We start from the raw sequence: 288,358 nt of genomic DNA on the forward strand, positions 1-288,358 counted from the left end.
TTATTATCTGTAAGAATAAAAAAAAAGAAAAAAAAAGTTTTGTGAATTATATTTTAAATGTGATATTAGGTCTTTATTAGGTATGCCAAAATTCAGATTTCCAAATGGCAGAGCTCTGCGGAGATCATACCTGCTCTTTATTACATATGAGGATTTACCAGATGGCATGTGGTAACTGGTATGGATACTGTGATGTCACCCTCCAATTCCTGTTCCCTGTGCCGCAGTTTACCATTCAGCCTCAGACCCTGAGGGCCCATTCACACTAGAAATCACTAAACGCTAACGCAAAACGCTAAGCGTTTTTCTGGCGTTTTTTCCTAGCGATTTTTCACTGTATGGAGAGCGTTTTTCCAGCGATTACCGTTTTGCGATTTCTAGTTCAATTCAAATACTTTTATTGAAACGCTAATCGCTCCAGAATCGCTCAGAAAACGCTGCATGCAACGCGTTTGCGTTTCAGCAAATCGCTAAACGCTTAGATGAGAACACTTACATACACTTTCATTGTGCACAGGTTTTTCAAATCGCTAGCGATTTTCAGCAAAGCTGAAATCGCTCTGAAAATGCACAAGTGTGAATGGGCCCTGAGGGAATCCTGAAGGCTTTCAGAACTGCAAGCCAAGTAACATTTTGGATTAGATGGTGAGTCCACACACAATTATTTATTTATTTATTGTATTTATAAAGCGCCAACATATTACGCAGCGCTGAACATTAATTTAGGTTACAGACAATATTTAGGGGTGACATACAGCAATATGACAATACAGGGATACAAGAAAACCAGATCACACAGCACAGTAGGAGTACCAGGTAATGCTTAGTCAGTCACTGGATGGAGCATGGAGATTAGGCAAGTTAGGTTCACTCAGATGCATAGCATAGGTTCACAATAATGGAGATGCATGATCAGGTAGGACACAAAAGGAGGAGGACCCTGCCCAAAGGCTTACAATCTACAATTTTGATTGTACGAACAATGGATACAATCTGCAAACTCATATGGAGCTTGGGTTGCTGCCACCAATTTGCATTTTATTGTGCAAATATGCAAAATTAATGCTACATACACACTTGAGATAAAAGTCTTTGGAAAAGGCAAGATCACAGACCAATTTTACCCCCTTCCATGTAGTATGAGAGCCATACGCTACACAGTCTATTCTATTGAGCTGAACTCCCCATCAGATAAAATCTTTGCAAGATGCTGCACACAAAGATGCTGTACGCATGCAACAGATCAGTAACTGCAAAAAATCTGTTCCTGCAAAAGATCTGTTCCTGCAAAATGCATTCATAGTCTATGATATCTGCAGATCCTCATACACACCTTGTTTAACCACTTTTGCCTCCTGGACGTAGTAGCTACGTCCAGGAGGCCATGTGCGCGCCCATGCGCTCCCGCGGCCGGTTGCGCGCGTGCATGCGCACTCCTGACCCGCGGTTTGTTAGCCCAGGAATCAATTAATCGGGCTATGGTGCCCGATCACTGATTTCTCTCCCCCGCAGAAAAAGCGACAGCTTCTCTCGGAAACTTCGCTTTTTCTGGCTCTTGCGTTCCCCATGCACCCCTCTAAGCGTATGTGTTACGCTTAGAGTGACGTCATGTAAACAAACTCATGGCTGCCATCTTGTGGCCAAAAAGTAAAACTACATTACTACAACACTAAATGCAAATAAAATATAGACACATTTTTACAGAAAAAATTACTGTTTACATCCCACCCTCCCAAAAATAGCCAAATAAAATGTTTAATATTAAAAAAAAACAAAAACATTACAATAAAAAAAAAATCATGTAAATATTTACCTAAGGGTCTAAACTTTTTAAATATCAATGTAAAGATGAAATATTTCTATTTTTTTAAATTTTAAACTTGTAAATAGTGATGGATGCAAAACGGAAAAAATGCACCTTTATTACCAAATAAAATATTGTCGCCATACATTGTTATAGGGACATAATTTAAATGGTGTAATAACCGGGACAAATGGGCAAATACAATACGTGAGTTTTAATTATGGAGGCATGTATTATTTTAAAACTATAATGGCTGAAAACTAAGAAATAATGATTTTTTCCGTTTTTTTTCTTATTCTTCCTGTTAAAATGCATTTACAGTAAAGTGGCTCTTAGCAAAATGTACCCCCCAAAGAAAGCCTAATTGGTGGCGAAAAAAACAAGATATAGATCAGTTCATTGTGATAAGTAGTGATAAAGTTATAGGCTAATGAATGGGAGGTGAACATTGCTCGGATGCATAAAGTAAAAACGACTGAAGGCTGAAGTGGTTAACAGACATTCATCTGCAGATCTGACAATCTTCTGCACATCTGAAGATCCATCCTGGTGGATCTGATCTGCAGATGAATGTCTGTTAAACAAGGTGTGTATTGAGATCTGTAGATATCATAGACTATGAATGCATTTTGCAGGAACGGATCTTTTGCAGTTTTTTGGAATAGATGTCTCAGGGTGTGAACCAGCTATCCGAACCATTAACCTCTCAAATGGTGCATTGATTTTGTCGTATTATGCCTGTGAATCAGGAATGACTGCACCTGTAACGATAGGTGTCAGCAACCAGAGAGAGAATCCGATTCTTGGCGATCTGCAGTATCCCCAAGAATACAGATATACCTGACTATTGGGGATCTGCAGAATCGCCAATAATCAAATATGTCTAACCTCTAGACACCTGAGTGTGTAAGTGTTTTGGTGCAACAGTAACCTTTGGACCACCGGGGTAGCAGGTGGTCCAGTAAGTAGAGAAGACCCTACTGCAGTCAAGGACACCTGGAGAGGGAGTCCCTGACTGATAAGGAGCAGTGTCCCCTCTGTAGAGCAGGGGACCCCTGTGGAAAGGCTGGACACCCTGTGGGGGGTGACAGCCAGAAGGTCAGACAGGCCAGTTCGGCAACAGAGTATCAGATATGCACAGTACCAAATCAGAGATCAGAAGAATAGTCAGGAAAGCCACAGGTCATAACAGATATCAGAACAAGGCCTAGTCTGAGGTGTGAGGTCCGTGATCTCAACACCCTGGAACTATGCTAGAGAATAACACAGATGATATATAGTATTTCTAGTCTGGGGTGTGAGGGCCGTGATCTCAACACCCTGGAACTATGCTAGAGAATAACACAGATGATATACAGTATTCCTAGTCTGGGGTGTGAGGGCCGTGATCTCAACACCCTGGAACTATGCTAGAGAATAACACAGATGATATACAGTAACTGGCTAAGTGTGGATTCCCAGGGCCTCCTGGTTCCACCACACTGAAGGATCTGACTAAGGTCTGAGTGCTAACACATAGACATTCGCAACGCCAGACAACCAGCAACTGAACAGCAGGAGATATATATAGTAAAGCGCTCTACAGCGCCGCCCAGCTCCCATCAACCAATCACTGACTGATCAGGGATCAGCTGACCGCCCTGATCAGTTGATCTTCCTCCTATTGGTATAAAGAGCTTGTCTTGCAGCGCGCGCGCGCGCGCGTAGCTCTCCATCTGTGTGCACTACTAGGTCCAGACAGCCCAGACACATGTTGCTGCATGGAAACCGCCGCACTGGACGCGGAATCCGCCGCCTTACCGTCAGAACACGCGCCAGCCCCCACACCATACCTCCCATGTGCACCACCAGTTCCAGACAACCCAGACGCATGCTGACGCGGACAAACCGCCGCATCAGACGCGTAATCAGCCGCCTTACTGTCAGAACATGCGGCGGCTTTTCCGCTATTCATCACAGTAATCCCCCTCCCCGAGGAGTGAACTCCGGACACTTTCCACCAGGCTTTCCAGGATGTAAAACATGGAACTCTTTCTTCAAATCCTCCGCATGCATGCTGCAATCTGGCACCCAAGATCTCTCCTCTATGCCATAACCTTTCCAGTGAACCAGACACTGCACGCAATTCTGCACCTGGCGAGAATCCAGAATCTTTTCAATCTCATACTCTGGTTGGTCATCCACCAACACGGGGGGGGGGGGGGGGGGAGTTTGAGAGGAGTCCACTTGTACAGCTGGTTTCAACAGGGACACATGGAACGATCTCACACCTTTCATGCTGGGTGGGAGATCAACAGCATATGTGACATTATTAATCTTCTTGGCCACTGGAAATGGTCCTATAAATTTAGGACCTAGCTTGGGTGACAATTGTTTCAAGGCCAAATGACGAGTGGATACCCACACCAGATCTCCAGGGGAGAATCTCCACTCTACCAACCGATGTTTATCTGCCTGCTTCTTCTGGGTTTGGAAAGCTTTGCCTAGGTTCCTCTTAACCATTCCCCAAATCTCTTTCAAGGCCCTCTGCCAGTCCTCCAGAGCTGGAAAAGGAGTTGATGCGACTGGCAAAGGAGCAAACTTAGGTGATCTACCTGACACCACTTGAAAAGGGGAATACCCAGAAGAAGAGCTTTTCAGGTTGTTGTGCGCAAACTCTGCAAACAGCAAAAACTTTACCCAATCCGTTTGCGCATCAGCAACATAGCACCTGAGAAATTGTTCCAGGGATTGGTTAACTCTCTCGGTCTGGCCGTTGGTCTGAGGGTGGTAGCCTGATGAGAATGCGAGTTCCATGTCTAATTGATGGCAAAAGGCCCTCCAAAATTTCGAAACAAATTGGACTCCCCGATCTGACACTAAATTTTCCGGAATGCCATGCAGCCGGAAGATGTGCTGGATGAAGAGATCAGCCAGTTCCTGGGCCGAGGGGAGACCTTTCAGAGGGACAAAGAGCGCCTTCTTACTGAAACGATCTACTACCACCCAAATGACCGACTTGCCTTTAGACCGAGGGAGTTCACCCACAAAATCCATGGAAATATGAGTCCAAGGTTTATTGGGGACTGGCAAAGACTGTAACGTGCCCACAGGGGCCTGACGAGAGGGCTTACTCCTCGCACAGATCGTGCACTCCCTTACAAATTCCTTACAATCAGACGCCAAACTAGGCCACCAGGCACATCTAGCCAGTAGATCCTGAGTTCTGGTGGCTCCAGGATGACCAGCATTCTTGTGAGAGTGAAAAAACTGTAGAATTTGTAACCGAAAGGGCAGTGGCACAAACAAGATCCCCTCTGGCTTCCCCTCTGGAACATCCTGTTGATAGGGACTCAAAGTGGTTGACCAATCTCTCCAAGTCTCAGTGGCTGCCAGGACAACCTTTGGAGGCAGGATAGTCTCCGGATCAGTAGACTGCACTGACTCGGGCTCAAAACACCTAGAGAGTGCATCGGCCTTGATATTCTTACTCCCGGGAGTATACGTGATTATAAATCTAAATCTAGCAAAAAACAGGGACCACCAGGCCTGACGGGGGGACTAAGTCTCTTAGCCCCCTCGATATACTCCAAATTCTTATGGTCTGTGTAAACCGTGATAACATGTTCTGCACCCTCCAGCCAGTGTCGCCATTCCTCAAAAGCTAATTTAATGGCTAGGAGCTCCCGGTTGCCAATGTCATAATTTTTCTCGGCAGGTGAAAATCTGCGAGAAAAGTAAGCGCATGGATGTAGCTTGCCCTGCAATCCTGACCTCTGTGACAACAAACACCGCTCCTACCCCCACCTCTGAGGCATCAACCTCTACAATGAAGAGAAAGGCGACGTCAACATGCCTCAGTATTGGGGCAGAACAGAACAGCTTCTTTAAAGTTGAGAAGGCCGTATGAGCCTCAGGTGACCAATGATGAGTATCAGCCCCCTTCTTGGTGAGACTGGTGAGAGGAGAGATGATGGTAGAGTACCCCAGGAACCTCTGGAGTGCCTTCAGCCTCACGGGCTGAGGCCAGTCCAGGACAGCAGAAACCTTCCCTGGGTCCATCGAGAGACCTGAAGTGGAGATGATTTAACCTAGGAAGGCTACCGACTCTACCTCAAAGAGGCATTTCTCTAGTTTGGCATACAGCTGATTCTGTCGTAACCTCTCTAATACCCATCGGACATGCTTGCGATGTTCAGCGAGGTTGGACGAAAAGATTAGTATGTCGTCCAAATAAACCAGAACAAACTTCCCCAACACTTCCCTGAAAACTTCATTGATTAACTCCTGGAAGACGGCTGGCGCATTGCACAACCCGAAGGGCATCACCAGGTATTCGTAATGCCCATCGGGTGTGTTAAAGGCCGTCTTCCATTCGTCCCCATCTCTGATGCGAACCAGATTGTATGCACCCCTGAGATCTAGCTTAGAAAAAATCTTGGCGTTGGTCACCTGTGTGAATAAATCGTCAATCAATGGTAAAGGGTAGCGATTTTTCGCAGTGATCTTATTCAGTCCTCTGTAATCAATACAGGGGCGGAGACCTCCGTCTTTTTTCTTCACGAAAAAAACCCCTGCCCCTGCTGGTGACCGAGAGGGATGTATGAACCCTTTCGCCAAGTTTTCCCTGATGTATTCCTGCATAGCTAGTTTCTCTGGCCCAGATAGATTATAAAGATGACCTCTGGGCGGCATACAACCAGATCTCAGATCAATAGGACAATCAAAGGCACGATGGGGGGGAAGTTTGTCTGCTGACTTTGGGCAAAAAACATCATCAAATTCTGCGTATTGTCTTGGTACACCTTCAACCTGAACGTTGGTATTACCCAGGGTTACTTTTGCTAAACAATGATGATCACAGTGGGACGACCAGCTCGTTAGCTGACCTGTAACCCAGTCTATCTGAGGTGAGTGGATTTGTAACCAGGGCATGCCAAGAATGACGGTAGAGGTTGCCATATGCAAGACCAGAAATTGCAGACTCTCCCCATGTAAGACCCCCACCTTGAGATGCACATTAGGAGTCTGGGACAAGGGATGGTTACTGTCCAGAGGAGAGTCATCTACCGCAGTGACCAAGATTGGTTGATTCAAGGGAAGCATGGGTATACCCAATCTTTTTGCAAACTCGTAATCGTTAAAATTAGCTGCTGAACCAGAATCAATAAAGGCTTCTGTAGAAGCAGTCTGACCCTCCCATGTGACTGAACAAGGGAGTAACAGACGATCATTATGTAGAGGTAAAGACTGCGCACCCAGGGTATTATCTCTGACTACACCTAGGCGGCAGCGTTTCCCGACTTCTTGCGACAGTTCCGCAATATATATGACCCTCCTCTGTACAGTACAGGGGCGTCGCAATCTTTCCTGGGGTGCCACGGATCTCCGCCCGGCCGCCCCCTCTGTCAAGACTCAGCGGCTCCCTCCAGCCGCCGCGTCACTGACAGTCTCAGACCTCAGGATCAGGCGGCGAGCCGGCGACCAATCGTGCGGGCGCTAGGACCCAGCGCCCGCACTGATATGCGGAAGTGACATCACTTCTGCATATCGAGCGGGTGCGTCCAGCGCCCGCTCGTACATCTGGTCGGGTCGCCGCTGATCCTGAGGTCTGCTGAGAGGTAGGGGGGGAGCGGCGGCGGCTAGAGGGGGGGCCTCCCTGTCACTCACTCACTCACTCACTAAAGGGGCTCCCTGGCACGCACTCATTCCCTAAAGGGGCTCCCTGGCACGCACTCACTCCCTAAAGGGGCTCCCTGGCACGCACTCACTCCCTAAAGGGGCTCCCTGTCACTCACTCACTGCCTAAAGGGGCTCCCTGTCACTCACTCACTCCCTAAAGGGGCTCCCTGTCACTCACTCACTGCCTAAAGGGGCTCCCTGTCACTCACTCACTCCCTAAAGGGGCTACCTGTCACTCACTCACTCCCTAAAGGGGCTCCCTGTCACTCACTCACTCCCTAAAGGGGCTCCCCTGGCACTCACTCACTCCCTAAAGGGGCTCCCTGGCACTCACTCACTCCCTAAAGGGGCTCCCTGGCACACACTCACTCCCTAAAGGGGCTCCCTGGCACTCACTCACTCCCTAAAGGGGCTCCCTGTCACTCACTCACTCCCTAAAGGGGCTCCCTGGCACGCACCCACTCCCTAAAGGGGCTCCCTGGCACGCACTCACTCCCTAAAGGGGCTCCCTGTCACTCACTCACTCCCTAAAGGGGCCCCTGTCACTCACTCCCTAAAGGGGCTCCCTGTCACTCACTCACTCCCTAAAGGGGCTCCCTGGCACGCACCCACTCCCTAAAGGGGCTCCCTGGCACGCACTCACTCCCTAAAGGGGCTCCCTGTCACTCACTCACTCCCTAAAGGGGCTCCCTGGCACGCACCCACTCCCTAAAGGGGCTCCCTGGCACGCACCCACTCCCTAAAGGGGCTCCCTGGCACGCACTCACTCCCTAAAGGGGCTCCCTGTCACTCACTCCCTAAAGGGGCTCCCTGGCACGCACTCACTCCCTAAAGGGGCTCCCTGTCACTCACTCACTCCCTAAAGGGGCTCCCTGTCACTCACTCCCTAAAGGGGCTCCCTGGCACGCACTCACTCCCTAAAGGGGCTCCCTGGCACGCACTCACTCCCTAAAGGGGCTCCCTGGCACGCATTCACTCACTAAAGGGGCTCCCTGGCACTCACTCACTTCCTAAAGGGGCTCCCTGGCACTCACTCCCTCCCTAAAGGGGCTCCCTGTCACTCACTCACTGCCTAAAGGGGCTTCCTGTCACTCACTCACTGCCTAAAGGGGCTCCCTGGCACTCACTCACTGCCTAAAGGGGCTTCCTGTCACTCACTCACTGCCTAAAGGGGCTCCCTGGCACTCACTCACTACCTAAAGGTGCTCCCTGTCACTCACTATCGGGGTCCCTGTCACTCACTACCTAACTGGAGGCGCCTGTCACTCACTAGCTAACCTGGGGGTCCCTGTCACTCACTACCTAACTTGGGGGGGGGCTACCATATTAAGGGGGCATTCTGCCTATTTATGTGAAATGCTGTCTATTTATATGCCTCATGACTGCTGAATGTGTCTTGTTGGGAGCCTTATGATTTGTTGGGGGCCTCATGATTGCTGAATTTGTCTTGTTGGGGGCCTCATGATATGTTGGGGGCCTCATGATTGCTGAATTTGTCTTGTTGGGGGCCTCATGATTGCTGAATTTGTCTTGTTGGGGGCCTCATGATTTGTTGGAGGCCTCATGATTGCTGAATTTGTCTTGTTGGGGGCCTCCTGATTTGTTGGGGGCCTCATGATTGCTGAATATGTCTTGTTGGGGGTCACATGATTGCTAACTGCGAGACTATGGGAAAAGCTGAATCCTTATCATATGAGACAATAGCATTAAACCTACTTTTTTAGCGTTTTAAAACAGAAAATAAAACTGGGAGGTTCTAAAAAATTGAATACATTTTTCAGGAGTAGGATAGATGAAATTGTTTATCTTCACAGTTTATTTTCAACTTGGATTTTCCATAATGTTCATGTATGAGTTAAAACGTTTGTACAGTATTTAGTTTAAATTGCTGTTGCCACTTTGCGATAGATACCGGTAAGTGACTTTTGGGTTGCAGTTTGGGCACTCGGCCTCCAAAAGGTTCGCCACCACTGTCCTAATCTGATGTCCCACCATTGCTAGGTTCATGTAAATTTGTCTCCACCCATTACCACACCTATATTCTGGTCCATGGCCCACCCATTTTTTGGTGCGGTGCGATAAGCACGCCGCACAACGTGATCGTCATATTTTTGGCACGCTAGCTGCAGTGTGCTGAATTCTGCTGCCTACAGTATGTACAGTATACGCTGTTCTCTAGTGCTTGCACTGTGTGCTGATTTACCTCCAATGTGTACAGTGTAAGGTGTTACTCTGTGCCTTTATTGATTGTAAACCAGCTGTATTGTATGCTGATCCCTGCTACTTTCAGTATGTACAGTATTAGCTGTAAAGCCTGGTACACACATACAATTCTGATTAGCCAATTTTAGCTCTGTTCATAAAATTCATTGTCTGTTGGCCCACTTACTGCACGGGGGTGGGAAATTGGGGGTCAGTGATTGACCAATCAAAATTGTATGTGCGTATACATCTTTGATCTATGCCTATACTGATTGTAAATGATCGAAATAAAGGACAGGGGGCTCCGTCCAATATTTCGATGGGCAGGCCCGTTATCCGTAGCTTACACCGCTGCTAAGTTCATGTACATTTGGCCCCACCCATGGCCACACCCACTCACCGCATGGCCACGCCCATTTTTTGCCGCGGCGCGCTGCGCGCGCCGCATGTACCTCCCCGCCTGGTGCCCACAGGTGCCACTGATCTCCAAGGACCCTAGAAACGCCCCTGGTACAGTATAGACAAAGCTGCTCCGTCTTCCTATGATTCTTCTCTGAACTAGTTAATTTGGAGTGACCAATTTGCATTGGCTCAGGTGGTGGTGAGGTAGGGGGAGACGTGGCATAAGAGCCATATCTAACCCTGTCTTTACCACGGGTTTGCTTTTGGTATTGTAACCGACGATCCACACGCACTGCCAGAGAGATTGCTTCCTCAAGTGTCTTAGGTTCAGGGTATCCCAACATCAGCCCAAAAACTGCGTCTGACAACCCCGATAAAAAACAATCTAGTAGTGCAAAAGCCCCCCACCTAGCCGACACTGACCACTTCCTGAACTCAGCTGCATAGACCTAAACTGAATCCTTGCCTTGACGCAAGGTTTTTAGCTTCCGCTCAGAGGTAGACGCAATGTCTGGGTCGTCGTCATATATTATGGCCATTTACTTGAAGAATTCTTCAACTGACCTAAGTGCTTCATGCCCTGTTGGTAAATTATATACCCAGGTTTGAGCATCCCCTGAGAGTAAGGTTTTGATAAAGGTAATTCTCTGTGCCTCTGTCCCTGACAGATTAGGCCTCAATTCAAAATATGACATCACACGATTCTTAAAACTCTGAAAGTCAGATCTATGGCCAGAAAACTTTTCCGGTACAGACATTCTCAAGTCTGTGACTGGAGGGGATCGCACTGAATTGACAGTCATCTGTAGGACTTGTAGTGACCCAGATAAAGCAGAGACCTGGGCCTGCTGACCGTCCATCACTCTGATGAGATTTTCCACCGAGGTGGTGAGTGTGTCCAGATGAGTGCTAAGTGCGTCCATATTGTTTTGGTCTGGCGTTCTGTAACGATAGGTGTCAGCAACCAGAGAGAGAATCCGATTCTTGGCGATCTGCAGTATCCCCAAGAATACAGATATACCTGATTATTGGGGATCTGCAGAATCGCCAATAATCAAATATGTCTAACCTCTAGACACCTGAGTGTGTAAGTGTTTTGGTGCAACAGTAACCTTTGGACCACCGGGGTAGCAGGTGGTCCAGTAAGTAGAGAAGACCCTACTGCAGTCAAGGACACCTGGAGAGGGAGTCCCTGACTGATAAGGAGCAGTGTCCCCTCTGTAGAGCAGGGGACCCCTGTGGAAAGGCTGGACACCCTGTGGGGGGTGACAGCCAGAAGGTCAGACAGGCCGGGTCGGCAGAGTATCAGATATGCAAAGTACCAAATCAGAGATCAGAAGAATAGTCAGGAAAGCTACAGGTCATAACAGATATCAGAACAAGGCCTAGTCTGAGGTGTGAGGGCCGTGATCTCAACACCCTGGAACTATGCTAGAGAATAACACAGATGATATTAAGTATTCCTAGTCTGGGGTGTGAGGGCCGTGATCTCAACACCCTGGAACTATGCTAGAGAATAACACAGATGATATACAGTATTCCTAGTCTGGGGTGTGAGGGCCGTGATCTCAACACCCTGGAACTATGCTAGAGAATAACACAGATGATATACTGTAACTGGCTAAGTGTGGATTCCCAGGGCCTCCTGGTTCCACCACACTGAAGGATCTGACTAAGGTCTGAGTGCTCACACATAGGCATTCGCAACGCCAGACAACCAGCAACTGAACAGCAGGAGATATATATAGTAAAGCGCTCCACAGCGCCCAGCAATCACTGACTGATCAGGGATCAGCTGACCGCCCTGATCAGCTGATCTTCCTTCTATTGGTATAAAGAGCTTGTCGTGCAGCGCGCGCGTAGCTCTCCATCTGTGTGCACTACTAGGTCCAGACAGCCCAGACACATGTTGCTGCGGGGAAACCGCCGCACTGGACGCAGAATTCGCCGCCTTACCATCAGAACACGCGGCGGCCCCCACGCCTTTCCTCCCATGTGCACCACCAGTTCCAGACAACTCAGACGCATGCTGACGCGGACAAACCGCCGCATCAGACGCGGGATCAGCCGCCTTACTTTCAGAAGATGCGGCAGCTTTTCCGCTATTCATCACAGCACCCAAGCGGTTCCGAAATATTCTTCAAATTATGGCATCATGTGGAATTATATATATCAAATTTGAATTAGGGGACGCTGGCTCTGGGCTTCCAAAGTCTTGGTGAATGTCTCTTTGAAAGTCTCTTTGGCATTTATGGTTTTATGACGCGTCTGCTTTTCTTACTTAGCTATTAGTGTCTTTATGAAATAGGAACATGGAATGTGAGGTGGATCTGCTTTAGGGCTCGTCTCCACTAGTGCGGCGTGCGTCTCAAAGACGCACGCCGCACTGAGCCGGTGGGCGGGATCGCAGGCGAATCCCATGAGCCGTGCCATGCACGGCTATGGGATTCGCAGCCTCTGCGGCGAATTCTGCGGGGGGTTCCGGGCGAATCGCCCCCGCAAGCGATTCCGCCGCGGCGCCGTCATCCCCTATGGCAGAGTTTCCTCGTGCGAATCATGCGCGGGGAAACTCTGCAGAATCGCCGGCAAAACCGCCCTAGTGGAAACGGGCCCTTAGGGTTGATTGCCCTCTCTCTAAGGAAAAATAAACAAACAACCATTTCCCCCAGAGCAGAGGCTTGGGCTGAAGGAAACATTGTTTTTGTTTTTTTATCAAAACAGACCAAGACTTACTCATGCTTCTTGTGCTTCGTTTTGTGCTATTGCGCAGGGAGCGTAGGCAAATCCATGGCAGATACTTCCAGCCCATGGCCTAGTTGCACCTTCTTTTATTGTTTTCTGTATTTTCATGGTGTCCTTTCCTGTCGTCTGTTGCAAGTGACTAAAATACTGTGGCGTAGCAATAAGGGATACAAAGGCTGCAACTGCAACAGGCCCCTAAACCTGAGAGGCCTACTTGGGGTCCTCCTCCAGTCAATGCATTTGCTGTTTATTCATTGCTGTAAGTGTAATGATCACCTATGTGGTCTGTATAGCAGCACAGCAATGAATGCCGGGAGATGTAGTCCCATGAACGCAAGTATATTCTTTGCACTCTCATCTACAGGACTAGATTTCCCGGCATGTATTGCGGCACGTGCATACAAACACATGCTCACAACACTGCTGGGAGAAACAAACTGTGGCCACTGCAGCCAGTGTGATGCACAGATGGGGCATCCCAGATGGATGGGGAGGCCAGAGGAGCAGCACCCCATAGGTAAATAATGGTGCGCCCCCAATGGCGCACTCATTTTAGAACCTCCCTTATGGGGAGGTTAATTTTACAAACAAATGTACATTTGGTGCGCAGTTCCCTTTAATGCCAAGAAAAGGCTGAGCTACTTTATTATTGTGATCCAAATGATGAAATAACTTATATACTCCCGTATAAGCCTAATTTTTTAGCACAAAAAATGTGCTGAAACGTTACCCCCTCGGCTTATATGTGAGTCAGTGGAGCAGAATAGATGGTGGAGCAGGTTTTGTTACTGGCAGAGGTGCATAAGGATTTTGCACTAGTGATCCTGCTCTTGCCAGCTGGCTCCCTGCTGTGTCTGTGCCCCCCATCCCCTACAACATGGTGTGCATATTTGGCTACTGCGGAGGGGGCTATACTGGGAAGGGGGCTTATACACGAGTCAATCACTTTTTCCTAGTTTCTGAGGGTAAAGTGGGTACCTTGTCTTATACAGGGAGTGCAGAATTATTAGGCAAATGAGTATTTTTACCACATCATCCTTTTTATGCATGTTGTCTTACTCCGAGCTGTATAGGCTCGAAAGCCTACTACCAATTAAGCATATTAGGTGATGTGCATCTCTGTAATGAGAAGGGGTGTGGTCTAATGACATCAACACCCTATATCAGGTGTGCATAATTATTAGGCAACTTCCTTTCCTTTGGCAAAATGGGTCAAAAGGAGGACTTGACAGGCTCAGAAAAGTCAAAAATAGTGAGCTATCTTGCAGAGGGATGCAGCACTCTTAAAATTGTAAAGCTTCTGAAGCGTGATCATCGAACAATCAAGTGTTTAATTCAAAATAGTCAACAGGGTCGCAAGAAGCGTGTGGAAAAACCCAGGCGCAAAATAACTGCCCATGAACTGAGAAAAGTCAAGCTGCCAAGATGCCACTTGCCACCAGTTTGGCCATATTTCAGAGCTGCAACATCACTGGAGTGCCCAAAAGCACAAGGTGTGCAATACTCAGAGACATGGCCAAGGTAAGAAAGGCTGAAAGACGACCACCACTGAACAAGACACACAAGCTGAAACGTCAAGACTGGGCCAAGAAATATCTCAAGACTGATTTTTCTAAGGTTTTATGGACTGATGAAATGAGAGTGAGTCTTGATGGGTCAGATGGATGGGCCCGTGGCTGGATTGGTAAAGGGCAGAGAGCTCCAGTCCAATTCAGACACCAGCAAGGTGGAGGTGAAGTACTGGTTTGGGCTGGTATCATCAAAGATGAGCTTGTGGGGCCTTTTCGGGTTGCGGGTGGAGTCAAGCTCATCTCCCAGTCCTACTGCCAGTTTCTGGAAGATACCTTCTTCAAGCAGTGGTACAGGAAGAAGTCTGCATCCTTCAAGAAAAACATGAAAAAGAGAAGAACCGAGAGCCCAATATGGTGTAATATGTCAAGGTAATTGGATAATTAGAAAGAGTATGAATTGAATACTCACAAACCAGGGTTACCTCCAGGCAACCACTGTATAGGCAGGTGAGGAGATTAGCCTGTCCCCACTCAGGATTAAGAAGTCGCTCTCTGTAGGCTTGAAAACAAGAAGGGGTATCCCCCTCCACCAAAGGTGGATACAATCAGTGTTATAGTAGAGAACAGAGGCGCCAAAAGGATAAAAACAATATTTAAAAGTTTTAAAAAATTGCTTAGGAGGCAGTTGTGGACTTACCTCCCACAGGCAGACACAACAAACTGTGTATTCACAAAAGGGATATTTATTGGTATACTCCAAAAAAGATCGCAACGCGTTTCGCAGGTCAAACCCGCTTCATCAGGCAATTACAGGAAGGAGCACACAACTGGGGGTAAGAGGCAACACATTTGTACAAATCCTAAACATACCGCATAAAACTAAACAAATTTTTATGTAAGGGAATTCAATAGTGTGATTTACGTGTCATAACATTACCAGGAAGGAGTGGCTAATTGTTGTATTTTGGAGGTGGAGGAGAAGGAAAGTAAAAGAGAAGAAAAGGGGAAATAGGGGGGTCAGGGCTACGGGGGGGGGGGGGGGGGGGGGGGGGGGGGTAGAAAAAGGGGGGGGCAAAAAAAAGGGGGAGGGGGAAAAAAGGGGAAAGTTTGTTGGAGGATGGGTGGGGGGGGGGGGGGGTTTGGGGAAAAAAAGTGACAGAAAAGTAATGATAATTTTACTTATTAAGTATAAATATGAAATCGTAATTTTAATATTAATAAAAATAAGAATAAATATAATGATAATAATAAATATAGTGCTAGTGATAAACCGTTGATCTCAAGCTTGCGGCGAGATATTTTTTTAGCACACATACCAATTATGATATTTTTAATTGTGTGCTAAAAAAATATCTCGCCGCAAGCTTGAGATCAACGGTTTATCACTAGCACTATATTTATTATTATCATTATATTTATTCTTATTTTTATTAATATTAAAATTACGATTTCATATTTATACTTAATACGTAAAATTATCATTACTTTTCTGTCACGTTTTTTTTCCCCCAAACCCCCCCCCCCCCCACCCATCCTCCAACAAACTTTCCCCTTTTTTTCCCCTCCCCCTTTTTTTGCCCCCCCTTTTCTAACCCCCCCCCCCCCCCCCCCCCCCCGTAGCCCCCCCTCACCCCATTTCCCCTTTTCTTCTCTTTTACTTTCCTTCTCCTCCACCTCCAAAATACAACAATTAGCCACTCCTTCCTGGTAATGTTATGACACGTAAATCACACTATTGAATTCCCTTACATAAAAATTTGTTTCGTTTTATGCGGTATGTTTAGGATTTGTACAAATGTGTTGCCTCTTACCCCCAGTTGTGTGCTCCTTCCTGTAATTGCCTGATGAAGCTGGTTTGACCTGCGAAACGCGTTGCGATCTTTTTTGGAGTATACCAATAAATATCCCTTTTGTGAATACACAGTTTGGTGTGTCTGCCTGTGGGAGGTAAGTCCACCACTGCCTCCTAAGCAATTTTTTTAAAACTTTTAAATATTGTTTTTATCCTTTTGGCGCCTCTGTTCTCTACTATAAACATTCAAGAAAAACATGATTTTCATGCAGGACAATGCTCCATCACACGCGTCCAAGTACTCCACAGCGTGGCTGGCAAGAAAGGGTATAAAAGAAGAAAAACTAATGACATTGCCTCCTTGTTCACCAGATCTGAACCCCATTGAGAACCTGTGGTCCATCATAAAATGTGAGATTTACAAGGAGGGAAAACAGTACACCTCTCTGAACAGTGTCTGGGAGGCTGTGGTTGCTGCTGCACGCAATGTTGATGGTGAACAGATCAAAACACTGACAGAATCCATGGATGGCAGGCTTTTGAGTGTCCTTGCAAAGAAAGGTGGCTATATGGTCACTGATTGTTTTTGTTTTGTTTTTGAATGTCAGAAATGTATATTTGTGAATGTTGAGATGTTATATTGGTTTCACTGGTAAAAATAAATAATTGAAATGGGTTATATTTGTTTTTTGTTAAGTTGCCTAATAATTATGCACAGTAATAGTCACCTGCACACACAGATATCCCCCTAAAATAGCTAAAACTAAAAACAAACTAAAAACTACTTTCAAAAATATTCAGCTTTGATATTAATGAGTTTTTTGGGTTCATTGAGAACATGGTTATTGTTCAATAATAAAATGATTCCTCAAAAATACAACTTGCCTAATAATTATGCATTCCCAGCTTACATGCGAGCATATATGGTAATTTTCATAATTCTCACTAACATAAACCTCTTTCCAGAAAAAGTCTGCTAGGCCCTGAATATACCCAAACAGCTCAAACAGAAAACTACAAAAGGCTAGTCCACCCCACAGTGACCAAAACACATAATTCAGTACCACAATGGTGAACGATAAGGAAGGGATGGAGGGAGCTTGCTTGCTGACTAAAAAATGTGCCTGTCCACTATAACCAGGCACTAATAAAAACCTCTCCCTAACACTACCTCCCATTTACTAATCCCCTCGCCACTCACATAACCCCTAAACTCTTAAAGCAGGTGGATAGTGTAATGATTAAAGAGGAACTGTCACGAAAATCTTAAAATTTAAAACACATACAAATAAGAAGTACATTTCTCCCAGTGTAAAATAAACCATAAATTACTTTTCCCCTGTGTTGCTGTCACTTACAGTAGGTTGTAGAATCTGACATCTCCGACAGATTTTGGGTAGTGATGGGCCGAACCTCCGGTTCGCGAACTTCCGCAGAAGGTTCGGTTCGCGAAAAAGTTCGCGAACCGCAATAGACTTCAATGAGGAGGCAAACTTTGAAAAATAGAAAAAATTATGCTGGCCACAAAAGTGATGGAAAAGATGTTTCAAGGGGTCTAACACCTGGAGGGGGGCATGGCGGAGTGGGATACACGCCAAAAGTCCCCGGGAAAAATCTGGATGTGACGCAAAACAGCGTTTTAAGGGCAGAAATCACATTGAATGTTAAATTGTCTTATAGATCACCAGGTTTAATACTCCCTAGTAACCTACCTACCTGTGTAACCCACTCTCTCACTGAGGAACTAGTAAATATGCATATGGTAGGAATCGCACAAAGGGACAGGGTGCAGGATATTTACAAAGTGCTGTACATGGACTCTACATGTTTCACCCTAAACGGGCATGATCAGGAGTATCAGTGCAGTGCAATATCATATAAACATAAAAACAATCCCCCCACCACCACAATGGACATAGATTCCCCCAGCAAAAGCCCAACTCAGAGAAATCTATGTCCACGACGACGCAGGTTTAAGGGTAAAACATGTAGAAACATGTACCTCACAGGAGTTCAACAGGCAAATAGCTACACCCCACTAGTTGGCGAATGTGGGGAGGATCAGCAAAGACCTTGCCTTATTGTCAGTCTCCTGGTCAGTCCACATAGACAATCAAACATTAACTAGAGATGGCCCGAACTGTTCACTGGCGGACAGTTCCTGGCTAATATTGGCTGCTCATGTTCACGTCTGTGCATGAACATATGGTTCACAAAGTTGTGCTAACCCAGTTAGAGACTTTAGGCGTGATAACCATTGCACCACCCCGGTGAAAAGCCAGTTTAGGTGTGATAAGTTTAGGCGTGATAAGTTTAGGCGTGATAAGTTTAGATAAGTTTAGATTGCGCGCAAAGTCCCGCACGCAAAGCAGTGCCATTAAACTCTATGCGAAGTGCACCAGACTTTGCTAGCGCAAAACTTTTGATCAGCTGTGCACTGCGGTGCTAATCCAGTTGGTGCTATAGTTATCACGCCTAAACTTATCACACCTAAACTTATCACACCTAAACTTATCACACCTGGGGCTCGATTCACAAAGCGGTGCTAACCCAGTTAGAGACTTTAGGCATGATAACCATTGCACCATGCTGGTGAAAAGCCAGTTTAGGTGTGATAAGTTTAGGCATGATAAGTTTAGGTGTGATAAGTTTAGGCATGCTAAGTTTAGATAAGTTTAGATCGCTTGCAAAGTCCCGCACGCAAAGCAGCGCCATTAAACTTTATACGAAGTGCACCAGTCTTTGCTAGCGTAAAACTTTTGATCAGCTGTGCACTGCGGTGCTAACGCAGTTGGCGCTTAAACTTATCACACCTAAACTTATCACACCTAAACTTATCATGCCTAAACTTATCACACCTAAACTTATCACACCTAAACTTATCATGCCTAAACTGAGTTTAGGCATGATAAAGGGCTTTTCACCAGCATGCTAACTGTTAGCACCGCTTTGTGAATCAAGCCCTTGGTGTGTTCAATCCGCCCCTATACATTATAATGGAGCCAAAAATGGACCCCTCACCCCAGAGTCAGCAGACACATGGCAGCCAATCAGCTATCCCTCCCACCTGGACTGCCCCCTCATCTATCAGAAAGCCAGCACAGCAGCCATTTTGCAGCCTGTGTTTGGCTGCTGCGCTAGGCAGATCGGGGAGAGTGTGCTGCTGACAGGGATAGTGTTAGTTAGGCCTGTGTCCTCAGTGCAGATTCTTGCTGCTACCACAGTGTCCTGAACAGCTAATAGCCCTTCTTAGGGTTGGTACATTATTTTTCTTGCTATTGTATAGGTGTTATGTGTGTCCAGTGCATAAGTATGCTGTTGGAGACAGGTCTGCTGGTCCTAGTAGTGCAATGACTAGATAACCCAATAATCCTTCACCACCACTACTGGCACCTAATATCCACTACTGCCCTGCATAAGGCCTCACTGGCAGGGCCTGTATTTTGAGGTGATTGTTGCACATAGCATAAACCTGTCACCTGACCTGTGTGAAGTGACAATCAGTTCCTCCCTGGAGGTTTTTTTTTTTTTTTTTGATATTATGATTTCCTGTGGCCCTAACATATTGCCCAGTGTTCAGAGGCCACGTACTTTGAACTCACAAAATGACACAGAAGTAGTTGACTGGCTTACACAGCAGCACATCCCATCTTCTACCGCTTCTGCTAGGAACCTTACCGCTACATCCTCCTCCTCCTCTGATATGGACACTCCACAACATAATTGAAGCACCTCAACCCGATCATAAGGGCTTGAAAATCGGAATCGCCTGCACTCCCATGAATGTGCGCACAAGCACAGCGACCATCACCACTACACAAAGATTTCCGCTGAGTGGACTAACATTTACATCCTGGAGGTGTCAACTAGTAAAAACGATAATTCACTCACCTGACTTTATCACTAAAGCTCTTTGCGGTTGTTTGTGATTCGGTAAATGTGCTGTTTCATCTGTCAGCGGAGCCGGGACAAGGCAGAGGCTGGACAGGCTGCAGCCTCTCAGCGCTTCCCCTAGAGGGCGCATTCCTCTTCACTCTCCCCGCCCGCCCGACCCATTCATTTGCTTTCTCCCCTCCTGCTTTACAATCTCCCCCACTAAACTAATCTCCCTGCCCGAGTCCCCTGATATCCCCCTCCTGTCTGACAAGGAGCGCTCCCATCTGCCCTGAGCTGTAACAGCCGTGCTGTCATCAAAGAGATGACTGGCATGGCTGTGTGCATTAGGTTGCTAGGCAACAGCAGGAAGCCGACTTCTGCTGTAACGGAACTGGCTGTCGGCTTCCTGCAGAGTTGCCTGTGTGTTATTGCAGGTGTCAGATAGCTGGACTGGATGGGGGAGGCACTCCCACAGGCAGTAGTGAATGCTGCCCTGGATGACATGGAAAGGACAGATAAGGACCAGCTGGGATGAAGCAGGTATGGTGGGGGAAGGGGGCTTTGAAAGAGGCAGACAAATGAGTGGAAATCACATTGAATAGCTGTGTGTGTGTGTGTGTGTGTGTGTGTGTGTGTGTGTGTGTGTGTGTGTGTGTGTGTACTGTGTGTTTAAAGCGTGTGTATGTGTAAGGTGTGTGTGTGTGTACAGTGTGTGTGTGTACAGAGTGTGTGTACAGTGTGTGTGTGTGTGTGTGTGTATACAGAGATTGTGTACAGAGAGTGTGTACAGTGTGTGTACAGAGAGTGTGTACAGTGTGTGTACAGAGAGTGTGTACAGTGCGTGTACAGTGTGTGTACAGTGTGTGTGTGTAGTGAGTGTGTGTGTGTACAGTGTGTGCGTACAGTGTGTGTGTGTAGTGAGTGTGTGTGTGTGTGTGTGTGTGTGTGTGTAAAGTGTGTGTGTATGTGTACAGAGGGTGTGTACAGTGTGTGTGTATGTGTACAGTGTGTGTGTATGTGTACAGAGGGTGTGTACAGTGTGTGTGTATGTGTACAGAGGGTGTGTACAGTGTGTGTGTATGTGTACAGTGTGTGTGCATGTGTACAGAGGGTGTGTGCAGTGTGTGTGTATGTGTACAGTGTGTGTGTATGTGTACAGAGGGTGTGTACAGTGTGTGTGTACCAAGTGTGTACAGTGTGTGTGTGTGTGTGTGTGTGTGTGTGTGTGTGTGTGTGTGTGTACAGTGTGTGTACTGTACTGAGGCGCTACACTGGCTATTGCTGAAATTCTGTCTTGTCCCCATGTTTATTGCCTGATGAAGCGAGTTGGGCCTGCGAAACGCGTTGCACTGTTTTGGGGTACTAATTAATAAATGTGACTACTATTCAGACAGTCTTTCGTGTCCACTTTTATCCTGCTGGCGCCTCTGTTCTCCTACTGCTATACCGTGTCCACCCCTGGTGGAGGGGTGATCTACCCCCTTTCGCATCTACAGAGAGCGACTTCTTATCCCTGAGTGAGGACAGGTCTAATCTCCTCACCTGCCTATACAGTGGTTGCCTCTGTGGTAACCCACGTTTGTGAGTATAATTTTCTTACGATAACCTTTACTTAATTTATGCTTAACATACTACACTATATTGGGCTCTCGGTATCTCTACACTTGATTGTTAAGGTGGCCACACACCATACAATTTTTTTAAAATATGTTTTCAATTCAAGAATAGCAATCAATTTTTTTGACTGATTGTAACATTTCAAAAACCAGACCAATGTACCACACACACAAACACATGTTCAATTTTTCCTCAGTTATGATAAAAATGATTGGAAATTCTGAGAAAATGTCTTAGGTGTATATAATAATACATTGACAATCTACCACACACCATTCCATTTTCATAAAAACTGATAAAAAAATCCATCATTCCCAATCGATTTTTATTGAATAAAACAGAAATCCGATCGGATTTCTTGCTCAAATAAAAAAAAGCTTTTGATTTTTTGGGAAATCCGATCTTTTTTATCGAGATTCCGGAAAATCGGATCATTATATTGTATCGTGTGTGGCCACCTTTATGGTTTTCTTTTTACCTTTTGCATTTAATGCGTTCAGTGGACCATTTACTTGCAGAGATAGACAAAGAACAATCAATAGTCTATTATATTACAAGTGATTTACCTATATCACTATAGAGTACACTAGGGTCCCTGTCCTTTTGGACACAGTGTTGCATAGTAAGACGGGACTGGCGGGTGTTTGTCACATTCAACAGATTCAGCCAGCCGCACACATCTTTCATACCCCATTGCAATCTAGGATATACGGCTTGCTTCTGCCGGAAGAATTCATTGAACTGAATCCATCCCAAACCCCCAAAACTCATGCACAATGTCTCATGTACCATATCCAGGGAAGGATTTACCATAAGGCCCGTGCCTACAGGTGCCTGATGATGGAAAGACGTCTCACTCCCCTCCCTGAGCGCCCCCCTCCCTCCTTCCCTATGCAGAGTCCTGATCAGAATGTAAATGGGCATTCCACTGACGAGATCCCTTCAATCAGGGGCACCTCTAGCTACTTAATACTGAGGTTCTTCTAGCTACCTAATACTTGGGGGTACCTCTCGCTACTTAATATTGCGGGTTCTTCTGGCTACCTAATGCTAAAGGTCACCTGTAGCTACCTATGGGGCAAGGGAAATAAGGGAGAAGTGATAGCTGGACCGGCTAGTACACTTGTGGTGTGCTTCAGCGGGGGTTTGTAGGTTCATGGAGGGTGAAGTCTAGGGTGCCAGGACATCTGTGCCTATAGGCTCATGTGAGGTAAATCCGGGCCTGACAATATCAATATGCTGTATGAGGCCTACGCTCTTTTGTGGGGGCCTTCTTGCACATTACGGCTGCAAAGATGCAGAAAGCCTGCAGCCAATAGGAACTGGTTCACACTTGCATGGATGAAGAACTGATCCGTGTAAAAACGTATCCATGAATGGATCAGTATTTAGTTTTCCATCTGTGACCCTCCGTTCCATTAGAGTGTGGTCAATGCGATGGACACGTTGATCCGGAAAAATCGCTGCAGACACAAACTTGCAGTGCATTCGGCGGAACAGGCCAAACGGATCCATTCAAATGGAGCAATGTAAACAGATCCTATTGATTAACATAGAATCCGTTCACCTCCGTTCTGTTACAGTCCGCTAAACAGACCATTTTTTAGTCCAATGTGAACAGAACCTTCGTAAAAGTCTGTACTATATACCTTTACCTCTCCTCCTCTGACTTCTCATCTGCCCTTTTAACTATTTTTGCCAAAAATGCTTTGGATGGAGAGCAACGATAAAATGTTAAAAAAAATCTCCCTTCCAAATGTTTTCGTGGACAGCAGAGGGCAAGTGAAAGCCCAGAGTAGAGACTGCGAATGACAATGGAGTATATAGCTAGTTTTGAGCACGCCAGTTGGCCTTATCACCCCCTTTACATCCAAGGGGCTGCTAATGCCAGGAACCGGGGGGGGGGCGGGAGAGAGGACTGACTAGGAGGGCTCTGCACTGCACCACTATATCCACCCTGACTAACAGAGCTCTGAGCTTAACTACTCTGCCCTGCTGCAGGGAACCCATCCTAAACCCCTGACCAGTGGCGTAGCTAGACATAGGGGCCCCATAGCAACATTTTCATGGGGCCATTATATCTAGGCACACTTGAGCAAACTTACCTGCCTCTACCCTATGAGTATATGTTGATTTGGTAATTTACATTCTCATGCAAACTACACTGTGTATAGTAAATAGGCACTGAGACAAAGTCAGAGAGTTGAGCAGTAAAGCAAAGTTAATAGAAAATACATCAAGTACCACCTGGGCTCTCTCTTCTCCAGGGCCCCATAGCAGTTGCTATGGCTGCCAGGGGCGTTGCTTGCCCCAAAGATCAGTGGCACGTGCCACAGATCTGGTGCCCTGGATGTTCCCCAGGCAGAGCTCTATGGGGGCATGCTGGGAGCTGTGGTACCTCAATGGCGGCCATGCTGGGAGCTGTGGTGCCATGCTGGGTGCTGTAGTGCCTCTATGGGGGCATGCAGTGAGCTGTGGGTATTCTATGTGGAATGCTGGGAGTTGAAGTGCCTCAGTGGAAGACCCATGGGAGCAAGCAAGGTGGTCCACTAGAAGGTCAGGGTATGCTTTGGGGGGACTGCCAGACAACCCGGCAGCAGGACAGCCCACCCAGCAGAAAGCCAGACCAGCAGAAGTTATTCTGCCTAGTTATGTTTAAGTGGCACTGCCTATTTATGTAATCCTAACATTTGTTATGTGATATGCTGCATTTATGTATTGATTTTTTTGTATTAATGGAGAGGGGAACATTTTGCTGGGCAGGCCTACTTAGATCACTGTGAAATTCATGTAAATTTGGCTCCACCCACGGCCACACCCACACTCTGTGGCGTGGCCCCATCCATTTTTTGCAGAAGTGCCCAAAATTGCCCCGGATGTCTTAGGATCCTAGCCACGCCCCAATGGCTGCTATGGCTATTGCTACGCCCCTGCCTGACCTTTATGACAAACCAGCTAGGGACTAAGGAATCGGAGCTAGAGAGGACATCATTAGTGAAAAAATATTAGGGGTGTCTGCAGTCCTCCAGCTTCCAGCAACTAAATCAGCCCTTTATCGCCCATATCCCCTGGTGCTGGCATCAGTTTGTTCAGTGATGATTGTAATCAGCTAATTACTATTGTGCAAAATTGTGCATACATTTTCACAACTACGCCTGTATGTCATTACGATTTGTAAATTCAATTGATTTGGTATAGTCATTTGTAATTTTGCATAAAATTTCGGGTAATTTTCACATAATTTGTGCTCGCTTTAGCAGTGAACAGCAAGGCCCCCATACATGCTATTGACACTAAAATTGCTACATATGTTAAGGGGAATTGTGGGTACAAGTAAAAAAAAATATTTTCCAAAAATACCTTGTAGTGCAAAAATGAGTAGTGCAAAGAAAATGTTTTTTAAACTCAGAAAAATGACCAGTTTAAATACCATTTTTCTTTGCTTTTTAAAATTGATTTTCTGAAAAACTACAAGGTGTTTTTGAAAAAATAATTTGACTTGTACCCAGTATTCTCCTTAACATATGTAGCAATTTTGGCAGCACTAGCATGTATGGGAGCTTTGCTATTAACTGCTAAATTTGGCACGAAATTATGCAAAAGTATGCAAAAACATTACGCGAAATTATGAAATATTACAATAATACAATAACATTTGTAAAGCGCTTTTCTCCCATAGGACTCAAAGCGCATAGTTGTGTCTCAGATTAAGGGTTGCAGGCTGGGTTGTGTTACAGAGGAGATAGTCAGATGTTCATGAATGCCAGACTGAAGAGGCAGGTTTTCAGTTTAGACTTAAATGCTTCCAGGGATTAGAGTTGGGCCGAACGGTTCGCCTGCGAACGGTTCCATGCGAACTTCAGTGGTTCGCGTTCGCGTCCCGGAGGCGAACTTTTGCGGAAGTTCGGTTCGCCCCATAATGCACAATGAGGGTCAACTTTGACCCTCTACATCACAGTCAGCAGGCCCAGTGTAGCCAATTAGGCTACACTAGCCCCTGGAGCCACTCCCCCCCTAATAAGAGGCAGGCAGCGGCGGCCATTACGCTCACTCGTGTGCCTGCGTTAGTGAGAGTAGGGCGAGCTGCTGCAGACTGTCTCTCATAGGGAAAGATTTGTTAGGCTTCGCTTGTTCCTGGCTGCATACCTGTTCTGTTAAGTGAGCCCACCATACCTGTTCTGTTCAGTGAGCCCACTGGATACCTGCATACCTGTTCAGTGAACCTGCCACTGCATACCTGTTCTGTGAACCCACCACTGCATACCTGTACTGTGAACCCACCACTGCATACCTGTTCAGTGAACCTGCCACTGCATACCTGTTCTGTGAACCCACCACTGCATACCTGTACTGTGAACCCACCACTGCATACCTGTTCAGTGAACCTGCCACTGCATACCTGTTCTGTGAACCCACCACTGCATACCTGTACTGTGAACCCACCACTGCATACCTGTTCAGTGAACCTGCCACTGCATACCTGTTCTGTGAACCCACCACTGCATACCTGTACTGTGAACCCACCACTGCATACCTGTTCAGTGAACCTGCCACTGCATACCTGTTCTGTGAACCTGCCACTGCATACCTGTTCTGTGAACCCACCACTGCATACCTGTTCTGTGAACCGACCACTGCATACCTGTTCAGTGAACCCACCACTGCATACCTGTTCAGTGAACCCACCACTGCATACCTGTTCAGTGAACCCACCACTGCATACCTGTTCAGTGAACCTGCCACTGCATACCTGTACTGTTCAGTGAACCCGCCACTGCATACCTGTTCTGTTCAGTGAACCCGCCACTGCATACCTGTTCTGTTCAGTGAACCCGCCACTGTATTCCTGTTCAGTGAACCCGCCACTGCATACCTGTTGTGTTCAGTGAACCCGCCACTGTATACCTGTTCAGTGAACCTGCCACTGCATACCTGTTCTGTGAACCCACCACTGCATACCTGTTCTGTTCAGTGAACCTGCCACTGCATACCTGTTCTGTTCATCAGCCAGGTGACCATATGGGCTGTAAAGCCACCAAAACCTGCACTCTCGCCATGGTGCGCACCAGTCCAGCACGGCCGTCACTACACAAACAGTGCGTTACACGGTGAGTTTGGTGTGTCAGTGTGAAGCAGTACCTTAATTACACTACCTGATTGATGTATACACATGCAAGATGTTTTAAAGCACTTTAGGCCTGTCATTTAGCATTCAATGTGATTTCTGCCCTTAAAACGCTGCTTTGCGTCAAATCCAGATTTTTCCCAGGGACTTTTGGCATGTATCCCACTCCTCCACCTGGGGGTCCAGGTGTTAGACCCCTTGAAACATCTTTTCCATCACTTTTATGGCCAGCATAATTTTTTTTTTTCAAAGTTCGCATCCCCATTGAAGTCTATTGCGGTTCGCGAACTTTTACGCGAACCGAACCTTACACGGAAGTTCGCGAACCTAAAATCGGAGGTTCAGCCCCACTCTACCAGGGATGGCGCTGTCCTGATTGGGTGTGGCAGGGAGTTCCAAAGTGTAGGGGTAGCATGACAAAAGGCTCTGTCTCCAAAGGTTTTGAGGTGGATTCTGGGGGTGACCAAGGTGTTACGTCTTTTTGATCTAAGATTGTGGGGGTTGTGATGCAGTTGCAAAAAGTCCTTCAGGTATCCAGGGCCCAGATTGTGCAAGGATTTGAATGTCAGTAAGCCAATCTTAAACAAAATTCTCCATTTTATCGGTAGCCAGTGGAGTGAGCACAGGGTTGGTGTTATGTGGCAATGGCGGGGTTGGCTCGTTAACAGCCTTGCGGCGGCATTCTATACTGATTGCAGGCGGCGTAAGTCTTTCTTATACAGGCCTGTGTAGAGGACGTTGCAGTAGTCTAACCTTGATGTGACGAAGGCATGAACTAGGGTTGGAAGATCCTCTGAAGGAATTAGGTGTTTAATCCTTGCAATATTCCTTAGGTGAAAGAAGGAATGTTTCTCAACAGCTGAGATTTGATTCCTGAAGCTTAATTTCCCATCAATCAGTACTCCCAGGCTGCGCACACAGTCTGAGTTGTTCAGGTCTGAGCTCCCTATCCTTAGCGGTGTTGGTTGAGACTGGAGCTGCTTTGCTGTTGAGCTCTGGCCCTCGATAACAAGAACCTCAGTTTTGTCAGCATTAAGTTTTAGCCAATTATTATTTATCCACTCCTGAAGCTCAGCTAAGCATGCGTTTATTTGTGGAGTAGGGTCTGTGATGCCAGGTTTGAATGACAAATATAGCTGGGTGTCATCAGCATAGCAATGATATGTCAGGCCATGTTTTTGTATGATTTCTCCAAGTGGCAGCATGTATATTGTGAAAAGTAAAGGGGATAATATTGCGCCCTGAGGTACACCGTATTTTAGTGGTACAGGGTTGGAGAGGAAGGGCCCTAAGGCTACCCTTTGTGTTTTGCCAGCCAGGAAGGAGTTGAACCACCGGAGAACAATGCCATCTATGCCACAGTACTCTTGTAGCCTGTTGAGCAAGATTTCATGATCGACTGTGTCAAAAGCCACTGAGAGGTCGAGCAAAATCAGGATGGAACATTGACCCTTGTCTCTTGCAATGAGCAGATCATTGCAAATCTGGGTGAGGGCGGTTTCACAGCTGTGATATTTCCTGAAGCCAGTTACAATTACATAAAAAATGAATTACGGTTTTCCTCGAAAGTTTGCATGACATAACTGTGATTTATGATGTGTAATTACGCGTAGGCATAATTTCAGCTCATCACTAGTTATGTTTTACACAGTGACCAGAAAGACATGTCCCAGAATTAGGGTCCCCTGTTCCAGGCACAACTATGTTCAATCACAATACTAGGTTGCCCAATCGCTCAACCCCTGCTGGTGCTTTTGGTATTAGCGAGTCAACCAGTCCGTAACTGGGCCCAGGAAGGTGCAAAGGTGCGTATTAAACATTGGGAATGGCCGGGTCACTACCTGGATCTAAAGCTATAAAAGCTCAGTTTTATTGTATCACAGCAAAGATGCACTTTTGCTGTTATACAATTAAAATTGATATTTTATAGCTTTAAATCTAGGAAGAGACCCAGTCCATTCCTACTGTTTGACCAGGCACAACTTTGTCCCAGCCGACTGAACACTGCTATTCTAGTGCAGGAGATTTGGGTGCAGCTGCCACCACCATAGGCTGTAATAGGAATTACGGCTATAGCGGTGCACAGTGAGTAACTTCGGCTTTCTTTTTAAACACTGTAATTCGGCCTCCAGCAATTGCTGGAAGCCGAATGATTTCATTCTCCACCATCCATGGCGGCCTGAAGGGGGAATAGTATTTAACATCGCCGGGAATTTGTGCAGAAGCAGGATAAGCCATACCGGCTGTATCCTGCGCCCAAGTCTCCCGGTGGCGATTTCTCTCGTACTCCCAGCCGATGCCCCAGGTGGACCGCCAGTCTGTCACAGGGGGCTGACAAATGTCCCAGGTGGGCCACCAGATGTCCCAGCCACACAATTGGCTCCCGTATTCCATGCCTGTCTCCTGAATACATTGGCCCGCCCACAGATCAGAGACATAGCTGATATTTCTGATATTTTAGGTTGTGGATGCAATGCTTAAAGTGGTATGAAACCCAACATTCCTTCTTTGCTCTAAAAGTTATTCACACCATAAAACCTATTACCACAAAAAAAAAAGGAGCAGAACAGCATTCAAACAGTTAACACCACAATACTTTATTTTTCAGTGGGCTGCTTCTGACTGCATCCGAAGATGTGATAGCTTATCTTTTGTTTACTAACTGCCCCTCACAAAGGAATGTAAACATTAGCAGCGTGCTAGAACTGAGCTGCCACACATAGTAAAACCAGAGACAGCTGTGAAACGATAGAATTTAATATATGAATACAGCAGCTATGCAATAAAATGCCATGGCAGCTTTCAGAGCAGATAAATTGTACTTTGGGAACTTGCAATTTGTAAATAGACAATATAACTTGTGCACAAAAACAAATATGGTAACTTTATGGGTAAGACAAAGTAGGATAACACATTTTCATGTTTTTATCAAACGTTATGACTGTTGGCAGTATCAATAGAATTACCTAAACTTTCACTTGTCAGTCACCTGATGGATAATGCTGGGATTACACGTTACGTTTTTTGTGTTCGATTCTGCGCGCAATCTATTAGCCATTCGATTTTCTGCTTGATTCTCTTATTTTCCACTCGTTTATCTTATCTTTTTTCCATTTGCTTCTATGAGAAATCGAGTGGAAAAGAATCGAGCGTAACATCGGTCATGTCGGAATTTTATCATCTAAGGCATCTTTCGGAACCTAGCATATAGATGTGAAGCATTATTTCTTGAGAGAAGAACAAGGATAAGTTGAGTTGCAGTAATGTCCAACTGGAGACATAATGTTCTTACAAAGTCTCTACCCCTCAAAAAGCCATTTGAAACCAGGGGCGTAGCAATAGACCCTGCAATGGATGCCTCCGCAGGGGGGCCCAGAAGCCACAGGGGGCCCGTGGGGGGGAAAGTTCGAGAGACTGACAGCTAAGGGCATGGAGGAAAAAAAACGTATTCTGCTCTCACACCATTGTTATATTGACTGCATGTGTCCAGCACACAGATAGGGACTCATACACACTTTGGAATTGTACACTGTCCCTGCTCCCAATGTTTCGCAGGGGGGCCCAGTGATGTCTAGTTACGCCCCTGTTTGAAACCGATAAAGAAAATTGGGCTGTCAGTTTAAGGCTAATCTTTTAAAAAGGGGTGTTGGCAGTATCAACAGAATTATGTAAACTGCAGTATAGTAAAACAACCACAAGATGTCACTGCAAAATGTAAAGTGCTGCAATGATCTCTATGGTATTGTGATTTCCTGTATTCATTCTGTGTTCCTCTCTGTTCTAAGTAAGCTGCAATACCTGATGATGGTGTATGATATATCTGTGCATGTTTGCTCCGCCTTCCAAGCAGGGAAGCGTGTGCAGCACCGCACGCGATCTCCTGCTAGCCCCATAGAAGGCCGTTCACGCCAATTGGCGTGGGTCGGTCCTGGGGCTTCCACCTCATTGATGCCAATTGGCATGGAGCGGTCAGCTAGGAGTTAAAGTAAATCTGTGAGGAGAAATAAAGTAAAAGTTATTTACCTCCATAGAGGTGAAGCCTAAGGATAATCCAAAGGCTTCAAAAATCATACTCTAGCTCACCATTTCTTAGCAAACCCCCTCTGTTGTGCCCACCCATCCCTGTACCTGTCTGAGTCCAGAAAATTCTGGCCACTGTATGTTATAGCCAAGTTTCAGCACCCAAACCAACTATTGCCACAGCGACTGGCTTCACACCCTCATTGGATCAAGAAGCATAGCTCCCATCTGTCCCTCTTGTGGAGGGACAGTCCCTCTTTGGTGACCTGTGCCCCTCTGTCCCACTTTCTTCCTCATTTGTCCCTCTTTCAGGACTGATGTACAGATATATATGTATATATGTATTTTTCCACTGAAAAATGTGCTTAATTGACTCTTGATTTCTTATTTTCAAATGTTACAATAAAAGACAATGACATAGCTCCCAACTGTCCCCTTTTCAGAGGGACAGTCCCTCTTTGGGAGCCCTGTCCCTCTTTCCTCCTCATTGTCCCTCTTTCAGGACTTTGCCCATCTTACTATGTAAATATATATATTTCTCTACTAAAAATGTGTTTGATTGACTCTAAACTTTATTCCCATCCTTTAAATTGATATATTACTAATTTTAAAATGTTAAAATGAAGGAAAATGAACCAGGATAGAAAGGACTAGTGTGGTTTGAATTATAAAACAACATATTCTTATTATGAAATCTTTATGGTATGCGTGACTAGGGGTGTGGCGGGGGCATGATCAGGGGTGTGGCAGGGGCGTGGCTTAAGCATCCCTATTTCTCATCTCAAAAAGTTGGGAGGTATGCAATGACCCAGAATAGACAGGACCAGTGTGGTTTGAATTATAAAATAACATATTTTCTTATAAAATCATTATGGTATGTGTGACTAGGGGTGTGCCGGGGGCATTATTAGGGGTGTGGCTTAAGTATCCCACTTTCTTATCTCAAAAAGTTGGGAGGTATGCAAGAAGTCTTTGCTGAAATCAGGCATCACCTGTATGGCAGGAATTGATGTGAGGGTTTCGCTTTATTGTATAGCAAAGTCTGGGGCACACTGCCTCTATAAAAATGCATAAAATAAAACCGTGCCAGCCGAGGTTTACAGAGTTTCATTTTTATTAAGTACCATATATAACCAGCCGGCTTCATTAAGCCTGAACAGTGTGTTGCCTGCATGGCACAGTTACATCGCTTCCCGTGGGCCGTCTATAGCTGATCGCCTCCGCTTTTACGACAGTCCGGCGTCTCCGGTTAAGTGGCGCTATGCTTGTGAATAATCTGCCGGCTTGCTGATTTATATGCGGTGAAATCTAAAGTGAAAAGCATAAAAAGAGATTATCCAGAATCGTCAAATGATACAGAGCATCAAGGGTTTAAGCGGTGCGGCTGAAAGGACGGGACATGCGGTGTCCATTGTACTATGAAGAAAGGACAAAATGATCAAAGCAAATCCTCACAATAAGCTGGGAATCACGCCTGAACCAGTGACATTACGTAAACCTTGCTGTTTAAATGGACTCTGGACTGAAGCACAAGACCATAGCTCCATCTGGAGGTAACTGAGAGTCATTGGTTATCCTGACTGCAAGTCATTCTTTTATAGGGTAGCATGCGTATGCATGAAAATACATATATGTATGTATATTACCTACACTGTACATTTCCTTAAATATTCAGCTTTAGGCAGGGGCATAGCAATAGGGGATGCCCAAAGGGCCCTCCCTTAAAGAGGAACTCCAGTGAAAATAATGTAATAAGAAAAGTGCTTCATTTTTACAATAATTATGTATAAATGATTTAGTCAGTGTTTGCCCATTGTAAAATATTTTAAATCCCTGATTTTTATTCTGACATTTATCACATGGTGACATTTTTACTGCTGGCAAGTGATGTAGCTGCTGCTCGCTGTTTTGGCAGTTGGAATCAGCTGTAAACAGCTATTTCCCACAATGCAACAGGGTTCACAGACAGGAAACTGCCAAGCGTACGTATTTAGAATTTCTTTGTGGGAGGGGTTTCACCACAATATCAGCCATACAGCGCCCCCTGATGGTTTGTTTGTGAAAAGGAATAGATTTCTCATGTAAAAGGGGGTATCAGCTACTGATTGGGATAAAGTTCAATTCTTGGTCGGAGTTTCTCTTTAACCTCAGTATTAGCTCTTTATTGGTCCTGTGCTTGTAATAATCACTTCTATAGATGATTTGAATAGTGGTAATCATTAACAAACTGTTCCCCATCCCCTTCTTCCACCTCTGACACTATGGTTGTCCTTGGCAGGTTATGGTGCACCATATCTATTGTTATACATAGAGTGCTTGGGGAGGGGGCCCCAATGTAAAACTTGCAACTGGGGCCCATAGCTCCTTAACTAAGCCACTGGCTTTAGGCCTAGAGATGATCAGTTTATTCTACATAAAGTCTCATAACAGAGAATCCATAGAGAAGCCTGTAGACAATCTGATAATTTTGGGTGCCTGGTATTACTGATAGTAAAATATTGGTAATTTTATGGATATTCTACTTTTACCTAAAGTAAGCTAATTCTCACTCTAACCTTCCCCACCTACTGCTAACACTATTCTCTCCACCTACTCCTAACACTATTCTGTTCACCTACTCCTAACACTACCCTCTCCACTTACTCCTAACACTACCCTCTCCACCTACTCCTAACACTATCCTCCCCACCTACTCCTAACACTACCCTCCCCACCTACTCCTAACACTACCCTCCCCACCTACTCCTAACACTACCCTCTCCACTTACTCCTAACACTACCCGCTCCACCTACTCCAAACACCACCCTCCCCACCTACTCCTAACACTATCCTGCTCACCTACTCCTAACACCACCCTCCCCACCTACTCCTAACACTATCCTGCTCATCTACTCCTAACACTACCCTCCCCACCTACTCCTAACACTACCCTCCCCACCTACTCCTAACACTACCTTCTCCGCTTACTCCAAACACCACCCTCCCCACCTACTCCTAACACTATCCTGCTCACCTACTCCTAGCGCTACCCTTTCCACTTACTCTTAACACTACCCTCCCCACCTACTCCTAACACTACCCTCTCCACTTACACCTAACACTACCCTCTCCACTTACACCTAACACTACCCTCCCCACCTACTCCTAACACTACCCTCTCCACTTACTCCAAACATCACCCTCCCCACCTACTCCTAACACTATCCTGCTCACCTACTCCTAACACTACCCTCTCCACTTACCCCTAACACTACCCTCTCCACCTACTCCTAACTCTACCCTCTCCACCTACTCCTAACACTACCCTGCCCACCTACTCCTAACACTACCCTCTCCACTTACTCCAAACACTACCCTTTCCACTTACTCCAAACACCACCCTCCCCACCTACTCCTAACACTATCCTGCTCACCTACTCCTAACACTATCCTGCTCACCTACTCCTAACACTATCCTGCTCACCTACTCCTAACACTATCCTGCTCACCTACTCCTAACACTATCCTGCTCACCTACTCCTAACACTACCCTCTCCACTTACCCCTAACACTACCCTCTCCACCTACTCCTAACTCTACCCTCTCCACCTACTCCTACCACTACCCTGCCCACCTACTCCTATCCCTACCCTGTCCATCTACTCCTAACACTACCCTGCCCACCTACTCCTAACACTACCCTGTCCACTACTCCTAACACTACCATGTCCACTACTCCTAACACTACCATGTCCACTACTCCAAACACTATCCTCCCCACCTACTCCTAACACTACCATGTCCACCTACTACCAACACTAAACAAGCATGCAGCAATCTTGTCAAATTTTTGTCAGATACATTTGATCTGCTGATGCTTGTTCAGGGTCTATGGCTAAAAGTATTAGAGGAAGAGGATGAGCAGGACTGCCAGACAACTGGTATTGTTTAAAATTAAATATATCAGCCGCCATATCACTCTTGCTTCAGGTTCCCTTTAAAGAGACTCAGAGATGAGTCAAGTGGCTGTTTTTTTACTTACACAGGGCTTCCTCCAGCCCGATAAGCATGGATTTGTCCCTCGCCGTTCTCCTGAGTGCCTCCTTTAAGCCGCAATCTTCTCCGGTATATGGCTCAGTGACGTCAGCGAGGGGGCTTTTGCACATGCGCGGACCTTCTGTGCAAGCGCAGAAGACCCTGGCTGACGTCACTCAGTCAGACTGAGCCAGACTGAGCCGATTATTGGGAGTTGATTGCGGCTGAAGTACTGCAGGAGCACGGCGAGGGACACATCCATGCTTATGGGGCTGGAGGAAGCCCCAGGTAAGTAAGAAAAACGGCCACTTGACTCATCTCTCTCTTTAAAGAGACACTGAAGCGAAAAAAATTATATAAATTAGTGAATTGGTTGTGTACTATGAATAATTACTAGAAGATTAGCAGCAAAGAAAATATTCTCATACTTTTATTTTCAGGTATATAGTGTTTTTTCTAACATTGCATCATTCTATAATATGTGCAGATTACACAACACTCAGCATTCAAAATGATTCTTTCAGAGCAGTCTGTGAAGTAATGACCTCTCCTCTAGCAGAGGAAAAATAAATAGTCCAGGAACAGTTGAGATAATAAAGGTCAGATAACAGCCCTCTCCAAGACTAATGCTGGGAATACACGTTTCGTTTTTGCCTTCGTTTTAGCCTTCGTTTCGATTGTGCCTTTTGTCCTTTTCATTCCCAAAATAATCGAACGTACGGTTAATATCACCACCCACGGTTTCGTTTTTTTTTTCCGATTCTGATGGTTTCGTTTTTCCAATAATCGAAGGCTGCAAAGAAACGAAACGAAAATCCCTTTTTACAGGGACGGACTAACATAAACGAACATATAATCGATCTGAACAGCCATCAAGCCTACCAATGGCTCGATTAGATGGATAAAGAGAGATAATATCAAACATGTTCGATCACTAGTCGTTCGTTTTTGGGGTCTATTAATCGAAACTATAATGAGATTATGACTATTTTCACATACGTTTTCAACACTCGATTCGTTTACTGAACGAATCGAAGGCTAAAACGAAGGCAAAAACGAAACGTGTATTCCCAGCATAAAGTCGGAGAGCTTAATGGCTTGTTTGCATAGAGATAACAACTGGAGTTTCTCAACTCTTCCTGTACTGGAAACAATTACACTGATGTATCTGATCTTAATGTTTTATTTCTTAGCTGTGCTACACATACAAATCATAATATCATCATTTTTTTTTCCGCTTCAGTGTCTCTTTAAGGCCCCTTTTACACTAGCAGGCTAAACCTGCGTTATGTTACCCTATTTTGCTGCAAGGGGCAACAAATGCAATGAAAATCTATGGAAGCTTTCACACTTCGGGCTCTTGATCCTGAATCATCAAGCAGTGCATCTTAATGTGCAATAGTGCGCGCTATGCACACCTTACCTTAACATGTTAATTGCCATAGTAGCGGCTATTAGTGAAATATGGCGGTAGCACATTTCACTTCATAGAACCGCTCGCATTGAAAATTATGCAAGTTGCTTCCTTAGCAATGCATGTAACTAAGAAAGGCACGCTCTTTACATGGCAACGAGCGCTGCTATGTAAGGCGTGCATAGCGCGCACTACTGCATATTAATTGACATGATGAGATAGACTCAGACATGATGAGTATGTACAGTGCCTAGCACACAAATAACTATGCTGTATTCCTTTTTTTCTTTATCTGCCTGAAAGAGTTAAATATCAGGTATGTAAGTGGCTGACTCATTCCTGACTCAGACAGGAAGTGATTACAGTGTGACCCTCACTGATAAGAAATTCCAACTATAAAACACTTTCCTAGCAGAAAATGGCTTCTGAGAGCAAGAAAGGGGTAAAAAGGGGAATTTCTCATCAGTGAGGGTCACATTGTAGTCACTTCCTGTCTGAGTCAGGACTGAGTCAGCCACTTACATACCTGGTATTTAACTCTTTCAGGCAGAGAAAGTAAAAAAGGAACACAGCATAGTTATTTGTGTGCTAGGCACTGTACATACACATGTCTGTCTCATCATGTCACATGTCACTTCGGGTATCCTTTAAGCTGCACTGCTTTAGCAGCGCAGCTTGATGAATCAGGCCCATTTACATTTAATGAGTTGGTATGCATTGATCTTTTTTTCTCCATAGCAGTGCATTGTGAAAAAGCTTTCAGTTAAAACGTGTATAGTAGGAATTGTGCCATAGGAAAGCACTGACATATCTTTGCAAATCAGTTGTCCTTTCAGTTATAACTGAGAACAACAGTGTAAAAGGACCCTATACTGTGGTCCCTTGTGGGGCGAAGTGTCCGTTCTGACACAAAGGCAACAGCCCGCAAGCACTGCACTTTCCGCATGGTGCTTGTAGTAATGGTAGCCCTTAGGCGATACGCAAAGTGTAAACGACAGAGTGCGGTGTGTCAAGGCATGCATGGGCGGACCGATGGGTCCAAGTGATGTACTTCTTGACCAGCAAAGAGTACATCACTGAGCAAGGGGCAGCACTATGCATATGACTCTGTCGGCGCACTCTCCCGTAGGGTAATATGTTTGAAATGTTTTGCATTGCGGTGGGATGCAACAGGGGGCTTTACATCTCCACCGCAATGAAAAAAATGTAAAGCCACACCCTGGTAGAAAATCTAACATTCAAATAAAGCTCAGCAGGAAGAGAAGATAAAGATTTTGAAACAAGAAATAACTATTCAGAGATGTTCTTATTCTGATGGCCACTTCCATCCGCTCCATCTCTGGTGCTCGGAGGTCAGGTTTCAGTTACATCTGCACTCTGCAATTAGCGGGATTATTGATGTCTGTCGTGATGTAGTGTCAGCTCTGGCAAATGATATGAGACAAATGGAAGATGCGCTTGTAGAAAAATGAAGCATGAAATGTTATTGGCTACGTGATTAGGCTGTGCCTCCCATAACTCTTCATTATCCTCATCAGGAACCTTTTCATGCATAAAATGTAATAACTGAAAAGCATAATGTCTCAAGATAAAAGCTTGAGATGTTCTAATGAGAATATCATTGTAGGATTGATGCAAGCCCGTTTTGCCAGAAATACGAAAGTTAAATGCCTAGTCACATTGACTGTTAGAAATGGCAATCAGCAAACATTCCACCCCACCCCCAAATGCCACATCAACTCACACATTGGCAGAGCACTGGGACCCACGCAGTTACCTCTCAATACTCTACACACACGGATTGGTCTGGCTAACGATACGAGACAAATGGAAGATGTGCTTGTGGAAAATGAGGCATGAAGTGTTATTGGCTAAGTCCACCTCAAAACCTTTGGAGACAGAGCCTTCTGTCATGCTGCCCCTACACTTTGGAACTCCCTGCCACACCCAATCAGGACATCTCCATCCCTGGAAGCATTTAAGTCCAAAATAAAAAGCCGCTGTTTAGTCTGGTATTCATGAACATCTGACTATTTCCTCTGTAACACAGTCCAGTCAACAACCCTGTACTGATCTAAAACATATCTATGTGCTTTGAGTTCTACTGGAAAAAAGCACTTTACAAATGTTATTGTAATGTAGTGAATCATTGTAGGAAGTGAAACATGTAAGGATTAGGTGTGGGGCTGTGTATGTTTACATGACAATGGGAATTAGGAGGACATACTCGTAGTTATATAACTGGGAAAATCTTTGTGGACATTGTCCCCTCCCCATTGTACGACTTGTTCATCATGTTTATTAGTTAGAAACTATGATTTATAGATATTTTATTAAAAGATATGTTATGAAGAATTAATCTTCTGCAGCCCAGTTATTGTTGTGTAATTTATTGTAGCACAGGAAAGAAGCATACATTTAGTCGAGAGGACCTTTACCGTCTTAGTAAAGTAAACGTTGAATTCAATATAAATTAGCAAAAACTTAACTGGAAAAATGCAAAACGCTCACAAAACCCCTTTGTGCAGTGATTGCGTTCACGTTTTTAAGAATAAATACATTGTATCTATTCTTTTTCGGGTCACTTCTGGCTTGCGTCAGGGAGTGAATTAAAAAATCGCTCTGGAAAAGCGCTTTTAACAAAAACACACCGCTCACCCAAGCGCCAAGAATCGCCAGAAAACGACCAACCTGAACGCTAACGCGATTGGAACGAAATGTGAACAAGGCCTAATAGTAAATTGGCAGGAGAAGAGTATTTTAAACCAGCAGCCCCACAACCCTCCACAGAGCACCCATGTTCAAATTTTTTGAACAAAAGCCTCTTCACCCCATCCGCTTCCTAAGAGGAAGTAGGTGTATGTACCACCATGCATGTAGTGGTAGACCCCAGGGGAATGACTTACGGTGGAATCTGAAAGCCTCTTAAATAGCAAGATTGTCTCTCGGTTGCCCCTCAGATGAAATAGGTATAGCGGTGTTTTCCCACGATTGGCCCTGACCTATGTAGCAAATTTGTTGATGGTAGCATGTATGGGAGCTTTGCAATTATCTTTGAGGTGATTTTTTTTGTAAAAATATAGTGGTCCCCCATAAAAACTTCAAAAGACTGATTTTGACAATTCCCACTCATCCCAAGTGGAGAGTACAAAGCAGATGCCAGAGGTTGGCAATGGAAAGTACAGCAGTAGCCAGGTAATTATAGACTTCTGCATTTTTGCCTCAGGGAGCGCTATAAAGAAGAAAGCACTGGGTGAAAATGATATAAGCTCTATAATGAAGAGGCAAAATAACAACGGTACCATCTAATAGGAATAGCTGTAAAGAGAGGAGCACAATAGTGTTAGGAGTCCTGTGTGAGCCCTACAAAATGGAAACTCTTTGGAGGAATGGGTTAGTAAGATGGTAGGCCATAATCTAATAATTGCCAGTTTGGTTAGCATTGTCATAAATACGGTGTTAGGTTAAGGAAAAAAGGGAGAGAAGTGCACACACCAGCTGACAACAGCTAGCGATGATCAATGAGATGCAAATATTTCCAAATTCATGCAGATTTATGTAAATTTGTATGCAAATATATGCAGCTTGAAAATGGACCAATCCGTTTCAACTTGGGTGGGACTTGATTGGTCCATTTTCAAGCTGCATATATTTGCTTAAAATTAGCATAACCCTGCATGAACTCAGAAATATTTGCATCTCATTGATCATCCCTAACGAGAGCATGCATATAGTAGGACAGATAACTGCCGTGAGATCAGATATGGGTTGAAGATGGATTGAGCTGAAGTATGATGCATGCATACCCCCTATAAGAAGATCAGTGGGCATGCGCCGGCTGGAGGGGAAAAAATGTAAAGGATGTTGACAGGATGCCTCACAGGCTACACACACTAGGGCTGTGCATAATACAGTGAGTGCAGTACGAACATGTTTAATGCCTATGATGGTCCTTGACGTTAAAGCCAGGTGACCACGCCACCAAAGTCATACAGTCTAAGGCTTCTTGCACACTACATGTAATTCCGATTTTTTTATATGATCTGATTTTTTATTCCAATTAAAAAAAATACTGCATGCTGCTACGTTTTTTAATTGGAATAAAAAATCAGATCGTTAAAAAAAAAAAAATCGGAATCAAAAGTAGTGTGCAAGAGGCCATAGGCCACTTTGGCTCTAACTAGCATAATTCCAATGGTACCTTCTACAAAACTGCTTCACATCCTAGAAAATCAAGTGCCGTTCCCAAATTTTTACCCATTTTACTTTGTACCCATCCTACTATTCAGACAGTCTTTCGTGTCTGCTTTATGGAGGTAAGTCCACCGCTTCCTCCCAGCAAATTTTAAAGTTTTTATCCACTTTTATCCTGCTGGCGCCTCTGTTCTCCTACTGTGATACCGTGTCCACCCCTGGTGGAGGGGTGATCTACCCCCTTTCTCATCTACAGAGAGCGACTTCTTATCCCTGAGTGAGGACAGGTTTAATCTCCTCACCTGCCTATACAGTGGTTGCCTCTGTGGTAACCCACATTTGTGAGTATAATTTTCTCACGATAACCTTTACTTCATTTACATACTACACTATATTGGGCTCTCGGTTTCTCTACACTTTATGCGTCAAAAATGCTCATGATTCCATGTATGCTCCCTGCCTTAGAAATGCAGCTCTTAGGGCTTGTTCACACTGCAGGCGCTTTCGGTTTTTTTTTTTTACACAGTGGACAATAAATATCTATGAAAAGGTTCATATCAGTGCCGGTCGTGCGCTGTCCGTTTAGTAGAACTGCATGTACCACTTTTGAGACGATTCCGCCTTAGTGGAAAATATAGGAGAAATGCAAAATGCTCACAAAATCGGTTTGTGTAGCGATTGCGTTTTTAAGAATAAATACATTGTATTTTTTATTTTCCGGGTCAAAGAGTTCACTTCCTGACTTCGTCAGGGATTGAATTACAAAACTGCTCAGAAAAAATGCTTAGAAAACTGCTAAGCACAAAAACGAATCGCCCACCCAAGCGCCAGGAATCGGAAAAAAAATACAGGTATGTGTCAAAAACAGCCCAACGCGGACAGACACGCAAAAGGAACACAATGTGAACAAGGCCTTAGACTTACAGCTTTCCTGGATTCTCACATTTTCATTCCTTAATTTATTTATCATTAATAATAGTAGCAGTAGAGTACCATCTTCAGGGGCGCCTGTTGCCATAGGCAATATAGGCAGTCGCTTGGGGCGGAGTCTAATCACAAGGCGCAGCTGCGGCCGCCTGCAGCTACTACATTTTATTTCTGTCCCCGTCCTCCTGTCAGCAGCGGCAGCCAGCATCCGCGTGATGATACACGTGAGTGCAGCGTGCTACCGCACTCACGTCTCTCCCCTTCGCCTCCTGGAGCTGGCCGACCAATGGACAGGGAGGAAGGCTCAGCTCCACGCCTCTCCTCCTCTAACCAGCCACAGACGCAGTGTTTACTGCGTGTAGCCATTCCCCTAACCCCGCCCATCGTCAGTCATGCCTGGAGTTACCGTAGATGCCAGGCTGCTGACCTGTGGCCCCTTACTTTAGAAGATGGCCAGTCTGTGCCCCCCTGCATCCCCCCTGGTGGACAGCAGAGCAGGAGAGAGCCAGCTTCAGCCAGAGAGACAAGAAGGTCAGAAGCACCAGCACAGCAGTGTTATCTGACAGGACGGACAGAGCTGTGTGGGGCAGCCCCCCTCTCCCCCTGATGACAGGAGCAGAGACACAGACACACTGAAAAAGGTAATGGCTGCTGTAAAATTTGTGTGTCAGGCTGCTCTGTGTAATTTCTCTGCTGGACTCTGTTCTCATACACTCCATCTCCCTCCCCCTCTCTCCCTCCCTCCCCTTGTATTCCCCAAGTGCTTCAACATGCCCCTTTCAAACAGGACCACCTGTGGTGAGACAGGTCTGTCTCTCACTCATTAACATCTCCATTTTCCAACATCTCTCCCTCCTATCTACTTATTTTCTTTCCCACTCTCCCTTTCCTGTACCCAGGGGTGCCTGTGAAACGCTGCGCACATTACGATTATTTTCTGGTGAAAAATTGCCACATTACGATTATTTTCTGGAGAAACATTGGCGCATTACGATTATTTTCTCGTGAAACATTGTCACATTACAATTATTTTCTGGAGAAGCATTGGCGCATTACAATTATTTTCTGGAGAAACATTGGCGCATTACGATTATTTTCTGGTGAAACATTGGCGTATTACAATTATTTTCTGGTGAAACATTGGCGCATTATGATTATTTTCTGGAGAAACATTGGCGCATTGCGATTATTTTCTATTGAAACATTGGCGCATTACGATTATTTTCTGGTGAAACATTGCCACATTACGATAATTTTCTGGAGAAACATTGGCGCATAACGATTATTTTCTGGTGAAACATTGGCGCATTTTGATTATTTTCTGGTGCTAGATTGATGCATTAGGATTATTTTCTGGTGATAGATTGCTGCATTACGATTATTTTCTGGTGAAAGATTGCTGTATTACGATTATTTTTTTGGGTGAAAGATTGCTGCATTATGATTATTTGCTGCATTACGATTATTTTCTGGTGAAAGATTGCTGTATTACGATTATAGGAGTTAGGAGACTAACAGCACTTTGCACTGACGAAGCCCACGTGACTAAGTGGGCGTAACGCGTATGCAGGCGTGGTCACCAAGCCGACAGAGCGCGAGCGTGTAGCCTGGCGTTGCTCGCCGCACCAGTGGAGTGCAGAGTCTGGCCGGCCACCTTGTCAGCACCCCGTCTGAACCCCGGGAGTCATGGAGTGAGGGCAGAGTGAACTGCGGGACGCCGCAGCCACAAGTCCCAGGCCAGAACGTGACGATACTGCAAGGGGATAGAAGAAGTGGTGAGTGCTGCTGTGCAGCGTGAAGGAAAATCTAAAGGACAATCCTAAATGCATTGTGTCTGATGAGTACAAGAGGGGGATCATTTCCAGCAGGCCTAAGCTTAAATTGGTGACATTACATTGAATGAGGGCATTGTGTCCCAAATGTATAACAACTATTGATTGGACTGAGTAATCGAAAAATGTATATGATACAATGATTGCAGCAGTTACTAATCTCAACAGCCCAAGGGGAAATTGCTGGATAATTTCTGGATTTATGGATTCCATCTGACTATCATTGCACAATATAGGGAGTTTCCACTATTTATGCTTATTTGATCAGCAAGATCAGGCCAGAGCCAGAGACTGTGCTTCATGTGTGAGTGGCGTGTGAATGTGAGGAGCACTCCACGATCTAGACAGGCTTTTTTAAAGGTAGAGTGGGTGGGTTATGTGGGTACTGTGTGTTTTGATACGAGGAATAAATTGTTATGGATTTTTGAGAACTTGGGTGTCCAATTGTTTGTGAAACATTGGCGTATTACAATTATTTTCTGGAGAAACATTGGCGCATTACGATTATTTTCTATTGAAACATTGGCGCATTACGATTATTTTCTGGTGAAACATTGCCACATTATGATAATTTTCTGGAGAAACATTGGCGCATTACGATTATTTTCTGGTGAAACATTGGCGCATTACGATTATTTTATGGTGCTAGATTGATGCACTATGATTATTTTCTGGTGATAGATTGCTGCATTACGATTCTTTTCTGGTGAAAGATTGCTGTATTACGATTATTTTTTGGGGTGAAAGATTGCTGCATTACGATTATTTGCTGCATTACGATTCTTTTCTGGTGAAAGATTGCTGTATTATGATTATTTTATGGTAAAACAATACTGCATTACGATTATTTGCTGCATTACGATTATTTTCTGGTAAAAGATTGCTGTATTTTGATTATTTTATGGTAAAACAATGCTACATTACGATTATTTGCTGCATTACGATTATTTTATGGTGAAAGATTGCTGTATTACGATTATTTTATGGTAAAACAATGCTGTATTATGATTATTTGCTGTATTACGATTATTTTAAGGTGAAACAATGCTGCATTACGATTATTTTATGGTAAAACATTGCTGCATTACGATTATTTTCATGAGGGGGGGGGGCGCCACAGGTTTTCTCGCCTGGAGTGACATAATGGCTAGAGGCGCCCCTGACCATCTTTAACCATGAGTAAAATCAAGAAGTTGTGAATCAGCATGGTATCTTCCTGATTCAAAATGTCTTGCTTTATCATTAATACGTCACATATACAATTAATGATATCCTAAGTTTATGTTCAGTTTAGGTTTGCTTTCGGTCGTTCTCTCATCTGCAGCAGCGTTTGATGAGTTCCATTTCAATATTAATCAGCTTGGGTGAGTCAGAGCAGTATTGAATGAATGTATCAATTACGCAGCGCCCTCTGATTGGTCGCCGGTCGCTTAGCAGCGAGAGCCCGCTCATAGTTCTGTCCTATAATATCCCCGTCTCGCAGCAAACTGAAACAGCGACTTTTTATTGGCCGCCCTATCGCCTAGCAACAAGACGCCGATTGCGGTCTCTAGGCAACGGGACGCTTCTTCTCCCTGTAGTTTACTTTCTCCCTGCTGTGATCTGCCGCTATGTCCGCTCAGGTGCTGATCTCCCGGCCTCCGGCCCCGCAGAGCATTCCCGCCGAGAGCCTCCCTCATCGCACGGTGGAGGCGCCCTACAACACCGGGGAGAGCTCCTCGTCCGGCTTGGCCACCGCCGGTTTCCGTACCGCCAAGTATCTGCTGGAGGAGTGGCAGCAGGCCGGTTACACGTCCTTCTACCAGGCGCACGGGGACCGCGACCGCTCGGAGAGGAGCCGCCATGAGGCCAAGCAGCTGGCGGCCGAGTGCGAGGCCCGGGCGCAGCGCAGCCAGGCGGACTCCACCAAGAAGCTGGGCGAGCGGCTGCTGGACGTCCACTACTGGCGCTCCGAGCTGCAGAGGGAGATCCGTGACGTCACGGCGGAGACCGAGCTGCTGCTTCAGTGCAAGAACCGCTTGCAGAGGGCGCTGGACGCTACGCACATCCCATTCACCATCTCCAGCGACAACCTGCAGTGCCGGGAGCGCCGCGAGGGCGGGGAGCTGGTGCGAGATGGGGCGGAGCTGGAGCTGCTGAAGGTATAGCTCAGGGGAGGGGCTTGCTTTAGGAAGTGGAGGAACAAATTATGTTGTGATTAATTATTTCCCCCTTTGGCTAATTGTCTTCAGGGATGAGCTCTGGATAAGATTCGGATGATAGCTGAATGATTTCATCCTCTAATTAGTGTGTGTGTGTGTGTGCGTGCGTGCGTGGTGTGTGTATGTATGTATGGGTGTTGGGGAGTTTAACCACTTGATGACCCACCCTTTACCCCCCCTTAACCAGCTGAGCGGTCTGGACGAGCTCAGCTCGTCCAACACCGCCAGCGGCTGCCGCTCAGGCCCTGCTGGGCCGATTTTGATGAAATAAAAAGCAGCACACGCAGCCGGCACTTTGCCAGCCGCGTGTGCTGCCTGATCGCCGCCGCTCTGCGGCGATTCGCCGCGAGCAGCGGCGAAAGAGGGCCCCCCTAGCCGCCTGAGCCCTGCGCAGCCGGAACAAAAAGTTCCGGCCAGCGCTAAGGGCTGGATCGGAGGCGGCTGACGTCACGACGTCGGCTGACGTCGATGACGTCACTCCGCTCGTCGCTATGGCGACGATATAAGCAAAACAAGGAAGGCCGCTCATTGCGGCCTTCCTTGTTTATTCTGGGCGCCGGAGGCGATCGGAAGATCGCCTCCGGAGCGCCCTCTAGTGGGCTTTCATGCAGCCAACTTTCAGTTGGCTGCATGAAATAGTTTTTTTTTTATTTAAAAAAAACCCTCCCGCAGCCACCCTGGCGATTTAATCAGAACGCCAGGGTGGTTAAGGACCAGCGCTGTTTTTAGTGATCTGTGCTGGGTGGGCTCTGCAGCCCCCAGCACAGATCAGGGTGCAGGCAGAGCGACCAGATCGCCCCCCCTTTTCTTCCCCCTATGGGGATGATGTGCAGGGGGGGTCTGATCGCTCCTGCCTGCCTGAGGTTTGCCGGGGGGGGCACCTCAAAGCCCCCCTCCACAGCGAAATTCACCCCCTCCCTCTCCTACCTGTCATCCCCGGTGATCCGGGCTGCACAGGACGCTATCCGACCTGTGCAGCCGTGACAGGACGTCCCCTGTCACATGGCGGCGATCCCCGGCCGCTGATTGGCCGGGGATCGCTGATCTGCCTTACAGCAGCGCCGTAGAATGTACACAAAGGAGACATATGTCTCCTACGTTTACATTTAGTCTGCGAGCCGCAATCAGCGGCTCGCAGGCTATTCACGGAGCCCCGCTCTGTGATCTGACAGGAAACGGCCGCTCACGCAAACGGCCTTTCCTGATTAATTAGGGAGGCATCTGGCGTCCTCCAGCTACCACTTTGCCGCCGCACGGTATGAGTGTGCGGTCGGCAAGTGGTTAAACGTACCCAGCAGCTTTCTTTTAGAATTCATCCCACGACGCGTTCCAAGCCGTGTCATGTTACTACTACGCTTCCTCCTTCAAGTGTTTGTAGTCACGTGGCACGGCTTGGAACGCAGCGTTGGACGGGTTAAGGAGGAAGGCTGCTGGGTAAGTTTAACACCCCCTTGCCCACACACCCGCTCAGGTGCGCTAATTAGAGGACGAGATCTGAATGAAGCTCATCACCGATTGCCTTATGCTGTCACATCTCTTTTCCCTCCTCCCTGACACATGCACTAGGGATGGGTAAGGATTCTCAGATCAGGTCATCTCGGCACCTGATCCACGCCTCGCAGGACCTGACTCAGGCACCGACCATAACCGTAACATTAATTACGGTTATAGCAGCGCAGAGGAATCTCTTCCGAAATCACTGTAATTCAGGCGCAATAGCCAGACCCCAAATTACATGTCCCCCTGAGTTGAGACATCGGATGAGGAATAGTATTTAATACCGCCCGGGATTTCAGCAGAAGCAGGGTAAGCTGTCTTTCATCTCACCCAATGCCCAACTGAGCATGCGATGGGATAATATGTACTCAAGGATTTTATCCAGCACACACCTCTTAGAATTGCTTCTATTACATGTGCAGAAGCCTCAAGACAATGGTACATTGCATTGCAATGCTTATGGTAGAGAGTGGTGCAAACTGCCAACCGCCTTCTCTCCAGTGAGGCCCACTAGAGGGGGCATGGCACAGAGTAACACCCTGCAGAGAGGCTCTGTGGGAACAAGTGTTTCCTGGACTGCACACAGCGTTTGCTTGAATTCTTAACTTAGGCCTTCACCCTTTCCAATCCATTTATGCAATCTCCCACATTCCACCCAGCACTTTTTTTCCAGTGTGCGAATAGAGGACCTTGGTGGGCTGCATGCATACCTAGGACACGGTTGCACTGCACAGTCATCAAGAGTGCAATCCACGAGGATGCACACAGTGGACAGAGCATTCATACTGTATATCCATGGATTTTACATTTTTTTCCTGGTAGTGGTCCTTTCATACTGAAATAGTGGCAACCTAAATAGGATCTACAAGGATGAAAAAAGCAGCCTTTTTGTTTATAGTTTGGTCCGCGTTTTAGTTCCGGGATGTCAAAATCAAATACAAAGTGGGCTGAAATTGAACACTGGGACCAAGCCGCAGTTCAACCAAAATGTCTAGTGGCCTCCTCCCACCCTTTAAAATTCCCTGCTATCTCTAATGGCCCCCCTACCCTATACAGTTCCCAGTGGTGTATATCCCCTGGTGCCTAGTGATCCTCCTCCCTCTCCTATACACTTTCTCAGTTCCTTGGTGTCTAGTGGCCCTTTCCTCCCCATAGAGTGCCCTAGTGTCTAGTGGTCCCCCTCCGATCCCTAAATAGCTACCTGCTGTCTAGTGACGTCCCCCCCCCCCCCCCCTTCCCCTCTACAAGTCCCTGGTATCTAGTGCTTCATCCCTCACTACCCCATATGGCTTCCCTGATGAACTAGGGTTTTGACCTCCAATATAGCTTCTCTGGTGGTCTAGAATAGGCCAAACGTAATGCAAAGTGGGAAAACCACTTGCGGGGCAAATTTGATGGCTCTGCAGGCCACATTTTGCTTCTGGCAAGAGTTTGACATGTATGTTCTAGTTAAATATGTCTGAATGTTACAGATGTCCATGATCTAAGAGGGCACTCTAGAATAATACAGCCAGCTGGAACATAGAGGAGGAATATGGACATTGAGCAGGATGCATACTAGCCTGCAGATACCCTTTCACTACCTGCTGATCTCTGCAATAAATATGTAGTGAACCTCCAGTCTGCAGTGCAGGCATTGTAGTACAGGAATTAGCAGCATTACTATAATGTGGGATATATACAGGATCTTCTCAACAAATTAGCAGATTGTGATAAAGTTCATTATTTTTTGTAATGTACTGATAAACATTAGACTTTCATATATATTTTTATATATATTTTAGATTCAAAAGGATTCCCGACCAAGTATAGAGTGCATAACTGAACATAATTATTTGAAGGTTGACTTTTTTTGTTTTAAAAACAATTTTTTTTTTATTGGTCGGATGAAATATGCTAATTTTTTGAGATAGGAAATTTGGGTTTTCATGAGCTGTATGCCAAAATCATCAATATTAAGATAATATTAAGATCCTGTATATATATCTGCTGTGCACACATGGTTTAAATAGATGCACTACAGATTACCGTACTTATCACAAGGTGCCAGGACTGCACACTTAAAGGGATCCAAGCAGCTCCTGACTTCAAATAGCTGCAAGGGCTGCCATTGTTCAGAAGCTCAACCCCCTGCTATTTTACCACTAGCATTATCCAGGCTAGGTGTGAAATCTTCAACTGTAACTGATGTTTTCTGTTTGAAGTACAATGGGGGTTTGTTTGTGGTCAGTTAAGTCTAATGAGGCGATTTCTTATCTGCCTTCCACCATCTCCTGCTCAGCATCAGCAGGTCCTTTATGGATGGACAAAGTGGCTATTTGAACCCTTAGATATAAAAAAATGAAAGGTTTTTTTTTTTAAACAATAAGGCTGGTTTCACAGTGGGACGTTACAGGCGCACGTTAGAGCAGCCTGTAACGCAGCCCACCGCACAGTAATGAAAAATCAATGGGGCTGTTCACAGTGCGGACGTTGCGTTAAATTGTAACGCTGCGTCACAAGACAACGTACTGCATGCAGTACTTTGGACGCGGCTGAGCCGCGTTAGACTGCCTGCACATGCTCAGTAATGTTGGGGAGGAGCGGAGAGCGGCCAGGCACATGGCTAATTAACCACTTCCCTACCACGCTATGTTTTGCTGATCGGTGCTGCGTGGGCTCTCCAGCCCGCAGCACCGATCAGCTAGCAGCCAGGCCGATCAGACTTCCCCCCTTTTTTCCCCACTAGGGGGATGTCCTGCTGGGGGGGTCTGATCGCCGCCGGCTGCTTGCGCTTGCGGGGGGGGGGCTCTTCAAAGCCCCTCTCCGCAGCGCTTCCTGGCCTCCTTCCCCTTCCCTCCCTCTCCCTCCCCCTGTGAGCGGCGCAGGACGGATTTCCGTCCTGCGCCTGATGGGATAGGCTTTAGCCTATCAGATGCCGGTGATCCCCGGCCAATCAGAGGCCGGGGATCACCGATCTCCTCTACGGCGCTGCTGCGCAGCAGCGCCGTATACATGTAAACACCGGGGAAGATCTTCCCCGTGTGTTTACATTTACCCTGCGAGCCGCCGATCGGCTCGCAGGGTGTTCACGGAGACACCCTCCGGGAACTGACATGGAACGGCCGCTCATACGAGCGGCCGTTTCCATGGTATACACTTCTGGATTCAGGGGCGTGTATATACGCTCCGAGAATCCGGAAGTGGTTAATATGCACTGCACGTTATGACGTGCAGTGTTTACTTCCTGGAGCAGCCGCTCTGTGCGGCGATTGGCCGGCGGGACCACGTGATGCCGCATGCGCACAAGAGTGCGCATCACGGCATCACTGACCCCAGAGTGAGCTGCACAACGCGGCTCACTCTGACGTCCAGATCTAGCACCACCAGGCGTTCCGTTAGGGGGACGTTATGCGACCTTAACGCCCCCCTCTAACGCAACGTCCTGGTGTGAAATTAGCCTAAACCACATTTTAGAATGCATTTTTAATTTGCTATAGAGCTGCCCTGGGTGTTAAAAATGATGTTTTGTTCACTTTAAAGCAAGCCGTACAACTTAATGAACTGTAGTACGGATAATGAATAGTACATTAGTAGCAAAGAAAAGAGTCTCATGATTCTCATATTTCATTATTTATTTTCAGATATATATATATATATATATATATATATATATATATATATATATATATATATTATTTAAACATTGCATCATTCTGTCACAGTTGCCGTTTTAAAACCACACTCTGTCTTTTAAGCTATAAAGCAAAGCAGAGATAATGAACCTTTGAACTTTCCTGCAGTAAATCCTTATCTCAAGCTGTTTAAGTGCTTCAGAAAACAGGACTGTATTTGACTGAAGTTGGGTCGGAGAGCTCAGAGAAGCTCTTTTGCATAGATAACAATTTACATTTTTTACTCTTCCTGTACCAGAAAACAATATGAGACTATTTTCCTTGCTACTAATGTTCTATTTCTTAGCTGTACTACACATACAATTTATCATCTCATAAATGTATTTTCGCTTAAGGTTTGCTTTAACCCAGTTAATACCCTGCAAATTCCTTACTGTTACCTTTTTCACATACATGACATGTACATCATGAATTCTGGGATAACTTGCGTTAGTTCTATTTCCCAGGAAGTGGATCTGATCAGAAACATTCAAGAACTTCTAAAGAGGACCCTGGAGCAAACCAAGCAGCAGATCAGGTATGTAGGATGGCAGGGCTGGCCCTACCATAAGGGCAACTGCCCCAGAGCACTGCTGCCCCCAGGCCTCCCACCAGCTTGTTCTCCCTGGGACCCCTGCAAAGTTTTAGGCAGCATAGCGACTCACCTGTCCCGGTGCACTGCTCTGATAGTCTGTGCTCTCTGTCATTATGTAATAACATTCACTCGGTCACTGACGAGAGGCACTTCTGCAAGGACAAGAGCACATGGACTTATGCAGCAGCACTGGGGGGGGGGGGGGGGGGGGGGGGTCCTGGGGGGATGAATTTCCTGGGGGGGAGGGGTCTCATGGAGGGACATGTAGACTCTAGGCCCACCAACAGTGCATGTTTTGTGGAAAGCCACAGAGGTTGTTAATCAGCTCTGCTGAGACACTAATTACCCCACCTGTGATTGTGTGTGGTTTTCTGCAAAACATGCACTGTTGGTGGGCCTTGAGGACTGGGTTGGGAAACTCTGAATTGTAGAGGATAAGGTTTAATTGGGGAGAACAGATGGCGAGGCAAAACATCCAGACACCACAAAATACAGTTGATAGTGGGGCAAAGAGTGCAGCAGATAATTTATTAGTTTATATGGCTAGAGTCCTTCCAGAATGATTGTGTAGCAGTCTACCCCTCTGCATCCTTTTTTTATAGTTCAAATCCAAACTTGCAGGAACATAAGATGTCCAGCAGACCTAGAAACAAATTTGACACAGACCGGAATCAGTGAATAATTTATTAAATCTATTTTCATTTCAGATACTTTAGCTAGATGCACCAACCTTTGTTACATGCTGCCATCTAGTGGTCAATAATGTCATGGTTTTTTTTTCTCAGAACATGTACTGTACAAGTTAAATTCTATTCAGAATCAGAATCACTTTATTTCGTCAAGCATGACTGGGTCAGGCCCGGAATTGGGTTTGGCACAATGGAGCAGTACATAGGAAGAAAGTCAGGAAAATAACAGTAAACATACACTGTTACAGGGCCCCTAGTGGCTGGACCGCAAAATGCCTTCCAATCGGTTTCAGCACACAGACCATGCAAGCTGTGGACGCAGTCGGTGCGCAGAAACCGCTGGAACTTTGGCAGCAGACTGACTAGAAGGGAGCCTGTGAGTTACGGTAATTACAAATTACACACTATTTCAGGGTATAACTGCCACCATCTCTGTTATCATGGGACAGAGGCACCCACTGACTGGCTGAGCCTAGACCTGCAAATAAAAACGGTTAAACACACTCTATTCTGTCTAGCTAGTGACAATAGTAGCGACTCTTCAGAGACCAGGTTCAGTTTGTGCGGCTGAATACCAGGGTAGCTGAATACACAAAAGGACGTTAGCGTCGTTTTATTAAAATGCAATATAATAATTAATATATACAGAAAATAGTTAAAATCAACAATTATAGAAACATTAATAGCCAGTATGAAAATAAAAGGGAAGAAAATATGTCCCTTCTGGGAAAACTTGTAAAGTTCCTTTGTTCCAGTTCAGTAGCAAAGTTCAGACAAGATGGCCGCTAACCACATGGTTCTCTGGCTAGCAGCAGACAGGCTCTCATAAAGATGGAATTTGGAGGACTGAGGGAGGAGCCCCTCGCAGGCACTTTTGAATAATGTACATCTTTGGGTGGAGTGTCTTGGGCGGTTAATCTCCTGGGTGGGTTTCCCATGCCCACCAAATATGACATTTGTCATATCTCGGCTTACACTTTCCGCACACACATGACCACCACAATAAATGTTATTGTGTATTAATATAGCGCTGTCATCTTCCAGAGTTCATAGTCATATCAATGATGGTCCTCAGAGGAGCTCTCAATCGAATCCTACCATAATCTAATGTCCTACCATATTATTGTTGTTATGTATTTATATAGCACTGACATCTTCTCCAGCACTTTAATGAGTACATAGTCGTGTCAAAGTTTGACCTCACGAGAGCTCACAATCTAATTTCTACCATAATCCTATCTCCAGCATAGTCTCCAGGCCAATTTTTAGAGAATGCAAGTTAAAGTACTCTTGAAGTGAGATACAGAGGCTGACATGCAGTATTTATTTTCTTTTAAACAATGCACATTGCCTGGCTGTCCTGTTGTTCCTCTGCCTCTAATACTTTTACTCATTCATAGACCTTTCGCTGTTGCCTCTGCTGTTCATGTCCTGCACCACTGCTGCCACTGTGTATCCATTCCGCTGTCACCCCAACCGTTCGCATCCTGCACCACTACTGCCACTGTCGCCTGGCTCCACTGCAGTGGACAGTTACTGGTATATAGATCAGAGTCTCAGCAGAAGCAGGCTCCCCTTGGAGTGAACAAAAAAAAATCAATGAGAATACTTCCTTGCAACAGAGAGGATTATCGTTGGTCCAACATTCAGTGATCCAATGAGAATCCTCCCTGTTGCTAGGCAGGAATCTCAATGCAAACCAATGGGAGCCTTCTTCTGCCAGGACTCTGTCCAGTATACCAGCGGTTGGCATGTGCAGTGGCGCAAAATGTCGTGGCAGCAGGAACAAAGGACCCTGCTATCTGGGCAAAATTATGCAGGTTCCAATTTCGAGTTCTGTTTGCTGTAATGGTTCAAACGGATCCTTTGCAGACTGAGAAGTGTGCATGGATCCTATAAATAACACAGGATCCATGAATATGTCTGTTTCTCCGATGTGGAAATGGTCAGGTTTTTTTGCTAGTGGTAACGGGGACTTAGAGTCAGTCAAGCTTATCATCTGTCAGTCAAGCTATCTGTTTCTCAAATTATTTCTCCAACTAACAGACTAATTTGCAGGCATAAATTTATTTCTGACTATAGACAGATGCAAAAAATCTATTTTAACCTAACCTGACTTGATTAACCAATAGGATAGTAAGTCTCCTGATGTAGAACTCTAGCCCTGTCTGCATCCCATGATATGAGCAAACTAAAAATCAGCTTGTGGAAGTCCAAGGTGCTCCACTACATTTTCTTTTTATAGGTGCGCAAGTATATGAAAAATACCAGAAGGTAAGATATCACTAGTGTCCTCTAAACATATAGAAAAGACTATTGTTATTAGTACACAAACTTCATAACTGTATTCTGGGGAACTGTGATCTTATTTCCACATTCATAACCAGGGCTGTGGAGTCGGTACAAAAATCATCTAACTCCGACTCCTCAGTTTATGGAACATCTGACTCCAGGTACCCAAGGCTAAACCTTACCAGGGCTGAGAAGTTAGTTCAAAAATCCCCCGACTCCTCAGTATGAAACATCTTTTTTTTTTTGGGGGGGGGGTGGAACGTTTTAGATTTGCGGACTTTCAAGATGACAATTCCTCTACCCTATCTGGACTTAGACTTTAATTCAGCATGGGCAGTGCCTAGGTTAAAGAGAATCATTATTGTTAAAATCACACAAAAGTAAACATACCAGTGCATTAGGGGACATCTCCTATTACCCTCTGTCACAATTTCGCCGCTCCCCGCCGCATTAAAAGTAGTCAAAAACAGTTTTAACCACTTCCGGATTCCGGGTGGTTTGGCTGATCTGTGCTGCGGGGGCTCTTCAGCCCGCAGCACAGATCAGAAATCAGGCAGGGCGATCAGACCTCCCCCCTTTTTTCCCCACTAGGGGGATGTCCTGCTGGGGGGGTCTGATCGCCGCCGCGCTGCTGTGCCTAGCGGGGGGGGGGGGGCTCCTCAAGGCCCCCCTCCGCAGCACTAGTCCTCCCTCTGCCTCCTTCCCTCCCTCTCCCGTCCCCTGTGTGTGGCGCAGGACGGAAAGCCGTCCTGCGCCGGATAGGATAGGCTTTAGCCTATCAGATGCCGGCGATCCCCGGCCAATCAGAGGCCGGGGATCGCCGATCTCCTCTACGGCGCTGCTGCGCAGCAGCGCCGTATATATGTAAACACCGGGGAAGATCTTCCCCGCGTGTTTACATTTACCCTGCGAGCCGCAATCGGCGGCTCGCAGGGTGTTCACGGAGACACCCTCCGTGAACTGACATGGAACGGCCGCTCATACGAGCGGCCGTTTCCATGGAATCCACTTCAGGATTCAGGGGCGTAGTTAAGCGTACGCAGAATCCTGAAGTGGTTAAAAAGTTTGTTTTGTAAACAAACAAAATGGCCACCAAAACAGGAAGTAGGTTGATGTACATTATGTCCACACATAGAAAATACATCTATACACAATCAGGCTGTATACAGCCTTCCTTTTGAATCTCAAGAGATCATTTGTGTGATTCCCCCTGCAGCTCACTGAAGAGTTACAAGCTGATTGTTTCTGCCCGGTTGTCTGTAATTCTGCAGTATGTGATTCATCAGTATGTGAACAGAGGATTTATCCAGCTTGTAAAAGATAAGAGAGCAGAGAAAAGCTGGCTGATGTAAATAACACACACACAGGGGAGTGTGCATAGAGGGGGCCTGCTGTGGGGGCATGCATAGCAGATCACACTGAAGAGTTGGCAGCCTTCCAGACACAGGCTGACAAGTCTGACAGGGGAAAGATAAGCTGATTTATTACAGAGATGGTGATAGTATAAAGTGCTGCAGTAAGCCAGAGCACATTATAATAGGTTTAGGAACCTGTAGGATGGTAGAAAACACAATGACATTTTTGTTACAGAGTCCCTTTAAAGAGATGAATACAGATGACTACAGATGTTAAAGTTATTGGGAAAAAACAAAACAAAAAACATTACTAGCTGCCAATACAAAGTAGTACCATAAATAATAAAGCATGATGGGAGTAGAGGCCCCCTTTAAAATGCATAAATATAAACCACAGTGACATCATAAAACTTTCCTTCAAAATATGGCATACAATATAATATGTACAAATGCCCGCAACACAACTTAGGCAGGTAAAGTATTCAGTATACTTTATTGGCACATCCAGGAAGACAGATATGGCAGCTGACGCGTTTTGGACACAATGGGCTTGATTCACTAAGACAAATAGCGTGCCTTATCAGAGATAACACACCTCATCAAAGTTAACACGCCTTATCAGAGTAGCATAGCAAGCGCTACGAACCCGCAGGGGCTCAGGGCAGGACGAGTAGAGCCCTCGTCGTTGCCAGTTAGCAGGCATAAGTTAGTAGCGCTTGCTATGATACTCTGATAAGACGTGTTATCTCTGACAAGGCGTGTTATCTCTGATAAGGTTAACTTGGATAAGGCATGCTATTTGTCTTAATGAATCAAACCCAATGTCTTTAGTCATAGCCAGAGCAAGTTCTAGAGACATGAAAAACTCATGACATGCAGACATGAATTATGTATGAAGGAAGAAGGAAAGTGTCTACATACATACCTGCAGCCATCCATGTGGAGCTCTGGTTTGTGTGTCCATGTGCTTCTTCTGCCTGGTTGAAGTGTAGAGTTGAGAAGAGGAAGAAGGTGAAAGGTGAAGTGATTCCACACAATGGTCTTAGTCACCTGCCACACAGGCTCTTGGTGCAGGAGGCCAGCAGTAGCTGAAAGTAGTGGTGGAGGAAGGACGGCCACAGCAGGAGGCGAGGAGGTACCAGATGAAGAAACGGCAGATGCTGTTTCATTCCTGGGTGAAGAGGACACTGCTCCTCAGCTGTAGTTGTAGGAAGAGAATGAGGCACTGCGTTACTCACATGCTCTTAGTGGTTTAGCGATGGGATCACCAGCCAAACAGCCTGCTTCCTCTCTGACTACAGCGGCACCTCATGTGAACCGGCAGCATGTATTAATGAGGCACAGATGTAGCCATAGATACACAAAAGGAGAAAAGACTGGCAGGCACTCTAGGAGAAAACTGTTGTCTTTTATTGCTGTTCCATACACGTCAGGTTGCTGCAAAGCATCAGCCGTCAGAATCACTTCTATGCATTAAGCAAACGTGACCATATCTATCCATCAGCACATATGAAAGCTTACAAGCACAGAGCCAAGCCAGAAAAACATGCGAGGAGCAAGAGAAAAGCAGTGCAGGCTACTTGCGTTATTGTGGACATGTGGTAGCAGGCATAGGTGAAGACAGAAGCATGGATGCGCTTAGGGATGCTCCAGGTTTGCTGCCCTTACAGCCGTTTCGCCCATACTTGCTTCGGGCCTCATCAGAGGGGCAAGATAGCACGCCTAGGGTCCCGGTAGTGTAGACCGGATCGTCCGTGTGGTGTGCGTCATTGGCTTCTAGTGTATTGAGGGACGGCGTCCTCCGCCTATTTAGGCGTAACGTCGTCACTCGGACAATCCCTCCCATCCGCCGACGTCATACTGGCTTCCCATTGGATACGTGACGCTGGATGCTGGAACCATGGATACAGGACGCAGCACTGCATTTATGCTATATTGCATTGAGGAGGGGGACATCTGGGGAGGGTAACCACCGCTCTTCATGGAAGAACCAACCCTGGTCATAGCTCACCATATACAAACAGAAATCACATATACAGTATACAAAAGACCCATCCCCCATCGGGCCGAAACAACCACCCAGTGGGTAATTGGTTATACTGACACGCAAAACTATGCATAGCAGCTGTGGTAGGGAGTGTTCTGGTTCTGCTTAGTTCTTAATTTTTTAAAACCGTGCATGTTCAGGATGTTGCAAGAATGGCGTAGCAAAGCAACAAGATGGAGGGGAGGCAGGTGAAGCTGAGGGGCCAGGGAGTTTATGGTGGCACTGAAGAGCCCCCCAGTATGGCCGTCTCATTTTATTTTTCCCTTCTGGTGGGCTTTTTATGAACATAAAATAAAGTATATGATAAAATATCTCACTGGATGCATCCATACCATATATCAAACATTCTTTATCATTTTGCAGAGCAGTGCCTACTTCTTAAAGAAGAATAAAGCATTCTTCTGTGTTTATTATTAGGCATTTATACCGTACTGTGGTTTTATGCACCTGAACATTAAAGTGGACCCAAATTAAAAATACTAGATTTCAGAAATAAAATTTATTTTCTAAATTATAATAATAAATAGCAGCCTTTTTTCAGCTGCATGATGACAAATATAAAATATTTCACATTTATTAGAGGAAACCCTCCCTTCCTTTCATATTGCCAGGATTTTTCCGGCAGACTGGTGGAGGAGATAAAAAACAAAAACAAAACACAGGCTGCTACTGATGATGTCACAGGGGAGGTGATCTCTGCTTGTGTGAGATTTCACATAGACGACGTCCCTGTGAGGGAGGGTAGCTGATGAGATGACAAACACACCCATGATCTAAAACCTCCTACTAATTTCAGAAGTAATGGCTGCCACCTATATAACCCTAGTTATGAAAAGAGAAGGGTGAAACGCATGCACTGAAATGCTCATAGGCATAAAGGAGTGTTTATTTATCTTTGTATGTGTCAGAGTGGTGCAATTCAATATTTTGAATAAAAAAAATGTTTGGTTTGGGTCCGCTTTAAAGCAATATTGATGTGACCCTGAAAAAAAAGTTAGATACTCATAAGTATGCCTTTTTTTAAATACTGTAATTACCAGTATTTTATTTAGCTTTTTTGGTTCAGAAAATATGAAACAACACTTGTTCAATCTTCACAAAACTGGAGAGGTAATAAGAGCATATGAAAGGTGGCTCAAAAAGACGCCAGACGTCAGTGATAAATATCTAATCTGCATGCATGTTCAGGGGCTATGGCTAAATATATTAGGGACAGAAGGTCAACAGGACAGCCAGGCAACTGGTGTTTAAAAATAAATCAATATGGCAGCATCCATATCCTCAGTTCAGGTGTCCTTTAAATTATCAGTATGTCCTTTATGACATAGGAGGCTACACGTAAACATCAGGAGAACATGCAACGTCCTCACAGATAGCTTCCAGGCTGAAATGCAAAGTGAGAGTGCTACCACTTAAAGTGACCCTGCAGTGGGTCATAGCTTCTATCTATTAGTAAGTCTGGCCAGCATACTGCCTTTTACCTTTATAGACCAAGCTGCTTCCAATGATAAGGCTTTACTGAGTTTCAGCAAGTTAGATCCTGGTTGGGAAGTGCATCCACACTTACTACTGCCCCTGCCACTTTGCATGCTGCTTATGCCACGCCTCCACCCCCACTCAGAAGCAGGAAATTTGGGCTTCCGCTTGTGGTGGAAGTTTGGGTGCTGCCATAAGGGCCCAGTGAATTTATTGGTGAGAAGAAATTTGGGCACCCGCAGTGGCAAGATTTCTGCTCCTTACTGATAAATTCAATGGGGCCCTAAGGCATCGCCTGAAAATGTAACTTTTTTTTGTGTGCTTTTTACATTTTTTTTGTGTGGCACGGACAGTTAAGGATAGCCTCAGGGGAGGAAGGATTAAGGTTAGCCATGGGGGTAAGTGTTAAGGTTAGCCGTGGGGCTGTATGCTGCATGGATGGGGGTTACCTTAACAATAAATTCAAAGGGGGCTTCACCCCAAATTTTTTTTGTCTTTTTTTTTTTTTTTTTTTTTTTAGATCAGCTTTGTGGGAAGGAATGGTTAAAGTGTACCTGGGACGAGAAGGGTCTCAGGCACCATACTTAGCTGGGGCTTCCTTAAAGTGGATCCGAGGTGAACTTTTACTCATTGCATAATTGTGTTCCTTTCCTATTGTTTATAGGGCATTCCTCAAGCCAAATACTTTTTTGTTTTAATACTCTAATTCCCTATAAACTGAATAAACCACGCCCACAGGTTTTCAGAGAGCCTTGGCAGTAGCAAGGGCTCATGGGAGCTCAGTCTGGGCAGGAGGAGGAGGAGGTGTTACTAGCCATTGATTTCAGAGGCAGAGGGGAGGAGGGGGGATTAGGTTCTTTTCACAGGATGAGTGCTCAAGATACAGATAAGCCTGCCTCTGTGTAATGTTTATAAACAACATGGCTGCTGTCATTGTATCACAGAAAGAAATAATCATTTTCTATTAAAGCTGTTTGCAGCTGGATTTTCTGTGTAAACTATCTAAACTTTAGATAAGATATATAGACAAGTTACTTGTTATAGTTAGTTTTTCATCTCGGATCCGCTTTAAGCCCCTTTAAGGCCGCTTCTCCCTCGCGGTCTCCCTGGGTGGCTTCGGTTCCCCGTAATTCAGCTTGAGTATTTCAAATAAAGGCTTGAAATAACTCACTTTGGGCGGGCTTGAATCAATAAGCTGTGCTGCTAACCACAGGGAGTGTTATAATTCCCTGTGCACACTATGCAGCCATAGTGTGCATAGCCTATTACACTGTGTTTAAAGAGCGCTTCATTACATGTAACGATCGCTCCACTGAACCTGCCCTGAGCCTGGTCGGTCCAGTAGTTTCAAAGAACAGATATTGCTGCACTTTGATTGGCCTAGCCTAACTGTCAAGTCAATGAGTCTATTTCATACGTTAGTTTAACCTTTTATGTTGGGAATACACGGCTCGATTTTGAGTTATTAAGATGTCTCGATAGATAATTTCCGACATGTCCGATCACTGTTTGATCATTTGCCATTTGAAGGGAATTGAAAAAAAGATAAGAAAAACGAGCGGAAGATAAGGGAATCGAGCGGGCAAAACGATCTGGTGCAGAATCAGACGCCAGAATCGAGCCGTGTATTCCCAGTATTAAGTAAGTATTAGTTAAGTAATTATTGAAATAAATGGACTTTTAAACGATATTCTATTTTTTGAGTTTCACCTGTACTTGTATAAACACACTTCTTTTTAAAGGGAACCAGAGACGAATGGCCAGCTAAAATAGGAAAAGGCTTCTTCCAGCCCCATAAGCCTGGATTGCTCCCACGCTGCCATCCTCCGCTTCCTGGATCGGCGGTACCGGGTCGCGTCACTTCCGGCGGACGCGGCCAATTGTCCGCATACACAGGGGCTCCCTCCATACCCTTACGCATGCGGCTGCGCAGTATGCAGCCGCACGCGTAGGTATATGGAGGGAGCCCCTGTGATGCGGACAATTGGCCGCGTCCAGCCGGCCAACTGGCCGACTCGCGGTAATGACGGCACCCGGTACCGGCGGATCCAGGCAGCGGAGGGCGGCGGCGTGGGAGCGATCCGTGCGTATGGGGCTGGAGGAAGCCCCAGGTATGTATAAACCTTTCCTTCATTTCATATCTGGTTCTCTTTCAATAAAGCACCTAGTGACGTGGTTTGCTTGGTAACTGAACTATACAGCGGGCACAATAATGCTATTTTATAAACCACTGGATGGTCTACAAGCACTTAATGAAAGTAAGAGAGTTTTTACAACATCCTGCATTAAAAGAAATTGCTCTGATATTTTTCTCTGTGTATGGCTTAGACATAGGAAGGCAGGATCTGACTGTAGATAAGAGACGCAGCTTCTCTGCTAGTTTTCCTTCCCATGTCCATATTATCAATGTAATCATTAACTTTTATTAGTTTAATAACCGAATATAGGCTGATAGAGAACTGTGCCACTGATATTCATCTTAAAGCCCTACTCCGGTCTCCAACGCCTTCCTGTGCTGTGTAGGCAGAGCTTGTTTTATCTGTGTAGAGCAGGGCCGTCAAACTCAATCCAGTTACAGGTCAAAATATCAATCATAGTCCAAGTCACAGGCCAATTTTTTAAAAATGTATTGAGCTGTCTCAGATTAAAGTGAACCTCCAGACTAAACATCTACTCAGCAGCACTGAAAAGGCTTGGGGCTTGATTCACAAAGCGGTGCTAACCTACTTAGCACGTCTAAAGTCTTTAGACACGCTAACCAGGGTGCTAAGTAGGTTAGCACCAGATTTCTCAATCAGATCGTGCGCTAACTTTGCGCGCGTAAAGTTTTACGCGCGCAAAGTTTTATGCGCGCTAAGTCCCATAGGCTTTAATGGGCACTTTGCGCGGTGCGCCCTGCGCTCTGTGCAGTACGCGCGTAAAGTTTTACGCGCATAAAGTTTTGCGCGCGTAAAGTTTTATGCGCGAAAAGCTTGTTTAGACGTGCTAAGGGGGTTTTCACAGGCGTGCTAACAGTTAGCACCGCTTTGTGAATCAAGCCCTTGGTGTTTCTGTAACAGTTTCACAGCATCAGAATTTTGTCTTTCTTACCCAAGCCTCATTTTTAACTGCACAGAAGAAAACTGCCCGAGCATTTTTCCCCTGCTGTGCAAAGCATGATGGGATTTCTGAGGTTGTTCTCCTTCTGCTGTTTTTGGTTTTATTTATTTCTTTTAAATTTTGAATTTGAGATTTGAAGCCTAGCGAGCTCAGCTGGGAGGGGGTGATCAGGACACAGGACAGTTGGAACTGTGTCTCATGCTCCCTGTCACCTCCTTTCAACCAAAAAGATGGCTGCCCCCATGAAAAAGATGGCTGCCTCCATGAAATCACAAACATTTGCCTGTTCTTTTAAAACAGGGTGGGTAAGAGATTATATTACCTATCTATTTTAATTAACATAACTAATATAACTTAATGACAGTATGTTTGTTTAGGCTGAAGTTCCCCTTTAAGAGGCCCGTTTCTAGGGCCGTGCGGGGCGTGCCGCCGCCCGGGGCGCTGTTGGGAGGGGGGAGCCGGAGCCACGGGGAGGGCAGCCTGACCTCTCCCTCCCTCTCCCGGGCTGCCCTCGGTGCTCCCCCCTCAGATGCAGAGCGAGCAGCCAGGAAACGCTGTTTACAACTCACCTCCCTTGCTCCAAGCGCTGCTCTCTCGCCCCCGGTCTCCTCTCTCTGCATAGATGCGGATACACACGCTGCTTCCGGCTAAACAGGAAGCAGCGTGTGTATCCGCATCTATGCAGAGAGAGGAGACCAGCGGCGAGCGAGCAGTGCTTGGAGCCAGGCAGGTGAGTTGTATACAACGCTTTCTGGCTGCTCCCTCTGCATCTGAGGGGGGAGCACGGAGGGCGCCCGGGAGAGGAGAGGGAGGTAGAGGTCAGGCTGCCCTCCCCGCGGCTCCGGCTCCCCCCTCCATTATGGGGGCAGCTACCTATCTAACCTCACACCAATTGTCGTGGGATATCGACCTAGACTAATTCATCAATTCTCTGTCTCACCTATTAGAAAAGAGGTTTAAACAAACATAGATCATAGGGAGCTGAGATATATAGAATTTTACAAAAATGTATTCTTCAATAAGCACATATCAAAAGGATAATCAATTACCACATGATTAAAATCAATTAAAACTCATGATTCTATGCGGATTAGAGGCAATATAATATGAATATAGGGTGAATTGAAGATATTATTCTGTGAATGGATGACGCTCTATAGCCTGTCATATCTGGATTTAAAGGGGCCTGAAGATTATTGTTGCATACATATACCGGTACAAGCAAGGTGCACCTGCAAATTATGCTGCCCGTAATGAATGATCTGGTTTATGTTCAGAGCTATAGAATCATGAGTTTTAATTGATTTTAATCATGTGGTAATTGATTATGCTTTTGATATGTGCTTATTGAAGAATACATTTTTGTAAAATTCTATATATCTCAGCTCCCTATGATCTATGTTTGTTTATACCTATCTAACCTATCCTGGGGGCACCTACCTAATCTAACCTACGCTGGGGGGCAGCTACCTAATCTAACCTACACTGGGGGGCAGCTACCTATCTAACCTACACTGGGGGGCAGCTACCTATCTAACCCACACTGGGGGGCAGCTACCTATCTAACCTACACTGGGGGGCAGCTACCTATCTAATCTATACTGGGGGGCAGCTACCTATCTAATCTATACTGGGGGGCAGCTACCTAATCTAACCTATGCTGGGGGGCACCTACCTAATCTAACCTACGCTGGGGGGCACCTACCTAATCTAACATTAGTGCAGCTACCTATCTAATCTACGCTGGGGGGCAGCTACCTAATCTAACCTATACTGGGGGGCAGCTACCTATCTAACCTATACTGGGGGCACTTATCTAACCTGTATTGGGGGCACCTACCTAGCTAGCCTATACAGGTGGCAACTATACTGGCTACCTATATTTCAGGCACCTACCTAAATAACCTATACTGGGGGCACCTACCTATCTAACCTATGCTGGGGGCAACTATTCTGGCTACCTATATTAGAGGCACCCACCTAGCTAACCTGTACTGGGGCACCTACCTATCTAACTTATACCGGGGGCGCCTGCCTATCTAACCTATACTGGGGGCAACTATACTGGCTACCTATACTGGAGGCACCTACCTGGCTAACCTATAGCGGGGGCAACTGTACTGGCTCACCTATGCCTGGCTACCTATACTGGGGTACCTATCCTTGGCTACCTATACTGGGGGAACCTATACTAAGTGCAACTGGACCTGGCTAACCTATACTGCAAGCACCCATACCTTGCTCGGGGGGGTCGCAATTTTTACACCCTCACCCTGGGTGCATTTTAGCCTAGAAACTGCACTGACTATAGCGACCATATAGGAGCTCGCTACTCCCCCTTCTGCAGAGTAGCAGTTTAATATTTACCTGCTCCTGTGCTGCTTCAAGTCTCCTCTAATTAGTGATGGTCATTTCTAGGAGAACTCATGGAGAAGCATGCGATCAGTTTGGTCAGGTGATAGATATAGAAGCCTCTGATTTGCTAGTCATCATTATGTGTTAAAGTGTGATGTGATCACAGCAAATCAGAGCTTTGCAAATCTATCAGTTGATCAAATACATCACATGCTTCTCCATGAGTTTTTGTAAAGAAGACCATCACTACCTCTAATCTTTCCAACTGATACATGCTTAATACTGCATATCTCTTGCTCTGAATGCATGTCACGCAGGGCCTGGATTTACCATAAGGCACTATAGGCACGTGCCTACAGGCGCCTGATGATGGAAAGGCAGCTCACTCCCCTCCCCTATTGCCTCCCTCCCTCCTTCCCTATGCAGAGTCCTGAGCTGAGCGTTAAAGAGAGGTTACTCACCCGGCTCTCTGCATTCCACTGACAATATCTCCCTTCAGTTGGGGGCATCTCTACCTACTTAATACTGAGGTTCCTCTAGCTACCTAATACTTGGGGGGAACCTATGGCTACTTAATACTGAGGTTCCTCTAGCTACATAATACTTGGGGGCACTGCTAGCTACTTAAAGTTATCCCAAATCGAAGGTCAGGATCAAAATCGCATACATACTCTGAGAGAGAAGCCTCAGGATCCTATTGAAGCTTCCTTCGCTGATCTACAGCCCCCCTCCCCTTGTTGAGAGCAGCCCATCTCCACGTCGGGGCCCTGCAGCTCTTTTTCCTGATGTGGGGTCACGCAGTAGCTGCGCGAGCCTGTCCATGCATGTGCAGTATCACAGAGCCCGCGGCTCCAGCTTGCTGCACAAGTGCAGACGGGTTGGGTCGGCTATTGCAAGGCCACGCTGGAGCAGGGGGAGCTGCGCCGCCCTGTTAGGATTCGCGACAAGGAATTGTCACTAATCTTCTGGGGGGCTGCGCTCAGGGACAACACAGCAGGGAGGGAAGCCTCAATATGATCCTGAGGCTTCCCTCTCTTTAGGTATCTGATATTGTGTACCTGATCTTCAGCTTGGGTACTCTTTAATATTGAGGGTACTTCTGGCTATCTAATACTGAGGGCCCTGGGCCTAGGGCCTTTTTCCACTACACAGCTGAATCGCAAAATTGCAAATCACTAGTGATTTTTTTAAGTCGCTAGTGTTGCTACTTTATCATAGAAATCATGAGAAATATTTTCCACTATAGTGATTTGATTTGCAAAATGCGATTTTAAGAGTGATAATGCAATGCAAATGAAAAATCGCAATAGAATAACAAAATTAATGAAAATCGCAAATGCTGGCATTTGTGATTGCTAAAGGGCACTTTGGGTAGCTGTAGCTACCTATGACGGGCAAGGGAAGCAAGGGAAAAGTGACAGCTGGGACTGGTTTGGCGGGGGTTTGTAGGTTCATGGAGGGAGAAGTCTAAGGTACCTGGACATCTGTACCCAGGGCAGCCATCAGGGGGGGACAACTGACACTGCAGTGAGGGGCCCAGGGTTTCTGGGGGCCCTGGGCCCTCCAAAGCACTGGGAAGGCCGCATGTGCTGGCTGCGGGCTTGTGGCTCACTAACCAGCACACCGCGTTCCAGCACTGAGAGAAGAGTGACATCAGCGCTTGAACGTGGGGAGCAGATGAGTGAGCCCGCTACAGTGGACTTTCTATTCTGGGGCACCACCTATATCCGGCTACAGGTTACCTATACTGGACTACCACCTATACCTGGCTACCTATAATGGGGCACCACCTGTACTTGGCTACCTTTACTAAGGGCACCACCTTTACCTAGCTACCTATACTGGGGCTGGAACCACCTATACCTAGCTACCTATACTGGGGCACCACCTATACCTCGCTACTTATACTGGGGCACCAATAGCTTGCTACCTATACTGGGGGCACCTGTACCTGGCTAACCTATACTGATGCATCACCCATACCAGGCTTCCTATACTGAGGGCAACCATACCAGGCTACCTATACCGGGGCACCACCTATAGTTGAATATCTATACTGGGGCACCTTTATCTTGCTGGCCTATACTGGGACACCAGCTATACCAGGCTACCTATACTGGAGGCATCTACACCAGGCTACCTATACTGGGGGTATCTACACCAGGTTACCTATACTGCGGCACCACCTATAGCTGGCTATTTATACTGGGGAACCTATACCTGGCTACCTATACTGGGGGCACCTATGCCTGGCTAGGGCAGGGGGACAAGCTGAGACAGAAGGGAACAAGAGGTAACACAGGAAAACAAAGGGGGAACAGAGGCGGACAAAAGAGGCACAGGAGTAAAGAGATGAGACGGGAACATGAGGTCACACAGAGGGACACAAAAGAGGCACAAACTGAGGTGAGACAGAGGGGGACAAAAGAGGCACAGGAAGAAAAAAGGGGGACAAAAGAGAACGGATAAAGGATAAGAACGGTCCTACAAGTCCCAATCTCATTTGTTAACCGGGGACTACCTGTATTTTGCTAGTATCTGGCTCCACCCACAACGTGCCACGGCCACGCCCACTTTTTTGCTGCATCGTGCTGTGCATGCCGCTTTCTTCAGTGTCGGAGCCATGCACAATTTTCGTCGCAGCGCATGGACACGGGGGTAGGGTGACCAGTGGGTGGCACAGCAACCAGTGAGGGGGCCCAGGCCTGATCATGTGTTAGGGGCCCCAAAATTTCTGGTGTCGGCCCTGTCTGTACCTATAGGTTTCTATGACCTCCCCCCCACCCCCCCCCCCCCTCCGATGTCTAAACCTAACCGACCCCCTAACGATGCCTAACCCTATCCATGCCAATGCCTAACCATAACAACCACCCTGCTGATGCCTTACAACTGCCCTGCCAATGCCTAACACTGACCAACCCCTTACCAATGCCTAATCCTAAGAAATCCCCTGCTGATGATGCCTGATGACCATCCTTGCCAATGCCTAACCCTTAGGACTCCTTCTCCAATGCCTAACCCTAACCGCCCCCTTCTCCAATGCCTAACCCTAACTGCCCCTCAAGGATGCCTAACCTAGCCGCAAACCCTGCCACATTCGGCATACAAAAATATTGAGCGCCTTGTACATTTGGACGTCGCCATATTACAGCTATGGGGGAAATCCTGATGCTGGAGGCACCAGATAAAATAGCAGGCTCCAAATCTGCCTACTATGCAGAATGTGGCTACAGATTTCCCCCTATGGGCATAATTTGTATGGGTATGTAGTATCTTTTAATGGATACAATATTAATGTTCTATGATTTTATGCTTTTTCTTGTGTATGCCAATTAAAACGCATTTTATTACTACAAACATCTTACCTGCGCTACCGGCTGTTCATATACTGTATGCCTAAGTGGATTCATCTTCATAGATCCACTACAGGTTCACATTTTTAATATCAGCTTTTCCTGCTACTACTACAAGGACAGAAAAGCTGCAGTAATATCCGACTACTGCAGTAGTGGATTCAACAGCTTAAAGCGGTATCGTCACCATAAAAATCAAATTTCAACAGCAACTGGTCTGAGTGTATTAAGTGATAAAGATGCTAATCCTGCATTCAAAACTTTGAAAACTTTTTCTGCTGTTATGATTTGGAGTTATCACATACTTAAGGAGCACTGGCCCTTTAGTAGTCGGTGCCAAAGAATTGCATGCTGGGGGTTATTTTTATCTATAATCTATTCCTCCTCTTCCCTTTATTTCCCTGCCAGCTCCTTATCTGAAACCTAATCCCCTACTCACTTGTGTTTACAAGCAAGGCTGAGGCGACTCAGCGATTGGAGGAGATAAGAAAAAAAGTAAAGGGCAGAAATGACATCACAAGTTAGCCTTAACTGTGGGCAAAAGACATGGCCCCCACCAGGAACAAAATTCTCATAATTTACTATATAACATTCACTGAAATCAAAACGTGGACAGTATAATACATGTGTTATGTAAGTAGATCAAGTATTTATCTACTTATATATGTGTTTTTTTTCCCTGGCATAGTATGGCTGATCCTACTTGTAACGATTGCGGAATCGTCTCCGTGGTCAGCGCACCAGACGTGCGCTGACGCGGCGGATTTCCTCCACAAGCGTATAATTGAGGACACCCAGGCTAGGTGCTATGCACCTGCAGAGGGAAATTCCTGTCGGCAGGTGGAGCTGTGGAGTGCAGAGGAACAGCTCCTCTGCCCTACCACACACGCCAGACAGGAATTGTACGAAGGGAAGAAACGCAATCGCAAGAGAAGCGATTAAGAGTGAGCACAGAGACAGATTGTGTGTGTGTGCATAAAATTAGTCGCCAACCCGCGACTGTGCACACACCACAGCAGATAAGAAGCAGGAACGCGATCGCGAGAGGTGCGATCGCCAGACGTGACACAAGGTACAGCAAGGCGGAGCACGAGAGTAGCAAAGGCACAGCAAATAATACAATAAGGAAATACGGAAAATAACAAACACTAGCTAACCGCGAACACCGCACTCATTCGCAACAGTGCACGCGGTTATGCGCGGTCTCCACGTGATAAGCACAATAGAGACAAGCACGCCTAACTAACCATTAACAGACAAACATGAAACTGAGGACGCGAGCGCTTGCTTAACGGTTACCTCACCGAGCCTCCAGCAAGCGCAGCAGACAAAACAGACACACGAAAACAGGGACAAGCGACAGAAGGATCCTCAGCGCTAGCGAAAAGTAGCTAGCGCGATCCCAGGAGACAGAGTAACAGAACAGAAGGATCCCCAGCGCTAGCGAAAAGTAGCTAGCGCGATCCCAGGAGACAGAGTAGCAGAACAGAAGGATCCCCAGCGCTAGCGAAAAAGTGGCTAGCGCGATCCCAGAAGACAGAACAGATGAGGTAGGCAGAAACAACCGCTGTTCCAACCTACACTCCAGACTCAATCAGAAGGATCCACAGCCGCTAACGCTAGGGCTTGTGCGATCCAAACACAAGACAGACGGAACAGGCAAAACAGATAATACAACCTGACTGGGCTAGAAGGGGAGCCTAAAGCAACCCCCAGGAATTAACTATACTAGATAGCAATGGCTGACACTCCAGCAGTGTCCATCAGGAACAGACCATGGAAGGGAAATGTCCAGCAAAGCATTCTGGGAGCAGAATGCTTTTATAGTGCTAGTCATCAAAAGAAGGCAGGTAACGGATTTGCATGACAAATGTATGCAAATCCCTCAGCAACACAAGCTGCACAACTGACAGAAGGTCTCCTTTCCAGAGTCCTGCAGCAAGCAAACCTAAACAATGGTCAAAAGGCTGCCTGCCTGCGCAGGCAGCTGAGCGGATTCTCACACTACTGCTTTAAAGAGGAACTTCAGCCTAAACAAACATACGGTCATTAAGTTACATTAGTTATGTTAATTAAAATAGATATATAATCTCTTACCCACCCTGTTTTAAAAGAACAGGCAAATGTTTGTGATTTATGAGGGCAGCCATCTTTTTGGTTGAATGGAGGTGACAGGGAGCATGAGACACAGTTCCAATTGTCCTGTGTCCTGATCACCCCTCCCAGTTGCTAAGCAACGAGAACACCAATATCAGAAATCCCATCATGCTTTGCACAGCATCAGGGGAAAAAAGCCCGGGAAGTTTTCTTTGATGGGGTAGAGCATAGCTTCTGTGCAGCTACAAATGAAGCTTTGGTAAGAAAAACAAAGTTCTGAGGCTGTGAAACTGTTAAAAAAACATCAAGCCTTGTCGGTGCTGTTGAGTAGATTTATAGTCCGGAGGTTCACTTTAACTCTGTCCCCTGGCTGCCCATGTGACCACTCCCCCTCTGAGTCATGTGGTTCTCTCTAATTTCTGAACACCAGGCTGGGTTCACAGTGTGCCGAAATGGTTCCATTTCTGTATTGAAGGGTGCACTGTATTGCTGGCAGGGTCCCTGCTGCTCCGGAGCGGAGGTGTGATATCTAATAAATGGCAACACAATCTTTAGTCTAGAAAAATGCCTGAAGGTCAGATCTTTGCGCAGTTACACACAGCAGATTCCAAAAGAATGGGTCAGTGTGAATGTCCTGTTCTGTCAAAAAGCATGGCTAAAGACTAAGGTACCCATTTACAGTACCATTTTTATGAAATATTTTTTATTTAAATTTAGTAAATTGGAAATAATGAATTAGAAATGATCATATTTATCCAGCAATGTTACCATTTTATTTTAGATAAGAGACAATTGTTTAAATCCACCAGGTGAATCAATAAACCGTCTATTTACACAATCAACTGCTGGCTCTTTATTTACGATTCAAGCAGATTTATCTGATCTTATTAAACAATCCTTTATAAAAATTGTACTGGGCACCTATAAAGGGAACAGTCTTGGATCAGCAGGCTTGATGTCTGAAATCAAACGACAGAAGAAACCTTGACTGAAGAGGGCTTTAAGAGTGATCACCTTAGAAACCAAACTAAGCTGAGCTGCTCAAGTGACAATTGCTATAGTTTGTTTTCACTGCAACTTCCTGGGGCTATTTCAGAGGAAGAAAAAAGCTTATTATGGTAAAAATTAATAAGCACTGTATTTTTTGGACCATAAGACTCGCTTTTTCTCCCCAAAAGTGGGAGTAAAAAGTCAGTGTGTCTTATGGTCTGAAGGTGTCCCCCCATAATTGCCCGCTCTATCATAGCTGCCCTTTGTCTCTGGTGTCCTCCTGTCTCCCATCTGGCCGGTGTCCCTTGTGTCTCACTGGCCCCGTGCCATCCTGTGTCCCAGCTGCCCTCCTGTATCCCCCTGTGCCGGAGAGACGGGACACAAGAGAACACTAGGGGCACAGGGAGGGGAAGGGGGGTGCGGTGAGACACAGAAGGACACGGGACACCAGCCAGAGGGGAGACAGGGGCGCACATAGGACACTGGGGACACCGGAGGATACATGGGGACAAAATAATTGGGGAGAAAACACCTACAAGACGCTTGTGGACCATAGACGCACCAGATTACATTTAAAAAAAATTTCCTGGCTTTTGACCTCTAAACATGGGTGCGTCTTCTATTCCGGAGCGTCTTATAGTCCGAAAAATACTGTAAATAAAAAATGCAGCAACTGAAATACACAAATCTGTTGAAGTATTGAACAGTGCATTAGTCCTAAAGCTACATACACACCAAAAGATAAAATCTGGTAAAGTGACCGATGAAGGACTACTCATCGTCGATATCAGAATCAGCTTTATCAGCTTTATTCGCCAAGTGCGACAGGTGCCGCACCCGGAATTATTTGTGGACACATGGCAGACATGGATGGTAGTGCGTGTTAACAGCATCAGTAGTAGCTACATAGGAATGCAACAGTATGACAACAACAATATAGGAATACAACATAGGAATACAACAGTTAACAGCGACAATATAACAACAACATTGATAATAACAGTAACAAAGCATAGTATGGCTGAACAGCCCCATTTGCCAGAGTTAGCGTGATACGATTGTAACACGTGGAACGGTGGGACAGTGTGGACTACAGGCATGCACGCATGCTCTCAGTCATTGAGTAGGAGAACTGCCTGGGGGAAGATGGTGTTTCTGTGCCTGGTGGTTTTGGTGGGGATGGTCCTGTAGCGGCGGCCTGAGGGCAGGGGGTCGAAGAAGCCACTGCCAGGGTGGGATTGGTCGTCGGTAATCCTGTTGGCCCTGGACCTCATTCTGGATGTGTGGAGGAGGTCCAGGGGAGGCAGAGGTGACCCGATGATCTTCTCAGCGGTGCTGATTACCCTCTGAAGTTTGTGCTTGTCCTTTGTATTTGCCCCCGAGTACCAGACAATAATGGAGATGCAGAGGACAGACTCAATGGTGGCCGTGTAGAAGCTAGTCATTAGCTCCCGTGACACTCCAAACTTCCTCAGCTGCCTCAGCAAGAACAGTCTCTGCTGGGCTTTTTTTTGAGTTACGGAGGTGTTCACATCCCACCTTAAGTTCTTAGTGATGGTGGTGCCAAGGAACCGTGCGCTGTGTACTCTGGAGACCTCAGTGCCATCAATGTAGACTTGATATGAGCGACAGGAGAGGACTGCAACTGAAATGCCAAACGATTGTTAACCAATAGCATCAGTAAATTATGCAGGCTATAGGGGAAAGTGCAGTAGACTTTGCGGACTCATAGTTTAAAAATCGTTCGTTGCTCTGTACACCCTGCTGATGGTGAACGATTTCTGCTGAAGTGATCCATCACTGCAATCATTCCTTGGCTTATGGTTCATTTAAAGTAATACATAAGTGAAAACAAACTCCTAAAATGACTTTTAGATATCCCACCGTTTTATGTTATGTTTAATAACTTAAAAACGCAGATTTATTGTTTTGTCTGGGCTGAATGTAACAGTCTATTTCTCAGAGTGCTCAAATATATGAACGATTGACCTTTTTATCTATCCTCTCCCGGCAGAGAACTGGGCTTCCTACAGCAAAGTATTGTATGACTGTAATTCCTTATTAGTAGTTCGACTGGGTCCTGACTGGAGAAAAACTCAGTTTCATAGTAGAATATTAACCCATTTAGGCAGAGTAAGAAGACAAGCATCACAGCATATTTATTTGTGTGCTGTGATTTGTACGTATGCATGTCTATCTCATCATGTCTCATGTCACTTAAAGAGACACTGAAGCGAGACTAAATCTCACTTCAGCTCTCATATATAGCAGGGGCATGTGTGCCCCTGCTAAAACGCCGCTATCCCGCGGCTGAACGAGGGTCCCTGACCCCCCAACCCACCCCCCGCAAACCTTGGTCGCAGACTTGGTCGCTGATTTTGCTTCCTGGAGGCAGGGCTAACGGCTGCAGCCCTGCCTCCCAGCGCGTCTATCAGACGCGCATCGCCGCCTCTCCCCCGCCCCTCTCAGTGAAGGAAGACTGAGAGGGGCGGGGGAGAGGCGGAGATACGCGCTGACAGACGCGCGTGGGGCAGGGCTGCGGCGGTTAGCCCTGCCCCAATGTGGAAGCGCTCCCCCGCATTACGGAGGGGATTTGGGGGGACAGGGACCCCCGTTAAGCCGCGGGATATCGGCGTTTTAGCAGAGGCACACGTGCCCCTGCTATATATGAGGTCTGAAGCGAGATCTATTCTCGCTTCAGACTCTCTTTAAAGAGAAACCTTAACCAAGAATTGAACTTCATTCCAATCATTAGCTGATACCCCCTTTCCCATGAGAAATCTATTCCTTTTCACAAACGATCATCTGGGGGCTCTGTATGGCTGATACTGTGGTGAAACCCCTCCCGCAGAAAACTGTGAGGACCATGGTCCAGGCAGTTTCCTGTCTGTGAACCTTGTTGCATTGTGGGAAATAGCTGTTTACAGCCAGGGCCGGATTACCGACCAGGCAAAAAAACAGTCTCTTGGGGCCCCATTCAGAGTCAAAGGGGCCCCATCAGCACATAAACCAGCCCTCGCCATCCTGTCAGCGGTGGCTGGATGGTATAATGGTTAAAGGGACTCTGAGCAGTGCAGTAACTATGGAAAGATGCATATAATTTTAAAGCTCTCTTTCTCCTCTTTCCAATGATATATAAACAGCCACCCTATGCCGATTAAGTTTTCGCTATTTTCGCGATTGTAATCGCGGCCACAGGATGACTTTTCTCCAAAGTCGGCAGCTCGATTCAGCACAATGCAATGAAATATAAGGAACCCAGGGGGATATAATTACAAACATCATGCTGGTAGGTGTGAGGATGTAATTAATTAAAGGCATACCCACAGGCACTGCTCCGAGTCCCTTTAAGGGCTCTGCCTCTGACACAGGAGACCAGGGTTCGAATCTCGGCTCTGTCTGTTAAGTAAGCCAGCACCTATTCAGTAGGAGACCTTAGGCAAGTCTCTCTAACACTGCTACTGCCTATAGGGCGCGTCCTAGTGGCTGCAGCTCTGGCGCTTTGAGTCCGCCAGGAGAAAAGCGCGATATAAATGTTATTTGTCTTGTCTTGTCAAATGATGCCGTGCGCTGCTGATTGTCTTCAGAGCCAAGCTCTCCTCCTACGTCCCCCTCCTGCTACTGTGCACTCTGCTGCTGCCCACTCCGCCCTCCCTTCCCACAGAGAACCACAGCTGCAGCAAGAAGGATAGCAGCAGATGGCAAACGCTCACTCACCTATCCATGATCCAAGCGATAGAGATCCCGTCATCTGAAACCCATCTGTCTCTTCTACAGTGCAGCCGCTCGCTCTGAACTTCCTGATTATCAGATCAGACAGGAAGTAGGAAGTAGTAATAGCAGTAGTAATAGAGCGGCAGCACTCTAGAGGAGACAGATGGGCTCCGGATGACGGGACCTCTATTGCTTGGATCGCAATAGGTGAATGTGAGTCATCTGGTGCTGTCATTCTCCCCCGCTGTGGCTGCCTTCTCTGCTGGATTATCGTATTCACTGGGATGGAGGCTGCATGGTGGCTGTCTAGTTTGGGAGGAAATCGGTTGTTCGGTGGTGGGGGTGGTTAAGTAATTCCGTCTGGGGAACGGCTTCCAGTTTGGCGGTGTCCAGAGCTTTCTGCTATTACCAGGCTGGAGATGCAGGGGGAAAGTGCTGCTGCTGTGATATCTGGCGCCCTCTTCACAGGTTTGCCCCAGCCCCTGAGTGCAAATGTCCCAGCCATTCATCTCTCACTCTGCATTTTGCCGCTGCTATTCCCTGCATTGTGCACCCACAGAGGAAAGTGGACTGTTGCCCATAGCAACCAGCAGCTCGGCTGCCCCGGTGTGTGCGGTATGTTGCTGTGCAGCTGCATCTTCTGATTTTATTACGACATGATGGGGGGCCCGAATCAGTTACTTTGCTTATGGGCCCCATTTAGCCTTAATCCGGCTCTGTTTACAGCTGTTTCCAACTGCAAAAAAGCAAGCAGCAGCTGCTTCCACTGACATCACCTGCCCACAGTAAAAATGTCACCATGTGAAAAATGTCAGAATGTAAATCAGGGAGAGGAAAGATTTTACAATGGGCAAACACTAAATAATTTATACATAATTATTGCAAAAATGAAGCACTTTTTTATTACATTATTTTGACTGGTGTTCTTCTTTAAGGTTTCCTTTAAGCCGTCACTTGTGATTGTCGATGTTCAAACGACAAAGATGAGTCATTCATTTTTAATTCTTTTTTTCTTCCCGTGCATATCAGGATTTACTCTCCATGTGGGTTGGTTTAGGGTAAAATGGAGCCCTGGGTGAAAATGCTTGTGGGGCACCTATGGAGCTTGGGGCCAAGGGCAAGTCCACAGTTAATATAAATGATTACAGTTGTTGAAGTCTGACTCGGAATTCCAGAAAGGATCCCATTGTTGTAGACCAGACAGGTGATGACCAGAGCATGGACCAGGAGTTTGGCGGTGTTGGGGGTTAGGTAGAGGCACGTTTTGTCAATGTTCTGAAGATGGAAGTGCCAGGACCTGGAGATTTTCTGCATATGGGGGATGAAGGAGAGTGCTGAGTTGAGGGTGACACCCAGGCAGTGGGTTTGAAGGACAGGGCGGATGGACATGTTGTTAATAGCAATAGAAATGTTGGGGAGATGTTCGATAAAATGGGGTGGAGAGATCATGAGTTCAGTCTTTTCCAGGTTGAGTTTCAAAAATCTTCCGGACATCCAAATGAAGATGACAAAGCTGAGACAAAACAGAGGTACTGTTTTGCTTTGTATGGCAATGTAATGTAATAATCAAGACCTTTGTCCACAGATGTTCTCTTTGAATACCACAGTAAAACGTAAACTATGAAATTTATAATCTGCCTCATTAGAGCATCCCCCTGTCCCTCAAACCCTCCTGTATTTACATATAATTTTGTTGATGAGGTTGGGAGTCAGAGAGCTGTCAGATGTTATGGAAGGATAGAGAGAGAAGGACAGATGAGTGACAAGCAGCTTCTAAAGTCCAGGATGATTTAAAGATAAGGGAGGTCAGAGGTGACAAGAGAGGAGCAAGTAGATGATTGACAGCCCGGAGCCTCCACAGAGGACTTCAGATGGAGAAGAACACAACATCTAAGGGAGCTTTTGTGCTTCTAGGCAAATCTGTAAAGGACATTCAGGTCATGCAGAAAGGCAGTTCCTGTGTATATAAAATAAAGAGAAAGATGAGAGAATAGGAAAGGGGATGCGCTAATGAGGGAGATTATAATTCTCAAAATGTGCTTTTTACTGCAGTATTCAAATAGAACTTCACATGAATCATATAGACAAAGGTCATCATGATTATCATATTACATTGTCATACAGAGCAAAACCGTAAACCGTGGTTTGCCCTGAGCGCTGTCATGTGACCTACAGCCTAGGCAGAAGGTCACATGTAGACTTTTTATGTCAATAAAAAATGCAGGAGCCTTTTTTTCTGTCATATAGACTCCTGTTAGAAGGACAGCTGGTGATTAGAGATGGCCCGAACGGTTCGCGGGCGAACGGTTCCTGGCGAACTTCTGGTGGTTTGCGTTCGTGGAGAACTTTTCCGGAACTTTTCCGGAAGTTCGGTTTGCCCCCATAATGCACCATTAGGGTCAACTTTGACCCTTTACATCACAGCAGGCACATTGTAGCCAATTAGGCTACACTCCCTCCTGGAGCCACTCCCCCCTTATAAAAGGCCGGCACCGCCGGCCATTTTACTCACTTGTGTGCCTGCAGTAAATAGAGCTGCTCAAATCCGGAACCGGGAGACAACCGGATATCTCCCAGTAAACCTGTGCGGGGTGGGCGGGGGTGGGCTTGTGGTCTATTTTTTTTTTCTGTGTCTCCCACTGACACTTGTGTTGCATAGACAGCCTTGATAATTCATACTGTGTGTGTGCCACTACCAGGCCCACCACTTTCAGCGACTACCTGTGTGTGTGACAGGTGCACATTGTAAAACCCATTACTGCATATACCTACCTACTTGTTGTTCACAGTGCACCCACCCACCTACCTACGTGAGTTGAGCACACGCAGTATCACTGTGCCTGTCCGCTACCTGTCTGTGTGTGTGACAGGTGCACATTGTAATACCCATCACTGCATATACCTACCTGTTGTGTTCAGTGCACATACCTCATCACTGCATATACCTACCTGCACCTACCTACGTGAGTGCACGCAGTGTGATATACCACTCCGTGCATACCTGTTAGCTGCACCTGTGTGACTGCACAAGTCAGTGCATACCTTTCACTTCATCTCCCCGATATGGACACAACGGACAAAACACGCAGAGGTAGAGGCAGACCCAGAGGAAGGCCACCCGGCAGGTCTGTGCGAGGTCGTGTTGATGTGATTTATTGCGGCCCTGGCCCAAAGTACAGTGCTCAGAAGAAGGCACGTCCCATCAACTCTCAAGATTGTCAGGACGTGGTTGACTATTTAACACAGAACACCTCATCTTCCGCAGCCACCAGAGCTACTACAAGCACCACATCCGTTGCATTTGACACTTAGCAGGAGTTAATTGGTGGGGAATTAACTGATTCACAGCCATTATTGTTACAACCAGATGAAGGCGCTAAGCAAGTTACACCACCTCATATGTCTGAGTTAGGCAGCGACACTATGGACGTAACGTGTGAGGAGGAGGATGATGAAGTTGGTGCAGTTTTGGAGGTATCTGAGGCAAGCGAAGCTGGACAGGATGATTGATGATTATGATGATACGGATCCCACATAGGTTCCTAATAGACAAGATGACCAAGGGGACAGTTCAGAGGGGGAGTCGGAGAGGAGTAGGAGGAGACGAGTTCCTGAAAGAAGCAGGGGGAGCTCGTCGTCAAAAACAGCTGGTGGCAGTGTCCGGCACCATGTATCGCCACCTATGTACAGCCAGCCAACATGCCCTTCAATGTCAGCTGCTAATGCCACCATAGTGCCATCACCCCAGGGGGGGGGGGGGGCTCAGCTGTTTAGACATTTTTTAATGTGTCTGCCTCAGATCGGAGCAATGTCATCTGTTCTCTCTGCCTCCAAAAATTGAGCCGTGGAAAGGCCAACACTCACGTAGGGACAAGTGCCTTACGAAGGCACATGGAGAAAAGGCACAAACTGCAATAGGAAGAGCACCTGAGCAAAAGCAGCACACAAAAGAAAAGCCACCCTCCTTCTCCTCTTCCTCCTTCAGGCGCAGCATCTTCAGCTGCTTTCTCCCTTGCACCTTCACAGCCACCCTCCCCCACTCCGCCTCTGCCCTTGAGCGGTTCCTGCTCCTCTTCCCACAGCAGCCAGGTGTCCGTGAAGGAAATCTTTGAGCGGAAGAAGGCAATTTCTGCCAGTCACCCCCTTGCCCGGCGTCTGACAGCTGGTGTGGCGGAACTGTTAGCTCGCCAGCTGTTACCATACAAGCTGGTGGATTTTGAATGTAAAGTAAATTTGTGGCCATTGGGACACCGCAGTGGAAGATACCAGGCCGCAATAATTTTTCTAAAAAGGCGATACCCAAACTGTACCGTGAAGTTGAAAGGCAAGTGGTGTCATCTCTGGCACACAGCGTTGGGTTAAGGGTCCACCTGACCACGGATGCCTGGTCTGCCAAGCATGATCAGGGCAGGTACATAACTTACACAGCCCATTAGTTCAATCTGGTGACCGATGGCAAGCAGGGAGTACGTGGCTGTGCAGCGGACCAACTTGTGACACCTCCACGGCTTGCAGGCAGGCCTCCTGCCACCTCCTCTCCTCCTGCTACATCCTCTTTGCTGTCGTCTTCCTCCTTGGCTGAGTGGCACTTCAACTCTACTGGTGCTGCGATCTCCTCTCCAGCTACACAGCACGATCTCCCCAGGGCCTATGCTGCATGCCAGGTACGACGCTATCACACCATATTAGACATGTCTTGCCTCAAAGCGAAGAATCGCACTGGACCAGCTCTCTTGGCTGCTCTTAACCAACAGGTGGATCAGTGGCTGACCCTGCACCAGCTGTAGATCGGCAACGTGGTGTGTGACAACGGCAGCAATCTCATTTCCGAGTTGAATTTGGGAAAGCTGACACATGTACCCTGCATGGCACATGTGCTGAATCCAGTCATTCAAAGATTTGTGTCAAAGTGCTCAGGCTTAGAGGACATCCTGAAGCAGGCCGGGAAGTTGTGTGGGCTTTTCAGGCGGTCTTACACGGCCATGGCACGCTTTGTGGACATTCAGTTGAGAAACAACTTGCCGGTGAGACGCTTGATATGTGATAGCCCGACTCGCTGGAATTCGACCCTGGTCATGTTCTCTCGCCTGCTAGAACAGGAGATAGCCGTCACCCAGTACCTGTACAATTACAGTAGAAGCACACAATCTGGGGAGATAGGGATGTTCTGGCCCCCGAACTGGACACTGATGCGAAATGCATGCAGGCTCATGCAGCCGTTTGAGGAGGTGACCAACCTGGTGAGTCGCAGTGAAGGCACCATCAGCGACTTGATCCCATGCGCTTACTTCCTGGAGCATGCCGTGTGTAGAGTGGTAGATCAAGCTGTGAAGGAGTGTGAAGAGGAACAGTTACGGCAGGAACCGTTGTGGGAGCAATTTACATCAGAATCAGATGTTTCCTCAACACCTGCGGCAGCACAGAGGGGGGAGGCATTGTCACTGAGAAGAGAAGTCGCCTAAGTCACAAAAGTGTTCAGTACCTCACCCTTATCAAAATGAATGAGGCATGGATCCCGGAGGGCTACTGCCCGCCCGAAGACTAAGTCAGTCCCCACACACAGTATCTCTGCCTGCACGCCGTGTGACTAGCTGCCTGCCCCAAGACTAAGTCGCTCCCCACACAGCATCTCTGCCTGCAGGCCGCTTGACTGCCTTCTCCGTCACCACCAACAGGGTCCAGGACTCCAGGCGGATTCCTGAATTTTAAGACCGCTGCTAGCAGCATTTTTTTGGTGCCTGTACATGCCTGCCTAATTTTTCTGGCTGCACTGCAGCTGCAACAACAAAACAAAAGGCATGTACATGTGCCCATTCCCCTTCGCGATCATTACCTTGCCGCGGTGAACGGGCTTGCATATCACAATGAAGCAATGACTGCCGGCTATATGAGTGTCTCGGGGGGTGGCACACCAAAGATAATAAGGTCGTTGCTTCATTGTGGACAGACCAAATTTGATCAGCTGGACAGTCACTGTTGTTCTATCATTGAGCTACCACAGCCCGGCGACCATATGGGCTTGGAAACCTCCAAGGCCTGCACTCTGGCCATGGTGCGCACCAGTCCAGCACGGCCGTCACTACGCAAACAGCTGTTTGCTGTGCGTTACACAGTGAGTTTGGTGTGTCAGTGTGAAACAGTACTCTAATTACACTCGCTGATTGATGTATACACATGCAAGATGTTTTAAAGCACTTTAGGCATGCAATTTAGCATTCAATGTGATTTCTGCCCTTAAAACGCAGCTTTGAATCCAATCCGGATTTTTCCTGGGGACTTTTGGCGTGTATCCCACTCCGCCATGCCTCACTCCAGGTGTTAGACCCCTTGAAACATCTTTTCCATCACTTTTGTGGCCAGCATACATTTTTTTTTGTTTTCAAAGTTCAGTTGTGGCAACTGCTGTGTTTGTGATTTAGTAGAGAGAACAAAAACTTTTAGGAATGCGAAGGGTACCAGAACATACGAAATTAGAGACAATATTAACTGTAATTCTGAGAGAGTTGTGTACTGTATTACATGTCCTTGTGACCTACTTTATATCGGAAAAACGAAGAGACGATTGGGAGCAAGAATTGGGGAACACGTGAAAAATATTGAGAAAGCAGAAAAAGATAGCCCCCTAGGTCTACATTTTGAGAAATATCACAATAAGGACCCCTCAGGTTTACGCTTTAAGGGGATTTTGAAACAAAAAGTGCCGAAAAGAGGAGGTGATATCGAGAGGGAACTCTATAGAATCGAAACCAGTTGGATCTACCGATTAGGCACAAAGATTCCACAAGGACTAAACTCTGATATAAATATGGTGTATTTCCTAGAGTAGGAGTTGATCTAAGTTGTTGTGACATAAAATGATATTTGATAGATCTTGAAAATTGCTTGCTGGATGGTTATATGCGGAAAAAGTAAATATCATTTTGAATACAGTATGGATTATGTTTTATAACGGACTGTCTGCGGCCTGCGTGTAAAATGAACTGAACTGCATTCTGTATGCAGAGTAAAAAATAGAGGCGCCAAAATAGGATAAAATAAATTAGAAACCGTTTAAAATGAGGGGGTGGGTGGAACCACTACCCTCAAAAATGACCAGGCTAAATGCAAGCCGCAATAACAAACAGAGCTTGAGCGCTCATAATTGACCCACAACTGTGTTCTCCTACCTCAGATTGCCTGATGAAGCGGGATGTGTGCCCGTGAAACGCGTTGCATTATTTCTGGAGACCAATAAATATCTGTTTGTTATTGCGGCTTGCATTTAGCCTGGTCATTTTTGAGGGTAGTGGTTCCACCCACCCCCTCATTTTAAACGGTTTCTAATTTATTTTATCCTATTTTGGCGCCTCTATTTTTTACTCTGCATTCCTTGTCCACCCCAGGTGGAGGGGTGTATCCCCATCTTCTTGCTATAGAGAGCGACTTTTTATGCCTGAGTGGGGTCAGGTAGATAATTCTCCCCACCTGTCATTACAGTGGTCGCCTGCGTGGTGACCCACACTTGTGAGTATATTCTCATTCAAATTACTTTTTTCCATAGTGGCGTTACATACTGCACTAGATACGGCTCTCGGTTTTTGTTACCTGTTTCTCAAGCATGCATTCTGTATGCCCACTAATAAATGGTCAGAGTTACTGTGGAGAGTTTTTAGGAGCAAGTGTAGCCATAAGCCTGAAAAGACTGCGTGCCAGCCCACAGAGGGTTAAAGGAAAGGAGGAGTGTGTAACCAGATAAAAGGGAAGTCTATTCCTGAGAGCCCTAACCCATTACGCTTTGAAAAAGCCCCGTGGGCGGGGCGAAACGCGTCAGCGGGAGGGTCCTGGTTGAAGTCATGTGAGCGCTCACAAAAAAGGAACCTACAACGCCTGTCCGCGGACCTCCGGGGGAAGATTGTTGAAGTGACGCACCGACTTCAAGCTGCGGGGTGACGAGGACGTCGGGCGACTGGACTGCTATGCACCCTGAGCTGAGCTTCCCCGGGAAGATGTGCGGTGAACGCCAGTAGCGTAAGTGCGAATACAATCACTCCACAGCCACACCTGCCAAGGGCTGATTGTTTGCAGTATCAGCGCTGCTGCCTATTGAGGTCTAAGTTGGAACAGATAGGCATACGGGCATCCGTGGAGCTGCAGCACCATGCAGGGGATATTCCTTAGTGGAACAAGGGGAGACCTAACGGTTACACCATAAATTAGGAATACACCATTGCATATCAGAGACACTGTGCTAGGATAACTCAGGAGAGTCGGAGCCCATTGGAGGAGTAAGCCAAGCATTGATCAGGCTGATTTCAGCGCTAGTGTATACAACATGAGATGGCCATCTAGCAGTGTGTGAGTGGAGGCCTCGCGGTGTGCGTTGGTGGTGGGCCCACAGATGTCAGACAGTGGTTGGTGGACCAATGTGATCAGCATAGGCTTAGGCTGGGCGATCATATTTGAGAGTAACCATCACTGTGACAGTGGGGTGAGGAACAAGATATGAATTGTATGGCTACATGTACTCACCAGAATTGGTTTTAAAAAGGTTTTAAAGGGGAGGGTTCCATGTGATAATTGCTGGGATTTTTGTATGCCATCAATACAATATTTGTTACAGCACATGAAGAGAGGATGGTTACTCATGTTTGTGGTTACTGTATATTGTATTATCAGAATCTCTCCTCAATACATTGAGTGGTGCTAACAATCGGTTGTTGGCCACCCGATTCCAATTTTGTGTGTATAACATAGCATTGACACAGTTTCCTAGGCTTGGGTGTGAGGTCTGTAGTCACAACACCCTGGAACTAGTCTATAGCATAACATAGCATTGACACAGTTTCCTAAGCTTGGGTGTGAGGTCCGTAGTCACAACACCCTGGAACTAGTCTATAGCATAACATAGAACTGACACAGTATCCTAGTCTTGGGTGTGAGGTCCATAGTCACAACACCTTGGAACTGGTCTAAAGCATAACATAGAACTGACAAAGTATGCGAGAGTAATCTAGCTCAGTGTGAATTCCCAGGTCCTCCCGGTTCTAACACACTGTAGGATCTGACTGAGGTCTGTGTGCTAACACATAAAGCATTTGCAATGGCAGACAACCAGCAACTGGCAAGCAAGCTGTATATATAGCTGCTGGAGTCTGCCGCCCCGCCCAAGCCACTCAGCCAATCATGAGTCCAGCAGGAATCAGCTGATCCTCCTGATCAGCTGACACTTCCTCTGCTGGTATAAAGGTCCTGACTTCTGGGCCGCGCGCGCGTAGCTCTCCATCCGCTCATGTAAACTAACAGACCCAGCCACATCAACCGTACGCTGCAGCATACAAACCGCCGTGTTGGACGCGGAAACAGCCGCCTTGTTGTCGGTACATGCGGCGACCTTTCCGCGTCCTCTCGTAGTGCCAGGCGTACATCTCCGTATGCCAGCCGCTGCGCTGGACGCGGACTCAGCCGCCCCGCCGTCAGTACACGCGGCGGCTTTTCCGCGTTTCCTCACAGAAAGGATACAGAAAGCTGTCTCAGAGACTTCAGCTGTCTGTTTCCACAGTTAGGAACAAATTGAGGAAATGGAAGACCACAGGCTCAGTTCAAGTTAAGGCTTGAAGTGGCAGACCAAAAAAAATCTCTGATAAACAGAAGTGATGAATGATGAGAACAGTCAGTCAACCCACAGACCAGCACCAAAGACCTACAACATCATCTTGCTGCAGATGGAGTCACTGTGTATCGTTCAACCATTTGACGCACTTTACACAAGTGGATGCTGTATGCGAGAGTGATGTAGAGGAAGCCTTTTCTCCACCCACAGCACAAACAGAGCCGCTTGAGGTATGCTAAAGCACCTTTGGAATAAGGTGCTGTGGACTGATGAAACTAAAATAGAGTTATTTGGGCATAACAAAGGGTGTTATGCATGGAGGAAAAAGAACACATCATTCCAAGAAAAATACCTGCCTGCTACCTACAGTAAAATATGGTGGTGGTTCCATCATACTGTGGGGCTGTGTGGCCAGTGCAGGGACTGGGAATCTTGTCAAAGTTAAGGGACGCATGGATTCCACTCAGTATCAGCAGATTCTGGAGACCAATGTCCAGGAATCAGTGACAAAGCTGAAGCTATGCTGGGGCTGGATCTTTCAACAAGACAATGACCCTAAACACTGCTCAAAATCCACTAAGGAATTCAAGCAGAGGAACAAGTACAACATTCTGGAATGGCCATCTCAGTCCCCAGACCTGAATATAATTGACAATCTGTGGTGTGAGTTAAAGAGAGCTGTCCATGCTCGGAAGCCATCAAACCTTAAAGAACTAGAGATGTTTTGTAAAGAGGAATGGTCCAAAATACCTTCAACCAGAATCCAGACTCTCATTGGAACCTACAGGAAGCGTTTAGAGGCTGTAATTTCTGCAAAAGGAGAATCTACTAAATATTGATTTCATTTCTTTTTTGTGGTGCCCAAATTTATGCACCTGCTTAATTTTGTTTAACCACTTAAGCCCTCAGTCGTTTTCACTTTATGCATCCGAGCAATGTTCACCTCCCATTCATTAGTCTATACTTTATCACTACTTATCACAATGAACTGATCTATATCTTGTTTTTTCCGCCACCAATTAGGCTTTCTTTGGGGGGTACATTTTGCTAAGAGCTACCTTACTGTAAATGCATTTTAACAGTATCAATAAAACTGAAAAAAATGCATTATTTCTCAGTTTTCGACCATTATAGTTTTAAAATAATACATGCCTCCATTATTAAAACCCACGTATTGTATTTGCCCATTTGTCACGGTTATTTCACAGTTTAAATTATGTCCCTATCACAATGTATGGCGACAATATTTTATTTGGAAATAAAAGAGCATTTTTTTCCATTTTGCATCCATCACAATTTACAAGCTTATAAAAAAAAATATAGAAATATTTCATCTTTACATAGATATTTAAAAAGTTTAGACCCTTAGGTAAATATTTATGTATTAATGTTTTTGTTTTTTTATTAAACATTTTATGTGGGTATTTTTGGGAGGGTGGGATATAAATAGTGTTTTATTTGGGGAAATATTTGTGTATTGTAATGTTTTTTTTACTTTTAGATGTAGTTTTACTTTTTGGCCACAAGATGGCAATCTTGAGTTTGTTTACATGACGTCACTCTAAGCATACAATGTACGCTTAGAGGGACATCGAGTCAGAAAAAGCGTAGCTTCCGAGAGAAGCTGTCACTTTTTCTGGGGGGGAGAGGAATCAGTGATCGGGCACCATAGCCCGATACATTGATTCCTGGGCTACCGAATCCGCGGCCGGGAGTGCGCGTGATCGGCCGCGGGAGCACGCATGTCCTCCTTGACGTTTTTAAACGTCAAGGAGGACAAAGTGGTTAAACAATTATTGCACACTTTCTGTAAATTCAATAAACTTCATTTCACTTCTCAAATATCACTGTATGTGTCTCCTATATAATTAACTGATTAACTGACATTTTTTATCGTAACAACCAACAATTTATACAGGAAAATCGTTATGATTAACAAGGTTGCCCAAACTTTCGCACCCCACTGTATATTTATAAAGAATAAAAGCCTTGCTGAGAATCCCCTTTAAAGAGATGGACTAGTCCAAACCTGTCACTTTTTCTACTACCTACTGTAAGTGACAGCAACATAGGAGAAAAGTAATTTATGGCTCATGGAAAAAACATACTTATTTGTCTATGTTTGCACATATTTTAAATGTTACAATTTTTTGCCATAGTACCCCTTTAAGGGGTAAAAACTGTGGATTGTGAACCAGTTAAAGCAAACCCGAACTGAAAAATGAATATGCACACCGTACTTCTCTCCAGTGTATTCTACTCCTCAATCTCTGTGTCCTCTACTGTTTCCTGTTTGTCCACTGTGATCAATGGAATTCTCCATCTTCTATTTTGAAAATGGCCCATAAAAATGGTCCCATAACAGCTTCCTGGTCAGCACACAGTTAATCTGTAATAAGATATAGGGAAACTTGGACATTACCTTGCTCATCAGTTGTCCTTTCAGTTATAACTGACAGCAACTGATATATTTTAGTTCTGACATAATCCTCACCATTTGGACAATGGTCCGATTCTGGCAAAGTTCCAAAACAAGGAAATGGAAAGTATCCAACTCCAACCCACAGGAATCAGTGGGATTGCAACAGTCTGGCATACTCCAAAGATAGCTAAACAGTTAGGGAAGCTAGCCGCTGCAGGACAAACAGTTGGAAGAGTAATTCCAGGAAGCTGGCATGTTTTGCAGGGATGTCAGCAGAAAAGCCAGACAATATGCTTCTAGAAGGTGAAGCCAAGCAATCATATGTGAAGATGTAATGCATCCTGAAAGCAAATGAAATGTGGACCAATAATCAGTACTTAAATCATTAAATGTCCAGCAAATAGATGAATAATCCGGACTTAAAGTGGACTCAAAGTCTTGCACAGCACACGATGAACAGTTTATATCTCACACATCATTACTGAAGAAATCCACTTCTCTGTGTTCTGTTTGTTTAACATTAACCTTAAGTCAGAGAAAAAAAAATGAGTTTTACGCACCTGGAGCTTCTACCAGCCCCCTGCAGCAGTCCTGTGCCCTTGCAGCCACTCACTAATCCTCTGGTCTCCCGCTGCCAGCTACTTTCGTTTTTGCCGACAGGCCCGTCAGGACTGGCCACGCGTAGCCTTTTCCGCATTCCCGACTGTAATTGGCGCTATTGCGGGCTGCAACGCGTCCAAAAATATGCATTGCCAGATATCTATGCGTTCGTAATGCGGCAACGCGTATTTTTTTACGCGTTTCGGCCAGCAATAGCGCTAATTACAGTCAAGAATGCTGAAAAGGCTACGCGTGGCCAGTCCTGACGGGCCTGTCGGCAAAATCGAAACTAACTGGCAGCGGGGGACCAGAGTATTAGTGAGTGGCTGCGAGGGCACAGGACTGCTGCAGGGGGCTGGTAGAAGCCCCAGGTGAGTAAAACTCATTTTTTTTTCTGGCTTAAGTGTCTCTTTAAGCAGATCAACCTTATCAATAACTGTGACTAGAATGCAGGAGCTCTGCATGGCAGCTCATCATATAGTGAACACCGAGGCTTAACCCTTTCTGTGCCTTCTACAAAAGTTAAACTTCAGTTGTTGTTTTTTTTTTTTTTTTTTTTTTAGGATTTCCATAAACTGTACTGAATAAATATTTTAGAGCAGAGAGGAAGTTCTAAATTTAGTTCCACTTTATTACACAGAGTCGTCCTGGTGAGAAAATGGTTAGATGGAATGGAAGTTCATATAGAGGTCCATGTGATGAGGGATGGTCCATGGAGTATGTCCCAAAGGCAGGAAAAGCAGGCCAGGGCACCCATGTTTTCATTAAGATAATTTAATTTAATAACCATGTTTTAATTAGTATAAAAATATGTGACTTGTTTCCCTTTAGCATGAACAGAGATGCCAAGGAGAAGCTGGAGATGGACTGGTCCGATAAGGTGGAGGCGTATGACATGGACGATAAGTGCGGCAGATACAATAACCAAAGCACCAACATACAGTTTCATCCCAATTCCTCCAAATTGGAAGACAAGTAAGAACAGAATATATTTGCGATGATCTATAGGTCAGATTCCATTCAATCCATCATACTGTTCCTACTGCTACTGACCTCTTTCCTGCTGAAATACCAGATCTTCCAGCCACTAGAGGGGGTAGTGTGTACAGAGAGTCCATTACTACTCTGTGCATGTTCTGCTGCCTGGAAAGTGCCAACTGTTTATTTTTAGACCTAGGAAGATGGTTGCAGTAGATCTGATGAGGAAGATCACTGGTAATGTTTCAGAAGATATGAGTATGAAAAAATAAATACTGTATATTCCTGCGTATAAGACTACTTTTTAACCCTTGAAAATCTTTTGAAAAGTTGGGGGTCGTCCTATACGCCGGGTGTCATTGATGCCGGGTGATACGCCCTATCCTGTTACCGCCTCTCAGATCTCCCTGCTGAGGGAGCGCAATCTATTCTTCCATACCGCTCTGATAAACAGGTAGACAAGGAGAGCTGACCAGTCAACTTAAAGGGAAGGTTCAGGGAGGGTGGCTAAAAAATAAAAATCAATTTCCACTTACCTGGGGCTTCCTCCAGCCCGTGGCAGGCAGGAGGTGCCCTCGCTGCCGTTCCGCAGGCTCCCGGTGGTCTCCGGTGGCCGACCCGACCTGGCCAGGCCGGCTGCCAGGTCGGGCTCTTCTGCGCTCCAAGGCCCGGCACTTCTGCGTCCCACGCCGGCGCGCTGACGTCATCGGACGTCCGCCGGGCTGTACTGCGCCTGCGCAGTACAGCCCGGCGGACGTCCGATGACGTCAGTGGGACGCAGAAGTGCCGGGCCTTGGAGCGCAGAAGAGCCCGACCTGGCAGCCGGCCTGGCCAGGTCGGGTCGGCCACCGGAGACCACCGGGAGCCTGCGGAGCGGCGGCGAGGGCACCTCCTGCCTGCCACGGGCTGGAGGAAGCCCCAGGTAAGTGGAAATTGATTTTTATTTTTTAACCACCCTCCCTGAACCTTCCCTTTAAGGAGAGTTGACCAATGCAACAAGTCAAGTGATTATATACTGTTATATACTGGGTAACACATACATTACAGCATCAGTATATGTTCATACACAGCACCAGTACATGATTTTTTTTATTTTAATTTTAATTTGGTGTGCGTTGGAAGAGGGCTAGTCTTATACGTCGAGTATATCCCAAACTCTATATTTTAACTGGAAAAGTTGGGGGGTCTTCTTATACGCCCAGTCGTCTTATACGTCGGAATATACGGTACATGAATAAAAATACAAGGATAATGAGTATTTTTCCAGGTTTCTGGATATCGTCTCTGCATTAATACATGTGCTCTTCATAATTCTTTGCAAATTTTTTTTATGAGACAGCATTGGGAATTTTTCCTGAAATATTAATTGCAGATGTGAATTTCATGTTTGCTTTTTGTTCAATATTTTTGTGATCATATTTTTATAATCCGTCTTTTAAAGGACACCTGAAGCAAGAGGGATACAGAGGCTGCTATATTTATTTCCTTTTGAACAATACCAGTTGCCTGGCAGTCTTTTATGCATAAGTAATGTCTGAATCACCTGAAACAAGCATGTCACAAATCCAGTCAAAGTTCGGTCAAACATTTGATCTGCATGCTTTTTCAGGGTCTATGGCTTAGGGCCCATTCACACACGCAAAACGCTAGCGCTTTTGCTAGCATTTTGCTCAGGCGATTTTTTTGGCGTTTAAAGCGAATAAAATCGCCATTTACACTTGCCGATTTTTTTGCATTTAGCCAGGTGACCATTATAGGTATGCTCAAAGTTGTCTCTTGCCCAGGTCCACATTTCATCCTAACCCATCTCTGTGCCAGCAACCTGTTTATTCATAGTAGTATGGCTGAGAATAACACTATGGCATATACTGTATTTATAAAGGGGTATTATATTATGAGTGCAGGTAGCATGCATGAAGTTTATTGGTCTTTATGTGATTACATAACACCTAAAGAGGCCCTGTAGTGACAAGTAGTAGAATGCAGTAAATTATTCAGGATACCTACTTTTATGGTAATTTTCCCGTCTTCAGCATCAGAAACACTTCCTATATGTATATATTGCTGTATATTAGTATGTCTCCCTTCCCTCCCAATGATGTTTAGCTTAGGCTGATTAGCATAGCAGAATACCCCCCCTGTGCATTATGGGAGACCAGTTATATGTAGTACTGGCTTCAAAACTCTCAGTAACCACACATTCCGCAGAGCTGCACCTGACAGGACTAAAGACATCGCCAACTGTGATAAGTGTCAGAATGTAAATCAGGGTGAGGGAAGATTTTACAATGGGCAAAAGCTGATTTAATAATTTATGGGTGAATATTGTAAAAAAAATGAAAATACAATCTTTTCTGTGTTCTGCTATGTCCCAAGCAAGATTTGCAAATGATTGCTACCTAATAGCAGAAAATGTATAGTAACCCCAGGCTAAATTTGTTGGATCACTTCAATTCTTCAGTGTCACTCCAGGCCTATTCATTTCAGAAAATGTAATTTCATATGCGCAATATTTCCTTGCTACTTCAGTTGCACACTTAGGCAGGATTCTCAGCTGTTAAATTGGGTGATTTTCCACATAGCGTGAAACTGCGCACTGTCGCACATATCGTGTCAATGGCCCACTTGCAAGTCAATATTTTTTTGTTTGTTTGTTTATGTTTCTGTTTTTGAGTTTCATGCGTGGAAAAAAAAAGATAGCTTTCTGCTTTTTTTCTACCTCATACTGTACTCATTGCTAATTGCTAATTTTATTGTATTTGGGGCAATTACAAAATCATATGAAAAAAACAAAAAAATCATATGTTCAAAATGCAAACAAAAATGTGACCACCTTACCATGCAAAAAAAAAAAAAAAAAAAAAAAAGAAAGAAAGAAAGAAATCATCCGTAGTATCACACAGTCAAGATTGGTATAAAAACAATTAGGCTCATCCACGGTATAGGAAATATACAAATTAGGCAGTGTAGTAACATGAATTGACCACTAGAATGTAGGAAGGAAGGATAGATAGCAGATTATTTATTTCTGCTATTAAAGTGGTCTGAAACTCTGTTTTCCTACTTTGTATTACTAATACAGTTATCATATTTGCTTTTGTGCATAAGTAATATTGTCTGTTTCCAAAGTATAGTTTATCTTGCCCTGAAACCTGCCATTGCATTTTATTCAAACTGCGTTTTATTATACAGTATATTAACATCTTCTAATTAGCTGTTCTGAGCTGTTTGTGTGCTTAAAGAGGATCTGTAACGTCAAAACGTCCCCTGGGGGGTACTCACCTCGGGTGGGGGAAGCCTCCGGATCCTAATGAGGCTTCCCACGCCGTCCTTCGTCCCTCAGGGGTCTCGCTGCAGCCCTCCGTGAAAGATGACGTCAATATTTACCTTCCCGGCTCCTGCGCAGGCGCTCTGACGGCTGTCGGCTCTGAAGTAGGCGGAAATACCCGATCGCCGTCGGGTCTGCTCTACTGCGCAGGCGCAAGTTTCCCGCGCCTGCGCAGTAGAGCGGACCCGACTGAGATCGGGTATTTCCGTGTAGTTCGGAGCCGAAAGCAGCCACAGCGCCCCCGCTGGAGCCAGCAAAGGTAAATATTGAATTTACAGTCGGGTCTGTCGCCGGCTGTTCGGAGGGCTGCAGCGAGACCCCCGTGGGACAGAGGACGGCGTGGGAAGCCTCATTAGGATCCGGAGGCTTCCCCCACCCGAGGTGAGTACCCCCCAGGGGATGTTTTTGAGGTTACGGAGTCTCTTTAAAGCACAGAGAGCTTTACAGAGAGCTCCTTTTCACTTGTTACACTGTGTTTACACGCATGTATCAACATTGGAATGCAAACAAAGAAACACATATACTGTTATCTCCAGTTTGGATGCGGATTTAAAGCTGAATAGCAGGACAAAGTGCTTTGTTTAACCATTTCAGTGATGCTCTGCTTAAAAAAAAATTCTGGGATAGTAGCTTTCAAGCTGTGAGGAATCTTTTAGAGCAAAGTAGAAATACTGACTTTCACACCACTTTAGTGTCTGTCCAAGCCCAAGTGAAAGTGAACATAAACTGATGAGATAAACAATTGTATTTATGCTCGTATGCCTAAAAAATACTTTTTTTTTAGATATCTTATATTTAAATGTAGACATTTACAAACTACAGTAGATTGAATGTTTTGTTGCCTCTGCTCAGTGCCAGCATATTAATTGTCCCAGAGTTATAAAAATGTCAATAGTTCATACATTTTATCTCCCTCTGCCCTCAGAAGTTGTATTCTGCCAAGAAAACTTTAATGGCTGTAATTTGCTTATCAGTGATGTTTGCTATATTTCTGACAAGGTACTGACAAGACAGAAGCTGCCACTTCCATGCCTAGAAATTAACTCTGCCAGGCAGTAAAATAGAACAAGTAACACAGCCTGGTTATATAATTATTGTATTTATAAAGTGCCAACATATTACGCAGCGCTGGACATTAGTTAAGGTTACAGACAATATTTAGGAGTGACATACAGCAATATGACAATTCAGGAATACATGCAAACCAGATCACACAGCACAGTATGAGTACAAGGTAATGCTTAGTCAGTCACTGGAGGGGAGCATGGAGATTAGGCAAGCCAAGTTCACTTAGATCCATAGGATGGGTGTACGGTAATGGGGGTGCATAAACAGGTAGGAGACGTAAGGAGGAGAACCCTGCCCGAAGGCTTACTATCTAGAGGTAGAGGTAGGGACACGAAAGGTAGGAGACCAGTGTTCTGCTGGGGATTTAGAGCACTAGTGGGGGAGGGGGGGGGGGTTAGGCCAGAGTGAAAAGGTGAGTTTTGAGGGCCATCTTGAAGATTTTGAAAAATGGGGAAACCCTAATGGGTGGAGGTAGGGAATTCCATAGTGTTGGAGTATCTCTTGAGAATTCCTGAAGGCGTGCATGGGATTGGGTGATGTGGGCGGCAGTCAGGCGAAGTTCATTGGAGGAACGGAGTGAGCGGCTAGGTGTGTACCTCTGAGTAAGATTGGAAATGTAGTTTGGGCAGGTTGTAGTTTGTGCAGGGATTCACAGAGGGGAGCCGCCCTGGTGGAGCGATGGGCGCAGTGGATAATTCTGGCTGCCGCATTCATGATGGACTGCAGCGGGGCAATTCGGGTCATAGGGAGACCAGACAGAAGGGCATTGCAGTAGTCAAGGTTATTAATATATTTTGCACTGTACATACACACACGTTTAGGGGCCATTCACCCCTAAAATCGCTAAACGCTAATGAATTCCATTAGCGTTTTCCGAGGGTGATTGTTCCACGATGTAGCGTAGAAAAATAAATGGACAAATTTGCGCATTTGGGGCAAATGCGATGAGCGGTTCTATACATGCTAATTGTGATTGCTCCAGAATTGCTGTCAAAACGCTGCAGGTAACGTGTTTACGATTAGCGGTAATCGCAAACTGCCCGTGATCGCGGCAGTGAGAACACTGCCATATACTACAATAGTACAAGCGGTTTAAAAAAAATGCTAGCGTTTTGTGATTAGCGGGAATGGCTTGATTCCCACTTAAGTGTGAATGGGCTCTTATCTCATCATGTCACATGTCTTCTCAGGTACACTTTAACCGTTTCTGCCGCCCGGACATGAAGCTCCCGGGCGCACCCCCAGGTTGTCCCCCGGTAGCCCTGGGATCAGTGAATGGGAACATGGTTCCCGATCACCGATCCGTGTCCCCCGCAGAAAACCGAAGTGCTCTTACAAGAGGCTTCAGTTTTTATGCCCGGAAAAATTTCCGCATCCCCCTTGTACTTCCGCTTAGCGAGAAGCACAAGGAGGGTAAAAAAAACTGAAGGTGGCCATCTTGTGGCCAAATAGTAAAACTGCATCTACATATTTTTTACATTACAATTTACACATATAACAACATTAAAAATTAACTGTTTATTTCCCACACCAAAATATTACCCAAATCAATTTTTTAATGGAAAAAAAATTGCAATAAAAAAAAAAGACATAAATAGTTACCTAAGGGTCTGAACTTTTTAAATATGCATTTGAAGGGGGTATACTACAAACATTTTTTAAATTATAAGCTTGTACGTAAATAGTGATGGACGCAAAACTGAAACAATGCACCTTTATTTCCAAATAAAATATTGGCGCCATACATTGTTATAGGGACAAAATTTAAATGGTATAATAACCGAGACAAACGGGCAAATAAAATACATAGGTTTTAATTATGGTAGCGTGGATTATATTAAAGCTATAATGGCCGAAAACTGAGAAATAATGAATTTTTTCCATTTTTTTCTTATTACCGTAATCCTGTTAAAATGCATTTATAAAAAAATAATTCTTAGCAAAATGTACCACCCAAAAAAAGTCTAATTAGTTAGATATAGATCAATAAATTGTGATAAGTAGTGATAAAGTTATTAGCGAATGAATGGGAGGTGAAAATTGCTCTGATGCATAAGGTGAAAAATCCCAGCGGGCTGAAATGGTTAAGTGATTGCCAATCACAGCAACACACAGGATTTCAGAGTTTACGGGGGTATACTCCTCAACAGCAGGGATACATTGAGTTTTCTCCTATCAGATAACTCATTCAGAGCTGGGAAAAGTTGTTAATCATTTCAATATGTTAGCAAATTACTACGTTAGCAAATGACTATATTTTCCTATCACCTATATTAAAAAGCCCAGCAGATGGCAGCAGAGCACCATTGCAGCTGCACCAACATCAGACAAATGCTTCTCACAGAGCATTGACATTCAGGTGCTGATACCGTAATATTCATTACTCCGGAGGACTCCAGGATGTGCACTCGGGGTCATCACCTAAATGAGATCTTTGGGGAACCAAATGATCATTTTAAAGGCAGGGCCAAAAATGTTGTAAAAAAAGAGTGCTGATATGAAAATTCATATTTTCTAATATTGCCGCAGATCTATTTTAGTCCACAGGCTAAATAGAGCCGACTTAAAGAGGACCAGACACAGCAAAGATGTGAGCGCTGGTGCAACTTTATTCTCCCGCCTCCTTTTTTTCTATTTTCACAAATTGCTAGTCTCTCACTTGCCCTGTTCCTATTATAGCTTGGCGTTCGGCTGTCTGCATACTTCATTCACTTGATTTTTTTTAAAAAGGAGACCCAAGATAAAGAACACGTCTCTGTAGTCCGTGTGGGCCTTCGCTTTCCATCCAGTTCCCCCTGTTGCACCTATGTGAGGCCGTACGCGAACCTGGCTGCAGCCACCATGCAATTGCGCTCCAGTGACTTGGAGCGTTCTATGCAATCGCAGATACAGTATTTATGAATTGCGCATGCGCAGAACTCTCCCGACCATGGGACCGCCACTGGAATATATCAGGCCAGACGGCAAAACAACTGAGTGGGCAGGACGCAGTGGCGTAGCTAAGGAGCTGTGGGCCCTGGTGCAGGTTTTACATGGGCCCCCCCCAAGAACTTTATACATAGCAATTGATACAGCGCACCAAAACTTGCCAAGGACAACCACAGTGTCAGAGGTGCAAGAAGGGGATTGGGAACAGTGCGTTAAGGAGTACTACTATTCAAAGCATCTATAGAAGTGATTATTACCAGCACAGGACCAATAGAGAGCTAATACTGTGATAGAGGGTGGACCCTTCGGGGCCCCTCTGGCCCAAGGGCCCCGGTGCGGTTGCTACCTCTTGCACCCCCTATTGCTACGCCCCTGGCAGGACGGACAACAGGGGCCTGGAGTCACTATATATCCTGAGGTATTCTTCATCACAGGTACACTTAATGGGTCTATGACTCAAAGACCTCCCCTAATCCTGTAAATAGGCTGCATTTATTAGTTTTGCCGTCACCAATAAAAATGTGGTAGGTTATACTCAGAAATGATGTTCTTTCTCAAAAGAAGTCTCTAAAAGGTGGAGTTCCCCCCAAATCAGGCTCAAACATTGGGACGTATTTTTCACAAGTAAGCAGAGCGACTCCCAAATATTAGGCGGGGTGCCTCCCAAAAGACAGGCAGTGTGCCCCGCAACTGTTGCTATGTTCCCACCAGGTAAGCGCAGGTAGGCAGAATCTTCCCAAATAAGACAGTGACCCCCAAAATTTTAACCCATATTAAGCAGGGTGACATCTGACACCCCCCTTTCCCAAGTTAGGTAGTTCCCCCTTCCCATTAGTTAGGGGGAACCCATCCTCAACTCTCCCCCCCCCCCCCCCCCAGCTAAATTCCTCTTCCTTCCAGCATTGATGTCCACTGCTGCCTGCTAGAGGAAGCATATTTACCAGCAGGAGCATGTCTTGTCCCTCGCTGACAGAGGACTGGTCCTTCTGATCGCCTATCCATACTCACTGAAGAGTTATGTGCATATTAATGCAACAGGCCATATCACCCTGGTCCTCTGTCAGTCTAGTGAGCCATGCTGGCCTGGCTAGAGACCAAGTGATGTGGCCCAGTGCATGATAATGACTTCAACTGAAGAATTGCGTGCACCAGTCCACCAACGGTCTGCAGGACATATGCAAGGAAATATCTGAAAGGGGGAAGGGGACACAAGAGGGGGTATCTGTTCCATGAGCCATGGTTTTATGGACATTTGAAGTGTTCTCTGCTGTGGTCCAGCCCTGGAGATATTTATCAGCCAAGCGAAGTTTGATAGCAGACTATTACATTTTCTATCACCTATATAAAAAAGCCCAATAGATGGCAGCAGAGCCACACTACAGCTGCGCCAACATAAGCAAACCGCTTCTCAGCACCTTATTATATCCAGGTATAGTCAATATTGCTTTACTTAGACGGACGCCACGATGTGCGCTCAGTGTCATCGCCTAAATGAGTTCTTTTGGGATCCAAATGATCATACTGAAGGCAGGGCCAAAAATGTTGATGTAGAGAGAGAGTGCTGATGTGATAATGCATAATTTCTCTTATTACCACAGATCCGGTTTAATTCACAGACCAAAATAGAGCCAGCTTTAAGAGGACCAGTCACAGTAATGATGTGAGGGCTTCTTTAACCACCCTGGCGTTCTGATTAAATCGCCAGGGTGGCTGCGGGAGGGTTTTTTTTAAATAAAAAAAAAACTATTTCATGCAGCCAACTGAAAGTTGGCTGCATGAAAGCCCACTAGAGGGCGCTCCGGAGGCGATCTTCCGATCGCCTCCGGCGGCAAGAAATAACACGGAAGGCCGCAATGAGCGGCCCTCCGTGTTTCGCTTCCCTCGTCGCCATGGCGACGAGCGGAGTGACGTCAGGACGTCAGCCGACGTCCTGACGTCAGCCGCCTCCGATCCAGCCCTTAGCGCTGGCCGGAACTGTTTGTTCCGGCTACGCTGGGCTCGGGTGGCTGGGGGGACCCTCTTTCGCCGCTGCACGCGGCGGATCGCCGCGCTGCAGCGGCGATCAGGCAGCACACGCGGCTGGCAAAGTGCCGGCTGCGTGTGCTGCTTTTTATTTGGTGGAAATCGGCCCAGCAGGGCCTGAGCGGCAGCCTCTGGCGGTGTTGGACGAGCTGAGCTCGTCCAGACCGCTCAGCAGGTTAAACCTCCACTCATTCTTTTGAATTGCTAGACTCCTAGTGGCCTGGTGGTTCGCTGCCTTCAGGCTTCACTCCTTTGATGGTTTTATGTGGGTCAGTGACATATATAGTGCTGACATATTACAGCACATTTTACCCAGTGGCTTGTCTTGTTGTTAGTGACATATGTCTCTCAGAGGTGCTCATAATCAAATCCTTACCATAAGCTACGGTAAGGATGTGTGGCTATATAGCCACACATTCATCACAGTCTAAAGCAAGATGTCTACTAGCAGCACTTGTAAATCGCAGGCGATCGGCAAAGTGCTGCATCAATGGAACCCCATGCTACTGGTTCCACAGCAGCGTTGCAATTTCAGAGCCTGCTGCAATGAGTGATCGCTGTGCAAGGTAATGAGGGCCAAATCTCGATTGCTCTGGGAACCGCGGAGAAAAACGTGCTACTTACTGGCCCTGACAGTTTCCTGTCTGTGAGCCTTGTTGCATTGTGGAAAATAGCCTTGTTGCATTGTGGGCTGTTTGAAACTGCCAAGCAACCAGTACCTCCCTCTGTGCATATGTATATCTATAAAAAGACAACCTTTTAGCCTATCACATTGTTAGTGGGTGTTGTTATTGATAATGGCAGCTGGTGCTGTCTGTTTTTTTTTTGCCATGTCTGCCAGTAGTAAAGACGATTAGGTGCAGGCAAGGGGCGCTTCAAAGTACAGACAGCACAGCAAATTGCCTGGGGCCCTGAGCAGTAAGGGTGCGGAGAGAAACTTTCTATTCTGTGCACAAGGGTTCTGATAACTGCAACTGCTGACTGAGCCACTGATAAGGAGTTTGGTAGACAGAGATTTGTACCAAGTCCTTATTCATTGTGATCTGGGGATCACCTGCTCTGTGCAATTCTTCTGTCCCGCTCCTCCCTGTGCAAGAGAGGAAAATAAAAGAGGATGTCTGTTGTTGGAGGAGGTAACAAGGCATGCAAGACAAGCCAGGAGTGCAGAGCTCCACGCTAGAGAAGATCAATCCCCAGACAGTTACATGTTACTTGGCACAGACCGTCTCCCCTGCCATGCCGTTTGTCCTTTACAGAACTAGGGACATTTGTATTTCCTCACCAGATCCCGATCACCTCCTGAATGTGATGTCTTCCAGACTCCTCTGATAAGGTGCTGTGTGAATAGCAGGAGGACTGGCTAAATTAAAAGCGGACGTCACTAATTCAGCACACAAAAGGTTACATTCTGGCTGCAGCTCAGGGAGGGGGAAGCACAGGGGGAGAGCAAGTCATCAGGATGTGAGTAGAGTGACTTGCTGTATAAGGCTACATACTGCTTGTTCTTCAACTGTTAATTATCCCTTGACCAAAGCATAGACTGCACACTGGGGAACTACAGGTACCAGCATGTCCTACTGTGATTATGTATGTGCCGTGTATGGAATTATGGTTTATCTCACAAGAAATGCTGGTAATTGTAGATCTCCCAGTGGTTTATAAGGTTCTTACAAAGGTACAATAATGAATAACTGTTCATATACAAGTGATAATTATTCAATATTTCTATAGTACTGGCATCTCCTGCAGCACTTTACAGAGTACATATCCATGTGACAGACTGTTCTCAGGGAAGCTCACAATCTAATCCCTACCATAGTCATACCCTAATGTCCTTCCATATTATTATTATGTATTTATATAGAAGTGACACCTTCTGCAGCACTTTCCAGATCACATAATGATGTCACTGACTGTCCTCAGAGGAGCTTACAGTCTAATCCTATCATGGTCTAATGTCCTTCCATATTATTATTATTATATAATTTTTCCCTGGTGCTTCCATGGCAGCATACTATGGGTTCTATATAGCTATACATTTGCATAGCTATACATTTGTTGAGTGTATCACCCACCAGTATTATTTTTCCTTTGTCCTCCCCTTTGGACACTATTTCTATTTTCTTTCCTTCTCTTCATTTCTTTTTTTTCAGTCCCCTTTCTACCCCAGGGTTTATCCCTTTCCCTGGGAAGTCTCTGCATAGGTACTAAATGTACCTCACATAGAGAGCCCGGTCTTCTGGTCCCGGCGATATAAATGTGTGCTAAATGCATACGAATGAGCAAAGCCTGCATCAGTATCCTGTGCTAAATGCATACAGGTGAGCAATGCCTGCATCAGTATCCTGTGCTAAATGCTTACAGGTGAGCAATGACTGTATTGCATTCATGTGCTAGATGCATAAAATGAACACTGGCTGCATTACCTTCATGTGCTAGATGCATAGAATGAACATCGGCTACATTACCTTCATGTGCTACATGCATACTAATGAACTTTGGCTGCATTACCTTCAGGTGCTACATGCATACTAATGAACTTTGGCTGCATTACCTTCAGGTGCTACATGCATACTAATGAACTTTGGCTGCATTACCTTCAGGTGCTACATGCATACTAATGAACTTTGGCTGCATTACCTTCAGGTGCTACATGCATACTAATGAACTTTGGCTGCATTACCTTCATGTGCTACATGCATACTAGTGAACTTTGGCTGCATTACCTTCATGTGCTACATGCATACTAGTGAACGTTGGCTGCATTACCTTCATGTGCTACATGCATACTAATGAACTTTGGCTGCATTACCTTTATGTGCTACATGCATACTAATGAACTTTGGCTGCATTACCTTCATGTGCTACATGCATACTAATGAACTTTTGCTGCATTACCTTCATGTGCTACATGCATACTAATGAACTTTGGCTGCATTACCTTCAGGTGCTACATGCATACTAATGAACTTTGGCTGCATTACCGTCATGTGCTACATGCATACTAATGAACTTTGGCTGCATTACCTTCATGTGCTACATGTATACTAATGAACTTTGGCTGCATTACCGTCATGTGCTACATGCATACTAATGAACTTTGGCTGCATTACTTTCATGTGCTACATGCATACTAATGAACTTTGGCTGCATTACCTTCATGTGCTACATGCATACTAATGAGCGCTGGCTGCATTACCTTCATGTGCTAGATGCATAGTAATGAATGCTGGCTGCATTACCTTCACGTGCTACATGCATACTAATGAACTTTGGCTGCATTACCTTCATGTGCTACCTGCATACTAATGAACGCTGGCTGCATTACCTTCATGTGCTACATGCATACTAATGAACGTTGGCTGCATTACCTTCATGTGCTACAGGGCAGTTTCTAGGCTAAATTGCATCCAGGGCGAGGGTGTAAAAATTGCGCCCCCTTCCCCCCTCCACCGTGGACTCGGGAACCCTTACTCTTCAGGAACAGAAACACAGCCACAGGTCACAAGTAGATCTGCCTAATTTCTAGTGACCAGCCGCTCATCCAGGAGGAAGCAGGAAAACACCCAGGCGAGGTGAGCCCGGAAAGCCGACTCCTCCATGGGTGCCGCACACTCACAGCCTGCAGTACCGCTACAAGACATCAGGTGTCATCACGGGGTGGTGACGTGATGATGACTTGAAGTCTGACGCAGGCAGCCTAGGAGGAGTCAAGGAAGGAGATCGCGCTGGTAATCTTCTTCTTCCATTTGGCTGCACCGCGTGTCACCAGCTCCCTTGTGGTAATATCCTCCTGCCTGCGCCCCCCTTCATCTACTTGCTGGTCTGCGCCCAGTGCGGTCGCCCTGCCCGGACCGCCCAAGAAACGGCCCTGAGCTACATGCATACTAATGAACTTTGGCTGCATTACCTTCATGTGCTAGATGCATACTAATGAACTTTTGCTGCATTATCGTCATGTGCTAGATGCATACTAATGAACTTTGGCTGCATTACTTTCATGTGCTACATGCATACTAATGAACTTTGGCTGCATTACCTTCATGTGCTACATGCATACTAATGAACTTTGGCTGCATTACCTTCATGTGCTACATGCATACTAATGAACTTTGGCTGCATTACCTTCATGTGCTACATGCATACTAATGAATTTTGGCTGCATTACCTACATGTGCTAGAGGCATACTAATGAACTTTGGCTGCATTACCGTCATGTGCTACATGCATACTAATGAACTTTGGCTGCATTACCTTCATGTGCTACATGCATACTAATGAACTTTAGCCGCATTACCTTCATGTGCTACATGCATACTAATGAACTTTGGCTGCATTACCTTCATGTGCTACATGCATACTAATGAACTTTGGCTGCATTACCTTCATGTGCGAGATGCATACAAATGAACTATGGCTGGCTGCATTACTTTCATGTGCAAGATTCATACAAATGAACTATGGCTGCATTACTTTCATGTGCAAGATGCATACAAATGAACTATGGCTGCATAACTTGAACTATGGCTGCATTAGTTCCTGTGCTAAATGCATACAGGTGTGCAATGGCTGCATTAGTTACCTCTGCCTGTCTGTCCTTTTCTTCCTTGTTTTCTATCTGGTTCTATCTCCTTCCATCCTTTCTCCCTCACAGGCTGCTTCCAGCATTTCCTGGCTGGGGTAGTCTCATAGTTTGGTAAATGCCGGTTCTCTACTTTCTGCAGTGGCAGGACAGGATGTATTGGTGGGGAGTGTTCACGAGCGTGCGGGTGTGTGTATAACACTCGCGCGCGAGTGTGCACTTCCTTATATAGGCCAGTAGCTTTTTCCTGTCTGCCCATACTTGGGTGATGTTACAATTTTTCCTGTCTGCCCATACTTGGGTGATGTTACAACCATCTTGGTTGTGGGCAGCTGGCTTCTGAGCATGCTCGCAGCCTCATAGATTTATTTTTTTTAAGGAGTGTATAGCTTAGAGAAATGTTGCTATTTTAAAGTTGCTGGGACACTGCTAATACTCATGTGAGAAGTCATTTTCTCCCAAGAAATTAATTTACTCTTCTTAAAGGTATCTTACAATAATATCCTAAAACCTATCTTTTTTTTTATATAACTTAATCTTTATATTTAACTCTTGCAGCCCATTCCTGCTGGAAATATGGCACGCAGCTTTAAAGACCAGACAAAAGCCCATAGAAAGGGGACTCTAGGGTGAACTTTAACAAAAAAAAAAAAGGAGGGTCATTGGGTGTTACAAATACGAAATTGTATTCCATTTCAGCCCCTCTTGACCTAATAACACTGAAGATTGACGTTCTCAAGACAGTTCATGACATCGTCACCATTCGCACTCTTCATGAAGATATTCTGATCACAGGAGGCATTGTCTGAATAAAGAGAATTGTAGAAAATCTCCATCCTCCAGATCGAATTGTCATTCTAGATCCTGGTTGACTTGCCACACTCTGCCTCCACTCTTCTCCAACCACTCGGCAGGAAAATGGGCTTACTGGAGGTGTGGAAGAATGGCGATGCCGGATAAGAATATTTGTGTGAATTGTTCTACTGAAAATTCTGAAGACCAATCTGAAGATTCCTTTAGAATATCACATCTTTATGAAGCAAGCAGTAAGACGGGAAATACGTTCTCAAGCACCAGTTGCAGTTCCGTCAACTTCACAGAGTGATAGATCTTTCCAAGTTGATTCTAAACAAGAGGTTGGTTCTGAAACAGAAGTTAATGGTATTTTCCACTAAAGAACCTTTTTACAGTGGAAAGAACCAGAAGATCCTTCCATTGAAGTAGGTAAATATTATCCACATCTTACCATGGTTGGACTTGCCTTTCCTTTAATGGAAGAAATCAGAAGAGTGATTCCTGAAGAAAGGAGTAAAGTGGATAATAAACAGGAGGCAAATCTGGAGATATTCCTCAAGATAGAAGACTCAAAGATTTGTACAGAGAAATCCGTTCCAGCAAAGATTCAGGGCGGGGTTTCAGGCCATCTCGAGGGTTATCGGTGGAGATTTAAATCACTCTGCAAGATATGTTTTTTTGTAAAATAACTTTTATTGATTTTTTGACAATACAATAAAGAAATTCAACAGTCAACAGACAGTAGATCATAAAAATATCTTATTAATTCTAATAATGACAAGTGATGAACACTATGTGTGTAGAAGTACTCTGAGGAGCCTGTGTGACGTGGTATTAAATGAGTAATGGCTTGGACAATTCAGCTCCTATATGGACAATATACTATGATACTAGGTATGAAAGTTTAGAATAGAAAAGAGAGTAAGAGAGAGAGGAGAGGGTGATTAGAGAAAGAGGGAGAGGGGGGGGGGGGGGATGTGCTGCATCTCCACAGCCTGTGTTGGTAGGAATATGTCACCCAGCAACCAGGGAAAGGGGGGTCCATGTATAAATAGCCACAGCTCTGCAGGTTAAGGCATCCATTTAGAGCATGTCTCGTGCTTTACTTGAGTCACGGAAGTCTACCCATACAGCCCATCTTTTAGTGAATGCTTCTGCAGAACTTTGAGTGTCCGTATAAAGCTCCTCCATTCTCATGACGTGGTTGATTTCCTTAAATAGTTCTGTTATAGAGGGTATAGTAGTGGATTTCCAATGTCGTGAGATGAGTGATCTAGCTGTCACCATTAACTGGGGTGTCAAGGATTTTTTTATTGCAGAGGTTTTTCCAGGAAGTAGCGTTAGCAAGGCTGTGGAACTTGATAGTTTAAGAGTTCTGCAATATAGATGATTATGGACCAGAAAGACTTTAGTCCAGAAGGGTTGAATGCAAGAGCACTCCCACCAAATATGGAGGAATGTTCCGGTTGTTTGGGAACACCTCCAGAATGTAGCTGGAGTGTTTGAATTATATTTAGCAACCTGTACCGGGGTACGATACCACCTGGAAAAGACCTTGTAGTTTCTTTCTTGATGAAGTGTGGATATAGATGTTTTATGAATGAGCATGAACACTTTTTCCCATTGTTCTGCTAACAAGGGGGTCCCTAGATCTCTATCCCAGGTGTCTGTGAGTTTGAGTAAATCTTTTTCACTAATGGAGCTTGCAAGGAATGAGTATAGTAATGACACCTTATGAGGTAGTGATGATTCAGAGATACATAAGCGTTCAAATTCTGAAAGTGCTACACTTAATTGAGTTCTAGAGGTTATGTCCTTGAGGAACCAGGTAAGCTGACTCCAGGCCAACCATCCCACCTCAGGTCGGTTATAAGGGTTGCCTATTTGTTCTCTTGGGACAAGATGGCCTCTGGAGGTAATGTGCCTGAGCTGTGGCCAGAAGTCCCTTGACCAGCCCAAGACAGAGTGCGCACGTACTCCGGAGGCGAAACTTGGGTTATCAAGTAGGGATGTGAGCGGGCTGTATGAAGTGGAAGTGCTAAGTCTGCCTCTAAAGGAATGCCATAGCTTGAGCACAATTTGGGCCCAGAACGCTACTTCCTCTGTACCTGGTCTATGCTCTGGTGGCAGCCAGAGTAATGCTCTGGGGTCTAGTGAGGACAATGAGGCCTCCAACGAAATCCACTGTTTGCTAGCTCTGTCTTGAAACCAGTTAAGAATATGGGTGAGCAAAATGGCGTGGTAATATATTTTGATGTCGGGAAGACCCATACCTCCTTCTGATTTAGGTCGGGTAAGAAGCCTGAATTTAGTTCTATGTGGTCTGCTGTGCCAGATAAATTTCATGATAAGTGATTGTAGTTTATTTAGGAATTTTATGGGAATCTTAATCGGGATTGCTTGCATTATGTATAAGACTTTAGGTAAAATGTCCATTTTAATGGCATTTATACGGCCCGCCCAAGATAAATGCAGGGGGTTCCAGCTTTCAAGATCTTTTGTGATTTTAAGAAGTAATGGTGAATAGTTTAATGTGAAGAGTTCTGAGGGATCAGCTGAGACCATGACTCCTAAGTATTTAATTGCATAGTATTGCCATTTGAAGGAGAAGGATTTCTGGAGTCTGGAGACTAAGGTACTTGGTAGGGTGATATTCAACATTTCGGTTTTAGTGATATTAATTTTAAAGTTGCTTACATTTCCATAAAGTTCAAATTCTGAAAGCAAGTTTGGGAGGGCAATGGATGGATTAGAGATGTAAATCAATAGGTCATCAGCAAATAATGATATTTTGAAGTGCCTATCTCCCTTTAAAATCCCCTGTATGTTTGTATTTTGGCGTAGAGCGACTGCCAAATGTTCCATACAAAGAACATATAGCAGGGGTGAGAGGGGGCAGCCCTGTCTTGTCCCATTTGTTATTGGAAAGGCGTCCGACAGGGTCCCATTTATCTTGATTCTGGCTGAGGGGTTTTTATATAGAGCCATTACTTTGTTTTTAAAATTGGTTCCCAGACCGATCTGTTCTAAACAGGATTCTAGGAAAACCCAGTGAACCCTGTCGAACGCCTTTTCCGCATCAACCGCCATTATACAGAGTGGTGATTTAGATTTTTTAACATAATGTATCAGGGATACTGTTTTTAAGGTATTGTCTCTGGCCTCTCTGCCAGAGACAAACCCAGTTTGGTCGGTATGTATGATGTCAGGCAGTAAAGGTTTGAGTCTTTCAGCTAGGATTTTTGCATAAAGTTTGAGGTCGATGTTAATTAATGAGATTGGGCGATAATTAGCGCAACTGTTTGGATCTTTGTTTGGCTTGGGAATCACAGTTATGTGTGCCATAGATGTTTGGGGTGTGAACGTTCTGTCTTCATTAATTGAGTTAAAAGTCCGCAAAAGAAGTGGAGATAGGGATGAGCAGAATTGTTTATAAAACGAGCCTGTCAGGCCGTCAGGACCAGGACTTTTACCTTTTTTAAGCGCTCTGATAGATGTTATTAGTTCGAAGTCCGTGATTTCTGAATCTAGTTCCTTAATTTGGTCATCTGATAGGGAGGGGAGCTTGGTTGCATTGATATATGAGGTTATTTTGTTCTTTAATTTGGTGGGGTCCATGTCATGGTATTTACCTTTTATATTGTATAAGGCTTTATAATAATTATTGAATTCTTGTGCAATTTCAGAATTTTTGTACTTGACATGTCCCTTAGGGGTGTTGATAGAAAAGATATTGGAGTTAGTAGTTTTAGGGTGTAAGTAATGTGCTAAAAGAGTCCCGCATTTATCTCCATGGTAGAAGAGCTTGCTGTTGAATCGCTCTCTTGCTACTAGTGTTTTCTGATCAAGCAGTGTCAGGAGAGTCTGTCTGGTGTTTGATAGTTCGAGGTCTAGCGCTGCACTATAAGCTGATTTTAGATCGTTTTCTAGATTCTGAATTTTAGTAAGTAGTTCTGATATCCGCGTGCTCCTTTCTTTCTTCAATCTAGAGCCATGTGAGATGAATACGCCGCGCAGTACGCATTTTAGAGCTTCCCATTTAATGGTTGTTGGTGTCTCATCTCCTGCATGATCTTTCATGAACTGCTCTATCGAGTTTTTGATAGCTGCGGAGCATTGAGGGTCTTTTAGAAGATTTTCATTTAGCCTCCATTGGAACTGACGATGGGAGTGGTCGTTAGTGGAAAACGAGCAAAATATGGGAGAGTGGTCAGACCAAAGTCTGTTACCAATGGAGGCCTGCATATTTAGATCTAGCAGAGATTGGGATACAAAAAAATAATCTATACTGCTAAATGTTTTGTGCACTGCCGAATAAAAGGTGTAATCCCTCTCATTGGGGTTCAATGTACGCCAAACATCTATTAGGTACAGAGAGGCCAGTTTGGATTTCAGTTTTGATAAGGTAGCTTTGGTTAAGGGGGGTCTCTGTGATGAGGAATCTAGTCTATGGTCTAAGCACAAGTTGAAATCTCCTCCCATTATAATATCACCTTCGGCAAATAGAGCCAGTTTGGAAAGGTAATTTAAAAGGGCACCTCCCTGATTCTGGTTTGGTAAGTATATATTAGCCAAGGTGTATTTTCTATTATCTAATTGTATGACTAAGAACACGAACCTCCCTTGTGGGTCAATTTGTTCCTTCTGTATTACGATATTGAGATGTTTATGGAGTCCTATGGATACCCCTTTGGACTTGGATATCGGGTTTGAACTATGGTACCATCTATTGAAGTATCTAGTTTTGATGGTGGGGACTTCATTAGTTTTAAAGTGGGTTTCTTGTAGGAAGGCTATGGAAACTTTTTGTTTGTGGAGGTAATGTAGGATCTGTGAACGTTTGTTGGGTGAGTTGAAGCCCTTCACATTAAATGAAGATATCTGACAATTATTCATATGGGGTTATTTTTATGGAGCGAAGGTCTATTGTGTCATTTGTATATTGACCTGTTCTTATTAGAAGTTCAGGGCATTTGGAGGTAGCAGCACATCCCAAGGGGTAGGCAAATAGAGAAACATATATATATAAGGAGAAGTGAGTAGGAGAAAAGAGAAAGGGCCAAGAAAGAAATTCTTGGTCATAACGTAAAAAGCCGGCATTAAAAACATGCCAACATCTTTGGGCATCATACGTGCAGGTCACGCCAGTGGGACTCGAAGAGCGCCAGTAGCGTGAGAGAATTTGTGGGGAACGGAAGCCAAACCCGGTTGCGAGGGTCCAGCCGCTCCCGAACTCCTAACATAGTGTAATAGATAACACAGCCATAACATAACATAGGCCTGTAAGGGTGTCTAATGTCCGTTAGTTTTTAACAAAGAACACAACCAGCAAGGTTATCATGTCTCACCTCCGAGCGCGAGACGCGGAGGACGCGGCAGCCCAATTCAATCAACACAACCTTCTTATCATATATAATTGTGGATGTTATAGTAGGGAGGATATATTATCTTGAATGTAATTATCTTGTGGAGATGGGTTGTCGGAAAATTGACTGATCGATCTCTGCCGCCTCCTCCGGTCCCCGCCCCCCACAAAGAACCAACAACGCCCCCCCCCCGAAACCCCCAAACATAGGCTGCGGAATAAACATAGCCCCTCCGCATACTCTAACTATGCATATATGATAAATGTAAAACTAGCTGTAATGAGGAAAAATACATATGTAGAGTTAGCCCATAATTAACATAAAAGGCAGGTAACTTTGAGAGCAGGGTGACTGACTGACTCCGAGCTATCAACTGTAAAGTCAGATGGGCCATGTGAGTTTTCCGTAAATGGTATCATATAGAGTTCAGGTTACTGGCTTTGGAATTTAATGTATCTAGCAAAGACATCGGGCCATAGAGATTCTAACGATATTGTTCCGCCTAGAAGTCTTTTCCAGGGGGAAGGGTGGGCGAGAATTATGAACACAATAGACTATATATTCAGGTAACCTTGAGCTGTGAATATTATGTGCGGATATAAACCAAGTCAAGTCAGCTTAGGACCCGGGTTATTAGATGCTTCAGGTGAGGGGCAGTGGAGGATCGTATGTGCCCGCAGCCTCTGACGCCTGAGAGGATGCAGGATGACACGGGGCCGGGCAGGTAGGGGGTCATGGGTCAAAAGTACTCACATGAAAGTATTCATATTCAATCTGAAGGAAGCGTCCTCCTATAGATAGGGTCGACAAATCTTAGATATAAAGCCTTCTAGGTAGGAGCAGTGTTGTTGGGTTGCGATCTTCTGCCGCGATTCTGTACTCTCCGCCATTGCTCACGTTGCGGGAGGGCCTTGGCTGTGGATTGTAGTGGCCATTCCGTGAATTTGACCGCTGGGAGGTTGAAGAAGTCCCGTACGTGTTGAAGATCTTGTGGTGAATGGAGAACCGTTGATCTGCCGTCCTCGTTCATGTGGACTGCGAAAGGGTAGCCCCAGTGGTAGGTAATATCATTCTCACGGAGCACCGTTAATAGTGGGCGGACTGCTTTCCGTAGTTGCAGGGTTAGGCCAGATAGATCTGGGTAGATACGGATTTTGGCGCCGTCAAAGTCTATCTCACCTTTTTGCCGTGCTGCCGCCATAATTTTCTCCTTCTCTCTGTAGAAGTGGATCCTACATATAATGTCTCTCGGTTTTCCTGCAGTGAGTGGGCCGGCGGTCCTATGTGCTCTGTCAATTTCTATTTTATTGTCTGCCGGCGCTTCCAGGAATCGGTTCAGGATGGCTTCAGTGGTGGCCATAATATCTGGAGCACGGGTTGCTTCTGGCACACCCTTAAGTCTTATGTTGTTTCGTCTGTGGCGATTTTCTATATCGTCTATCTTAAGGTAAATGGCAGAGATATGTTCAGAATGTGTATCAATGGTGGTCTGCTGTGCTTCCAGAGTCTTGTCTACTTCGTCCTGTCTTTTCTCAATGTCCTCCACCCGTTGAATCATGTGGCCAAACTCCTGTCTGAACTCCATCATGTCTTTCTTATGTGCTTCCATTATGCGAGTGACGCAGCTTTCTAGGTCCTGCTTGGTAGGTAAAGATCTGATGTATTCGTGTAGATCCATTTCGATGTATGATTCTGCACCATCTGAAACAGCAGGGGAGGAAGAGTTGAGTTCAGGTATAGCTTGTCGTAGTTGAGGCGAATTACCGGGGGTTTGTTGACCCGGGGATGCCATATTTGAATTTGAGGTGGATGGCGGGGACCTGTGATTTTGTTCGTCCCGTGGTGAGTTTGTTTTATTGTCCACCCGTGAATGTTGTGGGGACTTCACCGGTTTGACCGGAGCCTGTTGTCTCGGTGACTCACTGTTGTGGCTCTCGGTAGCCGATGGAGAGCTGCGGCCTTGTCCGCCGCGTGGTGAGTTCGCCATATTGTCTTCTTCTTCCTGCTGCTTTATTCTTCGTTCCAGCGGGCGAAGGAAGCGGAGAATCTGGGATGAGCTCGAGCGGGGTTTTTTGGCAGGCTCTCTCCTCTTTCTATTGCCGCCCATGTGAGGTGATCCAAGTCCTATTTGTGGCTGTTTGATTAAGTTTTAGGAGTCGGGGCCGCGGGAGCTCGCACAGAGCACGTCTTTACCCGGCCATTGGCAAGCCACGCCCCCCTGCAAGATATGTTTATGCCTACCTGTCTACCATCATCCAGAGAGAAAAGTCTGTCGTCTTCCATATGCAAAACAATTAATAGTGCAAGATGCAGTACTGGAGGTACCTCGCTCACAGAAGGCAAAGGGATGTACTCTCCTCTGTTGTTCGGCAAGAAAACAGGAGTTTGGCAACCTGTCATAGATCTGGAATCATTTTAAACAAGTACACAATGCTTCCAAAATACAAGATTGAATCTCTTCAATCCATTATCCTGACAGACCAATAAAATCATTTTCTAGTTCCAATAAACTTAAAAGATGATATTTCCGTATTCCCATGGATCCTCAGTACCAACAGTTTCTTTGGTTGCAATTCAATGGATTCATCTTGCAGCAAGGGAATGTCTTCAAGTCTTGGGAATGGTAGCAGCTACAATAATGATGAAGTGGCCACACTGGCACATGATGCATTTTCAACTCCCTTTCTTACATTAGTGTGGCAGAGTGTTTCTACAACAGAAAATGGTGATTCAATAATCAGGATTATTTACTCGATGGATTCTCCGATTCTGTCTCAATTGACTTATGTTTCTGGAATGCTGGTCTATTGGGATGGGGAGCATGGTGCCAAGACCAGTTGGTCTTGTCACCCCTTAAAAACAATTCAAATCCTTTGGAATTAAGATCTGATTGTTTAGCCCTTCAAGCTTTTGCACATCTTCTAGTAGGGAAAACAGAGTGCAACAAGACGATCAATTCTACCACAATTTTCACATTGTCAAGCAGCAGTGGGAATAGATGCTCTATCGCAGTCTTGGTCTCCTCTGCTTCTGTATGCTTTTCCTCCAGTACCAATATTTTTTTTTGGTTCCTGAAGAAACTGAAGGAGAAATCAACAGTTCTTTCGATAATTCTATATCTGCCGCACAGACTGTGGTTCCCACTTCTTATCCAATTATCTCAGACGGAGCCACTGATTCTCTATGTCTCTACGAAACTGTTGTCTCAACCAGCACCTCACAAATTTTGTCTGGTGGCCTGTAAATCTAAAGGGAGAAGTTAACTAAGTTGGGATGTTCCAAGACAGCAAAGAAAGTATGAACAAATGTGGTATGCCAGAAAGTCTGGAATAATAGGTTTCAAGACTTTTTTTCTAGAGACAATTTTGATCCATTCTCCCCATCAGTAAATAATATTTTTCAGGTGGAATTTGACCTTGGTTTTAGCTACAACACCTGAAAGGTCCAGGTGACCAAGTGGGCCTTAAATCCTTTGCAGCAATTCTTTAAGGCAGCTCTTAAAATGAAACCTCCTAGAAAAAAAATGTATATCCCAAATGGGATTTAATGTTGCTGTTGGATTTCCTTCCTTTTCCTCCCTTTCATCCTCTGGAAGCCTGTCTGTGATGAACTTGACCTATAAAGTAGCGTGTCTCATGTCAATAATATCTGCTAGAAGAGTGTCAGAATGGCATGCTCTAGATTGCAAAGATCTAAGCTTTCAAGCTTTCATCATGATCATGTTACCCTAACACCAGTGATGAACTTTTTACCCAGAAGTGGTATCAGTGTTCTACCTAGATAATGATTATCTTTATCAAAGAAAAACATCTTTGTCTAATACATCCTCTGGACATGTCATGCTCTTTAAAGCAGTAGGATCAGCCATACTATGCCAGGGAAAAAAAACACATGAGTAGATAAATACTTGACCTACTTACATAACACATGTATTATACTGTCCACGTTTTGATTTCAGTGAATGTTATATAGTAAATTACGAAAATTCTGTTCCTGGTGGGGGCCATGTCTTTTGCCCACAGTTAAGGCTAACTTGTGATGTCATTTCTGCCCTTTACTTTTTTTCTTGTCTCCTCCAATCGCTGAGTCGCCTCAGCCTTACTTGTAAACACAAGTGAGTAGGGGATTAGGTTTCAGATAAGAAGCTGGCAGGGAAATAAAGGGAAGAGGAGGAATAGATTATAGATAAAAAGAACCCCCAGCATGCAATTCTTTGGCACGACTACTAAAGGGCCAGTGTTCCTTAAGTATGTGATAACTCCAAATCATAACAGCAGAAAAAGTTTTGAATGCAGGATTAACATCTTTTTCACTTAATACACTCAGACCAGTTTGCTGTTGAAATTTGATTTTTATGGTGACGATACCGCTTTAAAATGGTTTCTGCAGATCACAGAATCTTTCAGACAGTCAAACCATCTCCTGTTAGTTCCTTCTGGTTACAGAAAAGGTTAAGAAGCACCTTACAGGATGTTAGCTGCTTGGATTTTGAAATTCATCTGCTGTGTGTGTATAAGGCTAATAGTGGCCACTAACTGTCCAATTTCTAACGAAAAATCGTTCGAGCGATCAGAATTTCTGATCGGACGAAAAATCGTTCACTATACCATCAACTAACCAATCATTGCTTCCTATCTATCACGACCACCAAGAAAATCCAAATTTTCGTTCGACGAAAATTCATTCGGGCGACATTTTTTTCACTCGTTCATAATCGATTGTGTCCACCAATGGAGATTATTTACAACCAATCCGATCAGAATTTCTGATCGCTCGAACGATTTTTCGCTAGAAATTGGACCGTTAGTGGCCAGCTTAAGGCCTGCCTTGTCAGACATTAGCTCACTCAACCAGAAGTATAACTTCATCGTGGGCATTTCTTGCCGGTATGTATACCGGTGGCGGTGGGTGATACACTCAACAAATTTATAGTTATGGTGTCCAATAGGGTTCAGGGGCGGGGCCAGAACCCATAGTTTGCTGCCATGGAACTGCACCAAGAAAGGAAAATTTCCGATAGGTAAGTATTAATTTTCCTGTATATAGCAGTGACATCTTCTGCAGCACTTTACGGATCACATAGTTATGTCACCAAGTGTCCTCAGCGGAGCTCACAATCTAATCCCTACCATAGTTAAAGTCTAAAATTTTCAATATTGGATTGTTTTGGGAGAAACCAGTTGACTTATTACTTAGTATGTTTTAGGGATGTTGGGGAATATGAAGTGCCTAAATGAGTTCTGGGGGAAGATAGTAACTCCGTACAGATTTTGCCCTAGCCAATGTTCAAACTTCGGACTCGGCACTATAATACAATAGTGCTACCCACCATTCCTCTATTCTGCTCATACTGTATCTATCTGCTCATGCATGTCATCAATTCTGACCCTCAACCACCCTTCCTCCCTCCATTCTACTTCTCTTATCTTGTTTCACTTACACTACAAACACACTGTGCTTATTTCTAGGATGGGTTATAAATTGCTAAACTATTGTCAACCCTTCAATGTCATGATATACCCATTTCAGTACTATCCTAACCGGCGGCCGGTAACACATCTGCATATCCCATAATGTTTGTGAAAAAGTGTTCTGGAATCAGGGGTGCCTGATCCACCAGGCCATACAGGCGGAAGTGATGTACGGGGGGGGGGGGGGGGGGACACTGGGCCACCCCACAGCCAGCTAGTGTGTCCCCCCCCCATTTGTAAACTGGCTTGCGCCGTCTGATAGACACAGCACCAGTTCACCGGCTGCAGCCCGCGGAGTCTGTGGCAGGCAGAGCAGGGCAGGCAACCGCATAACGGTTATTTTCCAGTGAAATGCAGCCGCATCACGATTATTTTCATGAGGAGACACCACAGGGGGAGGATGAGGAAGCGTGTCAGGGCACCACAAGGAGGGCGGGGGCACCACAGGTTTTCTCGCCTGGCGTGACAAGATCGTTAGAGGCGCCCCTGGTGCAGGCTTATTGTGGTTCAAACAATATGAACAAATCACATGGCGAGTATTAAACATTCCTTGATCTCTCTTCTATTTTTTAACTTTTCACTTTGCAATGTATTGATTTATTTTTTCCCCTTTTCATTAAAGTTTCTCTTTAAAGAGACCTTTCATTCAACCTACTGAAGTCTAAAACAGACCTGTTTTTACAATGTAATTATGCAGATATGATGTGTGATTATAAATGTGCGCACACACACACTATTGTAACAAACAACGGGTCTGTCAGACCCTCCCACAGCGCGACCGCTGATGGTGGAATCCAGGCTGATGGTGAAATCCACAGCGTTGAATGGAAGGGCCGTAGGCACAATGACCGGATATCTGTAGAGAGGCAAACAGATAACTGTACTGTGCATATATTTAACCACTTCACCACTGAGGGGTTTTACCCCCTGAGCACCAGAGCAATTTTCACCTTTCAGCGCTCCTTCCATTCATTCGTCTATAACTTTATTATTACTTATCGCAATGAAATGAACTATATCTTGTTTTTTTCGCCACCAATTAGGCTTTCTTTAGGTGGGACATTATGCCAAGAATTATTTTTTTCTAAATGTGTTTTAATGGGAAAATAGGAAAAATGTGGGGAAAAAAATAATTATTTTTCAGTTTACGGCCATTATAGTTTTTAAATAATGCATGCTACTGTAATTAAAACCCATGAAACGTATTTGCCCTTTTGTCCCGGTTATAAAACCATTTAAATTATGTCCCTATCACAATGTTTGGCGCCAATATTTTATTTGGAAATAAAGGTGCATTTTTTTCAGTTTTGCGTCCATCCCTAATTACAAGCCCATAGTTTATAAAGTAACAGTGTTATACCCTCTTGACATAAATATTTAAAAAGTTCAGTCCCTAAGGTAACTATTTATGTATTTTTTTTAATTGTAAATTTTTTAATTTTTTTTTAATTACAAAAAAAAAAAAAATGGGGAGTGTGGGAGGTAATGAGTTAATTTTATGTGTAAAAGTCATTTATTTGTATGTGAAAAATGTGTAGGGTGTAGTTTACTATTTGGCCACAAGATGGCCACAGTAACTTTTTGTTTTAATGCGACCTCCAAGCTTCCTTCCGGAGGAAGTATAATGAGCATGGACACGTGAGTTTTTTCTCACAATGATCGCGCTGCCCATAGGAGAGCAGCTGATCATTGCGGGGCTTAGATCAACGAATGGGAATGGATTTTCGCGTTCATTGATCTCTGGGCGAGCGGGCGGCGGCGGTTTTACTAGCGGCGGGCGGCGTGTTTACGAGCGGGAGCGCGGGCAGCGTCGGGAACGCGGAAAGTACGTGTTTCTCCGTCCCTGGTTTTTAAAGGATGGAAAAAGGGGCGGAGAAATACGTACGCGCGGGGGTAAAGTGGTTAAAGAGAATCTGTATTGTTAAAATCGCACAAAAGTAAACATACCAGTGCGTTAGGGGACATCTCCTATTACCCTCTGACACAATTTCGCCGCTCCTCGCCGCATTAAAAGTGGTTAAAAACTGTTTTAAAAAGTTTGTTTATAAACAAACAAAATGGCCACCAAAACAGGAAGTAGGTTGATGTACAGTATGTCCACACATAGAAAATACATCTATACACAAGCAGGCTGTATACAGCTTTTCTTTTGAATCTCAAGAGATCATTTGTGTCTTTCTTTCCCCCTGTTCTCATGCACTGAAGTTTCAGGCTGCTTGTTTCTTCCTGCAAACAGCTTTGCCCTTGTCTGTAACTCCTCAGTATGTGAAAGCCCAGCCAGCTCAGAGGACGATTTATCCAGCTTGTAAAAGATAAGAGAGAAGAGAGCAGCTGCTCTAATCCTAAATAACACACAGGCAGTGTGCTTACAGGGGCCTGGAAGGGGGAGTCCATAGCAGAACCACAACACTGAAGAACTTGGCAGCCTTCCAGACACAGGCCGACAAGTCTGACAGGGGAAAGATACATTGATTTATTACAGAGACTGTCATAGTAGAAAGTGCTGCATTAAGCCAGAACATATTAGAATAGCTTTTGGAACTTGTAGGATGATAAAAAACAGGATGCAATTTTTGTTATGGAGTCTCTTTAAAGGATACCAGAGCTGAACCATAAAGTAAAAACGGGGGGAGCAGGCATATATATGAAGTAGTCCTCATTCCCGTTGCTCTCCCCCTTCTCCTCTGTCCCCCTCCTTTCTTGCACAAATGCCCCCACAGCTTCTTCCTGGTTGGCTGGGTCAGTCATTAGTGCACAGTAACTGGCCCGGCTGCACACGTCCTTGATACGATGGGCTGGAGCACTCTGCGCATGTGCGTCAGGGATGGTCGTAGTCAGCCAACTTCACTACGCTGGAACTACGCGTAGTTTTACGCAATTACGCTTCGCCAAACTACGGCTTCGAAGTCAAATATTCGCTTTGTATGCAATTCGTAGACTACGCGTTAAAATACACAATTACGTGTAGTGCAAAGCGTAGTGTATGCGGATGCTTATGCCCATATGCAGAAAATTTTACGCATTAATTCCTTTTTAATTGCTTATACTGGGAACTCTTCTATGCGTAAATTCCCCTTTCCAAATCGTAAATTTGTAGGCATACAATCGCACACGGAAAATTAGACACGAGTTACGCATTCGTAGGTCACTGCACAATACACATGTTAACTATTCATAGTGGGCGTAAGCTACGCGTAACAGTACTTCGCTACGAGTAAATTCGTAAGCGTAGTTTTGAAACTTCACCTACGAACTACGATGCATAGATGCGAACTACAATGCGTAAATTCACACTGGCGTAGTTTCTGCTCACTCCTGATGTGCACAACATAGTTGTGACATCATGCGCAGACCCCCCTGGCCGCACAATCAAGGATGCATGTAGCCAGGCCAACGCCTTCGCACTAATGGCCGACCAGGAAGTAGCTGCAGAGGGCATTTGCACAATAAAGGAGGGGGATGGAGGAGAACTGGGGGAGCAGTGGGCATGAGGACTACTTCATATGCATGCCTGCTTCCAGTGGCATAGCAATAGGGGGTGCAGAGGTTGCGACTGTACAGCATTATAAAGCTTAGCGGGGAAGAATATATGCAGCACACACAGATTCGCCTCAACATGGTTCCAGGCGATGGAGCTGCATTTATTCTTCCCTGCCAAGCGCTGTTATGCTGGGAGACGAGCGGGGATGCTGCAGGGTTGAGGGTAAATGCAAGGGGAATCCCTATTGATATGGTAGCAGGGCCGGGGGGTTCTCATGGATGCGGGGGGTGCCACTGATGTAGCGCTGGCTATTGCTGTGGGGAGGAGGGGGGTGGGTAAGGGAGGAAATGACCTCAGCATTGGCTTCGCTGGAGGGACTAAAGATGGCCCCTGCCAGGGAACAGGATTCTCTGCATTTCCTTTTTTTCATTTTATAAAATTCACTGAAATCAAATCGTGGACAGTGCAATACATCTGTCATGTAAGTAGAGCTAGTATTTATCTACTTATGTTTTTTTCTTTACTGGCATAGTATGGCTGACAGCTCCTCTTTAAACTGTTCCCCTTCTTGCACCTACTAACTTGGGTAACCCTGATAGTTTCACTTTGATAAATGAATGAAAAATTGAGTTGCAACAGTTCTGTGCAACTCCCAGCGCTGGTGTCCCAGCCAGCGGCAATGGCAAGCTAATGATCTGCTGCATACTCTCAGCAACTCATGAATCCATTCTACGGATGCATTATAAATGACAGCCTCTATCACACTTTACAAGGCATTAGTATTTATAAAGCATCCGGGTACGGCTCACTTTGGGGAAAGCTGCGCTCACCTCTATTAAGTGATAAGAGGAAGTGAAATTGCCGTCCTCACTCACACAGCAAAAATGTTAAGCGACAGATAAGCGCCTATCGCCAGCCCACCATCAGGCTCTCTGCGAATTCTCAGGATCTCTCCCAGCATAAATAAATACAACAGATAAAAGCCACGTCTCATCCTCCTGTAAACCCGTAATGAAACTTTTATTTACTGCACTCTCATCGCCGAGTTTAATTTGTTAATTGACTTTCCCCTTATGAATTTCAGTGAGATATGAAGCATTGAATACATCTTGTTTTTAATTAACAGATAGAACAAGGTACTGAGATAGATGAGAGCGTGTCGTTGTAAAAGACAATGACAGGGGAGTGAACCGCACCTGATTCATAGAGTACTGTAGCTAGCCTTAAAGGATTACTCCTCTGTAGTAAGAAAAACAATCAAAACTATGTTACGTTTTTTATCACCCCACAAATACATTTGAAATTGAATTCAGTTAAACATTATATTTCAACTTCAGTCTGCAGCTGCTATAAAGGTCCCCATTAACAGTACTATCCTACTGACAGTTGATTGTCAAATTCGATCCTTATGATCGATCAGGATTTTCGCCATGTAATTTGTTCATGTTGTTTGATTTACTGTGAGCCTGCAGGTCATCAACTTTACTACTGGCAGACATGAAGTAAAAAAAAATCTATAGACACACCCACTTACAGTGTGGATTGTTTTTTTTTTTTTTACTGCTTGCTTGGCAGTTGGAAGCAGCTGTTATTTCCCACAATGCAATGAGATTCACCGATAGGAATCTATCAGGGCCATGGCCCTGAAATCACACGTGGGAGGGGTTTCAACACAATATCAGCCATATAGACCCTAATGATCTGTATGGCGATCGCCGCTCGGGAGACTGTTAGACAACGAAACCGCCGTCTAATTACCCATACAGCGCTGCGATCTACAGATGCGCTGTACTGGGGACAGCCGTGCAGTGGCCTATTTTACAAAAAACGGCCTGGTCATGGGGGGCGGGGGGTTTAACACTGTGGTCCTCAAGTGGTTAAAAACCATTTTTTCTTTGCATTTCCAATCAATTATCTCAAATACTCTTTTTGAAAAATTATTTTTTTGATTTGTTCCCAATATTGCCCTTAGCATATGTAGCAATTTTGGCGATGATAGCATGTATGGGGCTTTGCTATTAATTGCTAAAGTTGGCACAAAATTACGCAAAATTACGGATGGAGTATGTTTACATGCAAAATTAATTACACATTTTCCCAAAATTTTGCATTATGATTTTGCGTCGTCATTGCGAATTATGATACAAAGTTACAATTATGTGAAATTTGTGCTCATCTCCACTATTCAGTGAGGAGGCCTGGGCAAGACTAAAGTAAATGGGAATCGGCATGAAAAAAAATAAGCCACATACTTACCTAAGAAAAAGGAATGCTCTGGGTCCCATAGAGCCTTCTCCTCTCCTGGATCCCTTGTTCCAGCGCTGACTCCCCGGTAGCCGTTTTAGACCAATTTGGTCAAATGCTGCTGTCTCCGCCACCGAAGGGAGACTTTGAGTGCTCTCAAAGTTTGGCCGCTCCGTAATGCGCACGCGTGAGCGTCTTCTCTTTCGTTTCAAACGGGAGCCAGCGCTTAACGGAGGGCACCGGTAGAGGAGAGGAAAAGCTCTATAGGGCCCAGAGCCTAGAGGCCTGCATGGGTCTAATTTTTCAGACCCGCACCTGACCCGAAACCCACTTTCTGGTGAATCTAGTACCCGCACCTGACCCGAAACCCACTTTCTGGTGAATCTAGTACCCGCACCTGACCCGAAACCCACTTTCTGGTGAATCTAGTACCCGCACCTGACCCGAAACCCACTTTCTGGTGAATCTAGTACCCGCACCTAACCCGCTACCCGCACCCGATCCGCAACCCGATTAAATCAAAACAGGTATCCGACCCGCATTTTGGTTAACCCGTTGGTACCCGACCTGATGCAGGCCTCTACTAGAGCCTTCACAGACAGATGTAACCAATGATAACCTGCTCAGGTTAGTTTATCCTGAGTCGCCGGTGCTCAATCCTCCAGTGGGTCTCCAATCCACTTCAAATAGTCCAATCAACAAGGGAGAAGGCACACAACAGGCTTTTCAACTTGCGTTTATCTAAACTTTAGCAAATACACGAGGGGGTTACCCCGAAACATGTTTGTGTATTTGCTTAAGTTTAGATAAACGCAAGTGCCTTCTCCCTTGTTGACTGGACTCTACTAGAGCCTTCCCTCTCCTTCAGTAATTATCTGCTTCGTTTTTTTAAATATACGATTCCCAACCCCTTTAACACTGATACTGCATATAGAGAGTGTCCTGGTTGCTGCTTGCTTTGAGTCCACTTTAAATCTGGAAAGAAGATGCCAAAACAGAAAGCTGTTGAAGTTGAAAGTTGAAGCTGCTGCATGAGGAGAACTAACGGATTATAAACTGACATTAACCACTTGAGGACCACAGTCTTTTCGCCCCTTAAGGACCAGAGCCTTTTTCTCCATTCAGACCACTGCAGCTTTCACGGTTTATTGCTCACTCATACAACCTACCACCTAAATGAATTTTACCTCCTTTTCTTGTCACTAATACAGCTTTCTTTCGGTGCTATTTGATTGCCGCTGCGAGTTTTACTTTTTATTATATTCATCAAAAAAGACATGAATTTTGTCAAAAAAATGACTTTTTTAAATTTCTGTGCTGACATTTTTCAAATAAAGTAAAATTTCCTATACATTTGAGCGCGAAAGTTATTCTGCTACATGTCTTTGATAAAAAAAAACCATTCAGTGTATATTTATTGGTTTGGGTAAAAGTTATAGCGTTTACAAACTATAGTGCCAAAAGTGAATTTTCCCATTTTCAAGCATCTCTGACTTTTCTGCGCACCTGTCAGGTTTCATGAGGGGCTAAAATTCCAGGATAGTACAAATACCCCCCAAATGACCCCATTTTGGAAAGAAGACATCCCAAAGTATTCAGTGAGAGGCATGGTGAGTTCATAGAAGATTTTATTTTTTGTCACAAGTTAGCGGAAAATGACACTTTGTGACAAAAAAAAAAAAAAAAAAAGTTTCCATTTCTTCTAACTTGCGACAAAAAAAAAATGAAATCTGCCACGGACTCACCATGCCCCTCTCTGAATACCTTGAAGTATCTAATTTCCAAAATGGGGTAATTTGTGGGGTGTGTTCACTGTCCTGGCATTTTGGGGGGTGCCTAATTGTAAGCACCCCTGTAAAGCCTAAAGATGCTCATTGGACTTTGGGCCCCTTAGCGCAGTTAGGCTGCAAAAAAGTGCCACACATGTGGTATTGCCGTACTCAGGAGAAGTAGTATAATGTGTTTTGGGGTGTATTTTTACACATATCCATGCTGGGTGGGAGAAATATCTCCGTAAATGACAATTTTTAAAAAAATTTTTACACACAATTGTCTATTTATAGAGATATTTCTCCCACTTAGCATGGGTATGTGGAAAATGTCTCAAAATGACCTGTGAAATCCTAAAGGTACTCATTGGACTTTGGGCCCCTTAGCACAGTTAGGCTGCAAAAAAGTGTCTCACATGTGGTATCGCCGTACTCAGAAGAAGTAGTATAATGTGTTTTGTGGTGTATTTTTACATATAACCATGCTGGGTGGAAGAAATATCTCTGTAAATGACACATTTTTGATTTTTTTTACACATTGTCCATTTACAGAGAGATTTCTCCCACCCAGCATGGGTATGTGTAAAAATACACCACAAAACACATTATACTACTTCTCCTGAGTATGGCGATACCACATGTGTGGCACTTTTTTGCACCCTAACTGCGCTAAGGGGCCCAAAGTCCAATGAGTACCTTTAGGATTTCACAGGTCATTTTGAGAAATTTGGTTTCAAGACTACTCCTCACGGTTTAGGGCCCCTAAAATGCCAGGACAGTATAGGAACCCCACAAATTACCCCATTTTAGAAAGAAGACACCCCAAGGTATTCCGTTAGGAGTATGGTGAGTTCATAGAAGATTTTTTTTTTGTCACAAGTTAGCGGAAATTGATTTTAATTGTTTTTTTTCACAAAGTGTCATTTTCCGCTAACTTGTGACAAAAAATAAAATCTTCTATGAACTCACCGTACTTCTAACGGAATACCTTGGGGTGTCTTCTTTCTAAAATGGGATCATTTGTGGGGTTCCTATACTGCCCTGGCATTTTACGGGCCCAAAACCGTGAGGAGTAGTCTTGAAACCAAATGTCGCAAAATGACCTGTGAAATCCTAAAGGTACTCATTGGACTTTGGGCCCCTTAGCGCAGTTAGGGTGCAAAAAAGTGCCACACATGTGGTATCGCCGTACTCAGGAGAAATATCTCTGTAAATGACAATTATTTGATTTTTTTTTACACACAATTGTCCATTTACAGAGAGATTTCTCCCACCCAGCATGGGTATGTATAAAAATACACCCCAAAACACATTATACTACTTCTTCTGAGTACGGCGATACCACATGTGTGACACTTTTTTGCAGCCTAGGTGCGCTAAGGGGCCCAACGTCCTATTCACAGGTCATTTTGAGGCATTTGTGGGATAAATATCTCTGTAAATGACACATATTTGATTTTTTTTACACACAATTGTCCATTTACAGAGAGATTTCTCCCACCCAGCATGGGTATGTGTAAAAATACACCACAAAACACATTATACTACTTCTCCTGAGTATGGCGATACCACATGTGTGACACTTTTTTGCAGCCTAGGTGCGCTAAGGGGCCCAACGTCCTATTCACAGGTCATTTTGAGGCATTTGGGGACTGGCTCCGCCCACCGTTCGCTGTAACCCGGCGGCCGTTCGGAAGCGCCGGCGGGTTACTAGCACCCGGATCGCCGCTGAAACATTGTATAATAGGCTTTGTAATGTATACAAAGCCTATTATACTGGCTGACTCCTGCCCTGGTGGTCCCAGTGTCCGAGGGACCACCAGGGCAGGCTGCAGCCACCCTAGTCTGCACCCAAGCACACTGATTCCCCCCCCCCTGCCCCCTGATCGCCCACAGCACCCCTCAGACCCCCCCCCCTGCCCACCCCCCAGACCACTGTTTGTACCCAGTCACCCCCCTAATCACCCATCAATCACTCCCTGTCACTATCTGTCAACGCTATTTTTTTTTTATCCCCCCCCTGCCCACTGCCCCCTCCTGATCACCCCCCCACCCCTCAGATTCTCCCCAGACCCCCCCCCCCCTGTGTACTGTATGCATCTATCCCCCCTGATCACCTGTCAATCACCCCCTGTCACTGCCACCCATCAATCAGCCCCTAACCTGCCCCTTGCGGGCAATCTGATCACCCACCCACACCAATAGATCGCCCGCAGGTCCGACATCAGATCACCTCCCAAGTGCAGTGTTTACATCTCTTCTCTCCTCTAAACACCCACTAATTACCCATCAATCACCCATCAATCACCCCCTATCACCACCTGTCACTGTTACCCATCAGATTAGACCCTAATCTGCCCCTTGCGGGCACCCAATCACCCGCCCACACGCTCAGATTGCCCTCAGACCCCCCCTTATCAATTTGCCAGTGCAATATTTACATCTGTTATTCCCTGTAATAACCCACTGATCACCTGTCAATCACCCATCAATCACCCCCTGTCACTGCCACCCATCAATCACCCCCTGTCACTGCCACCCATCAATCACCCCCTGTCACTGCCACCCATCAATCAGCCCCTAACCTGCCCCTTGCGGGCAATCTGATCACCCACCCACACCAATAGATCGCCCGCAGGTCCGACATCAGATCACCTCCCAAGTGCAGTGTTTACATCTCTTCTCTCCTCTAAACACCCACTAATTACCCATCAATCACCAATCAATCACCCCCTATCACCACCTGTCACTGTTACCCATCAGATTAGACCCTAATCTGCCCCTTGCGGGCACCCAATCACCCGCCCACACGCTCAGATTGCCCTCAGACCCCCCCTTATCAATTCGCCAGTGCAATATTTACATCTGTTATTCCCTGTAATAACCCACTGATCACCTGTCAATCACCCATCAATCACCCCCTGTCACTGCCACCCATCAATCACCCCCTGTCACTGCCACCCATCAATCACCCCCTGTCACTGCCACCCATCAATCAGCCCCTAACCTGCCCCTTGCGGGCAATCTGATCACCCACCCACACCAATAGATCGCCCGCAGGTCCGACATCAGATCACCTCCCAAGTGCAGTGTTTACATCTCTTCTCTCCTCTAAACACCCACTAATTACCCATCAATCACCCATCAATCACCCCCTATCACCACCTGTCACTGTTACCCATCAGATTAGACCCTAATCTGCCCCTTGCGGGCACCCAATCACCCGCCCACACGCTCAGATTGCCCTCAGACCCCCCCTCATCAATTCGCCAGTGCAATATTTACATCTGTTATTCCCTGTAATAACCCACTGATCACCTGTCAATCACCCATCAATCACCCCCTGTCACTGCCACCCATCAATCACCCCCTGTCACTGCCACCCATCAATCAGCCCCTAACCTGCCCCTTGCGGGCAATCTGATCACCCACCCACACCAATAGATCGCCCGCAGGTCCGACATCAGATCACCTCCCAAGTGCAGTGTTTACATCTCTTCTCTCCTCTAAACACCCACTAATTACCCATCAATCACCCATCAATCACCCCCTATCACCACCTGTCACTGTTACCCATCAGATTAGACCCTAATCTGCCCCTTGCGGGCACCCAATCACCCGCCCACACGCTCAGATTGCCCTCAGACCCCCCCTCATCAATTCGCCAGTGCAATATTTACATCTGTTATTCCCTGTAATAACCCACTGATCACCTGTCAATCACCCATCAATCACCCCCTGTCACTGCCACCCATCAATCACCCCCTGTCACTGCCACCCATCAATCAGCCCCTAACCTGCCCCTTGCGGGCAATCTGATCACCCACCCACACCAATAGATCGCCCGCAGGTCCGACATCAGATCACCTCCCAAGTGCAGTGTTTACATCTCTTCTCTCCTCTAAACACCCACTAATTACCCATCAATCACCCATCAATCACCCCCTATCACCACCTGTCACTGTTACCCATCAGATTAGACCCTAATCTGCCCCTTGCGGGCACCCAATCACCCGCCCACACGCTCAGATTGCCCTCAGACCCCCCCTCATCAATTCGCCAGTGCAATATTTACATCTGTTATTCCCTGTAATAACCCACTGATCACCTGTCAATCACCCATCAATCACCCCCTGTCACTGCCACCCATCAATCACCCCCTGTCACTGCCACCCATCAATCAGCCCCTAACCTGCCCCTTGCGGGCAATCTGATCACCCACCCACACCAATAGATCGCCCGCAGGTCCGACATCAGATCACCTCCCAAGTGCAGTGTTTACATCTCTTCTCTCCTCTAAACACCCACTAATTACCCATCAATCACCCATCAATCACCCCCTATCACCACCTGTCACTGTTACCCATCAGATTAGACCCTAATCTGCCCCTTGCGGGCACCCAATCACCCGCCCACACGCTCAGATTGCCCTCAGACCCCCCCTTATCAATTTGCCAGTGCAATATTTACATCTGTTATTCCCTGTAATAACCCACTGATCACCTGTCAATCACCCATCAATCACCCCCTGTCACTGCCACCCATCAATCACCCCCTGTCACTGCCACCCATCAATCACCCCCTGTCACTGCCACCCATCAATCAGCCCCTAACCTGCCCCTTGCGGGCAATCTGATCACCCACCCACACCAATAGATCGCCCGCAGGTCCGACATCAGATCACCTCCCAAGTGCAGTGTTTACATCTCTTCTCTCCTCTAAACACCCACTAATTACCCATCAATCACCAATCAATCACCCCCTATCACCACCTGTCACTGTTACCCATCAGATTAGACCCTAATCTGCCCCTTGCGGGCACCCAATCACCCGCCCACACGCTCAGATTGCCCTCAGACCCCCCCTTATCAATTCGCCAGTGCAATATTTACATCTGTTATTCCCTGTAATAACCCACTGATCACCTGTCAATCACCCATCAATCACCCCCTGTCACTGCCACCCATCAATCACCCCCTGTCACTGCCACCCATCAATCACCCCCTGTCACTGCCACCCATCAATCAGCCCCTAACCTGCCCCTTGCGGGCAATCTGATCACCCACCCACACCAATAGATCGCCCGCAGGTCCGACATCAGATCACCTCCCAAGTGCAGTGTTTACATCTCTTCTCTCCTCTAAACACCCACTAATTACCCATCAATCACCCATCAATCACCCCCTATCACCACCTGTCACTGTTACCCATCAGATTAGACCCTAATCTGCCCCTTGCGGGCACCCAATCACCCGCCCACACGCTCAGATTGCCCTCAGACCCCCCCTCATCAATTCGCCAGTGCAATATTTACATCTGTTATTCCCTGTAATAACCCACTGATCACCTGTCAATCACCCATCAATCACCCCCTGTCACTGCCACCCATCAATCACCCCCTGTCACTGCCACCCATCAATCAGCCCCTAACCTGCCCCTTGCGGGCAATCTGATCACCCACCCACACCAATAGATCGCCCGCAGGTCCGACATCAGATCACCTCCCAAGTGCAGTGTTTACATCTCTTCTCTCCTCTAAACACCTACTAATTACCCATCAATCACCCCCTATCACCACCTGTCACTGTTACCCATCAGATTAGACCCTAATCTGCCCCTAGGGCACCCAATCACCCGCCCACACCTCAGAACGCCCTCAGAGCCCAGCCCTGATCACCTCGCCAGGGCATTGCTTGAATCTATTTCCCCCCTCTAATCACACCTTGAGACACCCATCAATCACCTCCTGTCACCCCCTAGCACACCTACCCATCAGATCAGGCCCTAATTTGCCCCGTGTGGGCTCCTGATCACTCGGCCAAACCCTCAGATCCCCCTCAGACCCCCTTCCGATCACCTCCCCAGTGCATTGATTGCATCCATTTTCCCCTCTAACCACCCCCTGAGACACCCATCAATCACCTCCTGTCACCCCCCTAGCACTCCTATCCATCAGATCAGGCCCAATACATCCTGTCATCTAAGAGGCCACCCTGCTTATGACCGGTTCCACAAAATTTGCCCCCTCATAGACCACCTGTCATCAAAATTTGCAGATGCTTAAACCCCTGAACAATCATTTTGAGAAATTTGGTTTCCAGACTACTCACAGTTTTGGGCCCGTAAAATGCCAGGGCAGTATAGGAACCCCACAAGTGACCCCATTTTAGAAAGAAGACACCCCAAGGTATTCTGTTAGGTGTATGATGAGTTCATAGAAGATTTTATTTTTTGTCAAAAGTTAGCGTAAATTGGATTTTTATTGTTTTTTTCACAAAGTGTCATTTTTCACGAATGACGCGATCGCCGCATAGCCACTCCCGCAGCCGCCCCCGCCGATGGGCGTATTGCGGTCGTTTGGGCCCGGACTTTGCCGCCGCCTATCGGCTGGGGGCGGTCGGGAAGTGGTTAAGGGCTGAGACACACCAGAAAAGCTCCCCAAACGCTAGAGGTTTCAAAAGCTCTTCCCAATGTAATGCTATGGGTTTTTTTTTTTACAAAACCTCAGCGCTCCAGTGTGCATAGACACAAAGGATAACATTAGCAGGAGGTTTCAAAAACTCAAAACACTCAGAAAAACTCCTCTGGTGTGCACCAGGCCTTACAAAAGTGAATTGTTCATGTGAGTTTAATGAAGTTTGCACTGCATGGATTGATATGTACTCACCAGGAATGAACATCTGACACCCAAGGCTTTTTTTCATTATAGGAATATTTACATATGGAAAATTGCCTATTATATATTGTAATACTAGGACCTTATATCGTAGTTCTTTATCCTATTTGCTTTTTTCCTCATTTCACCCCGTCTTTTTTTCTTCTGGTATGTGGTGAACGGTATCTTCTAATGTGCTTTGTACTTTGATGTATGCTTGAAAAATTACTTTCACTTTAGTTCTTTTTGCTCTAATGCAAAACATATGTTAATTCAGAGGCCCCCCCTTCACATCGGGATGCTTGTATCTTAGCATTGTTACATTTAATTAAGCTTAAAGGATACCCCAACTGAAATGTGACATAATGAGATAGACATGTGTATGTACAGTGCCTAGCACACAGATAACTATGCTGTGTTCCTTTTTTTATTTTTCTGCCTGAAAGGGTTAAATATAAGGTATGCAAGTGGCTGACTCAGTCCTGACTCAGACAGGAAGTGACCACAGTGTGACCCTCCCTGATAAGAAATTCCAACTATAAAACACTTTCCTAGCAGAAAATGGCTTCTGAGAGCAAGAAAGAGGTAAAACAAGGGGAATTTCTTATCAGTGAGGGTCACACTGTAGTCACTTCCTGTCTGAGTCAGGACTGAGTCAGCCACTCACATACCTGATATTTAACTCTTTCAGGCAGAGAAAGAAAAAAAGGAACACAGCATAGTTATCTGTGTGCTAAGCACTGTACATACACATGTATATCTCATTATGTCACATTTCAGTTTGGGTATCCTTTAAAGCCAGCCTGTAGTGATATGAATATAGTAGAATGCAGTAAATTATTCAGGATACGTACTTTTATGGTAATGTTTCAGCATGAGAAACACTTCCTATATCTATATATTGATAAATACAAGTCCCCGGTATCCGGCACCATGGATACATGTGATTGCCAACCAATGTGAAATGTGACATGATGAGGTAGACATGTGTATGTACAGTATAATGCCAAGCACACAAATAACTAGACTGTGTTCCTTTTTTTCTGCCTGAGTTAAACATCAGAAATGCAAGTGACAGTTTCTGTCCGGGTTGGACTGGGTCAGACTATAGCATAGCCCTCACTAATAAGGAATTACATGCATAAAATACTTTCCTGTCAGTAAATGGGTTCTGAGAGCCGGTCAATAATTCATAGATTTGAGCCCTGGCATACTTCAAAGAAGGTGTCATTGAGTAGAGACAATGAAACAGAAAAAACTTAAACTAGATTCAAATATAAAATAAAACTGTAGGATATCTAAAAAAAAAATGTCATTTTTAGGAGGTGGAGGATAGATGCAATTGTTTTTCTCATCTGTTTTTTTTTTCACTTCGGATGTCCTTTAAGCAACTGTCTGAAAAAGCACAAACCTCCGCCCCCCCCCTTCCCCGTGCATGGCTCCCAGCATGTCACATGACCTGCGTCAGGTTACGTGACACGCCGGGCGCCGGAAAGCCACAGGAAGGTTAGAAGACGGCACTGGATACTCAGTGAGTATTTTTTTACCCTACATAACCCCCAAATCACAGTTTCCCACGGCAGAACGAGCCGAGGGCTTTATACCCTACAAATCCCCGGGAAAGAATTAGGAAACGCTTCCTGTAAGAGGCAGACCTTTGCGCTGTAGCTCTGCTTCTACTGGAGTCAATCTCTGCTGATCGCCGCCCCTCTCCGCCCCTTTCTTCTTTCACTGAGAGGGGCGGGGAGAGGCGGAGATCCGCATGGAGATTGACTCCAGTAGAGACAGAGCTACAGTGCAAAGCTCTGCCTCCCCGGGCAGCAAAATCCACGACCTGGAAAGTCATGGAATTTTGTCCCAGTATTTGAGGGGTATAAAGACCTCGTTCTGCCACGGGAATGCGGCGTTTCAGCACCGCTCATATTGCTTGATGTAAGTAGAGTGTAAAAAGAAGTATTTTATTAGGCTTCAGACTCTCTTTAACCACTTGATGACCCACCCTTTACCCCCCCTTAAGGACCAGCGCTGTTTTGAGTGATCTGTGCTGGGTGGGCTGTGCAGCCCCCAGCACAGATCAGGGTGCAGGCAGAGAGATCAGATCGCCCCCCTTTTTTCCCCCCTATGGGGATGATGTGCAGGGGGGGTCTGATCTCTCCTGCCTGCCTGGGTGTTGCGGGGGGGGGGCACCTCAAAGCCCCCCTCCGCGGCGAAATCCTCCTCCTCCCTCTCCTACCTGGCCCCCCCGGCGATCGAGGCTGCACAGGACGCTATCCGTCCTGTGCAGCCAGTGACGGGACGTCCCCTGTCACATGGCGGCGATCCCCGGCCGCTGATTGGCCGGGGATCGCCGATCTGCCTTACGGCGCTGCTGCGCAGCAGCGCCGTACAATGTAAACAAAGCGGATTATTTCCGCTTGTGTTTACATTTAGCCTGCGAGCCGCCATCGGCGGCCCGCAGGCTATTCACAGAGCCCCCCGCCGTGATTTGACAGGAAGCAGCCGCTCGCGCGAGCGGCTGCTTCCTAATTAATCAGCCTGCAGCTGGCGACGCAGTACTGCGTCGCTGGTCCTGCAGCTGCCACTTTGCCGACGCACGGTATAAGCGTGCGGTCGGCAAGTGGTTAAAGGACCTCTGTCGCAGAAATCTTTAAATGTAAAATACATGTAAACATATACAAATGAGAAGTACGTTGCGATGCATACAAAAATAGATTAGCTATTGCACACCTTAGTATAAAATTATAGCAAAAATGCACTTAATAATATCGGGGTGCTGTGTCAAACATCAAAACTCCAATAAATAGTAAAAAGACACGCACACCAGACCAAATGTATTGAAAAAGCAAAAAAATCTCATTATACAATGATATAAAAATCTGAACCTACAGCACCAGTATACAAAATATGTACAAAGGAATATACAGGCAACAAAACATCAAACCGTGTATAATAACTGGAGAGGCACTATGTAAGCAGCATAGATTCATGTGGACTAAGTCCAATGGATAAGCACTTAATTCAGGCAGTCCATATAACAAGTGCACAGACCAGTAAAAGTCCATCAAAGAACGTGGTTCCCTAAAGCAATTGCTCAAATAGATGTATCAGGTTGGAGTTACAAAGATCAAACAAGCAGAGTGAGATGAGGTGCTGGCACCCTCAACTTATTACCCAGACGTCGGTGTTGCGGAATATCTCCTTTATCAGTGGGTACAGAGCGAGGAAAGCAACTGTAGCGATGTGGGTGAGAGGCAGCGTCCTGACGTCATCTCACTCTGCTTGTTTGATCTTTGTAACTCCAACTTGATGGAGTGCTTATCCATTGGACTTAGTCCACATGAATCTATGCTGCTTACATAGTGCCTCTCCTGTTATTCTACACTGTTTGATGTTTTGTTACCTGTATATTCCTTTGTACATATTTTGTATACTGGTGCTGTAGGTTCAGATTTTTATTTTATTGTATTATGCGATTTTTTGACTTTTTTCAATACATTCTTATGAGCATTCAATTGGTCTGGTGTGCGTGTCTTTTTACTATTTATTGAAGTACGCTGCGATGCCACATTCCCAAGTTGGGGGGGGGAGGGGTTGGGGGTCCCCTGCACTTTGCTGCAGAGATCACAGTGGAATTGAGTCTCCTGCCCATGTCAGTAAGACAGAGGAGACGAGGGTGCACAGCTGCGCTGCTTCTTCATCTGTAATGAGAGACCCAGGGCACTTGACATGAGTTTTGAAGACACAGATTTATACTGCGAAGGAAGAAGAAGACCTACCAGTGTGCTGCTTATCATCATGTCTGGTTCATCCCGTACTTCTATAATTGCATTTTCCGCAGCCAAGTTCAGGGGACACCCCTCCTTCAAAACCCCATAACCTGGGAACTGAGCATCATACCGACTCAGGACCCGGTGCAACAGAAAGCCGGGACTTTCAGCTTTCCAAAAATGGGGGAGCAAACAGAACTATAACCCTTTCGGGACCGGCTACCTAACCCCACCTTCCTTAAGGACCAGGCGATTTTGCATGGGGGACGCATTTCGGGGGATCAGGCAGCCAGATCCCTGGTGGGGCTAAACTTTGTATGGTGGCCCCAGCGTGGCCAAGTGTCCTCGTATTGCAGGCAGCCTTTACTCATCTCCCAGACTCCAGTGATGAGCAGTTGTGGACCCCTCCGCTCTCGTCGGCATCCCCGTTCGTACTGCCGCTAAGTCTTGGGGCACGGCTTGATGACGTCATCAAGCCAGGACCCGACACTTATGTCAGAGCGAGCAGGGATGCCGGCCAGAGGGGAGGGGATCGCTGATCGCAGGGGTACCGTCAGGAAGGTGAGTGGATCCTCTTCTTTCCCCCCCCCCCACCGCCGCAGCTCTTGACAAGACAAGACAAATAACATTTATATCGCGCTTTTCTCCTGGCGGACTCAAAGCGCCAGAGCTGCAGCCACTAGGATGCGCTCTATAGGCAGTAGCAGTGTTAGGGAGACTTGCCTAAGGTCTCCTACTGAATAGGTGCTGGCTTACTGAACAGGCAGAGCCGAGATTCGAACCCTGGTCTCCCATGTCAGAGGCAGAGCCCTTAACCATCACACCTTCCAGCCACCAGCTCTTATGGTGATCACTATGATCCGCAGGCGATCATAGTGATCACGTGATCAAGAGCCATACACGATGGCTCCAGATCACTGAGGGGAGATGTCAGATATCATATGATAGCTTAATCTCCCCTCTCGAGTGCGCAGGATCGTGGTGGGAGCGGAAACGGCGGGCGACGTAAATCCTACATCAGGCTTAGACAGCCACAAGTGCAGCGTAGGATTTACCTACGGCGGTGCTTAAAAGGTTAACAAAAAGCTTCCAAACTTTCCAGATGGGATAGTACTTAAATACAAATAATTAAGCAATTTTTTTCATTGCATTAATTCACTACAGTTCCACTTTGTTTAAAAATACTGGTCATAAATCGAATCTCCGATATTTCAGCTTTGACACGTTCTTGTTGAAAAAAAAATACTCAATTAAGGAGACTGTCTATCTTTTGTGCATTTGGTATTTTAATATGTTTTGTATTTCCCATTTGAATATAGTCATTCTGTCAGGTGCTCTTTTTCCTCCACTCTTCCTAATTACTGTTTGATGGCCTTCTTTGTTACACTTGACTGAAACACAAAAATCGGTAAATGAGAAAATGTATTTTGTGCTGCTGTATCACAGATACCTCTGTAAGCTTCATTCCTCCAGAATCATATAATTAGACGCTCTGAGAGATACACCAGCCTACAGACAAAGGTTCTAGTAGACTACTCTTAATTACCATATAATTCTAGCATAAAGCCCCACGCATCACACAAACTGTTCATACTTATGGAAGTAGTTCTTATCTTACTTTCAAAGTACCTAGTCAGGAGTGCAGATACTGGTCATTTCCTGCTCCACAGGCCATCACTGCTATAGACTGCATTCTACACACAGTGATTCAGTCTGTGCCTTACCCCTTCCAGTCTTAACAGCAGAAAAATGCTCTCCAAACAGCAGCATCCCATCCAGCAAGCTTGAAATTTACATAATTACTATTGCTCACAGGTATCAAGACTTGATCCCCTGGATGACAATTTGAGTTTGAGTGCTATACAGACATCATACCTCCCAACTTTTGCAGATGAGAAAGAGCGCACACGAGCCACTCATAGAAGGCAGTAGATGCATATCTACGCCGCTGGGACATTAGATGAAGCCCTGCAGGTCATAGATATACTGCCTCAATACCAATAAGTAGTTAAAGTAAACCAGAGTGGAACGTTTATAAAAGATTTATACATACCCGAGGCTTCCTCCAGCCCCCTCCGCTGCGATCGCTCTCACAATCTCTTCCTCCGCCTTCACCCGGCGAGTTGGGGCGCACAGCGCATGCTACTGCAGTACTACTGCGCAGGCGCAGAACGCTTCCAGCTGTGGAAATGAGAGGGGGTGGGTTGCGCCGATTGACCCCGACTGGCCAAACTTCCGAGGCTTCTACTTGGCCCCGGGAGAATGCGGAGGAAGATGTCAAGGGAGTGACCGCTGTGGAGGGGACTGGAGGACGCCCTAGGTATCTATAAATATTTTATAAACATTCGTCTCTGGTACACTTACACTAAAGAATACCAATTGCCTGGCATACTGCTGATCTTTCATGCTTCAGTAGTGTCTGAATCACACACCTGAAACAAGCATGTGGCAAATGCAGTCAAACTTAAACTTGAGCTTTAACCCAGGAATGAGCTTTTGGCACAAAATAGCTGATCTTTGCATTGATCCCAATGGCGGTGCCCAAATTGTCCATTAGCCGCAGGTCCCCAAATTTCCTGCTTCCCAGCAGGAAAGCCATGCAGTTTGCTTTATGGCAGCTTTCGTATCGCTCTTAAAGGAAACGTCAAGCAATTTAGAGAAAATTAGATCTAATTTTCCCGACGACTGGCAATTTTTGGAGCAACAAGCAGTCATTTCCACGATCTTGCAATGTGGGTACAGGTGTACAATCACGCAAACCTCACATAGGGTCACGCGGCGATAATGACCATCATGGCGGATGAGATCTTTAAGATCGACGACTCCCATGCAAAGTACCGTGATCGCTTCAAGTCCCGTTCACACCCGTTGTGTAACGTCACGTGATGTCGCTCATACTTGCTGGCCAAAAGATGAAGGAAGATGGATCGAGGGAGCGCTCGTCGTCAGGGAGACATTGCTGGATCCATCTTCCTGCGTCGCGAGGTGAGTATGTAGCTTACCTCAGGTGTTCTTTAAGCCACTCCCTCCTTTGTTGAAAAATGTATCCTAATTTTTTATCAACATGATGCCTGTATTTGAACATTATTACATTTCATAAAACTTGTTCAAAAACTAATCATAAATGAAACCTCCCATATTTCAGTTTTGACAAAAGCAAGCAATTAAGCAACCTGTTCGCTTTTTGCGCATTAGATATTTTAATATGTTTTGCATTTCCCATCTGAAAATCATTATTCTCACAGGTGCTTTCTATCCTCCACTCTTCCTAATCATTGTTTGATGGTCTTCTTTGTTACACTTGACTGAAACACAAAAATCGGGAAATGAGAAAATGTGTTTTGTGCTGCCGTATCAAAGATGCCTTTGTAAGCTTAAGTCATTCAAAACTATGTAATTAGATGCAAGCACTCAGAGATACATGCTGGGTTCCAGCACACTGGTTTTAATTATCATATAATTTTAAATTAAAGCCCCACTCCTAGCATACATGTTCTCAAAGATGTCCAAGCAGTTGCTGAATGTCTTCTTGTCTGCAGAGAAGCTCTTTGATTCCCTGATGTGAAAAGAAACACTTTTACAGCACCTGATTAGACCAGACACTGGCCGTTTCCTGCACTTCCTGTACCACAGATTGTCCTTGCTGTATGCTGCAATCATCTTACAGAGGTTCAGTCTGTGCTCTGCCCCCTGGCAGTCTGAACAGCTGGAAACCGCAATCCGAGTAGCACCTGCCTATGAACTGAACTTAATTTACTAACCCGAACCACTTTGTCTCAATGAGGCCTGGTGCACACCAAAAAACCGCTAGCAGATCCACAAAACGCTAGCTGTTTTTGAAACGCTTTTTCTTATTTTTATGAAGCGTTTCAGCTAACGTTTTGTGTTTTTGGGTAGCGTTTTTGGTGTAGTAGATTTCATATATTGCTGCAGTAAAGCTGTTAGTGAACAGCTTCTGTAACTAAAACGCCTGCAAACCTGCTCTGAATTGGCGTTTTTCAGAGCGGTTTGCGTTTTTCCTATACTTTACATTGGAGGCAGAAACGCCTCCGCAATCCAAAAAATGCCTTAGCCCGGGAGTATGCGTTTCAGCAAAACGCCTACCTCTCTGGTGTGAACCACCCCATTGAAATATAGTACCATAGCGTATCCACAGCCGCAAGCGGCTGTAAAAACGCGAGAAAACCCGCTCGGTGTGCACCAGCCGGCACTCTGTAGAGATTTTAAAAAAAACAACTCTTTTCTCTGATAAACTGTTTAAAGAGGAACTTCACCAAAAGATAGTAGTACAATACAATACAATAACATTTCTATAGCGCTTTTCTCCCATAGGACTCAAAGCGCTTAGGCTCTCTCAGATTTGGAAGTTGGTACTAGGATGAAGTATTCTCAACAAAAATTATATTTATGCAAATGCCAAACTGAACAAGTGGGGTTTCAATCTGGATTTAAACACATCCAGAAATGGAGCTATCCTGGTCTGCTGAGGTAAGGAGTTCCAGAACGTAGGAGCAGCATGACAGAAGGCTCTGGGACCAAAAGTTTTCAGGTGGACTCTGGGTATAACTAGATTATTAGAACCTGTGGATCTGAGAATGCAGGGTTTGCTACGCAGCTGTAACATATCTTTCATGTATCCAGGGCCCAGATTGTGTAGTGATTTAAATGTCAGTAGGCCAATCTTGAAAAGGACCCTCCATTTTATAGGTAGCCAGTGAAGGGAGTGCAGGACTGGTGTTATGTGGCAGTGATGGGGTTGGTTTGTTAGAAGCCTGGCAGTAGTATTGTGTATCAGCTGTAGGCGGTACAATTCCTTTTTTGGAAGCCCGATGTAGAGAGCATTACAGTAGTCCAGTCATAGAGCGACCAGATTTTTGTGGATCCAACCTGGGACGGGGAGGGGCGCGTGCAGCGGCGAAGACCCGCGGCGAAAAAATGGGCGTGGCCATGACATTGTATGGGCGGAGCTAACGTAATGATGTAACAGCGAGGCATAAGAAAGCAGTGTTTACGCCATGATGTGGACAAACGAGACTTTGCATCATGGGTGTGCAGAAACTGTGTGATGCTAATAGTGTACCGTGGTAACAGTAAATTCGGGAGCCTGAGGCTAGTGGACAAATCGGGCGCCGCCATTCACTCCTATAATAAATATCGTTTAATGGGCGCCCGATAGGAAAAAAGGGCGCCGGAGAAAACTAACGTTTTAAAAGCGGCGCCCGGAGACTTAATGTTTTATTACTGTTTCTCATGATTACACATTATTTAATGATTTATACATTTTTAAACATTATTTTTAAACGAAAAACAGTACAATATTTTTTTCCAAACATTATTTTTAAACGAAAAACAGTACTTTTTTTTTTTTTTTAAACATTATTTTTAAACGAAAACACCAACAGGGGGGTCTTAGGTTTAGGCACCAACAGGGGGTCTTAGGTTTAGGCACCAACAGGGGGGTCTTAGGTTTAGGCACCAACAGGGGGTCTTAGGTTTAGGCACCAAAAGGGGGGTCTTAGGTTTAGGCACCAACAGGGGGGTCTTAGGTTTAGGCACCAACAGGGGGGTCTTAGGTTTAGGCACTAACAGGGGGGTCTTAGGTTTAGGCACCAACAGGGGGGTCTTAGGTTTAGGCACTAACAGGGGGGTCTAGGGGTTAGGGGTAGGTACAGGGAGGGTTACTTAGGCACCAACAGGGGGGGTCTTAGGTTTAGGCATCAACAGGGGGGTCTAGGGGTTAGGGGTAGGTACAGGGAGGGTTACTTAGTAATTTTTTTTTTAAACGTTATTATACGTTTCACTATTTAAACGAAAGATTAACGTTTTTACAATTGCCGATTTAATGCACATTATTTAATGATTTATAACTTTAAAAAACATTAATTTTAAACGAAATACAGTACAATACATTTTTAAACGTTATCCATGCTTATCGTTAAAAACCCGGCGCCCTTTTTTCCCAGCGCCCCTTTTTAACGTACGCGTGTACCGTAACCACAAAGCAGCAAACATAGCCATCTATGACCATTAAATAATAAATGCAGTAACAGTTACCCCGGACACCAGAAAATAAACGCAATAGGCAACATGTCAGCACAAAATAACCGCAATGCGGGCAACATGTCAGTATAAAATAAATGCAATGCGGGCAAACATGTCAGTACAAAATAAACGCAATGCGGGCAACATGTCGGTACAAAATAAACGCAATGCGGGCAAACATTTCACCAGAAAAGAAACGCACTGCGGGCAAACATTTCACCAGAAAAGAAACGCACTGCGGGCAAACATTTCGCTAGAAAAGAAACAATGCGGGCAAACATTTCACCAGAAAAGAAACAATGCGGGCAAACATTTCACCAGAAAAGAAACAATGCGGGCAAACATTTCACCAGAAAAGAAACAATGCGGGCAAACATTTCACCAGAAAAGAAACGCACTGCGGGCAAACATTTCGCTAGAAAAGAAACAATGCGGGCAAACATTTCACCAGAAAAGAAACGCACTGCGGGCAAACATTTCGCTAGAAAAGAAACAATGCGGGCAAACATTTCACCAGAAAAGAAACGCACTGCGGGCAAACATTTCGCTAGAAAAGAAACAATGCGGGCAAACATTTCACCAGAAAAGAAACGCACTGCGGGCAAACATTTCGCTAGAGAAGAAACAATGCGGGCAAACATTTCACCAGAAAAGAAACAATGCGGGCAAACATTTCACCAGAAAAGAAACAATGCGGGCAAACATTTCGCTAGAAAAGAAACAATGCGGGCAAACATTTCACCAGAAAAGAAACAATGCGGGCAAACATTTCACCTGGAAAAGAAACAATACGGGCAAACATTTCACCTGGAAAAGAAAGCATTTACTCACCTGGCAGAAGTCTCCGGCCTCTGGCGCGCTGCTCCTGCTCCTGGGACCGTCTTACTTCTCCTGCAGTCTCCCGCGCTGACAGCCTGGCAGAGCAGGGCTACGGCAAGATGGCGCCCGAAGCCCTGTACTGGAGACACAAATAGGTCTCCAGTACAGGGCTTCGGCAGCCATCTTGCCGTAGCCCTGCTCGCCTGCCGGTGTCGGAAACAGACACCGGAAGAGGAGGCTGGAGCGAGGCTGCAGGCAATGAACTGGCACGGCGTCTATAGACGCCGCTGCCAGTTCATTGAGGAGAGAGTGGCCAGAGTCCCGAGGCCGGGACGTCCCGCTGCTGAAAGCCTGGGACAGCGGACCCCGAATCCGGGACGTGTCCCGGGCAATCCGGGACGTCTGGTCACTCTATCCAGTCAGGATGTCATGATTGACAGCGCCGCAGTTGGCCACAGTACCGGCGGGGATTACTGGCCACGGGCTGCGAGCGGAGCTGTGTCGTGGGACATGTCGCCAGCAACGAGCTGGAGGAAGCCACGAGTAAGTAGATCCAGGGGGGCTCGAAAAGCCTGATAACTCCTTTAAATCCCCATCAATTAGATCTCCCAGGCTATGCACATGCTCAGAGCTGTGTAGATCAAAGCCTCCTATTCCCAGTGGTGAAGACTGCATGTTAAAGAGGAGCTGTTAGGTATAAGGTCTCAGAGAAAATAAACACATATATCAGTAGCTAAAGATTGGCTGTACTTACATTACATATGCATTTCACTGTCCACGTTTGTACTTCACAGAATTTGTATATAGTATATGCAGAGATTGATGCTCCTGACAGCTATGGCAGGTTCCATGTTTGTCTGTCTCCTGTGAAGCCAAATGTGTCGTCATGTCCTGCCTGCTTCCTGATCACAGAAAAGCTCGTACTGAATAACACTAGTGTGCAGTGAATATTAATTAGCCATGTGGCTAGGAACAATAGCGGACTCCTGCAGTGTACTCTGCCCGAGATTTATTAGTGCTGTGAGCTAGACTGAGTTACAAGCTGCTGAAACTTGATACTGTAACTTCTCCTTAGCAGCCGAGGGGAGGGCCCCAGAATGCTTTGCAGTATGGTATGCGGATTGCGTCCTCTTGGGTCTAACAGCTTTGCTGATAAGCACACATCAAATGTAAGAGAGATTTTTATCTTCACTATTGGCTTTTTTGGCTTCCGTCTAAACTGTTTAACACAGGAGAATAGAGGTTTAAATTAGCTTCTGCAGCCTGACAGTTACTCTTTAAGTTGTTTTGTTGTCAAGCACTGCCCTCCGATCAGAAGGACTTCAGTTTTATCTGGATTTAGTCTCAGCCAGGGGAGTACAATAAATCACTACATTGCAAAATGAAAAGTTACAAAATAGAAAAAAGATCAAGAATTAATTGATCGTCACCGCGAAATTCATTCATGTTGTTTGATCCACCGTGAGCCTGCAGGTAATTATCTTTACTGCTGGCAGACATGAAAAAAAACTACTGTTATCTATAAACACACTCACAACGATGTCATAGGCTAAAATATGTGTATAGACAGAGGCAGTAGCCTAGCTTAGGAGCTCTGGGCCCCCTCAAGCGCTCTATACATAACAGTTGATATGGAGCACCAAAGCCTCCCAAGGACAGCTGCCGTCTGATGAAGGTGTAGGCTGGATAGGAGAACGGCCTAGTAATGGTTATGACTAATTGAAGCACATATAGAGGTGATCATTACCAGCTTAGCTGTAATAAAGAGCTAATAAAGTGATTGAAAGAGGGCCCCTCTGGCCCAGGAACCCTGGTGAAATCACTGGGAGATACTGCTTGCTTGGCAGTTGTAAACAGACGTTATTTCCCACAATACAACAAGGTTCACAGGCAGGAAACTGTCAGAGCCATGGCCCTGACATCACACTGTGGGAGGGGTTTAACCACAATATCACCCATACAGACCCCCCTGATGATCTATTTGTAAGTAAAGATTTATTGTGGGAAAGGGGTTATTGGCTATTGATTGGGATGCAGTTTAATCCTGGGTTAAGGTTCCTCTTTAAAGAGACACTGAAGCGAAAAAAAATGATGATATTATGATTTGTATGTGTAGTACAGCTAAGAAATAAAACATTAAGATCAGATACATCAGTCTAATTGTTTCCAGTACAGGAAGAGTTAAGAAACTCCAGTTGTTATCTCTATGCAAAAAAGCCATTAACCTCCTGAGCGATAATCCCGAGCTGAGCTCGGGGTATGTCGCGCAGGAGGATTTCTCAGGCCCCGCTGGGCCGATTTGCATAATTTTTTTTTTGTTACACGCAGCTAGCACTTTGCTAGCTGCGTGTAACTTCCGATCGCCGCCGATCCGCCGCTACCCGCCGTTCCGCGCAGCCCCCCCCCTCCCCAACCCCTTGCGCAGCCTGGCCAATCAGTGCCAGGCAGCGCTGAGGGGTGGATCGGAACTCCCTATGACGTCATGACGTCGGTGACGTCATCCCGCCCCGTCGCCATGGCGACCAGGGAAGCCCAGCAGGAAATCCCGTTCTGAACGGGATTTCCTGCTTACTCTGATCGCCGAAGGCGATCGGAGTGGGTGGGGGGATGCCGCTGCGCTGCGGCTATCATGTAGCGAGCCCTGGGCTCGCTACATGATTTAAAAAATAAAAAAATTAAAAAAATAGTGCTGCGCCACCTCCTGGGCGATATAATTGTATCGCCCAGAGGGTTAAGCTCTACGACTTTCAAAGTCGTGGAGAGGGCTGTCTTCTGACTTTTATTATCTCAACTGTTAGTGAACAAATTTCTTTTTCTCTGCCAGAGGAGAGGTCATTAGTTCACAGACTGCTCTGAAAGAATCATTTTGAATGCTGAGTGTTGTGTAATCTATACATATTATAGAATGATGCAATGTTGGAAAAAACACTATATACCTGAAAATAAAAATATGAGAATATTTTCTTTGCTGCTAATCCTCTAGTAATTATTCATAGTACACAACCAATTCATTATATCATATTTTTTTTTTCTCGCTTCAGTGTCTCTTTAAATCGACTGGAAGTTTATTGATGAAGCTTGTGAGGCTTAATAGGTCACTGACAGATTCAATCTCCTAGAAAAAGCAATCAAGTGCATGGCCACCTTTAACAGCACTTTCCCAAACGGACATTTTTTGAAATTAGAATTTAGATGAGCTTTCAGGGGAACCAGTTACAAATGGATTATGCAGAAATATGAGCGTTGATAGCTGTGTGGGCGTACTCCTAGTGCTACGTACACACATGCGACAACGATCGTTCGTTAAGAACGACGAACGAACTTTTAATTGATGAAAGAACGACCTAAGTAAAGATAGTTTTAAAATGTGTGTAACGATCTGATCGTTAGAACTAACGTTACATCACAGAAAGCAACTATTGCGCCTGCGCATAAAAATGAGAAGTTCCACGGAGAAATAGTGAAATGCGCATGTCAAGCCTAGTAGGAACGATCGTTTCCAACGATGTACTACTTTTGCAAACGATCGTCGTTGGTTAAAATCCGCCGAGACAGAACTTTCTTTTGTAGCGATTTGGCTCGTTCGTCGTTTGCCTTAATAGTCGGTGGTTCGTTTTTTGTAACGATCGTCGTTGGTAAAGATCGGGGAACGATCGTTACAAACGACTATAGTCGCATGTGTGTACGCACCTTAGGAATCTTATATTTGCTCTCTTGTATAGCTGTATTTGCATTGCTGAGCAGGACTGTGAAGATGAGGTGTAACACTCACTGCCACCAGCCTCCAGACTGCATGAAGACAACCTACACTGTTTAGATTTTTGCTCATTGTTAGTTCCCTGATTGGCAATCTCTCCAGGAGTTGTGATTGTTTATGTTTTATAAACTTTTATTTTGATGACATTTCTGGAGAAAAGAGGTTGAAAATCAATCAAAGCACTCCTGCTAGCTTTGTACACCTCTATACTGCTGTCGATCCTCCGCCACTCTGGCCCGTGCGTGATCGATAATAAGAATGGACTTTCCTGATCACCTTTGATTGAGATTTTGATTAAAATTGGTCACCTGTCACCTTCTTTTCATCAGACATAGGGCTGGTGCCCATCAAGAGAGCTTCTGAGCGCTTTTAAAAACGCAGGGGCTTTGAAAAGCGCTTGGCTAATGTATTTGAATGCGATGGTGCACACCAAATCGATGAGCTTTTTTCCCAAATGCAAACGTGGATCCTGCTGCATTTCTGCTGATTTCTGAGGCAATTCAGCCTCAATGTTAAGTATAGCAAAGTGCAAAATCGCTCTGAAAAGTGCTAGATCAGAGCGATTTTCCAAGCGGTTTTGTTACAGAAGCTGTTCAGTTCCAGCAGTACTGTAACAAAAATAACAAACACTACACCAAAACGCTCCAAAAATCACTAGGCGTGATTAGAAAATCGCTAGGCACATGCCTAGAAAAATCACTTCAAAAAGCGGTGACCGTTTTCGATTACACTAGCGCTTTTTGGTGTGCACTGGCCCTGAGATGCATATGCAAGTAACGTTTTCTCCTAGGTGATATTTTCAAACTTGTCGATAAAATGTATTTTAAACCACCAGCTAGCAAGAAAATACTCAACATAATTTTAATAGTACCTTTTCACCTACTGTTTGATACTTTTTCAAATTCTGATTCTTTTTTGCCAATTGCTGAAAAGTTACTTTAAAGGGAATGTCCAAGCAAAATAAAAAAATGAGTTTCACTTACCTGGGGCTTCTACCAGCCCCATGCAGCCATCCTGTGCCCTCATAGTCCCTCACTGCTGCTCCAGTCCCCCGCTGGCAGCTTGCCGACCTCGGAGGTCGGCGGGACGCATTGCGTACATTTTTACGCATTCCCGCTAGTGCAGGAACAGTAACACATACATTTTTACGCATTACTGGTTCAATGCATAAAAATTTACGCATTGAACCAGTAACGCGTTAAAATGTATGTGTTAATGTTCCTGCACTAGCGGGAATGCGTAAAAATGTACGCAATGCGTCCCGCCGACCTCCGAGGTCGGCAAGCTGCCAGCGGGGGACTGGAGCAGCAGTGAGTGACTACGAGGGCACAGGATGGCTGCACAGGGCTGGTAGAAGCCCCAGGTAAGTGAAACTTATTTTTTTATTTTGCTTGAACCTTCCCTTTAAAGTTGGTTTCACGCTACAAACTGGCGGTAACGTGGCGGCGCCACGTGGCCGTCACACCACACTGGCAAAAGCAGGCCTTCAGGAAACACTGCGTTGGTACACAGTGTTCACCTTCGGGTATGCTAAAGTGTACTGTACAAATACGCTTCTGCGCATGCGTGCCGTGACGTCGCAACACTGCCTTTTTAAAAAACCTGCATTGCCATAGAGTATCATGACTTCTGGGCCAACGCAGGTCGCTGCGGGTCCCGCACCATAATGTAGTTCTGCGCTAGTGTTAGATTTGACACTTCTGGCGCAGCGTACCGCAACGTGGGAAATATGAACTTCCTCGTAGAGTTTCATCAGGCTGCGGTGGTAGTGCAATTTGCCGCACTGCGCCAGTGTGAAAGGGCCCTAAAGAGAACCTGAGATGTTAAAATATTGTGTATTTATACTTACCTGGGGCTTCCTCTAGCCCCATGAGGACCATGGCCTTCCTCACTGTCCTCTTCAGCCCCTCCTTTTTGCACTATGCCTCCTGGTATTCCGGGCAGCTGCGCTCCTCTGCGCATGCGCGGTTCGGCCACGCGCACCCCACGTTGCATTGCTGCAGCCGGAAATGTACTGCGTCTGCGTAGTAGACGCAGACGCGTCAGGAGCGCATGGGGACAGGAGCACGGTGGGTGCACGTGCATGGGTGAGCCACTTGTGTGCAGAAGCCCACAACTGGCCACAATTAACCAGATTACTGGTCCGGGAGTCATAGCACATGGGATTGGAGGAAGCCGTAGGTAAGTATAAATAAGGCACAGTGTACCATCTCAGGTACACTTTAAAATTATCTCCTAGGAGAAAGAACTGTGCATGTATCTACTCTGTAATGACTCTCGGTAGTTAGGATTGACCTCCAACATTCTGTAATGAGAGAGACCAGAAGCCCAATGGTGCAGTATCGTTTATAATAAGGTGGTCTGTGAAAAATAGTATATTATACTCACAAGGGAAGGTTGCAAAACTTGCAACCACTGTCAGAGCTTGTGGGAAAATCAGCCGTTCCCGTTTGGTATCCCAGGACTGCTGTGCAGGTACTGGTCGGTCGCTGTCCTTGGATTATTGGAAACACAAGGTTTGCAATACTACACCATGAAGGGTTAGGCTGTTACTAAAGAAAACTGTTGCAGGTGCCCTAATGCTGGGTACACACGTTGAGATTTCCCGCTCGATTCGCGGTTCAATTTGATTATTTCAAACATTTTCGATCGTTCCTGCCGTCGATTTTGTATACTTAACGTGAGAAAAACGTTCGAAATCCAATCGAGCATGTTTGAAATAATCGAATCGATCCGTTCAATCCCGCGAATCGAGCTGGAAATCTCAACGTGTGTACCCAGCATAAGATTCTTATACCGGTAGTACAATTAAAAATAAAAGTAGGAGCAGTTTGATCTAACCTCCTTCAAGGAACAAAGCACATGAGGTAGATATAATATTTATTGATGCTTTAACCCCTTGGGCACCTGCCATTTACCCTCCTTCGGGACCAGAGCAGTTTGTTTGGATCAGGTCCCTCTAGTTTAGATAGCCAGGCAGCGGTATCCGCAGTATAGAATGGTACGCATTGGTGTCCCCCGCATTGATAGGTGTCCCCAGTGGGAACAGGAAAAAAGGGCGCAGGCAGCTAGTGGACAAAAAGGGCGCCGCCATTCACTCCCATAATAAATAACGTTTAATGGGCGCCGAGCAGGAAAAAAGGGCATCGGAGATAAATAACGTTTTACAAACAGTGCTTGGAGCTTTTTAATGTTTTATAACTGTGCTTGTGATGATTTACGTTTACAAAATGCACCTGTGACGAATAACGTTTATAAAAATACTAAACATATTTATACTATTTAACTAAAACATTATTTAAAATGTTATCCCTTACTGTTTGTAAAACATTATTATTCACAAAATAAAGCAATCAGTACGTAACGTAAAAATATATTTTTTACAATCACTATTTGTAAAACATTATTATCCACATAATAAAATGAACACTAAGGGGAGTGGTTAGGGTTAGGCATCCCCAGGGGGGTCTTAGGTTTAGGCACCACCAGGGGGGTCTTAGGTTTAGGCACCACCAGGGGGGTCTTAGGTTTAGGCACCACCAGGGGGGGTCTTAGGTTTAGGCACCACCAGGGGGGTTTAGGGGTTAGAGATAGGTACAGGAAGGGTTCTGTGTGAGAGTAGGGTTAGGTATAGTTTCAGTAAAATTTTAGTCATACTTACTAATTTTACAACACTTATTACGAACGTAGCTATATTTATATCATCGTTATAAACAATATTTTCACATTTTATTATAAGAAGAAACAATAAATGAAGGTTATTCACAATAATGTACAATTATAACGATTAAACATATACTATCGTTTTTTTTAACAAACGTAATTATAAGTTTCACTTTTGAAACAGGGAAGATTAACGTTTTCAAAATTGCTGATTTCATACACATTATTTAATGATTTATAGATTTGTAAAACATTATTTGTAAACAAAATACAAAATAATATTACCGTTTACACCCCGCGCCCTTTTTTTCCGACGCCCTTTTTGTACGTATGCGTCCCCACTCCCCAGTGCAGACAGTTGCCATTACTCACCTCCCTGGGCCCTGCCAAGAGCAGCTCTCCCCGGCATGTGACTTTGCACTGCTGCTAATTTCCGGGTCCCAGCTTGATGATGTCATCAAGCCGGGACCAGGAACTTAGCAACAGAGCAAGGATGGATGCCAGGCAGAATGGAAGGAGAGCAACGATCGCCGGTAGAGCGTCAGGAAGGTGAGTGGATCCTCTTCTTCCTCTTCACCTGCCGCTGCACTTCAGTGATCACTACGATCGGCAGCGATCGTAGTGATCACGTAATCAGGAGCCAATCCCCTGGTCAGTGAGGGGAGATGTTGGCTGTCATATGACAGCTTAATCTCCCCTCTCAGGTGCGTGCGATCACATCGGGAGCGGCGGGACTTCAAGGACATTAGAGTTACGTCCTGTCATCAGCAGGCAGCCACACAGAGGACGTAACTCTGTCTTTGGTACCGAAAGGGTTAATAGAGGTGTCCACACTCGTGACTACTGCAACTTAGGGACTTTATGTTGACCTGAGGAAGCAGGACAGTACCCATGAAGCGTATTGTCTTATGTGCATCAATACTTTTTACATCTACCTCATGTGGTTTGTATCTTGAAGGAGGTAAAACCAAATTACTCCTACTTTTATTTTGTAATTGTACTATAAGAATCTTGGGGCGCCTCCAAAACTTTCCTTTTGGTCATCTATCTGCCTTTCTTACTAGGGCTGTTAAGGTTACTCCCTCACATGAGGAAGCTTCCAGACTCCACTACATGTCCGTCCAATACTGTTACCTTCTTTTTGGTGGGTGCAGTGGGAGGTAGTAAAGTGGTGACTCATTCCTAGGTATCCCCCTTCCCAGTAGAACTGCAGTCTGGTATAACACACGACTTGAAACCACCCCCCACCCCCCCCCCCCCCCCCCCCCACACACACACACACACACACACACACACACACACACTGTCTTTTAACCCAATGTAATGTATTCCGTGAAAAAGTACTATTTCCACCACTGGTCACATTCAAATAGTACTGCACAATAATGTAATATCCAGTTCAATATGTAAGCACAACATACAGTAGTTGTTTTTTAACTGTACAGCTACAGCACAAGTTTTATTTCTTCCTTTGGACACAAAGCTCTCTCAAGGTGGATCTCCTTTATTCAGCGATAAAAGTCAGCTTAGTGAGCTAAGTGCTAAATAAAATTAAATCAATGAACCCTTCCAGGCACGAGAGTGACCCTTTAAATTTCCATGAGGTGCCAATCTTTACACACATGGAACGCTTTTTTAACTACCTGCGGACCGGCGTAGTTGAAATCTACGGCGGGCAGGGGGCGCTGCGGTTCTGACCAGACGTAAACTCTACATCCCATTCACCGCGCGCCCCGCCCGTCCCCGCTGCGCTATCCGCTCTGTCTCCGCCGCAATCAGCTGCCCTGCCGCCTCTATGACGGCAGAGCACTATGAGCAGGCAGGAGCCGTTTTCATTGGCTCCTGGCCCTGTCATTCATGTAAGCCGTTCCTATTAGCTTACATGGAGTGACAGGGTCAGGAGCCAATGAAATCGGCTCCTGACCGGCGCACAGCGCTCTGCCGTCATAGCGACGGCAGAGAGAGCAGCCTGTGGCGGGGACAGAGCGGCGTGACCGGCGGGAGCGGCGATGCGTCGGGAAGCGGCGGTTTACTGTACCAGCACCCTCTGGTCCTTAAGGGGGCAGAGGGTGCTGGTACTCAAGTGGTTAAAGCGGACCTGAACTCAGAAAATCCTCTCTACTCTAAAAGATATGCAACAGCATAATAATCTTTAAAAGAAATACATTGGTGTCAATTCACTAAGCTTTATCAAACACTTTATCAAACGTTTGATAATTTACCTCATGGGTAAAATCTAATTGTGAATTCACGAAGGTGTTATAGATTTATTGAACATTTTATCGATAAAACATTCAACAAACATATAACACTTTAGTGAATTCACAATTAGATTTTACCCATGAGGTAAATTATCAAACGTTTGATAAAGCATAGTGAATTGAGGCGATTGTTACAACTGATACAAACCCTAATAAACCCTAATAAATCTCTATTGTTTCTACTTCCTGTTTCATGGAACCAGACATATTGTTAACATCCTTTGCTTTCCAATGAGTTTATCTGCCATCTCTGCCATAGGCAGTCATGTGACACAGGGGAGAGATCAAATTACAACTTGTGATTAGACACAAATGAGGGGGAATTAAACAGGCTAAACTCTCTAAATACATACAGGGTGCGTTTCTCTATATGTTTTCCTTCTATCCTGTGCAAGAGTTCAGGTCCACTTAAAGTCCCGTCGTAGCCACATATGCAGCAAGAGAAGTTGTGAATCCCTTGTACTCGCTTTTACATTACACAACAATTGCCAGCACTCACTTCATCTGAAACCTTCTGGGGCCTTTCACACTGGGCTGGTGCGATAATTTTATTATGAGGCCGTTTATACCAACGTGGTGCAGCGCGATGCGCCGGAAGTGACTTTTTGCTGCATCCCCGATAGATATACGCTACCGCACGGTTCTGCTGCGACGTGCGGCAGACCGGAAGTCATGTAAGTCTTTGGTAATGCATGCGTGTGTTAAAACCTGCCGCAAGTTGTATGCGTTGCGCATGCACCAAAGCATATTTTTAGCAATATGCCTTCGCGCACGTGATCTCTTCGGTTGCAGGAAGTGAACGCTATTTCCTGCTTGGCCGACTGCAAAAGGGGATTACCGCATGCTAATGCGGAATCCCCAAAGGTCTGTTTTTGACGGTGCGGTCCCGGACTGCACCGCTAACGCCGGCCGGTAGTCTAAAACCGGCCTCTGTCAAGTCCATTCGCACTTTGTGCAAGGATTTAGAAAAAAAAGTTGTGAATAACGGTTAACTGAACTGCAAAAGGGGAGCAATGACAGAGAAGGGGAATTGAAACTAAAATAAACTGGCCTCTTAATTTTAATTTACTGACCCGTTAAGTGTTTGATTTAACTATCACCCATTAAATGAAATCCTGCATCAGCTAATGCAGCCTTGACAGCTTGCTGCTCACACATGGCTGTTACCATAGCAGCCAAACCATAATGACATGCTGTACCAATAATACAATCCTGTTCACAAGGTTTTTCCTCTTATCCTACTGCTAGCCAATGAGAGCCCAGTTTGATGTTACTTTTTTTTTAAGACTATTAGCAGCTTGAAGGATTTTTTTTGCTAAAAGCAAGAAGTCAGGATTATACCATTTATTATCTAACTCAAAAGAATAAGAGTAAGCAAGCTTTCGGCTGTGCAGCCAGCCTTCGTCGTCAGACTTAAAGTGTACCAGAGTCGTTAAGTTCTAAAGATTTGATACTTACCCGGGGCTTCCTCCAGCCCCATAAGCTCGTCTGAGTCCCACGCTGGCCTCCGTCCCGCGGTCTGCCGTTCAGCCGCAATCAGCCCTGGTAACAGGCTCAGTCGGGTCCATTCTGGGTCTTCTGCGCATGCGCGGATCTCCCATGCATGCGCAGAATGCCCAGACTAACGCGACTGAAGCAGTTACCGGGGCTGATCGCGGATGAACGGTAGACCACAGGACGGAGGCTGGCGGGGGACTCAGACGAGCTTATGGGGCTGGAGGATGCCCCGGGTAAGTATCAAATCTTTAGAAGTTACCCTATATGGTTTCCTTTAAATCCTGTTTTTTTTTTTCTCTAAAGAGATGCATAGGCTAATCAGGGCTCCCCCATAAAGCTGTCCATACATAAGTTGATGTATGGGCAGTTAACCAAGAGACAGATCTCTCTCTGATCAAATCTGATTGGAGAGAGATCTGTTTTTTGCCCATATACCACAGGTGGATTCCCGATCAGTTTCATGCAGAATTTGATGGGGAATAGGCCTTGTGACGCCGCAGCCAACTGCCTTGCCGCCCCGACGCTGTCCCCCCTAATATTCAATGTGCCAACCCCCCCGTGCCCAGTGCAATATACATTACCTGTCCGCTTCCGCCCCCCACCGTCCTCTGTCCTTACACATGCCTCACGTGGTTGCCGGAGTAACCTGTACCCCATGTGGGGCGTGTGCGTGGGCGGAGGACCCAGCCCGGAGCCAATGGCGGACTTGGACAGGCAATACATAATGCACTGGAGGGGGGCACATTGCGGGGACAGAATCAGGGGTTCGTTGTGTTATTTGCTCGTCCCGATGTCCTTCGCCTTTACTGCTGCGCAGCCGACCGACCACGACGGGCCAACATCTTGCAGCACGACCGACTGATTCATGCAACCAATTTCGGTCCGAAATTGGTGGCATCGTCGATCAGGCATGCACTTGGTGGCACCAATTTTCATCTGATTAGATTAGAATAATCGATTTGGATGGTCGGTCAGCTGCCAAGTTCCCTGATGTATGGCCATCTTTAGCAAAGCAATTAGATTGAGATCTGAAGCACACTGATTTGGAGAGATTCATTTGATTGTACTTATTTGTGGCATTCTTCCAATAAACACTAAGGGGTTGATTCACTAAACCGTGCTTTGACAAATAGCATGCCTTATCAGAGATAGCACGCCTTATCAAAGATAACCCGCCTTATCAAAGTTAACACGCCTTATGAGAGTAGAATAGCGAGCGATGTGAACCCGCAGGGGCTTCGGGGCAGGACGAGTGCTATTGCCAATTAGCAGGCATAAGTTCGTAGCACTCGCTATTCTACTCTGATAAGGCATGTTAACTTTGATAAGGGGTGTTATCTCTAATAAGGCATGCTATTTATCATAGTACGGTTTAGTGAATTAACCCCTAAAGATGCTAGTGTACTTGAATGTCTTATAATGGAGTCCTAATCAATAGTGCTATATACTTGCACTGCTAATTTTACCACCATTTTATAACATTAGCGCGTCACTGCCAGTTTAAAGAGGAACGTTACTGAAAATAGCTTGAGTAATAAAATTGCTTATTTTTTTACAGTATTACTTTATAAATTATTTAGTCAGAGTTTTTTTTCCCATTGTAAAAGCTTTCCTATCCCCGATTTACATTCTTAGATGTTTCACAGGTGGCAACATCTTTACTGCTGGCAGGTGCATCGCTGCGGAACGTTTGTTTGGTGTGTGTTCAGGAGTGAGCAGAAACAACACCTGATCTCCCAGCGTCCACTAGGAAAAGGCTTCATGACATCATTGCCTAGGCGAAACATCACTGGGAGGGCGGGGCTACAAACCAATATAAATGTAGGAACATAAAATTGGGTATCCTGATAATGTATTACATCCTTCTACTGTATATGTCGTTGCCATCACTCTTAAAAATTCTTACTTTGTATCCATACTGACAGCAAACAAGTTGCAGCGTATGCTGATTGCTATTTGAAAAATTTACTTTGAAATGTCCCTGCTGCTTCTAAGTGTTCCTTCCCTTCTCTCTTTGTAATGTGTGTGAGTGCAGCCAGTCTGGAAGAGGAGATGAACTCAGTCTCTTCTCATGCTCCATTTATGCAGTAAAGCTAGAGATCAGGTACTCCCTGATCCACTTTCTATTTCTGCAATCAACCTGCATCATTTTCCTTAGTCGTGGTATTTATAAAATGGTGATCTGCGTTACCGCTGCTTTATAGATCGCTTTAAAGTGTCCACTTTAAGGTGATCTAAGATAGAAAAGAACACCTTTAATACATGCCCTTCCACACCTCTAACCACACCCCGGACACACCCCTACAAAGAATACCTAAGCAAAAGATGTAGTTTTATAATTCAAACCACATTGTTCTTTTCTATCATCATCAATTATCATTCATGTTAACGTTTGAAATTAAGACAAATCAGTTTAAAGTACCCCTGAACTGAGAGGGGGTTTGATTGCTGTAGGTGGCGTTATGTCACAGCACCATCCTCCCCGGCCAGTGCCCCCTGGGGTCCCTCCACTAGTCAGCCAAAATCTTCAACTGACTAGAAAGTCGAATATGGTAGGGGAGAAGGTGGCAGTAATCCTTCCTAGGATGCCCCCGATTACGCTGTAATTTTATGACCTGTTAAAAAAAAAAACACACTGCATGACTCACCTACGGCTTCCCTTCAGGCAGGGGTCACACTTACCGGCTTTCGTACGCGTTTTCTGCACAGAAAAACTGACTTCAACTGAGAACTCATGTTAATCAATGAGCTAGGTCACACTTTAATGCAGATTTCGCACGCAGAAAAAAAACTGACATCTTGCGCAATTTGTCAGTTTTCTCTATAAATTACATTAGCTGTTGTAAGGTAGAGGTCACATTTGTCTTTCAGTTTTCTGAAAAGTGTAGAAACTGAAAGACAAGTGTGACCCCTGCCTCACTGTCTTTTCAGCCCTGTCCGCTTTCCTGTTCCTCTACTGTGTCCTCTGGTATCTGCCGGTATCTGCACCGCTATGGCGCTCACCCGAAAGTACTTACGAGTTATTTCCGGGTCAGCGCCATAGCGGTGAAAATGCCGGCAGATATGAGAAAACATTGATGCGGAATGGGAGAAATGACAGGGTGAAAAAGACAGCGTAGGAAGCCCAGAATTAGTGAGTTATTCTGTGCTTTTTTCTAAAGAGATCATAAAATTACAGTATAGGAGTACTTTAACCTCTTGCCGACCGCGGCTTGGCGATAGGCGTAAATGCGGCGGCATCCCCAGTACCGCCAAACGCCGATTGGCGTAAGGTGCCTGGGGACTGTTTTGCAGGAGATTGCGCAAGCTGATGAGCGTGCTTCTCCGCTTGGTGCAGCCTCCCAGCGGCGATCGCAGCTAGGAGACTGTTAGACAGCAAAACCGCCGTCTAATTAGCTTGTACAGCGCTGCGATCCACGGCACACTGGAAGACAGGATATCGATCGGCTGTCGTAGGCTGAAGCCTATGACAACTGATCATGCTGATTGGCTGGCGGGGGGAGGGAGGGCGGTCTGGGGAATAAATGTATAAAAAAGAAAAGTAAAATTTATTTAGAAAATAATCAAATAAATATTTATATTTAAAAAAATAAACATTGAGGGAGCGATGACTTGCAGGTTCACAGTTGATCAAACAACATGAGTGGATTGCAATATGAATAGCAATCATTTCTTGATCTATCTACTATTTTTAACTTCTCACTTTGCGATGTATTGATTTATCATTTCCCCCTACTACTATCTTTCTGTTAGGTAAGTTCCTCTTCAACCGAGCCTGCATTGCTCAACTAGAGAGGTGAGTGCAGAGCAACTTGCCATGATTCACTGTACACCCCTGAGTTGTGTACTGCCACGTTGGCATGGCAACTTTGTGTATTACACTTCCATGGCTGTGTTTAGGGCAACTCATCTTTTGTCTTCTGGGCCATCATGTAATACATTCTTTCCCCTCTTTTTCTGTTACAGTACCTCCACACCGGAGTCCTGGGCTCAGCACAGCCATGAAAACATATATCGTGCAGAGAGGGAGAGAATGGCTTCCATCAATCTCCGCTCTCTTATTGACAACATCCTCCAGGACACTTCAGAGGACCTGCGATCCCAATGTGATAATGTAAATAGCGCCTTCGCCAGGCGCTGCGAGGAAGTGGAGGACGCCAAGAGGAAGCTGGAGCATCATTTGAACAAAGTAAGCTTAACCCCTTTGCCAGTCTGATTCTTTCCGGATTTTAGGGACTAAAAGCGGTGCAATTTTTTTAGCATGCTTTTAGACCCTAAAGCCTGGAAACAAATCACACCACAGAGAAATCTGCAGCAGCCCCAGCACTCATTCACCTCCCAGGGCTCCAGTGCTGCAGTTCTTCCTCCGTCCTCCAGATGGCGCTATAACGCTATAGTGAGATTGCCGACTGTCTTCATGACAACAGACGGCGATCTCACCAGGGGGAAGCAGAGCCCCGGAGGAGAGGAAGAAGAACGGCAGCTGACGTTGGGATCCTCCGGGAGGTGAGTTAAAACGCCCGCTGCACGCATTGCTCTGCAGTTACCTCCCAGTGGCTACCACGAGTCCAGCTCAGGATAACCGCTCCTAGCTTGTTTTTTCCACCCTGAGCTGGACTTGTGATAACCGCTAAGGAGGTTAAAGCACACCTGTGACTTGTAAAAAGAGAAAAGTTAGATACTTACCTTGGTAGAAATCTTTGACATCTTTAGTCATGTCAGGTGCAGCTCTGCTTAATGTTTGTTTCTGAGAATCCTAAATTCAGTGAAAATAATGCCTGGTCTTCCAGAATGCTCTGGGAGGAGAAATCCGCATAGCCTAGGCCCTAGGCAAAGCATCACTGGGAGGGTGGGGCTACGTACCAATGTACAGCAATATATAGGTATAGGAAGTGCTTCTAATATTAAAACCAGGAAAATTACTGTAAAAGTGGGTGTGCTGATCATCCTGACTCACTGCATCACTGACCGTGCAGACCAAACTGCGCATGTGCAGAACGGTCTTGCACAAATGATAGAGTGAGATGCGGATATGGGTGGGGCAGGCGGAGTCTCTGGCGGACAGCAGTAACAGACCTCAGACACTGGCGCTGCCGGGCTGGCCTGGCTTGTTTAGCAGCACACACACTCCACACACACTCAGCATCTCCTACAGCATCATTCTGCCCCTACTTTGCCTGTGGTGGCGGCTTCTCCTCATTGCTTCTGCTGGGAGAGCTGCTGTGCTCACTGTTACACGGATGCAGTCCTTCTCCCTCTCCCTACGTGAACGGTGGGTGGGCGATAGGAGGGGCGGCTGCGCATCTCCTCACTCACAGCACTTCCAGTTTTAGCCTGGTGCCACCCCTAGGAAGAAGCCGCCTGAATCATATGATTCAGGCCACTTCATACAATATCCACCAATCCAGTGCTGGGACCCCTGAGCCCCCCTCGGCTTGTTGAATAGTGCACATAGCCACGCCCGGATCGTGATTGAGCGTGGCCGCACTGCGCTGGATGCCTCGAGCCTTTGCAGTACCACCGAGCTGCTCGGGCTCAATGGAAAAAGCTGAGCCCGATGATCGCTGTGTTACTGTGCAGGCGCAAGGCAACCATGCCAGTTCACATAGGAGAGCTCGGCCACGAACTTCCAGAGGGTCCCGGCATCCAGCAGTGGTCTAGGGAAGGACATGAGGAGGATTCAGAGGCTTCCATCTACTGAAGTATCTGACTTTTTGTGTTTCTCAATGTCACAGGTTTTCTTTAACGATATAAATACACATGTTCTCAAATGTAATGAACGATAATCATTTGAACAGATCCAATAATTTCTTGTCTCGACAGCCATTGTTGGGAGTTATCTTTTCACGTCGTTGAGCTCTTTTCTCAGTCGAAGGATGTAGTGATTCATATATAGGCTGAATCGGCCAAGGTCACGTGGGTGGAAGAGAGAGACCGAGAGCCCAATGGTGCAGTACCCTTAGGTAGTGGGTCAAGTATAACAATTAGTGATATATACTCAGAAAGGTGGGTCCTGCAACCCCCATATAAGCCTGAAGGAAAATAACCGGTACCACTCGGTGTTTCTGGTGTGACAAAAATATTCTAAAACATCTGCAGCTAAACAGTGGCGTAACTAGAAATCACTGCCCCGCCCCTGCAAAACTTTTGATGGGGCCCCCTTGGCCCACATAGTGTGCAGAAAACTGACAGACGAGTGTGCTCCCAGCCACAGCTTCTTATTACACTCACTCTGTCCATCTCTGATGGAACAGAACTGGCTCTGCAGACTTCTCCAGCATCACTAGAGTACAGAGCACTTAGGGAGGGGTAGAGAGGTTGGGTAAGACAGTAGGAGGCGCCCTTTATGTTTCAAATTATTTTGCTATTAGTTATGTCTATATATATACAAGATGATATGGTTCGCCTACCTTAGTAAGGGAGACTTCCTCTTTGTATAATAGTGCTTGTATGTCCAGTGCTTGTCATCAATAAAGTAAATATATTTTTATTATACAAAGAGGAAGTCTCCCTTACTAAGGTAGGCGAACCATATCATCTTGTATATATATAGACATAACTAATAGCAAAATAATTTGAAACATAAAGGGCGCCTCCTACTGTCTTACGATTGAGCTTATCACCCCACTACGTGGGGCCTTCACGACCGGTCGGGGAGTGAGGATTTTTTTGTGAAAGGAGCAGCGACCAACCTGAAGAAAAGACCGAGTGGGGACGGGACTTCCCCACATGCTTGATTGAGTGGTTGCCTCTCCAAGCAACCTACTTTTGTGAGTAGTACCATACTCATTGTTTAGACTCTTTTACCTGAGGATAATACACCACAAGGGCTCCCGGTGTCCCTGTGTTTTTTTCTTTTTATCTACACAGCCCCTAGAGAGGTTGGGGGCTGGGTGTTGTACAGAAGAGCCTGCTGCACACTGAATATGATTGTCTGATTCGTTATCAGTGGCTGAGCAGATGCAGTGATTAGAACAATTGTGCAGAGAATAGAAACTTTTTCTTTCCTTGCCCTTAGTTGCCAGTCTCTCAGGATGGGGCGCCCAGTGGCTTCTGGGCCCCCCTGCGGCAGCATCCCTTGCAGGGTCTATTCTTATGCCCCTACAGCTAAATGAGATGGAATACACAAGAGGGGCAAATTGCTTTCCTCTTTAGAAGAAAAAACACCATTTCGACTGGATATATTTATTCAAGCACAAAAATAGGACAAACAATACGTTTAAATTTGACCTGTGGAAGCAGGCAAGGATCCATGAAACGCATTGTCTGTCCTATTTTTGCGCTTGAATATATACAGTATATCTAGTCAAAATGATGTTTTTTCTTCTAGAGAGGTAAACAATTTGCCCCACTTGTCTATTCTATCTTACCTGCAGATGTTTTCGAATATTTTTGTCTCACTGGGTGCCTCCAACTCAGCACGTTTATTTGGCTGTTTTGCAATGGCTGAGAGTCCGATGACCGGTCATCTTGTATAAGTATGAGGTTTCATTCCAGGAAAAGATTTAGATCTTCTGATATACCAGTGATTGCTTAACTGCTACATCTATTTCTCGACACATCTTTATAACGTTACTCTGCAGACCGATCAATGCCAAAAGCAATATAAACATCAGGATTAAATAGATAGCAAATAACCAGGAGAGAGCAGCGCTGCCTGACGACTCTACAGTGTGTTCCATAGAGAGGATGAAAGCAGGGAAATTGTTGCTCTTGTAATAGAGTTCTATGAAATAAATTTCTACAGCATTTTCCTTCTCTGCTGCACTGATAGCTCAGAGCTTCATTCTTTACTTTACACTTAAAAATAAATTGATACTTGAACACCAAGAAATTGGAGCTTAGCCCAGAGAGACACATTGGATGATGGTACAACATTTCCAGTCCTCATTATGTACTCCAAGTAGAAAATACAGTAATATTTGGGTGTAGCAATATCTAGCAGTATGGAAAGCATGCCAGCTTAAAGGACATCCGAGGTGAAGATAAACTGATGCGAAAAACAATTGTGTCTATCTTCCTTCTCCTAAAAATGACTTTTTTTTTTAGATATCCCACAGTTTTATTTTATATTTAAATCTAGTTTTTAAGTTTTTACTGTTTCATTGTCTCTGCTTAATGACACTGTTGTTGAAGTATGCCAGAGCTCAAATCTATGAATTATTTGCCCTTCTTATCTCTTTCCTGCTCCAGGAAGCAATTTATTGACAGGAAAGTATTTTATGACTGTAATCACTTATCAGTGAGGTTTATGCTTCAGTCTGACCTGGTCCCGACCCAAATAGAAAATGTCACTTGCATACCTGATTTTTAACTCTTTCAGGTAGAGAAAGAAAAACAGGAACACAGCACAGTTATTTGTGGGCTTGGCACTGTACATACACATGTCTACCTCATCATGTCACATGTCACCTCAGTTGTCCTTTAAAGCAGGGGTCCCCAACCTTTTTAAGCCCGGGGCCCACTATCCCGATCAAACTTTTCTCTGGGGCCCCCGGGGGGAGGGGGGCGTGGTTAGTGGCAGCAGCCCCCCCCCCCTCTTTTCCCTGATTTTGAGTGTAGTATATAGGTAAGTAGGTATCTAGGTATAGTTGCCCCCAGTATAGGTAGCTAACACAGTTGCCCCTGTATAAGGACTATAATTGCCTCAGTATAGTTAGTTAGGTAGTATAGTTACCCCAATATAGTTAGTATAGTTACCCCAGTATAGTTAGTACAGTTACCCCAGTATAGCAAGTACAGTTACCACACTATAGCTACTATAGTTACCACAGTATAGCAAGTACAGTTACCACAGTATAGCAAGTATAGTTACCACAGTATAGCTAGTACAGTTACCACAGTATAGCAAGTACAGTTAGCCCAGTATAGCAAGTACAGTTAGCCCAGTATAGCAAGTACAGTTAGCCCAGTATAGCAAGTATAGTTAGCCCAGTATAGCAAGTACAGTTAGCCCAGTATAGCAAGTACAGTCAGCCCAGTATAGCAAGTACAGTTAGCCCAGTATAGCAAGTATAGTTAGCCCAGTATAGCAAGTACAGTTAGCCCAGTATAGCAAGTACAGTTAGCCCAGTATAGCAAGTACAGTTAGCCCAGTGTAGCCAGTACAGTTAGCCCAGTAGTTACCCCAGTATAGCTGCCCCAGTGTAGCTAGCAGAGGTGCCCTCTGCATACACGCCCCCCCCCCCCCCCCCCCGCGGCCACCGCTCCTGTTACCTTATGAGCGGGCGTCCGCTTCCTTCCTTATATTCCTCCAGCCTCGGCTCTCCTCTTCGCAGCACGTCGTATTACAGCAGCGCTTCCTGCGCGGCTGCTGTAAGGAGGGAAGGAGGTGGGGTAGCGGCTTCCTGTAGCGGCGATACGCATCACCGTTACTATGGGAACCGCTGTCCCGGCTCCCTTGGCTCCTTACAGCAGCCGTGCAGGAAGCGCTGCTGTAATACGACATGCTACGAAGAGGAGAGCCGCGGCTGAAGGAATATAAGGAAGGAAGCCGCCGCCTGCTCATAAGGTAACAGGAGCGGCGGCTGCGGGGGGAGAGGGAGAAGCCGCGGCCCCCCAGAAATCTGCCCAAGGACCCCCAGGGGGCCACGGCCCCCAGGTTGGGGACCCATGCTTTAAAGGATACCTGGAAGAAGAGGGAAGGCTCAGTAATCTGACTTTAGTGTGGAAGAGGCTGGCTCATGCACCATTGTTTTTAATTTTAGTGTGGAAGAAGTCTTCGGATCTCATTGGATAGTCTTCGGAAGTACATGGATCTCTGAGTACTTCTGAAGATGAGTGTGGACTCACACTTGTGCAGTATGGAGCCACTCGTCATCAGAAGTAGTCGGAGACCCGAGTAAATCCTTAGCTTGTCTGAGGAAACCTGTGCAGGCACAGCTGGTGGGTAATTTGTTTTCAATGTTTTTATTGAATTATAAAAATATAGAACATTCGTAAGAACAATTGTTGAAACATTTTCAAGAAAGACAAAATAATTCCAGTACAGAAAACAGTAAACAGATGCGTCTTGTGGGGTCAAACTAAGTCCCTGGGGTAACATTGATGATACCTTGTTCACAATACTCATACATATGTGGGCTAAATAAAGAACACTATAGAGTGTGATATGAGACAGAGCAGTAGCAATTAAATTGTTAAGATGTTGTTTTATGGGGCAGGAGGGGTCGCAGCATGAGGGGAGAGCATGGCCACCTACATCGGCGGGAGGGGGCCACTCCCCCACTCCCTCACATTAGGCTCTCCCCTCAGTGCTCCCCCTCCAGCATTAAATAGGTGGCAGCAGCAGCGGGCAGGGACACTGATATACCTCCATGTGTTCCACGCGAAGTTCTTCTCTCTATAAGCCTCTGACGCTACTTCCTGTTTATCAGTAAGTAGCGTCTGGCACTTAGAGATCAGACCTCCGCGATGGAACACATAGAGGTATGCCTGTGTTCCTGCCTGCTGCTGCCACCTATTTAATGCTGGAGGGGGAGCGCTGAGGAATGAGAGAGGGGGAGTGGCCCCCCTCATTGCCGATATAGGTGGCCATGCTCTCCCCTCATGCTGCGACGCCTTCTGCCCCCAAAATGGGCCTGAGCGGGCCCGGGGGGCATCCAAATTTTTGCAGGAGGGCCCCGTGATTTCTGGTTACACCTCTGGCTGTGAAGATGTAAAGATTTATAATAACGACTATAATGCCAAACTATGGTGTTAACTTTAATAACTTTCAGCCCGTGGGTGGGAACGCTAGGGCGTGGCAGCTGAGTGGGCAAGTCCCAAGGTATGTAGGTGGGGTGAGGAAGGGAAAGGATGATGTGTGGTTGGTGGGAAATTTGAACAGTGGACAGCGGCGAACAAGGAGACTGAGAGAGGACCAAGAAGGCTCTGTAGGATCCAGAGCTTTCCCTCTTCTTTGGTGTGTTGGCAGTATCAACATAATTACTTTAAACTGCAGTAGAACTACTGTGCCTGCGCAGTACAATCCTGATGACGTTGGCCGGACCACGTGACCCGCGCAGAAAAAGCCTGGCGAGGTCAGCTTCTGCAGCGCAGGAGAACGGGAGCCACCGGAGCTGCGGCAAGGGCACAGGGCAGCTGCCAGGGGCTGGAGGAAGCCCCAGGTAAGTGGATTTTGTTTTGTTTTTTGGGAGCCTGGATGTATCCTTTAAAAGAAGAAAAGGTTATCTGCAACCTAACTAGCCAAATTGAACAGTTAATAAAGATAAGACAATGTGGTAGCATGTCTCTTCTGAGGACAGAGAGTTCTAGCATGGATCAGAATAATCAGGTAACAAGGGCAAAAACTGGAATGATTAAAATCATTAGTTTTATTACATAAACTATACACAAAATGTATTTGTTAAAACTGCCAAACAAATGTATCAAGCAGTTAAACAGATTGGTTGGACAGAAATACAGAAAAGAGAGAATGATGAAGAATTGTCCTAAAAGTTCAAAATACCATGTTTGGCTGTGTCCAGTAAATGGTAAAGTCTTTGGCCTCAATTCTGGTATGTGAGATGAATATTTTTTTGTAGGTAAAATACCTCATGAGGTAAAACATGACTATAATCTACCAGAATAGCTAAATGTCATAACCTTTTGAAGTAAATTACCTCACATGAGATAATTTGTTTGATAAGCCTACCAGAATTGAGGCCTTTGTGTTAAGTAATTCAAAGGATTGCATTTTGGCAAGTGTCCTGCTGGTGTGTTGATAGATGAAAGTCAACAAAGATGATAGACAAGGACCCAGAGTTCTGTTTGTACCAGACTCTTACATGACCTTATTCTGATGGAAAGGGCTGACATAAGAGTTGATGCCCTCCTTGCCTGAGGAGGAAACTCCAGCCTCCATGCACATAAATCCTATCAAGAAATGGATTGCATATTTGCATTCCGTAAAGCGTTACTAATTCACACATATAAAGCATGAATATTAGACTGTAAAGTACGGCTGAGAGGTTGTATTGCTTAGCCTATGGAGGTCCGATCCGCCTGGCAATTTTCCAGAACTTGTGTTAAATTGAGCTTAACAACTTCTGTAAAAATGGTTTGATTAGCATGTTTGAAGTGGCTAGGAACCCATGAAATATGCAGCAATATGAATTTTTGGGTAACAGGAGCTGTGTGGGGGAAGCAGAGATAAAGATCTCTTTAAAGCTTCTGGCAAAACTTTAGAGGTAAGTGGTTTGGAGACCGTCAGGCTGGTAAGAGCCTGCTTTTACTGTTTCTGTCAAGAATAAAGGATGGAAGAAACTTCCTATAGCACCCTGCCGCTCCCAGAAAAGCCTGTATTTGTTTCTTGGTAGTAAGCTGTGGCCATGCCACAATGGCATCGATCTTCCCTATCTGCAGTTTCAGGGTCTGACTGCCTACTCTGTGCCCTAGGTACTGAACCCCTGTCATGGCAATCTGACATTTGTTGGGCTTAAAGGAGTTATCAGGCGATTGTAATGAAAATAAGTGCTACTTACCCGGGGCTTCCTCCAGCCCCAAGCTCGAAGCATGTCCCTCACTGCAGCTTCTCTGTCAGCCGTTCGCCCCCGCTGCCTCCCGGTCCCCGGCAATGATGTCAGGCCACCTGGAGGTCGACCTGTACTGTGTCTGCGTGAGCGGTGCTGGCAATCACAGCCACTTGGACCGGAGCGTACTGCCCAGGAGAAGAACTACTGCGCCTTCGCAGTACACTCCGAACCACGTGGCGGTGATTGACAGCACCACTCGCACAGGCGCAGTACAGGCCGACCTCCAGGTCGGCCTGACTTCATCGCCGGGGCCCGGGAGGCAGCGGCGGAGAACGGCTGACGGTGGAGCTGCAGCGAGGGACATGCTGGGAGCTTGGGGCTGGACAAAACCCCGGGTAACTAGCACTTACAGTATTTTCATTAGAATCGCCTGATAACTCCTTTAATGGTCAGATTTGCAGCAGACAACCTTCCCAGAACCTGTGACTCTGATGTGGTACACAAAAATTACAATCGGTTTTCTGCTCTCAACCTGACCGATTTCGTCTCCAGGTGTCGTCAGGGGTCTTTGACATTCCCCTGGTGATGCCTGGAACCGAAACTGATTGGGTTGAGAGCAGACAACCGATTGTAATTGTCTCTTGTACCACATCTGAGTGGGAGGCGTATTTACACTATGGGTCCACAATCATAAAACAGTTGTTTTATGATTGTGGAAGATTTTATTTTACAATAAAAGGAGGGGAAACGTTCACCAATACTCTCTTATTACCCATTTAAAAAAGTAATTTCCCCCATTTAAGCAACCATTGATCTAAATTTCAGTGATAACTGGTAAAATTAGACTAGACACAATCAGCTTGATTGCTGCCATCCCTATTGTATCTAAATATCAATTAAAATTACCTAAAATGTAAAGCATGCTCATCATCAGTCAAATGAAAGTATAAAATACAAAAGAAGGAAAGTTGCAGAAATGTATCCATCGTTTGAGTTACAGAGCAATTTGAGCAATTTCTAACACCCCAGGACTCCAGTGAACAGCTGTGAAAACCATCATCTCCAAATGGAGAAAACTTGAAACGGCGCTACATTTACCTGAGAGCGTCCGTCCTAGCAAAATTACTTCCAGAATGCTTCGAAAACTCATCTGGGAAGTTGTAACAAAATTCTGACAAACATCTCAGGAACTGCCGTTCTCACCTTACATCATTCTTCACAAATCCACCAATTAAAGACACCTATCAGAAGTGGTATATCAGATATTATTAAATAAATGTAATGGTACGGTCACCAAAAACTGTCTATCACATATTTACTGTACATACATTTAAATACAGTAGTTTCAACTAACCGGAATGACTGGCGGGACGCAATAGCAGCATTTCTAACCTACTTTGCACAGTAGCGTGCATTATGCACCCTCGGGCGTTGTCAATTTCACTTCTTGTAGCTTCCTGTGTCCTCGTAATGCTCCCCGGGTTGTCATCTGACCCGCATCGGGTCACATGATACCTCAGGGTCGTCCACAGAGAATACCACACAGCAGCTGGGAGCTGCAACAAGTGAAAAGAACGTCTCCCAGAGGATGTGTAAACAGTTTCTGCAGCACACCACAGTGCAGTTAATCTACTGGGATGAGGTTGGTGTTATTTTTAACAATAGTTGTATGCCCAATGCGCCAACGTTTTTTACATGGTAAAAAAGTACTTAGGATGGTTGTGTGTGAAATCACTTAGCGATTTGTGGCTGCTGGTGATGGTGGCAGCACTCACCTGCTACATAGAAAGGGAGGCTGTTGCATATACTGTATGTGTTTACAGTATGTATAGATGTATTTCACTCTTATTTCCAGACATTTCTGTGAGGAAAAATGATATAAAAATGTTACCACAGAATTTGGAACCTACGAGAGCGGGGCACTGTCACGGGTAAGTTCATTTGGATGCAGGGATTGGCAGGTGTCCAATAGACAACTGTGTTAAGTATCAGTAATCGGGCACCCAAACGGTGAAACCTGATGGGGTTAGTAACTGATCTACTACATCGGAAATAATGGATGTATTCAATCGCCTACAACTTGCGGTCATTTAGGTGTGTGGATTAGTGTTAAGATTTAGGATGGGAAGTTAGTTTAAGACACCTGAAGGGGGTAAGTTGGAGGGTAGTTTTAGACACCAGGAAGATGGGGGGAGCGAGTTAATTTGCCATTTGGTGGGGGTAAGTTTTAGGCACTAGGAGGGGGAAGTTAGTGTTAGTCATTAGGTGAGGGCGTAGTTTTAGGTTTTAGGCACTAGGAGGGGGTGGATGGTGTTAGTCATTAGGTGTGTGTGTGAGGGGGGGGGGGGGTCGTTTTAGGCACCAGGGAGGAGGATTAGTGTTTGGCACTAGGTGGTGGGGGTGTTAATTTAAGGTACTAAGAGGGGGGATCAGAGTTAGGCATTAGGCGGGGAGTTAGTTTTAGGCACTAGGTGGGGAGGGTTCAAGTGAGAAAAGGTCCTGGGTAGTGCGTAGTAAACTATCAGTAATATCAATTAATATTCTTTTACTAGTGGCAAAACCCGGCATCCAACAAATGCAGCGGCATTGCAATACTCAATGCCAGCAGTGACACCTCTACACACCCTTTCCTTCCTTTTGCAGAGCATCCTTGTTCAATGTTTCTACAAGAGCAGGTTAGAAAAAACTATCCCCGGTATTCTGTCTGTTCTTTGCTATGGTACATACTGAAGCAAAGGTGAAACTATAAGTCATGGGCACCACCCAGAGAAGCCATGATGCTCCCCCCCCCCCCCCCCAATATTCGCACCCTTTCCTTCGTGTACCCCTGGTGACCCTCGCCGGTGGGGGCCCATCTTACAGGGCTTATAAAACAAGTGTGGACATCATACTCTTCACATTGATAACATGTGTAGCCACGAAAACACAAAGTTAAGTAGTAGTTGGGGCCCTCTTAAAGCTCTGGCCCCCCTGTGGTCGCATGGGCTGCTCCCATGTAGTTACGCCCCTGTACTGACATAGGGTCCTATCTCTCTGTATTTTGGATCTCCCGTTGGTAGCTGCAGTCTATTTATCGGTGGAATGTAGACAGTGAGACCCTCTCAGTCTGTCACATCGTGCTGAATCATTTGGGTGTCTGTCGATCTTTCTGTAGCTATTATTAGCACAATTAATTTAGCCCTGTATTTTCTTTGGCCCCTTTGCTCCTTGCAGCATTCCGTCTTTCAGTTTCCATAACAACCTTCCCGTTAAGAAATTCCTCATCACATCTTTAGAACAAACACTTGCGATGCTATTTATCCCACTTGGGGCTTGATTCACAAAGCGGTGCTAACTGTTAGCACTCCTGTGAAAACCCCCTTAGCACGTCTAAACAAGCTTTTCGTGCATAAAACTTTACGCGCGCAAAACTTAATGCGCGTAAACCTTTACGCGCGTACTGCACAGAGCGCAGAGTGCTCTGTGCGAAGTGCCCATTAAAGCCTATGGGACTTAGCGCGCGCATAGGACTTTGCGCGCGTAAAACTTTGCATGCGCAAAGTTAGCGCGCGATCTGATTGAGAAATCCGGTGCTAACCTACTTAGCACCCTGGTTAGCGCGTCTAAAGACTTTAAACGTGCTAAGTAGGTTAGCACCGCTTTGTGAATCAAGCCCTTGTTGTTTTAACTACGACATTATGACTAGTTGGCAAAGCACTCGTTCGCTAGGAAAGGACCGTATAGCATGAGGTTAAGAGGTTCATTTCTAGAGGTCTGAAAAGTAATATTTGTTATTGTGAGATGTAAGAAAACATTTCTGATAAGCTGATGTCAATTTAATCAATTTTAAAGGTTTTGGTCAGGAGCCTCTACACCAGCCAACCATTACCTGTAGCCAGGGCCACCATCAGACATTTTAGGGCCCCTCACACATCATCAGGCCTGCCCCCCCCTCCCTTGCCCCACCCAATGGTTGCTGTGCCTGCCCACTAGCCACCCCACCCCCGTGTCGTGTGCAAAGTGCGCTGCGGTGAAAAATGTGCATGGCTCCAACACTGAAGAAAGCGGCATGCACAGGGTGATGCGGCAAAAAGTGGGCGTGACCATGGCATGTTGTGGGTGGAGCCAAATACTAGCAAAATACAGGTAGTCCCCGATTAACAAATGAAATAGGGACTTGTAGGTCTGTTCTTATCCTTTATCCGTTCTCTTTTGTCCACCTCTTTTCTTCCTGTGCCTCTTCTGTCCCCCTCTGTCTCACCTCAGTTTTTGCCTCTTTTGTATCCCTCTGTGTGACCTCATGTTCCCGTCTCATCTCTTTTCTCCCTGTGCCTCTTTTGTCTGCCTCTGTTCCCCCTGTGCCTCTTTTATCCCCTTGTGTTACCTCTTGTCCCTTCTGTCTCAGCTCGTCCCCCTGCCCTAGCCAGGTATAGGTGCCCCCAGTATAGGTATCCAGGCATAGGTGCCCCCAGTATAGGTAGCCAGGTATAGGTTCCCCCAGCATAAGTAGCCAGCTATAGGTGGTGCCTCAGTATAGGTAGCCTGGTATAGTTGCCCCCAGTATAGGTAGCCTGGTATGGGTGGTATAGGTTAGCCAGGTACAGGTGCCCTCAGTATAGGTAGCAAGCTATAGGCACCCCAGTATAAGTAGCCAAGTATAGGTGGTGCCCCAGTATAGGTAGCCAGGTATAGGTGGTGCCCCAGTATAGGTAGCCAGGTATAGTTGGTTCCAGCCCCAGTATAGGTAGCCAGCTATAGGTGGTGGCCCAGTATAGGTAGCCTGTAGCCAGATATAGGTGGTGCCCCAGTATAGAAAGTCCGCTGTAGCGGGCTCACTCATCTGCTCCCCACGGTCAAGCACTGATGTCACTCTCAGTGCTGGAACGTGGTGTGCTGCTTACTGAGCCACAGGCCCGCAGCCAGCACATGCGGCCCTTCCATCGCTTTGGGGGGGGCAGGGCCCCCAGAAGCGCTGGACCCCTCACTGTAGTGTTAGTTGTGTCCCCCTCCCGATGGCTGCCCTGCCTGTAGCTATGTCTTTCATGATGGAGCAGAGTGCTCTGTACACGCAGATAGGCACCCAGTATAACAAGTTAGAACTCTTTACTGAAGAAAGACATGCAGAGATATAGCATACACCATCAGGTAATGCAGCTTACTTAGAACAGAGAGGAAAACGCAGAGTGAATCCAGGAAAAAACAATACCATAGAGCTCATCATCACATTTTATAGACAGTGACATCTTGTGGTTGTTTTACTATACTGCAGTTTAGGTAATTCTGTTGATACAGCCAACAATTTAGGACAACGGTCTTTGCACATAGCTCTGTTTGTACACAGCTGTCTATACTGTAAAGAACATTATGATGCTGAGCCTAGTATGGGTCGTCCAGTAGTATGTAGCACCGGTGGTGTGAGTGTTGGCACAGTTTGCAGCTGCATGGCTTGCTTTGTTCCCATCTTGGCTATGGAATTCCTTTTTCGATGTTAGCTCTGTTAGCTTTCTGAAAAAAACTGCCATGGCAGGTTTCTGTTCTGCAAAGACTGCTAAGATATTGGGCTTGATTCACTAAGACCAATAGCATGCCTTATCAGAGATAACACACCTTATCAGAGTAGCATAGCAAACTTATTCCTGCTAATTGGCATTCTCTATCTTAAATGATGGTATGCATTTGACTCTATGCAATATTTCCTGACTGATTGATCTGCTCCTTGAATCCTGCATTGCTAATTTCTCTATCTTAAATGATGGTATGCATAATTAACTTAGGCCACTTCCTGCTACTTCTTACCTATTCAATAGAGCCTTTGCATATGTTTGACTAGCCCTGCCCCTGTGAGACAAATTGGCCAGCCAACTCACACCTGATATCATTCTGCCTATTAACTCCAAACTCAGTTAGGGCCTATATTAGTAGATCTCAAAGGTCAGCAGACCTTTTGGTCAGCAGGGCATATACTTAAAGGGCATATCTTTAAGGGTGTATAAGACACCACGAATTAGCCCAGAATTAAACCAGAAGAGACCAGATGAGAACAAACACAAAACTCTCCATGGCTGCTCATCTGCTGATCTAACACTGGTATGATCTTTTCTCTTTGGTGTCCCTGACTTCCACCATCAGCTCATGTTTATCAATCCCTGAACCACTCTGATGTCAACCATCACCATACACCTGATAATATCACACAAACTACCCTGCACTCTTTAACTCTGACACTTATTTTCCCTAATTAGACACACACCAACTTGCAAAATGTTTAATATCATTTTTACAGCCATTATTCTGTCAGCCTCACTACTTAAAATACCTACATCACTCACCCCTCCCGCTGCCAGCAATAACATCTACATTGCTCCCTCTCTCCTACCATCCTCTCTTCTCTCTACTCATGAACTATTCTTATTTCTCAAATCACACATACCTTCCTCCACATCTCTCAAACAGCCCTCTGTCACATACAAATCACATCCTCACCTCTCTTATCTCTGCCTACTACTCCTACTTGCTGCTGGGGACATATCACCCAATCCAGGACCCTCTCCCAGACCGCACTGCACTCTGGTAAATACCACATCCCGCACTGACCATCCTCACTCCTCCGCACATATTAACCGATGTAACCTGATCACCATTCCTTGCCTTCCCAGCTCTCCCCCTCCCATATCTGGGGCTCTCTGGAATGCATGCTCTGTAGTCAACAAACTAGCCCACATCCATGATCTGTTCATCACTAATGCTTTCACCTTCCTGGGGCTCACTGAGACATGGCTAACCCCATCTAAAACTGTGTCTCCAGCTGCCCTTTCATACGGTGGCCTCAAGTTTAGCCACACACCTAGACCGGGTGACAAACATGGGGGTGGGGTGGGAATTCTTCTTTCTGAACACTGCTCCTTTACACCGCTTGCACCTGCACCTTCTCTGGCTTTCTCTTCCTTTGAGGCTCATGCTGTCCGCATCTACTCCCCTCACCATTTCCAGGTTGCTGTCATCTAACGACCACTTTTCAACATGGCTTCTCCACTTTCTATCCACTGACATTCCTTCCATCATCATTGGGGACTTTAACATCCCCATAGACACTAACTGTTCCACTACCACAAAATTCCTCTCACTCACCTCATCCTATGACCTCTCCCATTGGTCCTCAACCTCCACCCACAAAGATGGCCACACTTTGGACCTAGTTTTTACCCGGCTCTGTCCAGTTTCCACATTTAATAACTCATTATTCCCCCTTTCAGATCACAATCTCATAACGTTTACAATCAGCCCCTCCCTGCCTCCTCCAGATACTGTAGTGCAGCCATCACGCTTATGCAGGAATTATCGCAACCTCGACCTCTGTTCCCTAGCTGATTCTCTAAAACCCCTGGTCTCCCTGTCATCCTACACTGACCCTGAGTCAGCATCCATCTACTACTCCACCACAGTCTCTGCTGCCATGAACACAGCCGCCCCTCTCACCAACTTCAGCCCCCGCCGCATCAACAGACAGCCCTGGCTGACTGAACCCATCAAACAACTGAAAAGACAGTCCAGGGCAGCAGAACGGCAGTGGAGGAAAAGCTCCAACGCAGATGACTTCGCCCACTATAAAAACACGCTGCTCCAGCTCAGGGACGCTCTTTAACTTGCAAAGCAGTCATACTTCTCTACACTTATTTCTTCACAATCCCATAACCCTAAACAACTTTTTAACACCTTCAACTCTCTTCTCCACCCCCCGCCTCCCCCTACAACCACAAGCTTGTCTGCAGAGGACTTTGCAGCATATTTTGTGAGCAAAATTGAAACGCTACAGAACAGCTTTCAAAAGCAACCCTCTTCACCGGTCCAATCACCTCTTCCTTTTTCCTCTCCTCCCGGCAGCTCCCCTACTATTAACTATCCCTCTCCACATAACCACTCACCCACTCAAACCCCCTCCCTGCTAACAATCTTCTCTGCCTTAACTGAACAGCGTCTTTCTTCACTAATCTCTAAAGCTCATCTTACTACATGCGCCTCAGACCCTATTCCCTCTCATCTTATCCCCCAGCTCTCCTCCCCCCTCATTCCTGCTTTAACAACACTGTTTAACCTTTCCATCTCAACTGGCATTTTCCCTTCTTCATTTAAACAAGCTATCATAACACCACTAATCAAAAAACCCTCTTTAGACTCTACTGCCCTTTCTAATTACCGCCCAGTCTCTCTCCTTACCTTTGCCTCCAAACTGCTGGAACGCCACATTTACTCAGAGTTGTCTAACTTTCTTTCTGCTAATTCCCTGTTGGACCCCTTCCAGTCTGGCTTCCGCCCTCAACACTCTACGGAAACCGTTCTCACTAAGGTTGCCAATGACCTCCTAGTTGCTAAAGCCAAAGGCAGATTCTCGGTACTAATACTCCTAAATCTGTCCTCTGCCTTCGACACTGTTGATCATACCCTGCTTCTCCAGACCCTCTCAACACTGGGAATCAAGGGCCTAGCACACTCCTGGCTCAACTCTTACCTATCTGGACGTTCTTTCATGGTCTCCTATGCCAATACCAACTCCTCTCCACGCCCACTGTCTGTGGGAGTACCACAAGGGTCCGTCCTTGGACCCCTCCTCTTTTCCATTTACACCCATGGCCTGGGACAGATAATAAGCTCTTTTGGGTTTCAATACCACCTCTATGCTGATGACACCCAAATTTATTGTTCTGCCCCAGACCTCTCCACACTACTATCAAAAATCCCCAAATGTCTATCCGCTGTATCTACATTTATGTCATCCCGCTTCCTTAAACTCAATATGAGCAAAACGGAGATTGTGATATTTCCACCTTCGCTCTCTGTTCCACCTCCCATTGTCACAATCAATGTAGAGAACACCCCAATAGCATCAACCCCCAAAGCTCGTTGCCTAGGGGTAACTCTGGACTCTGAGCTCTCCTTTAAACCACATATTAACACTTTAACTACCTCCTGCTACTTCCATCTCAAAAACATTTCCAGAATCCGTCCCTTCCTTTCACAAGAAGCAACTAAAATGCTTGTGCATGCCCTAATCATCTCCCGTCTTGACTACTGCAACACCCTACTCTGTGGTCTACCAAAAAGCAGACTGGCACCTCTCCAATCCCTACTAAACTCTGCGGCCCGTCTCATCCACCTCTCTTCCAGATCCTCTGAGGCAGCCCCTCTCTGCCAATCCCTCCATTGGTTACCAGTTGCCCAAAGGATCCAGTTTAAACTTCTCACACTTGCATACAAAGCTCTACACAAGCTGTCGCCTCCATACATTTCCTCTTTAATCTCCAGATACCTCCCCGCTCGGACCCTCCGTTCCTCACAGGAGACCCTTTTGTCCTCCAGCCTAGTCACCTCCTCTCACTCTCGCATCCAAGACTTCTCACGGGCGGTCCCTCTCCTTTGGAACTCTCTCCCTCAGCCGGTTCGTCATGCCACGAGTCTGGAAACCTTCAAACGTACTCTGAAAACACACCTGTTCAGACAAGCCTATAATTTGCTATAGGCAGCACTGAAGTCACACTGGCTCACCCACTAATCCTGGTGTTTCCTTCCCCTTTGTTTCCTCCCCACTACCCTCTAGATTGTAAGCTCGCAAGGGCAGGGACCTCCTCCTAGTGTTTCTCATACTGCTGTAATTTTAACATATGTATATGTACCAACTACATATCAACTATGTATGTATCTGTATTTATTCTATTCAATGTCATGACTGTACAGTGTCTTGTATTTCTTATGTATATTTGTTCCCCATTATTTGTTTGTACTATGTACAGCGCTATGGAAGATGTTGGCGCTATATAAATAAAAAATAATAATAATAATAATGACGAGAGCTCATCCTGCCCTGAGTCCCTGCGGGTTCGTAGCGCTCACTATGCTACTCTGATAAGGCGTGTTATCTTTGATAAGGCGTGTTAACTATTTGTCTTAGTGAATCAAGTCCATTATGTCATCTGTGGGTGGGAGGTGCCTCATAGTGTGGCCTGAGGAGTTCTCTGCTTTTACCAGTGCCAAGGAGCCAGCCTATCACAGAGTGGACAGATGAAGTCAGAGTGCACTGACAGGGTCTTATGCATAGGCCCGCCCTCATTTAGTGATGTACTCCTTGCTGGACAGGAAGTCGGCGCATACAAGCTGTGTCCAACCACGCTCCGTCATTTACAATTACTGCATCACCATAGACTTATATTACTGCACAATCCAAGCGGTGGGCATGGATCATGCGGTAACACACTGTTGACTTTGTGGGGGGTTGAGGCGATTTGACTACTTCCGTTGCACCTCGTCGCATTAACCTCCCTGGCGGTAAGCCCGACCTACACTCGGGCTAGCCGCCGGAGAGGATCGCATGGCCCCCGGAGGTGTTTTTTAATAAAATTTGTTTTATATGCTTAAGCTAGCACTTTGCTAGCTAAGCATGCCCCCCAAGTCCCTTCGCTCTCCCCCGATCCCCCCCGATCGCCGACGTTATACGTATCCCCAGGGATCCTGCAATGGCGCAGCCTCCCAATCAGTTCCAGGCTTCGCTATGGGGAGGATAGGGACTGCGCATGATGCCATAGCGACGACTGAAGCTACATGATGAAGCTGCAGCGATCGCGGATGGGTAAATATTGCCGACGGCGATCGGGGGGATCACAGTGGTGTTGGGGGACTTGGGGGCCACAGTTAGCTAGCAAATCGCTAGCTTAAGCATTTTAACCTAATTTTATTTGAAAAAATCCTCCCGCGGACGCAGCATCGGAAACTGCGTACCGCCAGGGAGGTTAAGCATGAAAGTCTCCATAGACTTTCATTGACTTATTGCCCTCTTACGTTAAATTTACTTACTGCAACTTTACCGCAATACAATAGTGTGAAAGGGCCCTGAATGAACCAGACAATTGAGTAGAGAAGCAGTTCTAGAACTATTCAGGCCACGTTAACAGTGGCCATTGTGTTCTCTGTGACAGCAGGAATACTACAGAACAGGACATTGGTGCCACGCGTCATGCTTGCATTGTGTCGGACAGTGAAGCATACAGTCAGTGAAAAGTATACTTTACTCATGCTGTTAACGAGCATTTACTGGTAATGCACTGCACGCAGTTTACCGATAACGCACTGCATGCAGTGCGTTACCATACCGCAACCTGTTGTACTGCAACGCACCTGCTACTCGGTGAACGTCACATAGGTGGTACATTGCTGAGCGGTAAGCCGTGTTACAAAGCGCCCATTACACACCACTGGGCTGGTGGCCTAAAGCCTTTTCAGTTGGTAAAATGTTTGAAAGAAGAGATTAAAGAGAAACTGTAACCAAGAATTGAACTTCATCCCAATTAGTAGCTGATGTCCCCTTTCACATTGGAAATCTTTTGCTTTTCTCAAGCGGATCATCAGGGGGCTCTATATGGCTAATATTGTGGTGAAACCCCTCCCACAGTGTGATGTCACGACCATAGTTCTGACATCACACTGTGGGAACATTGTTGCATCGTGGGAAATAACAGCTTTACAGCTGTTTCCAACTGCCAAAAAAGCAAGCAGCATCTCCTTCCACTGACATCACCTGCCAGCACTAAAAATGTCACCATGTGATAAATGTCAGAATTTAAATCAGGGAAAGATTTTACAATGGGCAAACACTGACTAAATCATTTATACATAATTATTGTAAAAATGAAACACTTTTTTAAAATATTATTTTCACTGGAGTTCTTCTTTAAAAATTATAAAACACATACATTTTTTGTACTGCATGCCTAGTTTAGTGACACTTTTAAAGGAGTCCTCCTTTAACATTACAGTTCAAAATAGGGTCACTATTATAAAAGATATATATGTGTAATTTTCCCAGCTGAGAGTACAGCTGCAGCCGGCAGCCATGATCCTTGTGTAAATACGCCGACACATCTAATTGTCAGCCTAGCGACCCCACATGCTAATATCCTTGCAAATATCAGAGTGTCTTTCAGAGTGACACGCCACCATTATTGGTTAGATAAAATATGATAAGCTTTTATGGCGGAAAGACTTGAGATTCATTTCTTTGGATTTACCTTCATTGCCCTCTCTTTATACAGACACTGGAGGAGATCAGAGATCAGGAGAATAACATATCAGCACTCAAGCAGGCCATTAAGGACAAAGAGGCGCCTATGAAAGTGGCTCAGACTCGTCTCTACGAGCGATCCTACAGGCCTAACGTGGAATTGTGCCGGGATCCTGTGCAGTTCCGGTGAGTTGGCTCTTCTGTTATAGGTGGGGTCCCAAAACTGGTCAAATTAGAAATTTAAAGGGACCCTGAGCAGTAAAAATGAACAAAACCGGTACTTACCTGGGGCTTTCTCCAGCCCACCGTAGGTAAGGAGTTCCCCCGGCATCCTCCTGGCTCCTCTCCCGGTCCTGCTCCAGAATACACCACTGGCGACACCCGAGCCGAGTGTCGGGCTGACACTTCCTTATCGGTGCCGCTCCGTCGTCATCATGCTGCCCGCTACGCATCATCACGGTGGTCGGCGTGACAGTACTGCGTGGTTTAGCGTTAGAAAACCGTGCATGCGCAGTTAAGGAAGTGCACCGATAAAGAAGTGTCAGCCCGACACTAGGCCCTGGTGTCCCCGGTGGTCTATTCTGCAGCGGGACCGGAAGAGCAGCCAGGAGGATGCCGGGGGACCTTCCGACTTACGGTAGGCTGGAGAAAGCCCCAGGTAAGTACCGATTTTGTTTATTTTTACTACTCGGGGTCCCTTTAAAGTCAATCTGTTTGTAGCAATCAGTAGAATACTGAGAAGTAGTTACATTGCTGGTGATGGTGTAGGAGATCACACCTGTTGAAGGGCCCAGCCCGTAACATGTAGTGTGCATGAAATGAATACATTTTGAATGGTAGTTCAAGCCTATAGTGTGCATCATTCTATCAGTCACTGGTCCCCAATGCCATTCTGCAGGACATGTTGTGCTGGGCCGTGGCTACATCCCCTACTTTACCACAGTGCAGCCACGGCTGTAAGTGTTAGCGTGTAATGTATTGTATATACAGGGGCGTAACAATAGACCCTGCAAGGCATGCAGCCACAGGGAGGCACAGAAGCCGCAGGAGGCCCTGTGGGGGGAGAAGTTTATTTTCCCTGTCCTGAGAGACTAATAAAGGGCTCGAAGAGAAAAAAATGTTCTGCTCTTTGCACAATTGTTCTAATGACTGCATCTGCTCAGTCACTAATAATGAATCATACAAATCATTCAGTGTTCAGCAGGGACTTGTATACAGCACTGCTCTACCCGCAGCCTCTCTACCCCTCCCCAAGTGCTGTGTGCTGTAGTGATGCTGGAGGAGTCTACAGAGCCAGTTCTGTTCCATCAGAGATGGACAGAGTAAGTGTAATAAGCTGAGGCTGTTGGTTTTCTGTTGGTTTTCTGTATGCGGTTTCTCCACACCATTTGTAATAACTGTTATCACGGCTGTTATCACGGCTGTCCTTGGCCTGGACAAGCCGTGCGCCTCCAGTCCCACCTATTCATTAGCCTCCTATTACCCGCAGCTGTCCCTTACACGCACGGACCGCCTCTTCTATCACTGCCTCCTCCATGGCTTGACGTTACTTGCGAGCACGGCCCGCCCCCTCCATCAGCCGCATTTGTGTTGCCCGTGTGCAGCAATATCAAGGTCAAAGGGTATATCTATTGCAGTTAGAATGCAGTCTGCACACCATTGTGAGCAGTCCAGTATATTTCATCACATGCAATTTATGTCCAGAGTAATCGCCAGCGATTGTTTCAGGGCCCAGCGGGTCCCTGGGATAAAAGTGAACGGAAATCAATCGGAAAATCAATTGAAATTCAGATCGACATGTTGGAAAAAATCGATCTGGCAGGTAAATCTGCCTGAAAATTGTATCGTTTGCACCTAGCACAAGACAAAATGTTGCCTGTACTTTAACAAAGGGGATCTGTTGTGGCCCTTTAACCACCTTTGGTGATTTATCTGAGATTACATGTGTGGTTACACACCATGAGAGCTTGCCAGGTGCTGGACCAGTAGTGTTGTTCAAGGTAACTCCTAAACTGTATATATTGAACAAGCATTCTTTATTGATAGATTATCCAGTGCCAATACGTTCTTTCACAGCCACGCCCCCCAGCCAGAAGATTAAGAGGGACACAGGGCTGCATTGGTGGGCTGACTATGGTAGGATTAGATTGTGAGCTTCTCTGAGGACAGTCAGTGACTTGACTATGTACTCTGTAAAGTGCTGCGCAAGATGTCAGTGCTATATAAATACATAATAATAATATGGTAGGACATCAGATTATCAGACCTCCCAACCTTTTGTGATGAATAAGGACACTTAAGCCACACCCCCGTCACATCCCTAGTCATGCATACCATAAAGAAAAATATGTTGTTTTATAATTCAAACCACAATGGTCCTTTCTATCCCGATTCATTTTCCTTCATATTAACATTTTAAAATTAGTAATATATCAATTTAAAGGATGGGGATACATTTTAGAGTCAATCAAACACATTTTTTAGTAGAGAAATATATATATATTTACATAGAAAGAGGGACAAAGTCCTAAAAGGGGGACAAATGAGGAGTAAAAAGGGACAGAGGGACAGGGCTCCCAAAGAGGGACTGTCCTTCCAAAAGAGGGACAGTTGGGAGCTATGGATTATGACTATGGTAGGGTACAGAAGAAGGCCACAAATAAATTCACTACAGAAAATATATGTCTAGGGACTGTAGTGAAACTGTAGTCAAAACATAATGAATAAAATTACTGTATTTTTCGGACTAGGTTTAGAGGGCAAGAACCTGAGAAAAAAAAATATACTAAACCTGGTGCGTCCATTGGTCCATTAGCGTCTTGGACATGTTCTCCCCAATTATTGTGTCTCACCGGCCCCTCTGTCCCATCTGCCCCTTTGTGTCTCCAGTGTCCTCATGTGTCCCATCTGCCCCCTGTGCCCTCCTGTCTCCCCTCTGGCCAGTGTCTCATGTCTCACTGGTCCCCTGCGTCCTAATGTGTCCCCTCTGTCCCCCTGTGACCTCATGTGTCCCCCTAAGATCAGTCTATCCTCATCTACTCCCCTGTGTCTGGTGTCCCCCTGTGCCTCGCCAACCCCCTCTGTCCCATCTGCCCCTATGACCTTGTGGGTGTCTCTGTGATCAGTGATCTCTATCTGCCACTGTGGCCAGTGTCCCTCTGTACCTCACCGGCCCCCTTTGTCCCATCTGCCCACTGTGACCTTGTGTGTGTTTGTCCCCTCATCAATCTAGCTCCATCTGCCGCCATGCCCGGTGTCCCTGTGTACGTCAACAGCCCCCTGTGTCCCTTCAGCCGCCTGTGTCCTCTTACTTGCCGCTGTCAAAACAATGTTGTAGAGGGGGATGCACGGCGTCTGGAGGCTCCAGCGAGCGAACCGCTAAATGGCTGCACGGAGGTCCTGGGTCTCTACACAGTGTGACACCGGACACGGGGGCAGATGTGACAGAGGGGGGCCAGTGAGACGCAGGAGGACACAGGACACTGGCCAGAGGGGAAACTTGAGAACACCAGAGACCGAGGCCAGCAAGAGGACAGGGGGCACTTATTGTGGACACCTTTGGACTATAAGACTTTTTCCCCCCACTTTTGGTACATATTTTTTATGATATAAATTTATAAATCACTTAGTCAGTGTCTGCCCATTGTAAAATCCTACCTCTCCCTGCATTACTTTCTGAAATTTATCACAGTCAGCCCAGCAACATCTTCAGTAATGGCAAATGATCTCTGCAGAATGTTTGTGTACTGGGAGTTCTAAAGCCAGCTGGTGTCCCAGAATGCTCTGGTGGTGGTTGGGGGGGGGGGGGGGGAGGGAGTCTGCATAATAAACAGCCTAGGCTAAGCCTCTGAGGGCATTGCTACAAACCAATATGCAGAACAAAATTAGCTATAGGAAGTGATTCTGATGTGGAAACCATAACATGTAATGTAAAAGTGGGTATCCTGAATAATTTACTGCATTCTACTATATGTCACTACAGAGCCTCTTTAAAAGTGCTTTAAAGAGTGCTGACTGCCACTTCACAGAGTAGCTGTGCCCCACAGCCTAAGCATTATTCTTCTGTAAATGATGTCAGAAGTTTCTGATCCCTGGGTAACCTGCTACTGGTTCATTGTTCTTTATTTAAGTGTCTGAAGATGGATGAGGTGGCTCTTAATAATGTGTCTCAGGCAATCAGAGGCTCCGAGGAGCTGTGAGTTATGTTCTGGCCATGCAGCACTGTCCATTGAGATCAGCCTATCAGTTTCATCATGCCGAAGCAGTCCGGACAGAGATGAAGTGTAATCATTGCCTGTCACTGTACACACACTGCACTAGGCTGAGAGGAAGCCATACAGACCGAGATACAGAGATTTTACATACCTCCCAACCTGGGAAGATGAGAACGAGAAACAAAGCGACAGGGACAGAGAGAGCAGCAGCGGGCAAACAGTGCATGTGCCCAGATAGGCTCAATGTGGCTAAAGGTGCCCATACATGGTACAATTTTTTCATTTTTTTTCGATTCGATTATTTCGTTAGATTTTTCCATTAGATGGAATATAAAGATTTTTCCAACATGTCTGATCAGATTTTTATAAAAAAAACTCAATCTAGGGAACTCAGAGAAAACGGATCATGTGTAAAACTCAAAATGTAATAAAACAATAAGAACAGTGATGCCCGTACATGATTAAACAATATAACAGCGTATATATCCCCATCTCTGGGTCGGGTGGATTGCAGCGTTCCACATACCCTTTCCTCATGTTGCGCTTGGTGTATAGACCTTGGCTCTGCCCTACCGGTTTCATCAATCAATGACTCACCAGGGGCTGATGAGTGCCTCCATTGTTGCCCATCATATTGTCCCCCAGGAGCGTAGCCATAGCAGCCGCTCCGGAGCCCTGTTGCATAGGGAGCCCCGGCGATACTTAATGCATTTACCACTAACTTGTGTTTCTTCACCCTCTGACTTTGTCTCAGTGCCCATGAACTTTTGAGCAGTGTTCATTGCAGGAGAATGTAAATTGCCCAATTAACTCGTATCCATAGGGTAGGTACAGGTGGAATTGCTTAAGAGCCTACATTTGAGAGCCCTATGAAAGTTTTGCTATAGGGCCCCATGACCTCTAGCTATGCCCCTGTTGCCCCGATCAGCGTTCCTTGTAATTCACTCAACAGCCGGATAGTGCAGGTAATAAAGGACACCTCAGGATGTCATAAGGACTCCAAAGAATTGTACAATTTAAATGGAGTTTAGAAGGAACTGGGATGTTGGCACACACTACAGGGAACATTGAAATGTTGGGATGTACTACAGGGGACACTATGAGGGGGGCATTCTCAACCCTGAGGCACACTGTGGGGGGCCAAGGCGGAGGCTTTAGAGGGCAGGTAGTACTGCTCATGGCAACAAAAGCGCAACGGGAGAACGCGAGGCCGGGCTGTGCATGTGCAAAGCCTACTGGCACGACTGAAGCTTTCCTAAGGGCCTGAGCCCACTAACGTAGTTGTATGCAGTTGTGTCCGCTTTTCAGCAACACATCAATGTTACAGATTCTGAAAAGCTGACACAACTGCGTTAGTGGGCTCAGGCACTTAGGGAGAAGATTAAAGACAAATGGAGCCTCCCAGGAGGACGGCGAGGGAGCCCACCTAGCACATGGGGCTAGAGGAAGCCCCAGGTAAGTATACATTCTTCTGTTTAAATCGGACCTGAACTCAGAAATTCCTCTCTGCTCTAAGAGATTAGCAACAGCATAATAACCTTTAAAGAAAAACAGCTGATACAAAACCTGCAATAAATCTGCAGTGTGTCTACTTCCTGCTTTCATGGGAGCGGCCATCGGGTTCACATCCTGTGTTTACAAATTAGCTGAGGCAGTCAGCTGACACAGCTGAGAGATCAAATTACAACTTGTGATTAATCACAAATGAGGGGGATTTAGACAGGCTAAACTCTCTAAGTACAGACAGAGTGCATTTCTCTATGTTTTCCTTCTTTTCTGTGCAATAGTTCAGGTTCACTTTAACTCCTCTCAGGTACACTTTAAGGCCAGGGCTTGGAAAGAAGTGATAAAAAGCATTATTGTCCAGCTGGCTTCACAGATAAGAAACGTACCATTTGCCTGAGGCCTGTGTGACAGCGTGACTATTACTCGGGTGCTTTGCGTTGAATTTGGACCTTTGCTGTGAATGTAAACCTGCCAGTCTCCCCATTGAGCGGGTACCTCACAGAGCAGCTCATCTCACTTCGTTCCTGCGCTATTACTAAATCAATAGAGGATTCTACAACACTTTCACACTTGCTCTCTTCAAAAATATAGCCCTGCGACAGCTCATATTGTGTGGCAGACTCATCCCCAGTGAGGCCGCATCACTAAACCAGCCGTGCAATCAGAGTATCAGGCCCAAGTAATGAAACAACCGCAGCATTGTGCGAAACAGACTGCAGCCAGGTAATCCTAATCGTGATGTATACGAAGTCTTAGCCTTGTCACTCTCCCGCGTCTAAATGAACGGGAGACACGCCTGTTAAAACGGATTTGCTTTGTTCACTTCCTGACAATCAACCCGCGGTGAATTTTCCTGCGTAGAATCGATCTAAGAAAATGTTAGGCATTCATTTTTCTTTCTCACAGGGGCCAAATCAATTCCCTGACCTCTGCTTAGATAGCAGTGCCTTCCCAATAGAGCCATTCCCAGCTATAGTACGAGCCAGGGCATGGAATCAACCGAGCTATTTTAGTATGACACACTGACGTGCGGAGTTCCATTTACCTTCCCGGTCTGCCAGGAGTCACTTTAGTGGAGACCAGAGGAGTACAATGATGAGAGAACACAGGGATGTAATAACCAATCACAGAGTGAAAGAAAAGCACATATCAATATAAGCACTGCACAGAAATCTTATAGCTCATGGAAATAGCTATAACACCGGAATCCTCTCAGAGATAGAGGCAGTTTTTAGTCATCAAGAAATCTATTTAAATGAGTAGCACAGAGACAGAACAAATACACAAAATTATTATATACAGTATCCTGTCCAAACATTGCTTTTAACAAGCTGTGGACCGCCTTTGCAGATTAACAGGTGGTCAGCTGCGCTCTTGTTCTTCTACGACGCTCGCTCTTGTCAGTGTGCGCAGCAGATCCCAGCAATCAGCCTGCCAGCCAATGATCGGCGCTGGCAGGCTGCTTTTTTGTGAGGGGGCTCACAATCTAATCCCTACCATAGTCATATGTAGTATGTGTCATGTAGTGTATGTACAGTATCTTAGTCAAGGGACAATTTAGGGGGAAGCCAATTAACTTATCTCTATGTTGTTTTTTTGTGGTTTTTTTTTTTTTTTTTATAGAATTGTGGTCTTTTTACTATTAAAATAATTAAAACTAAAAATAGCAGCAGCAATCAAATACCACCAAAATAAATTTCTATTTGTGAGGATAAAAGGAGGTAACATTTATTTTGGTGCTAAGTTGTTTGACCAAGCAATAAGCTGTTAAAGTTGTGAAGTGCCGAATTGTAAAAAATAACCTGGTCACTAGGGGGGTATAAACCTCTGGGGCTCAAGTGGTTAAAGTGGACCTGAACTCTTGCACAGGGCAGAAGGAAACAGAGAATAATGCACCCTGTATGTATTTAGAGAGAAGAGCCTGTCTAATACCCCCTTATCTGTGACTAATCACAAGTGTAATTTAACCTCTCAGCTGTGTCAGCTGGCTGCCTCAGCAGAGCAGCTAATTTGTTAACACAGGATGTTAACTCTATGTCTGCTTCCATGAGAGCAGGAAGTAGGCACACTGCAGATTTAATGCAGGATTTGTACCAGCTGTAACAAAGAAATGTTTTTTCTTTAAAAATTATTAAGCTGTAGCTTATCTATTACAGTAGATAGGAATTTCTGAGTTCAGGTCCACTTTAAAAGGCTTCTAATAAAGAAGGTGGAAAAAATATGCTATATGCAGTTTTGGGCCTGATGCACTATATGTCTGTAAAGTTGCGGTGGGCAGGCAGTGCACGGCATTTTTACTGGTGCTTACACAACGTCCTATTAACACATTAGCGACACACGCGTTCTCAGGTTAGCGTGCACATTGCTATGGTAACTCATAGCATTATGCACATTACCATAACAACGCATATGTTAACCCAGTAATGGTGCTAATGGGTTAGCGGATGGTTTTCTCGCTGTTAGTACTGTTACCTGCGCAAAGCAACTTTTCCGGCATGTAGGTTAATCCTGTAGTCTTCTAAAAGCAGGAGTTTGCAGTGGACAGGCATGTAGGGCAAAGGAAGATGATGTCAGAGGCATAGGCAAACACAGGGGGGGATTACAGCTGCCCAGAATCCCCCCTCAGACCAGGGTCAGTGCAGTGTCTGAGAACATGAACAGGTTGAGACACCCAAATATCTGCAGGCATCCTGCAGCTTACAGTACTGCCCCTTTTCTTTCCACACCTGGCTATCTATGCTGGGGAAGGGGGGCTGCTAATACTGGGGGCACATCTGGCTAGCATGGAGCAGCAGTGTGTGTACAGAGCATGGAGCAGCAATGTGTGTACAGAGCATGGAGGAGCAGCGTGTGTACAGAGCATGAAGCAGCTCTGGGGAAATTAACAGAGTCAGGTATGAGCACAGCCCCGTGCCCTGCTGTGTGAATGCTTCACTTTCCCCTTCATTACCAATGTCAGCTGTCCTCATTATTATCTGTATTCAAAATGCTCCTGATCGATCCCATTGGATCCCGTTGGTCAGATGGGAAATTGCATTATGTGTACCCAGCGTGACGTCCTACCATATGATTATACAGTATTGTGTGTGGCTGAGGGAGACCTTTCAGGAATCCCCCCCTCGAAAATCCTGGGTTTGCCCCTGAGAGGGAGTTGCTTTTGAAAAGGGATTTGCATCCCTTCCCTCTTAGCAGCAACCTCTGAGTGTATTCTCAAGGGACTGCAAACCCCAGGGGTGTGTGCAAGAGGGTAGAGATGGCCCAAACTGTTCACTAGTGGACAGTTCCTGGCGAATGGGGGCTGTTCGCCGTTTTAATTTAATGTACATTCTATTGTTAAAAATGTGAATAGAAACAACAAATTTGCAGGGTATGTTAAAAAAGGACAGTGAAAACAAGAAGATTAATTTTGTCTTCAAAAAGACCTTATAGTTTTTGAGAAATTTGATTTTAAAGTTAGAGGAAAAAAGTCGCAATTTAAGTGTGGTAAAATGACAGATAATGTATTAATGTATTATATATATGTAACATCAGTGGATTGAGACTGCAATATCTATACCCACCACACGATGGCAACCTCACCCCTCTTGCAGAGTTAAAGGAAGTGGACAGAGGGGGGTGATGGGGGGAGGACAGGAGGAAGTGAGGGGACAAAAGGAGGAAGAGGAGAACAAAGGAGAGAGGCTGGAGAGACGTGTGGATCTCTCTGTCCCAGCCTCTGCGTAAGCGATCTTCGTGTGGTTCAGAGGAACGGACCAGGGCAGAAAGAGGAGTACAATCAGGCTCCAATTGATGCTTTGAAGCCAGGATAGCAAGGAGTTGGACGCGAAACAAGCCACCAGCGACCAGACAGGAGGAATCATCTCACCCAGCCCAGAGGACAAGCCATTCCTGAAGGTTTCTTGCTGCAGCGACTAGATGGGTGAGGGGCCTGTGGCCACAGTACTTTGCGTTTAATTGTGCCTTCGCCTGGCGAGCGAGAAGGGGCCACTGCCCGTCTCAGCTCAGAGTCCTTTGGAGAGCTGGTCGTGCCATGTGGATTACAAATACCTTCTCTTGAAGGTCTGAGCGCTCCAACTGTAACTTGAATGGGCCCCATCGCTAGCAGACTTTATAGCAGTTTCACCACTGGCCAGTGGTTAGTCAGGGTTTGAAATGTTTTAGCTAAGTGCAGTAGCTAGTTGCACCTCCTCTGCTATTTGTGTGAATTGCATATAACTGTTTGCCTGTTTGATTGTTAAGAATTGTACAGCAGTTTTTGTCTCTCTCTCACCCAGTGCATTAAGGGGCAGAGTCTCTTCACGGGTGGACAGGGGAACAAACTCTATTTATGACTGTTGCACTATTGAACTGCTATTTCTGCTTCACTAACCCATTGTCACTAAGCTGTTGCTTTTATCTGATGCCATTGTACCCCTATACCATTGTGAACCCTGTTTGCCCACACCCTTCTCACAGGGCATCTTGTCTGCCCCTAATAAAACCCCTTATAGTTATTGGTGTGTCGGAGTATTAGAGGGTCCTTTCACAGGACGGGTCATCACTGGGGACAGTAGGAGAACCCAACTCTTACAGCAGCTCCTGTGGGAGTCAGTGCTACACGTGGGGGCTCGTCTTCTGGGATTCTAACCTAGCCCCTTAGAGTGATGACTGCCCTAGGAACAACGAGCCAGGCCAGCAAAATGGACCCAGTCACTGCTGCCCGCTGGTGTGAAGAAGAAAATGGTAGACTACAGTTCAGTGTGGTGATGGATATACCTGCTGATGGATGGACAGAGAATCAAATAGATAAAGCTATCACAGCCCTAGCACTTGATCGTCGGGTGTTCGTCTTAGACACACGGACTGATCCGGAGATCTCTCACACATATGCCCTGCTAGAAGTGAAAAAAGGCCTTCCCACTTGCTTCCAGAACACAATCTTACAGCTAACGGATGACATCAAAGTTCAGTTGATCCGACCAAGTCCCTCAACCAACCACTCAGACAGTTCCAGTGAAAGGCCACCAAGTAAAAGAGAGGTCTGCTCAGCCTCTGTTGACTCCATGCCCACCACCCCAGGATATCCACCCGCTTCCTTCTACACTGATATGGGAAAACTGATGGAAAATTTAGTGACAAATTCATTCCAACCTATCAGTTATGGGTACAGAAAACTGAGGGTTTGTTCTGGGCAGATACCTGTCCCATCCGGGGAAGATGACTTTGAGACCTGGATAGACCAGGCTGCACAGGCCTTAGATGAGTGGGAGGTCTCAGATACAGTCAAGCGACAGAGGATTGTAGAGAGTCTACGTGCCCCTGCTTCAGATGTTGTCCGGAATCTTAAAAGAGACCAGCCAGGTTGCACTGCCACAGAGTGTCTGGATGCCCTTCGTGAAGTTTTTGGGCAAATAGAAAGTTGTGCTGACTTGATACATCGGTTTTGACATACCTACCAAGAGGAAGGGGAACGCCTATCCACCTTTGTCACTCGCCTGGACAAGATCCTACACCAAGCAATCCTGAAAAAGGGAATGGCACAAGACAATGCAAGTGAGGCTTTATTGACTCAGATCCTAAAAGGTGCACAACCTTTAGACCCTATCATGCTGAAAATTCAAATGAGAGACCGAAGTGACCTTTTCACCTACTCAAAACTGATTAAGGCCATTCGAGAGAAAGAGACACTGTTGTCCGCTAAGTCCCAGAAGATGACCACCTCTGCTGGTTCTGGGCGAAGTAGTGGTAGTGCATCTGTGTACTTAGCACGAACCCCCTTGGAAGCTCCGGGAGAGATGGACAGTAAGACCCCTTCTACTGCTGAGGCCCTCACTCAGGCGATAACCCAGATGGTGCAGTCAAATTCCACTTTACAACAAGCTTTTACTGAGATTCAGAGGTCGATGATGCAAGTGATAGAGACTCAGGCAGGGATGCAACAGTCCATGGCTGATCTGCAGAGAGCTATTGCACACCCTACCCCAGAGGGCTCACAGCTATCCAGAGGAATGAAGAGTAGAAGATATTCAGCCAGAGTAGAGTGCTTTAATTGTGGGCAAACTGGACATTACCGAGCCCAATGCCCTAAACCCCGGCACTCTCGGACCTTAACAGAGGAAGTGCGCCAGGCCCTACAGGATCTTTTACCTGCCAAGCCGGCGGAAAACTTCAGAGGGCCCCGGTGAAGGAGCAAGCCGGGAGCCCACTTGCTTCAGACAGCTCCAGCCCGCATCAAAAGGCTGACTGGGCAATCGTACAGGAACCCTTGAGTAGGATTCCTAAGAGACAATCAAATACGCCTCCCTCAGCAATGGGCCCCAGTGTACAGGGAAGAAATACACATCAATGTGAGAAAGGCCACCAGGAGCATCGCTTAGAGCGTAACAGGAGGCCAAAAGGAGTACAAGCTCAACCAGCCAGGCCTACAAGTACACCTCCTTCTGGGCAAATCCCTGCTAACTTAGTGGGCCCCTCTCCAGTGGTGCCTGTTCAAATAGAGGGCATCTTCACAAGAGCGTTACTTGACTTGGGTGCACAAGTGACTTTATTATATTGGGACTTCTATGATAAGTATCTGCAGCACCTGCCCCTGCGAGAATTAAAAGACCTAGAGATCTGGGGAATTGGAACCGAGCAGCTCCCCTATGATGGGTATCTGCAGATCAAGTTGACCTTTGACCCACTGGTTGTTGGGCAACCGGGAACCTTTGACACCTTGGCCATTGTATGTTCTCGACCCCCAGGTTCAGTGAGAAGTTCTTTAATTGTGGGGACTAATACAGACCTGATAAGACGAATCTTGTCCCCCATAGCCTCCTGCTATGATCTACCACCAGAAGGTGTGCACCCCATGCTTCATCCAGTCTACCAACGTTTAGTCCAAGAACAGAGGGCTCCAGCCGAGGGAGTAGGAAGATTGTGGCGATTGGGGAAGAAGGAGAAACTGTTGCAACCAGGGGAAGTGGCATGCCTTCAGGCTTCAGTAAGACTGAGCTGGGATCTGCCGGGACCGCATGTCCTGCTAGAAACCATCCCTGGAGAGAAGACAGCCCCCGGGATAGAGTTGATCCCTGAAGTGATCCCAACAAAGGCACTACAGAAGGCTCAAGGAAAGATCTCCGTCAGTGTTTGTAACACCACTGACTCCCCAGTGAGGATCAAAGCCCGGATGCTTCTTGGACAGGTAGGCTCAGTCACCCCAATTTCGCCATCCCTTTCAGTGGGGGGAACTGAAGATGGAATCCCTGTAGACTGCTTCTACCCAGCAGACTCCCCGATATCTCCAGAATGGAAGAGCAGGATTCAAGCCCTGCTTCTGAAACGGCAAGAGTTATTCTCCAAGAGTGAATTTGATGTTGGGTGTGCGAAAAGTATTCAACATCGCATACGCCTACAGGAAGACAAGCCTTTCAGAGAGAGATCTCGTCGGATTCCATTTGGGGATTTGGAAGATTTGAGGGAACAGATTGCAGAGTTGAAGAGAGCTGGAGTGATCCGTGAATCCCGAAGTCCCTATGCCTCTCCCATAGTGGTGGTTCGGAAGAAGGATGGTTCCATCCGAATGTGCATAGACTATCGCACTCTTAACCGTCGTACCACCCCAGATCAGTACACAACCCCACGAATAGAAGATGCCCTACATTGCCTAACAGGAGCTAAGTGGTTCAGTGTACTGGATTTGCGCAGTGGGTATTACCAAATTCCCATGCACCCCGATGACAAAGAGAAGACCGCTTTTATCTGCCCTTTGGGGTTCTACGAATTTGAAAGAATGCCTCAAGGTCTTTCAGGAGCGCCTGCAACCTTCCAGAGGCTGATGGAGCGCACAGTGGGAGACATGCATCTGCTAGAAGTCTTGGTGTATCTGGATGACGTGATTGTCTTTGGAAGAACACTGGAGGAGCATGAGCAAAGGCTGGAGAAAGTACTGAGTCGACTTCAGGAAGAAGGACTGAAACTGTCCCTTGAGAAGTGCCAGTTTTGCCAACCGTCTGTCACCTATCTGGGGCATGTAGTCTCAGCTGAAGGCGTGGCCACAGACCCCAAGAAGCTGGAAGCTGTGGTCAATTGGCCTAGACCGCAAGATGTAGCGGGATTGAGATCATTCCTGGGGTTTTGCTCCTATTACCGAAGATTTGTGGAGGGTTTTGCCAAGATGGCCCAACCCCTTACTGAGCTCTTAAAGAATGAAGGTGAGGAAAGTGACTCGAAACTTTCAGACGAGGCTCAATCAGCCAAAGGGCCCAGAAGACCTCGAGAGTCAATACAGGAAGAGTGGTCCGATCGTTGTGAGGAAGAATTTCAGCAGCTGAAGTGGTGTCTAACCCATGCCCCAGTCCTAGCCTATGCTGATCCTACTCTTCCTTATGAACTGCATGTGGATGCTAGTAGAGAAGGGCTCGGTGGAGTGCTGTACCAAGAGCATGAACGGCATCTAAGACCTGTTGCTTATGTGAGTCGAAGTCTCTCCCCATCTGAGAAGAACTATCCTACCCACAAGCTGGAGTTCTTGGCTCTTAAATGGGCAGTAGTAGACAAGCTTAGGGACTACCTGTATGGGGCTGAATTTGTAGTCAAGACAGACAACAACCCACTCACCTACATCCTCACTACTGCTAAGTTAGATGCTACAGGACACAGATGGCTAGCTGCACTGGCTGAGTTCCGCTTCAGCTTGAAGTATCGACCAGGAGTGGGGAACAGAGATGCTGATGCCCTGTCCAGAAGGCCTCATAACACTGGAGCTTCGGAAAGAGACTGGACTCAGCTGACCCCAGAAGGGATACAAGCCTTGTGCCAGGGGGCAGAACATTGGGTCAGAGGAGTGACAGGGGCTGAAGTTGTTGGAGTCAGTACAAAAGGGGTCCCCAAACTCTACTGCAACCTGACCCAATTGAAGGATGGGAGCTTGCCCATCCTTAGAAAAAAGGATCTGAAGCAGGACCAGTCAGAAGATCCCCTCTGCCGACTGACCCTGGAGGCCCTAGAAAGCCAACGACCAGAGCTCCTGCAAACTGAATCTGTTGAGAAGGCCAAGATGGTTTACAGAGAATGGAATCGGCTACAGCTCCGAGACGGACTGGTCTACCGTAGAGCTCCTGTTGATGATCTGGAAGAAAAGTGGCAGTTATTCCTTCCTGAAAAACACAGAGAGACAATACTAGTGGCCTTGCATGATGACCATGGTCATTTGGGAGCAGAGAGGACTCTCGGCCTAGTCAAAGATAGATTCTACTGGCCCTGTATGAGGGCTGAAATAGAAAGCTACTGCCACTCATGTCTGCGGTGTATACAACGAAAGACCTTGCCCACTAGATCTGCCCCAATGGGTCACCTACAGAGCCAAGGCCCCATGGAGTTGGTATGCATGGATTTCCTGTGCCTGGAACCAGATATGAGCGGACAAGGAAGTATCTTAGTGGTGACTGATCACTTCACCCGATACGCCCAAGCTTTCCCCACAAGGAACCAAAAAGCTTCCACAGTAGCAAAAGTCCTAGTAGAGAAGTTCTTTGTCCATTATGGTCTACCGCAGCAGCTTCATTCAGACCAAGGTCGAGACATTGAGAGTAAACTCATCAGAGAGTTATTGCAAGTGCTGGGGGTGCAAAAGTCACGGACTACTCCTTACCACCCCCAGGGCGATCCACAACCCGAGCGGTTCAATCGCACACTTTTGAATATGTTAGGGACACTTACCTCTGAAAAGAAGCAGCACTGGAGTAAATATGTCTCAGCAGTGGTCCATGCATACAACAGCACAAAGCATGATACAACAGGATATTCACCTTACATGCTAATGTTTGGGAGAGAAGCTCGACTACCAGTGGATCTTGCCTTTGGCACCTCCACTGATGGGACTTCAGCTGCATCTCATAAAGGCTATGTTGACCGACTTCGGAGGAACCTGAAAACTGCCTATGAAAAGGCCCAAAGTGCTTCCAATATTCGGGAACAGCAAAACAAGAGAAGATTTGATCTGAGGGTTCGGGTCCATGACTTACAACCGGGTGACCGGGTGTTATTGAGGAACCTGGGCCTTCACAGGAAGCAGAAGTTAGCTGACCGGTGGAGCTCACAGCCTTACATTGTTTGTGCACGGTTGCCCGGCCTTCCAGTGTATCAGCTCCGTCCAGAGGGGAAGACAGGGCCCTTGAAGACTTGGCACCGCAATCACCTTCTACCACTGAATGAAACAGTGCGGGTGCCCCCTCCACGTGAACCACCCCTGCCTAAACGAACCCCAGTAACTCGGTCACAATTGCCTTCTACTGCAGTGGAAGAAGAGGATGACGAGGAAGAGGACCTGGAGATGGAATGGCTGTGGCGGTTTGACCCCATTGTTTCCACACCGCCTATAGAGGACAACTACTCTAGGCCATTAAGAGCTGATGCACAAGAATTCATACCACGGGCCCAGGTTGGGGAGGGGCCAGAACAGGTACCCACTGAGCCTGAAGAGGAAGGAGAGCCCCAAACTATGGCTGAGACCCCATCAATGCCACCTCGGGAGATTGTAACAGAATCCCCCGCGAGAGAGGTTGCAACTGAATTCCCTGCCAGAGAACCCCTAGAGCCTATGGAGCAGAGAACCAAACGACAGATCAAACCTCCCCTGAGGTTGACATATGACTCCAGAGGAAACAGTTCTGAAGAAGCCATCACCACCGTCTGCAGATCTACTAAGACACAAGTCCATCAGACCACTGTACCAGTGTGTGATACCTCCTGCCCTGTACCCGACACACCATGGTGGGAAGTCACACTGCCCACAACTCAGGATAGCTTCAGTTACCTAATTACATGTAGGTATTAAGTTAGATAATTGGTAGTTAAAACTTTGTTCTTTGGGGGCCAAAGACTTTCAGTGGGGGGAGAGTGTAACATCAGTGGATTGAGACTGCAATATCTATACCCACCACCTGATGGCAACCTCACCCCTCTTGCAGAGTTAAAGGAAGTGGACAGAGGGGGGTGATGGGGGGAGGACAGGAGGAAGTGAGGGGACAAAAGGAGGAAGAGGAGAACAAAGGAGAGAGGCTGGAGAGACGTGTGGATCTCTCTGTCCCAGCCTCTGCGTAAGCGATCTTCGTGTGGTTCAGAGGAACGGACCAGGGCAGAAAGAGGAGTACAATCAGGCTCCAATTGATGCTTTGAAGCCAGGATAGCAAGGAGTTGGACGCGAAACAAGCCACCAGCGACCAGACAGGAGGAATCATCTCACCCAGCCCAGAGGACAAGCCATTCCTGAAGGTTTCTTGCTGCAGCGACTAGATGGGTGAGGGGCCTGTGGCCACAGTACTTTGCGTTTAATTGTGCCTTCGCCTGGCGAGCGAGAAGGGGCCACTGCCCGTCTCAGCTCAGAGTCCTTTGGAGAGCTGGTCGTGCCATGTGGATTACAAATACCTTCTCTTGAAGGTCTGAGCGCTCCAACTGTAACTTGAATGGGCCCCATCGCTAGCAGACTTTATAGCAGTTTCACCACTGGCCAGTGGTTAGTCAGGGTTTGAAATGTTTTAGCTAAGTGCAGTAGCTAGTTGCACCTCCTCTGCTATTTGTGTGAATTGCATATAACTGTTTGCCTGTTTGATTGTTAAGAATTGTACAGCAGTTTTTGTCTCTCTCTCACCCAGTGCATTAAGGGGCAGAGTCTCTTCACGGGTGGACAGGGGAACAAACTCTATTTATGACTGTTGCACTATTGAACTGCTATTTCTGCTTCACTAACCCATTGTCACTAAGCTGTTGCTTTTATCTGATGCCATTGTACCCCTATACCATTGTGAACCCTGTTTGCCCACACCCTTCTCACAGGGCATCTTGTCTGCCCCTAATAAAACCCCTTATAGTTATTGGTGTGTCGGAGTATTAGAGGGTCCTTTCACAGGACGGGTCATCACTGGGGACAGTAGGAGAACCCAACTCTTACAGCAGCTCCTGTGGGAGTCAGTGCTACATATATATATATATATATATATATATATATATATATATATATATATATATATATATATATATATATATATATATATATGTATATATATACAGTGGTGTGAAAAACTATTTGCCCCCTTCCTGATTTCTTATTCTTTTGCATGTTTGTCACACTTAAATGTTTCTGCTCATCAAAAACCGTTACCTATTAGTAAAAAATAACATAATTGAACACAAAATGCAGTTTTAAATGATGGTTTTTATTATTTAGTGAGAAAAAAACCTCAAAACCTACATGGCCCTGTGTGAAAAAGAAATTGCCCCCTGAACCTAATAACTGGTTGGGCCACCCTTAGCAGCAATAACTGCAATCAAGCGTTTGCGATAACTTGCAACGAGTCTTTTACAGCGCTCTGGAGGACTTTTGGCCCACTCATCTTTGCAGAATTGTTGTAATTCAGCTTTATTTGAGGGTTTTCTAGCATGAACCGCCTTTTTAATGTCATGCCACAACATCTCAATAGGATTCAGGTCAGGACTTTGACTAGGCCACTCCAAAGTCTTCATTTTGTTTTTCTTCAGCCATTCAGAGGTGGATTTGCTGGTGTGTTTTGGGTCATTGTCCTGCTGCAGCACCCAAGATCGCTTCAGCTTGAGTTGACAAACAGATGGCCGGACATTCTCCTTCAGGATTTTTTGGTAGACAGTAGAATTCATGGTTCCATCTATCACAGCAAGCCTTCCAGGTCCTGAAGCAGCAAAACAACCCCAGACCATCACACTAGCACCACCATATCTTACTGTTGGTATGATGTTCTTTTGCTGAAATGCTGTGTTACTTCTATGCCAGATGTAACGGGACAGGCACCTTCCAAAAAGTTCAACTTTTGTCTCGTCGGTCCACAAGGTATTTTCCCAAAAGTCTTGGCAATCATTGAAATGTTTTTTAGCAAAATTGAGACGAGCCTTTGTTCTTTTTGCTTAAAAGTGGTTTGCGCCTTGGATATCTGCCATGCTGGCCGTTTTTGCCCAGTCTCTTTCTTATGGTGGAGTCGTGAACACTGACCTTAATTGAGGCAAGTGAGGCCTGCAGTTCTTTAGATGTTGTCCTGGGGTCTTTTGTGGCCTCTCGGATGAGTTTTCTCTGCACTCTTGGGGTAATTTTGGTCGGCCGGCCACTGCTGGGAAGGTTCATCACTGTTCCATGTTTTTGCCATTTGTGGATAATGGCTCTCACTGTGGTTCGCTGGAGTCCCAAAGGTTTAGAAATGGCTTTATAACCTTTACCAGACTGATAGATCTCAATTACAGTACTTTTGTTCTCATTTGTTCCTGAATTTCTTTGGATCTTGGCATGATGTCTAGCTTTTAAGGTGCTTTTGGTCTACTTCTCTGTGTCAGATAGCTCCCATTTAAGTGATTTCTTGATTGAAACAGGTGTGGCAGTAATCAGGCCTGGGGGTGACTACAGAAATTGAACTCAGGTGTGATAAACCACAGTTAAGTTATTTTTAAACAAGGGGGGCAATCACTTTTTCACACAGGGCCATGTAGATTTGGAGTTTTTTTTCTCACTAAATAATAAAAACCATCATTTAAAACTGCATTTTGTGTTCAATTATGTTATCTTTGACTAATAGTTAACGGTTTTTGATGAGCAGAAACATTTAAGTGTGACAAACATGCAAAAGAATAAGAAATCAGGAAGGGGGCAAATAGTTTTTCACACCACTGTATATATATATATGTATATATGTATATATATATATATATATATATATATATATATATATATATATATATATATATATATATATATATATATATATATATATATAGTGAGATGCAAAAGTTTGGGCAACCTTGTTAATTGTCATGATTTTCCTGTATAACTCGTTGGTTGTCACTATAATAAAATGTCAGTTAGACATATCATAAAGGAGATACACATAGTGATATTTGAGAAGTTAAATGAAGTTTATTGGATTTATAGAAAGTGCGCAATAATTGTTTAAACAAAATTAGGCAAATGCATAAATTTGGGCACCACAAAAAAAGAAATGAAATCAATATTTAGTAGATCCTCCTTTTGCAGAAATTACAGTCTCTAAACACTTCCTGTAGGTTCCAATGAGAGTCTGGATTCTGGTTGAAGGTATTTTGGACGATTCCTCTTTACAAAACATCTCTAGTTCATTCAGGTTTGATGGCTTCCAAGCATGGACAGCTCTCTTTAACTCACACTACAAATTTTCAATTATATTCAGGTCTGGGGACTGAGATGGCCATTCCAGAACGTTGTACTTGTTCCTCTGCATGAATGCCTTAGTGGATTTTGAGCAGTGTTTAGGGTCATTGTCTTGTTGAAAAATCCAGCCCCAGCATAGCTTCAGTTTTGTCACTGATTCCTGGACATTGGTCTCAAGAATCTGCTGGAACTGAGTGGAATCCATGCGTCCCACAACTTTGACAAGATTCCCAGTCTCTGCTCTGGCCACACAGCCCCACAGCATGATGGAACCACCACCATATTTTACTGTAGGTAGCTGGTGTTTTTCTCAGCATGCTGTGTTGTTTTTTCTCCATGCATAACGCCCCTTGTTATGCCCAAATAACTAAATCAGTCCACAGCACCTTATTCCAAACTGAAGCTAGCTTGTCCAAATGTGCTTTAGCATACCTCAAACAGCTCTGTTTGTGCTTTGGGCGGAGAAAAGGCTTCCTCTGCATCACTCTCGCATACTGCATCTCCTTGTCATACCGCATCTCATTGTAAAGTGTGCCGCATGGTTGACCGATGCACAGTGACTCCATCTGCAGCAAGATGATGTTGTAGGTCTTTGGTGCTGGTCTGTGGGTTGACTTTTACTGTTCTCACCATTCGTAGCTTCTGTTTATTGAAGATTTTTCTTGGCCTGCCACTTCGAGTCTTAACTTGAACTGAGCCTGTGATCTTCCATTTCCTCAATATGTTCCTAACTGTAGAAACAGACAGCTGAAATCTCTGAGACAGCTTTCTGTATCCTTCCCCTAAACCATGATGGTGAAAAATCTTTGTCCTTAGGTCATTTGAGAATTGTTTTGAGACCCCCATGTTGCTACTCTTCAGAGAAAATTAAATGAGGAGGGAAACTTACAATTGACCCCCTTAAATACTCTTTTTCTCATAATTAGATTCACCTGTGTATGTAGGGTAGGGGTCACTGAGCTTACTAAGCCAATTTGAGTTCCAATAATTAGTTCTAAAGGTTTTGGAATCAATAAAATGACAACCGTGCCCAAATTTACTTTGTACAGGTACTGAATAGCCATGTTGGCACGATGGCTACAGTTGGTTGCACATAATTATGTTATTCCCCTATGACACATATAAGAACAGCGTGTGCACGACCTCATGCTTCCTCGCTGTGTTTCTCCAGGCTGGTGAGCGAGGTGGGCGAGCTGACTGAGTCTGAAGAGTTCCTGAAGCAGAAGCTGGAAGAGGCGGAGAATTGTCTCCGGAATCTGGAGGACACCAGGATGTCGCTGGAGAAAGACATCGCCAACAAAGCCAACACTTTGTTTATTGACCGGGAGAAGTGCATGACCCATCGCACCCGCTACCCCAACATGGCCAAGCTCTCCGGCTACCAGTAGAGAGCGCTACAGAAGTCCGTTCAGAAATGAACCGAGTTTTAATAAACCCAGATTGGTTCATTATATGATAGAAGGTTGCTGTTCCTTTTTAAAATTCTTAAACTGAGGATATAAGAGATTCCTTACTTCTTTATGTAATTTTATTGAGATTGGCATAAATCTCTGGAAAAAAAATGGGCAACTCTCTGATGTCAGCTTTTGTATTGATCCATGTAGAGCCTTGAAATATTTAAGTTCTGAACAGATAATTTTTTTGGTGTATGTATTTAAAGTGTACACGAAGTAAACTTAATAGAAAAAACAGATAGGGATGGTCAATGAGATGCAAATACTTTACATGCATTATGCAAATGTTATATGCAAATGTATGCAGCTTGAACATGAACCAATCAAATCTTGCTGAGGCTAAATTTGATTGGTCCATTTTCAAGCTGCATGAATTTGCATACAAAATTTGCATAATCCTGCATCAACTCGAAATTATTTGCATTTCATTGACCATCCCTAAAACCAGATATGTATGGTACGTACACACTTGCGACTATGGCCGTTTGAAACAGCAGCTTAACGATCGGTCTGCCAACAATCGGGTAAAGAACTTTATCAAACGATCATTAAGGACAACGATGAACGAACGATATCGGCACGATGAGAAAATCCAACAGGACGGATCGTATCGCGCGACAATCGTTACAAAACTATAGTGTGTACAGACATCGGCCGAGAACGATCGTTACAAGGGCCAATGCGCCTGCGTTGGATTCTGCCCAGCTTCTGTACTTCCTGTGTAGCGCGACCCGTAAAGATTGTTACATTACAAATTTCAAATAAACTTTGTTTTCAAATTATCTATCATATATTTTTATCTATTGAAACTCCATGTTAGTGTTTTTTTTTATTTTATTTTATATAAATATGTACGCAACATTTCCCTCTGATCGTTCTTTTCTGCGAGATCGATCGTTAAAATGTGTATGATGATCGCTGCATCCCAATCGTTCCAAGGTGGTTCTTCTGGTAACTATCGTTCCTTACAAACGATCGTTATCGCAAGTGTGTACGTACCATTACCTATGAAAAGGGACGCCTCTGGATCCTGCAGAGGCTTCTTGTGTCCTGGAAACCACTGTTGCCTTGCATGGACCCCCGGGAACATATCCAATAAGAGCTTGTCAGATATGTTGTCCTGGCTGTGCTCTACGCTTTGTACAAGTGTGGCTGTACTTTGCCTGCACGAGTACAGCCTTACCTACACAGTAAACTGGAGTCCCTCATTCACGCTCCATGCTACTGTGCAGCCGCGGCCTCTCGTGCACAGTGGAGAGCGCAGGTGCAAACTTCAAGAGGGTCCTGGGCAGTGGTGGTGGTCTGGAGGAGGATGCGGAGCCTTCCCTCTTCATAGCTAAGCATCTTATTATTTTTTGAATTTCAAGATGAAGAGAAGACGAGGCTGGCACTGCAGTTCAGGAATTTATTAGCGTAAAAATTTAAAACGCTAATAAATTCCTGAACTGCAGTGCCAGCCTTGTCCTCTCTCCCTCTTGAAATTCATACATTTGTTTCTACGGCTTGAGCACGCCTCCTTAAAGGAACAGCCTCCTTATTGTCAAGATCTTTGCACAGGCTTGTCTAGGCCCCTGCCTTCGTGATTTTTGAATGCTGGAGCTGCATCTCTTTATTTTGCTTATTATTCCCATTGGTTTTGCCTCGGGTTTGCATTAATACCTTTGTCTTGCCAATGATCCAAATTTAGTTCTGTTTCCAAATATTGTAACAACCTAATAGAGAGTTGTATCATTGTATTTGACTAACAACCACATTAAAAACGTTTTGAAAATAAAGTGTATTTTTATTCCCATTAAAGACATGATCAAGCGATGGGCTTCCGAGTAGGAAGCCACTTGAATTCGTGATTAAAAAGAGGCTTAATTTTCCTCATGTGTGTGGCTGGGAGAGAGTGGGTTACTTACCCATAAGTCTGTTGTCTTCTATACGTTTCAAATGTCTTGCACGCGTCCTATTGGATGCGTTGCAAAGACTCCCTACCGTGCACTTCCTCCTTCAAGCCAGAATGAGGAAGTGCGCGGTAGTGAGTCTTGCAACGCATCCAGTAAGGTGCAAGACATTTTAAAACACATAAAAGACAACAGACTTATGGGTAACTAACCCCCTCTCTCCTCAGATGCATATCTGGGTAATATGGCGCCTATGGCAAACACTAAATTTGCGTCCCGCCCCCCCAAATACTAGTTTAAAATGCCCCTGTAACATAAATTGAGTAGCCATGGTCCCATATATATTAGATTTAAGTAGCCATGTGCCTCAAAATTAAATAATTAGTCTGGCTGCATGCTGAGGTAGGTGGGTGGCAGCATCTGGCTTTAGTATGAGGGTGTGAGTATTTGGGTGGGTGGCAGCATCTGGCTGGGGTGGAAGGGTCGGTGAGCGCATCTGGCTGCTGGTTATGGTCTGTGGGTGGCAGTATCTGATTGGGGTGGGAGGGTGGCAGCATCTGGCTGCTGGCTGGGGTAGGTGGGTGGCAGCATCTTGCTGTGAGGGGTGGGTGGGTTGGCAGCATCTGGCTGGGGTGCATGGGTGGCAACTGCTGGCTGGGGTAGGTGGGTGGCAGCATCTGGCTGGGGTGGGTGGCAGCATCTGGCTGGGGTGGGTGGCAGCTGCTGGCTAGGGCGGGTGCGTGGCAGCAACTGGCTGGGGTGGGTGTCAGTATCTGGTTGGGGTGGGTGGCAGCTGCTGGCTGGGGCGGGTGGGTGGCAGCATCTGGCTGGGGTTGGTGCATCTGGCTGGGGTGCGAGGGTGGCAGCTGCTGGCTGGGGTAGGTGGGTGGCAGCATCTGGCTGGGGTGGGTGGCAGCTGCTGGCTGAGGCGGGTGGGTGGCAGCATCAGGCTGCTGGCTGGGGTGGGTGGGTTGGCAGCATCTGGCTGGGGTGCGTGGGTGGCAGCTGCTGGCTGGGGTAGGTGGGTGGCAGCATCTGGCTGAGGTGGGTGGCAGCTGCTGGCTGGGGCGGGTGGGTGGCAGCTGCTGGCTGGTGCAGGTGGGTGGCAGCTGCTGGCTGGGGCGGGTGGGTGGCAGCATCTGGCTGCTGGCTGGGGTGGCAGTATCTGGCTGGGGTGGGGTGGGTACTCAGTGTTTCAGCACTATGCCCCACCAGGTGTAGCACAGAAATTCAGGGACAGGCAAATCGGCATCTCTCCCCCTTCTTGCAGCTACTTTGTACTCATCAGACTGGGTCTGTTCAGAGAAGCAGGAAGACAGAGCCAGGTGATTGTAGAGCAGCAGTGGAAAGGGGAGAGATGCAGATATCCCTGTCAATGACTTTCTGTGTTATCATTGTGGTGAGGAAACGACTGCTGGAATGTTACTGACCACAGCAGTTGAGGAGGGAGGGAGAGCAGACATGGAGCTGCTGCATTCCCCAGCCTAGAAGCCCTGAACAGCCATCACTGATCTTCTGTGCTCAGGCAGGGGTGATGGCTGCAGGATCTCTGAAATACCGTCACTGACACAGCTGGAGGGAAGCTGTAATGCTCCGTGCCCTCTTTATTTACACAGCGTGAGTGGAGGGCAGAAGCGAGCATTGATTCACAGCACAGGGAGGAGGAAGAGGGAACTGCGCCCCCCCTAGTAGCTGAAAGGAGGTGGCGCCCAGGGCAGTAGCCACGCCTGCACGTCTGTAGATACGCCTCTGTCTCTCCCAGCCGCACACCTGAGGCAATCAAGCCTCATTTAATCACAAATTCGAGTGGCTTCCTACTCGGAAACTCATCGCTAAACATGACCCTAATTTCCAAAGTTCGCTTGCTAAAGTCACTGAGGCGCAAAATAAGAGGAACTCTTCCAAACACAGATCTAGTCAGAACAACACAAAGGGAGAAATAATCAAGCCCTTGATAGTGTAAAGAGCTAGCATCAGATAGTGTGTCTTATAAATACTAAAAGAAAGGTACTCACAAAGTTGGGTTACCAAGGCAACTAGTGTAACGGCAGGTGGGGAGATTACACCTGACCCACTATCACGCTGGTGCGTGAAGAGAGCTAGCACAGTAATAACAATATACAATGCTAGTGAGCAAAAGCGTAGTCAGAACAGGCCGTGGTCGTATATGAGAGCAGATGACTTAGGTATAGAAGGATAAGGCAAAATCGTAGTAAAAAAACAAGCTGGGTCATACACGTAAGTCAGATGTCAGTCGTACAGGAAGAATTACACAGAAGCAAAGTCAGAAACAGGCCGTGTCAACACAGATATCAGATGTGAGAGGTACAGAGGGATTAGGCAATCCTTCCCGTAAGTAAGGCTTCAGCTGCGTCCCTGGGGACTGCACTACACATGCCCGGACGCGCTTGTGCCCCCCATTGTGCTCCCGTTGCTGGTTTGTGTTTTGGGCCCGCAGAATGCTCCCGGTGATGAGGGGGCGCATGCAGCCGGGTCGCGAACGCAAAGCGCAGCTGGACTGATGTGACTGAAGCCTTACTTACGGAAAGGATTGCAGACGAACAGAGCCGCCCAGGAGGACAGCGAGGGAGCCCATGGAATTTATGGGACTGGAGGAAGCCCCAGGTAAGTATAAATTATTTTATCCCCATTGTCTCAGGTACACTTTAAGCACATTTAAGTTTAAACATTTATGGTAAGTTCAAGTTCGCTAACACTTCAAAAACTTTCTAGCAGAGTTTAGTGGAAAAATGCACAACATCCCTATTTGCAGGTCTCAGGAGTATACTTGGCTGGTAACTCATGAGAGGTCAGATGATAGGCAGAAGAGACATCTGTAGAACAATCCATGCTTGGGGCTGGCAGTGGTCGGGCAGAGAGGTGGCACAGGTAGCGATGAGAGCTGACAATGGACCAGAATGAGAAGCAGGTATATAATACAGATAGGGGACAGACTGTCAGATCCAGACCAGGGTCAGAATCAGAAAGACAACTATAATTGCAATGTAATCACTGAAGTGTCATAAAAGAACACGGAGGAGCCCTTTAGCCTGGGCCCTGTGACTGTTCTGTACTAACACAGGAATAGCTGTTTAAAAAGAGTATTATTTAGACACAATGGGTCTGATTTGGTAACAAATGAAAAGGATGCAATCCCAGACAAAGAAATTATCACTTGCTGTTGCTCCATAGTTTTTGTATGATTCATCATGATTCAAAAATGAGACTGTACAAAAACTTTACTTTAACCACTTCGCATCCAGACCTTGTTTCCCACTTAAAGGGGAACTTCGGCCTAAACAAACATACTGTCATCAAGTTACATTAGTTATGTTAATTAGAATAGATAGGTAATATAATCTCTTACCCACCCTGTTTTAAAAGAACAGGCAAATGTTTGTGATTCATGGGGGCTGCCATCTTTGTCATGGGGGCAGCCATCTTTTTGGTTGAAAGGAGGTGACAAGGAGCAGGAGACAGAGTTCCAACTATCCTGTGTCCTGATTACCCCTCCCAGCTGCACACACTAGGCTTCAAATGTCAAATTCAAAATGTAAAAAAAAAAAATTGCACCAAAACAGCAGAAAGAGAACAACAAAATCAGAAATCCCATCATGCTTTGCACAGCATCAGGGGAAAAAAGCCCGGGCAGTTTTCTTCTGTGCAGCTAAAAATGAGGTTTGTATAAGAGAAACAAAGTTCTGATGCTGTTAAACTGTTAAAGAAACACAAAGCCTTTTCAGTGCTGCTGAGTCGATTTTTAGTCCGGATGTTCACTTTAAGGACCACAGCAGTTTTTACATTTTAGCTTTGTCCCTAATTAATCAGTAATAACTTTATCCCTACTTAAGACACCCAAATGAAATATAGTATATATTGTTTTTTTCAAGACAAACTAGACTTTCATTGTATGGCATTTTTTTCCCTCGAACAATTTTGTTTACTATGCATTTTAATGGGAACAAGAGGGAAAAAAAATAGAAAAAACACTATTTCTTATTCCAATTCCAGTTTAAAAATAAAAAGGGCTACTGTAGATAAAAAACACATTTTGTTTGGCTATTTCTACTGTTTATCACAAAACTTAGATTGTGTTTCTGTCACAATTTAGGGTGAAGATATTTGATTCTGAAATAATGCTACAGTGTATATTTTTCACTACAGAGAGAATTGAAACACCAAGTGAACACCTGACAAAACTGGCTAAGCAAATTTGGCCTAATTGGCTATTCACGAGGCAATGCTCATGCAAATATGCATTCGCTTTCGCATGCCAACTTATGCAGGGTCCAAAACCAATGCCGCAAAGCGGTTGCCCTGCAGGAATTAGTTCATGCTACAATAGCACTATCCAGGAGCGCCACGAGGAGGCTTCCCAATGAGTGTATATTTTTCACTATGTACTGAGAAAATAAAAGTATTCTTAATGGTAAAAATCAATCTTATTTGCTCAGGGAACATATATTATCCCTTTTACCAATTAGTGCTTGTAATGATCTTCGGGTGATTTCCAGTCAGCGCACACCACGTGCGCTGAAGCAGAAGGAAATCCCCACAATCACAGAAGCAAAGTACCCAGAATATATTTGTAGAGGAGAATTCCAACCAGCAGATGACGCTGTGGAGTACAGAGGAATAAGTCCTCTGTACAGCCACAGATGCCAGATTGAAATTGCACGATTAAGCAAGACTGAGCAACAAAGTAGCAACTCAGAAGAAAGCAAGAACAGAGACAGAGTATATGAATGTCTACCAATCTAGTCGTCACCTAGCGACTGTAGACATATCACATCAGAACAGACCAGAGTGAGAAAGCTAATCGCAAGAGAGGCGATTGCTATACGCAACACAAGACTGGGCAGAGACTGAGCATGAATTGAGTAAGGAAGACACGGCAAATAACTACATTCTGAATGCCAAGGAAAATAACAAATGAACTAGCTAAACGCGGTCACCGCACGTTATGCGCAACAGTGACAAGCGCGTTAATTGTACGGTCACCGCACATTAAGCGCAACAGTGACAAAACGTACCAACCTTGACTAGCGAATGAACACGGAAAACAAAGACAAACAGATAGCGGGAACGCTTGCTAATCGGTTGTCTCACACCAGACAACAGCAAGCGTTCGTTCCAGACAAAACAGACTGAAGGAGTAACCAGTAGCAACCACAGCTAAGGTTATACTCCAAGATTCAGACAAGGGAGATCCACCGCCTCTAGCGCTAGGGCAAATGCGATCTAGGAACAGGACAGAACGATTCACTATCAGCCACCGCTGGCGATAGTACAATCGCACGGACAAGACAAGACAAGACAGAATAGGCAGTACAAATTATACACAAACCTGACTGCACTAATAGGAGTGCAAGGTGCACTCCCCAAGAATTAACTACACTAGAATATTAGCAACAAAGATGCTGAGGCTCTAAGGTTAGTTTCACTAAACAGGAACTATGATGAGCAAGGAATTCTGGGAGGAAGTGACATTTATACTGGAGACCTTCAAAGGAAGCAGATAAGCAGATTGCAAGATAAGTAGATGCAACTCAGTCAGCCTTGCAAACTGACAAAAAGGCCTCTTTTCCCTGGACTGAACTAGGCAACCTGCATAGGAAACCAAACTGTCCAGGGAATCAAGGCCAGCAGAGCGGATTCTGACAGTGCTGCATCAGATAGTGCCAGAGGTGTGCACAGGAGAAAGCTATGTCCTCGTGGCTTAGATGAAGTTACAGAGGACGTAGATATACTGTAGTGGTGGATAAAGTGGTTAATAAGCAATATTTTTTTAGAAATATATGTAAACTTCTAATAGTTAAAATAAGAATGAAACACACTCCTTTTGTCCATTAGGCTTCTATTTATAGAACAGAGAGAGTGCGAGCGGCGCTATCAGAGGCGCCCATATCCTATTCACCTTGCTGCAAGGCACTGTGTTTTGACCCTGAGGAAGTGAACTGGTACCCGTGAAACGTGTTGTCTGTGTTTTGAATAAATACTTTTCCAGTACTACTGGTGTTTTTGTCAGCAAGAGAGGTAAGAGATTACCCCTCATTCTTATTTTAACTATTAGAAGTTTATCTATATTTTTTAAACTTGGGCACCTCCATCCTTACGAGTATCCAGATAAACCTCCTTTGGAGGTACTAGTTATTTCCCTAAACATGACAAACCCAGAAGAGCGACCTTCCAACTTCCGGCAGGACCTGGGCAACCGAGCAGGGATGGTTAATTTCCTGCTGGCTTATATGGTGGTTGCAGGGGATCTGCAACCCACTCTTTTGAGTATAGCTGTACATACTTCCCATTTATTGATACTACACCAGGGGTAGGGAACCTATGGCTCGGGAGCCAGATGCGGCTCTTTTGATGGCTACATCTTGCTCACAAACAAATCAGTAGTGGTTGATTCACTAAGCTACACTGCACAAGCAGCGCAGCTTAGTGTGGCAGCGCAAGTACAATTTTCAGAGTAGGCACACTACTGCTGTAGCATGCACTACTAACTTACTCGGGCTACCCCCAAAACGAATAGCTCCTCCAATTGTCTCACTCTAGACCCTGTCAGGTCCAGTGACTTTGTAGGACGAAATCACCGCACTTTGATTGGCCCAATAGCTGCCTGTCACTTGACAGGCAGCCCATTTGGCCAAAGTGCGGGGATCTCGTCCTACAAAGTGGATCAACCCCCAAGTCAGCTAGCTAATTGTACAAGCTGTTAGTCTGTATTTCTCCTGTCTGACTCCCGGGGAAATCGCTGATGTTGCTGAAACCAAAGAGAAGATGAAGACGCGTCTGACACTTCCGCTGCCCGTAGGATCAACTGTATACACATCACCATGGCAACAGTGACGTGAGCACTCTGCTGCACAAGCACAATGTGCCAGTTTGAAACATATTGTATGGTTCTCACAGAATTTTATTTTAAAATATGTGGCGTTTATGGCTCTCTCAGCCAAAAAGGTTCCTGACCTCTGCACTACACCAATGGGTTTCTGGTCTCTCTGTTTACCTAGGTATTCTTGAGTACAACGTCACAACAAGGATCACCGAAACACTCCTATAATATTTTATTAGGTCAGGATTAATGATGATGCAAGTGTAGAAGAACTGTAGTGAAAATAACATAATGAATAACACTGTTTATTGATTACAATATTCATTTATAAATTATTAAGTCAGTGTTTGCCCATTGTAAAATCTCTCCTCTCCCTGATTTACATTCTGAAATGTATTACAGACGGCAACATCTTAAGTCCTGTCAGGTGATCTAATCTGTTCGGTTACTGAGAGTTCAAAAGCCAGTAGAAATAATACCTGGTCTCCCAGAATGTTCTGCGAGAAGAATCCTGCATAGCTAAACAGCATATGCTAAGTATCACTGGGAGGGCAGAGCTACATTCAATATACAGCAATATATAGATATAGGAAGCGTTTCTGATGCTTAAACCAGGAAAATTATTGTAAAAGTGGGTAAGCAGAATAATTTACTGTATTCTGCTATATGTCACTACGATGCCTCTTGTTGTCCAGCACCATGGAGAGCAACCAGTCCTCCTGTGATGCCTAAACTAATTATAGTGCAAATTCAGGTGAGGAACACACTTGGTACACTCTTGAACTGGCACATGCCCAGTTGAAATGCGCTGGCTTGAAGCCACAGTTGCTTCCAGTCTGGCATAAGGAGAAAGGATGCAGTGCGAGGGGTAACAAGGTACTATAGGGCCCATGGACAACATCCACTGAGTAGGGCACAACTGGTTAAAGAGGTACTGTAGTGACAAAGATGTCATGAATAAAATTGCTTTTTACAATATTTATAGATCATTTATTCAGTGTTTGCTAGTTGTAAAACCTTTCCTCTCACTGATTTACTTTCTGAAATCTATTACAGAATGTGACATCATTTGTCCTGTCAGGTGATCTCTGCGGAATGTTTGATTACTGAGAGTTCCATGCACAGAGGGAGATGCTGCATTTCCACAAGTCAATAAGGTTCACAGACAGGAAACTGTTGTTTTTGTTTTAATACTCTAATTCCCTATACACTAAACAAGCCACTCCCACAGATTTTCAGAGAGCCAAGGCATTTTCAGACAGTTGCAAGGGCTCATGGGAGCTCAGTCTGGGCAGGAGGAGGGGGAGGTATTACTAGCCAGAGATTTCAGAGGGAGGAGGAGGGGGGATTCGTTTTTTTTTAACAGGCTGAGTGCTCAAGATACAGATAAGCCTGCCTCTGTGTAATGTTTACAAACAACATGGCTGCTGTCAATGTATCACAGGAAGAAATAATCATATTCTATTGAAGCTGTTTGCAGCTAGATTTGCTGTGTAAACTATCTAAACTTTAGATAAGATATATAGACAAGTTACTTGTTATAGTTAGTTTTTCATCTCAGATCTGCTTTAAAGTGACCCCGAGGAGAGAGTGATATGGAGGCTGCCATATTTATTTCCTTATCAGCAATACCAGTTGCCTGGCTGTCCTGCTGATCCTCTGCCTCTAATACTTTTAGCCATAGACCCTGAACAAGCATGCAGGAGATCAGGTGTTTCTGACAATATTGTCAGAACTGACAAGATTAGCTGCATGCTTGTTTCTGGTGTGGTTCAGCCACAACTGAAGCCAAATAGATGAGCACAGCTGCCAGGCAACTTTTGATGTTTAAAAGGAAATATATATGGCAGCTTCCATATCACTTTCACCTCAGGTTCACTTTAACTCAAATATTTTAGTCAGTTTAGGTGTGCTTTATCCACTTCATATAAAGCAATACTCTGTATGTGCCTTGGTTACTTGTAGCACAATTATCCCCTGCTCTCTCTCACACACTCTTCAGATTGCCCTTTTCTTTCCTGATAACACTGAGAAGGGTTGACCCGTGTGAGCGAGCAGAATGCACAACTTCGCTGGCGGCCCTTGGGACTTGTTTATCAGACTCAGCCAAGTCTTGCTAAGTCTGAGAGTGTGCATTCTGACTTGACCTATTTCACACTCGGCAGGCCTAATACACCAAATCAGCTTATTGTACAGTATATTTAGCGCTCTGACATCTCCTCAGATGCTTGGTATCTTTGACAACGGCAGCGACGCGGATCTGCTAAATCCATTTTCATAGCTTAGGCACTTTCATAGTTTTATGCTGAAGAAACATATTCCAGAGTTACTTCCATTTCTGTAGCTTTGATGCCGCTTCTTGTGAGCGTTTACATTATCCTCCTGAGAAACGGCTGAGATTCCATGTAGTTCTGGTTAGAGTTATTTAGAGACTTCCAGGGGCAGTTCTCTCATGAAGCCAGGTGAAACATTTGCATCAAGCGCAGAGATTACAAGGGCAGCATGTTTGTACTGTGTGTTCACACTTACAGCATGCAGTCAGAGTAGGAGGAAAAGCTAGAGGTGAGTGAGCGAGGTGAAAAGGTCATTATTGAGGAAAAGCAGCTTGTTGTGCTGTGTGAGGAGTCTGGCAGTGAGTGAGATTGAGGAAAAGCAGCTTGTTGTGCTGTGTGAGGAGTCTGGCAGTGAGTGAGGAGGGGGGAGGTAGGAGAGCAGCAGTGTTTCATTTGACTTGCACAGCAAGTAGGGGCTCATACTCACAAGTTTGCCTCAGGCAGCAAAAAGTCTATGGGGTAGTTCACATGCGTACGTCAAAAAAGGGCGTCGGGGGAAAAAAGGGCGCAGGGTTTAAACGATAAACATGAATAATGTTTAAAAAAATGTGTGCTATATTTCGTTAAAAATGTTTAATAAAGTTTTAAATCATTAAATATTGTGTATGAAATCGGCAATTGTGAAAACCTTAATCTTCCCGGTTTCAAAAGTTAAACGTATAATAATGTTCTGTAAAAAATTAGTAAGCATTACTAAAATTTTACTAAAACTATACCTAACCCTACTCTCACACAGAACCCTCCCTGTACCTACCCCTAACCCCTAGACGCTCCTGGTGGTGCCTAAACCTAAGACCCTCGTGGTGGTGCCTAAACCTAAGACCCTCCTGGTGGTGCCTAAACCTAAGACCCCCCTGGTGGTGCCTAAACCTAAGACCCCCCCTGGTGGTGCCTAAACCTAAGACCCCCCTTAGTGATCACTTTATTGTGTGTAGAATAATGTTTTACAAACAGTAAGGGATAAAATATATTACAAATTACATTACGTAGTGATCGTTTTATTTTATGAATAATAATATTTTACAAGCAGTAAGGGATACAATTTTAAATAATGTTTTATATAAAGAGAATAAATATGTTTAGTACTTTTATAAACGTTATTCGTCACGGGTGCTTTTTCTAAACGTAAATAATCACAAGCAGTTATAAAACATTAAATATCTTCGGGCGCCGCTTGTAAAACGTTATTTCTCTCAGGCGCCCTTATTTCCTGTTCAATGCACATTAAACAATATTTATAATAGGAGTGAATGGCGGCGTCCGATTAGTCCACTAGCTGCCTGTGCCCTTTTTTCCTGTTTCCAATTCACATTGCCATGGTGCGTGCACCGGAAGTACCCTATCTAATGTGGGCGCACACCTATGCCATCATGAGGCTTCTGCAGCAGACCAGAAGCCATGTAAGTCTATTGCAACGTGTGTTGTTTAAAATGCCCGCTGCAAGTTTTACGCATCGCGCATGCGATACCTGATCACTTTGGCCACAGGAAGTGAGCGTCACTTCCTGCTTGGCCAGCTGCCAGATGGGCAATACCGCTACTAACGCGGTAATCCCCAAAGGCCTGTTTTTGGCACCGCTAATGCCAATCCGCAGTGTGAATCCAGCCTGAGGGCATCACTGCAGCCACAATTTCTTTTTTTTTTTTTTTAAAGGTTTACCAGGTGTCCAAAAACGGCATGGCGGAGAGGGATGAATAGTGAAATATTAATCAAAAATGATGTATCTTTAACGGTTTTTAATGAGATGTCCGTGGTTAGTGACTAGCAGTTAGTAGAAAAGCCCCCTTACATGCTAGAATCACCAAAATTGCTGGATAAGTTAAGTGGGAACATGAGGGGAAAAAACTTACAAAAAGACCTTGTAGTTTTTGATAAAATTTATTTTGAATACTTCAAAGAAAAAAGGGTTTTGAAAGTCTGCAAAATGGGTGACAAGGGGTTAAAGACTTAGAAGGGAGACCCCACAGCAATTTGTTTTCTATTTTAACTGTGATTTGGTCATTAAAAAGTTAAATAAAAAAAATGTTGTGGGGTCCCCCCTCCCGAACCTCTTTAACCTCTTGTCACCCATGCAGGCTAGTATAGCCATAATGCAGAGCGCAGACCACGCGGATTCAATAATGTGAGAATGGAAGCAGTTTATCAAGCAATGAATTATGATTGACTGTTTGTGGCTCTTTAGTGAATTTGAACCCCAGTCACTGTAAGAATAGAAGCAATTTAAATATTCACCTTAAAAATAATCAATAGGTGAATTTTGATTGGCTGTTGTAGATGCCACCCACTTTCCTAAAAAATTAATCACAGTTACCCAGTGACCAACTGTGCCAAGTTTGAGACCACTGCCATTAACATTGTATGAATGGCTGCAATTTACATTTTTCCATTTAAAATGAATGGCTGAAATTTGATTGGCTGTTTGATGCTCCGCCCACTTTTTCTAAATTTGTAACCTCAGTCACCAAGTGACCTACTGAGCCAAGTTTGGAGACTCTGGCTTACTGTGAGAATGGCAGCCTTTTAAATGTTTTCCATTGACATGACGGGGGAAATCTGATTGGCTGTTTGTAGCTCCGCCCAAGTGTTCAAAACATATCATCCCAGGTAGTAAGGGATCCGTATACCAAGTTTCGGTGCTATTGCTTAAGACATTTTCAAGTGATGGTGGCACATACAGTACATACATACACACTTTGAGCTTGATGTATGAACTAGTGGTAAATATACAGCGCACACAGCGCAGGTTATTATTACTGCTTGCACACACCACGTGGTCCTGTCAGTGTAGTGTGCGCTCATAACTGCTGCACGATGCATATGTAACATGATCTCAGTGCTCCAGTAAGCATGGCCACTACTATGGTAATTACTATAGGAGTACTGGAGTCGCACTACAAGTGCAGTTATGAGCTCACGCTATACTGGCAGGACCGCATGGTAATATTTACTGCTAGTATTTACCACATGCATCAAGGCCATAGACAGATGATGCTCTTAAAATCTTTTCCACCGCTCTGTATTATCATCCTAGGCCTTGTCTTCTCTACAGAATGGAACCTGCATGACATCCCTAATTGCAGGTCTCATAGTTTGATATTTGGCTGGTAACTCATGAGATGATAGACAGAAGAGACATCTGCAGAACAATCCATGCTTGGGGCTGGCAGTGATTGGGCAGAGAGGTGGCACAGGTAGTGATGAGAGCTGACAATGGACCAGAATGAGAAGCAGGCATATAATACAGATAGGGGACAGACTGTCAGATCCAGACCAGGGTCAGAATCAGAAAGACAAATATAATTGCAATGTAATCACTGAAGTGCCATAAAAGAACAAGAAGGAGCCTTTTTGGCACAGTGACTAATTTCTTACTATAGAATGTGGTTCTAGATGAGACACAATAGTGTTGTTTAGACACAATGGGCTTGAATTTCAAAAAGGAAAGCAAAGCTATTATCACCCACCATCATTTTATAGTTTTACTAGCTGATGACCCGGCGTTGCCCAGGTATGTATATGGCTGGTGTTGGCTCCACCCACTTTTTCTAACCCTAACACACAAACACTCACTGACCAAGTTTGTGAGCTTTGGGGTCTTTGGCATCAATAATTTGTACATTCCCTTAGAAAATAAATCAGATTGGCTGTTTGTGGCTCGTCCCCTCTCCAGCATTTGAACCCCAGTCACGTAATGACCAACTGTAGCAGGTTTGAGGCATCTGCTATTAACAGTGTAAATGGCAGCAATTTAAATATTCCCCTTGAAACTCAACAGGCGAATTTTGATTGGCTATTATAGGCTCCACCCACTCCCTGAATATTAATCTCAGTCACCCAGTGACCATCTAGACAACGCTTGAGAACCCTGCTATTAACAGTGTAAGAATGGCTGTAGTTTACATTTTCCCAGTTAAATTTATTTTTGGCTCTGACCACTTTTTGTAACCTTAATGTCACTCAATGACCAAGTTTGTGAGCTCCGGGGTCCTTAGCTTCAATAATTTGTATTTTCCCAGTGAAATGAAACAAATGAGATTGGCTATTTGTGACTCCGCCCCCCCTTTTTTAATTTGAACCCCAGTGACCCAAAAACCAACTGTTCCAGGTTTGATGTTTGTGCCATTAACAGTGCAAGAATGGCAGCAATTTTAATTTTCAGCTTAAAAAATTAACAGGTGAATTTTGATTGGCTTTTTCAGCCCCACCCACATTTCTGAATAAGCATCCCAGTCAGCCAGTAACAAACTGTTCAAAGTTTGAGAACCCTGCCATTAACAGGGAAGAAGGTCTGCAGTTTACATTTTTCCAGGGAAATTTGTATTTTACTCCACCCAGTTTTTGTGACCTGGACACACAGTCACTCAGTGACCAAGTTTGTGAGCTTTTAGGGTCCTGGCATAAAAATTGTGTTAATGGAAGCAGTTTATCCAGCAAAGAACTCTGATTGGCTGTTTGTGGCCCTGCCCCTTTAGTGAATTTGAACCCCAGTCACATAATGACTGACTGTAGAAGGTTTGAGGCCATTAACAGTGTAAGAATGGCAGTAGTTTCAATATTCCCCTTAAAAATCATTAGGTGAATTTTGATTGGCTGTTGTAGGCTCCACCCACTTTTCTTAATATTAATCCCAGTCACCCGGTGATCAACTGTGTCAAGTTTGGGAACCCTGACATTAACAGTGTAAGAATGGCTGCAGTTTATATTTTCCATTTTAAAAGTTAGTTGTTTTTGGCTCCGCCCACTATTTCTAACCTTGACATACCGTCACTCAATGACCAAGTTTATGAGCTTTGGGGTCCTTGGCATCAATAAGTTGCATTTTCCCATTGAAATTAAACAAATCTGATTGTCTGTTTGTGGCCCCGCCCCCTGTCTCCCAGTGACTGACTGTACCAGATTTGAGGCCTCTGCTATTAAGATTGTATGAAGGGCAGCAATGTAAATATTCCCCTTGAAAATCAAAAGGTGAATTTTGATTGGCTGATGTAGGCTCCACCCACTTTCTGGAATATCAATCCCAGTCATCCAGTGACCAACTGTGTCAAGTATGAGAACCCTGCCAATAACAGAATGGCTGAAATCAATCTACCAAATCTGATTATCTGTTTGTGGCTCCACCCCCTTTAGTGAATTTGAACCCCAGTCACCCAATGACTGACTGTATCTAGTTTGAGGCTTGTGCCATTAACAGTGCAAGAATGTCAGCAATTTTAATATTCACCTTGAAAATCAATAGGTGAATTTTGATTGGCTTTTTTAGGCTCCACCCATGTTTGTGAATATTAATCCCAGTCACCCAGTGACCAACTGTGCAAAGTTTGAGAACCCTGCCATTAACAGTGAAGAAGGGCTGCAGTTTACATTTTCTCAGGGAAATTTTTATTTGACTCCACACACTTTTTGTAACCTTGACACACAGTCACTCAATGACCAAGTTTGTGAGCTTTCAGGTTCCTGACATAAAAATTGTGTGAATGGAAGCAGTTTATCCAGCAAATAAATCTGATTGGTTGTTTGTGGCTCCACCTCTTTAGTGAATTTGAACCCCAGTCACATAATGACCGACTGTGGCAGGTTTGAGGCATTTACCATTAAAAGTGTAAGAATGGCAGCAACGTAAATATTCCCCTTGAAAATCAGTTGGTGAATTTTGATTGGCTGTTGTAGGCTCCACCCACTTTTCTGAATATTAATCCCAGTCACCCAGTGACTAACTGTGTGTGTAACAGAGTGGCTGAAATCAATCTTACAAATCTGATTAGCGATTTGTGGCTCCACCCCTTTAGTAAATTTGGACCCCAGTCACCCAATGACTGACTGTATCAGGTTTGAGGCCTCTGCCAGTAAAAGTGTAATAATAGTAGCAATGTAAATATTACCCTTGAAAATGAACAGGTGAATTTTGATTGACTGGTGTAGGCTCCACCCACATTTCTGAATATTAATCACACTCACTCAGTGGCCAACTGTGTCAAATTTGGAAACCCTGCCATTAACAGTGTAAGAATGGTTGCAGTTTATATTTTCCCATGTACAAAATGTAGTTGTTGGTGCCGCCCACTTTTCTAACTTTGACATACAGTCACTCAATTACCAAGTTTATGAGCTTTGGGGTCCTTGGTATCAATAATGTGTATCTTCCCATTGAAATTAAACAAATCTGATTGTCTGTGGCTCCGCCCCCTTTCTGAATTTAAACCCCCAGTCACCCACTGACCAACTGTACCAGGTTTGAGGCATCTGCTATTAATAGTGTAAGAATGGCAGCAATTTAAATATTCCCCTTAAAAATCAACAGGATAATTTTGATTGGCTGTTGTAGGCTCCACCCATTTTCCTTATTATTATTCCCAGTCACCCAGTGACCAACTGGGCAAAGTTTGAGAACCCTGCCATTAACCGTGTATTAGGGCCTGTACACACTGCTGCGCTTGCACTGCGTTTTTAAAAACGCATGCATTTTTAAAATCGCAAGGTCTTTTGAAAAAGAATGATAATCGTGATGACCTGTACACACTGGTGCGATGCGTTTTTAGAAAAACGCAATCGCAGTGCCTGCTGCGCTTTTTTAAACGCAGCGCTTGAAAAATGCATGAAAAAACACAATGCAATGCGATTCCACTGCATTTTTCAGAAGTCAGTATCCCAGAAGACTGCAATTTTCTGATTCCTGTTGAAATGTAAACTAGAAAAAACACAAAGGATTCTTTAGCCAATCAGCAATTACAAGAAAAACGCAAACGCATCAAAAATGCAGGCATACAATGCGTTTTTAAAACTACATGCACTTGCGATTTCAAAAACGCATGCACTTGTGATTTTGTTTGCGTTTTTCAGTGTGTACAGGCCCTAAGAATGGCTGCAATTTATATTTTCCCAGTGAAACGCATTTTGGGCTCCGCCCACTTTTTGTAACCTTGACACACAGTCACTCAATGACCAAGTTTATCAGCTGTCAGGTTCCTGGCATCAACAATGTGTGAATGGAAGCAGTTTATCCACCAAGGAAATCTAATTGGCTGTTTGTGGCCACATCCCTTTAGTGAATTTGGACCCCAGTCACCCAATGAACGACTGTAGCAAGTTTGAAGCCTCTGCCATTAACAGTGTAAGAATGGCAGCAGTTTAAATATTCCCCTTGAAAATGAAGAGGAGAATTTTGATTGGCTGTTGTAGGCTCCACCCACTGAATACTAATCCCAGTCACCCAGTGACCAAGTGTGCCAAGTTTGAAAACCCTACCAGAGTGGCTGCAGTTTCCCATTTAAAATGAATGGCTGAAATTTGATTGGCTGTTTCATGCTCCGCTCACTTTTCCTGGATTTGGAACTGCAGTCATCAAGTGACCAACTGTGCCAATTGTGGGGCCTTTTCCATTTTTTCCATTGACATGAATGGGTGATGAAATCTGATTTGTCATTTGTAGCTCCGCCCAGCTGTGCAGGGGGGACACGAGACCCCCAGAACATATCATCCCAGGTAGTAAGGGATCTGTATACCAAGTTTCGTTCAAATCGGTCAAGCTGTTTTCGAGTGATTGCGGCACATACATACACACACACACACACACACGATTTTATATATATAGATTTTCTGTACTTGGTAATTTCTTCTCTTTTGTTTCTTTTCTCATTTTCTGTTCTTTTTTTTTTGTCTGTGTATTTTGCTTTATTTTTGTCATTGGAGCTAATAAATAAAGTTGGTTAGATTTCATTGATTTGGATGACCAACAATGATGCAAAACCTACAGTAACCTAAGAGGGTACCGGTGAAGCTTGTATCGGACAGTTGAGTGTATAACACAAGAGCTGAGTTGGAAGAAAAAAAAAAACCCAAAAAACGCTTTCTACAGTAGTTGAAAATCGGGGGCAACAGCCCTCCACCAAGGGTATGCCAAATTAGACTAAGCAGAGGTGTCAAAAATAATAAAATGCACAAAAAACAGCTTAAAAATGGGAGATAGTGGTGGACTTACCTTCCAGCAGATGACACAATTGGTCTATTGCGAGAAAAAAAAAACACTGTATTGGGGTGTAGTCCACTTTGCTACAACTTGATTAACAGGAAGTAAGGAAGTCATTGGGAGGCATAACACAATACATTAAAGAGACACTGAAGCGAAAAAAAATGATGATATTATGATTTGTATGTGTAGTACAGCTAAGAAATAAAACATTAAGATCAGATACATCAGTCTAATTGTTTCCAGTACAGGAAGAGTTGAGAAACTCCAGTTGTTATCTCTATGCAAAAAAGCTATTAAGCTCTCCTGACTAACTTAGTCGTGGAGAGGGCTGTTATCTGACTTTTATTATCTCAACTGTAATTGAACTGTTTACTTTTCCTCTGCTAGAGGAGATGTCATTACTTCACAGACTGCTCTGAAAGAATCATTTTGAATGCTGAGTGTTGTGTAATCTGCACATATTATAGAATGATGCAATGTTAGAAAAAACACTATATACCTGAAAATAAAAATATGAGAATATTTTCTTTGCTGCTAATCTTCTAGTAATTATTCATAGTACACAACCAATTCATTGTATCATATATTTTTTTTCGCTTCAGTGTCTCTTTAAGAGATGCTGCTAGAACACTTTGGTAGAACTGATGGTAGAACTCTGCACAACTGTAGCTGCAGTGCCGATCACAAAGAGTTAATCTGTCAGAAACACAGGGTTGAGGTGGGTGGGGTCTGAGTTCACCATGACTGACTAGCTGATGGCCCCTCCCAGCTCATCCTTGACTAGCACGGTGGCGTAGTGGTTAGCGCTCTCGCCTTGCAACGCTGGGGCCCCGGTTCCAATCCCAGCTAGGTCAACATCTGCAAGGAGTTTGTATGTTCTCCTCGTGTCTGTGTGGGTTTCCCCCGGGCACTCTGGTTTCCTCCCACACCCCAAAAACATACTGATAAGTTTTTTGGCTTCCCTCTAAATTGGCCCTAGATGATGATATATACATGACTACACGATACATACATAGACATATGACTTTGGTAGGGATTAGATTGTGAGCCCCTGTGAGGGACAGTTAGTGACAAGACAATGTACTCTGTACAGCGCTGCGTAATATGTGTCAGCGCTATATAAATACTTAAATAAATAAATAAAATAATAAATGATGGAAAGAGTTCGGACGGAATACAAACTGCTGTTCTCTTAGCATCATTAGCACAGGAAGAAAGTTTTGCAAAGCCAGCGAGTGAGGTAATAAGAGGTAATAAAATATTAATAATGCAAAAATGTTTTTAGGGCAATCACACAATATGCGTAAAATACAAAAAAATGGAAAAAAAACTTTGCACTCATCCACAGTATCCAACGCTAACAAAAAAACAAGACACATTGTCATGCAGACAACACACTGTGAGCATAAAAACTCGATCATAGCGTCTAATTTTCCTATTCTATGCCAATTCCATGAAATCGCAGGTGGCCGCCAGCCTCAAAAAAAAAAAAAAGGAACAAAAGAAAAAAAAACACCTCTTCTTTAGTTTAAAAAAAATTCATCCAAGGTTGTTCCGGAATGAAATTTAAATTGTGCTCATTACTCACAAATGCACGCACTTGGCTCCGGTCTCCTAGATACAAGCAGGCGAATACAGAAGTTATCGTTAATGCAAATCCATTCATTCCCGTGTTCCCTTCTCAGAAAGCCAGACCGAGGCAGGTGGTTTCACCGAATTTGGGCGCCACTAAAGCACTATTGCTACAGTGCGCAGCCCGTATAAGGGTAATTTGAGGTTCCGGCAATCGCTGGACTCCGAATTACTTCTCACTCCAAGCTTCTTCGACTCAGAGGGAGCATAGTATTTAACGCTGCCGGGAATTTGAGCGTCACCACGGTGAGTGCACTTCCTGAAAAATTGCCTCAATACCAGGTTGCATACGATTTACATTATATTTTCATGCAATAAAGAATTTTTAGCCCATAGGGGCAAATCGGTACTTGAAGCAAGAGGTATATGGAGGCTGTTGCTGCAAACTTATTCAGGCCTGGAACCCACTAGAAAGCGCAAAACGCTATGACAATCGCTAGCGATTTTGGGAACAATTTCCCCGCTCCTATACAATTAGAGATGAGCGTAATGACTTAATTACGATTTCGCGTAATTAGTGTAATTACGATTATGGCCGTAAGTACATAATCGTAATGAAGAAGGATTTCGCGAAATTCCGCGTAAGCGCAATTTTCGCATTACAGTGGGTATCGCGAAATTACATTTGCCTTGCATGCAACCCTTTGTAAGCGTAGTTACATAACGTAATTTCGCGATAGTTCATATTACTGTAAGCGTTAATTTTTGCGTCGTTTTTCGCGTTACGGAATGCTATTTCGCATATAAAATTTGCCATGTAGTGATATTTCGCATCAAAATTCGCCATGCAGACGAAAATGCCTTTGGCGAAAATTCGCGAGCAACCCTGCTAACAAGTAATTACGAAATTCGCGAAATTACGAAGAAATGCGAAATTACGTTATGGTTTAACGCGAAATTACGCTATGGTTTAACGCGAAATTACGTTATGAACGAAACGCGAAATTACGCGTTGAAAATTACGCTTACGGTATTTTCAATTACGATTTTAATGGCAATTACGCTACCATAATTTCGCATTGTAATAGCAAATTTCGCATGCGTAATTATAGTAACGCGAAATTTCGAAAATTTCGGCTCAACAATATATACAATTCATTAGAATAGAAACGCTCCCAAAATGCTGCATGTCCTGTGATTGCAATTCCTTAATCACAATCGATCTAGTGGAATCTGTCAAATCCATTTACATCCTCCATATCCTTACACACACACACGGGGGTGTTCAGTATCAATAACAATGCACTTTTGGGGTGCAATCTGATCTAGTATATTTCTGTTATCAGCTCTCTTCTCCTTTAACTCTGCATATGACAAGCCGCTGTATCTTGGAGATGAGCAGAATTTTGCCTTCGGGCTTCTGGTGGCCATGGCAGATCTGTCAGACGTAGAGATACGATGATGACGGTGTATAACGATTGCTGCATGCAGCAACTGTTTTTGTGAGATGCCTTTAGTCACTTTTGAATGTGGCCTCGTCAGGGTTAGTTGCGTCTGCTGGTTTCAAGTGTGGTCACAGACCATGAGCAGAGCACAGACTCTAATGAGCAGCGTTGTTCATGTCTCACATGCTGTATATAGTGACAATGAGGGCGGAGCAATTTCCCAACCCGACACAGGCAGACGAATGACAGCAGCCATCCAAGGGAGTCATCTCCTTTTCTTCATATCAGATCACAGTGCAGATTCGGAGTCCTACCATAGTTTGTTGATGCCTCTGGCTCATAAATGGGGAAGAGCAACATCTGTGCCACTATCACAGGCAATGTGCAATATAGGAGGCTGTAAAATGGTATGCATAAAACCAGCTCCGGGGATAGATCTAATTGTACCATCTCACAGCTGACTTTCAGTGTTATTTGCCTTAGAACAGAAGGTATTTAGGATAATTCAGCTTTGAGTGACCATCTTTGGTTTACCACAATGCACCATTGCTGAATAAGTAAATTATCTCTTTATGCCCCTGAAGCCAGGCTTGTGTATAGTGAGCCTATAGCTTATAAATCGCATCAACCCAACATGCAGAGATGTTTTGGAATTTTGGTCCTCCTCAGTGTATGGCAGGGATTGATATGGCTCTATGGGATAGGGGCTTGGACGGTTGGAGCAGAACAACAGAACACCCAAGCAGCTTGGGTGACCTAAAACCACTCGGAAAGTATAGAGGGCTAAAAGAGACCTAACAGCCCTCCTACTAATAAGCAACGCTTAGTGTAATTTGCCTTCTTAAAACAGAAGGTATTTTAACCTATTTTGGTTTCTGGACGTAGAAACTACGTCCAGAAACCATGTGCGCTACCGCGCGCCCCCGCGGCCGATCGCGCGCGTGCACGCGCACTCCCGGCCGCGGATTCGGTAGCCAGGTAATCAATGTATCGGACTATGAAGTCCGATCACTGATTCCTCTCCCCCGCTGAAAAAGCGACAGCTTCTCTCGGAAGCTGGGCTTTTTCTGGCCGTCTCCTTCCTGATGCGCCACTCTAAGCGTGTGTTACGCTTAGAGTGACGTCATGTAAACAAACTCATGGCCGCCATCTTGTGGCCAAAAAGTAATACTACACCTGAAAATAAAAATGAATTAAAATCAACACACATTTACATTATAAATCTATTGTTTACCCCCCACCCTCCCAAAACTACCCAAATAAAATGTTTACTATAAATAAAAAAAACCATTACAATTAAAAAAAAAAAACATGTAAATATTTACCTAAGGGTCTAAACTTTTTAAATATCAATGTAAAGATGAAATATTTCTATATTTTTTTTATTTTAAACTTGTTAATAGTGATGGATGCAAAATGGAAAAAATGCACCTTTATTTCCAAATAAAATATTGTCGCCATACATTGTGATAGGGACATAATTTTAACGGTGTAATAACCGGGACATATGGGCATATACAATACGTGAGTTTTAATTATAGAGGCATGTATTATTTTAAAACTATAATGGCTGAAAACTGAGAAATAATGAATTTTTCCATTTTTTTCTTATTCTTCCTGTTAAAATGCGTTTACAGTAAAGTGGCTCTTAGCAAAATGTACCCCCCAAAGAAAGCCTAATTGGTGGCGGAAAAAACAAGATATAGATCAGTTCATTGTGATAAGTAGTGATAAAGTTATAGGCTAATGAATGGGAGGTGAACATTTCTCTCGTGAAAACCACGGAACCTGAAGATGAATTATCGCAAATACCTTATTTTTTTAAGAAGGCAAATTACACTGATTGCTTAGCAGTAGGAGGGCTTTTTGGTCTCTTTTAGTCCCTTATGCTAACCTAGTGATTTTTTGAGTCCCCCTGAGCTGCTTGGGTATTCTATAGTTTGGCGCTTTTCAGTCTGCCAGGAGAAAAGCACAATGTAAATGTTTTGTGTCTTGTCTCTAGTTTACTATGAGGATCCTCTGCTTCTGCATGTAAAAGTCCTGTGCTAGAAATCTGTTCACTTCAAGAGCTGCTCTATAGGGGGAAGATGAAGACAAACGCACACACACGCACACACACGCACGCACCCCCCCCCCCCCCCCCTCCCTCCCTCTATCAGAGATGATTGCAGCTTCCTTTCTCCAAAAATCCAAACACTTACTAAATCTCAGGGTGGAGCTCCAAAGTGATGATGCCGCAGAGAGGGGAGGAGTAAGAAACAGAACTGGATCATCCACAAAGCAACCAAGGCATGTGCCTATGGAGTAGTTGGTGTCCATGGGGCCTGGGTGCCATCTCCTCCTCTAAGCCCCTACCCCATCCCATTATTTTTTTTAGGTGGAAGCCAAACCAGCTACCTTGCCTAGGGCCCCATTTAACCTGTATCTGTTACAGAGCAGGATCATCCACAGGTGCCTGGGGTTTAGTGAGTTTCCTATACTAAAGGGGGGCGACTGGTGACAGTGGCCTTGTGTGGCAAAGAGTACAAATGCGGCCCTGTTAAGGGCTCTACCTCTGCCACAGGAGACCTTGGTGCGAATCTTGGTTTTTCCTATTCACTAAGCCAGCATCTATTCAGTAGGAGATCTTGGGCAAGACTCCCTAACACTGCTACTGCCTAATGAGCGCGCACTAGTGGCTGCAGCTCTGGCGCTTTGAGTCGGCCAGGAGAAAAGCACAATAAAAATGTTCTGTGTCTAGAGTAACCTAGAGGTACTTTACTGAATACAGAATGCTTTATTCAGTCAACTGACAGATAGTTGACATGTGTGACGTGCGTTGATCTGACTTCCCCCCTCATCTGTGTGTTTTCTGCTGCCACGTTATTACAGTTCCTCCTGCACCGTGGCCTGTGTTATAGTGAGTATATCTCCACTCCACACCAGTCATTGAGAATTCATTTGGAGAAGGATTGCTGCATACTAAACACATTCCACCTCTATCTGATCTGCAGAATCAGCCCTCGGGTCAGAAGATTTGTCCCAGGAATGCTTCTTTTTTTTCTTTGTGTCGGCTTCTCTGATTATCATTATTGATCAGAGGCTCCATCAAATTCCTCTTTATCTGCTTGCTTTCTTCACTTCTCGCCTTCCATATACAAATAATCCCAGCTTTTTCAAAGATGAGTCCACCCGGACGTGACATTTTAGTAATAGGCTGCGTCCAGTAGGATGAGTCTATAGCCCGGCTCCTCGTATTACTTGGGGACCCCCGTAAGAAAAATAACTTTTGCTTCTGTTTATGTTTCTTTGGAGCATGTGTTGTTTTTATTATACTTCAATTATAGTGTGTCAGTACATTCCAGCACTGTATAAAGAATAAAAGGAAGCACATAACAGAATTAGATACTGTACATAAGATGTACAGTAGAGTTTCAGTTATCCAGCACTGATGGAGAGTGGGAGCTGCACGCCTCCTGCATGGGACGCCACGCCGTCCCGACCTCCACCTTCTGCACGCCGCAGGTCTGCAACAGGGCCCACCGCCGTGCACGCTGACCGATCCAGCCAACCGAGCCAGTCTCTGCTTGGACTGTTGATACCTACACCACTAATCATGGTTGGCTTGGATGGACACTTGCCACAGCCTCAGGACACACGGAGACCATCTCTTTCATCCATGTGGTAAGATGCACAAACACTGAGCACGCATCCGATATTCTATGGACATGGTGAGACAAGTCTTACGTGACGCTCTCTGCTGCAAAGCTAAGGTGCTGTTATGCGCATGAATGATGCCTTTATGCTGATGCTACATTTGCTCTGCCAAGCTTGCTCTACCTGCTTTTACCTGTGCATGCTCTTCCATGGTCCTGTGTTCTGACTGTCCTGCATTGGCTTGCTGCCTTCAAGCTACATACAATTGAACTGTGCTCTGTGCAATCTCTGATTTGGGAGTCTGGCCTTGACATCATCTATTGCCAATTTTTGTGACCGGTTCTCTAGTGCCAATATAGATTATGTGATCATAGCTCTATGCTAGATGCCGGCGGATGCTTGCAGTTTGTGGTGTGTGTGTTGGGATGGATGAGTCGTGATGGGGTGGCCATCCCATGTGCTTTTTAATGGAAAACTTTATATGTTAGTTTAAACTTCTTTAATAAATTTTGATATGTCATTTGGAACATTTATCAGTTTCTCTGTGTGCGTTTTTTAGTAATTATTGATTGGGCTTTGTATGTTTCACAATCTTATTCCACTGCCAAACTCATAATTACATAACAGAATTAGATACTGTACATAAGATGTACAGTAGAGTTTCAGTTATCCAGCACTGATGGAGATCAGTAGATGCCGGCACAGCTGGATTTCTGGAAAGGCCGCAAAGGCCCGGGGCTTGGGCGGTTGCAGGCCGAGTGAGCACCTCAACATAAAAGAGAGGCTGCTACGGATGAAAGGTGAGGCTGAAAACAGGGAGCAACACTTGAAAAAGGGAAACTGATGCTCAAGGGAGCTGTTCATGAAAGACCAAAATAGGACAGAGGCACCAAAAGTATAAAAACTAATTAAAAAATTAAAAATGCTTAGGAGGCAGTGGTGGACTTACGTCCTGCAAGCAGACCCAAGAGACTGCATTATTCAATAACATAAAGTATTTATTTGATATACTCCAGGGGGTCCGCAACACATTTCACAGGCTTTGTACCCGCTTCTTCAGGCAATAAACAATAGGAGCATACAACTATGGACAAAGGCACTAATTGGTGTGTATCAAAACCAACTGCGTATATATCTACAGGTGTATCAAATAATGAATTATTATATGATTAATATTTCACACCTAGTGTTTAAAAAAAAAGTATCATTTTTTTAATCAACTAAATGATTAGTGAGGGTAGGATTGATGGTGAGCGTGGTATACAGTGTAGAATAATTGTTCATGAAAGAAAGGGACTGCTGCACATGGATAATACACATTGAAGACAATGACATCCGAACACCTCCATGTCCCTCATACTCCACTAATTATTCCAGGGTAAGCTACAACTCTACATCTTGGTTAGTTGTCTCCCTCGCTTTGCACCACACACTTTTTACTCTGCACTTTCTCTGGCGTGTTACACGCCAGCTTGGCTTGCACACTGCACTTTATATTCATTCCTTTACACATACTGTCTATACTCTTGTATGGTCCCACCCACCTTACCTGTTGCACTTTAGCGTTTTTTGCACAATATGTATTGTTTGTTGATAACTACCCAAGTTTATATCATGGTCTGACATGTTACCATTGTTACCTTTGTGAGGCAGGGGAAGCGGAATATATTTATGGTTTCCCACTGCTCATTCAGTATTGTTTAGTGGAGTGATTTATCAGAGACTATTTATTTATATCTATATTAATTGCACATGGCGTTCAACTTATGTTTTTAGGTGTTTTTAATCCATTTGTGAATAAAGATCATGATTATTGATACATGGTTTGGAGTGGTGCGGTGATTTAGGGAACTACTGTTCTTGTTCATTGACAAGTAACATTGCGGTCTATGGTGGCAACCACATTATCAGTGGTGTTGTTTCCTCCATAGGGCTAACTGAGCAATGGCAGAGTTCCCTGAAATCCTTAGAGAACCCCAAGTCAAGGACTGCAGTGGTCACAACATTTTTACACACAGCACAGTTAAAACAAGTTAAGGGCCCATGTCCATTGATATTGGAGTTCACACATTAACCAACAATGTGCTACATCCCCATGACTTGTGCTGACCCTAAACCACACATCTAATGCTAATAGGTGAATTTATGGAGCAGTGATAGATCGCCACTTTACAGCTAGTCCTACGGCAGAAAACTGTATATGGATGTGGAAGGCAGTGAACTGTCTAGGTAAGGAAACAAGTGTGCAAGCCATTTACATGCTCCACCTTCATGCCTCCCTCTGTCACCGCCCTTTAATACCACTTTCAGACAAATGAATTCTACTGTAATGCTGGGAAAGGCAGTGGGACCTGTATTGTTCATCCTACTATGGGAGTCACATGGCCACTCCTGATTGACCGACCCACAAGCTGCACCTACAGAGTGCAGACCCAGGGTTACACTCTGGGTTTACAATGGTGCTCTGGAGCTAAAAACTACAAGGGGTCCCCTACATATCCCCCCCCCCCCCCGTAAATTAATGTTAGGGAAATACCTGATTTAAAGGCAGCCGGTGGCTCCCCCCCCCCTCATATTAATAATATTAACGGTTGTGGCCCCTCTTTAACCCCCAGTATTTTAATGGAAGCCAAGACTCTTCCTCCAGGTCTCCCCCCAACAGCAGCACGCCACCTCTTCCTTCCGGGCAGGCATGTATGTACTGCCATGACGTAACATGCCTGCATCTCAGACCCAACCAATTGAGCGGGGGTCATGGGGGGACACTCGGGGGCGCCCCTATGGACTCTTGGTCCCTGAGGCAATTGCCCACTTTGCCTTTATTATAACGCTCGACATGTGCAGAACTAAATACTTTCTGTATTTATTTAGCACTCAGGCAACCATATTTGAATAATCATAAAAAATGTATTTTGTCTATCATACTGCTTATTCTCTCCTTTGTTGTAAACACAGAAACCACATGATAATGAGCTGAACAAATGTTATTTAAAAATAGCACAGCTTGACTGTGTGTTATCAGTGTATACCTGCTTCAGGCAGGACTTCTACTAATCCACAAGCCATGGCAGCTAACCTTCCCTCTTATTTATCCTCAGTATCCTGCAGGAACATTTTCTGATGCTTCTGTTTTATCTCCTTTTATTTTTCAGTAAATAAGAGCATATGGGGGTCTATTTATACCAAATAGTGGAGAGTAAAAGAGCCACTGACATTTTAATAATGATCGCAATATTTTAAAATATATTAACTCTTTTATAACCTTTATTTATAACAGGGTGATTACATGTTGGTTACTGGGAATTATTGCATGATTGTCTACGCCAGGTATGTCAAACCGGTCCTACGAGGGCCGAGATCCTCACACATTTTTGATACAGCTCAAATGAATTGATGGGTCTGAATCAGCAAAGGCTTGGTCCATCAGGTAGAACACATTCCTCTCTTTCTCAGTCCATCCTAAACACTGGCATGGATCTGGCCCTCCAGGCATGGAGTTCGACACATGTGGTCTACGCAATACTGGTGAATTATTGTATAGACGATTAAGCACTACAATTTTTTTGCAATAATGGTCCTTTAAAGCGGATCCGAGATGAAAAACTAACTAAAACAAGTAACTTGTCTATATATCTTATCTAAAGTTTAGATGGTTTACACAGCAAATCTAGCTGCAAACAGTTTTAATAGAATATGATTATTTATTCCTGTGATATAATAACAGCAGCCATGTTGTTTGTAAACATTACACAGAGGCAGGCTTATCTGTATCTTGAGCCATCAGCCTAATCCCCTCTCCTCCTCCCTCCTCCCCTCTGCCTCTGAAATTAATGGTTAGTAACACTCCCCCTCCTCCTGCCCAGACTGAGCTCCCATGAGCCCTTGCTACTGTCAAGGCTCCCTGAAAGCCTGTGGGTGAGGCTTTTTTAGTTTATAGGGAATTAGAGTATTAAAACAAAAACAAAAAAGTATTTGTCTTGAGGAATGCCCTATAAACAATAGGAAAGGAACACAATTATGCAATATGTAAAAGTTCACCTCGGATCCACTTTAAGGTTAAAGGACCACTATTGCAGGCTCTGAATCACTCTGGTGAGATTGCCGTCATCTATCTCACCACAGAGTTACAGCGCCACCCGGAGGACGGAGGTAAAATTGCATCGCTGGAGCCCAGGTAGGAGATTGAGAGCAGGGGCTGCTGCAGGCATTCTGGCGGCATGATTTTTTCCAGATTTTAGGGTCTGAAATGTTTTAAAAAGACTGTAAAATCCGGAAATAATCATACCGCCAGGGGGGTTAAACAATGCCAGTTGCCTGGCAATTCTCCTGGCCCTGTGTCTGTAATACTTTTAGCCATAGACCCTGAAGAAGCATGAAGCAGATCAGGTGCCCTTACTCCGCTGACTCAGGTTTTACTGGATTTGCCATATGCTTGTTCCCAGGTTTTGACTCAGACACTACTTATGTCAGAAGATCAAGAGGGCTGCCAGACAACTGACATTGTTAACAAGAACATAAATATGGCAGCCCCCATATCCCTCTCACCTTGGGTTCCCTTTAAGACTTTTGGAGGATGACCTGGTATCAAGAAAGACAGCAAAGAAGCTAGTTCTCTCCAGGGGTCGAGTGGGGCGTGGACGCGGGTGGACGACGTCCACGTGCTTTTTTCAGAGGGTGGACGCCGTCCACCCTGGCATGTGTGGAGGGGAGCAGCGCAGTGGAAGGAGAGCTGTGCGGACAGCGGGGAGGGGCGGACATCTCCCCCCCCCCCTTCCCTCACCTTAGGGCTCTCCATCCCTCGCTTTCCCCTCCAGAACTAATGTGCGGCGGCTGGAAGTGGGCGTGACTCACCTCTTCCTCAATCCGGGTAAGATCTGCATGCCGCTGCTCTGGTCTAGACCAGACCAGACTTGTGGCAGTGGATAGCTCCCTCTTGCGCCGGAACGAGGAAGAGGTAAGTCCCAGCTGCCAGCCGCCACACATTAGTTCTGGAGGGGAGAGCGAGGGATGGAGAGCCCTAAGGTGAGGGAAGGAGGGGGGAGATGGCCCCCTTCCCCGCTGTCCGTTTTTTAGGGTGAGTCCACTCGCCTCTTTTTCCAGGACTAGACCCCTGGTTCTCTCCAAGAAAAACACCAGGGGCAGGCTGATATTCTGTAAAAAGTACAAGGATCGGACTGCTGAGGACTGGGGTAGAGTCGTTCTCTGATGAAGCTCCTTATCGAATGTTTGGGGCATCTGGCAAAATGATTGACCAGAGAAGAAAAGGTGACGGGCGCTACCATCAGTCCTGTCTCATGCCAATAGTAAAGCATCCTGGGACCATTCATGTGTGGGGATGCTCCTCATCCCAGTGAGTACGCTCACTCACAATTTTGCCTAAGAACCCAACCATGAATAAAGAATGGTACCAAAACATCCTCTGACAGCAATTTCTTCCAACCCTCCAACAAGAACAGAAGCCTTTTTAGCATGATGGAGCACTGTGCCATAGGGCCATAGTGATAATGTGGTGGCTCAGGGAAAAAAACATTGCAGTCTTGGTTCTATGGCCAGGAAACTCCCCAGTTCTCATAAGGCTGGCGGACAAACAAAAATCCACAAGTTCTGACAAACTCCAGGCATTGATTATGAAAGAATGGGCTGCCATTAGTCAGGATTTGGTCCAGAGGTTGATTGCTGACATGCCAGGGTGAAGTGCAGGGGTCTTGAAAAACAAGGACCAACACTGCAAATATTGAATTTCTCTATTGGCCGTACAGTTCTGATCCAGTTCTGAAACATGCCTGAAGAATACACTTAAAGTTTTGAAAGCTTGCAAAGAAATCTTGTACAGTTAGTGATTAACGGTATCACCTAAACAACTTTTGTTATGTCTTCAGATTCTCTCCATGACTAACACCAGACGCAACTGGCATAAACTTGATTTAATTGTCAATAAAATCTTTGAGACTTATGACATGCTTGTATTTATCCTTCAATACACCACAGAAACAACTGACAAAGAGATCTAAAAATACTAAGGCCGGTTTCACACTGCTGACCTGCGTTGCTGGTGCTATGCAATCAGATGATTGCATTGCACCGCAACGCTCAAAAAGGCCTTTGGGGAATTCCTCGTTAATATGCGGTAATCCCCTTTCTGGCCATAAACCAAGCAGGAAGCGAGGCTCTCTAGTGTTTACTTCCAGTGGCCGAAGAAACAAATTGCGCAGAAGTGTATTGAAAAAGTACGCCTCCGCACATGTTCGCTGCAACACTATGGCACAATTTTTATTAAAAAAAATTGCTGCGCAAGCCGGCCCCCAATGCGCTGTTTCCCTTGCGTCAGCAGTCTGGAGAAAAACGTCACTTCCGGTGCATCGCGTCACACCATACTGGTATGAAAGGCCCCATAGGCTTTCACTGCCTTAGCGTTACCGCAGGGGCCTCAGTGGCAAACTTAGTGAAAAGCAAAAAATTGTATTTGTGCCATTGTCCAAACTTTTGACCATGATTGTACTGCTGTAGACGGAAAAAGAAAAAAGTTGAAGCAGCAAGCTGTTATGGATGGCCTTTACCACTAGAGGGTCCTCTTACCCACTGGCGTAACAATAGGCCCTGCAGCCCGTGCTCCCGTGGGGGGGCCCAGCCCCCCCCCCCCCCTGGGGCCCGCTCGGGCTGTTTTGTGGGGGCTGGAGGGGTGGCAGCATGAGGGGAAAGCCTTGGCCACAGTCGGCAGGGAGAGGGGAAGTTCCCCCCTCTCCCTCACCTTGGGGCTCTCCCCTCTACGCTCCCCTCCAGCTAGTTACAGTGTGGGCAGCGGCGGGCAGATACATACCTTCTTCCGTGCGTTCCACCGCATACTCCTCGCTCTAGCGGCTGACGTCACTTCCAGAAGTGACATCAGCCGCTAGAGCAAGGAGTATGCGGTGGAACACACGGAAGAAGGTATGTATCTGCCCGTCGCTGCCCGCTGCCCACACTGTAATTAGCTGGAGGGGAGCGCAGAGGGGAGAGCCCCAAGGTGAGGGAGAGGGGGAACTTCCCCTCTCCCCGCCGACTGTGGCCAAGGCTTTCCCCTCATGCTGCCACCCCTTCAGCCCCCACAAAATGGCCACGAGCGGGCCCCAGGGAGGGGGGGGGGCCGCTCTGAAATTCTGCAGGGGGGCCCGGTGGGGCCTAGTTACGCCCCTGCTCTTACCTTACAACTCTCTTGATAATGACTATTTCCATTTATACTGTATATGAACCTCTGTCCAACCAATTAATAATCACAGACACCAGTGTTCCTATTCTTAATGCCTCCTACCTAAATCATACGTCTCACTATTAGCATCGGCTGTGCCGGTGTCTGGCAATATAACCGGTGCAATCACTGTTCTATTGAGATTCTAATAAGCAGTTGTCAGATTAGCTGTGGGTGTACACAGACAGAGGAGACGCTTAATATTAACTGTGTCAGATGCTAATTAGTATTGTCACGCACCAGTATTACCTACATTCATCTTTTTACACATTCTATGAGACTAATTAGTGTTATACATTGCTAATAGCGTGCACAGTGTGTCAGGGCATCTTCAAAGCGTCATCACAATGCAGCCCCCCTGCAGATTGTGGCACGGAATTAATTTAGTTTAATTCGTTTTCTGTTCATTGATACAGAGACTTCTCTTCAGTCACATGTTCTGCTGTTGTCCTCTCTGAGGTTCATTGGTACTATATATCACGGCACGCCGGCAGAGACATGTCCTGACGGGTTTTGACCAAATCGAGAGGAGGAGCAGCCTTATTTAAGCTAGAACAAGGCCGTCACCACCAACCAAACTTTGCAAGACTCAGCCACCACTAGCAGACTCGTGTGCAAACAAACCTGCTAGACACAATACACACACAGATTCCTGCGCTGAAAGGATATCTGTCCCTGTCTATGGCAATTATGACAATTTCATGCACCGCTGTCGAGCTGCATGCACTCAGGCTGGTGTTCACTTACCTTGGGTCATCCACAGACTTTAAGCCAAAACTACGGGAACGACACACACACAATGCAATCTCACATGGGCAGCAATGGAACAATCGTGCATACAATGTGGCACTGATCTGTAACACAATACTCTGCAGTCTCTGTAGGTAACGTCAATTCTCAGCTTAGTACGCAGAAGACTAACTTATGAAATATTACGAAACGTGGAACGAATGCTGAAAGAATGCATACAAAAATATTTCCAAAAACTGATAACAAAGACACAGCACAGCAAGACATTTGAGTATCAGAATAAAAGGGAATAAAACAGAAATCAAGATTTAACCTGTGTAAGGTCCAATTCCTGGTGCAGGAGAAAGCAATTCTGACAGTAGATCAGTGTATTCCTAGCATAACGCTACCTCCGAAGAAATACACTTATCCTGTGAGCAGCCATTATATAGCTTAAATCGTAGCTCTAGACTAGTTAAAAAATTTCCTGCGCAAGTGCTTTTAAAGAGACTCGGAGATGATTCTCACTACAGTTTTTTTTACTCACTCAGGGCTTCCTCCAGCCCCATAAGCATGGCTGTGTCCCTCGCTGTCCTCCGCTGTCCTACGATATTCCGTTCAGCCGCGGTGAACCCCAGTAAGTGGCTCAGTGACATCATCGGCGCGGACCTTCTGCGCAGAGTGATTGACTGCGGGAGAATGGCGGTGCTCTGGAGGATGGTGAGGGACACATCCATGCTTATGGGGCTGGAGGAAGCCACGGGTAAGTAAACAGCCAAAACAGCTAGGAGCAGCTACATAACCTGCCCACAGTAAAAATGTCACCATGTGATAAATGTCAGAATGTAAATCTGGGAGAGGAAAGATTTTACAATGAGCAAACACTGACTAAATCATTTATACATAATTATTGTAAAAATGAAGCACTTTTTTTATTACATTATTTTCACTGGAGTTCCTCTTTAAAACAAAAATGGGAGAGGCGGTGGTGGACTTACCTCCTCCAAGCAGACACAAAAACAGGTTAATATTATGTCAACAAGCAAATTTTTTAATATAGACACGTCAAAGGGTCAAAGCAACGCATTTCGCAGGTGTGTCCCTGCTTCATCAGGCAATGGAGATGGAGCTGTGAGGAAACGCGGAAAAGCCGCCACGTGTGCCAAGAGCTAGGCGGCTGACTCCGCGTCCTACGCGGCGGTTTGCACGCGTCTGGTTGTGTGGTGGAACACGGAAAAGCCGCCGCATGTCCTGACAGCAAAGCGGCAGTTTGCATGCAGCAGCATGTGCTTGGTGTGGCTGGGTCTGTTAGTGCACCTAGGCAGATGGAGAGCTATGCTCGCGCGGGCCTGAATTCAGGACCTTTATACCTGCAGAGGAAGTGTCAGCTGATCAGGAAGGTCAGCTGATTCCTGCAGGACTCATGATTGGCTGAATGGTTCGGGCAGGGCAGCAGAGTCCAGCAACTATATATTCTGCTGCTTATTCAGTTGCTGGTTGTCTGGCGTTGCGATCACATATGTGGGAGCACCCAGATCCGTAGTCAGATCCGCAAGTGTGCCGGGACCAGCTGGAGCTGTAATCCTACACTTAGCTAGATTCTGTTGATAGCTAAAGTACTAGTTTGATTATGATTATCTGTTATGACTTTTTGCCTGCCTGCCTGACTATCCTCCTGAACTCTGACCTTGTACCTCGATATTTCTGATACTCTGTTGCCAAACCCCGGCTCGTCCTTAGACTCTGTTTCTGCCTCCTGATCTTGTACCTCGATATTCTGATACCCTGTTGCCGAACTCTGCCTGTACCTAGACTCCGCCTCTGCTTTATGATCTTGTACTTTGTCTGTCCGTGTGTGTACGACCTGGCTTGTCCAACCTCGAGAACCGACCTTACCCTTGGAGGCGGTTCCCCGTCCTGTCAGTGACATCTCCTCCTGAGTGTCACTTTCAGACAATCCTTCCTACTGTCAGTCTGACTCCTCCCGTCTTGGAGAGCTCAGATCTGCGGAAGGAATCTGTGCAGTACTCCTTGCTGCACTGAGGCCTAGTCCTCTAAGTGTTACTGTTACACCAAACACTACACTCTACTCAGGTGAACAGAGGTTAGCTAGTATATCGGATTATCGGTGATACTGCAGATCACTTATAATCGGGTATACATCTGTATTCCCAGTGATACTGCAGATCACCGGTAATCAGATCCTCTCTGTGCTTCACCGATCGTTACAGAACGCCAGACCAATTAACAGATGGACGCACGCGCTGACCCTCTGACTGTGCTTGCCACTTTGGTGGATACCATCCATCAAGCACTGGGCCAGCACAAAGCTTTAATTGATGCCCTAACAGGCTCTGTGCAAACCCTTCAGACGTCAGTTGATTCGGTGCGATCCCCTCCTAGTGATGACATACGTATGCCCGTACCAGACAAATTTTCCGGCCACAAGTCTGACTTCCGGAATTTTAAGAGTAGAGTGTTGTCATATTTCGAGTTGAGACCCCGATCCTCGGGGACTGAGACCCAACGGGTCATTTTTATTAAAACATTGTTAACTGGTGATTCCCAGTCCTGGGCATACAACCTGCCTCCCACAGATACAGCTCTGACCTCGGTAGAGGAATTTTTTAAGGCCATGGCAGTGATATACGATGACCCTGACCTTGCGGCAACCTCTGAGCGGAAGCTCAAACTTTTGCGGCAAGGCAGAGGCTCGGTCGAGGATTACGCGGCAGAATTTCGTAGGTGGTCAGTTACCGCCAGATTTGACACCTATGCCCTGATGGATTACTTCCTGTCTGGGTTGTCGGAGGAGGTCTCCGACCTAATGCTAACCTTACCCGAGCCCCAGACAGTCGATGAGGCCATCTCATCGGCCATTCGAGTCGACTGTCGGCTACGCTATCAGAGGCAGACTCGGGGCAGTGACCGTGTCAGGGTGACATCTTATGCGGCACCATCCGCTGCACCCTCAGTAACGACATCTCCGCCTGTCTCTTCCTTTCCGGCCTTACCTCCACCCGAGCCAATGCAGATTGGTCGATCAAAACTGACCCAGGTGGAGCAAAGGGGGAGAATAGCTGAACAATTGTACCTGTACTGTGCAGAAGCGGGGCATAGAGTGCGAAACTGCCCTAACAAGCCGGGAAACGAGTCTGCCTAGGAGTAGTGGGGGGTGACACCCTAGGCACACCTTTCTCACCCCAAAAAGAGAAAAAATTGCTTCTCCCCTGTACGATTACATGGGAGAATAAGTCTGTAGCCACTGAGGCTTTTATTGATTCTGGCTCAGCGGCTAATTTTATGAACCTTGAATTTGCTCAGGAGTTGGGTATTCCCCTCACTCCAGTAAGTCCCCCTATTCAGGTCACGGCCGTAGACGATTCCCCTCTGCAAAGGGATCGTCCCCTGTCACAGACTCCGCAGGTGAAAGTCACGTTAGGGGTACTGCATGGGGAACAACTACAGTTTTTTGTATTGTGTATGTCAACCTCCACTATCATCCTAGGCATGCCGTGGTTACAAGTCCATTCTCCACACATAGACTGGGCTACGGGTCAGGTAACCAGATGGTCCGATCATTGTCACCAACAGTGTTTAGGGAAGGTGACATTGGGTCGGACCAAGATTTGTGTGGAGGGGGTTCCCGAAGAGTATTCTGAGTTCTCCGATGTATTTTGTCCTAAATCTGCTGATCAATTACCTCCTCATCGCCCGTTCGATTGCCCCATTGATCTCGGTGCTGGTTGTATGCCTCCTAGGGGTCACCTGTATAACTTGTCCGGTCCAGAGAAGATGGCTATGCAGGAATGCATTCGTGATAACTTGGCCAAGGGGTTCATCCGGCCCTCCCGGTCGCCTGCTGGGGCCGGTTTCTTTTTCGTTAAGAAGAAAGACGGGGGTCTCCGACCTTGTATTGATTATCGGGGCCTCAATAAAATCACGGTAAAAAATCGCTATCCGTTACCCTTGATAGACGATTTATTTACGCAGGTCACAGCCGCAAAAATCTTCTCTAAGTTGGATCTGAGGGGGACATACAATCTAATCCGCATTAGAGAGGGCGATTAGTGGAAGACGGTCTTCAACACACCCGACGGGCATTACGAGTACCTAGTGATGCCCTTCGGGTTGTGCAATGCGCCAGCCGTCTTCCAAGAATTAATCAATGAGGTATTCCGGGAGGTATTGGGTAGATTCGTGCTGGTATACCTTGATGATATACTAATCTATTCCAATAATCTCTCCGAGCACAGGGTCCACGTGAAGTTTGTTTTGAACAAATTAAGACAAAATAGGCTCTATGCTAAGGTGGAAAAGTGTATTTTCGAGGTGACCACTGTCACGTTCCTAGGGTACGTAATTTCCACCTCGGGCCTTTCAATGGATCCTGCCAAGGTCACAGCTGTGTTGGAGTGGCCACAGCCGGTGGGGTTAAAAGCCCTACAAAGATTTTTAGGTTTTGCGAACTATTACAGGAGGTTCATTAAGGGGTACTCCACGTTAGTTGCCCCCCTTACCAGTCTGACGAAAAAAGGGGCGGATACCAACCACTGGTCCCCTGAAGCCATGGCAGCATTTTCTCTTCTTAAGAAATTATTTTGCTCAGCACCAATTTTGAGGCATGTGGACACGTCTTTTCCCTTTATCGTGGAGGTTGATGCCTCAGAAGTTGGGGTGGGGGCGGTGTTGTCTCAACGATCAGGCTTGCAGGGCAGATTACACCCGTGCGCTTACTTTTCCCGTAGGTTCTCACCTGCAGAAAGAAATTACGATATAGGCAACCGGGAACTTCTGGCCATTAAATTGGCGTTTCAGGAATGGCGCCACTGGTTAGAGGGGGCAGAACACACGATCACAGTTTACACCGACCACAAGAACTTGGAATACATCGAGGGGGCGAAGAGGCTAAGTCCCCGTCAGGCCCGATGGTTTACAAGGTTTAGGTTTATAATCACTTACACCCCAGGCAGCAAAAACGTCAAGGCAGAGGCCCTCTCCAGGTGTTTTGAACCAGAAACGGCACAGCCACCCGCTCCTGAGTCCATTATCCCGCGGGAACTAGTGTTAGCCGCAACGGAGACTTGGGAGGATTGGACAGAGGTTTTGGGCCCCTTTCAGCAGGATGTTCCTGAGGGAAAACCCGAAGGGGTTATGTTTATCCCTCTGCCTTTTCGTTTACAAGTCCTGCATCTCTTTCACGCCCATAAGAATGCTGGTCATCCTGGAGCTGCCAGAACGCAGGATCTGATTTCCAGGTGTGCTTGGTGGCCTTCTTTGGCAACAGATTGCAAGGAATATGTCAGGGAGTGTGCGGTCTGTGCCAAGAGTAAACCCTCCCGGCTGGCATCTGTAGGTAAGCTGCAGCCTTTGCCCACCCCGAGTGAGCCATGGACCCACTTGTCCATGGATTTTGTGGGAGAATTGCCCAGGTCTGAAGGAATGTCGGTCATTTGGGTGGTAGTCGACCGTTTTAGCAAAATGGCCCACTTTGTGCCCCTGAAAGGACTCCCCTCGGCTCAGGAACTGGCCGAGTTGTTCATCATTCACGTCTTCCGGCTGCATGGCATTCCGGAAGACATTGTGTCAGATAGGGGAGTCCAATTTGTGTCTGGATTCTGGAGGGCATTTTGCCACCAAATGGGCATGAAATTGTCTTTTTCGTCAGGCTACCACCCACAGACTAATGGGCAGACGGAACGTATCAACCAGTCTTTGGAGCAATTCCTAAGATGTTACGTTGCGGAGGCACAGAGTAACTGAGTAAAATTTTTGCCCTTCGCGGAATTCGCACAAAATAATTTGAAGAATTCCTCATCTGGGTTCTCTCCATTCCAGATTGTGACAGGGAGGTCACCCAAATTCTCCCCTTTTCCAGTTGTCTCGTCTCCATTTCCAGCACTGGAGGATTGGCAGAGGTCACTCAGGGACAATTGGGGAATTGTTAAGGGGAATTTGCAGAAGGCGTTCCAGAGTCAGAAGGGTCAAGCAGACAAGAGACGATCCGTGGAATGGAAGTTTCAGCCAGGGGATTTAGTCTGGGTGTCCACACGTCACTTGACCCTGAAGCAGCCTTCTGCCAAACTGGGTCCCAGGTTTGTGGGTCCATTCCCAGTGACCAAAACAATCAATAACGTGACTTACGCCATTGATCTTCCTGCCAGCATGCGGGGCGTAAGGTCCTTCCACGTATCCCTGCTTAAGCCAGCAGTCCATGTGGGTCCCACTCCTCCTCATCCTGTGTTGGTGGATGACCAGCCTGAGTACGAGGTAGAAAAGATTTTAAATTCACGCTTTGTACAAAACTCGGTACAATATCTCGTACATTGGAAAGGGTACGGCATTGAGGAGAGACAATGGGTACCGGGGAGTCGCATGCATGCGGACGAATTAAGGAGGGAGTTTCACATCCCGAGAAACCTGGTAGGAGTTGTCCGGAGTCCACTCCTCGGGGGGGGGGGGGGGTACTGTGAGGAAACGCGGAAAAGCCGCCGCGTGTGCCAAGAGCTAGACGGCTGACTCCGCAACCTACGCGGCGGTTTGCACGCGTCTGGTTGTGTGGTGGAACATGGAAAAGCCGCCGCATGTCCTGACAGCAAAGCGGCTGTTTGCATGCAGCAGCATGTGCTTGGTGTGGCTGGGTCTGTTAGTGCACCTAGGCAGATGGAGAGCTATGCTCGCGCGGGCCTGAATTCAGGACCTTTATACCTGCAGAGGAAGTGTCAGCTGATCAGGAAGGTCAGCTGATTCCTGCAGGACTCATGATTGGCTGAATGGTTCGGGCGGGGCAGCAGAGTCCAGCAACTATATATTCTGCTGCTTATTCAGTTGCTGGTTGTCTGGCGTTGCGATCACATATGTGGGAGCACCCAGATCCGTAGTCAGATCCGCAAGTGTGCCGGGACCAGCTGGAGCTGTTATCCTACACTTAGCTAGATTCTGTTGATAGCTAAAGTACTAGTTTGATTGTGATTATCTGTTATGACTTTTTGCCTGCCTGACTATCCTCCTGAACCCTGACCTTGTACCTCGATATTTCTGATACTCTGTTGCCGAACCCCGGCTCGTCCTTAGACTCTGTTTCTGCCTCCTGATCTTGTACCTCGATATTCTGATACCCTGTTGCCGAACTCTGCCTGTACCTAGACTCCGCCTCTGCTCTATGATCTTGTACTTTGTCTGTCCGTGTGTGTACGACCTGGCTTGTCCGACCTCGAGAACCGACCTTACCCTTGGAGGCGGTTCCCTGTCCTGTCAGTGACATCTCCTCCTGAGTGTCACTTTCAGACAATCCTTCCTACTGTCAGTCTGACTCCTCCCGTCTTGGAGAGCTCAGGTCTGCGGAAGGAATCTGTGCAGTACTCCTTGCTGCACTGAGGCCTAGTCCTCTAAGTGTTACTGTTACACCAAACACTACACTCTACTCAGGTGAACAGAGGTTAGCTAGTATATCGGATTATCGGTGATACTGCAGATCACTTATAATCTGGTATACATCTGTATTCCCAGTGATACTGCAGATCACCGGTAATCAGATCCTCTCTGTGCTTCACCGATCGTTACAGGAGCATACAGCAACAAGTGTCTATGACTCAGCCTAGCGCCATTTTTTAAAAGTTGTAGCTACTTTTATTCTACAAACACTGCATCGTTTGTCTGCATGACAAAAGATGATGCACACGAAAACCCACAAATAGTTTGGTTCAGATGCTATTAGGCGTATGAGGCGGTAACCGGATGCGGAGTACAAAGACAAGCGGTGAGAGAGTCATGGTTTGCGGCTGCATGAGTGCTGCTGGCACTGGAGTGCTACAGTTTATTGAGGGAAATATGAACATGTAATGTGACAGGCTAAAGCAGAGCATGATCCCCTCCCTTCAGAAACTGGACCGCAGGGCAATATTCCAACATGATAAAAACCCCAAACATACCTCCTACATGACCACTGCCTTGCTAAAGACATTGAGGGTAATCACACTGGATTGGCCAATCATGTCTCCAGACCTAAACTCTATTGAGCATCTGTGGGGCATCTTCAAGTGGAAGGTGGAGCAGCGTAAGGTCTATAACATCCACCAGCTTCATCACAGAGGAGTGGAAGAGGATTCCAGTGGCAACCTGTAAAACCCTAGTAAGCTCCATACCCAAGAAAGTTAAAGCAGTGCTGGAAAATAATGGTGGGCACACAAAATATTGACACTTTGGGCAGAATAATCTTCACTTAGCGGTGTACTCATTTTTTTTTAATTTTATTAAAACAGCAAATGTACACCGGTTTGCAAACTGTACGCTGATTACATTACATTTTATCAAAGTGTCATATCTTCAGTGCTGTTCCATGAAAATATATAAATAAATATTTACAAGAATATGAGAGGTGTATTGACTTCTGTGAGATGCTGTACAACTCATAACTGATTGATAGCGGCTATAATAGCTTTCAGCAATTAAGGGAGCATAAGAAAATACCTAGCACAGAAATATTTCAATATATGCAAATTAAACATTTCACGGTGACATTTTCTAGGCAACTGTGACTCACCTTTGTCACGTACAGCGTGTGAAATCATCTGCGCACATAACCCTCTAGGGCTGGGATAAAATCATTAATTTATTCCTGTCTAAACCCCCCAAACACCACCGAAAAGCCTTTCTACATGATAAAACGGGAAAGAGATCTAGGCATTGAGCCGGAACTAGCAGATTCAAAGGATACATGGTCAAACATCCCCAGGAGTTCTAGGAGCGCGGGCCGATCAAAACTAATTACAAAGTAATTTTTAGATGGTATCTGACACCGGATAAAAGGGCCAGGTTTGTCATGAATAAGCACTCTAGAGTAGTAGGAGTGTCTTGACACCCTAAAGAAAAATCACAGGTAACAAAACGGGAGCCCAGTAGTACAATATGTTTGCATACAGTATTTGTAATGAAAAAGGAAATGAATGCTCTACTCACAAAGGCATGTTGCAAACGGGGCAACCACCCACAGAAAGCAGGTGGAGACAATTAACCTGACTCCACTCGGGGTGGTCCGGATGGACCTGGATGCGGTCGCTCTTCTAGATAAAAGTGACAGGTTTCCATTGTGGTGTGGACCACTTGTGGTCTGTCTCAACCCCACTAACAGACTCTGTTGGGGGGTGTTCAGAAGTACAATATGGGAAAAAGAGGCGTGTGTATAAAACAAGTTAAAAACAGAATAAAATGGAATATATTGAGGTGGCTTACCTCCGTGACGAAAACTTTTGTGTAAACAAAACGTTTTTTATTTTGCACAGGCAATGCGTTTCACGGGTCTGAGAGCCCGCTTCCTCAGACAAATAAAAGTGCCTTCCAGAAAAGGCTCCCTCTTCTGGAAGGGTTTTTTTTGGAAGGCTTTTTTTCAATTGGCACTTTTATTGGCCTGAGGAAGCGGGCTCAGACCCACGAAACGTGTTGCCTGTGCAAAATAAAAACTTTTTGTTTACACAGATAAGTCACCTCAATCTATTTCATTTTATTCTGTTTTTAAATGGTTTTATACACACACCAGGGTGCCTCTTTTTCCCATATTAAGCACTCTAGAGGATGTGTGGAACCAGTGGTAACCTAAAACTGAGGGGTGTGAGGGTTCTGGGGTAGAATCAGGGCAGTTTGTAGGCTAAATCGCTCCTAGGGTGAGGGTGTAAAAATTGCGCTCCACCACCCCTCCCCCTGTGGGCTTGAGAATAGTATTTTCGATGTGGTATTTAGCCCCCCAGTATAAACAGCCAAGTATAGGTGCCCCAATACAGATATCCAGGTTTAAGGTGCCCCCAGTATAGGTAGACAGGTATAGTTGCCCCCTCACTCCACTGCAGAGATTTATGGGCAGCGGAAGCGGTCTATGTAAAATCTCTCCTCCTTCCGGACACCATGCAAGGATCACATGCCGCCAGGCTGCTCTGTCTCCAGCGCCGCTCACTACTTTGAAGCTGTGAGCGGCACTGGGGACAGAAGAGCCTGGTGGCCCGTGATCCTCGCATGGAGCTTGGAAGGAGGTGAGTTTTTACAAAGACTGCTTCTGCTGCCAGGCAACTGGTATTGCTTAAAAAGAAATAACTATGGCAGTCTCCACATCCCTTCAGGTGTCCTTTAACTGCTTCCGGACCTTGAATTTTCACTAGTGCGCCTTCCACCAGGATTACAGGTGCGACCCTTAGGTTTTGAAAGTGTCATAACGACACAATTGTGATTCCTGATGGGAAAAAGAAAAACAAAGCAAGTATTTTTAAATGAAAGATCGCAAAAATAGCAACGCATTTGCTATCTAATTTTTTTGCGCTCCCATTTATTTAACCCAAACACAGGAGAAATGCTGCAGTGCAGGCATTATGATTGCAATTGGGTTAAAATTGAATTGCACACTGTGAACAGGGCACAGCGATTAACAATGATGGTGTCCTTGTGATCGTCAAAACACGTGCGCTTTTGATTATTTTATCAAAGCACATGCAGCGTGTACAGGCCCTCAAACGCACATTGCACATCCTGGACAATTGTAATTTAGTGTGCGTTCCACAAACTGTCATTGGATGTGATTAGGCATGTGTCAGGGGCAGGGCCGGCCCTAGACTATTTGCCGCCTGAGGCAAAAAAAAAAAAAATTTCCGCCGCCACCCCCCCCGGTGGGGGGCGCGCTCTGGGGGGCCGCCGAGCTGGAGGGGTAGCTGGCAGGACGGGGATATTGGGCCTAGCGGCGGGGAGGGGGTCGTACCCCCCCCTCCCTCGCCTGGGTCCCCCGTGCTCCGCTCCCCTCCAGCCTTAAATACAAGCAGCCGCTATGTGTAAGAGGCACGGGCGGGTAGGACTCACCTCTTCCTCGTTCCAAGCGTGCGCTCCACTGACGTCACTTCCTGCAACGCTGCAGGAAGTGACGTCAGTGGAGCGCACGCTTCGAACGAGGAAGAGGTGAGTCCTACCCGCCCGTGCCTCTTACACATAGCGGCTGCTTGTATTTAAGGCTGGAGGGGAGTGCAGGACGGGGGACCCAGGCGAGGGAGGGGGGGGTCCGACCCCCCTCCCCGCCGCTAGGCCCAATACCCCCGTCCTGCCAGCTACCCCTCCAGCTCGGCGGCCAGCTCCCCGCACCCACGGACGGGCCGGTGCCGCCCCTGGAATTTTGCCGCCTGAGGCAAAAGTTTCACCCCGCCTCATGAGCGGGCCGGCCCTGGTCAGGGGCGTATCTGGGTAACACAGAGCCTATGGTAAACACTGAAATTGTCCACCCCCCCTCCAGTCAGAGCCCCCTTACCCCTCAAAGAACAGCATGCTATCTCATGTACATGTAATGGTTGCCTGTGTTTTTGGGCGCGGGATATTGCTGAAGTTACTTTTTTGGAAATCTCTTTTTATTCCCTCTCTGTCCTCTTTTCTAATGCTGGGAATACACGGTTGGTACCGCTTGATTATGCCCCGGGATCGATTCCCGCTCGTCCCCGTGGGCAATTCGCTTATCTTCTGCTAGTTTTCCTTATCTTTTTCCATTGTCCCGCCTGCGGTATAGAGCGCGGAATCGATCTGGCGGGTGATCGGACATGTCGGAAATTATCAATCGAGCCATCTAATGGCTCAATCGAGCGGTACAAGCGTACCATGTATTCCCAGCATAACTAAGCCAAGTGCACCCTACATTCATACATTAAGTAGCCATGTTCCCAATATACCAGCATTAATCTGATCTGAGGTTTGAGTGGCAGGGAGGTTTGAGTGGCGCCCATGGCACGAGCCATGTCTGTACCCCTCTAGATACGCCTCTGGTGTGTGTTTCCACTATGGGGCAACCTGTCTAAACATTTTACGGCTGTCAGTGACAGGTACACTACAATGCCTTCAGATAAAAAAACATACAGCAGCTGGCATACTAAATAAATGCTCTACTCAGGGTTCCCCTTTAATAGAGATATCTCATTAGGAAACCGCTTGCCGTTCTTTATGAAGTATAAAAAGCTGGGCGCTGTGATTCATTCACTGTCAATCGCTTGTTTAATAATGTAATTAATGTTAGGAACAAGCCAGGGCAGTGGCAGTGGGAGTTTAACCAGACCGGAGTAGGAAAATTCATCTGGATGATTACAGCTCGTTTGAATGATGGGCAGATTGGAGAGCACCAGAGCTTCTTAGGATTAAATATGCCAGTTGTTACACGCCCAATGGCTGCAGAGTCTCCTCTGTGCCCATATAGTCAATAAGAAGTACATAAATCTGCCTGCAGGGACAATAATTTAGCCACAAAGCAAGCCAGCTTGTATTGCTAAGGGGAAAAGGATTTGCGTAGCATTGGCCTCAGAAAAGCATGATAATAAATTCTAGCTTATATGTGCTGATTGGCATTGTGGGTAACTGGCTCGAAGCAGGTAATATGAGCGCTGGAGGCACCGTGGTACTTTGGGTGCCACCATAGCCTCCTATGTTTACATGTGCTGCTTGTGATTAGCAGTTATACAATAAGTGCTTTGGGGCCCCATAATCTCTAGCTATGCCACTGTCAAGGCTGTTAACATAGGAGGCGCCTATGGCAGTCATCCTGTGCCTGATATTTAGTAGGTTTAGGTGTTGCATAGGTGGAATCGGTTAGGGTTAGGCAAAGATGGGGGGGTAACTTAACTAGTTAACAACTGAGGGGTTAGGTGGCGTAGCAATAGGGGGTGCAGAGGTAGCGACCGCATCGGGGCCCTTGGGCCAGAGGGGCCCCAAAGGGTCCACCCTCTATTACAGTATTAGCTCTCTATTGGTTCTGTGCTGGTAATAATCACTTCTATAGATGCTTTGAATAGTAGTAATCCTTAACACACAGTTTCCCATTCCCTTCGTACACCTCTGACACTGTGGTTGTGCTTGGCAGGTTTTGGTACGTCATATCAATTGTTATGTATAGAGTGCTGGGGGGGGGGGGGGGGAGCAAGCAAAACTTGCACCAGGGCTTTTAGCTCCTTAGCTACGCCACTGAAGGGGTTTTCCCGTTTAGGACTAGAGCAATTTTCACCTCTCAGCACTCCTCCCTTTCATTCGCCAATAACTTTATTACTACTATTCACTAAAAAATTATCTGTATCTTGTTTTTTCGCCACCAGTTAGGCTTTATTTGGGTGGCACATTATGCTAAGAATTATTATACTCTATATGCATTTTAACGGGACAAATAAGAAAAAAATTGAAAAAAATATTATTTCTACGTTTTCAGCCATTATAATTTTAAAATATGACATGCTACCATCATTAAAACCCACACATTTGTGTATTTGTCCTGGTTATTACACCATTTAAATATGTTTCTATCACAATAAGAGATGGCCCGAACTTCAGATTTTGGGTTCGCGATCTGCGAACGCAAACTACCTCAAACGTTTGTGTTCGCACGAACCGGGCAAACCTCCATAGACTTCAATAGACACACGAATTTTAAAACACACAGGGACTATTTCTGGCCACAAAAGTGATGGAAAAGTTGTTTCAAGGGGTCTAACATCTGGAGGAGGGCATGGCAGAGTGGGATACATGCCAAAAGTCCCTCGGAAAATTACGTATTTGAAGCAGAGTGGGGTTACAATTCCTAAAGAGCAGAAATCACATTGCATTGCTAAATTGGAGGCATAAACTGCTTTAACCACTTGAGGACCACAGCGTTAAACACCCCTAAAGACCAGGCCATGTTTTGATAAATTGGCCACTGCAGCTTTAAGGCCAAGCTGCAGGCCAGCACAACACAGAACACAAGTGATCCCCCCTTTTCTTTCCACCAACATTTTATTTTATTTTAACATCCCCCTCCCTCCCTACACCCGCCAGCCAATCAGCGTGATCGGCTGTCATAAGCTTCAGCCTATGACAACCGATCACCTCCAATGCAACAGAGGAGACAGCCGTGTCACACGGCTGTCCCCAGTACACCACTGATGCAAATCGCAGCAATGTATCAAGTAAAAAGACGCGTCTAACAGTCTCGCCGCTGGGAGACACCAAGCAGGAGATGCGTGCGCAGCCTGCGTGCGATCTCCTGCAGTACCCAGCCCCAGGACTTGACGCCAATTGGCGTTAGGCGGTCCTGGGGCTGCCACCGCGGCCACGCCCAATAGCGTGGGGCAGTCTTGAAGTAGTTAAAACAGAGAGAGTAAGTAAAATAGAGAGAGAAAGAGTATAGTAGAACTAAAAAGCCCAGCAACTGACTGTGGCCTGTATGCAGTGTAAGTGTAACCCACACAGATATTAATAACAGATACAGTTGCAAGCTAAGCACAGCTTATGATAGACAGTGTGCTGGCTTGCTTGCAATATAGATAGAAGAGTATAGTAAAACTACGCAGTCCAGCAATGACTGTGGTCTGTATCCAGTGTTACCAGTGTCTCACAAACACACACACAGAAAAAAACAAATAGAACAATATGAGCCCTTAAAAGGGCTTTTGTTTCGGGGTGGTTTCAGCAACAAAAAGAAGCGCCTAGCTAACTGTCCCTGTCTCTGCAGCAATGCCTCTCCCTTCCACTCACTACAGCAGCAGCACCAGACTGAGAACATGGCTGGCGCTGCTGTGTTTTTATAGGGGGGAGGGGGTCAGTGGATGAGTGCAGCCTGATTGGCTGCCATGTGTCTGCTGACTGTGAGGTAGGGGTCAAAGCTTAGCCCAATGACTAGGTATAGGGGGCGGATCAAACCACCCTGTTCGCCACCCACCGCGAACGCGAACGGTGTATTTTTTCAGTTTTGCATTGATCACCAATTATCTGTCCAATTCCCCCCCCCCCCCCCCAAGTAAATACACTCTTGACATACATATTAAAAAGTTTAGTTCCTAACTATTGTATTATGTATATTGTATGTATTTTTATTTTATATGTCTCTTTTTTTCATTAAAGTTTATATTGGGGTAACTATGAGAGGGGAGGTAAGGAGTTAATTAGTGCTATGTTAAATGTATTTTTTATTGGGAAGTTTTTAGGTGTAATTTAAATTTTTGCCCACTAGATGTCCCCTACACTTTATTTTGAGTTAACTTTTGACAGCATACACATGTTACAGGAAGAAACGAGTGTATGTATTACTTACATTTTTGTCAATGACCTCCGGCATCTCATTGATGCCAGAATTAATCGATTAAAGGCACTTAGATCGGTGAATGGGAACTGTGTTTCTGTTCACTGATCTGTACAGATAGCGATGAAAACGGCATGCGGGAGCTGACTGGAGCGTGCACAGCGGCAATCAAAACGGTAGACTAATATCTATGTCCCTGGGACTTCAGATGTAGAGAAGGTTAGGCATGGGTTGGGGGGTCTATTAGGTTTAGGCATAGGTTGGAAGGGTTGGTTAGAGTTAGGCATAGGTTGGCAGGGAGACGGTTAGGGTTAGGCATCGGTTGGAGTGGTTGGTTAGGGTTAGGCATAGGTTGGGGGCATTGGTCAGGGTTGGGCATCAGTTGGGGGGTTGGCTTGAGTAAGGCATTGATAGAGGGATGATTTATGTGAGAATGAGGTCAGGTTAGGCGATAGTAAAATATCGGTAAAAATTCTATATAATAAAGTCCCTGTCCTGCATCCTCCTGTGTCCCTGTGTCGGTGCGTGGCAGGCGTACAGACTTCAGACAACGATAGCGATGGGCGTGCGCAGGTCATGGACGCGATTGTGCACAGCGCACGCCAGCTTGTTATTAAATGGGCTTTGTGGCTAGTTACCCATATTTTACTATCCTAATTACATAGCAGAACATTAGTCATTTTACAGATATTCTACTAGAAGCTATTCCAGGCACCCAAATTATCTCGTCGCCCGGTTTACACGTACACGACTGACTTACCTAGAAATAGTCATGGGAAAAAAAAAACAAGTAGAGTACATATTGTACATATTAGAGCGCCATCTGTAGAATTCAACCAGCTGTACCACAAAATGTGCCCTGGATTGTGATAGGAAGCCCCAATAGAGACAGTGCTAGGATTTCTACAAAGTGCTCTATGGCAATACTGTATGGAATAACAAGAATAATGAGAACATTAATCATAAATAAGTCTGAGGCCTGGAACCCTATAGAAAGCACAAAACGCTATCGCAATCGCTAGCGATTTGTGATAGCGTTTTGCAAGCAACTTTGCAATTCATTACAATGGAAGCGATCCCAAAATCCTTAATCACAGTCGCTCTAGGGGAATCAGTCCCATCCATTTACATTGGCAGAGAGTTTAGGGTAATCGCTAGCAATTGAAAGCTCTCCCTAAACGCTCACAAAATCCAAAACGCTTTAGTGGGTTCCAGGCCTAAGTGGGGGTCCTGTGATTGTAGGATTTGTATGAGAATCCATTCTGGTGCAACCTAAACTAATTGCACTGCGATTATCTGCACTGAATGACTAAAAAGAAAAAAGAAAAAGATAAAAAAAAAACCCACAAGATGCCAAAAATATAAAAGATTTGGATCCTGTGCTGAAAATAATAAAGGATGAATGTCTAAATCATTTAATCAATCACTATGCATTCACCTTAGGGCCCGTGTCCACCATCGCAAAACCGCATGCGTTTTCTGCATGTGGATTAGCATAGCCAATACAAGTGGATGGCCCTGTTTCCACTTGTCAGTAATCCTGAGCATTTTTCTGTGCGGGAGAAATCTGCATGGAAGAGCTGTCAGAATTCGCACACCGCTATGCGAATCGCCGCTAATGTATTTAATAGGGAAATCGCATGCGGTTTTGGCATGAGTATTTTACCGCGTTTTCGCATGCGATTTTGCATAGAAACTAATGTTAAATCACACAGGCAGTGACATGGTTAAAATCGCATAAATACTAACCTAAGCAAAATCGCGGTAAAATACGCATGTGGAATCGCACCCGCATGCAATTTCGTCAGTGGGGAATCAGCGGCGATTCCGCACCGCACAAGTGGAAACGGGCCCCCTCAGTGTAATGGGGTGATATTGGAAAGTGCTAGCAATATATAGGATAATCGCCTGCAAAAGTTGATTAGTATCAGCAGGACACTGAGGCAACCCATGCCTGGAGAATTTAATCAGATGATTTTCAAATTAGTGAAACTCACAGAAAATCTATAGCAGGTGACAGATCATCGATAGCTGCTTAAACAGCTGTGTTTCCGGTCTCTGAGCCGCAGCTCCCGTTCCCCCTGTATTTAGCGCCGTATCTAAGGAGTATCTGAGGTCTGTATAATTCCACCAGTTCTGAGGAGTATCACTGCGCACAATTCAAAATCAAGGTCAGTTTTACAGTGAAAGATCCTTAAAGAGGCTCTGTGGAGAAATCATTACAATTTTATTATGAAATTAAGTCAGGGTTATGACATGTATCTTGTACAAAAGCTTAGGAAACATCTATTCACGTCATTTCCCATTCTGTATTACTTACATATGTATTACATACATATTCTTTCCAAGATTGGCTTATTGACATTCAAATCTTTGCACATTTTGAGCCCTGGATTCCCGAAGGATTTGTTGCAACTGCATCACACAGTCTTAGAACAAAATGATCTACTGGTACTAACCTGGTCACCCCAGAGTCAATCTCAAAAGCTTAACAGTCTTTTGTCATGCTGACCCTACACTTTGGAACTCCTTGCCACACTCAGTCAGGACATCTCCATCCCTGGAAGCATTTAAAGAGACACTGAAGCGAAAAAAAAAAATATGATAGAATGAATTGGTTGTGTAGTACGGATATTTACTAGAACATTAGTAGCAAAGAAAATATTCTCATATTTTTATTTTCAGTTATAGAGGTTTTTTTTTATATAACATTGCATCAAGGGACGTTATGCATGGAGGAAAAAGAACACAGCATTCCAAGAAAAACACTTGCTACCTACAGTAAAATATGGTGGTGGTTCCATCATGCTGTGGGGCTGTGTGGCCAGTGCAGGGACTGGGAATCTTGTCAGAAGTTGAGGGACGCATGGATTCAACTCAGTATGAGCAGATTCTGCAGACCAATGTCCAGGAATCAGTGACAAAGCTGAAGCTGCGCCGGGGCTGGATCTTTCAACAAGACAACGACCCTAAACACTGCTCAAAATCCACTAAGGCATTCATGCCGAGGAACAAGTACAACGTTCTGGACTGGCCATCTCAGTCCCCAGACCTGAATATAATTGAAAATCTGTGGTGTAAGTTAAAGAGAGCTGTCCATGCTCAGAACCCATCAAACCTGAATGAACTAGGATCGTTTGTAAAGAGAAATGGTCCAAAATACCTTCAACCAGAATCCAGACTCTCATTGGAACCTACAGGAAGCGTTTAGAGGCTGTAATTTCAGCAAAAGGAGAATCTACTATATATTGATTTCATTTCTTTTTGTGGTGCCCAAATTTATGCACCTGCCTAATTTTGTTGAAACATTCATTGCACACTATCTGTAAATCCAATAAACTTCATTTCACTTCTCAAATATACCTGTGTTTGTCTCTTATATGATATATTTAACTGACATTTTTTATCATAACAACCAACGATTTATACAGGAAAATCATGACGATTAACAAGGTTGCCCAAACATTCACATCCCACTGTATTTGCAGTTTACACACTACTCAGCATTCTAAATGATTTTACAGAGCATCCCAGTGAACTATTGACCTGTCCTTTGCAGAGAAAAAGAAGATACAGTGACTGACAGTTGAGATATTAAGCTTCAGAAGATAGAGCTCTCTGCGACTTTGAAAGTGGTGGAGCTCAATGCCTCTTTTGCGCAGATAACAACTGGAGTTAGTTTCTTAACTCTTCTAACTCTACCTGTACTGGAAACAATATTAGACTCATGTCTCTGCTCCCAATGTTTTATTTCTTAGCTGTACTACACATACAAATCATTATATCATATTTTTTTTTCTTTTCAGTGTCTCTTTCTTTAAGCCAAAGACTGAAAACCCATCTGTTTAGTCTGGCATTTATGAGTGCAGCCAACAGATCTCTCTCCAATCAGATTCGATCAGAGAGAGATCATTTGCTTGGTCGCTCTGTCCATCCTCGCTAGATGTATGGGCACCTTCACACTGCAGCTGTCCTTGCAAAGCAGATTTTGTTGCTCAAATTTAGGCAATTATAGAGATATAGTGCCAGGGTGCAAGTGGTTAGTGAACAGTTTGCTTTTGTAACCCATGGCTCCATAGCTATGCCACTGCAACCATCTCAGATACTAGTATGCATACATTGTGAGCTTCATCGATTGTCTATAATCCTGCTAATGTCCCACCTTGGTCTACTGGTGTAATATCCACCTTAAAGAGGAACTCCAGTGAAAATAATGTAATAATAAAGTGCTTCATTTTTTACAATAATTACAGTGGGTTGCAAAAGTATTCGGCCCCCTTGAAGTTTTCTACATTTTGTCCCATTACTGCCACAAACGTGCATCAATTTTATTGGAATTCCACGTGAAAGACCAATACAAAGTAGTGTACATGTGAGAAGTGGATCGAAAATCATACATCATTCCAAACATTTTTTTACAAATAAATAACTGCAAAGTGGGTTGTGCGTAATTATTCGGCCCCCTGAGTCAATCCTTTGTAGAACCACCTTTTGCTGCAATTACAGCTGCCAGTCTTTTAGGGTATGTTTCTAACAGCTTTGCACATCTAGAGACTGAAATCCTTGCCCATTCTTCTTTGTAAAACAGCTCCAGCTCAGTCAGATTAGATGGACAGAGTTTGTGAACAGCAGTTTTCAGATCTTGCCACAGATTCTCGATTGGATTTAGATCTGGACTTTGACTGGGCCATTCTAACACATAGATATGTTTTTGTGAAGAAACGTGGAAAAGCCGCCGCATGGACGCAAGAGAAGGCGGCTGTTTCCGCGGTTGGCATAGCGGAATGCGGAGAAACCGCGGCATCTGACGCGGCGGTTTGTACGCATAGGCCTGCTTCTCACAATAAGGCGGGATGCGGAGGAAACGCCGCACGCCCAGACAGCGTGGCGACGGATTCCGCATCCCATACAGCAACAACATTGCAACACATGACTGGTGTGGCTGGTTTAGGAGGACGCGTGCGCGCGCAGAGAGGCAGGGCCTTTATGGCAGTCAGAGGAGGGTCAGCTGACCAGGCCGGTCAGCTGACAATTGCAACAACTTTCATTGGTCCAGCACTTAGGGGAGGTACTGGAGAGCACTGGTGTATATATACTGGGTGCTGGGCATTCCTCTGGTGTCTGGCGTTGCGATCACTACGTGGTAGCACTCAGGCCTTGTCTGTATCTGTGTTTAAGCATAGTTCCAAAGGTGTTGATGATCACAGACCTCACACCTTAGTCTAGGGGAACCTAGGTGCTTGCTCTCTGACCTAAGCTAGATCCGACAGTGTGCCAGAACCGGCTGGAGCTGGGAATCCACACTGAGTCAGATTCTTGATAGCTTAAAGTACTAATTGCATTGTTTATTTGTTATGACCTTCTGCCTGCCTGACTATCCTCCTGAACTCTGATTCTGTACCTTGCTATTTCTGATATCCTGTTGCCAATCTCTGCTCGTTCCTGGACTCTGTACCTGCCTCCTGATTCTGTACCTCGCTATTCTGATACTCCGTTGCTAAACCCTGCATGTTTACTGGATTCCGTATCTGTCTCCTGAATCTGTACCGTATCTGTCTGTGTGTTAAACTGTTAATGACCTGGATTGCCCGACCTCGAGAACTGGCCTTACTGTTAGAGGCAGTTCCCAGACCTGTTAGTGACACCCTCTCACTGGTGTCACTCACGCTCTGACCTTCCTACTCTCTGCCTAGCTCCTCCCCCCGGGAGAGTCTAGGCCTACGGAAGGAACTATTGCTGTTGCACCAAACACTCACTTGCTATCTCAGGTGTCCAGAGGTTAGTAGATATATCTGATTATCGGTGATACTGCAGATCATCAATAATCGGGTATATTCTGCATTCTCGGTGATACTGCAGATCACCGGTAATCAGACCCTCTCTGTGTTACACCGATCGTTACAGTCCATTGTTGCCCTGGCTTTATGTTTAGGGTCATTGTCCTGCTGGAAGGTGAACCTCTGCCCCAGTCTCAAGTCTTTTGCAGTCTCCAAGAGGCTTTCTTCCAAGTTTGCCCTGTATTTGGCTCCATCCATCTTCCCATCAACTCTGACCAGCTTCCCTGTCCCTGCTGAAGAGATGTACCCCCGAGCATGATGCTGCCACCACCATATTTGACAGTGGGGAGAGTGTGTTCAGAGTGATGTGCTGTGTTACTTTTCTGCAACACATTGCGTTTTGCATTTTGGCCAAAAAGTTCCATTTTGGTCTCATCTGACCAGAGCACCTTCTTCCACATGGTTGCTGTGTCCTCCACATGGCTTGTGGCAAACTGCAAACGGGACTTCTTATGCTTTCTGTTAACAATGCCTTTCTTCTTGCCACACTTCCATAAAGGCCAACTTTGTACAGTGCATGACTAATAGTTGTCCTATGGACAGGTTCCCCCACCTGAGCTGTAAATCTCTGCAGCTCGTCCAGAGTCACCATGGGCCTCTTGACTGCATTTCTGATCAGCGCTCTCCTTGTTCGGCCTGTGAGTTTAGGTGGACGGCCTTGTCTTGGTAGGTTTACAGTTGTGCCATACTCCTTCCATTTCTGAATGATCGCTTGAACAGTGCTCCGTGGGATGTTCAAGGCTTTGGAAATCTTTTTGTAGCCTCAGCCTGCTTTAAATTTCTCAATAACTTGATCCCTGGCCTGTCTTGTGTGTTCTTTGGACTTCACAGTGTTGTTGCTCCCAATATTCTCTTAGGGCCCTTTTACACTTAAAGGGAAGGTCCAAGCAAAAAAAAAAATGAGTTTAACTTACCTGGGGCTTCTACCAGCCCCATGTAGCCATCCTGTGCTCTCATAGTCACTCACTGCTGCTCCAGTCCCCCGCTGGCAGCTTTCTGACCTCGGAGGTCAGGGCCGCATTGCGTACATTTTTACGCATTCCCGCTAGTGCAGGAACATTAACATATACATTTTTACGCGTTAGTGGTGCAACGCATACATTTTTGTTACTGCACTAGCTGGAATGCGTAAAAATGTATGCAATGCGGCCCTGACCTCCGAGGTCAGAAAGCTGCCAGCGGGGGACTGGAGCAGCAGTGAGTGACTACGAGGGCACAGGATGGCTACATGGGGCTGGTAGAAGCCCCAGGTAAGTGAAACTCATTTTTTTTTTTTGCTTGGACCTTCCCTTTAATCAGTTGGTATGTGTTAGTATGCGTTAGTACGCGTTAGTGCGTGTTGGTACGCGTTTTTCCCATAGCAGTGCATTGGGAAGAAGATTTCAGTTAAAACGCGTTAAGTGTGAAAGATGCCATAGGAAAACATGGGCATTACTTTGAAAATCAGTTTTCTCTCCGTTTTAACTGAGAGCAACTGATTAAGTGTAAAAGGGCCCTTAGACAACCTCTGAGGCCCTCACAGAGCAGCTGTATTTGTACTGACATTAGATTACACACAGGTGCACTCTATTTAGTCATTAGCACTCATCAGGCAATGTCTATAGGCAACTGACTGCACTCAGATCAAAGGGGGCCGAATAATTATGCACACATCACTTTGCAGTTATTTATTTGTAAAAAATGTTTGGAATCAGTTATGATTTTCGTTCCACTTCTCATGTGTACACCACTTTGTGTTGGTCTTTCATGTGGAATTCCAATAAAATTGATTCATGTTTGTGGCAGTAATATGACAAAATGTGGAAAACTTCAAGGGGGTCGAATACTTTTGCAACCCACTGTATGTATAAATGATTTAGTCAGTGTTTTCCCATGGTAAACTCTTTCCTCTCCCTCATTTACATTCTGACATTTATCACATAGTGACATTGTTACTGCTAGCAGGTGATGTCAGTGGAAGGAGATGCTGCTTGCTGTTTGGCAGTTGGAAACAGCTGTAAACAGCGGTTATTTTCCACAATGCAACAAGCCTCCCACAGTGGGATGTCAAAACCATGCTCCTGACATCACACTGAGGGAGGGGTTTCACCACAATATCAGCCATACAGAGCCTCCTGATGATCCGTTTGTGAAAAGGAAAATATTTCTCATGGGAAAGGGGGTATCAGCTACTGATTGGGATGAAGTTCAATTCTTGGTTACTCTTTAAACCAGTCCAAATTCAATACTCATCTATTTCCTGTTATTGCTGACGGGTGGAAGCAGCCCATGGCCATAAAATCACAGATAGAACCTTTTAAACTGAGTGGACGGCAATGAAAACCCATCTCAGGTAATAACTGCACTTGCATCAGAAGAAATAAGTGGAAATAAGCCAGTGGGTGGGAGTACTTTTTGCTTTTCAGCTGCTGAACAAGCACTCAAAATAGACTTGGAATTTCAAACTAAGTCGCAATCAACAACTAAAGAAAACTGCTGCTGCCTGTGAGAGAGAACACAGATTGCTATCAAAATTAAAGGCTGGCATTAGGGCTTCCTCAACCTCAGCACAGCTTAGTTGACTGCCCTTAATGAATTACCTACATTTATAGCAGGCTATGCAAATGTTGTTAAAAATACTGTAAGTTAAAGAACTTAAACCAAGGATTGGACTTCATCCCATCCATCCCATCAGTAGCTGATACCCCCTTCACCACAAGAAATCTTTCTTAAATAGATCGTCAGGGGGGGGGGGGGGGGTCTGTACAGCTGATATTGTTATGAAACCCCTCCCACAGTGTGATGTCTTGACGGTTTGTTGTCTGTGAAACTTGTTGCATTGTGGGAAATAACAGTTTTTTTCAGTTGCCAAGCAAACAAAGTGACAACAGAGCTTCCGCAACTCAGTCAGGAGCAGGGATGATCTCCGAAGTTAATCACAAGTGATTACTCGTGATTCAAATGAGAATTAATGACAGCAGCTGAGCGTGGGGATTGGAAGGTTATTTACCCATAAATTTGCATCCTCCCCACGCTCCATATAGGTTTATGCGTCCTAATAGCAGCGTTCCAAGCCTCGCTGCCGTCACTTCCTCCTTCAAGCCAAAAGGAGGAAGTCACGGCAGTGAGGCTTGGAACGCTGCTATTAGGACGCATAAACCTATATGGAGCGCGGGGAGGACGCGGATAGAGATGCCCCAAACGGTTCGCCGGTGGACGGGAACCAGCAAACTTCCGTGGTTCGCGATCGCGGAGAACTGAAAACTTTTTTGGACGTTCGATTCGCCCATATACTACATCATTAGGGTCAACTTTGACCCTCTACATCACAGTCAGCAGGCACATTGTAGCCAATCAGGCTACACTCCCTCCTGGAGCCCCACCCCCCTTATAAAACGCAGGCAGCGTCAGCCTTTTCACTCACTTGTGTGGCTGCAGTAATTAGAGAAGGTAGAGCTGCTGCTGCTGCAGGGAGAGCTATAGGGAAAGCTTAGTTAGGCTCTTGTAGGCTTTTTAGCTTGCTCCTTGCTGATTCTTATTGCTAAAAAGGCACCCCTCAACAGCTCTTTTGTGAGCTAATCTTGTTCTTGTGATTTATTTATTATTTTTGTGGCCCAGGCAGCTGCACATTTGTAATCACAATCACTGCACCTGTTCACTGTTCAGTGCACCTACCTACCTATGTGAGCGCACGCATTGTTAATACCACCAGTCATTGCACCTGTTCACGGTACTTGTATGTGTGTGTGTGACAGCTGCACATTTGTAATCCCAATCACTGCATACCTGTTCACTGCACCTGTGTGACCGCACGCTGTTTTATATACCAGTCCGTGCATACCTGTTAACTGCACCTGTGTAACCACACATTGTTGTACCAGCAGTCACTGCAACATGTTCACTGCACCTGTGGAACCGCACATTGTTGTACCAAAAGTCACTGCAACCTGTTCACTGCACCTGTGTAACTGCACATTGTTGTACCAGCAGTCAAGGCAACCAGTTCACTGCACCTGTGTAACCATACATTGTATTAGTCAAGTCAGTGCATACCTTTCACTTCATCCCCCCAATATGGACAAAACAAAAGGCAGAGCAAGAGGCAGGCCACCTGGCAGGTCTGTTCGAGGTCGCGCTGTTGTGATTTTGTGCGGCCCTCGACCAAAGTACAGTATTCAGAAGAAGGCACGTGCCATCAACCCCCAATATTGTCAGGACGTAGTTGACTATTTAACACAGAACACCTCATCTTTCTCAGCTTCCGCACGGAAGCGTGACATATCTTCCCCCTCCTGCTCTGATTCTGGCACCCCACTTAACACTCAGTCGGCGCCACCACCAAAGTGCCATCACCCCAGGGCTCAGCGGTGTGGAAATTTTTTGTGTGTCTGCCTCAGATGAGAGCAATGCCATCTGTACTCTCTGACACCGAAAATTGAGCTCTGGAAAGACCAAGACCCGTGTAGGGACAACTACCTTACGAAGGCACATGATTACAAAGCACAAACTGCAATGGGATGACCACCTGAGGAAAAGCAGCACACAAAGCAAAGCCACACACCACAGTGGAAGATACCAGGCCACAATTATTTCTCAAAAAAGGCGATACCTAAACTGTACCGTGATGTTGAAAGGCAAGTGGTGACATCTCTGGCACACAGCGTTGGGTCAAGGCAGGTCCATCTGACCACGGATCCCTGTCTGCAAAGCACGGTCAGGCCTGCCCGAAGACTAAGTCAGTTCCCACACACAGCATCTCTGCCTGTACGCCGTGTGACTGCCTGCCCCAAGACTAAGTCGCTCCCCACACAGCATCTCTGCCTGCAGGCCACTTGACTGCCTTCTCCGCCACCACCAACAGGGTCCAGAACTCCAGGTGGATTCCTGAATTTTTAAGGCTGCTGCTAGCAGCGGCCACTATACTATTTTTTCTGGTGCGTGTACATGCCTGCCTAATTTTTCTGGCTGCACTGCAGCTGCAACAACAAAACAAAAAACATGTACATGTGCTAATTCCCCTTCATGGTCGTTACCTTGCCTCGGTGAAGGGGCTTTCGTATCACAATGAAATAATGACCGCCGGCTATATTAGTGTGTTGGGATTGGGGGGCACACCTGACCCAAGAAGATAGATAATAAGGTTCTTTTCTCAGAAGAGCTCACAATTTAATCCTCTGTTGTCCAGACCAGAAGTGAGACTATAAGGGAGCAGTCCCTGCAAATACAGAGGGGTTCATATCTGTGGAAGGCCCCCAACTGCTGACCTTCCTTCTCACTGATACCAGTCAGGCATTATTGTGGCTACACTTGTTATGGGTGTGAAGATTATGATGGCCACATCTGTTCTATGTCCCTTGCAATATGGGGCCCCAGGCTGTGAGGATCACCAAGGAGAGGCAAGGGAAGGGTTGTGGATGTGGAGGGGGGCATTAAAGTTTTGCGGAGGGGGGGGGCTGTGACTTGGAATTACACCTTTGCTAATGTCCTACTACATCATTATTATGTATTTATAAAGCACATAGTCATGTCACTGACGGTCCTCAGAGGAGCTCACTATCTAATCAGAATCAGAATCCCTACCATAGTCATATTCTGATGTCATGCCGTATTAAATTATTACTAGTTGACTTAAGCACGTTTAAAAATGGGCTCTAGGTCTCTTCACGTGCCACCTCTGCCAGTCAGTGCCTGCGCACCCGCCCTGCGTCTGCCGCACGCACCTGCCGCACCCTCACCAGCTGCGCACCCGCCCTGCTCCCTGGCCCATCCTCCTGTCCCAACGGTTCACTGTACTGCGCTCATGCGCTGTACAAAAAAAACGGACACACAGACAGGGAAAGAGGATGACGCAGATATAGTTACGTTTTATTGTATAGGATTATGTATTTACACAGTATATAGCACTGACATCATCTGTAGCACTTTACAGAGCACATAGTCATGTCCTGGGGCATTGATAGCCCCAAAGATCAGTGGCACTTGCCCCGGTTCTATTCTGCGGTTCCCCCGGATTTCCCCCAGGCAGAGTCAGCTGTGGTGCCTCAATGGTGGGTATGCTGGGAGCTGTGGTGCATCAATCGGGGGTATGCTGTGTCAGGATTTCCAATATGGTGATTTATAGATTAATCGAATTGTATATGATTGAATTAAAATAAGCATGATTTTACCTGTTTTTAGGTACAGAATAGGAAGTCCATAAGATGTATGATTCAATATGATAATGATTATAAGTGTGTTCTGATACATATTCTACATGCCTGATTATCATAGGAGTATGAAGAAATTGATATTTTATTATGATCTGATATTGCTTAATTCAAAACAAGGTTTAGTTAGAATATTCCAGTTTCAGACTGCTTACCAGACTAGCAAACTGCTGTATTGTGGAGTCTGGAGTGTATTTGTCAAGAGAAGGCCAGAGGATCCTTATCAATATAGCTTGAATGCACAACCTTGTGTAGAATGGACAGCTAATGTTATCTTAAAGCGGTATTATCACCATAAAAATCAAATTTCAACAGCAACTGGTCTGAGTGTATTAAGTGATAAAGATGCTAATCCTGCATTCAAAACCTGCAAAACTTTTTCTGCTGTTATGGTTTGTAGTTATCACATACTTTAGGAGCACTGGCCCTAGTCCCAAACAATGCTGGGAGTTATTTTTATCTATAATATATTCCTCCTCTTCCATTTATTTCCCTATCTAGCTGCTTATCAGTTTACAAGCAAGGCTGAGGTGACTCAGTGATTGGATGTGTAAATAAAAAAATAAACAGTGCAGTTGTTCGTATACACCTCAGCGGGAGTGTCTGAAGACTCTGGGAGGAGGGCAGCTAACGAATACACAATAAGCAAGAGAAGGGAGAGGGGAAAACAAGAGTCTGGGAGGATATGATGTCAGCATTAGCTTGGCAAGATGGCCACTGCCTAGAATAGGATTTTCTGCTTTTCCTTTATAAAATTCACAGGAATCATTACGTGGATAGCACAATACATTTGTTATGTAAGTAGAGGTAATATTTATCTACTTATATATGTGGTTTTTTTCTAGGTTATCATGGTTGTCGCTTGTTCTTTAAAGTACGCTTTTAGTGAAGGCTTGCTGTAATGGATAGTGGAGGTGCCGCCCCATGGGCAAACGGCAGGGCGGCCATCTCCGCGTTCCAGCCGGCGGCTTCTGCCGCGCGGCTACATGCTGCTAGTTCACCTGGTCCTTCTAGTGAACACAGGTTGAGAGCTACGTGCGCGTGCGCGCCAGGCGACAGGACCTTTATGCTAGCAGAAGGGGAGTCAGCTGATCATGCCGATCAGCTGACTCCAACTATGTTCCGGATTGGCTGAGTGACTGGGGCGGCGCTGTGGAGCGCTCTGGGTATATATAGGACTTGCCTGTCAGTTGCAAGTTGTCTGCTGTTGTGAAAGCTTACGTGTGAGCACTCAGACCCCAGGCAGATCTTACAGTGTGTTAGAACCAGCCGGAGCTGGGAATTCACACTTAGTCAGATTCCGGTGATAGCCTTTAAAGTATTATTGTATTGTTAGACTAGTTCCCAGGTGTTGAGACCAAGGACCTCACACCTAAGACTAGGATTGATATATATATTCTGTTACCTGTTATGACCTTTCTGGCTGTCACCTAACCCTGCTTCTTAGGAGACCATCTTGCAGCTCGGCCAGTGGTCTCTATCCATTAGAAGTCCACTGGCTGCAGTACAGTCTGATTCCCTGCTCCTCAGGGAGTCCCTGGCTGCAGTACAGTCTGATTCCCTGCTCCTTGGAGTCCCTGGCTGCAGTCTGATCATGTTTCCTACTCCACCAATTATCTCCCTTGCAGCCCAGTCAGGGGTTCATACTCTTCAGGTGTCCACTGGCTGCAGTACAATCTGAATTCCCTGCCCTTCGGGGAATTCTTGGCTGCAGTACAGTCTGTATTTCCTGCTCCTCAAGAGATCATCTTGCAGCACAGTCAGTGGGACCCTGCCCCCTCAGGGGTCCACTGGTTGCAGTACAGTAGGATCCCCTGCTCCTCAGGGAATCCTTGGCTGCAGTAGTGTCTGTATCTCCCGCTTCTCGGGAGATAACTTCTCCGATTACTGTTGCACCAAACACTATATCATTGGGTGTCCTGTGTCTAGCTCTACTGGCATTATTGGTGATTCTGCAGATCACCATATAATCAGGTATAGCATCTGTATTATTGGTGATACTGCAGATCACCAATAAAATAATCAGAGAAAATCTGTGTTGCTGACACCGATCGTTACACTTGCTTTGTGATTCAAAGTGCTGATTCCCAATTACAAGTCATGACTAAAGGAAAAATATATAGTTAATTTCTATAATGCCAACTTTGATATATCAAAATGATATGTATTTATATAGTATTAGTTCTAAGGCATGAAATAAATGTTATATTTAAATCTCCCATATATAAGCAGAGAAAAAGGTATAGAATTAGTCTATAGATCATATGATATAAATGTTATGCCAATCATAATTGCTATAAATATAACGATAAGCCAATATTACATTGGTTAGTTATTACCCATTAGACATAGGCGCGAGTAGAATTTCATAAGAAATGCATTATTCCAATGCATAAATTAATCTAACGAAAATTATTAATATCCACTCATGCTCATATGGGATAAACATTCAATATTAATGATATCTTGTTTTGGGATGAACCATATATTTAAGTAACAAATGGGAAACATGCCTGTATATGTGTGCGGATGTACACATATACGTTCTTATGTATGTCTTATTGGCAATAATGGGAATAGCTAATATCACATTCTCATAGATGAATAGGGGATTATATATATAGATATATATAGATAGATAGATAGATAGATATGTATATATATATATATATATATATATATATATATATATATATATACTGTATATATATATATATATATATATATATATACTAATATATAAATATATTTTTTTGAATAGGTTTTCTCTCCCTGTCATTTTAAAACAAAGTCTGACTGAAGTATATTATGCTACTTTGTAAGGAATTTCTAAAACTTGGAGAGCACTGTGGTAATTAATTATCTAACCTTAAATACATCTAGAATTCCAGAGAGAAAATGACACAGAACTAGTTTTGTGTCAGAGACATTTACTCTGTGTGGTAATTGTCAATTTTTTATAAGATCAACTGGTTCCGAACAATGAGGAATAAGGCCCATACACACGTCGGATTTCGGCGAACAACGGGTCGTTTGAACGTCCCGTCGTTCGCCCGCTAAATTGGGCGTGTGTACAGACTGTTTTTCGCTTGATAAGGGTGAGTTTGAGCGATCCACCCGGCGGATCGCTCAAACTCACCCTTATCAAGCGAACGACAGTCTGTACACACGCCCGATTTAGCGGGCGAACGACGGAACGACGGGACGTTCAAACGACCCGTCGTTCGCGGAAATCCGACGTGTGAATGGGCCTATAGGCTGTGTGTAGGGTATCTACATTCTTGTATACCCAAGAATTACACTTAATCCCATCAAACAAACATGTTTTGTTTTTTTGAAAGGTCTTTCATCTTATAAAAGTGAGTCATAATGTCACCTGCTGGAAGAATACCATATGACAGCATACATTATTAATGAGCTTAGAGTGCCATCTACTGGTCATGAATCGCTACAAGTTTACAAAAAACCTCATTTGCATAAGTTCATCATTAACGCATAAACACTCCCACTGCCTTGTGATTAGCTGAAGCATAATCGTTGTCACATCCCATTATTTTGTGGATTGTCTAGTCATATATCTTCTGGGCAGAATAGATAATGATGAGTATATAGACAGCAAGGGATCATCAGATCAGATCAGATAATCAGAGGTCATCATAAAGGTGCGTACACACGCACTACAGCAGCCAACGACGGGTCCGTCGGCACCTCCCGCTGGGCGGGCTTTCAGCAGACTGTAGTGCGTGTGTACACACTGTCGGCGGACTGATAAGGCTATTCCTGAATGATCCACCCGGCAGATCGTTCAGGAACAGCCTTATCAGTCCGCCGACAGTGCGTACACACGCACTACAGTCTGCTGAAAACCCGCCCAGCGGGAGGTGCCGACGGACCCGTCGTCGGCTGCTGCAGTGCGTGTGTAAGCACCTTTAGGAATCCATACCATCTGAATGATCTTAACAGCTGCTATGCCCAAAGGAACACGCCCTAGACCGCCATCTTGGTGACTATTATTAAAATATTTCTTTTAGTTATATTGCTTACTACAGCGCAGCATATCTGAACATATGATCAGATGATTGATGATTTCATTATTTGATAGTTTATAACCACCCGAAAGGGGTTATTTTCTCCAATGTTGCAAATTGGACACGTTCATAGTATCTATTTATGCTTACCATATGTTCATTGATAACTGGCTGTGAGGTTGTATAACTCATTCTGAAAGTAAGCGCTAGATATTACAAACTATTTACCTCAAGCATTGGTGTTTCATGTATCCTATTCAGGCCACACCTAGCGAAGTTTATGCTGACTCATTGGATATTTCATTCCAAAATGTATTATGTTGTTACCCTCTTGCTTTGTATAGTGATCTAGACAAGCATATGTTAAAATGCTGAGAGAGATGGTATTACTGCTAGATAATCAATTACATACTGATTTTACTTGTGGGGCAACGCCCAATCATTATATCCACTGAGTCATCCTAATCTGTAGTTAAATGGGATAGCTGGTATCCACCAATTTATTGTTGGGTAAATATGCTGTTATTATGCCTAGTACACACCATACATTTTTCTGTAAGATTTTCTGTTAGATTTACCTGCCAGATAGATAATTTCCAACATGTTGGAACATGGAACATTATCTATCTAACCATCTATCTGCCTAGCAATTAAAGAGACAATAAAGCGAGAATAAAGACTGAGAGGGGCGGGGGAGAGGCGGAGATACGCGCTGACAGACGCACGTGAGGCAGGGCTGTGGCTATTAGCCCTGCCTGAATGCGGAAGTGATCCCCCGCTGCACGGAGGGGATTTAGGAGGTAAGGGACCCCCGTTTAGCGGCGCGATAGCGGCGGTTTAGCAGGGGCACACGTGCCCTTGCTGAATATAAGCACTGAAGCGAGATTTATTCTCGCTTCAGTGTCTCTTTGCGCATAATGATAATGATAATGACCAGTCTCTACCAGTGTTTCAAGTCACTTCTCCATGCACCACAATAATGACCCGGATCTCTTTCACATCACACTTATTGATTCAGTACGTGCATACCTGCCTGATGCCTTTGACAGACTGAAAAAAAACTGAGATGTATTGGATCCAGATCCTGAGGACCCTCGTTCCAGAGGGCCTCAATGAACAATTAGAGAAATTACACTAACCTATCGATATTCTTATCCGCTGTTTTTATCCTGGTCGCTCTCTTTTACTTTTTTAATTCTTTTTATCATCTCATAACGATTTTACTTTGAATTTGAAAATTACATGATCTATACCCAATTTAATTTATTGCACCACTTTTTCCATATATTACCACTGTTTGTGTGCAAAGAGACCAATGTATATTCTGTGAAAACTATATTTTGGCACTTTAATGATCTAACATATCATTTATCGGTAGACTAAGAGACGTCCAAGGGATTGTAACTATGAATTGGGTATGTTTAAGCACTTTATTTCCATATATTCACTTATATTAACTAGATTTTGTTGTTTACTTGTGTTTTGTGTTTGTGAAAATTGTATTTATATAGTAGCTATATCCCCAAAGATGCAATTCTATACTTCCACCACTAGTTGGCAACAAGATTCCAGCTGTACATGCTGTTTATAAATTTCCCCTGTTTTTATACATAATACCATCTTGCCCCCATATATTTGAGCCCTGATCCATGGGTCCCCCACAAGGCCCCCCCCCCCCCTGTCCATCAAAGCAGCCTTAATTTTGAAGTACAGCTGTGATTTTCACTATACGCCTTCAAAATGCAGGTGCCCCCAGCATTTGCCCTTAAACAAGGCAACGGGCAGAGCCGGGATTTGAACCTGGGTCTCCTGTGTCAGAGGCAGAGCACTTGACCATTGCACCATCCTGCCACAGCTTAATAATATTATGCATGCCATCCGTAGTTTTGTTTGCATTGATACGCCATTTTCAGCACACGCAATGCCGAATATACACATGTCAGCAGCCGATTGGCTGCTACTCTTTCCCTCCATACTGACTGGCCCCGCCCACTTTACTCCAGTGGCTGCCCCGGATTGGGTGAGACCTGTCCACAACTGCATTAATAGCACCCAGCATCCTGACCTCTGTACAGAGGCGCTATATGTGCTACCTGAGAGCTACTGGTAAGCTACACTCCATTTTTTATACTCTGCTGTTTGCCTTTCATTAAGACTTCGATTCCCTTACATCTCGTCATCCTTTTTAGTTGGACTGGTTTTTATTATTATTGGCTTCATAATCTTTAAGGCTTTTATTACATATTACTACACATAAAAATGTCCTTTTATTAGTATGTGTCACTCGGTGAGATAACGTCTGGCCCCTGGTTAGCTACTAAGCATCCCCTTGTTCTTATTCACTTATTAACTACTTTTTCAGGCCATTTGTCATCATGATTAATACATTATGCCACATTTTTTATTTACTATACTTTGCACTTTAACCACTTGAGGACCCAACCTTTACCCCCCCTTAAGGACCAGCGCTGTTGTAGCTGATCTGTGCTGGGTGGGCTCTGCAGCCCCCAGCACAGATCAGCGTGCAGGCAGAGCGACCAGATCGCCCCCCTTTTTTCCCCACTAGGGGGATGATGTGCTGGGGGGGTCTGATCGCTCCTGCCTGCCGGGTGTTGCGGGGGGGGGCACCTCAAAGCCCCCCTCCGCGGCGAAATCCTCCCCCTCCCTCTCCTACCTGGCCCCCCCTGGTAAGCCGGGCTGCACAGGACGCTATCCGTCCTGTGCAGCCAGTGACGGGACGTCCCCTGTCACATGGCGGCGATCCCCGGCCGCTGATTGGCCGGGGATCGCCGATCTGCCTTACGGCGCTGCTGCGCAGCAGCGCCGTACAAATGTAAACAAAGCGGATTATTTCCGCTTGTGTTTACATTTAGCCTGCGAGCCGCCATCGGCGGCCCGCAGGCTATTCACGGAGCCCCCCGCCGTGAATTGACAGGAAGCAGCCGCTCGCACGAGCGGCTGCTTCCTGATTAATCAGCCTGCAGCTGGCGACGCAATACTGCGTCGCTGGTCCTGCAGCTGCCACTTTGCCGACGCGCGTTATGAGTGCGCGGTCGGCAAGTGGTTAATATTTATTACACAGTGCACTTTAAAACGATGTGATTGTGGCTCCGCTCCCACACCTCACATGGGCATCCATAGTCTGGGTACCCACTGTCTGGCTGCCTTGAGCAGTCGCATCAACTAACTACAAACACCTGTTTACAAAACCGCATGCAAACCTTATGCAATTTTTTCCCCCCCCTCAACGTTTTTTTAGCAATCAATATATTTGTATGCACCGTATGAATGTTTTATATTATGTAGCTCACTGCAGTCCTGTACTTTTTGCCTTTGTCCACAGTCGTGTCCCCTGTTTTATTGCCTGATGAAGCGGGCTTGGTCCTGCGAAACGCGTTGCATCTATTGGGGTACTAATAAAGTGTTTATTTATGTCAGACAAGTAGTCTAGTCGGCTTTTGGAGGTAAGTCCACCACTGCCTCCCCAGCATATTTTAAAACTTTTAATTATTGTTTTTATTCTGCTGGCGCCTCTGTTCATCAAAGTCAGTCGCTACCAGTGCTTTACAGAAAATAATCTAATTACACAAAATCTTACAGAAAATGTAACAGAAAATTGTATGGTGTATACCTAGCATTAGGTCTGCCATCTTGTATCCATAAGTCCTGTGGTAAACTGTGTGATTGACACGCCCTGTTCAGTTTATGGATAGCTATGACTCATGGTATATGCTGTGTGGTTTTTGTATTGAGTTTATTGTTCAATAGTATCTGATTAGACAGGCTTGAAGCTTCTGATACCAAGCCTATTGTTTTGCAAGCATTGTTTGATTTAAAACCAGAACTGTGAATTAACTGTTTTAAGGGGCCCATACACTTAACGATTTTCCCACCAATATACAGCCGTTTCCATCACAGTGATCGAAACGGCTGTGAAATTGCCGCGCACACTGCTGACAGAACGATTGATTTCCGTCCGAAATCGATCGTTCCTGTCGTTTCCCACTGACCCATCTGTGCGGAAGATTTTCCTCGGTCGCCGGCGGGTCGGGAGTGCATCGTTAGCGGCGTTCGAATGCCCGATGACCGACGCAATACAGCGGGTATACATTACCTGTTCCGGCCAGCGCAAGTCCCCTGGTCTTCTTCTCCGCTTCGGGCTCCAGACCATTTCTTCTCCGCTTCGGGCTCCAGAGCTACACAGAACTTCCTGTCCCGGCAGGAAGTTTAAACAGTAGAGCGCCCTCTACTGTTTAAACTTCCCCTGGACAGGAAGTTCAGTAGCCGGAGCGGAGAAGAAGACAGCGGTGACTCGCGCCAGCCGGAACAGGTAATGTATGTAGGGGGGGGGGGGGGGCGGCAGCAGCGGCAGCTCCACAGATTGTGATCGGTTTCAGGCTGAAATCGATTCACAATCTGTTTTCAGTAAAGGTGGCCATACGATCCCTCTCTGATCAGATTCGATCAGAGAGGGATCTATCAGAGAACAAACTAACTTGTGAGCCCTCCTACTTTAAAAGGGGTCTTAAAGAGGAACTCCAGCCTAAACAAACATACTGTCAGTAGGTTACATTAGTTATGTTAATTAAAATAGATAGGTAATATAATCTCTTACCCACACTGTTTTAAAAGAACAGGCAAATGTTTGATTTCATGATGGCATCCATCTTTTTGGTTGAAAGGAGGTGACAGGGAGCATGAGACACAGTTCGAACTATCCTGTGTCCTGAGCACCTCTCCCAGTTGCTAGGCAATGTGAATAACAACATAGGAAATCCCATCATGCTCTGCACAGCATCAGGGAAAAAAGGCCCGGGCAGTTTTCTTTGATGGGTGGAGCTTAGCTAAAAATGCAACAAAAAATGATGCTTTGGTAAGAAAAAAAAAGTTCTGATGCTGTGAAACTGTTAACCTCCTTGCCGGTTATCCCGAACACAGTTCGGGGTAACCTGCGCAGGAGGATTTCTCAGGCCCCGCTGGGCCGATTTGCATAATTTTTTTTTTGTTACAAGCAGCTAGCACTTTGCTAGCTGCTTGTAACTTGCGATCGCCACCGCTCGCCGCCGATTCGCCGCTACCCGCCGCGCCGAGCCGCCCCCCCCCCCCCCGCCCCAGACCCCTGCGCAGCCTGGCCAATCAGTGCCAGGCAGCGCTAAGAGGCGGATTGGGGTTCCCTCTGACGTCACGACGTCTATGACGTCGGTGACGTCATCCCGCCCGGTCGCCATGGCGACCGGGGAAGCCCTGCAAGAAATCCCGTTCTCAACGGGATTTCTTGCATACTCTGATCGCCGAAGGCGATCGGAGTAGGTAGGGGGATGCCGCCGCTCAGCGGCTATCATGTAGCGAGCCCTTGGCTCGCTACATGATTTAAAAAAAAAAAAAAAGTGCGGCGCTGCCTCCTTGCCGGATTTTTTAGACCGGCAAGGAGGTTAAAGAAACACCAAGCCTTTTCAGTTCTGCTGAGTAGATTTTTAGTCCGGAGGTTCACTTTAAGTTATTTTGATAGCATAGTCACACTTTGTGTGACATCATCATAGCGGGTTTATAACCACGCCTTAAGTTTTAAAACGCCCAACAGCTGGGTGCTGTGGTGCCTCGATGTGGGCATACTAGGTGTTGTGGTGCCATGCTGGGCGCTGTGATGCCTTTATGGCGATGCAGGGAGCTGCGGTTCTTCTATGGAGGCATGCTGTGAGTTGTGGAGCCTTAATGAGAGACCAATAGGAGCAAGGGAGGGGGTCCACTAGAAGGTCAGGGAATGCTATGCAGGAACTGCCAGATAACTGCAGCAGGACAGCCCACCCAGCAGAAAGCCAGACCAGCCATCACAAAAGCCAGGTAACACTCTGCCTGGTTATGTTTAAGTAACACTGCCTATCAGGGCAGTTTCTAGGCTAAATTGCACCCAGGGCGAGGGTGTAAAAATTGCGCCCCCCCTCCCCCACACCTGTGGACTCGGGAACCCTTACTCTTTAGGAACAGAAACACAGCCACAGGTCACAAGTAGATCTGTCTACTTTCTAGTGACCAGCCGCTCATCAAGGAGGATGAAAGAAAACACCCAGGTGAGGAGAGCCCGGAAAGCTGACTCCTCCATAGGCACATGTACTGACAGCCTGCAGTACCGCTACAGGACATCAGGTGTCATCACGGGGTGGTGACGTGATGATGACTTGAAGTCTGACGCAGGCAGCCTAGGAGGAGTCAAGGAGGGTGATCACGCTGGTAATCTTCTTTCTTCTTCCATTTAGCTGCACTGCTCGTCACCAGCTCCCTAGCGGTAATGTCCTTCTGCCTGCGCCCCCCTTCATCTACTTGCTGGTCTGCGCCCAGTGCGATCGCCCTGCCCGCACTGCCCAAGAAACTGCCCTGCTGCCTATTTAGGGGGGGGGGGGTTGTATTAATGGAGAGGGAGGCTTCATCCAACATTTTGCTGGGCAGGCCTACTTAGACCGCTGTTAAGTTCATGTAAATTTGACTTCACCCATGGCCACACCCACATTCGGGTGCGTGGCCACACCCATTTTCCAGCTGGAGTGCTCAAAAGTGCCCCGGATCTCTTAGGAGTCTAGCATTGCCTCTGGTCATGTCACTGACTGTCCTCAGGGGAGCTCACAATCCATACCATTGCCATGTTCTAATGTCCTACCATATTAAAGTTATTTATAGTCTAGAAGTATAATGACCCATAGCTTCAGCAGCAAAGCATTTTGTCTTTTCAATGTTCGCAACTTTGCATCCTTTTGAACCACATTTCATATCGCCTCTGTCACCAAAGAGTTAAATGTAAAGCGCACCAGCAGGCCGGGCCCTCCGATGTCCAGCAAGATCCTTAAATTGCTGCAAGCCTAATTACATTTCAAGATATTAATCTGTCCCTTGACTTCTGTTGATCTTATTAAGCCTCCCTGGTGAAAACAAGATTTAGCAGAGGAGACGGAGGCTGAGCTGACAGAGCGCTTTCCTTTCTCTTATTAATTGCAAGCTATGCGCAAACAGTAGGCGCCCACATGTGTGGAATTCAGGGGAAGTGCATGGAAAATAGCATAAGGAAAAGACAAAGAGTAATGGCTAATTACTACCCAGAACAGGACAAAAGAACTAGAGGAATACGGAATTATATTTGTAAAGTGGAATTAAAGGGTCTCTCAATACATTGCAGTGTTCAGAGGGTCTGAATTGAATAATTACTGAGTGTTTTCATAATCCAAAGATGACAACAAAGTATATTATTGAGATTGACTATTCCGTTCTTATTCTCAACACAAAGACTCATAGTGGGGCCATTTTTGTCTCCCCTTTAAAGTCAGCTATACAAGTTATCGTGCCATAAAGGAGTGGGACAGTCTCATGCGGTGACTGCTGAGTATTTTTATTATCAGAAATTGTTGGAAAGGGCCTTATGCTTGAAGCCCGAGTCCTTGCACGTTTTATTATTGTGTTTCATAGAAATGACTTTCTAGCCTGTTCAATGGCTTTTTGTTCATCAGGAAGACGTGACTGCGGCAGGGATCACGGTGATCGCAGCACCGCCATGACATTGCCTGAGTCATTGTTGGGAACAGATGAGCAACTAACTGTACTAGGCACTTCTTCAGTTTAAATGAGGTGAAGGAAATACGAAGATATTAAAGTGGGCAGCATGGCAGCGTAGTGGTTAGCACTCTCGCCTTGCAGCGCTGGGTCCAAGGTTCGAATCCCAATCATGGTACTATCTGCACGGAGTTTGTATGTTCTCCCCCTGTCTGCGTGGGTTTCCTCTGGGCACTCTGATTTCCTCCCACATCACAAAAACATACAGATAAGTTAATTGGCTGGCCCCTAAATTGGCCCTAGACTATGATACATACACTATACTAGACATATATGACTATGATAGGGATTAGACTGTGAGTCCCTCTGAGGGACAGTTAAGTGACAAGGCAATATACTCTGTACAGGGCAAGAAGATGTCGGTGCTTTATAAATACTAAATAATAATAATACCCGAAGTGAAATTTGGATACAAAAACACATACTCACCTAAGATAAAGAAAGTCTGTGAATTCTATAGAGGCTTGCCAGGTTGTCCTCTGGTTCCCATTTGCCGAGAGTCGACCCCCCAAAGAAATCTGACAAGGACTTGTCAGAATGAAAAGGAGCCAAGCTCCTCCTTAGACACGAGGGCATCCGTATTACATCTGCATGAGTGCCGTTGTGCCTGCACAATAAACCAGAGCCACTCGTTCATGAGCAGCTCTGTTCTGCTGAGCAGGCGCTGTCTTGACCATGCACCAGTGCAGCACAGCCATGCTCATGCCAGAAGAGGAGTGCAGTGAGGAGTTCATGGCTGGGAAGCTTCTACAGCATCCAGAGGCTTCTCTCTTCTTAGGTGTATGATGTTTAGGCATGTGTTTGCCTCAGATTCAATGAAAAATTGCACAGATAGATCACTTCCCCCAGGCAACAAAGAGTCCGGCCAAACACACTTCCAAGTCAACCACTGCCTTGCTAAAGAAACTGAGGGTAAAGGTGCTGGACTGGTGAAGCATGTCTCCAGACCTAAACCCTACAGTAAATCTGTGGAGCATCCTCAAATGGAAAGTGGAGGACATTATAACTATGGTAGGATTGGTTCCTCTGAGGACAGTCAGTGACATGACTACTGTATGGGCAGAGACACACTGGTGTCGGGTCCAGTTTCTAGGACGTGCTGCCGGAGCTTTCACTTGACAGGCAGCCGATTGGGCCAATCAAGTGTGGGGATCATGTCCTATAAAGCCACTGGACCCGAATGGGTTCAGGGTGGGATGAGTGGAGCGGCCGTCAGTTACAAGGAGCACACGTAAATTACCAGCGCGCACTATGCTGTGCTTCTGCAGAATAGCATGCGCAGAGCTCACACTCCTCTCATTAAGCTGCGCTGCTTTTTATAACATTGTATCATTCTGTCATTTATGCAATTTTCAAACCACAAAGCAGAGCTAATGACCCTTTGAAACTCCCTGCAGTAAAATTTTATCTGAAGCTGTGTCTCACTGTATAAGTGCTTCAGAAAATAGCACTGTAACCCACCCAAGTTGGGTGGAAGAGCTCAGTGAAACTCTTTTGTATAGATGACAAGTGAAGTTTCTTGACACTTTCTGTACAGAGGAAAATAATGAGACTATTTTCTTTGCTGCTAATGTTTTATGTCTTAGCTGTACTACACATATAAGCTAATGATTTGTAAGTTTGTTTTCACTTCAGATTCCCTTTTATTTTTTGGACTATAAGACGCTCCTGACCATAAGGCGCACCTAAGTTTAGAGGACAAAAACCAGGGGAAAAATATATACTAAACCTGGATGCATCCATGGTGAAGGGGCATTTTGTGGGTTACGCCCCCTTTGTACCTCATGGCCCTTGTAACTCTTGTGTCTCCCTGTGTCCTCCTGTGTCCCTGTTCTTTCTAAGTCCCTTTGTCCCCTTTCCCATCTATATCCCTTTGTGTCCTCCATTTGTCCCCCTGTGTCCTCCTCTGCATGGGCACAGACATCAAGTAGGACCGGCACCACTGGAAGAAGTAGTTTGATAAAGGGCTTATGCCCGAAACAGCGTCTGTCATTGCTGAGCCGTTTTGATTCAGTAAAAGAGCTTTGATACTACTTCTTCCAGTGGTGCCGGTCCTACTTGATGTCTGGATTGCTGTAGGTCTCTGTGGGCACTGAGTCCTTGACCTTGGCACACTGACAGTTTACTACTGTGGTGCTCCTTCTGGATATTGCAGTTCTGCATGGGCACAGTACAGGGAGTCCCCAACATTGCAACGGGTCGGAGGTTCGTATTGGCAGGCGTTCACAGGTCAGGAACTCCCTACATTTGGACTATAAGACGCAGTGACTTCCCCCCCCAAAAAAAAATACAGTATATTTTATAGGCAAAGCCCCTTTGAAAACCAGCTTCATCACTTTTGTTCATGCAGACAGACGAGTTTTGAAATTTGTTGCTAAGAGATTGACCGGGGTATTTGTGAGGATCCCACTCTCAGCATCTCTCCCCCTTGCTGTGCTATAAACTCCAACGTCCCATTTTCTTTTCTGATGATTCTGATCAGAATGATTTTGTCTGGCTGCTCTCATCTGTTACAAAGACTGCTCATCCAAAGCTGAAAGTGCTTATTGTGAACATTGGAAAATGCCTTTATTTCCTATTTTCTTATTTTTTAGTATTACAGCAGCTTCAGGGGTTCTTTGATATTTATGGGAAAAATCTTATAAAATGGTAGTATGAAAGGTGCTATTTGCTAAATTACTTTTAAAGTATACTGCATGCCTGACAGATGTCCTGCTGATCCTGTGCCTCAAGAACTACTGTACATGGATCTACAATTGCTGTATTTATTCCATTGGTGCACAGGCACAAGTCTCTGCACACTCCATATTCCCTTGCCATTTGGGTGCTGCTCCCATCTGTCAAGTACCATATTTACATATACCGTATATACTCAAGTATAAACCGACCCGAGTATAAGCCAACCCCCCAACTTTTACCTTCAAGTATAAGCCGGGGGTAGGAAATGCAGTAGCTATAATAAGGTTGTAAGGAAGAGGCAGAGCGGGGCACCACTTCAATACAGTAAAATCCCTTTATACTAGAATACCCCCACTGCTTTGTACCTTGCTCTCCCAACCGGAATGAAGGGATTTTATTGAAGTGGTGCCCCACTCTGCCTCTTCCTTACAACAGATGTTCTTAGTCGATTGGATGTGCACGCTTCCTGTCCCTGCTCCCTTTGTTCCGCCCTGCAGCATTTGGTGCCAGGTACTGCCTTCCTTTTCATTCTATAGCTATAATAAGGTGTAATCAAGCCCATTTTGGTCTCAGCCTCTGCATCCCCTATTGCTAGTTAAAGTGGACCTGACCTCTTGCACAGGACAGAAGGAAAACATAGAGAAATGCACCCTGTGTGTATTTAGAGAGTTTAGTCTGTTTAATTCCCTATCATTAGTGTCTAATTACAAGTTTAAGTTAATCTCTTCCCTGGGTCCTCTGACTGCCACAGCAGAGATGGCAGATAAGCTAATTTGCAAGCACAGGCTGTTAACAATATATCTGCTTCCATGCATCAGGAAGTAGAAACATTGCAGATAGAAGTGATATGCTGGTGTCCCCCCCCCCCCCCCCCCCGAGTCATAACTTAGTGCCAGTGTCGCATACGCACCCCCCTCAAGTGCCCCCTCTATCAAATGCTGGTCAGCTTGTGCAGGCAATTTCTTCATTGTGCTGGCAGAATGCACCCCAGTGATGTGACGGATCCCCGTGTTTCCAAACCCCATCCCCCCATTGGCATACACTGCACGGTGTACAGCGGGAGCGGGAGCCTTCACTCACCCTTCTTTGCCAGCAGAGTGGAGAAGTGAAGTATATGCCTGCTGTCTGTCCCCCCATCGGCATACACTGATCGGTGAATAGCAGGAGCAGGAACTTTTCACTCACTGCGAGACGCCACTAGAGGGCGTCATAGGAGCGAGTCTATGACAGGCATGCAGGGGAATTCTGCTGGCGAGGAACGGTGAGTGAAAAGCTCCTGCTATTTACCGATCAGCGTATGCCGATGGGGGGGCAGATAGCAGGCATATACTTCGCTACTCTGCTCTGCCGGCGAGGACGAGTGAGTGAAGGCTCCCACTGTACACCATGCAGCGTATGCTAATTGGGGAGATGGGGTTTGGAGACACGGGGATTCGTCACATCACTGCGGTGCATTCTGCCGGCATGAAGAAATTGCTCGCACAAGCTGAACGGCATTTGATAGAGGGGGCACTCAGGGAGGGGGGGCCACACTGGCACTAAGTTAAGACTCGAGTATAAGCTGAGACCCCCACTTTTGGGACAATTTTTTGGTCCCAAAATCTCGGCTTGTACTCGAGTATATATGGTAGCTAAAGACAGAGTGTTGCTCGAGTATGTATTTGGTTGTTGGCTCTGCCCACTTTTTCAAACCTTGACATACATCACTTAACCACTTGAGGACCACAGTCTTTTCGCCCCTTAAGGACCAGAGCCTTTTTCTCCATTCAGACCACTGCAGCTTTCACGGTTTATTGCTCGGTCATACAACCTACCACCTAAATGAATTTTACCTCCTTTTCTTGTCACTAATACAGCTTTCTTTTGCTGCTATTTGATTGCTGCTGTGAGTTTTAGTTTTTATTATATTCATCAAAAAAGACATGAATTTTGGCAAAAAAATTACTTTTTTAACTTGCTGTGCTGACATTTTTCAAATAAAGTAAAATTTCCTATACATTTGAGCGCGAAAGTTATTCTGCTACATGTCTTTGATAAAAAAAAAAACATTCAGTGTATATTTATTGGATTGGGTAAAAGTTATAGCGTTTACAAACTATGGTGCCAAAAGTGAATTTTCCCATTTTCAAGCATCTCTGACTTTTCTGCGCACCTGTCAGGTTTCATGAGGGGCTAAAATTCCAGGATAGTACAAATACCCCACAAATGACCCCATTTTGGAAAGAAGACATCCCAAAGTATTCAGTGAGAGGCATGGTGAGTTCATAGAAGATTTTATTTTTTGTCACAAGTTAGCGGAAAATGACACTTTCTGACAAAAAAAAGAAAAAAAAAAGTTTCCATTTCTTCTAACTTGCGACAAAAAAAAATGAAATCTGCCACGGACTCACTATGCTCCTCTCTGAATACCTTGAAGTGTCTACTTTCCAAAATGGGGTCATTTGTGGGGTGTGTTCACTGTCCTGGCATTTTGGAGGGTGCCTAATTGTAAGCACCCCTGTAAAGCCTAAAGATGCTCATTGGACTTTTGGCCCCTTAGCGCAGTTAGGCTGCAAAAAAGTGCCACACATGTGGTATTGCCGTACTCAGGAGAAGTAGTATAATGTGTTTTGGGGGGTATTTTTACACATACCCATGCTGGGTGGGAGAAATATCTCCGTAAATGACAATTGTTTTATTTTTTTTACACACAATTGTCTATTTATAGAGATATTTCTCCCACTCAGCATGGGTATGTGGAAAAATACACCCCAAAACACATTATACTACTTCTCCTGAGTACGGCGATACCACATGTGTGGCACTTTTTTGCACCCTAACTGCGCTAAGGGGCCCAAAGTTCAATGAGTACCTTTAGGATTTCACAGGTCATTTTGAGAAATTTCGTTTCAAGACTACTCCTCACGCTTTAGGGCCCCTAAAATGCCAGGACAGTATAGGAACCCCACAAATTACCCCATTTTAGAAAGAAGACACCCCAAGGTATTCCGTTAGGAGGATGGTGAGTTCATAGAAGATTTTTTTTTTTTGTCACAAGTTAGCGGAAATTGATTTTAATAGTTTTTTTCACAAAGTGTCATTTTCCGCTAACTTGTGACAAAAAATAAAATCTTCTATGAACTCACCATACTCCTAACGGAATACCTTGGGGTGTCTTCTTTCTAAAATGGGGTCATTTGTGGGGTTCCTATACTGCCCTGGCATTTTAGGGGCCCTAAACCGTGAGGAGTAGTCTTGAAACCAAATGTCGCAAAATGACCTGTGAAATCCTAAAGGTACTCATTGGACTTTGGGCCTCTTAGCGCACTTAGGGTGCAAAAAAGTGCCACACATGTGGTACCCCCGTACTCAGGAGAAGTAGTATAATGTGTTTTAAGGTGTATTTTTACACATACCCATGCTGGGTGGGAGAAATATCTCTGTAAATGACAATTGTTTGATTTTTTTTACACACAATTGTCCTTTTACAGAGATATTTCTCCCACCCAGCATGGGTATGTGTAAAAATACACCCCAAAACACAATATACTACTTCTTCTGAGTACGGCGATACCACATGTGTGACACTTTTTTGCAACCTAGGTGCGCTAAGGGGCCTAACGTCCTATTCACAGGTCATTTTGAGGCATTTGGATTCTAGACTACTGCTCACGGTTTAGGGCCCCTAAAATGCCAGGGCGGTATAGGAACCCCACAAGTGACCCCATTTCAGAAAGAAGACACCCCAAGGTATTCTGTTAGGAGTATGGTGAGTTCATAGAAGATTTTTTTTTTGTCACAAGTTAGCGGAAAATGACACTTTGTGAAAAAAAAACAATACATATCAATTTCCGCTAACTTGTGACAAAAAATAAAATCTTCTATGAACTCATCATACACCTAACAGAATACCTTGGGGTGTCTTCTTTCTAAAATGGGGTCACTTGTGGGGTTCCTATACTGCCCTGGCATTTTAGGGGCCCTAAACCGTGAGGAGTAGTCTTGAACCCAAATGTCTCAAAATGACCTGTGAAATCCTAAAGGTACTCATTGGACTTTGGGCCCCTTAGCACAGTTAGGCTGCAAAAAAGTGTCACACATGTGGTATCGCCGTACTCAGAAGAAGTAGTATAATGTGTTTTGTGGTGTATTTTTACATATAACCATGCTGGGTGGGAGAAATATCTCTGTAAATGACACATTTTTGATTTTTTTTACACACAATTGTCCATTTACAGAGAGATTTCTCCCACCCAGCATGGGTATGTGTAAAAATACACCACAAAACACATTATACTACTTCTCCTGAGTATGGCGATACCACATGTGTGACACTTTTTTGCAGCCTAGGTGCGCTAAGGGGCCCAACGTCCTATTCACAGGTCATTTTGAGGCATTTGTTTTCTAGACTACTCCTCACGGTTTAGGGCCCCTAAAATGCCAGGGCAGTATAGGAACCCCACAAGTGACCCCATTTTAGAAAGAAGACACCCCAAGGTATTCCGTTAGGGGTATGGTGAGTTCATAGAAGATTTTATTTTTTGTCACAAGTTAGTGAAAAATGACACTTTGTGAAAAAAACAATAAAAATCCAATTTCCACTAACTTTTGACAAAAAATAAAATCTTCTATGAACTCATCATACACCTAACAGAATACCTTGGGGTGTCTTCTTTCTAAAATGGGGTCACTTGTGGGGTTCCTATACTGCCCTGGCATTTTACGGGCCCAAAACTGTGAGTAGTCTGGAAACCAAATTTCTCAAAATGACTGATCAGGGGTATAAGCATCTGCAAATTTTGATGACAGGTGGTCTATGAGGGGGCAAATTTTGTGGAACCGGTCATAAGCAGGGTGGCCTCTTAGATGACAGGATGTTTTGGGCCTGATCTGATGGATAGGAGTGCTAGGGGGGTGACAGGAGGTGATTGATGGGTGTCTCAGGGGGCGGTTAGAGGGGAAAATAGATGCAATCAATGCACTGGGGAGGTGATCGGAAGGGGGTCTGAGGGGGATCTGATGGTTTGGCCGAGTGATCAGGAGCCCACACGGGGCAAATTAGGGCCTGATCTGATGGGTAGGTGTGCTAGGGGGTGACAGGAGGTGATTGATGGGTGTCTCAAGGTGTGATTAGAGGGGGGAAATAGATGCAAGCAATGCACTAGCGAGGTGATCAGGGCTGGGGTCTGAGGACGTTCTGAGGTGTGGGCGGGTGATTGGGTGCCCGCAAGGGGCAGATTAGGGTCTAATCTGATGGGTAACCGTGACAGGTGGTGATAGGGGGTGATTGATGGGTAATTAGTGGGTGTTTAGAGGAGAGAAGAGATGTAAACACTGCACTTGGGAGGTGATCTGATGTCGGATCTGCGGGCGATCTATTGGTGTGGGTGGGTGATCAGATTGCCCGCAAGGGGCAAGTTAGGGGCTGATTGATGGGTGGCAGTGACAGGGGGTGATTGATGGGTGGCAGTGACAGGGGGTGATTGATAGGTGATTGACAGATGATCAGTGGGTTATTACAGGGAATAACAGATTTAAATATTGCACTGGCGAATTGATAAGTGGGGGTCTGAGGGCAATCTGAGTGTGTGGGCGGGTGATTGGGTGCCCGCAAGGGGCAGATTAGGGTCTAATCTGATGGATAACAGTGACAGGTGGTGATAGGGGGTGATTGATGGGTAATTAGTGGGTGTTTAGAGGAGAGAATAGATGTAAACGATGGATTTGGGAGGTGATCTGATGTCGGATCTGCGGGCGATCTATTGGTGTGGGTGGGTGATCAGATTGCCCGCAAGAGGCAGGTTAGGGGCTGATTGATGGGTGGCAGTGACAGGGGGTGATTGATGGGTGGCAGTGACAGGGGGTGATTGACAGGTGATTGACAGGTGATCAGTGGGTTATTACAGGGAATAACAGATGTAAATATTGCACTGGCGAATTGATAAAGGGGGGTCTGAGGGCAATCTGAGCGTGTGGGCGGGTGATTGGGTGCCCGCAAGGGGCAGATTAGGGTCTAATCTGATGGGTAACAGTGACAGGTGGTGATAGGGGGTGATTGATGGGTAATTAGTGGGTGTTTAGAGGAGAGAATAGATGTAAACGATGGATTTGGGAGGTGATCTGATGTCGGATCTGCGGGCGATCTATTGGTGTGGGTGGGTGATCAGATTGCCCGCAAGGGGCAGGTTAGGGGCTGATTGATGGGTGGCAGTGACAGGGGGTGATTGATGGGTGGCAGTGACAGGGGGTGATTGATAGGTGATTGACAGGTGATCAGTGGGTTATTACAGGGAATAACAGATGTAAATATTGCACTGGCGAATTGATAAAGGGGGGTCTGAGGGCAATCTGAGCGTGTGGGCGGGTGATTGGGTGCCCGCAAGGGGTAGATTAGGGTCTAATCTGATGGGTAACAGTGACAGGTGGTGATAGGGGGTGATTGATGGGTGATTGATGGGTAATTAGTGGGTGTTTAGAGGAGAGAAGAGATGTAAACACTGCACTTGGGAGGTGATCTGATGTCAGATCTGCGGACGATCTATTGGTGTGGGTGGGTGATCAGATTGCCCGCAAGGGGCAGGTTAGGAGCTGATTGATGGGTAGCAGTGACAGGGGGTGATTGACGGGTGATTGACGGGTGATTGACGGGTGATTGACGGGTGATTGACAGGTGATTGACAGGTGATCAGGGGGGATAGATGCATACAGTACACCGGGGGTGTGGGGGGTCCGGGGGGGGGGGGTCTGGGGAGAATCTGAGGGGTGGGGGGTGATCAGGAGGGGGCAGTGGGCAGGGGGGGGATACAAAAAAAAAATAGCGTTGACAGATAGTGACAGGGAGTGATTGATGGGTGATTAGGGGGGTGACTGGGTGCAAACAGTGGTCTGGGGGGTGGGCAGGGGGGGGGTCTGAGGGGTGCTGTGGGCGATCAGGGGGCAGGGGGGGGGAAATCAGTGTGCTTTGGTGCAGACTAGGGTGGCTGCAGCCTGCCCTGGTGGTCCCTCGGACACTGGGACCACCAGGGCAGGAGGCAGCCAGTATAAAAGGCTTTGTATACATTACAAAGCCTATTATACTATGTACATGCGGCGATCCGGGTGCTAGTAACCCGCCGGCGCTTCCGAACGGCCGGCGGGTTACTACGAGCGGTGGGCGGAGCCAGTCCCCGGCGGCTGATCGCGTCACGAATGACGCGATCGCCGCATAGCCACTCCCGCAGCCGCCCCCGCCGATGGGCGTATTGCGGTCGTTTGGGCCCAGTCTTTGCCGCCGCCCATCGGCTGGGGGCGGTCGGCAAGTGGTTAAAGAGACACTGAAGCGGAAAAAAAAATATGATATAATGAATTGGTTGTGTACTATGAATAATTACTAGAAGATTAGCAGCAAAGAAAATATTCTCATACTTTTATTTTCAGGTATATAGTGTTTTTTCTAACATTGCATTATCCTATAATATGTGCAGATTACACAACACTCAGCATTCAAAATGAGTCTTTCAGAGCAGTCTGTGAAGTAATGACATCTCCTCTAGCAGAGGAAAAGTAAACAGTTCAATTACAGTTGAGATAATAAAAGTCAGATAACAGCCCTCTCCACGACCAAGTTAGTCAGAGAGCTTAATAGCTTTTTTGCATAGAGATAACAACTGAAGTTTCTCAACTCTTCCTGTACTGGAAACAATTACACTGATGTATCTGATCTTAATGTTTTTTTTCTTAGCTGTACTACACATACAAATCATAATATCATCATTTTTTTTTTCGCTTCAGTGTCTCTTTAATGACCACAGTCACTAAATATTAATCCCAGTCACCCAGTATGCAAGTGTGCCAAGTTTGAGAACCTGGCCATTAACAATATAAGAATGGCTGAAATCAATCAACCAAATCTGATTGGCTGATTGTGGCCCTGCCTCCGTTTCTCAATTTGAACCCTAGTCACCCAATGACCGACTGTACCAGGATTGAGGCCTCTACCATTAACAGTGTAAGAATGGCAGCAATATAAGTATTCCCGTTGATAATCAATAAATGAATTTTGATTGGCTGTTGTAGGCTTCACACACTTTCTTGAATATTAATCCAATTCACCCAGTGACCAAGTGTGCCAAGTTTGAAAATCCTGCGATTAACAGCCTAAGAATGGCTACCGTGTACATTTTCCCATTTAAAATAAATGGCTGAAATTTGATTGGCTGTTTTATGCTCCAATCACTTTCCCTGAATTTGACATGAATGGGTGAAATCTGATTGGCTGTTTGTAGCTCCGCCCAGGTGTGCAGGGGGGATGCGAGACCCCAGAACATATCATCCCAGGTAGTAAGGAATCTGTATATCAAGTTTTATTGAAATCAGTCAAGGCGTTTTCGAGTGATCGCGGCACATACACATACTGTATATATATTTATCTTCAAGTGTTCTTTATCTCTTTGCCTGCTAGACTGTTGGATGATCCAAGTCCATCTCAGAAGCCAGTTTTCAGAAGTATTGCTTCCACTGCAAATACTGTTTGAAGAAAATCTATATTTTGCCCACAAAATGGACTTCTCGGAAACATATATCTTGCACGTTTTTGCTCCTCTCCTCACAGTTCGCCATCAGATGCCGTCCCCCTTGTGTATTCATTGCCCTCCGGTAAATTGAATTTCATAAGTGGTATGTCACGGCCGGGTCATAACGATCTGTCCGTGTTTTGTTAGTGTTCTGGTAACAGCGCTTCCCTCTGGCTCTGATGACAATGATTTGTTATAATTCACAATTCAATAGAGATTGGAGGCGTTTAGACAGCAGATCTTTGCAGAAGCACATATAGGTTTGTCACAACAATGCAGAGTCATCAGACATTTGTCACCTTTTATAACTGCTTCTTTCAATATCCCCTGAACAAAAAACAATAGAGATGCTAGCACTTTTCTACACAATGCTGTGGAAGTTATATTGCTTTACAAGAATAGACAGACTTAAAGCGGATCCGAGATGAAAAACTAACTATAACAAGTAACTTGTCTATATATCTTATCTATAGTTTAAATAGTTTACACAGCAAATCTAGCTTTTATAGAATATGATTGATCATTCCTGTGATACAATGACAGCAGCCATGTTGTTTGTAAGCATTACACAGAAGCAGGCTTATCTGTATCTTCAGCAAAAAAACCTAATCCCCCCTCCACCCCTCTGCCTCTGAAATCTCTGGCTAGTAATACTTCTCCCTCCTCCTGCCCAGACTGAGCTCCCATGAGCCCTTGCTACTGTCTGAAAGTGCCTTGGCTCCCTGAAAGCCTGTGTGTGTGGCTTCTTCAGTTTATAGGGAATTAGAGTATTAAAACAAAAACATAAAAGTATTTGGCTTGAGGAATGCCATATAAACAATAGGAACGTGTAACGATTGGTGTCAGTGAATAACAGATGTCTGGTTATTGAGTGATCTGCAGTATCACCAATAATCCAGACACTATACCTAAATATGTGGTGATCTGCAGAATCACCACTAATGCAAGTATAGCAAGTGACAAATGTGATAGCAAATAGCAAGTGGTGCTTGGTGCAACAGTAAATACTGATAGGTTTAACAAAACCTCACCATAGGAGCTGGTGGATACTAACATTATAGAGCCCCTCACCAGTGGCAAGGGCTCACTGGTGCGGGTAGAGTGGTCAGACTAACTGGATTGGCAACACACGGACAGATAAGGTACAAAATCAGAAGGCAGAGACGTAAAGATAAACAGGCATAGTCGGCAGCGAGATCAGAATGGCACGGTACAGAATCAATGAGCGGAAGAGTAGTCAGAACGAGCCAGAGTCATACACAGATAATACAATACAGTCTTTCAATGCTACAAGTTAAGCTATCAAAAGGTCTGAGCGCTAACACGAAGTATTCGCAACAGCAGACAAGTTGCGAGTGAACCAGCTAGGCTTATGAAGCAGAGGAGACCCCTCCGACACGCCTTCCCCTCACAACCATTGAGGAGCGGCGAGTGTCACCTCTGACATCAGCCGACCGGCCGGTCAGCTGACGCGCCTCCTCCCCGCATAAAGGTCCTGTCTGTGTGCGCGCGCACGCGACAATGCAACCCTATGTGCGGCTGACAGTCCTGTCCTCGGCGTGCTAGACGCCCGAGGCACGAGTAGATTGCTAGGCAGGGAGATAGAGGCAGCTGCGGTGGTAGCGCTGTTCACCGCAGCTGCCTCTCCAATGTTTGTTACAGAAAGGTACACAATTATGCAATAAGTAAAAGTTCATCTCGGATCCACTTTAAAGACTACCTCAGGCCAAAAAAAGTTTGAATGGCTAAACATATACTGTATGTAGTCTATGCACTGTGCAGTTAGATAAATATATAAAGTTTACATCTGGTACATTGTAGTGGATAGAACAGACACACATTTATATCTGTAGTAGCACCTCCATCCTTCTCCTCATGCTGATGCCTTGCAAGTTCACCCTCAGCATTGTCCTCTCCTCCACTCTGGTGCCCTCCCTGCCCTTTTCCTGGATCAAATTACATCCATTTTCACAGGAATTTTTGTAGGAAAGAGGAGACGCATCAGAACAGCTGCAGCTTGTCTTATCATGTCTGTTTGCTATAATGTCTAGTTTGCCCACCTTGATTAGATTACTTTTTATATACTTGTATATAAGCCTCGTTTTTGGGTCCAAAAAAGTGACCTAAAAGCGGGGGGGGGGGGGGGGGGTCTTGGCTTATACACGAGTCACTGCCAAAGTGCAACCCCCCTAAATGCCGTGCAGTGACTGCTGTGGTGGAAGTTGTGCATGTAGATGAGTGGGCTGTGGCCAGGCCTCAGCTATACATGCTGCTCCGCCTCTGAGGGGGAAGTTGATAGATACCACCCACATGACAGTAAGTCACAGCTGGCTGGCACAAGTTGGTACATCCTGTGCTTAACCTTCTGTTATTTATTTTGAGTATTGAAAAAAACTCACCAGTCGCTGCATTTCCTACCCCCGGCTTATACGTGAGCAAATCATTTTTTTACCCAGTTTTTTTAGGTTAAAGTTGGGGTGTCGGCTTATACCCGGGTCGGCTAATACAAAAGTATATATGGTACATCTCTTTTCACAGTGATTTTGGGCTGGGAGCAGGACATGCGGGGCGGTTGGAATTATGACATCAATTCCCCAGCATCTTCAGCCTTTTCACACATAAGGAGCCCGTAGGCACGTGCCTACAGTGCCTTATGGAAAATCTGGCCCTGGCTTCACGTGAACGGGCAAATTCGGGTTTCCGTATTTCAATAACCCGAACTTGAACACCAACACTGAGAATACACAGTATGACGTCATCAATGCCTCTTCTGTGTTTATAAAGTAAGTATTGAGGAATTTGGGGGTTAATTTAAATTCGAAGGAGGCGGAACCTGATGGAAGGGCTGGAAAAATAATTCCTGGTTCTCTACTTTAAATCTTTGCTCACATTTCAGATCATGTGATCCTTTCTGGCAGCAGTGATCTGGGAATAAACCAGATGCATGGATAGGATAGTACAGAGGAAAGTCAGCACAGCATACATGTGGGTGGGGCAGGACTGCTCTTTACCGTCATGTAGGTCTCCGAGAATAGCACACTTTGGTTAGTGAAAAGAAACTCTGGTGCTCTTGTTACCCAAAATATTTCCAAAAGCTGTACAATATAGCACTGTGGAAGTCAGTTCTAGTTTGAGTTCATCTGAGGGTATGCATGAATTCATTTTAAGATGTGGGTACTTTAGATGTAGAACTGCGGGAGATGGTGTTAAGTTGTCCTTTACAAATACAGTTCGGTAGGCAGCGAGCCCTCAAGCTATTGTCAGGCATAAAGCTCAATAGCGTCACCAGATTTCTTGGAGGAGGCTGAAGGTAATTCACTAAACGAAAAGCACAATGCAACATCACTTAAAGGAATTACATTGTGAAATAGCAAAGATTTCGGAAGATCACTTTCCAGGAATCAGAGTGAATGCCAATTGTGTGGGTATTTCTCTGAAAGGCCCAATGGAATGTAATAGCATGTCAAATTCATTTCTCTGTCCATAGAAACTGCTGCGCTTCTCATACTTAAAGTGACCCAGAGATGAATAAAAAGCATGTTTTTTACTTACCCGAGGCTTCCTCCAGCCCCATAAGCATGGATGCGTCCCCCTTACCCGAGGCTTCCTCCAGCCCCATAAGCATGGATGCGTCCCCCATCGTCCTCCTCAGAGCTGCCGTTCAGCCGCAATCTGCTCCGGTAAGTGGCTGTGTGATGTCAGCAGGGGGCCTTCTGCACATGTGCGGACCTTCTGTGACGTCACTCAGTCAGACTGAGCCCGACTGAGCCGTCTACCAGTGCTTGATTGCGGCTAAACGGAGGATTCCGGCCGGACCGCGGGAGGCATGCGGGAGGACGACGAGGAACTCATCCATGCTTATGGGGCTGGAGGAAGCCCCGGGTAAGTAACAAAACAGGCTTTTTATTCATCTCTGGTTTTCTTTAAGGAGAAACTGTATCCAAGGATTGAACTTCATCCCAATCACTAGCTGATACCCCTTTCCCCATGAGAAATCTATTCCTTTTCTCAAATAGATCATCAGGGTCTGTTGTGGTTGAATAGCAAGAAAGACCGGGTCTCGACCTGGATTTTAGGCCCACTGGCCAATTTTATTTGCGAGTAACAGTGCAAAGTACAAAGTTTCGAACAGTGCGGCCTTTTTCAAGTACTTACAGAACCATTGTGCAACAATCTTGTATAAGTGCAGTAACTAGCATAAAACACAATCATGCAAGGGCGAGCACAACACTTAAAGAGACAAGCCATAATAAAGCAGTATTCACAGGAAGCATTTCAAATTATAGGCTTCATTCATGCCATTCAGAGTCAAAGTCCCCAGATCACTTATCCACCTGCTTTCTCTGCGTAACAAGGAGGCTTGGGGGTCCACACCCTCAGCACAGAACACCTTTTCAAGTACTCACCATTTCAGATCTCCCACCATATGACCGCATTCATAGAAGTGACGACCTACAGGAGATTCAAATTGATCTTTAGATATATCAGTTGTCTCAGACTTGTAGTTTCTAATACTGCTCCTACGCTCATTTATTCTCCTCCTGACATCCCTTGTACCTTGTCAGGCTATGCTGCGCGCCCCACTCAAGAGTAACCTGGTGATCCGGGGATTGACAGACCCCAAGTTACATCTTCCTCTGAGTTGCAACAACTGGGTGGGGGAATGGTAGCTAGCGCTGCCAGGGATTTGAGCAAAAGCAGGGTGAGCCGTCATTCAGCTCACCCTGCGCCCAACTCACCAGCGACAGGATAATACGTACGCCTCACCTTTACCATTTGGCACTGGAGGCTCTCATTTCTCCCAGAAGTCCCTTCTGACCCTTGTGTCACTCAGCAGTCACAGGTAGTCTCCCATGATAGTTGGCCGGGTCCATCCACTTCCAATCTTGGCGCGTACACTCTGGGTCTGATGCAGGACAGACATTCATCACCAAGTCTGTCCTGCATCAGACCCAGTCACCAAGTCACCAAGTCATTAGTCACCGGCGAAAGTAAGAGCTGTGTGACTGAGTGCTGATTGGGCAAGCTGTGTGTGGCCGGCCACTGATTGGTGGCTGCTTGTTTAAAAGCCTGACTCTGTTTTCCTGTCATTGCCCATGATGGTGTTAGTTGCTTATTATTATTGGATCTCCTGTGTTTGACCATGTCTGTTATATTGACCTCTCTGTGGATTGCTGCCCGAACTGACCCTGGATTGTATTTTACCTTCCCTTTGCCTACTCCCTGCTTTGTGATATATCTAGTCTACTGTGTATGACCTGGACTGTCCCTGGATCCTCTCTTGTCTCACGATTTGGTACTTTATCTCTTGATTTGGATTGTATTTTACCTTGCCTTTGCCTAATCCCTGCATTGTGATACTGTATATCTAGTACTTTATCTCTTGATTTCCTGTTGCTGACCTGGACTGGACCTGAGCTGTCTAGTTGTGCCTGTTTTTCTAGTGTGGTTTGTTAGTACTCTGGTCTTCCTGGCCTTTATAGCTTGCATGCCGAAGTCCTGCTGGATAACCATAGCCGGGTAGGTGCTTCTAGGTCACCTCCTGTTCACATGGTCGCTTGTCGAATAAGGTGAAGAGCGTGGTATAAGATTGGGGTATAGAGACTGAAAGAAGACCAGAGATCTGTCAGACCTCATCCCCAGTGGTCACAGGTGCCCCCCTTCCAAAAGAAATAATAAAAAAAAAAACTTTAAAAAGTCTATGATAACATCACCCATGTCTCCCAGCAGTGACCCTTTGCCACACATTATCCAGGAGTCACAGATGACTCCCCATTTTTCACAGGTATCCCCATCTCTTTCAGTAATCTATCTTTCTAGCAGTGACAGGTGCCACCAATCTGTTTCAGGATTTACAGATGTAAATCATGTACAATCATGATGGCTGCTACTACAGAGCCATAATGCTATACTATGCACTGATTTTATTGTTTTTCTGAATGTATTTATGCACCTTATCACTATGAATAGCACTTTGCACTTTTAATATTTCCCTTGAAAAAGCTTCCCTTAAGGAAGTGAAACATGTCAGGTTATTTGGTGGGGGTTGTGTATTAATTTATTCAGTGATAATGTTAGGAGGCTGCTGAGGGTTTATCCTCATATACTTTACCACAGCCCCACATGGTTTTCTCTTCAGCCACATAGGCCTCGATTCATAAAGCATTTCTGCATGAGGAAATGCTGAAAACGGCTCACTTTACCGACCACACAGCCAAATCTGTATTCATAAAGGCTTTTTCCGCATGAAAAGCCGACATCTACGAGCAGAGTGATAAATCACCGCCTTGCGCGGTGATTATCACAGCAAAAGTAACAAATGTCAATTCATAAAGATTAGAGGTAGCGGTATGCGGACGGGTATTACCGCTACCTCTGATGTGGCGAGAAGCGTGCGGAATCCGTTGCAGTGAATGGGACAGACCTCCCAAGCAGCTGCAGAGAGAACACCGCCTGCTTCTCCTGTTTCCGCATGTCTCCCGACAGCCTAACGCCTGCCTACAGCGGAGTATCTCCGCACGCCTGTCACAACTAGCTAAATTTTTATGAATTACCACCCTGAAGGCGGAAATACCGACAGCGGTGTTTCCCCGCTCGACTTTCCCCGCTCGCAGGCACTTTTATGAATCGAGGCCATTGAGAGGGCAATACTGAGATAGTTTTCTCACACTTACCAGGTCTTTATATAGCCCCTCATGTCGCTGTATCAGTCTTGAAACTATAGCAGTCAAGGTCCATTTTAATATGTATTATTAAAAGTAAATTTTTAATCCTTAGTATAGGATCATATCTGTGCTATTTATCCTAAATCAGGCTTCTGTGTTGTTTGACCTGTACAACTACGCAGAACGCTCCCGGTCACATGAGCACGACCATGAGCAGCACGTGCGCCCTGACCAGGTCAGCCGCTGCTTCGGAGGGAACCCCAGAAGAGTGACTGCCCCTGGAGTTGTGACGAGGGACAAAGAGACTTCAAGGGGCTGGAGGAAGCTCCAGGTAAGTAGATCAGCATTTATTATTTTTCGCTCATGCATCATTTAATGACTGTTAAGTATTCCTATACTGTTTAATTGGTCCTTTTCTTGTCTGTGTCCGATAAGCAACTGCCAAGCCAGATACAAGTGTTAACTTGAGGCTGCTTTTGAAAGGAATGAAGAAAACACTGAGAATCCCCCCCATGGTGAGATGGACTAGTCCAAAACCTGTTAGATATTTACTATCTACAGTAAGTTGCAGCAACATAGGAGAAAAGTAATGTATAGCTTATTTTACTATGGGAAAAATGTACTTTTTAATGTACATGTTTACAATTTTTAGCAACAGTGGTCCTTTAACCACTTCACAACTGAGAGGTTTTACCCCTTGAGCACCACAGCAATTTTCACCTTTCAGCGCTCCATCCATTCATTCGTCTATAACTTTATCATTACTTATCACAATGAAATGAACTATATCTTGTTTTTTTCGCCACCAATTAGGCTTTCTTTAGGTGGGACATTATGCCAAGAATTATTTTATTCTAAATGTGTTTTAATGGAAAAATAGGAAAAAAATGTGGGAAAAAATTCATTATTTTTCAGTTTTCGGCCATTATAGTTTTTCAATAATGCATGCTACTGTAATTAAAACCCATGAAATGTATTTGCCCATTTGTCCCGGTTATAAAACCATTTAAATTATGTCCCTATCACAATGTTTGATGCCAATATTTTATTTGGAAATAAAAGTGCATTTTTTCAGTTTTGCGTCCATCCTTAATTACAAGCCCATAGTTTATAAAGTAACAGTGTTATTCCCTCTTGACATAAATATTTAAAAAGTTCAGTCCCTAAGGTAACTATTTATGTATTTTTTTTTTTATTCTCATTTTTTTTTTTTATTACAAAAAAAAAATTGGGGAGTGTGGGAGGTAATGAGTTAATTTTTAGTGTAAAACTAATGTATTTGTATATGAAAAATGCTTTAGGGTGTAGTTTTACTATTTGGCCACAAGATGGCCACAGTAACTTTTTGTTTATGCGACCTGCAAGCGTCGAAAGGATGCTTGCAGGAAGTGTTATGAGGCTGGGAAACTTTTTTTTCTTCCACGATCGCGCTGCTTCTCATAGAAGCAGCCGATCATTGCGGGGGGCTTAAATCAATGAACGGGAATGGTGTTTCCCATTCATTGATCTCTTGGCGAGCGGGCGGCGGCGTGCACAAGCGTGGGGGGCGCGCACGTGCGAGCGGGAGCGCAGACAGCGGCGGGAGCGGCGGGAAGTGCGGATATCTCCGTCCCTGGTGTTGACAGGGTGGAAAAAGGGATGAAGATATCCGCACCTGTGGGGGTAAAGTGGTTAAGTATGCTTACACTTTCATTTTCAGAATGTTCACATGTGTCTGGAGAAAACTTAAGAAGAGTATTATTCAGCCTTGAGCTTCTGGTGTAACTTATAAACGAGTTTAATACTTGTTTCTCATTCTGCCGGTATCCCACCTGCATAACGCCACCTGCACTTCTCAGAATCCCCCAGTAAATCTGCGTCCGCTCACAGGAGTGGAACAGCTGCATTACAGTACAGCTATATTTTATTAACATAACAAATAGAAAAGAAATATAGCCAGATTAGACTTTCAAGTCTGTGGAAAGAGTGGCAAAGTATTAAAAAAAATAAATAACAGTAAAATCGCTCCTTTGAAAGGTGAAATGTATGCCTTGTGAGGTTATTGAAACCGCTAAGCCCACGTCTGTATTTAATGTCTCAAACCAATGCCCTTATTAAATGTACTTCTCCTGAGTTTTCTCCTAGGAGATAATCTTTCAGCTTAACTTTTAAATACCTTTCTAGCATTTTGCAAGTGAAAAAAGTATCAAAAAGTAGATCTAAAAAATTACTGTAAAAATTATTTTGAGTATTTTCTTGCTTGATGGTGGCTTAACTTAAAAGTAATTTCAAACAGAAGATGAAAAAATATCTCCTAGGAGAAAACTTAGGAGTAAAAGCAAATTTAATAAGGGCCCAGGGCCATTTGCAATTCACTTTTTCTTAATGTGTCAGTAAAATGGCTTTTAAAGCAGGAGGATTAGCCATACTATGCCAGGGAAAAAAACACATATATAAATAGATAAATACTTGATCTACTTACATAACACATGTATTATACTGTCCACCTTTTGATTTCAGTGAATTTTATATAGTAAATGAAGAGAATTCTGTTCATGGTGGGGGGCATGTCTTTTGCCCACAGCTGAGGCTAAATCCTAATGTCATTTCTGCCCTTTACTTTTTTCTTTTCTCCTCCAATCGCTGAGTCACCTCAGCCTTGTTTGTAAACACAAATGAGAAGGGATCGTGTTTCAGATATGCAGCT

At 45.4% G+C, this 288,358-nt stretch overlaps 1 protein-coding gene and 1 long non-coding RNA gene across 2 annotated transcripts; one reads left to right on the top strand and one right to left on the bottom strand.

Moving 5' to 3' along the window:
• The first annotated feature begins 44,638 nt into the window (after positions 1-44,638).
• TEKT4 (tektin 4) lies at positions 44,639-195,473 on the top strand. Its single transcript, XM_068244155.1, has 6 exons — positions 44,639-45,275; positions 50,953-51,023; positions 87,990-88,133; positions 153,618-153,840; positions 174,163-174,317; positions 195,184-195,473. The coding sequence occupies exons 1-6, from the start codon at positions 44,745-44,747 to the stop codon at positions 195,398-195,400; spliced, it is 1,341 nt and encodes a 446-aa protein (XP_068100256.1). The 5' UTR covers positions 44,639-44,744; the 3' UTR covers positions 195,401-195,473.
• On the bottom strand, positions 51,588-163,546 carry LOC137524380 (uncharacterized). Its single transcript, XR_011022664.1, has 4 exons — positions 163,461-163,546; positions 163,310-163,347; positions 56,342-56,614; positions 51,588-51,723 (listed from the first exon to the last, which is right to left on the bottom strand). It is a non-coding gene; the product is annotated as an uncharacterized lncRNA (long non-coding RNA).
• Positions 195,474-288,358: the final 92,885 nt, after the last annotated feature.

Source organism: Hyperolius riggenbachi, chromosome 7 (assembly GCF_040937935.1).
Source record: "Hyperolius riggenbachi isolate aHypRig1 chromosome 7, aHypRig1.pri, whole genome shotgun sequence".
NCBI classification, from domain to species: Eukaryota; Metazoa; Chordata; class Amphibia; order Anura; family Hyperoliidae; genus Hyperolius; species Hyperolius riggenbachi.

Coding starts and splice junctions, on each gene's coding strand:
- TEKT4 (XM_068244155.1), top strand. CDS start 44,745: ATGTCCGCTCAGGTGCTGATCTCCCGGCCTCCGGCCCCGCAGAGCATT. Junction 45,276..50,952: donor CGGAGCTGGAGCTGCTGAAG/GTATAGCTCAGG, acceptor TCTATTTCCCAG/GAAGTGGATCTGATCAGAAA. Junction 174,318..195,183: donor CGGGATCCTGTGCAGTTCCG/GTGAGTTGGCTC, acceptor GTGTTTCTCCAG/GCTGGTGAGCGAGGTGGGCG.